The following is a 252,466-nucleotide window of genomic DNA, read 5'->3' as shown; positions in this document are numbered from 1 at the left end:
TGTTGACGGAGAATTTCAATTTGGAAACCTAACTTTGATTATGCTATGGAAAAACTTATGAGCCTGATGGATTTTGGTTGAGAGTACTACAAAAATTGAAGGGAGGAGGCGGGTGAAATAAAATGAGTTGCATATCAGAGGATAGAAGAATAGGAAAAGAAATAGCATGAGATTGAGACAGTGAGAGAAGAGGGAGAAGGGAGTGGGTGGGGACAGAAGCGACAGAATTATGAGTGTCGGGCAGCGTGGGGAGCAATAATTGGGTCTCCCCTCTGATTTCGGACGCGTCATGTCCGCATCAGATTCCTCCTCCGTACCCATTCTTTCTATCTTCCACCGGATTTTCCGCTTCACTGTAGCCATTACCAAACAGTGTGGTTTCCCCAACTGCACAAGCACCACTGTGCTGACCGTTTGATAGCGATCATACGGTAGTGTTCCTGTCCGGTGGGGTAGAAGGAGGAGAGACACCTGTCAGCGACAGACCGGTGGTTGTCGGTGATACAAGGAGCGGAACAGGCACGCGCCTTCCAAAGTGATCTATCCATAACTCCCTTCCTTGAGAGAGAAAGAATCATGGGTCGCTGTCACTCCCCAAACAAAACTTGGAAACTTGGAAAGTGGTGACCCTTGTTTCTTTCTCGGAGCACCCAAAACACCCACAATCGCTATCATCTTCTCTCTCGTGGCACACCCTGCGTTTGTGTTTTTTGTGTTTATCCGAAATAATTAAATCACTGACATTTTTTGCATCTTTGCCTTCCGTCTCCCTAGTCATGCCATTGCCACAGACCTGTAATCACCTCTTTTTGGCCTTTTCTGCACGCACATGATTCTCTTTCTCTCCTTCAAAAATCAAATTGCTACTTTGCACGCTTCTCTTCTTCGAGTGGGGTACGTATTATTGCTCCTACAACCAAAATTATTAATCATCATTCACACAAAATAAATATATCCCCTTTTACAATTCAATGCCAACATGTCTGAACGTCGATGTTTGTCAACTTTGGACTAGCCTCACATTAATTTTCTATTTATGTTTTTGACCAAAAATAATATTGTATCTCGTGCCAACATTTCACTTGCACCAAAATGGTTAAGAAAACCCTCTCCAGACCAAATAATTATAATATGGATATTTGTACAGGGTCTGAAAATTATGACCTATGTCATTTGCATTCAAAATTCGTGTATGTACTGATTTACTTCAACGGAAAATAATATTAGTTAAAAAATACAATTTCATAATATATATATATATATATATATATATATATATATATATTACTATGGGCTCATAGCCGATCGATCGGTAAAATCAGTCCGACCAATGATACCTCTAAGGTAATTAATAGTAATAACTGTCGGGGAGTTAAGGAAAATAATTGTCATTTATTGACAATTAATATTGTCATTCATTGGTGGTTAATGAGTCAGATCTAACGATAAGCTCATTAACTCCCCCGCAAAGGGTACAGGTAGTATTTGCACCCTCTCCCGCGGCTTGGACAAGGAGAAGAGAGAAGAGTGCACAGCTAGACATCGGAGCAGACAACTTTGAATGTTTTGGATTAGGATTTTAAATCATGCCAAAACAATATATATATATATATATATATATATATATATATATATATATATATATATATATATATATATATATATATATATATATATATATATATGGGGTTTGCTAACGCGCGTACGCCTGTTTTTCAGTTGGTACATTTTAGCAATGTGTACCGGATTTTAGTAGACAAAAATATCCTTATATACCATGGATTCTAAGTTCTAAGGTTAAGGGTATTGTAATAATTTTGATTCTCAAAACTTAAAAAAAAAAAAAAGAAACTCCCAAACCCTTACTCACCGACGATGGACATGAAGTCAGGATAAAACATGTTGTCTTTGGTGGAATTAAGGTTTCATGGAGAATTTGAAAATAAAATAAAAATGAGACTTTCTATGCCTATTGTAGTATAACTGACATAGAATGTGAAAACTTTCCATACTAATTGTTTTATGCTAGTTCCAAAACCGACATAAAAATTCCTTTTTCACCAACATAAAAAAGTTTTGCTACACTGGTTAATCTTAAAGTAAATAAGAAATCACTATCAAATATTATATTGATTATTTTCTCATGTGACCTAAAAATCTCAGTGATTATATGTGTTAGTGAATAGATTTTGAATTGATTTTTAAGCTTTAAAAATTAAGAAACATATAATTAAAAACGATAACATTATTTCCCTTTTAAACGTTTGTATAATAACATAAATTTGAATCGATATATTTAAAAAAAGTTAAAATATAATCAATATTCTAAAACCAAAGAAAGATACAAAACGAATGCACAAAGGCGTGACAAAAAAGAATATCATTTGGTGCTGAGTTCAAACCTCAAAAAGATAGAAAGCCATGATGTTCAAATGCTTTGTTTTAAATTAAAATTTATAGTTATCCCTACTTGAAAAGCTACAAAAGAAAAATAATAAAAATAGCAAAAAAGAAATATTATATATATTACATATACGAATACATTACATATACATATTATCAAAATTGATAATTATTTTATTTTAAAATATAAAATTAAATGTATACATACATGATTATATTTATTTAATCAAGGGACCAAGTCTCTTTAATTACCAAAATCTTTATTTGTTTTTTATCTTTTTCTATTATTATTTCTATTGTCATTAAGTTTGGAGAAAATGAATTCCACTCAATTAAAGTATTAAATACAATTGTAAATGAAAATGTAATATACATATATAAACTGAATTGATTAGAAAGTTAATGGAGACAAATTAAAATGAATTGTTTTTTGTTTTAGCCTATTATACTACACTGAAAAATGTTCAAATTCACTCGATTGGGTTGAATTTTTGTAATTGAATTAAATTTGGATGAATTTTGATAACTTAGTTAAGTTTAACTGAATTTTAGTTATCATTGATTTGGTCGAATTCAATCAAATTATGATTATTGTCGATTTTATTGAATTTGATCAAATTTTGATCGAGATCAATTAAATTAAATTTAGATGAATTTTGGTTCAAGCTAATTTGATCAAATATGACTAAATTTCGATCGAAAATGACTGACTAGACAAAGTTTGACCAAATTTAGACCATAGTCAACTCTAATATTTAATTTTATAAAAATAAATTATAAAATAGTTTAATTCAGTTTTTATTATAAATTATTTAATATTTTTAGTATAATATAATATAATTATTTTACAGTTCACTGTTTACTCATTCAAATACTCATTTGTATAAGCTTCTACATTCTATATATCTATTTTGTTTTAATTATTTTAATAAATTGTTTTGGTTTCTTTATTTCTACATTTAGGCATTGTAATCCACAACTTATTAGATTTAGTTAATTTTAAAAAAATATTAGAATATTGATATTCAACGCATGCAACAGGCAAATTGAAAATTATCCAAGACTTTCCTACACATGCTCCTGACATACCACAAATTTTCAAGCCGAGCATATATTCGTTAATTTCCATCCCAGTCATCGTATAATATTAATCTATAATCATCACAAAAACAACCACCTAAACATCAACTTAATGGAATTTGATGGACAAATCCCATTCATTGAACTATTATGTGCCTTGCCAAGAAAATTCGTGCAAGAAAAAGACAAAATAAGTGGAGGAATTATTTGTCAAGCTCAGTAACTTTGAAACTTTGAAGAATGTATAGAGGTGAATATATAAGACTCTTTTTGAAGAGACGTGGTGACCAAACACTTAGAAATTGGTATCAGATTAAATTAATCATATATTATATGAAAAACTAAGAAAATCAATAAAAGAAGGTGCACAATCGTCAAAATTTTGGTTTACAAAAGAGTCAGTAAGAAATGTTATAATACAACATTTTAACTTTTCTTAAAAAAAAACAGACCTAAAACATTTACCATTTTTATTCTACCAGTTCTAAGAACAGACTTTTAGAATATTTTTCCAGATTTCCAGAAATAATTCACAAAAGGAAATATGAAATGCAGTGAACATAAATTAGGGTGCAATTTTGCAACCAATATCTATGAAGAACAGGTGACATAATAGATCATGACAATAGCAGTCCATATAACGTGTAGGTTCCTATTGCTTTTTACCAACGCCTTACATTTGTCCCTCTAATTTCTTTTTAATAAATTGTGTTTTGGCACATAGAAAAAGCAAATATTTCTTCAAACATAAAATAAAATGTATATTTTAATTCATGTTTATTTCTTACTTTTAAGTAATTGAATTTGAAATAGACAAGAAAATTATAATATTACAATACATATAAATATACATTCTTAGAATGGAGAAACATATTCTCGCAAACATCAATGAAGCTCGTGAAGGACTTCTGTTTCTCGGCAATTTTATCTTTTAATTTATGTATGAAAAAAAAGAAGAAGCTACTTTAATAAGAAAACATATTTTTTAATTTTCTAACCCTAACCCTAGTGCATTATGAACTAAGTTGTGTGTATAAATACAAGACAGGTAGATTTTCACCTAAATACAAGACAAGAAGGTTATAAGAAACTTTATTATAAGTACTGTGATTTTTTCTTTTTTTTATTCTATTTTTTCATTTTCTTATTTATGATATTTTCTTATTATATTTTATTTTGTTCATATTAGTTAGACACCTTCTATTTATTCTTTTCTTTCCTTTTAATTTTTCCTCTACTCCAAACTTGTCATTATTTGTTTTTTTTTCATGAGCTCCATTCATGCATGTTGTTTGGAAATGATTGAATACCTCAATTTTTCAAATTGAGTTTGTGAATGGAAATGAACATATATATTTATTCATTTTCTATACTTATCCTCTCGTATTCATATTTTGTTCATGTTTTAAATTATTAAAACATCTTTAATTTATTAAATAATTTATAAAAATTATATTAATTTTTCTTTAATCTTATTTTTTAAAAAGACATATATTTAAATACTTTTACTTGTTTTTATAAATTTTTTCTTACAAAATAAGAAGCATAAGGTATGTCTAAACATTAGAGAATCTTCATGAATGTGCCTAAAACTATGATCCTAACTTTTACAACGTCTTAGATTGTTTTACAGTATGGATAATGATACTTTGACAATATTTTTTTTAACAATATTTTAACATCATTTACGTGTTATTCTTTGATTGATATTTATGATTATTATTATTGATTATAGAATAATTTTGGACCAATCATAAAATGACACGTAGACAATGTTAAAATATTGTAAAAAAAAATGTTGTCAAAGTATCATTATCCTTATGGTATTTATAGTATTTTTCTCTATAGAATTGTCATTTTTAATTTTGGCAACAATCCTTTTACATGGCAGCTCTTCACCTACCTCTTTCTACCACAACTGGCTACTTGGTAGGTTAAACTAAGGTACAAAGTGGGCCACACAAAAAAAAATTACACATAGTTAAAAGTGCAATGATATTTGTCACAATAATTAGTAGAAACTAATTGGCTATAGGTTAGGATGATTAACATGAATCACGTATAAATTTATGATTTAAGCGTTGAGTAGCACTGTTTGGGTGATAGAGGGATTAAGTGGAATTGTGACTATTATACAAGATTCCAAAAAGGAAATAATAGGTTGGTTTGGTTAGACGACTTTTTAAACTACCAAGGCGCGGAAGTTGTGGAAAATATAAACTTGGTATAATCTATTGCAAAATGGTCACCATCAGGAGCGACAAGAAAATGAAAATTTCCCATGTCTGATTCAGACTATAGCGACTCACTTTTTTTTTGTGCACAGGGACAGGGTCGTCAAGTGTTGTTTGTTAACATGTCAACATAATTAAAACTCAGAATCACACCACAGATATAATAATAAAAGAAAAGGAGAAATTACGGTCGTAAATTACGTTATGTGAATTGCAGTGAATAATGAAAGCACGAGAAAAGATGTTATGGAAAAAGAAAAGTAGTGGTAGAGAAAGAGAAGAGAAGAATAAAAGAAGATGAAAGATGAAAGATGAAAGATCAAAGATCAAAGATCCCTGAGCTGCCTAAGATTGACAGGAGATATGTATCTGTTGTCTCCGTCAAGTAGCTGCTTAGCGAGGATTAGGTTTGCAGCTTCGCTTGGATGATAAGGATCCCAGAACACGTGCTTGTACCTATCACTGCACATACTCGAAGTAGGCCCACATGGAATTATCCCTGCGAATTGGCCCCCATTTCCACAGCAAGCTCTACTTGCTGTTCTGAACCCTGCAAATTTTTCTTTCTATATCATTTTTTCATTTCTCAAATAATTATAACACTTTTTTCACATAAAAATAAAATCAAAGCAATTATCTACCGTATTTCTTATAGTTTTTTATGAGTTCTGAGACTAAATCGTAGACATTGGCGAGAACGAAGGTGGCACCGGGTAGGTTGTCGTTTAGCTCGGCAACCAAATCCTTCAATCGAGCATTGTATTGAAGCGCCAGTTTGTTGGCCAAATCCACGCACTCATCTTCGTTCAGCTGATTTATGGTCTTCTGGTAAGGTATGCATCCTATTGGCCCAACGTTTCCTATCACGAACTTTCGGGCATCCATTTTGTACAGTCTCTGCCATTCAATTCAATTTACAATTAATTTTCTTATAACGATTATAGAATTTGGCTTTAAATTTAGATTGAGGTTGTTACCGTGAGTTGGGCCCTGAAATGAGTAATCATGTCATCTATGAAAGAATCTGGACTTTGAGAAATTCTGGCTCCAATGGAGAGAACTGGGAGAAGGTAATTGTTGAGAAAATCATTGGCCCCAACGGTGATAGAGAAAATGGATTTCTTCGTTATGTATTCTTTAGCTTTTGATTCACCCAGCAGTTTGTCAATTTGTTTTCTTGTTATGCTGAAGTAATCTATTTGAACATCCATTCCTATTCTATTCACCTGAAAACAAAATTATTGACTCCACACAGTTATATTCCTTATTACACAGAATGATTAAGACTAAGTAAGGAATAGACAGCAGAGAAAAAAAAAATACTGACAAATATCCTTCCAGTAGCATTCATTATTCCTCCCCCTCCCGAAGCATAGTTCACTCCACTCAGTATGGTTTTCCCTGTTGCATTTGGTGCTAAAAATGGTATAGCATAATTTGGTTGTCCCAATTCCTCTCCTGAAAAATATTAAAATATAAACAGCAACACATTAATTATGTTAAGAAAAGACACGAGACACGTTTTTCGATATTAATTTCCATTCTTTCAACGTCATTCCTCACACTTTAATATATGTTAAAACAAATACGGTATATAAGTATTGTCAATATTTTTTAGTAGTATATAAGTTATATTATGCATGTAAGGTTGTTGATTGAAAAATTGAAAATGTTGTTGTTTGTTAACTAGGAAAATCTAATAGGTACACACAAAGATCTTGGTATGTGAGAAAGAAGACAAAGTTACCAACTATATCACCAATGGTTCTTCCGTTGGTGTAGCGGCCAGTGGGGTTTCCCCCAGAGGCATTGAAATCAATTCCATTGGGAGGGATGTTTGCCTTAGAAAGAGTTGACAAATAGTTATTGTTTCCAGCATCCACCAATGAATCTCCAAATATGAAAGAGGCTCCTAAAGCGTTTTTCTGACCATCTACACTTCCATAAAAGCTAATGTTCACTAGAAAAAACACAAGCGCCAACATGTCATAACAATGGAAAGCCATGGCTGCAACTGAAAAGCTCTGCCAAGAGCCTTATAAGGACCACTTTTTTCCCCTTCGCGTGAGAAAACTTGTGATCATCTTTTAATTTGGTTTGACCCTTTTCTCATTAAAAATAAGATTCCAAAGGAATGCACTGGATGAATAAAGATTTTCATGTGGTTGGTCATCAACATCTGTGCATATTTCTCACCCTGCTGTTGAATTCATCAATTAAAGATTTTGATTTTGTAGACAAAGTCACAGGGTGCCTAGTTTTATCCACGATGACCTATTCGACAAGACAATTAATTACAGAAGAAAGCTGTGAGGGACTTTGGTATCTTAATTATAAGACATTAAAACCAACCCTTAACTCCTAATTTCATGTTATTGGAAAGTAATACAACTGTCCATCTGCACTCAACAACTCAAGAAAACCAGGTTTCTCCCTTTTCTTTATCCTTCCAACTGCTTCTAAACTCCAAACATTTGAAATTTTATTCTATTTTTGAAGGTTTGTGAACAATCTTTTTGGGGTTGAAGGGGCTGAACCGGGCTAATAACAGGGCCCAAAGCTAAGAAGAGGTTCTCGTCACAAATGGGCCAAGAAACAGTAAATCTTAAACTTGTACAAAATTTAAAAGTATTAGTAATTCATAATTGTTGATGATTCATTTTTCTATTAGTTTCTCATTTCTCTCTATTCAACGTGTAAGGGAAGATATGAATTGAAGATTGAAAAGAAAAGTGGAGTCCCCTGACAGTGCTGGAACCATGAAGATCAACGAAATCTAATCTAAACCATCATCAACTTCTCTCTCCACTCTCAACTCTCCGGCAGCCGTATGCCTTTTTTTCTTTTCTGTCCTTTCAATTTCAAAACTGAACTCAATCTCATAAAACGTTTGATGAGTATCGAAATTCAAAACTTTTCTTTTGCAAAACTCAATTGCAGACTAAAAAGTTAAGATTGTAAATACATCTGAATTATTTTAGACGAAAAAACAAAATCAAATGGTATATTTAAGATTGTAAGACTAAAAAGTTATTTAGCATTTAATGTCATGCTAACTTGAAATGTGTTTTCATTTTTAACAAGATTTTGATTCCTGTTTTTTTTTAAGTGTCAATTTGGACTCAATTTTAAAAAAAAAGTATACAATTTAATCTTAATTGGTAACTATAGAATGACGTGAATTTTTATTATATTATAATTGTTAAGTAAATAACTGCGGGTATTTAACAAGTTTGATAAAAGATTTTTGTTGTATTATAATTGTTAAGTAAATAGTGTGAATTATGAGATTCATTGTTCTTCATTCTTTAACACGTAAAATTGGATCGAAAAATGCATATCAGGGATTACAGTACAAGAAAATTAATAAATAATTAGCAATTTTAGTAACAAAAAAATAATTAGTCATTGATAAATTTAGACTAATTTATAAACTAAAAGTTATCGGTAACTAAAAGTTATTGGTAACTAAAAGAATAAACATATAAACCACATGAAAGATAAAAGAAAGTTCATACTCTTACAATTATAAACCCTGAAAATATACTTACAAGTATGAAAAAGTTATAAGTTTACATTTGTAAGAAGGGAGAAAAATCTTATAAGGTATTGATTGAGTTATATCATAAATATATTATCTTTGTGAGAATTATGATCTAAGACTTATAAACAATATGATTGATTGTACATTCTGAAAAGGCGTAACAAAGTTATCAGAATTGTCTAGTAGAAATCAAGTGTGGGTGAAACTCAAACTAGGCAACGTATCAAGTATATACCAAAATTGTCTAGTGAAAATCAAGAGTGGGTGAAATTCAACTAGTCAATATAACATATGTTACTAGGATTGATATAACCAGGAGCCATGCTAATACTCAGTTGTAATTTTGTTGAGATTATAACGGAACCCTCTAAGATGTCTTAGAGGAGAACCAGATCTAGCTTAGTTGAGGGAACTAGTATAAAATAATTGTGTTTATTGTTTTATCTTCAGAAAACATATTATTTACAAACACTACTTTTTTTCAAAATTAATCTTTGAAATGCACAATTGTTACTAAATGTCAATTTTCTTCAAAGGTTGTGTCCTTCTTAAAATACTAAAGTAACTTTGATAAAACTCTTGAAAAATTATCTATCTTTAAATGTGTAGGTTAAACATTGTTTTACAAATCAAGTGTCTAACAACTTGTGTAAATTTTTTAATCATTATCAAAGTTGTTAAATGTCTTTTAACAAAAACTTTTCCACAATACTATTATACTCCTTTCTAATGTTTTCTGTTATTTCAATAGGTATTTTACGTGATCGTGAAAAATACTTAAATAATCAGAAACATCATTAACAAGAACACTAGTTTGATTAAAAATAAATAGAAATAGTATGATTATCATTAGTAGAAAAAAGGATATTGATGTTAGCAATATAATTACCTAATAAGTAAAGTGGAAGAATGAGAAATAGTTAAAGACGTCAAAAAATCACCAGAGCTATGATTAGAATGGGTTGGCACAGGAAGAGATAAAGAGTTATGAGTTTTCTAAAGTTTAAGATAAGAAGACTCATGAAAAACCACATTAGGAGATATATCAATATAATAGTTTTTGAGATTTAAGAAATGGTAACATTTTTGTATAAGATTTAAAGCCTAGGAAAATACTATCGATAGGACAATCATCAAAGTTATTCCCTTGTATGAAACACAAGAAAGGTAGTTTAAAGAAAAAAAAATCAGAACAAATAGCAGCAGAGCTCTTCACATTTTAACATAATGTCTTTTGCAAGAAATTATGGAATGGTGATATGATATTGTGGAATATTTTATTAGATTAATTAATGAAGTTAATGTTTATGCTGATAATGTCCTTAATGCTTATCTATCTATACATGTTTTGGACGGTATAAGTAAAACACAATGTAAACCATTTCCAAGGTGCTGCTGAACCACAATGCATGTCTTTTCAAATATCAATGAATCCACGTCTTAATTTGTTTTTGCCAAAAATTTTCTTTTTATATATATATATATATATATATATATATATATATATATATATACTTATCAAACAATTTTTACTTGCTATTATTTCAATTTAGTATAAAAGCATAATATTTTCTTTTACAAGATATGATTTTTTTAAATAATTATCAATAATGAAAATTTTTAATTTGATAGGTAGTGTTTTATATAAAGTGCAAATTTTGTCTCAAATATCACAAATTTTAATAGGGTCGGGGTTGATTTCAAGCTAATTATCTTGGCAAAACTCTGAGTTGACAAAACTCTGAATTGATTAGAATAAAGATAAACATGCTCTTAATTTTTCCAAAAACACTCCTACAGTGATAGTCGGTATTTATGCACTTTTGTGGTCAGTGATTTTACGTGATATCTGCACTGGGATGTGAAAAAATATCTTCTTATCAAAAGCAATCATATATGTAGGAATCTTATTTGAACATATAGGCGAATGATCATTTTACTTAATTTATTAATAATTTATTTATATTATTATATTTTTACGATAATATTGGTTCAGGTTTTTGTTTTGTTGAAATTATAATAGAAAGAATTATTTGACACGGAAAAAAAATGTGAAGTGATAAGAAATGAATAATAGATTAATAGTAATTAACTTACATTACATCATGTAAAAATAGTATTATCCAAAAAAATAATTTTCTATTTTTTCGCCTTAAAATTCCTATGTGACATGTTACCCGCTAAAGAAAGTATCTCTTGATGATTGATGAATGATTGAAAACAAAACAAGAAAGTTTTAATCTTTGGGTCCATTCGAAGCACATACGTTAGGAATAGGAAGGTTTCCATGGTATTGACGATGATGATGATCCAAATGAAAAAGGCCCAATAATGTTAATAATCTATGAGGTGTGAGGACTGGTTATTAGCTTCCAAAACGTAGAATAGAGACACACACGTGCAACCAAAAAGAAACGATACAGGCCCGTTTCAACCTAACTTGGACCTGGGCCCATTATCCCATCAATGCATACAACCAATCTTTACTTTACCACAAAAATACTTTTTCTACCTGTTTAACATTCACGACGGACCCCTTTATTCTAGATTAAAAACAAGTATCCCTAAGTCAAAAACCGCAATGATTTATTTTTAAAAAAAAATTAATGCATGAATTGATTTACATTTATTTATATTCATAAAAACAATAGATAAATAAATTGACGTTCTTAACGACATTAGGTTAAATATATGATTTCAAAAATACAGATTGTAAATTAAAAATAAATAAATCATAGTAAGGAATTGTAAGAAATAGACTTTAAACTTAAATCAATCTCAAAGAACAAATTTGTAAGGTGAGATTTACACTCATTATATACTATAAATTAGCTTTATCTTTAATTGACATGAAACTTTCAATAAGTAGGAAAGACATATGGAAGGTTAGTTTAGATAGATAATTTATATCTATAATATAAAGATAGTAAAAAATTATGATTTTTTTTCTTTAGCAATATGAATGAAAATAGGTGAGGTTACCTAGATTAAGTTTGGGAGTAGAGTTTTTGAAAGAATATGTGAAGTTTAAGGTTTTATTAAAGTGTGTTTGATCAAAAAGGTGAGTTGTTTAAGTAAAAGATAGTGATGAATCCATAAATGGGGAATTGATAGCATGGTTTGAATGTAGCCAGCAAGAGATTTTGCGATCATTGAATATGATAGAAAAGTCAAAATGAAAAAGATGAAGATAAGCAAGATGATTGTTGATTTAGAGTAGTGAATGGGAAAAAGTTAGAATGGTGGAAGTCTAAAGCACTTGATTGTAGCTTGGTGTAGATGGAGAGCACACTAATGGAAGTGTAGGTAAGTGAGGCCCCATCATCCCACTCAACCAAGTCCCTTTCTATCCCTTCTTTCATTTGAAGTCTCTCAGACATGCAAAGGTTTCTCTTTCTTTACCATTGTTTTTTCAGAAAGTGGGGTTGCCTCTGTCGGACAGAGTGGTTGTGTTCTTGAGTGTATGTTCTGTATCAGTTCACAATTCTTTGTCTCTGCTTTCATTGGTTCTATCTGTTCTAACCATTTCATGAAAAAAGATTCTCGTTGGAATGATGCATCATGCACACCAACCTCTTTTATTCATCTTTCATCTATCATTCTCACACTACTCCACTTTCCCTCTTCGTTTTGACCATTGCTAAATATAACTTGGTCGACCGGTGATGAGACTATGATCATCTTTCCATTCAAAACTGGTCACCAAATAATACCAATTATTGTCTGTAGTAATGCACGTGATGTCCATATCCGTTAAAGCTCATTAAACCAATATAGCTTCATCATGCTTTTCTATTCCCTTTTCTTACAGCGTATCATTTTACCCCTTTTCAGATCCAATAAAGTTCAAAAAATTGTTTATTTAACATCATTTTTGTGAAATCTCATCATATTCATTACATAAATGGTGTTATTTTATTTCCAGGAACTTTTGAATTCTTTTTATTCAAATAACTCACTCTATATATAGTATTTATAAAGTATTATTGATAATGAATGCAAATAGTTCAAACAATCTGAAAAAAGTGACATAAAATTATATTTGTGATGGCAATTTTATATTATATCACATAGAAAGGGCGTCAACCAATAATGCTTGAAGAAGTTGCATTCAGAGATGAAATCAAACAATAGTTATACTATTAATTACAATCGTTAGGAAATAATTAAGTAATAAAAATACTTTTTTTATTTATATATATTATTTATCATTAGAGTTTTGTGCAAGAATTAAAAGAGCAAAATGAAAACAACTTTAATTATACGAAAAGAACAAAGTTTATTTGATTGTCTTACTTCTGTGAAAGAAAATTTAAATTGTAACTAAATTAATACTTTCACTCACTTATTAATGTGGGAAAAAAAATCCCTGTCTAAAGAAAACGCTACAAAAATGAAGCAGTATTTTAAACAGATTATCGAAAGGAAAGAAAGATGAGGAAAATAAACAAAATAAAAGATAATGATCAAATAAGTACTTAAAATACATAGATGTTATTTTTTTAATCAATAAAACTGGTCATTATTTTTATTGATAAAAGTTGTTTTTTATTAGTTTAAGGAGTTCAAGCATTTGTGATATTTTATATTGTATTGCACACATAAATTATAGAAGATTCATGAAAAGGTTAAAATTGAAAAACATGCATAAGAAAATTGCTTAGCAGCATTGAAAACAAATTCTAGAGGACCACATTAGATAAGTTGGGTCAAAGAAGAGTTAAGGATAATTGTCATAAAAATTGACCTACCCTCTAACTTTTCTTCATCACTCATTTGTCAAGGAAAAGAACAATGCTTTATTCTTGAAGGATACAACTGCTAACTCATTGGTCAATTTGTTCCTCAAATCCAATATAGAAAGTAAAATGTAATGTAGTCAAGATACCCTTTTTCTTTATCAATTTAACTTCTAGGGCTTTGTGCATTATCATTAATAATGGAATCCTAGACAGGAAGTGAAGTGGTTGGTTTACGACTTTTTTAAAGTAATTAGTTTTTTTTACATTAAAGTAAATTAAGGTTGTATTTATATTTGGTGTAGACGGTATAGAGTTCAATGTCAAAAGAACAAAGTTTGGTTAGATTTCCATTCTTAAAAAAAAACAGCAGTACATCCACGGGCAAAAATACAATTTGAAGAACAATAGTTAGATAGCAGGTTCACAAAAAAGTTTGTAAGAGCCTAATCCTATCATTTTTTTTGTTATATTATCTCATTGAATGACATTTTATGTTTCCTACCTAAGATATTATTTTTCTGAATAAGTTTTTAGAAATTCAAGTTAGAAGCTCTAAATTAAGTAAAAATAAATATTGAATGGTATATTAAAAAAATAAAACGCACAAATATTAAGTTTTAAGATTTTACATTAAAAATAGTGTCAAATTTCTATGTGCACAACTCGTATTTAATAAGTCTTCGATCTCGATTTTAGTAAAAAATTCTAATAGTGATATTATAGTATTATAGTTTATGGTTTGTTTTGGTGTCTCAAATAAAAAAAATATGTTCCATTGTGATAAAACCTAACCCATTAAAAATTTAAGTATAAGTTAAAAGTTTCTCATGTGATAGAAATGAAAAAGTTGAGTAGTATATAAAAAAAACAAAACTTACAAACATTAAACATTTATGTTAGAAGTTGTGTCTTATCTCCCAAGAGAAAAAACTTGAGAGACAAAGATTTTGATTTGCTAGGTTTAAGGAAGTTAGAAATTAGTAAAAGGTTGAATAAGCATTTGGATCAAGTAGCAATTGGTAATACCAAAATGTTTGTCAACATTCCTAGACACATGAGAAACCAAAGAGGCAGAATTAAATGGAATTCAGTACGATGGAAACATACAAAACCATAAGAAATCCAAGAGTTGGATAAGGAGATTTGAAACTTACTCATATGAATATTGTTTACATGGAAGCGTGTGTTATTATCATTCATCTTTGACACAAGAATTCATTACTTGAGTCCTGATGGGTAGACTAGCATACTCGTCCATGTTTGATAAGCTACAGCTAGTTAGCTTTAAAGGGAAAACACATTGATTTCATGCATACTTAAGGGATGATTTGATTCTAATTATTAGGGTATTGGAGGAAACAATAAGGGAGATTCTCTTTGAAGAAGAACTACAACATATGCTTAATTATATAGTGTCAAATCTGTGTACTATCTCACTAAAAGGGACAACTTGTATACAGAGAAGATTTTGGAATCATGGTCTCAATTCCTATGTTCATTATGTCAACAGGAGGAAGAATCAATGCAACACTTACTTTTTTTACGAAACATCATACAAGGTATGGAAAACAGGTTATAGATGGGTGAATTTGAGTAATGTCATATCCTCTTTTCCAAGTATGCATTTCTATTAACATGACTTTGCCATGAGCATTTTTCAAAAAATAAAGTGACATTTTTGTGGTTTGCAAGTATGGAAGGAAAGGAACAAGCATGTTTCATGGAAAAAACTTTAATGTTAATATAATTATTTGCCAGGTTAAACTAGGTTGTTGGTTGTGGACAAGTGTTGTATATTCAGATAACAACCTTTTCCTATTGTGGGAATCCATTCCAAGGGTTGTTTCCTAAGATAAAGAAACGAATTGACTAGATGAAAAGAAATAAAAACTCAAAATGTAGCATGTGGGATGGATATGGAATTTGGTTATGAATAGTTTAAGGATAATGAAGGAATTACAAGTGTTGTTTAATTATGTGGTAATAGGTAAACATTCTTTTGCTCCAATAGTACAAGAATATAAATGGTGTAGATCTAGGAATGGAGAAATTTTATACAAGTTTTCCTTCTTCTTTTTTACTTTCTTTGGAAGTAAGTATGGTGGAAGGATGTATATCCTAAGGACGATTTCATATTTAAGGACACAAATGTATTATGTTGAATAATTTGTATATTTTTTTAGAGTTGTTTTCTGTTTTCTGATGTATATGAATTTGGTACCTCTTGTACCACTCATATATAGTTGGTTATTGCAAATAAAAAAAAACATTTTAATGTTACAATATTGTTTAACCATTATTTTGTGTCTAAAGTCATGTTTGTTTATAAGTTATTGAAGATGTTGGTTCATTCACAGAGATAAGTAACTCATCAAACTTCAAAGACGAAACTATTTTGCAAATGAAAAATTTGAGAAAATGTTTCATGTGGTTAAGTCTTACATATAATGATTTTTTTGCTTGTGAGTGCTTACTTTTTTTGTTTTCTTTTAAACCTGTCCACTTTTGTTTATATTCTTAGACTATATGGTTCCCTTCATTTTCACTTTTTTTAGCAAGGTTTTAGGTTGGATCTATAACCAACTTTTGGAATGGAGATTTTTTTTTCTTATTGTAATGAAATTGGGGTTAATTGGAGTGAAGTGAAATATTCAACTTTAAAATTACTTTCAATTTCCTCAATTAAAAAATATAAAAAAATTAATTGTATTTAGAATCTTGTTTTTGTTTCTATACATTACATTAATGTTCTTATTTCAAATAAGTTGAAATGACATAATTAAGTTTAATCGCAACTTCCAAAGTTTAATTATTTTAAAATATTAACATAAAACAAAACAAAATACTTTTATTTTATAAAAAGTAACTAGGTTTGCAATTTATTTATGGTGCAACATAAGGCTTTTTTAATATTATTCCAAATATTTTATATAGAAAGGAAAAGTTAAAGATAAAATTCTAATATTTGCGAAGGTAGTTAAATAACATGATAATTAATAAATTTAATAGCATTAATTAAATTAAGTAAATTCTTTAATGATTATAAAATGATTAAAAATCCATATACGACCTAGAAGTGAAATAAAAAAATGTTGCATTATAAGCACTCAAGTACCTATCCTAGCAACATCCCTACATGTCATCATAGTTTACAATGATTTAAGCGTTTCATTGAAACATTACAAATATTTCACCCATTCCCATAAAAATAAAATCATATCTCTTCTTTTCCATGCATGTCCATTGGACCTCACAAATACAAAAGTAAAGTGCCCAAACTTTTAAATTCTGTCATTACTATATTTTCTTTCTTTATACCCAAAATCTTTCATAACATATACAATGTCTCTTCCAATGGTTACATTAGGAAAAACAATTTACTTTTTTTTTTTCCTCCTTTAAACCTTCCCCAATCAAAAAGTTACGGCTTCTAAACCTAAATAAGAGAAGTATCTAATTTCATATTAACCAAATGATAAATTATTATTTTTTAATCTCGCTAATCTTAATTTATAACATTTTTTTATAAGATTTCTTACTAGAACTTATAAAATAAATAAAAATACTTTTTTTACTTATATTTAAATGAGGAAAGAAGATTAGACTAAAACTACATTTGGGGAAAAGGAGCTTCACCTAACCTCTTAAATATGTCTGTCCTAACTCCAAGATTGTGTGGATAATTGCTTCTGCACCTGTGCTTTGACATAAATGCTTCTCTTTTTTCCCTCCCTTTTTTTTCTGGAGAAATAATGTGTGACAATAAAGAGATAATAAATATTTTTTCTATTTCTTTTTTAAGATTGGATTTTTATTTTTATTTTTAAAATTTAAGATAATATTAATTATTTTAATTTATATATGTGTGTGTGGGTTTATCGTAACATAAATACTACAAATGATCTTTTAATTATTTTACTAATATAAAATACTATGTTTAAATATATTTTTAGTTATCGTAAATCTAATTTTTATACTTTTTATTTTTAATTTTTTGTTCTTTTTAGTGTTTTGATAACTATTCTTATTTGACATTAAAATGAAAGTGAAATACTAAAAACTATTTTAGCTTTTTTTTTTATGTAATTTCATTTTATAGATAAAAATATACTTTTATGAAATTGTAATTTTTGCGTTTGTTACCCTAATGTAAAAGTTCTTATTAGTTTTTATTTTTTAAAAACAGTGTAATGATTAAAATAAATAAGGAAATATTAAAGAATAATTGTATAAAGAAATTGCATAACATTAAAGAATAATGAGATAATATACTGAAGTTGTGAAGAGAAAAGAAAAACTAATAAACTATAAATTCAAACATTGCTTTAAATAATATCTGAAAAACGTCTATAACTAATTTACATAATTTAGTTACTAATCACGTTTAACTGATAAATCAGTTGAGCACGATCTTTACAAGCTTGAGAAAATTAGTCATTACCAAACATATTCAAGCCATGATTTAAAAAATCTAGTTACTATCAATTGCTTTCGTTTTTTCCATTTGTACTGATTTTGAGTTTGGGTTGAATATTACCCAATTACGCTCTCCTATGATAACCGATACAATTATTTTTAAAAAAATATAATTAATCAAAACAAGCGCAAATGATCTTTGCATAAATTTGGTGTTGACTCCATCTCTGATAATGACATTCGTATAAACCAATTTTAATATTGATTTGTAGTTAGTCAGGTTAGAGTTTACTTTTAAAACATATTTAATTTCGTTTTTAAACATCAGGTATGAATTTGACTTTTGTAAAAAAGAAAAAAACGTTCACATATTTATCTGATAAATACATATATTTAAAAGCCAAATTTTATCCAGTTTTAAAACATGAGATATGAATTTGATTTTTATAAAAAAAAAGTGACATATTTATTGGATATATATATATATATATATATATATATATATATATATATTTAAATCTGAAATTTATTTATTTAAAATCTAATGTATATTATGGTTATTTTAAGAAGTCAACGAATTTAATTATAAATTTATTTACTATCCTACTATTATATTACTATTAGCATTATAAAAAATAATTAAATTCTATCAAAATATTAATAATACAAAATCATAAAGACTATACATAAATCTATACTTTAAAAATATTTCAAAAGCGAAATATCAATAAATATTTTATGAAGACTCATTTTAAAAATTTTCTATCGTAAGTAACTATAATGGATCATAAGATTGAAAACATTCTTGATGTGTTTGTTGTGAGTATGAGAGACTTAAAAGTCGATTGTAATAAATCTGATATAAAATAAAATGTAATCAATAAAAAATGTAAAACATTGTCCATAAATAATATTTACATCTACAATTAATATTGCACAAAAACATTAGTAATAATAGGATTCTATTTTAATTAATTATTTTTTAATTATATTAAATATTTTCGAAATCCTTATACTATCTAAAAAATAATGAAACAAATTATATCGTCTTTTAAAATAAAATATTTTTTTAGTTTGAACCTTACACCCATTGCTTATAAACTTTCACTTAAAAAAATGCAGAGACTTAATTAGTCTTGAGTTATATCTCCTGTAAACAAGTTTTAGTAATTAACATAGTCAATATCGGTGTTCATTTTAAGTTATAATCAATGGTTACACGTTACAACCTTGTGCATGTATCTTGTTTTATGAGTGTTGCTTAGAGACTTGTCCATGTCTCGTAGTGATGGTATCATCGTCACACTCATTAGATAAACCCTTAAAGTATGGGTAACAACACTGGCCAACCTGACCTATTTAAGCTCGACCCAATATTGATTGATCAAAAATGGGTTGGCCTTCTAATTGAAACGAGTTAAAATTTACAACCCAGTCTGTGACTTGCTAGGTTGGCCCATTAGCTTTTGTTTTTTTGTCATCGAAAATCTAATATGACATGAAAACATATTGAAATTTTTAAAATTTTACATGAAAACAGGTTGAAAACAATTGTTGAGTTGTCAAAAACAAAAGAAATTTAAAAATTATGAAGGAGACAAAACAGTAGTTGAAACCACATAAAAGAGAGGCGAAATATAAAACAATAGGTATTCTTTAATTCAACAAAAATAATGAGAGGGAAAAGGCAGGTCGGGTTAATCTATAAATGAGAGAAGAATGGTGGAGATGAGAGAAAAATATATATAGGGTTGTGATAATGGGGGAGGGAAATTGGATTGTGTTATTGTTAATGAAAAGTCAAATGAATATGAAGTGTCACGACGCAGAGATAGAAGAGAACGGTGGAAATGAGAGGAGAATGTAGTTATGTTAATGGTGGAGGGAAGTCGGGTTATGTTAGTGTTAATGAAGCCAAGTTTGGCGGGCTGGTCTGCCAGGCTACTTAGCGTGGCAGACCAGTTAGTTCGGGCTCCCGGTTAAAAATGCTAACTTCACTTTACCTTTTTTGTCAAGTTGGCGGCTTAACTTGTGCGGACTTGACCCTTTTTTTCATCCCTATCTCAAAGGGTGTTTTATGACTCACATCCTTACAATAATTGTCATTGAGTTTATTAAGAGATATTTTTTTAAAAAAAGGACATAATAATGCACATACCCATAATTTATAGTATACATCGTCATAGGAGTGAGACATAAAATTTACTCAAATTAGTTGGTTTACTTTAGTCAACAACAACTTCTTATTACCTATTGAACTTCATTCCATTAGATCACCATTCATATGGAGATGAGTGTCCATTGTTGTAACTAATTTATGAGCTTTAATATCATTCCTCTCTAAGACTCAAATGCTTGTTGATGCATCAATCTTTGAATAAATGAAAGAAAAGAATGATGGGTCGGACATCCATGACATTTTAGTTTTTTATCTCCTTAATTTTATATAATTGTTTATTACTTGTTGAAATTTTATTATTTGTTAACAAGGTTAAATATTTTTTAGTTTTTAAACTTTGATGTGAAATTAAAATCTATCATTGTCTCATACTTTGATATAGTGGTCCAAATTTTAAAATTAAATAGATATACCTAATCAACTAAGTTATCTTTTTAAGCATTTCAAGATGATATTTGAGTATTTTATACCATTTAATACATTTCATCTCAAATATTAATTCAAAAATTCATTTAAATATAAAAAAATTAACACTAGATTAAAAGTGCTATTTCTATTATTTTTAAAATTTGAAAACAAAAATATAAGAAAGTTTGATATAAAAATGAATTTCAATTTTACCTTCAACTTTGGTACTATAAACATATTTATCCTTTTTTATATTTAATTTTTTTAAAAGAAAAATAATTTGTAGAATCAACATTGTGTATTCATCATTTTAATTTTATTGGCCAAGTAATATTTATGTACTTGTTTATTATTTTTGTAAAAGAAAAAGTTAAGAAACCTACTTTTCAATCAGCTAAAGTTTTTTAAATAATACTCCGTTTAAATTTAAATGTATATAATGGGTAAAAATATCAGATTCAAAACTTAATAATAATAATAATAATAATAATAATAATAATTATTATTATTATTATTATTATTATTAGGGTTAAATATGTTTTTAGTCCCTAAACTATTGGCCGTTTCTGGTTTTCGTCCCTCTTCCAAAGTAAGGTACGATTTGGTCCTCATTCTTTAGAAAAACGTTCGTTTTAGTCCTCAAAATTTTGTTTTTAGTCCTCGTTTTAGTCCTCAAAACGTTCGTTTTTTCGACTAAAACGAACGTTTTTTAAAGATTGAGGACCAAATCGTACCTTAGTTTGGAAGAGGGACGAAAACCAGAAACAATCAATAGTTTAGGGACTAAAAACATATTTAACCCTTATTATTATTTCAAATTTGAGTCCAATTGCAAAATTTCCCCTTTTCAAATCTCACTTATTTCTACTTGAGTGCAATTGCAATTTTTCCCCTTTTCAACTAACGTAAAAAGAAAGGATAACTATGTTTTCTTTCTTTTTGTAATCTAATTATTTCTAAACACAACTTCTACGGATTACAATTTCAACAACGAGGTGAAGCAAATTGTTAGTTTCGATATCTTTACTAAGATTTTCTATGAACACTTATTTGTTAATATATATTTTGACAAAAATAAATTATATAAAATAGTTCAGTATGATTATTTAGGACTGAGATATGACCTTTATAGATGTTGCTTTACACTCCTTTTGCTGGCGCACTACGTCTTCTTCAATGGAAGTGGGGGTACCTGCAAAGATACTCCGATGCTAAAGTCAGATATGATTCGTGGGATCTTAGTTTTCTCTTAAGTGATATTTTTCTTAAAGTAAAATGTACCTTTTTCCTTCGTTATTCTTGTATTTAACGTAAACAAAATGTAAAACCAACTTATTACCTTAAAATACGGTTAATTGCCGTGATCCACGTTATTCTTAAAATTTGGTTAGTTGCCCGCGTAATTCGCGTTATTCACGTAAGATATTTTTGACTACTCGAACTATTGGTTCAACTACTTAAATGTTGAGTTAATTGGCCCAATATCGGGATGTTGTTCCCTACACCACCATCCCTTGCTCCCAACACCTCCCTCATTTCTGTTTTGCCCTTCAGTCAAATTTAATTTAATTTTTAGAGTTAATATGTCTTCTTCGTCTTTGTGCTTTAGCAGTCACTCTGTGCCTTGGAAGACAGTGCAGTATGTATTATTCCAGACACAAGACAATCCTCGTTGGAACATGGAAATTATTAGCAACCAAAGTCTACCGAAAACAGTGTAGGTTGTTTCCATAGTTTTGCTTTGCAATGTTATAGTCCCATTGCAACCACCAATTGTTAAATACACAACCCTTTTTCACCAACAATCACCACTCTTCGGTGCCTCTTTCTAGAAAATCACTTTCCACCGGAGCCCACCTCAACAATGCCGAACTCGATGACAGCACTCCACCACGGCGGTTGACCAGGCAAAGGAAGCTCCGCCACCTACGACCATGACATTGGCTTCTCCTTCTTCCACTCCGCTGACTCTTTTTCTACCTCGCTGGAGCCCCGCTACGCTTCTGAACACCGCTCCCTCTCTAATCTGTCGCAACCGTTGCCTTTCCTTGAAGCGTCGTTGACCCGTCGAGCCAAGTCAGTCAGCTCCGGTTCCGTACATCCTCCCCTCTCTGCTTCCTTAGAACATCCTAATTTTTCTTCTTCCGGGTAAACTTTGTTTCATCGTTCAAAATGCTTTGTACTCTAATTCAATTTACAAAATTGAAAACAAGCATGCAAGCACAACAACGACTTTGAATTCAAAAGCTTGCAACAGTAAATTCAGAAGGCACGGTCCCCAAGGAGCTCTTCGACAGGGACCTCGACGCCATTTTCATCAACGACAACCACTTCGTGTTCGACCTGCCGGATAAGTTTAGCAACTTGCCGGTGTCCCTGATCGTGCTGGCCAACAACCGCTTCCATGGTTGCGTGCCGGCTGGAATCGACAACATGAAGGGGTTGAACGAGATTGTTCTGATGAACAACGCTTTCAGGTCGTGCTCCCCCAGGAGATAAGGTTGACGAAGAACTTGACGATGTTCGATGTGAGCTTCAACCAGTTGTACTCGCCGTTGTACTGCCCTCGTTCCCCTCCGGCCCCGCCGCCGTTGTACTCGCCTCCACCACCAGTGTACTCGCCGCCACCACCACTTCTAGTGTATTCGCTTCCTCCACACCAGGAATCAACACCAATGGAAGCAGTGAGGAAGAGAAGAATGAACGAAAAAAAAGAGAGAGAAGAAGAAAAACTCAAACGAAAATGGGAAGATAAGAGAAAGTTTGTGAGAGATGTGGTGGTGGGGGTGTAAAATTAAAGTTTTCAAATATATTATAAAATCTAAATGGTAAAAGTAATAAAATTTTAACATAAGGATGATTTTGGAAATAAAAAAAATTGAGGAGGTGGAGGGAGCAGGGGCGGTGGTGGAGGGAGCAACATCTCCAATATCGTTTGACTGAATTGAGCGTCCGCTGAATCCGATTTGATAGGATTGATTGAGTGTCGCTTGACTTTTAACATGCACTGACCTGCTTATCGTAGTTTGACGAAAGCTTTTAATTTTGGTTGAACTGACGAGCATTTGATAGAGTTGGCGAACGTTTCTACATTTTAATGAACGCTCAATTTAGATATCATACTTTCATAAAGTAATTTTAGTATTTCACAATTCGTATTAAACCACGATATACCATTAAATTTTGTTGTCATTAAAATAAACAGTAAGATACATAAATGATAAAACGGTTTTAAAAAAAAAAATAAAAGCAATTAATCGCATTGAATATAGGTCGACATTTACAACATGAAATTGAATTTGAAAATGTTATAGATGGAGACATTTTATATATGATTGTATTAACTTTTTCATCTCACATTTAAGTACGTTAGACGCATACATACCAAACGCGACGTTATAGAAAAGAAAACGTACAAGAGCATTAAATAATCAAGTAAACTTTACTATCTTTAGCGTTAAGTAGTTGCCTCATTATCACCATCCAGGTTTATTTACATTACACGAGGAATATCACGACTCATGACTTATTTACTACTATCACATCATTATATATTAAAAATTTAATTTAAAAAATTAATAATTATGTATGAGACTGTAAAATTCACAAACTTTAAATGTCAAGAAAAACAAAAAATAGTAGACTTATATATATATATATATATATATATATATATATATATATATATATATCTATATATATTTTAAATTGTCCTAATTAGTTTGTGGCATTCAAGAGCTTACAACTTATGACATTCACAATATTCTAAAATATATAAGGGCTTTCAAAAATTTATTATCTACTCAATTTATTGAAATAGTAATTTTTTAATTTGGCTTAAAATACGAATATTATTCATACATTGATTTGATCGAAAACCAAACCTAAATTGGACTCTCATGATTAGCATCTTTAGATCTGCATTATAAACACGACCCTGCAATTCTTGTAAATCTCAGAACTTGGTAATATTACACGCTAGAAAAAAATATCGAGTATTAATTTGTGTTGAAGAAACAAAACTATTTAAAATTGCGTAGACTCGATGTGCATCAACGTGAGGTTGTCGTTTTATATACTATCATAGATAAAATCTGGGTATAGAACTACTAATATTTTATCATAAGGTCGAGATAACTTCTATAATATCACTTTATTTCCTATTTATTATTATTATTATTAAAAAGTTTTTTTTTATTCTTTGGTAAATCTCAGTTTGGAAATTGTTTCTATAGAGACACCCCATTCAATATTTAAGGGTTAGTGTTAATGTGAAAATAAATGGACAATAAAACTAATAATAAATGTTTTATATAATTGTATATTTAAATATTATTCTTGATAAAAAAATTGTATAAATTATGTAGATAATCCTTGTCATCTTTAATTCATTTAGTTGTTTTTTAGACACGGTGATTACTTTTATATGTTCATTACCTAGTTTGATTAGTTATATAATATTGTATCTAGATGATTTCGACCTTTTCTAGTATTTTTCGGACTTTACTAATATTTCTTATCAACAATAGTTTATAATTTGAATTCAAATGATGTCATGACGCAAATCATCATGGTTTACAAATTTATATTATATTGGTTTAAAACTTCTTGATTTATCAAACTGGTATGATCTCTTCATCACTTATCGTCAACGAAAGAAAAAATGAATAAAATAAGTCAAAAAATTAATAAAAAGAGGGAATGTTCAATTAAAAAAAATAGTAAAAGGATAAGTTATTTTATTTATTTATTTATTGTCACAGTTTAATTATTACTATTATTACAATAAAAAGTAAAAACAAAAATGAAACTAGATACTCAACTATAAAAGTTACTTAATTGATTATAAATTAAAACTATTTATTTTCATATGAATATGTTGTATGGAACATTTCGTGTCCATAGTTGCCAAAAAAGAGAGTTAAAATGTGAAATATCAAATATTTTATTCTGTTATTTTACACATTAACTCTACGAAACTATTCACTCCTCTTTTCTTGTTTGTTTTTTCTTCCTCTCTCATCTCACATTAATGAGTCTATTTTTTATTATAATCATAATTTAAATAAGCAAATTAATAACATTAATAGATAAAATTATTACTGATGAATATAATTAATAATATTTTTTCATTCATTCTTTTTTTCTTCTTTTACTTTATTTATTTTCCATATACTAAACAAAGTAATAATAATATCAACCTATAATGACATTCCTTTATTTAGGGTGTGCGTGTGTATATATATATAATTTTTTTTCAAGATTACTTTTAAGTATATCTTTATCTATAATCATAACCGTTTTATTTAATTTTTATTTTTTCCATATATCAAAAGAAGCAACAAAATGAAAATTTAAATATATTTTAGGATTAATTGATTCGGAGGTCCTATTTGTGCAGTTTTGCGTCAATGTGACATTTTATTTGAAAAGTACGTGACACGTGTCATCCCCTTCCCTACTCAAAATTAGGGTTTGCCAGATTGAAGAAAAGAACTTGCGCCGTTAGAATGTCTCTTCGCGAGAGAAGGAATTCCACTGATAAGGTAGTCACTCACGGTGCTTGGCTGGTTGTAGGTTTGGTTGCGCGATTGGGGTTTCTTCTTCATGGCGACGCGATTCCTGGAGGGTGGTTGTTGGGTCTCTCTGTTGTTTGGTTGTCTTCTTAGGTTTTCCTCTCTTTGTAGGTGCGAGGCAGAAGCTCGTGGTGGTGGCCTTTTGCGGATGACGATTTAGAGTTCGACGGGTTTCTTCGAATTGGGTCTCTGTGTGTGTAATGGTTGTTGGTCCTCTGGTTTTTCTGAGTGCAAGTGGTGAGGATGGCGGCACGAAGCGTCAATGGAAGATGGTCATGGTTGCGCGTGAATGAAGAAGCGGCGTTGCTCATGGTGGTGGTTCGATGCGAGCTTGGAGGATGACGAGGTGTTGATGGCGACCTCGCGATGATGGTTTATGTGAGTGAGGTTCGAAGCTTGCGTGATTTTGGGTCGTGGTGGCGGAGTGATGTGGCAGGCTGTGGTGGTTTTGCTGGAGAAGATGAAGGTGCGAGATGGTGGTTCTGCGAAGGCGGCTTGGGCGTTTATGATGCGTTGGAGATGACAGCTGCCAGCAAGGATGGCGGTGATTGGGCTGCCATGGTTGCTGGATGAAGAAGCTTGCGTGTGCCACGTGCGTTTCAAATGCCACCTCACTTGACCACCTGACAACAATTTTGACGTCCTCCACACGAATTGGATTGCTTAAAATTTTTATGAATAGAGACCAAATTGAGTTATTTTAAAATACAGGAAACTAATTGACACAAAACTGCACAAATAAAAACATCCGAATCAATTAAACCTATATTTTAAGATTGAAATGTTAGACATTTCAATTACAATATCTAATAGCAATTAAAATTATTATTTTATAATTTTCAAAAATACGAAAAGGCATGCATTACAATAAGAATAGGACTACTGATTATAATAATGTGTTAACATGTCGTAACGTGATGAACAAAGTATGGCAGACGTGTCTTTGAAATTTTGTAATTTTAGTTTTGATTGATCCTCCGCTTGCAAGCGTTGACCAAACTGTGATTTTAAACCAATATTTTTTGACAGAGATTGTTTCTGAACTCGATAGTGAAAACTAAAATACAGATCAACTTCATCATATTCTTTTATAGTTTTTGGGTTCCATTTCCGATTTCTCGATACTTTGTCTCTTCCAGAAAATTAAATATATAAATAAAGAAAGAAAGAAATCGATGTTGTTGATCTGGCTCAATAAACAACATCCTCAAGCACAAGACACTGACACAAAAAGTCTACTATTTTTAAATTGAACAAAACTCAATGAATGTTGTTCCTTCCAAAAAAATACATCATTAGAGGCTAAGTTGCTTCATAGGTTCATTTGTGTTGAATGTTTGATCTAGAATGTTGAATCTAACAATAAGCTCTACCATGCTCCATGATCTGGATCAAATCAAAGATTCGTTTTCAAATTTTCTCTCTTTTAGCTTTAGGCCTTCAGGAATAGATTCTTTCTAATTTCAATACTACTAAATTGAATTTGAAACTTAAAGCAACACCTTTGGCTTTGAGCCAAAAACAAAAGCAAAGAAAAAAAAATTAAATTTGCAAATGTTATAAAAGTATCTAAATTAAAAAATATCTATGAAACATCTGATATGGAATATTACTATATTATACATCAACCTTACATGAGGTAACATTAAATAACTTCACCTAACATTTTGCAAGTAACAAGGGTTTGGGGGGGAAATTCATTACTGCTTTTCCGCTGAGATATATAAGAAAACACGGAAACTAACTTTAAAAAAAAATAGAAATAAAGTTGGTGAATTTATAGTGTTATGAATGATGACTTTATTGATTTTTACAATGTTATATAAAAAATAGTTTTTAATCAGTTATTAGCATAGAAAATTCATATAAATCCTTTTTTTCTATGTATACATGGAGGAGATGATGATCTAATTTAGAATGGTAGTAATTATTTAAGAAAAGAAATGTGAAGTATAATGAATAATGGAAGGAGGTGGTGGGTGTGATCCCATTGAGGGGTTGGAAGCTTTGAACTTTGTGGTTTGCCCAGTTGGACAGATAACAGCTTTTACAAGCCAGCTGATTATTTGACTTTTAACCATGACTTCAGCCTGTGGGTCCCACCACAACATAGACAAAAAGGAACCTCATTTCTTTCTTAAATAATTTATGCAAAATGGAAAAATCATTTTAATATCACTAACAAGTTTGGTTTTTGCGAGAGTCAATGTCCCTTCTCCCTGGATTCCTAGCAACTATTGTTTTTCTGGAGTTGAAACATTGTAGAGAGAGAGAGAGAAAAAAAAAGGGGAGAATGGGAGTTGCTCTAAATTGAATCGAAATCACTCTTTTTCTTTTCTCTACTTTATCTTTTCTTTTCTTTTTGGTTTTCAATTTAAGAAAATACTAGTACAGTGGAGAGATATCAAACGGGTTTGTTTTGGTTTTACTTTGTAAGTAAAAGAGAATTTGATGTGGGGTGCTGTGCTTTAATTATGCTTCAGTGAACTGAAGAGAGAGAGAGAGGGAGAATAGATAGACAACCTTCCTTCACCTTTGATGGCTATTCAGGTGTTTTGTGGAGTGTGTCTTGTTACTGATTGAGTTTCAGGGATTCTATTACATGTAGTTTGATTAAACCCATTTCTCTTATTATTATTTTGTTTTCTATTTTTGGGGTCATGTTGCTGTGAGCTGCCTTGCAAATTTTGGGATCTGGGTTCTAGGGTTTCAGCTTTTGACTTTCTCTCTCTTTCGCTTTCTTTTCGTTCGTTAGCGTTCTCTCTCCTTCTCTGAGGAACTGGGTGTTGAATTCTATTCTGGGTTGTGGACAAAATAGAAATTTTCTTTTTCTTTGTTGATTTTCTAGTGAAATGTTTAGCTGAGTTGTTTATTTATCTTTCAAAAACAAAAATCTCATGTTTCAGAGATTAGATTGTTGGGGAGGTGTGTCTTTAAAGATTCCAGATTCCTTATCTTTTGTTGGGGAAGCTGTTGAAGCTGAATTTGTTGTAGATTGATGTGATGGGCTAAAGTATACCCTGTTGTTCTGTGTTGTTTGAAGTGTGGGAAAGAATCTGAGATTGGTTTGTGTGAGAAGAGGAGAAAGGAGCATGCATCTGTCACTATGGAAGCCCATTTCTCACTGTGCTGCACTGATCATGGACAAGAAGAGCAGGAGGAAAGATGAATCCAATGTAGACACAAAGAGAAACCCATCAATGCTTCGGAAGCTGCAGGAGAACAAGCTCAGGGAGGCCCTTGAGGAAGCTTCTGAAGATGGCTCACTCTCCAAATCTCAAGACATAGACCAGCCGGACTCTGCTGCCAACCAAGATGATGGCCTTGGGAGATCCCGATCGCTTGCCAGGCTGCACGCCCAGCGCGAGTTCCTTAGAGCCACCGCCCTTGCGGCGGAGCGCATCTTCGAGTCTGAGGAGGAAATTCCCAGCCTACAGGAAGCATTTTCCAAGTTCCTCACCATGTACCCCAAGTACCAGTCCTCTGAGAAGGTTGATCAGTTGAGGTCTGACGAGTACTCACATTTGTCTCCCAAGGTATGCCTTGATTACTGTGGTTTTGGACTCTTCTCTTTTGTTCAGACAATTCATTACTGGGAGTCTTCTACGTTTAGCTTGTCTGAGATTACTGCAAATTTGAGTAACCATGCACTTTATGGTGGTGCCGAGAGAGGAACTGTGGAGCATGATATAAAGACTAGGATCATGGACTATTTGAATATACCTGAGAATGAGTATGGCCTTGTTTTTACTGTGAGCAGAGGATCAGCTTTTAAACTGCTTGCTGAATCATACCCTTTCCATACAAACAAAAAGTTGTTGACCATGTTCGACCATGAGAGCCAGTCCGTTGCTTGGATGGCTCAGAGTGCTAGGGAGAAAGGTGCTAAAGTGTACAGTGCTTGGTTTAAATGGCCAACCCTCAAACTCTGTTCCACTGATTTGAGAAAACAGATTTCCAACAAGAAGAAGAGGAAGAAGGATTCGGCTACCGGTCTTTTTGTGTTCCCAGTCCAGTCTAGAGTGACTGGGGCTAAGTATTCGTACCAGTGGATGGCCTTGGCCCAGCAGAACAACTGGCATGTCTTACTGGATGCCGGTTCATTGGGCCCCAAGGACATGGATTCGCTTGGCTTGTCCCTCTTTCGGCCAGATTTCATAATCACTTCATTTTACAGGGTTTTTGGATATGATCCCACAGGTTTTGGCTGTCTTCTGATCAAGAAATCGGTGATGCAAAGCCTTCAAAATCAGTCTGGTTGTACTGGGTCTGGAATGGTGAAGATTACTCCGGAGTTTCCAATGTATTTGAGTGATTCTGTAGATGGCTTGGATAAATTTGTTGGAATTGAAGACGATGAAATCAGTGGGTTGGGGGACAAGACTACTGAAACTCGTCAGGGAACACAGCTGCCTGCCTTTTCTGGTGCATTCACATCTGCTCAGGTCAGAGATGTGTTCGAGACTGAAATGGATCAAGACAGCTCTGAAAGAGATGGAACCAGCACCATATTTGAGGAGACGGAGAGCATATCTGTTGGAGACGTGATAAAGAGTCCTGTGTTCAGTGAGGACGAGTCATCGGACAATTCATTTTGGATTGATTTGGGTCAGAGTCCATTGGGGTCTGATGGTGCAGGTCAATCGAATAAACACAAGATAGCTTCCCCACTACCACCTTTCTGGTTCAATGGGAGGAGGAACCAGAAGCAGCCTTCACCAAAAACAGCATCCAAGATGTATGGCAGCCCGATGTACGATGACAGAGAAGTAAACCTAGGTGCTCATGAGGACCGCCGTGTGCTGTCATTTGATGCGGCTGTCCTGATGTCACAGGAACTTGACCGAGTCAAAGAGGTGCCTGAAGAAGAGCAGGTGGAGGAAGTTGATCATTATTCAAGAAATGGTAATGGTACTGATCATCTGCATGTGGATGAGATCCTGGAAGAACCTGGAACCAGTGGAGCGGTCAATAATGGATCTTGGCTGAATAATTCAACTTCTCTTGCTCGGCATCAAAGCTTGGAGAATGGGTCTACTTCGGAAATATGTGCTGATGTCAAAGAGAGTGCCATAAGAAGGGAAACAGAAGGTGAATTCAGGCTGTTGGGTAGGAGAGAAGGGAATCGTTATGGCGGGGGTAGGTTTTTTGGTTTGGAAGAGAATGAAGCGACCAGCAGGGGAAGAAGAGTGTCATTTAGCATGGAAGATAATCGTAAAGAGTACCTTAGCCAGACCTTAGAACCGGGAGACGTATCTGCAACTAGCTTTGATGATGAAGAGGCGACCAGTGATGGAGAATACGGTGATGGACAGGACTGGGGCAGGAGGGAACCAGAGATAACGTGTCGTCATATTGACCATGTCAACATGCTTGGTCTCAATAAAACTACACTTAGACTTCGGTTTTTGATAAATTGGCTTGTTACCTCGTTACTGCAACTGAAGTTGCCTGCTTCTGATGGCGGTGAAAAAGCAAGTCTTGTCCACATATACGGTCCGAAAATAAAATATGAAAGAGGTGCAGCTGTGGCTTTCAATGTGAGGGACAGAAGTAGGGGGCTAATTAATCCAGAGATTGTTCAAAAGCTTGCTGAAAAAGAAGGAATTTCTCTTGGTCTTGGTTTTCTGAGTCATATACAGATTCTTGATAGCTCAAGACAGCATCGTGGAGCTCCTAATCTAGAAGACACAACTCTTTGTAGACCAATGGAGAATGGTCGGCGTGATGGAAAAGGTAGCTTTGTTAGGCTTGAAGTTGTGACGGCTTCACTGGGCTTTCTGACGAATTTTGAGGATGTATATAAATTGTGGGCTTTTGTGGCTAAGTTTCTCAACCCAACATTTATCAGAGAAGGCGGTCTTCCTACTGTTGAAGAAGGTTCTGAGACATGAGATGGCAAAGTTGGTCGCAACTTTAATCAATTTTGGAGACTGAACATGAAAGATTATTTGTGAGATCCTACAATGACGCAAACTTATTTTCTGCATCAAAGCAAGATAGGGCAAGCGGGGTGGATTTGTTAATTCATGTTTCTTGTTGCTTACATTTTGATTATTTTTCCCTTTAGTTTTTTGAGCTGCATGTAGAGTTGGCTTTAGAGATCTATTACATATTGGGAAGCCATGGTGTACTTTGAAGCAATATTGTATGAGTAGAACTTCTACTGATATATACTTAGCTTCCATTGCATACAAAAGGATTTCCAACTTCTGTAAAAATGTAGCGTTCATTGTCATGCTATACTTTATCATAGTAACCTTTGTCCTCTCTTTTCTGACATTTTTTGGTCCTAAATGTTGGTGTAACTTTGGGCATTTAACTCGTGGAAATGGAATCAGTCAAAGTGGAACGAATGTGGCGATGAATATGCCTTGGAACATTGTTTTTCACTTTTCTTTTTACTCCCTCAGTTATTTTGTATACAAGTCAATCCTAAAATCTACTTTTAATGTTTTTCTACTAATTGACAGTGGTGAAGACTGACGATAAGGATTATTGTTAAGGAGAGTTGAAAGAACAAGAATCGACAAGTTGATCAATACTTGCTATTTCTGAAACTGGGTTTTACTTTCTTTAACTAAATATATATGAATCCTTTTTAGCTTAACTTGCTGTACCTGTGTTGTAATCCTGCAAACGTTATGTAGTGTTTTCGTGTACAATCCCCACAGATCGCAAACAGTGGAGCTTGTCAAATTACGCTGTATTGGAAGTAAAACTCGATCTGTGTGATGGTATGGTTAGGAAATGCAAGTTTCTTATGCTTGGTTGATTCTGTGCTCTCTACCCTTGAAAGTTTGAATACCTCTTTACTGATGTGGTTTAATAAGATAAGTAGATGATTACATTATTTTTAAGTATATAATTATTAACAATAAATTAATAAATGATTAATTGACTCAGCACCTTTTTATTCTATTGATGCGATCCTCTGTTTGAACCCTCGTTAAGTTATATATATATAATATATATATATATATATAATATATATATATATATATATCTTTGGGTTGGCTTTTTTTCTATATATCTTTTTATTGGGGTGTGAATCATAGCTGAGCCTCACCCACTAAGTTTTGTTTCAGAAGAATAGAGGTTTTATGATGATTTTCCATCCAGCGGTCGACAAATCAGTGAGCCCTCAATTAGTTCTTTTCTTTTCTTTATCAATCATTGATGTACTGAATGCCAACCTGTGATCTGTGTTGATGTAAAGAAAAATCATATGATGCGTGTTAAAAGTTGAAGGAAAAATAGTTTTCTAAATGAATAAGAAAAGAGAAAAGACCGCGCACAAATGATTTTTTTTTTAAATATTAAATCGCAACTTCGAAGGGTTTAAGGGTATTTTTAATGAGTAATTTATTCCATTGTTTTTCAAGCTCAGCTTTGGAGTCAGGAGTGTGCCACTTGCCAATGTGAGTTATCGAAATGACGAGTTCTGACGTCAAAATAAATTGATCTGCCACATTTGGGATAGCCTCGGGATAATTTATGGGATATTTTGACTACGCAAATTCAAGTTGGGCTGTAATATTTTATTAGATCTGACAAAACTTAATTGATTAATTTGATGTTCATTGATGCGATCTTACTCTTGTCGAACGTGGGAAAAGATCATGGTGCAATACGATTACACAATCTTTTATATGAATAATTCCGTGAGCTTAAGACATGCGTGCACGCGTGTATATCACCATGAACACCAAAATTGCACTATGCTCTTTGTTAACCGATGACGCAAAGTAACATTTACATGTAATGCACTTCAAATTACATGATAAACCAGTAATGTTCCAGTGTCAATTTGTTCAGTACATTTGGAGCAGATCCGAAGTAGGATTGAAGGCTATAAGCCAGAATATTGGATGGCAAGTATTTCCAAGCAGAACTCCTGACTAGATCTTGGTTCAAAGTGTAATTTCAACTCCATATAAGGTTGCAAATGGGGAGTGTATTTCAGAGATTGGGCAAATGATAGCTGGATATCTAAGATTCCATCATCTTGATGAGAAATGTACCCTCCAATGCCGATTCCTTGGACTGCAAATAACGGTTTTCTTCTACTAAATCTGTGGTCAAATTCAACAATATTGGCCGCTTTGGGTCGTATATTGAAAGGTCACGAACTCGTGCAACCCATTTTGCTGCTTCCCATACCCCAAACCTGAGCCATGAAATAAAAGCCATGGTTCATTAGCACGGCATAACCTGTCTGAATATAGGTTCATAAGCAGCATCAAAGAATATTCACATAAAAGACCTATAGTGTGGATTTTCTCGCTTAAACGAACTGAATCCGATAAGAAAATGTAAAAAATTACATTAACTTAAGCGATACTTTTTACATAAGGGTTGACTTTATGAAATCCAACACTAACATCTCTATATCATATTTGTTACATCTTTTCGGTGGTTCAAAAACCACTTCAATTTAGAGTTTAATTTTTTGGTTACTATCTTTTATTTTTGAAGTAAAATAGAAGTACATTTGCACCCTTATATTCATAAACAAATATCTATAACACCACACTGATCCCTTGGGATTCTGTACTTGGATTTAAAAGTTCATTTTACTATTTGTAGACTTTGTATACTTGCCCAAATTCTTAACCGTGACAGTCCCTGCAAAGTAATAAACAGCTTAGAGTACATTTAGATGGCCGATAACACGGGTGAATAAATTGTGATTTTCACTTATTCCCCATGTACTTAATCCTATGTCTATCTTACTAATCAGATCAGACCCAAATTCAATGACGAAGATATTTTTTCACTAGAAATGCAAAAAGAAAAAAGCTTCTCTACATATTTTGGGGGTGAAAGCAATTCATAGACAACTTACGCAAACATTACGCTAGACATTCTCATTTTGTATGACGCCATAGAGAAAAACCAAGCTTACAGAAAACAAGTCCACATACTAGCAATCAGAAAACACAATGTTGTCCACTGCAAATTCACTAGGCCATTGCCAATAAATCCGGTATTCAGAAAAAGAAAGGAAGCTCACACATACAAAATGAATATCAATCTCTAAAGTATAAACTAATGTAGCTTTTATTCAAGGCAGAAGGGAAAATAAGATGAGGTTTGGATATTAGCATAGAGCAAATACTCAAGTATTATATCATACGATGTAGTTATAATTTAGTATACAACTTACTATAAATAACATAAAAACAGTTTATAAGAATATAAATGTAAATCCTAACAAAGTTTCTAACATGGATACACATCCAACACCATTTCAGCAGCTACTTTGAACTGTATATATTTTGGTTCACTTTAAACATAAGCTCTTTCATTCTTTACAAAAATAGTACTCAATCAACACCATAGAAAACTTGGATCCGATGTTAGGAAGTTATGTAAAGATATAAACAACGTACCTTGTATTAAAAGATGGTGTTACTAATATAGCTGGATAAAGGACATCCTTTCGAATATTATCATATGGAGAATATTCTCGAATTGCAAGAAAATCATCGTGATCCCCAGGGTAGCCAAACTCTTCATAATCAACAGCTGTAAGAGGCAAGGTGGGATACAGAAGAGTGTTGGTAGCATCTAAAAAGGGAACCTACAGAAGAAACCATACAAAAAGGTAATTTAGTATTAAGGTGGAGCCTAAGTAAGCCAAAACCTGAAAGCAGGCAAACATTGTTAAACACCTTCAAGACTGCGGCACGAAATAAATCAGGAGAACGATTAATGGCAGAAGCAACCAAAAGTCCTCCAGCACTATATCCCCAACCAGCCAATTTGTTTTCATGGACAATATCATTTTCGATGAGAAATTTGGCACAAGAGATGTAATCATTGATTGAGTTATGTTTCTTTGTGCGTCTCCCATCATTATGCCATTTCCTACCATAACCACCTCCACCTCTGAAACATGGCAACAAAGCTATCATATAAAGGACAAGACATTGGAGAAAATACAATTTCCAATAAAGAATATCCCTGTGAATATGAATTGAGTACATGGTCACTAAATAATGTGAATCCTACCTAACATCAGCATATGCAACAACCCAACCTCGATCTAGGAGGCTTTTTACTTCACTGCGCCACCGTTTATCGAGTAATTCACCATAAGCTCCATGCCCATGTAATATCCCTGGTTTTTTAGCTTGTGTCTTATTGTTACGCGAAAAAACAATAGTCAAAGGAATAAAAAGTCCATCAAATGAAGGGACCTCATATTGTTCACAGGCATAAAACTCAGAAAGGTCATTCCACAAGTGGTCATCTTCAAAGCTAGCATTCACAGGATTGGAGTGTTTGGAATTTGAGGACTCCATACTAATACTTGCAGAATTTTTACCATACAGTATTCTTGTCCGGTCATGTAGCATGTTTTGTTGTTGAATGATGTTCCACCTACCCGTAGCCAGGTCATAATCAACCACAGCATCTGGCATCTGCGAGAAACTTGCAATGAACATATTGGGATTTGATGATCAGGTTTTTCTTCTAGGTTGAAATACAAATGTACTTTGTAAATTGTAATATGTGTTGAACTCTTAGCCTAGTAGTAATATATACACAGGGATGTTATCCTATAAGATTGAACAAGTGACCTCCTAAGACCACATACATAGATAAAGAAAGATACAGATATGTAAAAAGCAGTACTGAGTATATTACAAATTGGTATATAAGCCAGAAAGACCTAACAAGGAGGTAACAGGAAGAAAAACCTTGAAACGACAAAAATCAATTTACCAGGCTTACTTGTAAATATACATCATGAAGTTTTTTTTGGAAGCTCAAACTTTTAAAACTTCTCAAAATTTCCTTGGATTCATATTTAACAGGCCCAGTGAATGGTCATTCAAAATGGATATGATACGAAGGTAGACATATGTTAACAGAATTGTGAAGAGAAACCATCTTCAGAAATTAACATTAAAAAAAAATCATTCACATACCACAGGTGATGATATTATGAAGCGTGTGACAGAAGAGAAAAAGTCATAGTTTGGTCCAGGCGAAATTTGGCAAACATGTTTTGGAAGTGACAAGTACTGTAGGTCCAGCTTCCTCAGTTTAAGTGACCCCTATCACAAAAATAAGATGGTTTACGTAATTGAATGCGAATATAAACCAAAATTACATCAAGAGTTTATCTGTACTAGATATAGTAAATTCTCTTCCATTACCTTCCCAAAGGGCAATGGTAGTCCAACTGAACAAAGTTGAACTTTTTTACCTTCCCTTACAATGAGTGCTAAGTACTTATCACTAAAATCAACATCCTCAATAATCAAATCTGGGTCATCCACTAATACCTCCTGCAGTTCATGAGACCCCAAACATAACATGTAAGGCAAAGCAGATTGTCACATGCAAGTTAACTAAGAAAACATGAAAACGAGCGATATTAAGAAAATATCTCACTGTATCAAAAACAAACCTGTTTTCCTTATGATATAAAAGAGGAACAAAATCGAAACAAGCTAACTACAGAGAAAAAGAAAATGTGATGCTCCAAACTACCTCCCATTTTCTTGTACTTGAAGAATCATCCACCAAACTACGAAGAAGAAAATGATAATCAACTGATTGCCCCCCTTTGGGAGCATCTGTAAATAAATAAAGGTAACCTTGGTGATGTTCAATTGTGCAATGTGCTATAGCATCACATTCCCAAACTAGTTTCAGGCCAGACAACGGGTCAGCTGCATTTATTAGAAAGACCTAGGAAATGGTTAGAATTATTATCCAATACAAAAGGATTTTAAGTTTTCAGAGTTCCTAGCAAAGATCTTTTACCTTTGATGATGTGGGAGACAATGTATTCACAGTCACGTATTGGAAGTCTTTTGTGTGCCTAATATTAATATGAACACTTTCATCTGACTCTTCCAAAAGCAAAATATCTTCATCAGTGGATCCAATCAGACTGTAGTAGATACTGCAACAACAAGCCGAGAGATGAAATGAAGGAAGATCACAAAAACTTCAACGTTTGCAATGATAAGGTAAAGTAAGGGATTCTTTTAAAGACGCAACTTAGAAGCAATTGCTAATAAATGTTTACACATTAAAGATTAACACAGGTTACTGAGATAAAACTTCAATTGTGATATAAATTTTATCCTTCTTTTAACTCTGCCAAGCCATCAAAGGATTGATAACAATTCACCCACCGGTAAGGCCTCATTTTCTGATCTGTCACAACATAAAGCAATGCATGTCCGTCTTTAGCCCACGCCAAGTTCGAAACTCTTTCTGCCTGAGGCTTACTGCACAATGAACCTGAATTCAAATTTCTCACGGATAATTTGAAGTAGTCGTTTTCTTTATCATACATAGTGTATGCAAGAAACTGATGATTAGGTGAAACTTCAGAGAGTTCCTCATAAGCATAACCTACAAAAGTCAGGTCAAACAAAATGTCAGCACTCCATAACACTAAAAACTAATATCAAAGGTAAGATGTGATTCATTTGACATTCCAAAGGCAAGTTTGCCAGACAACAATGAGTAAACACTAATTGTTCTCGTGTTCCATAATGAGTAAACACATCTGGGTAGTTACATAATGTTCTCGTGTTCGATACGACCAACAACAATGAGTAAACACTATTGTAATCCTTAAACTTGTGATACACTATCACGATAGTCACTACAATTAGAAAAATGTAAATAAATCCTAAAAATTGAATTTTTTAATGACATTAGTCCTATCATTGTGACATAAAAGATAGTAAGTTATAAAATTCGGGGACTACAATTAAAAGAAGATATACATTTCAGTTATTGAAATAAAGAGAATTTCAATTTCATGGATCAAATTGAAATTTCCAATCCCAGCTATGACACCTCACTAATTGAAGGGCTAGTGTAACAACAATTGTTAGGATATAGAGATACATTCTGACACCATCGTAAAATGTGGGTTTTAACTTAAAAAAGGTGAGAATTGTTCACCCTTGTACACCATTTTAGCGATATGACTGGTTCAATCAACTTAAGATCTGGAACAGTGACAGCATAATTTACCTCCAAACCTCTCGGCTTCCAGATTATAATCAACGAGCTTCTGCTCAATGGCTTTACCCGTAGTGAAATCGAACCCTGCGGGAGGATACTTATGCGAAATGAAATCATCGTTCAAGCTAGCCAATCTTCGGCAGAGGATGGGATAGGGTTTGGCCTCTTCGACGCGGCGGTAGTAGAGCCAGGGGCCCCAGCGAAGGGGAGGGGTGGAGAGGTCAAAGGGCATGCGAGAGGCCATTTCGAAGTGGAGCTTATTGAGGAGTTTCTCTGAGTCAGACATGACGGCCTCACTGTACTTCTCCTCTTGCTCCATGTACACGTCCATGTGACGCATCGCCACTTTGTCGCTCACCTTAGACATCCAGCTGTAAGGGTCTTCCCACGTTATGCCATTGAAACTGAACTTCTGCGGCTTCTTTGGGGCCTTGGGTGGACTCGGTGGCGGCGCCGCTTTGTAGTGGCGCCGAGCCACGTATGCCAGACGGAGCAGAGGGCGCATAGGTGGACTTGGGATTAGGATTTACCGCATCACATAACATAAACCCCTGCTTTGTTTTTCTAAGCGGCACCATTTTTCCCTTTCCCTTTATCCCAAACAATAATATAAAATTTAGATTAAACAGATATAATTTAATTACTCCTGAATTTTGCAATGCCAATTACGCATAAAAATTCTTTAGTGTAAAATTCCTAAATCAATCTCTTCTAATCATTTTGATTTTTGTCATGGTTCATGTGTGATTCTTTTTTCGTGTGATCTTCCTTATTTATATTTATGTTATTTTCAATATAATATTTATATAAAAATTAAATTTGGTTTTAATTTGAAAAAGAATAAAATTAAAACAAAATTAAATAAAATTAACGAAAATTAAAATTAAATTAAAAAATTAACAAAATTATGGTTAAATTGAATATAAAAAAATGACATCTAAAACTAACATCTAACACTAACATGTTGACTTGATATATAACATTAACATTGTCACTTAACATAATGCTAACTTGACAAATGAGCAACTTTTTTTAAAATAAAAAATATTTAAAAGAAATTTAAAAAATTAGGAACTAACAAATGACACAAATTGTTTACATTTTCATTAATGATTTAAGTGTGGTTAACAAAAAGATTAAATTGAAGAAAATTAAGACGTTATTAAACAAAAAAATAAAACCAAATTTAACAAAGTAAACGAAAATATATACCAAAGTTTTATTTAAACTTAAAGTAAAAAGCATCTTATACTCCTCAATTTTTTATAATTCATTCCATCACACGAATAATCAAAACTTCTGGAACTAAACCTTTGTTCATGATCTCAACCTGAAAAATTACTTTAAAATCATGCAAAAGATCTTTATAAATATATTATTGAGGTTTGTAGTGACCAAAAACAAAATAAAAACCAATATTTTAAAACTCTTTAAGGTCATATCCATGTTTTTTTTACCTTTTTGATGAGGACATGGATAAATGATTGAATCAAATGAATAAAAATAGGTCAACGTAAGGAGGTTGGATGGAGTGCAATGGTAAAGTAATATAGAAGAAGACACATAGATTAAGATAAGTAAGATGAAATAGAGGAATCGAAAGAAGATACTACTAAATCATCAAAAAATGCATGATTGAAAAAAAAAAACCATCAAGAAAAGTGCAATCAAGTCAAAGTTGAAGTTAGATCGAGATAAACAAAAGTTTCATAATTAATTAAGAGTAATTCTTTCTGCACCTCCAAGTTTCCCATAATACCTTCTGCATTAAATGAAACTCAAAAAATTGTGTGCACATGTTGCACCCCACCACCCCTTTGCTCATTCATTCTACTTTTTCTTCTTTGCTTAACGTGTTGGTTTGTTGTTTGGAGAGTTGTAGTCCCTCGTGTTAGTGATCTCAGTATGTTGGTGTCGGCGTTTGATGTTAGAATAGTGGAACACCCTTAATCAGCAATCAAACTGTGGTTAAGGAGTGTCGGCGTTCGACTTCGAAGTACGACTAAAAGAGAGCTTTTTTTATTATGAGGGAGGCACACAGAGTGTAGGTTTTGGAGAGTGTAGGGTTTGCTTTTAATTTTTGAAAAAGAATGTCAGTAGTCCATTCTTTTGTTTTTTCAAATTTCTGAATAGGCATGCAAACAATCAGAAGGACAATATAGAAAAATTAGAGGTACAAATTGTTTCATTCACTAGTAGAAAAAGTGCAATTTAACGCGCCATATACGCATCGGTTAAGTAAAACTCGAAGCGTAAAAGACTATATACCTCGGTTATATCTAGACCCGAGGCAGAATGATGATATTGCCTCGGTTAAAAGAAGACCCGAAACCTATACGGTGATATTGCCTCGGTTAAATAAGACCCGAAGCCTATACTGCGCGTAAAAAGACCCTATTGCCTCGGGTTGAGAGAGGACCGTTGCCTATTCACGTTTTGATTTTTAATTTGCACATTCTTACATTTGCAGAGCGTGTGCTTCTTTCTCGGGCTCTCTCTCTTCCCCTCCCTCCGCGCTCTCCCTCTTCCCCTCCGCGCTCTCCCTTTTCCCCTCCGCGCTCTCCCTCTTCCTCTCCGCGCTCTCCCTCTTCCCCTCCGCGCTCTCCCTCTTCCCCTCCGCCCTCTCCCTCTTCCCCTCCGCGCTCTCCCTCTTCCCCTCCGCGCTCTAGCCTCCGCCGCTGCTGCTATCGCTACTGCCGCCGCTGCCTCCTCCAGATCTACCGCTCCAGATCGCCAAGCCTAAATCACCAAGCCGCTCCAGATCCGCTTCAGATCCGCTCCAGATCTGCTCCACAACGTCACCGCCGGTGCCTTCCCGCTGCGTCCACAACGTCACTGCCACTGCCGCCATCGTCGCGTGGTCTTCCTGCTGCCGCTGCCTCCCCGCTGGGTTCTTGCTGCACCGCCGTGGCGCGTTGTCTCTGTTGCCGCAGTTGCTCCCACGCTCCCACGGTCCTGGTCATCGCGGCAGTGGTCATCGCAGCAGTGGTCCTGTGGCTTGGTAAGTGAAAATTTTTTGGATCTTGTCTTGGTGTTCTTTCTGGATCCAGAGAGATTGGAAACACCATTTTGGATCTGTCAATCTCGTTCTTGATCTTCTAACATGCATATTTTTGTTGTTCAATTTTTCAGTTATGGACTCTTGGACTTCAAAGGAGGGGGAACATAGATTCATCATCCAGCTTTGACTCTGTTCTGAATTGGGTTTTTTGGTCTCTTTTGCAGATGAAACATGTTACAAAAAAATGATGAGGGTTCTGTTTAATCTTGTGTGAATTGTTTCAAAATGGTGGAAGAGTGTAGCAGGATAAAAAAAAAAAAAGCTTACGACATCGGTTATAATGAAACGAGACGTAATCGTATCCTTTACGCCGCGGTTCATAATCGAGGCATAAAATGTACACTTTTAACCTCGTCTGAATATGCACCGGTTGTAGAACCGGTGCCTATAAACAAAAGCAACCGGTGCCAATTTGTGTTACTGTACTAGTGATTTTTGTAACCTTTCTTCTATTTTATTTGTATGGCAAAAAAAAGAGAGAAATAATAAAAAGATAAATTCAAATGTAAAATGGTGATGACAAATTATGAATACAATTTTAAATATTATAAGAAAATTATGATCCAGAAGAAATAACAAATTTGGTGATTGTAACAATTTGAATCATCGCCACTTCATTGGTTTCTCTTATTTTACTCTTAATAATTTATTGCTACCATGCAAAACCTTTATCTCCATCCTCTTTTTCATTTACTCCAAATTTATTCTTTTTAAACTTTGGTCCACCGTTCCATCTATAAACACAAATAATATAAAAAATATAATTGTTAGAAAGAAATACATTATTTTTTTATTGAAATATATATTAAGAAAGAAATTAATGATTTGAATATATTTGTCACACCGTAACATCCCAAAAATACAATGTAAAACCATACAATAGAATAATCACATCTAATAATATTACAGTTCAGTCTTTTAAAAGAGATTCAGTACAAATACGGCCGAACAATATAATGGAAAGTCAAAACTGTGCATAAGCTATAACTAGGCTGAACGATTTACAAAAGAGTTATATCGAACGGTCGTACTAAAGAAAAGGAAAAGATGATCGAACGATCATCGTACAATTAAACTAAACTAAAATACTGACCGAACGGTTCTATTGTTCGGTCTTAACTTCTACTTCGACTAAATTTTCTTCTTCCAACGCTTCTTCTAGCAGCTCGTCTCCTTCTGCTCACATCCACATGGATGATCATTGCAACAGAAAGACAACCGAACGTACAAAATAGACAAGACAGAAAACATAGGGTAAGCTTATGTAATTTAATTCATGTATCAACATATATTTCACACAATCAACCAAACAAGATAAATCATTAACTCTTTCATGCAAAGCTTAATACTAGACTCTGACTGTCCGGACTGTATGAATTCTGTGTAGCTACGACGTTCGTGCACCCGGGTGATGTAGTAACTGGGATACCCTCAACAGCTGTCACCCGAGGTTAGTCCTATCTGTCCAAATTAACCATAAGGACTAGGACCTCCTGTCGTTCCCACATATGACTTACCCTTCTCTACGTGAGAACGAGTAATCACGGAACATCAGGATGAACCGCCAGCTTAGCATGCCCACATTCATACTTTACCAAATTCCAATATCCATTCATGCGATATTCCTCCCTGGAATACTCGTTCATAATCATACTCATTTCATCTACATCATATTCCATCATCTTTCATTTTCAAACTTCAATTTTAACGAAGATCCCTTAGGATACCAAATACCGATCGTAAAACTCCAACTCCTAACGAGACCGAACACTTGGACTGAGACCGAGAGGTTTCCAGTTCCAGAACAAATCAAAACCGAGAGAGAGTTATTATAGGGTTGGGAAGAGACCAATTAGAATAATATTTCTCAAGATTAAAAGAATCGAACATTATTTACAATGTGAATCAATTTAATGAACTGACTCATGAGCGTTTAGACTTAACACCTTAAAGCCTAGGCCAAGTACTAAGATTCTAGGCCTAAACCAATGGAGACGAACACTGCAAGACATTCAAAGGATAGTACTTAAAAGAATCATATGAAGAAATTGAACGCTATAAATACTTAGCTTATTTATGAGTTTATCATCAAGAAAACTGAATGTTAGTCGAAGACCGAGCACGGTAGAGTGTGGATTCTGTGGAGTTTGGACGAACGTTTTTATTATCAATATAGATTACGGAAAGTAGAATGAACGCTTGGTGTAAGACCTAGCACTTACTTATTACAAGTACTTGGTGTAAGACCGAGCACTACTTGGTACGAGCGCTTGGTGTAAGACCGAGCACTACTTAATACGAGCACTTTGTGTAAGACCAAACACTACTTAATTCATAAAAGAAAGATTTGATAAATATACGATATCAATTAAATAATGTTCAAGAACGAACGGACATACTAATACATATAGATATACTAAAATTTATATCATAATGCCAAGGAACGAATATCCTTGGTTGAACGCCTATACACAAATTTTACTAGACGAAGACGCTCGGTCCTCAACAGGAATTCCTTCCAAATAAAAGATTCCAGTTCTAAACGAGTTCCTGAGAAAAATCGAACAGTCAAAGACCATTCAGTAACGAACATACATTATCATAGGGAATTTCATACTTAGAATTATTTATCTCAATTCATTTCTCAACATCTATCTTCATAATTTCATACATCCATATCATAGTAAATTTTCATACAATCAAAACATAGCAACAATCATATTTCATATTAATTCAGCAACTCAACGAATGTACATGCAATAAAACAAACATACAAATTAAATTATATAAGCTTCCCTTACCTCTAAGCGTGACCAAACGTTCACAGAGACAAAATACGGTTTCACCAATACAAGTCCTTCTACCCTCAACGCTCAACAAATTTCCAAACTAAACCAAGTAAAAACCAAAACACTATCAGAACTTCTCATGTTTAGGAGAGTGATCAGCACATGAAACCAGAACTTGGTTTGCATGTCCAAGAAAACGCACGACTAAGTGAAGAGAAGAACTTACCAGTTCAGAACCCAAAACCGATCGGCTCAAACGGAAGCCCTTGACACCGGAGGAGTAGAAACGGTGCCTGAATGGTGATCGGAGGAAGCAAAGGTGAGAATTTCTTAAAGAGAAGTAAGAGCTTTTTAGAGAGAAGGAGGAGAGAATGGAATTTTCAGAAATCTGGGGAAGAAGGATGGATGCAGAGAGTGGCGTGAAATTTCGAAACTTAGAGTTTTTCTTCCAACATCAAAATCGAACGACCACTTAGCTGTTCACATCTGCCTTCCAGCATATGAGTGTTGAATTCCCTTCTTGACACGAGAAATCCACTAAAACGAACCTTGAATGGAGTTTTAATGGTTCTCACATTAATTCATAACATAAGTACATTCTTTATCAAATTGGTATAGTGAATTCATTAATACTAAAACAGTCTAAGATTAAAAAACGATAGCTTTCTAGTCCATTGTACAAGAATTCACATACTAATGATTTGGTTTATTTATCAATACTTTGAATTGCATTGAATTAAAATTATCGAAAAGCACCTATAAACAATTTTTTTCCTTCATATTTAAAAAATGTAAATTTCTCCCAAACTTGTTTACACAAATTATATTATCTTTATCATAGGTGTAGGTACAACATTGTTTTTCTTTTCAAACGAATAAGTATATGGAAAATGTTTTTTAATAATTTTTTTTGACAATTTTTTACAATTAATTATATGGTAGCTCCTCCCTTTTAAATATACAAACAAATAAAATAGTGATAATTAATCTATTATAGTTATTATTAAAAAGTTGTTAATATATGTTTTAAGTATATTTACATACCATTTTGCTTTTGTGCATCTACATTTGCAGGAAGCTGAAAACAACATGAAAATAATAATGACTCAGAATTTGGGAATCTATCAATGTGGTCAATGTTGAATTGGACAACACCCTTGTGAGGGTTTTCTCTAGGTGGAATAAAAACCAAGTTGATTCAAAACATGTTCCGCGAGAATCTCCTTGAAACTACAGAAGAAAAAAAATTTGACGATGTATTGGCAGTAGTAGAAAAGGAAAATCCATCCATGTCTTGAGGGTGGAGGAAAAGTTCTGGTGATGGAAAGGGACGCACTGAAGGCAAAATATGTCGAATGATTGGAGTCCAAGATCCTGACCAAATGTCGGCAGAGGAAGCAACAAATATTCATGTTAAATCTTCATATCACCTGACAACCAGTTTTAGGATATTCATTCATAGTGTTCGGTTTCTTTTGGTTGTCTTTTGTGAACTGGCCAATTTTAAGATGTTTCTAGTGCTCTAAAAAAAATCTTACTAGCGTACATATATCCATGAATAAAATGACTCGAGGTTCATAATTTTCTCTCGGTTCTATAGATCTATCATGTTTTTTCTTTCAAAATAACTTTTTGATAGTTAAAAGAGGGCTATAAATATAAATAATTAAATTTCTTTTAAATAGTTAGCCAAAAAATACACATAATTTTCTTTTTATATTTGACACAGGGTTAGATAGTACATAATTGATGATAGTAGGTATTATTTTTATATTATATATTATTGGAGGAAGGTATCAATTAAATACGCACTTTTAGGAGAAATGAGAAAAAAAGAATTTGGTAAATAATGTGATTAAAAAATGTGTATAAAAGATGTGAATAAAAATCAGTATCGAACCGTAAATAGGAGCATCAATACTTGCTTTACCATATTAAAAAAATGAATTTGAACATTACACATTCGTCCGTGTAGCACATGCTAAGATACAACATACCCAAACAGCGTGAAGCATACGACAGCAGTGCATAGTGGAAGGAATGTGTTTACAGCTCCTAGTTAGCAATATATGTACATGGAACAGGATCAAAGTCATAGATGATATGACTTAACCAACACTGTTGTCTGAACTAGCAGTTAATGAGAGAATGAACTCGCCTCAATGCTGTACATTGAGTTATCACTTAAGCTAAAGTTTGGTCTCTCTTCGTTCCACTTCAAAATCTCCTTTGCATATTTAAGTGCTGCATCAACACTATCAGGTTCCAGCCCCTTCACCAAGGAGACATACATGTTTCGACCCGTAAGAGATGAATAGAGCCTCTTAAACTTAACCGCTATGTAATAGGAAGCAAGCAGAGAAAGGGAGGGGCTATTGTTAATACTGCTGCTGTTGATGCCAGAGCGATGTCGACTAATTACTGGACGAAAATCAGATAACCACTCACACTTGCTAAGTGGGATTCGTTCAATTTTCTCCTCAAACTCATCCAATTTGTTTAGTATCAACAGGAAGTCCATTTGTTCGAAAGTAGGATGAGTAACTATGGCTTCGAAAAGCTTCCTGCTCAATATCATCTTGTTTGTGCAACAACCATTTCCATCAACAGAAAATTGATCGTAGTCACTCAGGGAAACACAGAAAACCACCAATCCAACGTCCTCAAACATTTCTAGCCACTTGCAATTTTCTGCTAGCCCTCTTGCATGTATTGTTATTAGTTGATACCTGTAATGAAGGAGAGCAAAGAATGGTACAGATCAGCAACATTTTATAGCTGCTTTAGCAATTGAATCAAACAGGGCTACCCAAAAAAAATTCCCACAGTAATCATTGGTGCAAACGTTTTCACCCACCTAACTAAAGAATCATGTAGATCAGCAGTGTCGACAATATCCTCAGCAGCTAATTGAGGAAATGAAAACTCTACAGAAGCCATCCCATTGGATGAAGTAACTCCTTCAGCATAGAGAATATCTAAATCCGAGGGTTCATAATCAGTCCTCAATACCTCAATAGCCTAAACAAAGAATTTAAATATTAGTTCCTCCAAGCCACTGGCACTAAAACGTTTTTCAAGAGTAAAAGAAAAAGTATCGACGAAACATAAAGAAAATAAGGGCGCAAATTTTGTATAACTATTACTGAAGCACTCTAGTGTTAATGGATGGATATAAAGCAGGTTGAGTTTGATTAGTTAGCAGATAAATTAGCTCACATTAACCAGAAGCCTAAAAATTGAACTTAACTCTAGCCAAACAAACAAGCCAGGAAACCAAAAACTATATGCTAACCTCATTTGTATCAAATACATTGAAGTCATCATTCACATTCATACATTATAAATTTAATCAAGATTTATTCCAGCCTAATTGAGGGTCCCATTATTTTTTATAACCACAAAATTTACCACATATTCCTTTATACAGAGTGCTCTTAACATTTTTTGTTATAAGCAAAAGTAGAAAGCAAATACGTGTCCATGGTCATTCAATTCAATTGCACTTAAGTGAACAATAGTACATGCATTAATTAAACTTTCGATGAAAATAAACACAAAACAACAGAAGGATCCATACCCTCTCTAAGAAATAACTGGCAACACTGGGTAGCAATTCTATTTCATTTCTTCTTTCATAGGTGGCCTTAATGGCTGCATCATTCCATAACTCCTCAATCAGTGGAGCATACTCACGAGTAGCGGCTGGAAAGATAGCATCAAGCTTGCCCGCAACCATAGTTTTCAGAAGCCAATCAGAAAATGCTTTCAATCTTGTGCCAATGGAATACATTGTCTTCTCGCAAAGTTTTGGACCGGTTCCTGAACCGTAATGATATCAACCAATCTTTAGTACAAATGGACAACCTAAATGTGAAATTTAATTGTCTCTTGTACAGGAATAAGCAAGCATTATTATTTGTCACTACCAGTTGGACATCAACATTCTTTTTTTTCTCTTGGTAGGAAACGTAGCAATATATTTAATGTCTCCTATACAATTATTTCATATTCAAAGCAATTAAATGAGTTACGTGAAGGGGCTAAAAAATATTAAGTGTGAAACGTAAGGGTACCATAAAAACATATACGCTTAATGAATAACACTGGGACTGTGGATGACTTTATGCATCAGATTGTGGTAGGGAAGAAAGCTTACTGAAGAAAAATTCTATAGATTCCCCTACAAAGAAGGAGAAACTAGAACTGATACCTGTAGTGTCAAGCGCAAAAGATTGATTTTTCTTTAAATTCGCCAGGCTTTCTTCTTCAAAACGCTCACGACCCTCAAGGAGTATGCCAAGATAGGCGTAGACATTGGTCTGAATGGTCAACTTTATACTTTCACGTTCATCTTCTGAGAAGGGAGTGTTTTTGTAAAGAATCTTGGCCTGACACATTTAGAATTCTATAAATACATTGATTTCTTGGCTTTCAGCAACAATAAGCATGCATCCATGTAAACAAAAAGGAAGACAAAAAATGCAAGTAACTATTGAAAGTAATATCATCGAATTTGTTTACGTAGCAGCACATTGATAACGATTAAATAGAAGTTAGAAACACCTGAACAGTTTGAAATAATAATGCTTCAAGTGCCTGTGCATAAGCACATAGCATCAACCACCGCTCACACAAACTTTCTCCAAGTTAGTTTTATTTCAAATTGAATTCAGAGATGAAGATTTTGATGAACATATGCCGCACGCAATCATAAAATAAAAAATTACCTGCTTGAAAATAGTGCTTGTTCCCGACCCAGTGTAACCAAGTAAGAGGAGCTTATGAACTATTCCATGGTCAAAGTGATCAGGAACTGGTCTGGTAACCAGATTGGAGGATAGAAACCCACATGAATTTGAACATTTAGAATTAGAAGGAACAGGTAGCGACAGCAGAGCACATACAAGCTTCGTTCCAGCCTAAAAAGTGAAATAAAAGAGTTTAATGAAGTAAATTGAACATTGGCTTAAATAAGCAAAAAATAAAACGTTACCTTTCCCCAAATGCACCCTTTTGTATTTTTCTGTCCTTCTTCTAGGTATGAACCATCCTCGTTGACCCAAAAATGTGGGTTACCAGCACACTGAACTCCTGCCAACTGCTCAACCAAAACAAAATCCTCTCAACAACTTTTATTTTTTAACAAAACACGATACAATTAATTAAAAAAACAAAAAAAAAATTAAAATCAATATAAATCATAGAGCCATTCAAAATTTTCTATTATTTTTAAATATATTGAAATTCAAACCTGCAACATTCGAAGCTCAACTTTTGTTATTTCCCTTCCATTAATGAAAACCTGCGTGTTTCCATTGCTAGCATCCGGTTTGATGGAACCCCCAACATTCAGATGCGGACTAATAATTCTACAAGGCTTTTGTCCTTCCTGAAAAATTCACACACAAACAGACAAACAAACAACCAATCAGAACAGTAAAACCAAAGAATTCAACACAACTAATACCCCCGAAAAACACACACGTACCTTCCCCCAAAAACCGGACACCTTATCATACCAATAGTTCCCGGGCTTCAAATTCTTCGGAGGGTCAGCACAACTCTGCAACGTGACAAGTTCCTCAAAAGAAAGAGCGTTCCCATTCACACAAATATACTCAGGTGGAAGCTGGTTCACTTCACAAAACCTCTCCGCCTTCATAATTTGTCTAATCTCCAAATGATTAAGTAATCTCTTCAAAATCCGCGAACACTTCCCCAAACTACCCCTCTTAGATTCATCAATAGGAAACCCAATGCAACCAACACATTTGCGACCTTCCGGCATAGAACCCATCGCTCTCAACACACAATTCCCACAATACTTAGCATCACAAACGAGACACACTTCCTTCTCCGTTAACCTATTCCCTTTCAAGCAACGATAGCACGAACCTTTCCTCCCCTTCCTCGCACTCTCTCTCTTAACCCTCTCTCTCGCTTCGTATTCATCCTCCTCGATACTAACCACAGGTCCTCGTTTACGGTCACTATCAGGTTCGGGATCGTTACTTTTCGAAGGAGAGATGTGAGACGATGGATAATCGGAACTCAACGTGGAAGCGTAATCTTGCTGGCTCGAATCGTTAAAATCCAAGCTCTCCTTCTCGCAATTCGAATGCCTCAACAACAACGCGCTCGAGTTTCTTACTGTTCCTAAATTGTCCGAAAACGAGTTTTCGCTACTCAACTCGCACGCGTCATTGGCTTCCGCGGCCGCGTCTCCGAAAGCGATCACGGACGTCGGAGACACAGTGGTTCTGCCAGAGCCTCCACCGTTACTCCGGTCGAAGGCGATCACCGACGTGGGAGACACAGTGGGCTCAGAGTTCAATGTTTTCAGCTCCTTCGAGAATTGAAGCTCCGGCGCCGAGAGCGGTTGCACCACCGGCAACGAAAGCTCGTCAGAGAAAGAAACCTGCGATACCGCGACTGCCGTCGCCACCGGAATCTTGTCAACGGTGATCGGCACTGCCCGGGGAAGATCGTACGCCGGGTCTGGTCCGCTGTACGCAACGGCGAAGGAGTACTCCTCTTCCTCGTCGGAGAGGACATCGGCGATCACCGTCATTGTCCTGACCGGCGACATGGTTGCCCTAATTTGGAGGAGGAGGCAACATTGACGAATGAAACTAAGAAAAGGTGAATGAAAGTATGAAAGTATGAAAGTATGAGTTGAATGAAGTTGGCACCAAAAGAACAGAAATTGAAGTTTCAAAATAAAGGCAGGAAATGAATATTATTTTATTTGTACTTGGAAAGAATAAAGACAGTTAAGACTTTAAAACGTAAGAGACGAATAGAAACAGTGAAGGAAGGAAAAGGAAACCTAATTTTAAGTGGGAACAAGAAAAGAAAAGCAAGAGAGGGTGATATGTTTTTCCGAGAATGCAGCAACTAAAAGTGTGGATTCTGATTTTACGTGGGATTGGTGTGATATGTTCAAATTTAAAAGTATCAATCGGAAGCAGTTTGCAGCTGTGAAGGGTGTAAAGGAAAAAACGAAAAAGAGGTGTGAGTGGAATCTTTAGTTTGGTTTTTAAATTTAGTTTTTAGTTTTTTGTGCAGGTGGGGTCGGAGATGGCGTCCTTTTGCAGAGTGCAATTAGTATCGGAGTTTTTGGCTTGTGGTTGCAATGGACAGGGATAGCAGAAGCTGGGAGGGACCATGGCCAGAGGAGAAGGAAAGATAGCGACGCAAGAGCATAATGGCTTAAATCGATCGGTTACTCACCACGGGCTCCGCGTGAAGCCTTTTAAGTCCCAAACATCCAATTACTACTTTTACTCACACATCAAAAACATTCACTCCAATTAATACTACACTACAGTAAGAAAGAGTTACCAGAACCTTGCATGAACTAGTGTATGGATCTATTCCAAGGATCACATCTCATCAACTTCATAAACCCATTCGATGAATGCCTCTTCAAAAGCCGAATCCAACAACTTGTTTCTTTCCAATTTGTCAACTACCAGATGGAAAAGCAGCATCATAAAATCTTCTATGATACTTCCTTTTGGTGAAGCAAAACTTAGTGGGTGAGGCCCAACAATGATTGTTACCCGTATGAAAAACATACAATTTCAAATAAAAGAAATTGAACCACAAAAAGTAATATTACTAAACTAAAGTATAAGTGACAGGAATGAACTACACCTCAATTACAGATAAAATTGATTTACAACACATATAAGTAGATACACAGAACCTTATATTATAACAATTGAGTTTATTGCATGATCACAATACACAAGAATTTGACATTCTCCTCTAATTTGTAGCTATTGGTGGATGCTAATGGGAGCCCTGATGCTGTTTAAGGAAAGTAAATTTGCGCAGGTTCCAATTATTTTATTTCGAAACAAGTATTTTAAATGCCAAAATATTTTGAAGACTAATCTATCTTTACTCAATCTTCCAGTATGATCCAACTTTTTATCTTCCAAAAATGTGTTTATGTCATTTCAAAAGTCACATATATATTGGAAAAATAAGTAAAAGAGGCATAATTTTTTTGGACATTCTGTATGTATTGGAAGTATACCCAAGCATGTTGGATGACGGTAGGTATAGGACATGCGCTAGAGTGTTCACTGCGACATTTTTCTGGAAGAAGGCAAGAAAAAAGGTCTTATCCCACAATAATGAATAGTCCATCAGAAGCGCCAAATCTATATGTATTAGTCTGGGATGCTCAAAAGGAAGGAATTGCATGTGAGGGTGATAGTGAAAACATACAAAGTAATTCTATTTTCCTCCTCTCAAACTTTTTCCCTTATTTACACTCTTTTCTGTATAGCAAAGTATATAATTTCATATGTTGTTTTATATGCAGGTTTTGTCCCAATTTTTGTCATAGCATTATGGGAGAAAATAGGTGTATTTTTTTAATAGAAGAATTATTAAACGCCTGACAAATCAAGAAAAATCACACTCCAACCACACTTTTAAGAATTATTTTCACTTGAAATCTCTAGTGCAGTAATGATATCATATAAAGGCATTGCAAATTCTTAAGTAAGTTGAAAAGCTCTCAATAAAATCACGTCACCACCCTTATAGAGATACCAGCACAAGTAGCATGCCCTAGGTTATCAAAAGAATTACATATTTATTGAATATGTCATTTGATCAAGTGTACAGTGGAGTAGAAATGGAAGCAGATGTTTGAATCTCTCCTGATTTATGAATTTACATATGATCCGCATGTAGTAAGTAATAATCGTGAACTTAATCTCACGAAGTGTAGGGCTTCCAGGGAAATAAGGTTAAGGATATTATCAGGAGAAATCGAAACAAAACTAGGAAAAAATTTAATACATCTAAGACCAAAACCTAGAAGTAAGAACACTCAAAATAAATGATGCTCATTACAAAGATTACACATGAAACTAGGGGTGTCAAAACTCCTAGCCACAAAAGAACTACCTACTATCAAAGGCTTAGCAGCTGAAGAAACATTTCTATCGAAACGACTCCAAGGAATTGCAAACCTGTAAGAAAAGGCCCCACTGCCAAAACCAAGGAACACCAAAACTCCACTAAGAAACAAAAAAAACAAACACTTCGCAAGCAAGCAAAACAAACCTAAGCGCAGATAAGAAAATCCCAAGAAGAATATGCTCACACCACTGAAACAAAAATGAAGCAAGAATGTGCAAAGCACAAGAAAAAACCAGAACAAAGGACAAGAAATAGGAGAAAGCAATAGAGACCACCTAATATGCTCTTAGCACAACTCCAACCGTTGAGCAAGAAGAACCAAAACCAAACAAAACTAAGTGTATTTACTAAAATGAATTATAGTAACTTACACTATAATTTGTTCCATTTATTACAATAATTCTTCCTTTCAAATGTTTATTGACATTTGTAGTTAAGTTTTATAACATTATATTCCCCTAATTCTATTGCATAATAACATATAAACCCAAAGAAAATTTTATTTGAATGAAAGTGGTGTACATAAATTTGGTGGTAACCACATTATTAATAGAAAAAAAAATTTAATAAATAGATAAATAAATAACAAATAATGTGATGTGATGGGTAACGTTGTTTAGATATAATAGAATTTTTATTGATATTATGCATTTAATACTAGATTTAATTTACATTTTTTATTTGTTTCAACATGCATTTAATGTTTTTTAACCATGTCCTAGGCAATGGTTAACAGGACCCGGTCTATATAAAGATCAAAAACCATTTTGGAAAAGGCAGAACATATTGTTCACTTTGTCGTTTCTTGTTCAACCTTTTTTCCTTAAAACCAGGTCCAATCGTTATGGACAGACTTCATCACCAGACTGTCAATTATATGCAAAAAAAAAATCGAGAAGTCCAATGTTTAGGATTGAGGTGTCTGTAAAAATCCTGTGGTAATAATAAGAGAGGAAAAAATAGCCACAGAAAAGCACATTTAGATTCCGTTCTCACCTCAAGTAAAATACTCCAAGTTTAACCAACATTTTGGAAATTGAAGTCGACAAAGAGAACACCAATTGGATGGTACGGTAAAGTATAGCATGAACATGAACATGAACACTACATTTTTACAGAAGTTGGAAATCCTTTCGTATGCAACTGAAGCTAAGTATATATCAGTAGAAGTTCTACCCATACAATCTTGCTTCAAAGTACACCATGGCTTTCCCATATGGAACAAATCTCTAAAGCCAACTCTACAAGCAGCTCGACAAACAAAATAGGAAAATTAAAAATGTAAGCAACAAGAAACATGAATTAACAAATCCACCCCGCTTGCCCTATCTTGCTTTGATGCAGAAAATAAGTTTGCGTCATTGTAGGATCTCACAAATAATCTTTCATGTTCAGTCTCCAAAATTGATTAAAGTTGCGACCAACTTTGCCATCTCATGTCTCAGAACCTTCTTCAACAGTAGGAAGACCGCCTTCTCTGATAAATGTTGGGTTGAGAAACTTAGCCACAAAAGCCCACAATTTATATACATCCTCAAAATTCGTCAGAAAGCCCAGTGAAGCCGTCACAACTTCAAGCCTAACAAAGCTACCTTTTCCATCACGCCGACCATTCTCCATTGGTCTACAAAGAGTTGTGTCTTCTAGATTAGGAGCTCCACGATGCTGTCTTGAGCTATCAAGAATCTGTATATGACTCAGAAAACCAAGACCAAGAGAAATTCCTTCTTTTTCAGCAAGCTTTTGAACAATCTCTGGATTAATTAGCCCCCTACTTCTGTCCCTCACATTGAAAGCCACAGCTGCACCTCTTTCATATTTTATTTTCGGACCGTATATGTGGACAAGACTTGCTTTTTCACCGCCATCAGAAGCAGGCAACTTCAGTTGCAGTAACGAGGTAACAAGCCAATTTATCAAAAACCGAAGTCTAAGTGTAGTTTTATTGAGACCAAGCATGTTGACATGGTCAATATGACGACACGTTATCTCTGGTTCCCTCCTGCCCCAGTCCTGTCCATCACCGTATTCTCCATCACTGGTCGCCTCTTCATCATCAAAGCTAGTTGCAGATACGTCTCCCGGTTCTAAGGTCTGGCTAAGGTACTCTTTACGATTATCTTCCATGCTAAATGACACTCTTCTTCCCCTGCTGGTCGCTTCATTCTCTTCCAAACCAAAAAACCTACCCCCGCCATAACGATTCCCTTCTCTCCTACCCAACAGCCTGAATTCACCTTCTGTTTCCCTTCTTATGGCACTCTCTTTGACATCAGCACATATTTCCGAAGTAGACCCATTCTCCAAGCTTTGATGCCGAGCAAGAGAAGTTGAATTATTCAGCCAAGATCCATTATTGACCGCTCCACTGGTTCCAGGTTCTTCCAGGATCTCATCCACATGCAGATGATCAGTACCATTACCATTTCTTGAATAATGATCAACTTCCTCCACCTGCTCTTCTTCAGGCACCTCTTTGACTCGGTCAAGTTCCTGTGACATCAGGACAGCCGCATCAAATGACAGCACACGGCGGTCCTCATGAGCACCTAGGTTTACTTCTCTGTCATCGTACATCGGGCTGCCATACATCTTGGATGCTGTTTTTGGTGAAGGCTGCTTCTGGTTCCTCCTCCCATTGAACCAGAAAGGTGGTAGTGGGGAAGCTATCTTGTGTTTATTCGATTGACCTGCACCATCAGACCCCAATGGACTCTGACCCAAATCAATCCAAAATGAATTGTCCGATGACTCGTCCTCACTGAACACAGGACTCTTTATCACGTCTCCAACAGATATGCTCTCCGTCTCCTCAAATATGGTGCTGGTTCCATCTCTTTCAGAGCTGTCTTGATCCATTTCAGTCTCGAACACATCTCTGACCTGAGCAGATGTGAATGCACCAGAAAAGGCAGGCAGCTGTGTTCCCTGACGAGTTTCAGTAGTCTTGTCCCCCAACCCACTGATTTCATCGTCTTCAATTCCAACAAATTTATCCAAGCCATCTACAGAATCACTCAAATACATTGGAAACTCCGGAGTAATCTTCACCATTCCAGACCCAGTACAACCAGACTGATTTTGAAGGCTTTGCATCACCGATTTCTTGATCAGAAGACAGCCAAAACCTGTGGGATCATATCCAAAAACCCTGTAAAATGAAGTGATTATGAAATCTGGCCGAAAGAGGGACAAGCCAAGCGAATCCATGTCCTTGGGGCCCAATGAACCGGCATCCAGTAAGACATGCCAGTTGTTCTGCTGGGCCAAGGCCATCCACTGGTACGAATACTTAGCCCCAGTCACTCTAGACTGGACTGGGAACACAAAAAGACCGGTAGCCGAGTCCTTCTTCCTCTTCTTCTTGTTGGAAATCTGTTTTCTCAAATCAGTGGAACAGAGTTTGAGGGTTGGCCATTTAAACCAAGCACTGTACACTTTAGCACCTTTCTCCCTAGCACTCTGAGCCATCCAAGCAACGGACTGGCTCTCATGGTCGAACATGGTCAACAACTTTTTGTTTGTATGGAAAGGGTATGATTCAGCAAGCAGTTTAAAAGCTGATCCTCTGCTCACAGTAAAAACAAGGCCATACTCATTCTCAGGTATATTCAAATAGTCCATGATCCTAGTCTTTATATCATGCTCCACAGTTCCTCTCTCGGCACCACCATAAAGTGCATGGTTACTCAAATTTGCAGTAATCTCAGACAAGCTAAACGTAGAAGACTCCCAGTAATGAATTGTCTGAACAAAAGAGAAGAGTCCAAAACCACAGTAATCAAGGCATACCTTGGGAGACAAATGTGAGTACTCGTCAGACCTCAACTGATCAACCTTCTCAGAGGACTGGTACTTGGGGTACATGGTGAGGAACTTGGAAAATGCTTCCTGTAGGCTGGGAATTTCCTCCTCAGACTCGAAGATGCGCTCCGCCGCAAGGGCGGTGGCTCTAAGGAACTCGCGCTGGGCGTGCAGCCTGGCAAGCGATCGGGATCTCCCAAGGCCATCATCTTGGTTGGCAGCAGAGTCCGGCTGGTCTATGTCTTGAGATTTGGAGAGTGAGCCATCTTCAGAAGCTTCCTCAAGGGCCTCCCTGAGCTTGTTCTCCTGCAGCTTCCGAAGCATTGATGGGTTTCTCTTTGTGTCAACATTGGATTCATCTTTCCTCCTGCTCTTCTTGTCCATGATCAGTGCAGCACAGTGAGAAATGGGCTTCCATAGTGACAGATGCATGCTCCTTTCTCCTCTTCTCACACAAACCAATATCAGATTCTTTCCCACACTTCAAACAACACAGAACAACCCTTGGTTTAGCCCATCACATCAATTTACAACAAATTCTGCTTCAACAGCTTCCCCAACAAAAGATAAGGAATCTGGAATCTTTAAAGACCACAGCTCCCCAACAATCTAAGCTGTGAGACATGACATTTTTTTTTTGAAAGATAAACAAACAACTCAGCTCAATATTTCACTAGAAAATCCACAAAGAAAAAGAAAATTTATATTTTGTCCACAACCCAGAATAGAATCAACACCCAGTTTCTCAGAGGAGAGAGAAGGGTAACGAACGAAAAGAAACCGAAAGAGAGAGAAAGTCAAAGCTCAAACCCTAGAACCCAGATCCCAAAATTTGCAAGGCAACTCGCAGCAACAAGAAAATTCAAAACAGAATTTTGGAGTAATAGGTTTCAAGAAGAATCAAACGACAAATGATAGAATCCATGAAGCTCAATCAGTAGCGAGACACACTTTACAAAACACCTGAGTAGCCTTCAAAGGTGAAGAAAGATCCTCCTCCTCTCTCTATTCAATTCTTGGCATAATAATTAAAGCACAGCGCCACAGCGAATTCTCTTTTTACTAAAAGAGAAGGATAACCAAAACAAACCAGTTTGGTTAGATATCTGCCATGAACGATTTTCTTCTTAAATTGAAAACCAAAAAGAAATGAAAAAGAAAAGGTAAAGAAAAGAAAAAGAAGGGAAATTTCAATTCAGTGTAACCCCGTTGTCCTCTTTCTCTCTCTGACCCAAACACCTCTTTCAACTCTTGGAAAACAACCCTTGCTTAGCATCCACTATAGGTCAAATTATCAGAATTTGCCAATTGGTGGAATTTTAGAAATGCTATCTTTTAAATGTCTTTTGCTCATTAGATAATTGTTTAATTAAAAAACTAAAAAAAAAGTGTAAACAACAAATATAGATGGATTTCTTTTAAGAGAAATAAAAAACTTATAAGTCCTGAATGTATAAACTATAAAACACAACTTGTTACTATTTTTTTTTTAATTTCGAGGTATGACTCCTAAATAAAATTCACACATCCTTGTAACTGTTTTTTTAAGATTATTTTAATGAATAATTGATACACATGTGCAAATTATGTATATCTCAATTATTATGGGTGCTTAATGTCAAAGGACATTTGTAGTGCTCTTTAACATGTAAGGGAAATTACTTATTTAAATTTTGTTTTGTCTTTGTATGGAATTGTGATATAATGCGGTGAAATTGAAGTGTTATTTAAATTGACTAATTTTAATGGTTGGATATTAAGTTGTGATGAATATTTTGTGTTACGTGAAATGAAAATGTGAAAATATGAAATATTAACATTTTAGTCTCAAAGATTGATAAATTTAACTTTTTTGATTTTAAGTGGTATATTTGACAAATTAGTTTTTTTGCTAGAACTGATGAAGAGAAAAGGGAAAATACCATTTGAAATTTAAAGGAGTAGAATTGTCATTCACTTGAACTATGCTATAACTTTGATGGGTGAAATCTTATTGTTATAGTGGTTTGGTTTCAAAGATTAATAACTTTGTTTCAATTGGTATTAGAGTATATGTTTGTTCTAGTAGAAATGATGTTTGGTTGTTAATAGAAACTTCTTTAAAAGATCTTTGATTGATTTGATTTGACACTTCTTGAGCTAAGACATTGATATATCAAAGCATTGTGAAGTTTATTTAGTGGAGAATAACTCAAGAAGAGTCAAATTGCTCAATTAAAACTCACAAGAATTTTTTGCTTCTAGTATATCGTTGGACATTGTTGTAGTGTCGTTAGACACCATAACTTGAATAGTGGCTATTGTCTTGAGGGTGTTGGGTGCCACTTCTAGACTATTGGGAGCTCTCAAATTAGTGAGTCTTAAGAGTTTGTAGTATTGGGCGCCAGTCACCTCGAAAAAATTAACATTATTGCCTTATTAACCATTAGATTGAACTGAAATTTCGACCATTGGTCCTAAACATGTGATTTTTCACTTCGACCATTGGATTTTTTATTTGAGATTTATAGGTAGAGTAATGCATCTCACAATTTTGATGTATTTAAGGAAAATATGGTATTTAAATGTTACGCTAAAGTAATAGAGAATGAAGGATGAATTATTAACATGTAATTTGAAATAAACAATATGTGAGTGATTTAAGACTATGTGAAAATTTGGTAAATAAGTTATGTGTGATATGTTGCACTTTAGTTATTTTGTTATGATTGTATATGAATAGTGTGATGATTTAAGACTATATGAGAATTTGGTAAATAAGTTATATGTGATATGTTACTTTTTTGTTAGTTTCTTGTGATTGTGACTACTATCTTGGTAATGATTATTTTTGAATTAGATGTGTGTGATAGTGACTGTGACTATTTGAGATGTTTGTTGAATGCAATTGGAATAAGTTGAAAGTTAGAAGCATTCTACTAATGTGTTAGGTATATATGAATAGGGACTGTGAAGGAGATTATCCAAACCCCGTTAAGTATCTCAACTCATATAGAGTAGGATATTTAGTAGTGAGAGTCGATAGAGATTTCCTATGTTAGGAAAGGATAGGAAATGACCCATTTCTGACTGACATAGACAAAATAATCCTATCGTTAGGAAGGCAAATAGAATCATGGATTTTTAGCCAAAATGTTATTAATATTATGATGATAGGGTAATATCTCTGAGTTTGACTCTATATACAAAAGTCCTCCGAAGGTAGTTATTATATTTGATTCATGACATGTCTTTTGAATGAATGGTTTGAATAAGATTTGTTTGTACCATCATTTTTTAAGATTTCACTATAGTTCTTTCTTTTAAATACATTAGCTTATCCTCTCATGTATTTGTATGTTTTTCTTTCGCTATAATCATTTGTGGATACACAAGAGCATAAGTACGGTAGGAGAGAAAACTAGTGTTAAAGGTGCTTTGGAATAAAGTTAGGTAGACTCCTATTGATGTAGAACTTTTTGTATTACTTTTGTTTCTTTCCTTCCTTTGACTTTAACTTTTTGTTTTGAAAAAGCTTTGATGTAGATATTTATATATACATTTTCAAATCTAGAAGTCAATCATTTTCAAATATAAACTTTTTTACAACACATTTTGCTTTGTTTTCATAGATAAACTCTGTTTTACACTTTGTGCCATCCATTTAGTATTTTATTCACAACCAAACTAGTTAGAACATTGTGTTTCCTGCCAAATTCCTGTGGATAAGACACTTGTTATACTACAAACTACCCAATATACTTGCTTGTATATTTGGTTGTTGTGTGGGCATCCCAACACAAAGCTCCATTTATCTTCATTTTTTTTTGTTTCTTCTCTTTTCTCCTATTTCTAGTCTTTAATGTCTTGTATAACCTTTTAACTTCTTGAGTAAATCAGAGCATTGATAGGTAAAACTTAAACCTTCTCTTCATGAATAACCTAATCGGTATTGGACAAGGGTTTCTCTCTACACCACCACAAGCTTCTTCCTCCACCACCACATTCCACAATTATCTCTTAGTAAAAATTAAAGTACTCTGGTTAAAAAAAATTACTTCACCTAATTTTTAAATTTTTAACTACTTCAATAAATATGATCTCCGCTATACCCCCACAACCCCACAGAGAAATGCTCTTCTCATTCTCAATTCTCTTATTTTTGTTTCTCAATTGTTTCTCTTCTCTGGTTGTGTGCTTGGTGTATGGTGGTGGTGTGCTTCTATGCTGGTGAAGAAGCCTTGATTTTTAAATGTTTAAACTGTTAGCCTTGATTTTTAAATTATTTATAATATGAATTTTTTTGTTATATATTAAAACAATCACCCGATTGAATGGGATAAGAGTGATTTGTCTCTCATCTCCTTCTCTCCTTTTATGATGAAAAAAATACACAAATTTTATAACTTAAAAAATGACATGAAAAATCATCACATTAAATACATTATAATTTTGAAGTTAACTAATTTCATAATGATTTTGTTATAATAAGACACCGTACATGGAATCTAATAAAACTTGTAAATTACTTATATAGTTGATAAACTAGTTTCTAACTTATAAACTAATTATTAGTTCTTAGCTCATCGTCTATATATCAAATAGGAAACAACTAACTAAAAGGTTAGATAATAAATGTAGAATAGAATAACAAAATATGATTACGTAAAAAGTTTTGTATTTCTTAACATAATATATGACTTTGAAATAAAAACTTGAATATTTAATATAATGTCGTAAGAACATATTGAACATAAAAGATAAGACGTGAATTAAAAAAAAACATTAGGAAGATGAAAATGTGCTAAAAAAACAATGAAAATGTAGAGATTAAAGAGTGAATAAATAGCAATATAGAACAAAAGAAATGACAAAAACGAAACATATAAAGACGATAAATCAGTAGTAAGATGATATATTCCTCAACGATATCTATTTGTTGAGTAATTTCATTCTTCATGTTATTCTATTTGTTGTATTCATTCATTTTTTTTTTGTTTTAACATGTTATTCCAGATAGGTTCGTTGTTCGTTTATCTTTTATTTTATCACGTGTCTTTGTAAAAAAACAAAAGTGAGCATTTATTACATTTGTCGTCATTGGTATATCTATTCTCAACTCAAATTCTTCCCTTTTATTTGTGAGGTGTTAAATTATTATCATTTTCCAACAGTTGTTGGTATGCTGATGAGAGTGTGAAAAAAAATAATGGTAATAACGAGTATAATTGATGCAAGATATTAAAAATAAAAAAGATGTTAAAAGAAATATATAAATGCAAGTCCTTGATCAGATATAAATAGACCTATGAATTTGGCTGGTTACATAGATCTTGTCTCTGACTCATATTTAAGGATGGATCAGAATTGACATATCCATCCTTGAGTTAAATTGAAAGCTCTATATATAAAGTATTGAAATTTATATCTTTTTCTTTTTAGAAATAAAAAAAAAACGCAAAACGTATCTTCTTGAACTTTTTAAATTTTAATTAAAGGAGTATTTTAAATCTCAGAAATAAAATATGTTTTAAACAAAATTTAATGATTAATTTGACCGAATCTGCATACCTATTCGTTAAAATAAATCACAGTTAATTACCTAAATAGTAGTCAAAATTTAAATTACAGAAACTAAAAAAATTAATAAAGAAACGCTATCATAAAAAATAAACATAAATGTAGGTCATGATTTTTTTATATATTTTTTCTAGTTTCAACATCTGTTTTAATAAACAATTATTTGTTTTTAAATGTTTTAAAGTTAAAAAATCTTAAAAACACAGTTAAAGCAAATTAATAAAAGTTGTTGAAATAAGTAAATACAAGCAGGATTATTTCATAACTATAAATAAGTATTTTAAACTTTTTATACCAATAAACTTTTACAGATAATTTAAAAATATAATAATATTAAAAAAATTAATCCAATTTTATCAATAAATGATATTTTCAGTATGATCGTACCCTAAACTAAAATATTTTGAAAATTTATTTAATTTTGATTAACAATAAATTATTAAGTAATGTGTTTAGCTATGATAGTAGGCTAAACTAAAATATTTTATATTTTATTTAATTTTAATTAACAAAAAATTATTAAGTAATATTTTTCGTTATGAATGTGAGATTAACTAATTATACTTTTATAATTTTTTTATTAATATTTTAAAAACTATCAATTATATTTATATTTCAGTGTTGTTCGATATAAAAATAATATTACATTCATTAGCTCATCATACTTGATATTTAAAGATAGACTTATATTTATATTTCAGTGTTGTTCGATATAAATATAATATTACATTCATAAGCTCATCATACCTGATATTTAAAGATAGACTTAATACTTTTGATGGTCTTTATTTTTGTTAGGTGTGTTTGATTTGGTCTCAATTTTGTTTTCTGTTCAATGTTATCTTAAAAAATGTAATTTTTGTTCAATTTAGTCATTTTTGCAAACAACATTTAAATCGTTAACGGCAGACAGTCCAGATGTGCACAAGATTAATGAGATAACATTTAACTACTCTTACGTCACCATCTTCTTCATCCTTCAATCCTTCATCCCAAACAGATATCGAAACCCTATTTTCTCTCTAGTCACCTAACCCTAACGCCGCCACCGAACCCTAACGCCGCCACCGAACCCTAACGCCACCACTGCCACAGAGCTCGTCCAAAGTCATCATGCCGCCGTGAAGCCGTGCCTGCAAAGAACCATGGCAGCCATCACGCGCAACCTCCATGACCTCCATGGCTACAGGATTTTCTCAAGCCGCCACTGCCAACATCTCGTACCTGCAAATCAAACATAAGCACCCAGAAATAGAGAAAGTTGAATCGCACCATCCAAACCGCTAAGTCTTCACCTTCAATAATGCTGCAAGCCACCCTAATCTCGAACTCCATTCGAATCTTCATTCTCGTGCATCAGCCATGAATCATCCAAATCGAGAGCTTCATCATCAGCACGACAATCCTTGTTGTCGTCGCGTAGAGCTCCAGGGCCATCATCTTCTCCAACCTGTAGAGAACCACAACGAAATCTAGAAAAATCACAAATCAAAGAAACATAGAATCACGTTGTTGCTTGCCTCCACGACCACCATAAGTGCTTTTTTACACAACTAGGTTTGTCTCCTTCATGCTACCATGAGCCGCATAATTCGCGAAATCATCCTCCATTGAAGCAAAACCGCGAGTAGTGTTTTCCTTCTTCTCGCGCCCAGGCACAGGAAGGTTTTCCACAAATGCAGAACCCTAATTTTGGGGTGGTAAAGGGGCTGCCAGGAAGACTCTACTTTTAACGTGGCAGTAATTAAATGTCATCCCATTAATCTTGTGCACACCTGAACTGTCTACCGATGACGAATTAAACGCCATTTATAAAAATGACTAAATTGAATAAAAATTACATTCTTTAAAACAACATTGAACAGAAAAAAAATTGAGACCAAATCAAACACATCTAATGAAAATAGGGACCATAAAAGATATTACGAGTTTTTTTTATCAAATATTTTATTTTAAAGAAAAAAAATTATTTCCATTCTCATTTCCAAATATAATTTGACATAAAAATTTTATCTCATTTTTATCTTCATATACCTTATATACTTATATTCGTACACCATATCTTATTATTTGAATATCAATTAATTAACTTTTATAAAATCATAAAAATTACTACAAATAAAAAATAATATTATCAAATATTCAACATCTAAATAAATATTATCTATCTTTATTATCAATTATTTTAAAAATAATAATATAATTATATATTTCAAATTAGTGTATTAAATAAAATTTCATAAAAATAAAACTATTTATTAAATTTGATGAAAAAAATTGTATAAAATTTAAAAATATTTTTAAAAGTTATAAAAAGAAAATAAATATTTTTAAAAGTTATAATTAGAAAACAAATATTTTAAATTTAAAAATATTTTAAAGGTCTTTTTACTTTCATTCTTTAAATTATATTGAAATATTTTGTTATACACTAATAAAAATTATAATACAACATTTGAACTAAATTACATAACAAAAATTAAACTAATACTAATTAAAAATTAATATAAATATTTCATTTTGAACTTCAATATATATTAGCTAACTGATAATAAATAAGATTATAAAATAAAATTATTATATTAAAGTAATTTATACAGTTACATTGATAAAATTATTCTCATGATAATGAGTTAAATATAAATAATTTCATTTCTTTTTACTGATTCCAACCTACTTTTTTGTTACACCTTGAAAACAAAACATAAAAAACTAGCTAAGTTCTTTAGTTGAAGATTCTATTAATCCTAATTTATATGCATGATGTATAATAAATACATTTTTAAATGTAAGTTGCATCGCATAAGACTTCTTCGTTTTTAAGTTTTTTTCTATCGTAAAATAAACAAATACTTTATTATGTGAGACACAATTTTATGACTGCTATCTATTTCATTAACAATTTCAATGACAAGCACCAATTTAATATTTTAATATAAACTACCCTAACTCTTTCTAAATGAAACTACATCTATTACCAGTTTCTAGGAGAAGGACGTTGACTATTGCAAACACCAAATTTGTTATCAATATTAAAATAATATTCAATTTTGTTATTTATTTAAGAAATAAGGTTTTTAATGGTGTGACTTTCTCTATGTTGGAAATGTGGGACCCACACACTGAGTAATGGCTAAAAGTCAAATAATCAACTGGCTTGTGAAAGTTGTTATCTGTCCAACTGAGCAAACCACAAAGTCCACACCAAAACCCCAATCCTTCTTTGCTTTTTATTTTCTAAATCTCAAATGGAATCATATTGAATATCTTTTCACAACATAAAAATATGCTTAAATATAATGAAAAATTCATATGATAAATATTTTAATATATAAATTATATCTTCAACTTGCATATTCTAATTTTATCATACTGGAATAATTATTCTATACGTACCCACATAGCTTGCTTTCAACCACCATATTTTTTAAAAACTAATTATCATTTTAATGTTATATAATAAACTCAGATAAAAAGATTATAACGTCACAAAAAATATAAAATATAAAATAAAAATTATGAAAATGATTAATTCTTTGATATCTAACCAAAAAACAGTAATGTTTTTTTTTTGAGTAAACCCTTATAATTTGAAAAAGTTTGACAAATATGAATCGTGTTGGGTGAATTTTTCGATGTGGACAAGATTTCTCACACTGTAATGTATTATTTGATATAATTGGCTTCATGGATCACTTTTGGAATTTTTATTCTTTCTGGTAAATTACTACTTTGAAAAATTAAATTAAATGAGTATGAAGGGAACCCATTTTTGTGTGCGTGGTTTGGCTTTATCAAAGGTGTTGCTTTTAAGTTTTAAATTCAATTTAGTATTGGACTTCGAAAGAATCTATTCCTTCTGCCCCTTAAGTTTAAAAGAGAGAAAAATAAAAAACGAATCTTTGACCGATGTGGTTAATTAGAAAAATATATACTCAACATTCCTAAAAGCAAATGATATAATATGTAATGAGCTTTTAGATAGTGAACACATTCAAGTAATGAATTGTGACCAATCAATGTAATTCTTCACAATTCAGTAATAATAATAATAACAATAATAATAATAATAACAATAATAATAATAATAATAATTATTATTATTATTAAAACATCCTTCCTCTCTAATATTTTTTAAAATAATCTGTGTCAGTCATTTGAATGATATATTTTATTTAAAAATATAGTTACAAAAATATCTCTTACCTTGGTTTTTTTAAAGTGGAATTTGTTTGGGAGTAGAAAAGGAAAAGAAAAAAAACATGATTTGAATTAAGAAAATCAAAATAGAAAGTAAAAAAAAAGTGTAAATTTTAAAAGGAATTTGATTGATGTGAAAAAAATGTACTTATAAAAAATTATATTATTCGTATTTAAGAATAAGTTTGAATTTAATTTTAAGAAATATTTATATAGCTATTAATAACAATTTAGTTGAATCATTAATCTTATTATGAGTCGGATATTTACATTTATTAAACGGTTGGTTTTTATACAATCGAAATACTTGTTTGTGAAATAGTTATGAATTATCTGATATTGTCAGTGTGTGTAATGTACAAAAATATGCTTTTAATAAATTAAATTCAAATTGAAATAAAATTAGAATTGAAAGATATTCTAAAATGTTATTCCCAACATTTAAATTAGTTAAAAATTAAAAATAATTGACTTATTGGTGTGAGTATCACAGTTAAGTATATAATTAAAATTACACATACAAAAGTAAAAGAAGATAGCAAACAAACAAAAGTTGGATTATAATAATTGAAATAACAAATAAAATAATAGAAATAGCATGTCAACTTATATATAGAATAATAATTTATACTATTAAAACTTTTAATTTGTTTTTATCTCTAATTTATATAACATACAAAAAAAGACTTCACATTATATCATGGTAATTGATTACATACAACAGTATTGACATTGTATCAACGGATAAGCATATGTGCTTTTAGCATCCTACACACATTCATGAACAAAAAAATATTTATGTTCTTACACATAATACATCATAATCAATTACTAACATGACTATCATCGATAATTGACATCAAAAATAGCACATTTAGTTCATCATCATAATCAAGCATTACTTCAATTTAGTTATGAACAAATAACACATTTCTATCATCCAAAAAAAATAATACCAATTAATTAGGTGTGTTTGGATTTGAAAATCAATTTGAGAAAGTGAATTTGAGGGAAAAAAATATAAAGATAGAATTGTTTGAATTAGGGAAAAAATATGAGAAATGAAGAGATTTAAAATGAAAATTTATAAAAGTTATAAATTTGATAGATAAAAAAATGTTTTAATTGATAATTATTATTTATATTATTATTATTATTATTTATATTACTATTATTATTTATATTACTATTATTATTATTTTAATAATAATTTATATTTTATTATTTTTATTATATTATTAAAAAATATAACAAAAAATAATTATATATATATAAGTAAATATAATAAAATATGTATATATACATATTTTATTTTGTATTAGACTATTTCTACCCAAATCTTCACATCAATGTGAGGAAAGTTTTCAAATATATTTTATCTTGTTTTTCATATAATTTTGATTTTTTTTCACAAATCCGTCCTCACTTAATTGCGTCGTTAGAACCAAACACGAGCCTAGAAAAGAAAAAGAATTATTTGGCTGAACGTTCCACAGATTAGTAGAAACAAAACTCATTATATTCTTGTATTTTGTTAACATGTATTTTAGTGCTTGAGGATTTGGTTTATTTGAGCCAAATCAATATCATCTATTTCTTTATTTAAGTTTTTATTTTTTGGAAGAGAAAAGACAAACGAGAAATCAGAAGCATAATCTAAAAAAAGAATAGCATAAAGTTGAGTGAGTATATTGCTCAATTTTAATTTCCATTATGTACTCCAGAAACAAATTTAGTTTATTGTTTTAATATAACTGATATGTGGGTCAACCCTTGCATGCGTGTCTGTGCCTAGTCCCTACTTTATAATCATCCGTGATAAGCCATTGTTTATGACGTTTACGAGATGTTAACTACTTATTATTATAATCAGTACTGCTATATTATTATTACTGTTATTAATTGATCAAGGAATAACTTCTGACTTTTTTTTTTTCCATCAACTTTCCTTAATGCACGTTGAATTTTGGACTTTTTAAGTACTTTGTCTGATTAATACTAGTTGAAGTGGAGAATAATTTTATTCTATGAATTAATCTTTTTAGGTTGCGTTAGTGTAAAATTTGAATTCTACTATTGAAAGCTATGAAACAAAACTTACTCTGGATTCATAATGAATCATTGCTATATATTATACTCACACGAAGTCTGGTAACACGTACATGGTGTAAACATAAAGTTTATAGGTGGGGAACATTCATCCGATAAACTTGCATATGAAGGAAAATAGCATGTTATGTGTTCGTATTTTAATACTTATTGGTTTTAAGAGGTGTAAAAAAGCTTGAGTAGGAAAAAAATTATGACTTTAATTTTGGGGACGATGCGTGAAAATTGTCATAATAAAATCATCGTGTTGAAAGCTACTAAAGAGAAATGCACATGAAAAATCAATCATACATCATATTTGGTCCTGTCTGAATCTAGCTCCTTAAAAGATGCACGGTGACGTGTGGTGCAAGAATTGTAGTCACGTTGAGAAAAAAATAATGGAATAAGTTAGAGGTACATGGATAGGGTGTTGAAAAGAAAACTGAAATTGATGAAGAATAAAATTAAATATATAACGGAAACCATTTTGTAGATGTCGAACAACATCACGATAAGATCAAAGGAGATTTGAATAAATTGGGAAGCAAAAGTGTGGGAGGCGCACTATCAATCACATGAATAATGCAAAATAAAAAATAAAAAAAAAAAATAGATGGTCCTAATGTATGAAAACTATTAACAATTTTATTATTAGTAGTATATTTTTGTGTGAAAGGAAAATATAATCAATAAGTTTATGTAAAAATAAAATGTGGAAAGCTAAATAAGAAATTTTGGTAGTAGAAAATTGTGGTGATTTCAAGAACATGGGTTCAAACTCTTTTCTACCTTTTAGTTTTTTTAAAAAAAAATAAAATAAAATATTGATAGTGGATAAAGCACTCCAGGTTTAAAGGCATTATTGAGGGATCCAATATGTCAAGTGGTGATTAAAATATTAATATAATAAAATAATATTAAAATAATAAATAATATTAAAAAATTGTTGAATAGTAAAATTTTTGGACTATAAATAGTCATGAGAAGGGAGGCTATTCTGCACAAAGAAAGGAAGAATCAAGTGAGAAATCTTGAGAAATAGAGAAGAAAGAGTTAGGAAGAAACTTTTAGTTGCAAGAAGAGTAGAGGTTCTGGAGGGTTTTTGGGGAAACAAATTTTGAGCAAGAGATTAAGTCTGGAATAGAGGTAGGGGAGCTAACCTTTCTAAGCTTTTATATTATGATTTAGTATTGTTTTATTACTATTCATGTCTTGAAATTATGTGTAAATACTGTTAATGAAAAACATATGTGCCTACTGTATATCTATCTATATTGAATTTCTGTGTTAATATTATATGTTGTTGTTTTGAATCTGTAAATAAGAAATTTGTTAAAACTAGTGGAGGAACACTTTGGCTAAGGAAAGACTTGGTATGTTTATATTTAAGTTGTCCATTGTGACATACCTCTCTTTCTTGGAAGTCTACTCGACAAGTTTTTAACTTAAATCTTGTTGAACAGATTATGTACTGTTAAATTATTGTGCAATATATCTTCTTGGAATGATAATTTCTGATGAATTCATGTTATTGTGGTAGATATGGAATTATGAATTATAATTGTGATGGTAGGACAGAGAAATCTTAAAAACCGGAGTTGGTACATCCCTGATCATAAATCCAGTAAGTTGTGACTAGTCATGTGTACTAGCGTTTATGGCGAGTTTGATTCTTCTCCGGTGACCATTTATGGTGATATTTTAGTATTGTTAATTTATTTTGTGATATATTCATTTTGTATGATTTCTGTGATGATTGTAATGTATTATATTGGATTTAAATTTATGCATATGAACAACATGATATGAGTATTATGGGGAAATTTCGTAATGGTATAATATGAGTTGAGGAATGTGAGCATGGTATGAGTCTCGTGGAGAGATTCTGTAATGATATGGTATTTGTGTATATGTTGATGTTGATGGTCCTGATGTTAGAGGTTATCCTGATACTCTAATAATCATCCCGTCTCAAGTAGAGAAGGATGAATTATGTGGTGAGAGGGGCAGGAGGTCCTGGTCTATGTGCCGATTTTGAACATAGTGTTGAGGACTAACCTTGTGGATGGTATGGAGTATTTTGGAAGTGTATTTGTAAGAAGAAGTAGAAGTCATCACAAGTGCATAACCTCCCGTGACCGCTGATCAACGTATCATCCGAATGAGTGTCTATTGGGTATTGTGGAATGAGTGTCTATTGGGTATTGTGGAATGAGTGTCTATTGGGTATTGTGGAATGAGTGTCTATTGGGTATTGTGGAATGATTGTCTATTGGGTATTGTGGAATGAGTGTCTATTGAGTATTGTGGGATGAATGTCTATTGAGTATTGTGGGATGAGTGTTTATTATGTATTGTGGGATGAGTGTCTATTAGGAATTGTGATATGATGGGATCAGTATCTATGATGTGATTGTTGTATGATGGTATGAAGGTGTCTGACATAATTATTATATGATATTTGTTGAGTGTATCAAAGTAATTATGCATGTTTTATAAATGATTTGTTGCATGTTAGCTCACCCTACTTGTTTGTGTTTGTGTATCTGCGATGATCGTATAATTCGTTATACGGGAGCAGATGAAGGAATGTCGTCTCATTCAGTGCCAATGAAGAAAGAGATAGAAGAATAAATGAGAAGAATTCGAGTTATATTTATGAATTTGTAGTTGAAATCTGAATTTAAAAGATATATAAATATATATCAACTATGAATTATCAAGTGTAAGATTATGGGATGTTACCTTAAATGTAATGCTACAATATATCAATCATGAATTATCAAGTATGAGATTTTGGGATGTTACATGTGTGTAAAGAATTCTTGCCAGGTACTATAAATAAAACTAGATATGTTTTTACTTTATTTATTTTTAATTAGCAAGAATATAATTTTTAGGATTAGTTTATTTCATCTTTAATTAGTAATTTAAATTATTGATTTACTTTCTTTATATATATATATATATATATATATATTTAATTTAACTGAGTTTTAATATTTGTGAAATATAATTTGTTTAGTAATGTTAAATTCACATTATTGCAGTTTAAAAATTTGATTAACTTTTTTTTCTAACATCACATCCTACAATACAATTTTTTTTACTGGGTGCTTATCCTTGTACTTTTTTATTTTTTTATATTTTTTTTTTCACTTCCAAAATTTTAGCTCTATGCCTTTTTCATTAAGAATTAATCCGCTTTCAAAAATCGATTAAATTTTTTTATAAATTTGAAAAATCATTAAAATCTTAATCGATTTTTAAATAACAATAAAAAGATCGATTAAAATTCTTTATTGTTTCTTATATTTTTTAATTTTAGTTTACATTTTTATTTAATAATAATAATAAATTATTAATATTAATTATTAAATAAAAAACAAAAAAGTAAACTAAAACAAAAATTAAAAAATAAAAAACTTAACGACTTTAGAATCTCTTAACCAGTTTTGAAAAACTGGTTAAACAATTTTCTTAACCAACTTTTGAATGATAAAGTTTCTTATCTTTTTCAATTTTTTATTTTAGTTTATTTTTTTCACTTAATAATAATAATAATAATTATTACTATTTTAGTTTACTTTTTGTTTATTATTATTATTATTATGATAATGATAATTAAATAAAAAACAAAAAAATTAAACTAAAATATAAAAAAAATTAAAAAAGAAGCTTAACTATTTTCGAAAATGAGTTAAAAAATTTACTTAACTGGTTTTCAAAATCCAGGTTTTTATTCTTTTTACTTTATTTAATTTTTGTTTTGTATTTAATAATAATAATAATAATATTATTATTATTAAATAAAAACAAAAAGGTAAATTATTTTTTTTAAACAATCAACCGATTTTAATTGAAAGTCAATAAAAAATTTACTAATTTTCGAAATTTAGATCTCATCAATTTTCGAAATTCAGTTAAGATCTTACTTTCAAAAATTAATTAAAATTTTAAGGTTTTCAAAATTTATAAAACTCTCAATTAATTTTTAAAATTTAATTAATTCTTATTGAAAAAAAGGACAAAATTAAAATTTTGGAGGTGAAGAAAAAAAAAATACAGGGAAAAACATCCGTTTTCACTTCTCTCCTCCTTCCATTCCAGGCCCATCACCTTATTCCACATATTTTCTACTATATTTAGTTAATTGAGAAACAAAGTTGAAATTCTAAATTATCACTAACATGTGTTCACTTAGGGAAATTACTGTTTAAACAGTTTGGTGAACAATTATTTGAAATGAATTTAATGTTCACATTCAGAGAAATGCACTGACAGATTTAAAGGGAAATGTGGGATAATGTATTTTCACTCACTCGTAATGAAATTTGTAGGGATCAATTAAAAAAGTCTGAACTAGTCCTCTATCCTTATGTTTGGTTCGAACCAATGAGACCTATGCCTAGGGAGATTGCAAAAGGCAAGGACTTTCCACAATTTTTTTTTCACATAATTATTTCTACAACTTTTTTTTTGTCAAAGTACACCTAGAGAATATCTTACAATATATATTTTTTTAATAAACTTAGAAGTCAACCATTTTTAAATTACAAATTTTCTGTCTCTATATATCCAACTCACTCTTTTTTTTAATTGAATATTTTCCCCTCTCATTTTATCAACCTGAAAATGACAAACTATCAATTTAATGAGATTTTGAAAACTATTTTCCTTCGAATTATAACTTCCAAAGGAATTTTAAATTTATAATCAGTTTTAAAATTATAATTTTTTTACATTTTTAATATTAATTTTAATAATTAACGTTAATTTTTACTTTTTATAAACATTTTTACAATTAAATATAACATTAACAATTATCATTTTATATTACTTTAATAACTATATGCATTTTGACAATCTTTAATTTTTACTAATTGAATAAATTTTTTATCTGTCACATCAATCAAATTCTAGACTAATTTTTACAAACTTTACTTCAAAATCCACTCTCACTTACCTTCAAATTTACTCAAATAAACAATAAAAGATTTATCCTCAAATTCCCTCAAATTCATTCACTCATTTCCAATTCATCTCCTCCAAGTGAACAAAGCCTAAATATAGTTAAAAAGATATTAATATTTTAAAATTTGTTACTTTGTTTTGTCGTGCTATGAAGATGAAAAAATATAGAAATAGATAATGAGAGATGAAGAAAGATGGTTAGAGATGAAAAAAGAAAGGAAAAGACATTCCAACACGAAAGATGAATAAAATTTTAATATGTGATATAAAAAAGAGTATTAGCATTAATTTAAGGAAATGATCATACAACTTCATACTAAAAATCGATTTTTTTTCTTTCTTTTAAAAAATCAATAAAAATAAACTATTACTTGAATTAGTATATACTTGAACTTGTTTTTGGTTTTTTATAAAAAAAAATAGCTGTTGTTTAAAGATTTTGTTTATTTTATCTCTTAAACAAATTGAATTAATACTTAAATCAATATACACCTTTTATTTTTTTTCTATACAAAAATGAAGTTACTTTTTAAGTTAATATATGACTATTCTTATATTTTCTTACTTTTTTTTATACGATTTTTTTATTTAAGGATTTATCTATATCTACATATAAGATATTTTTAATATTTTTGGTGTTATTTTCTTACTTAAAAATATCTTATACTTTATTTATAATGTATCTTGTAATAAGATTTTATACACCATTTAAACATTTCATTTATTATTTATTTTTGGGTTAAATATGTTTTTAGTTCCTCAAGTATAAAGTGTTTTTGGATTTCATTCCTTTCTCAAACTTTGGTATACTTTTATCATTCCCTTTAGAAACTTTAATTTTTAGTCTTTGAAAACCAATCGCGTTAAATTTTTAAATTTAATCTGATGTACCACGTATGATGCCAACTTACTTGTTCACTGTGTGCCACGTTTGTGTCACGTTCGTTAAGTCACTAGTTTCCACCATCATCATTTTCATCTTCCCACTGTAAGACCTTCGTACTGTTGTGGCGAAGCAAACCTGCAAACCCAAACCACCATTGCGAAGCCAAATCGAAGTCCATAAACCTTCATCGCGCATTAGTTCATCTTCCTTCACCACCATAGAGACCCAAATCAGAACCCAGAAACACCAAAATCACATAACCATAAATCCCCAATTTTCAAAAACCTCCACAATCATCAATTTCAATTTCACAGTTGAACCTAAACAAAAGAGAATTATTGTCTAACCCTTTACCTGCCAGAAAGATTAGCAATATAGACTCTTTAACTCAATTTATTTGTTGGCCAACTAAACAAAAGAGAACTAGTGTGTAAGTGTTGTCTGGTATTACTTACTTCAGGATTTCAATGCGAGACAATCAAAGATTTTTCACTGCATCAAATATTGTTTGTAGCAAGTGTGAAGTGTGCTTTTCAATGAATTTGGATGGAGTTGAGATAGGATTTTCTCTGAATTTGTTTTCCTCTGAACTTGAACCACAATATTTCTTGAATGATGCATTTCTTACTTCCCTAAAGGTCATGATTTTCACTTCAAACAAATATCTTGATCTGCTGGATTATCAGTTTCACAATTAACAGAACCACCAGACAAAACTCGGTCATCCTCATCAAGCCTAACACTCTCTTGATTGCTTGGGATGAAATGTTTTCCCCTATCATTAACAAAGGTATTAACTTTTAGTTCATGTTTCCCAACTGAGATTGAAGTGAGACAAGATACTGCCCAGTGGTTGGGCTCAAAACAAATGATGCACATACAAGGACATTCGTCTAATCCTCCATATGAATCTATATTCTTTTGAAGATCTGCCAGCTTGTTCTCTACAATTTCCGACAGTTGAAAAAAATTTAGAGTGAGAGTTGAAAAAATTTATAGGTTTAATCTGAGGTTGTGATGATGGATCGTTGCGCCACGACAGTGTAGTTGTGGTGGATGGTGCGTTCAAGGTGGCGGTGGCTAGGGTTTCATTATTGGGAGAATATTATGATGTCGTGACAATTGATATGTCAAGGCTATTAATGAGATACTCTTTTATTGGTTGTGGAAAGTGAGAATTTTTAGACAACTTGGTACATCGTTAGCCAAACAAAATTTAGAGCAAATTATAGTTTTCTTAAGGAAGATGATCAAAGTGTACTAAATTTTAAAAGAGTGACTAAATCTAAAATAGTGTCATAGCTGAGAGAATAAAAACATATCTAACCTTGTATTTTCTAATAGTATTTGATTCACAATTGAAAACAAGCGTAAACTATTTGGTATTTGAATCTCGATTAACGTGCCTGGAGATTATGACCGGAGATTTTGCTATTACATCCAGCTATTACATTAAGAAACAGAGTATTGTAAGTAGTTTTTGATTTCTCTTTTTCTCGTTTCCATCATAGCTCAAATCTTAAATTTTATTATCTAAAATTAAAAACATAAAAAAAAGAAAATAAATAAATATCGCAACCGGGATCGCGATAGGACGACGAGTCGAAAAACAGACGGGTTTGAGAAAAAGATTTTGGGAGTCGCCACCATAATTTATTGTGAAAAAACTATGGAAAACCATAAAATAAGACATGGTCTACGAAAACTTGATTTTAGGTTTGGGAATCGGTTACGCGTAAGGAAGGTGTTAACACCCTACTACGCCTACCCAAAGACACTACCTTTGATTAAATGTATAAAGTTGACGTGGTTTTTCAAAATATTTAATTTTTCCTAAAAATAATAATATAAAGAAACTAATAAGAAACAAAAAATATTTTTTTTATGAACTGACAAAGATTGACCTTGCTCCTACATATATCCATTTATGATGGATAATCAGGGATCGCATAGTTCTTTATCTAGAAAAAAAGTTTGTAAGTTTGTTTGAAAATTATTAGGGATTGTTTGGGATTTTCGAAAAGCGAACATCGACAAGGATGAACATTGTTTCTTTTAAAGATTTTTGTATTCTTCTATTTGAAAAAATATGGTGGGAAAAAAAGAAAAGGAAAGCGACCGACCATAAACCGACGTGTACCTATACCCTTTGTTTTATGATTTAATATTTTTTATAGAAAAATACGTGATAAGAAATATTTTTTTTATTTTTGTTTTGAAATTGTTTATTTATTATTTATTTCTTAAAAAAAAATATCACGTGATGCGGGATATATGACCAATACCAAAAACCTGAAAAGATATTTCTTTTTTATGAAAAAAAACATTATTGTTGTAGAGTAAAAAAAATAAAATCTTTTAACAAAAACCTTCAAAGTACAATATATAAAAAAGAGAAGGAGAATAGTGCTGAAATGACATACCTTTTTGGCTTTAAGTATTCCCCAGTTCTTCCTTGCTAGTTTTTTTTTGGCTGAGTTCCTCAAGGGTGAGAACTTACTTTCGTCTATACTCTCTCTCACTCTTTTTATCTCTATTATTTCAGAGTGTATCTCTCCCCTCTTTTTTGTCTATCACAAGCTGCGTAAATACACACATTGTAATATTATGATAATCTTGATTGTGAATTAATTGACAATAAACAAAATAGGAAAAGAAAATGTCTTGGTTCCAATAAAAAGAAATCAAATAATATTCAAGATATTGATTATAATTATTGTCAGAAAATTTGTTCATTTAAATCTTTTATTCTTTATTTTTAATTATTTACTTACTCGGACGAAATTGGATGTTGACAATAAAATTCCTAAATATTCTAGACAATAATAAAAATAATATATTCTACTTTAATACTCTCAAAATAAATTTCTAAATGCTTATACAATAGTATTTTTCTTTATATTAAACTGAGTTAAAATTTGAAAATAATAGCTTAAATCTCTTTAAAATGATAGTAAAAGACATCTTACATATGTCCAAGGTTTCTTGGCCGACCTGTTCCTGATCAAATAATATACATAGACCTGTTAAGTCCATATATATTTGGTTTATATATATTTGATAGGACAATATCACGTTAACAATAACTTATAATTAATTACAATAATTTAAAATTAACAAGTTATTTGGTCACATGCTTCAAGTCACGCTATGGCAATTCATACTTTACACGACTCATCTTGCAGAGGATTCTTGGATTACATAAATTAACCATGTTCATGGAAGACTAACATTTACATATCAAGAAGTCATAGCTTCGAAATACTTCCTAATAACTCAATATCCCTTCCAAATCAGTTATGGAACTATAATGAATCCTTTCATGTAAGAAAAAAAAAGCTAGACAATCATGTGTTAAAATCTAATGCTGTATTAATTATCAACTCACTTTTACTGTATAAACATACTATAGAACTAATAAAAAAAACTAGGATCTCATGCACCGGCAATGTCAATATATTCACACGTTCTAAAAGTTCCAAAAGAATGATATATACTGTAAAACTAAATATTAATGGTTAATTCGATGAACAATAAATATAACAAATAATAAATTTTGTTAGGATAAACTTTGATATCATATTAATAAGAAATGAACTTTAAATCTAATTTAACTTCACAAAATTAACTTGTGAAAAAGGTTTGTACCAATTTATATATTATAAATTCATTTTATTTTTAGTTAATGTGAAACTTCTAATAACATATACATGTTTATCAAACTTCTAAGAAATGAACTTTAAATCTAATTCAACTCCACAAAGTTGTTGTTTTCTGGTATGATGCTGAGGAACATGGAGTGACGTTGAGCATCACGAAGTCAGCGAGCCACTGGATTCCAGGGCACTAAGCGACTAGTTTGGACGCTAGGTGCTGAACCTTGCGAAGACAGTGAGCTCTTTGTGTCTTGGGCGCGGAGGGGACATTCTGGACTGTTGAGTGTTGTGTTCTCTGTTTGGTGGACGCTGAGCAGTAGGAAGATGCGCTACTAAAGGTCTGAGCTATTATTTCTCTTACTTCGTTTAAAAGTTTTGTACTTTCAAAAGTTTATTTGTTTAGAATATTTCATACAAATTAATAAAATAGGTGTAGAGATTGTATATGTTGATGATTGATGAATATGGTGGTGTCTATGATGTTATTTCAAATATGATGAGATAATGAATTATGGTTATTGGTATAATATCAATGTTTGGTGTAATTCCATGGATCTCGTGTGGTAAGACTTTATGGTGGCATTCAGTAGTAGTGTGTTGCATTGAGGTAGGGACTCAGTCTTGAAAGTTATCTTGACACTCAAATAATCACAATCTCAAGTAAAGAAGGGAGTTATGTGGTGGGGAGTAGCAAGAGTATAAGTGGAAAATACACGGTATTTATGGGGCTTTATGACAATCAAGCTCATTAATTCATATTGGATATGACAATAATGTCGTATATTCATATTTGATACGACAATCAAACCATTAATATTTAATAATATACCTGCTAACTGTCCATAAATACCGTATATTTCAACATGTGTATTAATTGGTCATCAACGACATCCATCTTACTTGGCTCACAATCATTGAATTACCGGTCGGGTCCTTTCCTAAAAGGGTCGGCTATCCATGTATAATACATATGTGAACAGAAGATAAAGTTTAAGTATAGGTACTTATCGGAAAGGATACTGTGTTTAGGAGATATAAAGATCATAATTATTTTTAATACTTTGAAAATATTTTTGATGGTTTAACTATTTAATTATAGGAACTCTTGTACATAATCTTTCACTGAAATTTTTTTTTCCAGTGGAGGTTATTTTGTAGAGGTTATAAAACCCTACGAGCAAATTATTTTATTTTAAGATGTGTCTAATGAATTATCTAAAAGCAGTGGGGTTTAATTTTCTTTTTTGAAGAGGTTCATGAAATTCCCAAAATAATAGATTAAACTTTTCACTTTCCCACGACTCTCATTTTATTTTCAAACTTTCCTTCTTGCCTCGCTCTCTTAACGTTTTTTTTCCTCTTCTTCGTTCCTTCTCACCTAATGCGTTCATCAAACCTAAACATAAGTAGTTCGACGGATCTCATAGAGGAGGTTGCCGTTGAACTGAAAGAGGGAGTCGCAGACCTGCTATGAGGTGATTCTGCTGTGACACGTGTAATAATAACCCAGATCTTACATTGTAGCTTAGGGAGACACATGAGTCGTTTTTGTTTTTGTTTCATTGTTTTATGAGAGTTTTTATAATGTTTGGTGCATTTTGCAGTGATAATAAAAACATTGTTTCTGTTTCTGTTTCATTGTGCCTATAGTGATAATAAAAACATTGAAATGGCAATTTCAGACCTTTTCTGAAAATCTGATTAATGGGTTTTGGTTGTTAATTTTTTTCTCTTTTGGTGTTGATTTATGTTAAATTTTGCAGGCTGGATTTGCTGGAGATGATGCTCCAAGGGCTGTGTTCCCTAGCATTGTGGGTCGTCCGCGTCACACTGGTGTGATGGTTGGAATGGGACAAAAGGATGCTTATGTCGGTGATGAGGCTCAATCCAAGAGAGGTATTTTGACTCTAAAATACCCAATTGAGCATGGCATAGTTAACAACTGGGACAATATGGAAAAGATCTGGCATCACACTTTCTACAATGAGCTACGTGTGGGCCCAGAAGAGCACCCTGTTCTCCTCACAGAAGCACCACTCGATCCCAAGGCCAACCGAGAGAAAATGACACAGATTATGTTTGAGGCCTTCAACACTCCAGCTATGTATGTTGCCATCCAGACAGTGCTTTCCCTTTATGCTAGTGGTCGTACAACTGGTAAAGATTTTTCTGTATCTGATTCTCCTTTTTTTGGTTTCTGGTAATTAGGGACATGATGCATGGTATTAGAATGTTTGTGGTCGTCAAGCCACTTGTACTTATTAGAATTACATAATTATTTCAAATGAGTATAGTTTAAATGTTCACAATATACGAAGTGTGTGCACTATATACCAACAAGGTAAGATAGTATCTGTTTTATTGGGTTTATACATAAATTGAAACATTGTTTGCTTCATCCTTGATTCTTATTTCTAAGATTATTTTTGTTTACACAATTGGTCTTGTTCTGCTTCTAAATCAGTACATCTTGCTAAAATCGTTATTTATTGCTGATTAGTTATGTTAACATTGAAAATTGAAGTTTACTGGCTAAGGTTTACTATTCCTTACTGGTCTTATAATTAAAAGTTTGAGCATCTGGTTCTGTTCTTGCGCTTTGAAATGTTTCATGATTGACTGAGGTTTACTTAGTCTACTCAGTACCTCTAACTGGAGATGTGCGAAGGCTTTGGGTGAATACTTGGCTGAAAGGAATATCATGGGAATTTGTGAGTAGTTTATGTAAAAAGATATTCTGCGAATAATGTTGTTCTCTGCAATCTACATAGCTTTAAGTCCTGGTTTCTGATTTTGATGTTGCTTTATGATGCAATAAATGATGGTGATACTCGTGCAATCACACGCAGGTTGGGGCAAGATGACAATCTTATTGGTGTTTTGAGCACGGACAATTCCAAAATAGACGAGCAACTGCTTCAGATGTCTAAGTCACGGGACATTGTTGGTAAGTATATGAGCTTGAGTTTATGTACATGTTTCTAAAATTGGAATTACATGGATGCTATTTCAATTTCCAGGTGTTGATCTAATAAGTGGAGTATCATGAAAAAGTCCACTTGAGTGGGTTGATAAAACAAAGCAACAATGGGAGTTTAGTTTCGGTAAAGTGGCAGTAGAGAATTTTCATGTACGTAATGTTGTATGCTATTAGTACTGAAAATTTTTACTATTGAGTAATTCATTAAACCTATTCCATTTTATAAGAAACCTATACCAAAACCAATTCCCAATGAAGAAGCAAAATTCAAAGTCTTTTCCCAAGTCTTTTATAAATTTAACTCCATTGTTTCAAGATCATCTTCTTAATGGAATTTCCTCTGTTAAATGTTAATAAGTGCAGTATTGGTGTTACACGTGCATGCTAGATACTCAAACACCAGGGAATAATCCCTGTAATATACATCCTTCAAAGTCAAGCACTTTTATTGCATCAACAATATTAATACTGACTTTGGAAACACTGATATTTGTTTTAATTATGGTTTTGTTTTTGTGCTTACAGGGATCTCAAATTAGCATGTCTTTCAATCTTAAATATATCTTTTTATTTGAAATTGCTACCAAAATGGATGAAGGCAGAGAACCACTATGAAGAAAGTTGCCAATTAGTCAAAGCAAGATCAGTCGTGGAATGATTCAAGTTGCCATTTTTCCCTCTTGAAGACAGAGAGAGGCCACATAATATGTTGTTGCATATTACACAATTTTTGAACTCTGAAGATTTTGTCTTAGCTTATGCTCTTATTAAGTCTAGTTGAATTTCTGGAAACATTATTTTTTTTTATATTTGTATTGTAATAGTCAATACTTTATCTTAAATCATCAATAAAAATAATTTTGATTAATTTTTTGTGTATTTTATAATTTTATATATTTTATTTATTTCTTATTATAAAAAATAGATTTTATTAAATTAAGAAATTATAAATGTAAATAGATAATTATAAATAAAAGAAATTTCAAACTTTTACAAAATAATAATAACTAATAGAAGAGGTTAAAACTCTTCCTACAAAAATCTCCACGATATAAATCTAACAACAGGAGTTGGTTAACAAAAGTCATTAAAAATCTTCGCAAGTTAATAATTATGATTCTAATCGTGAAGTTTTTGAAAAGCCTTTGAAAATTAATTTACAGAGGGTAAAAAACTCTGCAAAATGAAAAACAAACCTGTATTAAATAATAGTTTTTTTAGTGTTCTATTAAATTATAGTTTTTTTGTAATGTTTTATTAGGATTATATCGAGATTACTATAATGCTATTTGTTATATGCTTTCCTTTAAGTGAATTGTTTTTGTTTACTGGATATGTCAACTTCTATTGTAATGTTAAAACTATTAAAATGTGGGATATTACACATTCTATTATATTTAACTTTGCCTAATTTTCTGTTCATGTCCACTATTTTTAAGCCGTTTTCGTCAAATTTATGTTACTCTTCCTATATGTCAAAGACAGCAGGAAGAAGTCTTTGGCCTTAATTAGGAAATTACCCTATGTCCGTGAAGCACTTCTTGAGGGATTTTCCAAATCATCAAGAGTCACAATTCCCCCACCATCTTTTGCCACGACTCAGCAGCGAGTGGTTAATCCGTGCATTATCGCAGAACCTGCATAATTCCGCGCTGGCAAATATAGTAAGCAAAGCTATTCTAACTCAACAGTTTATATATTGAAAAAAAAAGTTCCAAGTGGTTATGTCCTACCAAGTGTACTTCAAGAGAATTCAGACAAAAAGGGCAGTTACAGAATGATCGCATATGTCAGCAGGTAAGAATAAGCTCCTTTTTGACACGTTCTTTGTCAGGAATACTTCAAACTGTTTTTTTCAAGACAACGTGGTGCCTGAAAAGGGTCATGAGCAAGTGGTTTCATGTTTTAAGGGGTGCAAAAATTTTGTTTAGAATGCGTTTCAAGAAGTCGCCAAAAATTTATAAACGTCATTGCTGACCACTCCCTTCAAAGTTTCCAACCTTTCTTCAGCATAGAGACACTTGTGGATGACAAAATATTTTCCTTGAATTTACCTGACGAAAGCAAAGAGACTTGTCAGCCTAAAGCATTTGATCTTGTCTCGTACCAAACACAAATAATGTTTTACTGAAAGAATACAGGTCAAACCAAAACGCTTCTCTTAAAGCATTATTTGCAAAGAATAGGAGGTAAAGATACCTACAGATACAATAAGCTTGGCCTCTGATTTAAGCTGCTGTACACTCCAGAAATAGGAATTCAATTCACCTTGCATGCCGCTATTTTCGTTTCACTGGTAAAACTTACCAAAAATACTTAAATACCATGTGATGTTCGAGAATTTCCAATGACCTATCTCACATCCGTCTTTTGCTATCTCTAGAAGAGTTTATGAAAGGGGACACACACATAAAAGCACTGAATATGGAAACACAGAGAATTTCTTAATGGGCACAGACCTCCCAGAAAGAATTATGCCAAGCGAATCTTACCCTTACTTGTTCAACAGATCTTTGTACTGAAAATTGTTTCATCCGATCCACCTATACAAGTCAACTAAAGGAAGGACTAACGTCTCGGAGAAGAACTTCCATTCTCAACTTGCTCAACAATCACTTATCCATGAGCAAGTTGAAGATGGAGGTTTTCAGGAACGCAAGAAGCACATTAGATCGGAATTCCAACAAATTCAAGTTTCGTCCCAAAATTCTCCGTTGCCAACAGATACACCAATAACGAAGTTGTGTGGTCTATCCCATGGTAACAACCTTTGGCTTTCTTCCTCTACTAAACCAAACAATGTACAGGTTATCATAGGTATAGAAACTGATCAGCAATGATGCATCAAATTGAGAGTTTAGAAAACAAAAAAAGAAGAAGCTATATATAACGTTACGGCAAAGACGAGACTGAAAAAGAAACAGAAAGCAAAAGAAAAATAGATACGAGAAGCTTCACAGAATCAATGATGCAATGGAGATCTTTCTCCTTCAAATTTTGAGCTGCAACGTAGGTGATTGGTTTGCAATGGAAAAGATTAATATCGTGGGAGAGCGAATCATGGTTATATAGGGCATGACTTTGACTCTATCGGTTTCCTGTCAGTTTCTAGGAACTTACTCGGTTCTAATGATTTATATATTTATTGAACGATCAAAAATTACATAGACTTTTTCAACGGGAAGAGAAATTACTACAGAAATGTCAATGTGAATACACATACATTTATACTTGTCGGAATCATATAATCATTTACTATGTAATCATTCTCAATTGAGAAACAAAGTTGTCCAAGTCTGACTTTGAACAATTTAACCTTTATTCCCTGACCCTTTCTTCACTTGAATAGATTTAGGAGAGAGTAATTGGGTGAATTTGAGAGGATTTGAAGATAATTTTTTTTATTGCTTATTTGAGTGAATTTGAAAATAAGTGAGAGTGAATTTGGAATTGATTGATATGACGGATTAAAAAAATTTAATTGATATGACAAATTAAAAGAATTTACTTCCAAATTCATTATTATCTACTTTCAAATCCACTCAAATAAACAATAAAAATATTTATTTTCAAATCCTCTCAAATTCATTTAATCACTCTCCCTCAAATGCCGTGTTTATGAGGTGGAAAGAGGGTTCCGAAAGGCGCACACTTTTTTGTTGTTGGACATGTGTAATAGTCTATTTTCAGGTAGTTTGATTGGGGTATTTATTCACGTATTATAATTTTTTCTATTGATTTTGAAAAACATCGGGTTGATAGATGTGTCGAAAGAAAAGTTTCTATAAAAATATATAAGTTATTTATAATGAGTAAGACCTTTAAGATTTAGCATTTGACTCTCAATCTCTTTTGTTAAGGTTGAGAGGTTGTGTAGTCTTAAAAATTTAATGATCCAATATTTAAGTTTATTTGTACTTGCGAAATGTACAGGTATTGCGACATGTATAATATATTTACAATAGATTATTTAAGAAAACATGATTTTAAGGTTCATTTGTCGAAGTTTTTTATTTAACGATTAAAGGCAGATCTTTCTATTTCAAATTTCACATATTTAAACATGTCAACACATTTTAGTTAGTACGTATAATTTTTTTTTTAATGTAATGATGCAGGTCTACACCTCACTAAGAGAGGCCCAAATTTGAAATTGTTTTTATTTTTACATGTAGACTTAGAATCTTATAAAGTAATATTTTCCTTCTTTGTCTTGACATAGAAGATGGGTGAGTTCTCAACCACTCTCGCTAGGCATATGATTGAAGGAAACTTTTGTGATAAAAGTCGAAAAGTTTGTCCAAATGATTTGATAATATAAATATTACGTTATTGACGGAGATATTAGATATTCATGGATTAAGTGCGAAATATTCTAAAATTTTGAAAAATGAGGTCATTAAAATTCACCTATAAAAAAATTATTCATGCAAAATTATTGGATTTGGACATTTTATAGTGAAGAAATGCCTATGTTTGTTTATTCGACTGAACATTACATGACATAAAAATACATCCATAAGTAAATTACATTATTGTCTTATCGATGGATTAATTGTTCGTCAATAATTATTCTAAGTATATGTTTTTCCATCTGATTTGTATGTCGGTAATTCTAACAGACCTTTAATTCGTCGATAAAATTTACACACTAAATATTGACTAATTTTTACCCATTAGAAATATGTAAAAACATGCGATTATCCACGAATTTTCGTAGTTACCAATAGATAACGACCATAGATAATAAACGATTCTTTTAGTGATTAAACTAAGTGCTAAAAGCACACATCGCCAACCATTGAGGGATATAGAATAAGCATTAGAGCAATAACTTTCAATTTTTTTTAGTTGAGGTCATGAATAAACTGACTTTGAAATACATGGTCCTTAAAATTGACTTAGTCACAATATCTCGATATTTGAGATACCACTTGAAACAAGAAGATCAAATGTTGGTCATTAAGGTGTTCAAATGGAGTTTGTTATAAGATGTTTGTAGTAACTCTTATCAACACACCACATTGGATTAATTTAGTAATCTACAAAATAGATCCATCTAATCTATTTGAGATACCACTTGAAACAAGAAGATCAAATGTTGGTCATTAAGGTGTTCAAATGGAGTTTGTTATAAGATGTTTGTAGTAACTCTTATCAACACACCACATTGGATTAATTTAGTAATCTACAAAATAGATCCATCTAATCTTTTGAGGATTTCTCAAATTTGTTTGTTTCCTAAAAGATAAAAGACCCTTTCTACGTCAAACAACATGGGTTGATCCATTGAACAAATACTTGAGACACTTTTGTAGCATTATAATAAAAATCTTCACCCAAATTAAGGGTGTCCGTTAATGTTTTTTTCCGAAAGGATTCACATAAGTCCATTTAGAGATTAATTAATATAACCAAAAAGTGGAGAGGATAGGAAGTTAGATTGAGTTTCCTCATATATAAAAGTTAAGGAAGTCATGGTTCAAAAGCGGGCCAAAGAAAAGTAAGAAAATATGCATATGTTTTCCTGTAAAAATTTTCACCTTAAGGACTTATGGAAAATGTCTTGTTTCAAAATAGTGATGTTTCTCACCTTAAATATAGTAACTAACATTGTTAAAAAGTGAACTTTAAGTATAACTCAAACTTACAAAATTGACTTGTAAGGTGATATTTACATCTACTTACTATAAATTGATCTTCTCTATAGTCGAAGTAGAACTTCTAACGTATTCCTTAACGTTGAGGCATATACATCTTAAGTGTGAAATTAGAAGTTAATGGATGGTTTGATAGTGACCTGATAACGAGTGAAATAATAAACCTAATAAACGAAAAACTTTGCTAGGATAACTTCTAACTCATTACTTTTATACCATGTTAAAAAGTGGACTTTAAGTTTAACTATACCTTACAAAATCGACTAATAGGGCGAGACATGCACACATTTTAATACTGTAATTTTTTTATGTATAACTAATGTGGAACTTACAACAAATATTATTAATTATATGATAAATGGCGTGATTGTTTATAGTTTGAGCTAAAACCTTTAAACATGGTAAAACAAAGTTGTAAAGAATATGAATAAAATGAAGTGGTTGTGATTTCCAATCAGATTATATAAGCAACCAATTGATGACAATGACATATAGTGCAAGTCCCACCATATGTATAAACATGGTACAAAGAAGTGTTCACATGTTGCAGAAACAAATCTATTCTTAAAAAAAAAAAATAGGGGAATACGTCTTGGTTGTGGTCATAACCGAGACAGAAAGCCTTCTATGACATCGGTTAAGGTCACAACCGAGACAGAAAGTCTGGCGAAAAAAAAATAAATAAAAAACACTCTACTGCCTTGGTTCAGGTCTCAACCGAGGCAGTAGAGTCCGAGATACTGTCTCGGTTCGAAGAGAACCAAGGCGAAAACTCCTTTAAAAAAATAATAAAAAAAGGAAAATCTTACTGCTTCAGTTACCTTTGAACCGAGGCAAAATACTACCCATTTTTGCCTCGGTTAAGAACCAAAGCATAAAGCCTACCCCTTTTTGCCTCGCCTGTATATGCCTCGGTTTAGGAACCGTTGCCTATGAACGAAAATAACCGCTGTCGTTTCTCCTGACTGCACTAGTGACATTAATATAATAGATTACAAAATCTCATTGAGAAAGAACACTTGATAATGTACAAGAAAAAAAAAACGAGAATGACAATTAACACTATGACAAACCTCCTCCCACAGACCAATAACAAAAAAATAATAATGTGCACGTGACAAACCTCCTCTCATAAACTAATAATGATGTGCATGTAACATTGATTCTAAGTGACTTATGATTGATGTCATATAAAAAATAGAAGAAATTAATAAATGAAACATCAACTTAAAAAATAGTTGAATCTTTCTAATGTTTAAATGTTGAAATGATTTGATAAGAGACTTGAGTAAAGGATTCTAATATTGCTTGAATGTTGAATTGATTTCATAAGAACTTGAATAAAGGATTCTAATCACAAGAATTAAATATGGTTGGTATAATAAGCACAAGACTAAGAATTAAACATAAGAATAAATAACAACTTAAATACATTAAGAAGGATAAAGATTATGGGTCACGAGATCAAAAGCTATAGTCAACAATTAAGGTATAACTCTTTTTACTTAAGAGTGTATCAATCATAGTATCGCAATTTGATTGTGACTTGATCTACTTAATTTCTGTTATAGAACAATTTATGCATCCTATGACAAAGATAAGATTAATTTGAACCAAACTAATTAAGAAAATAAGACATTTGAACCAAATAATGAAAAGTAAATGATAAAAATAATAGATATAATTGAATGAGAAAAGGATAACTAATATAATGGAGGAAATGAACATAAGAACATATAATAAGAAAAGGTAAAAATGTAGAAGATTTAGTTTAATGGAGAAGAAAAACATAACATTTGTGAAGATTTAGTTTACAATGGCATCATATAAGCTTGAACCATTTGAAGTTCGATTTCATTACAAAGTAATGATATAGTCCTCCTTTGGACATAAGTAACTAAAAGAAGACTTTGAACGAATGCAAGTTCCATTAATGTATGTTTGGCTAAGACAAAGAAATAACAAACAAGGTAAGATTGAAAAAGAAAAGTGAATTAAAGAAATGAATGGAAAAGAATACCTCACTTAGGTTTCCCAAGGATAAAAGTAAGTTGAAAAGCACTCCAACATAAGAATAAAATGAAAAAGAGTTTCATCTTCTTGAAGATAACTAACATTTTCACATATTCCAATTCATTCAATTTCAAATATGAAAGATAACTAACATTTTCACATATTCCAATTCATTCAATTTCATATATGAAGAATACACAAGGAGAAATCTTTATTTATAGATGAAAAAAAAGGGTCAAAACCCATCTAAAAAACAAACTAAAAAATAAAATAAAATTTATCAAATATTGTATTCTAGGCCTATAGACTTTCAAATCTATAACTTGAAATTCTAGGCCTAGATATGTCACAATATCAAATATTGTATTCAATTAATCTAACTAAATGATTGAGTTCCTCTTTATCCAATTTATTTATTATTTTATAACTTTGGACCTTAGGGTTTTTGAAGTTTAACATAGAAAAAAAAAACTACAAGCACTGGGGTTACATTGAAGGGCTCAAATTTAAAAAAAAAAATGCGTTTAAAATATTCACTAGTGCAAAAACAACGTATAACGTCACACGTTCAACGTCTAACCACTCAATAGCCAATGTTAAAAATGACCGGTGACAATTTTGTAAATAAATGCAATTATTAAATAACGTTTAAAATTATAATTCGACGTAAAAGGATATAAAACATTGAATGCCTCAGTGTTAGACGTCAAAAGGTTAGTGAATTCAATAAAAAATTTGAGCGGGAGATTGAAAATTCATTAACTTTATCTTAGCGCGCGAGACCCTCTTCTCTGCTCAAACTTTTCTCGAACGAAGTTTGACGACTATTACATGTAATCTTTCTTTCATTTGATACAAATGCATGTTAATTAACTACTTTAGGTATGATTTTTGTTTGTTTTCACCAATTTTTTGTGTGTTCTTGTCCTTCATAGGCGCATTCTGCTTTCTCTCTCACTGGTGGCAACACTTTATTCCGATGAACCCACCTTTTGAATGTTAGTTTTTGTTTTCGTTTTGAAGAACTTATTTGTTAAACTTGTTTGTTGTTGTTTTTATTGAACTTGTTTGTTGTTGTTGTTTGGTTGAACTTGTTTATTGTTGTTGTTTGATTGAACTTGTTTATTGTTTGATTAACTTGTTTGTTATTGTTATTTGTTGTTGATCTTATATTACCATTCATAGTTCTGCTTTTCAAGTCTCCTAGAGTTGTAAAAAAGAATTACAATTAATTAAAGTAAAATAAAAAAAATGAATTAACGTCGCATATTGACCGATGTTAAATTAATATCGTATATTGACAAAATTCGATGTCAATTTAACGTCTCCCGATATGACGTGATTCTTGAATTTAACGTGAAAGGAAAAAAATATTCGATGTTGTACGCTATTTTTGTACTATCTTTTTGCATTCTATATATGTGCATTTCTTTGCACCACCCCGTATCATTATCACTCTCTTGTTGTTGGCTTTCCTTGCACCCTTGTCTATGTGTTTTGTCATCAATGAACTCAATGAGATTGCATAATCCAAAGTTAATTTTTTATGAAAAAAAAGCTTTCAAATGGTGTAATCTATAAGAAATTTTTAGATTACACAAATATTAAGTAAAAATTTATTTTCGGATTGTATAATAAGAAAACTCTTTTTTTAGTAAAAAAAATACTTTGAGATTACACAAGCTGAAAGTAAACAAGTTTTTTTGAATGTAAAATACAACTTTCAAATTGTGTAATTTAAAAACTTTTTTCATGCGAAAATAAGACTTTTAAATTGTGTAACCAGCAAGTAAAAGAGTTTTTAAATTATACAATTTAAAAGTAAAGAAAGTTTTAGATTGTACAATTTAGAAGTAAAGAAATTTTTCAGATTTTTGGAGGTAAATAATGACTTTTAGATTACATAATTCAAAATTTATTTTTTAAAGATAAGGTAAATTTTTTTTATATTTATAGAGACTCGAAAGGAAAATATAAAAATGCAAAAAATAATTTGTATACAATATATTGAAAAAAAATGAAATCAAATATGTATACTAACTCAATTTTTTGCTGTTATAAAAGAAAATTAAACTTGTAAAATAAAACATATAAAAAGCATTTTTAATGTACACTAAATAAAAGTGTGTACAGAGTATTTTAATAAAATAATATGATATAAAGTTTATAAAGGGCTCACTTCTCTAAATATAATATATATATATATATATATATAAAGGGAATATAAATTTATTTCATTCAATATCCATATCACAATATTTATTTTTGAATATTTGATACATATATTTATATATAAAACATTTTAGTAAATATAATTGTCGTAAGATATAATGTGCTTGAATATAAGGAAGTCGTTTATCAATATGTCTAATCACATTCCACATATTTCACTTAAATATTATCATGATATTTTATTGGTACTAAATGTAACTTACACTCCTAATGGTTTTGATAACTTTTCATAAAATTTAATATAAAGCACTTATATATTGAAATAATATAAATGATCCATAAAAATAAAAATCTTAACTGAAATTAAAGCTTAACAGAATTCTCAAATAGTAATTTTTTTGGTTAATATGAATTTTCAAATGAACATCACTCTAATTATCATTATACTTTTAAAACATTCACATTCAAGAAAAAGATATAAAAATAAATGAGGTAGTTTCGCATTCCCGAAAAGCCCAAACTAACAAGTGTACCGGGTCGGGTGTCTAATTCCTTTTACATATTGGGAAAATTCAATTCAATGACGGTTAGAAGGAAACAAATCTTTGTGGATAAAGCAGGACGAAGACACCTAGATATCGTGTTTAACACGAAACTCAAGTGAGCGCGAGGGTTGCCAAAGACGCATCAACCATTTCCCTTTCCCGCCTAATCACAAACTACATCACTCCCAAACTGAAATTCTGGTAACCCTTCCTTCAAATTCATCTTCTCCGTCTCAACACAGCACAACGAAACCAAATAATCAATCCATGATATCACTGTCACACTGTCCATGCCCTTGAAAAGCTTTATCCGGCGGAGACTATTGTCTCTGCTTCAGCCATGGCTCCGAGAAGAGCCTCACCTCGATCTCCAATTAGGGTTCCTCCACTCTCTCGCCGTTCTCACCAACCTCAGCTTCGACGTTTCCTCTCTCAACCGCCTCTTCGACGCACCCGCGTTGCTGTTCTTCAAGGACCTCACCGTCGATCGCATCACCTTTAGATTCTCCACCTGGTTCCCTCTGGCGTTCACGATCGAACTTCACGGCGTGCGCGTCGTGCAATCTTTCGAGTAATTAAACAGTCGCAAAAAATAAAAAAACACTATCAGCTCTATTTATTTATTTATTCTTGTTCTTTGTTCCTTAACCATTGATGTAACCGTTTTGTTTGAAGGAAGCCGGAAGCTGAGGAATGCGTGGCGCGGTTGCGAAATTCGAAGTATGATCATTCGGATTATCTGAGAAAAAAACTCTCGGCTCTTGATCCTGAGGTAACGAACGCACTTCTCCGAGTCTGAATTTACTATTCACACTTAGTATGACGAGGAGTGTTGTTCTTGCCGAGGTTCTTTATTTGTCTAGTAACGAATTTACTATAATTTGATTTTTGTTGAAATAATCTGCAATTCCTTCTTGATCATTCATAAAAAAGGTGCTTATATTGGCTTCTTTAAGTTTGGAACTTGACTTTCTATATGTTGTCAACACCACCATAGGTCTTAACCAACATATCCCAAACGTGTTTTGCTGTACTGGCCTTGGATATTCCTCCAAAGATAGTTGCATTGCATCTACTCATTGATGAACAAGAATCGCTCCTCACTATCAAGTCATTTGAGTTCTTAGTGATTTGTCTTTTGTTCTTTAGTGACATTTTCTCCTAATTCTTGAAATCCGACCTTCAGCACTTCTTTTGCATCTCGAAAACCAAATATGGCTGTCATCTTCAATCATCGAACATTTCCCCATCAAACACTGATAAAGAGCAAGAAACAACATTGTATAACTAACCATTTCTCCTTATTTCAAGATTCTGCAGGTTATACAGTCCAAGAACACACTAAATCACGCCTTAACCACAATAGGATTAAAGCACATACACTTGTAGCGTACCTCACATGTTAACAGATGATGCAGGCTTTGGATACCCATTTGTTAGGGAAGAAACCACATGTGCATGGGGAAAGAAGAATAGGATTACAGAAAAATAGTACTTTGTATTAATCATTAAAAATTGTATACACACACAGTTTCATACATTTGCTCGTACTCACTCTATTCTTAGGTTCCTTTTTTATCATACTGACAAACACTGTAACACCCTTTTGAAGAACTGTTTTTTACAAGATCAATCAAAGAGGTCCCATCCCAACTTATTTTTATACTAGTGAACCTTGTCTTTTGTAGGAAGCTATTGTACAAGATATAAGTAAAATAATGGAAAAATGCAGAAATTACTTAGGTTTTGTTTAGTGTTGAAGATTGTGGCTGTCTCTATCACATGTTCGAACTTTTAACCATTTATACCTTTTTATAATGAGAGAATGCTGCTAGAATAGGGAAATTGCTTAGGGATGAGTTGGTAGATTTGTTGAAAACGAGGAAAGGTACTTTGTGATTGATATATGTTCTGATTCTTAAGAGAGACACATGCTTAAGCTGCTGATTTTTGTTTATTGCTTTCCCAGGCAGATTTATTTTGTGTAATATAAAGACATTATGGTGATAACTGTTACTGGTTACCTTTTTGTATTGTAGGGCTGTTCATTGCATCACATTTTGGAGAGAATCTTATTTGATGTATCTGAGAAAAAAAATTTAACAATATCTTTTTGGAATATTATTTTGAAAAACTGTCATCTAGTGGCACATCGCATTCATGTGGAGGTTCAATTGCCAGTCTTAAATGATGAGTTTACGTGTTTTGGGGAAATAAGTGAGTTTAGTGCAAGACCTAAATGTGTGGATAGAAAATGCTTACTTAGAGGTTTTGTCCATACAATTTTTACTCCAGTGAAAGAGAACACTGTTATATTAAAAGGTGATGGATTCAGGGTCAGATTAATTGGAAAAAACTCCACAGACCATGCTTTGGTTTCTTCTGATGTACAAATTTATATTAAATTCAGAGATCTTAAGCTGATAAATTGCACTCTCTGTATTCCAGAACTGGCTTTTTCGTTATCTCCAGATGGCATTCCTGCATGTCTACTTTTTCACAAATTGCTATCTAATAAGTATAATCAATCTAGAAGTGCTGGAGAATTATGGAGAATAGCTGCCAGCAGAATTGGCCATGTGACTGTAACTTCTAGGTTGTCATTATATAGATTAGTTGGAGTTATAGGTCAATGGATACATTACGTCAATGCTTATGAGAATATCTTGCTGTTATTTGGATATTCTACTAGCTGCACATGGAAAAACTTCATTTCTAAAATGTCTTATAATAAATCGATTTTAAGTTCTGCTAGATGTCATTGGGAGTTGATCTCTGACATTGAGAAAAAGTTGCCTATTGAAGGCATATCACTGGGAAGGAGAATAGCCCGTCACAGAGCAGCATTGAAGTTTTCAATTAATCGTCATGAGGAATTTGCTACCACAAATAAAATTTTTCGTCCTATTCTTTTTATTCTGGGATTTATGTGGAAAATGATCTATGTGGCTGTCCATTGTCTAGCAAATATATTTTCTGGGAAAAGAACGGTGCAGGATTCAGATATTGATGGATGTTGTTTAGATTCGTTGGAAAGTCTTATTGAAAACTCTTGTCAAATTTATTGTCTTACTGTCAACTTTGGGAAAATCATAATGACAGTTTCCACAATCAACAATATTCATCCATCTGTATATGAAAAGTTACAGTCATCTGCTGGGATTGTTTGCTTAGATGGCCTTTCAATTTGGCTTCGTATTGATGCTTTGTTATTAGTATCTATAGAAGATCTTTTTGAACAGAAAGTCTTTCTATCATGTGGGCAAATGAAGGTTGAATCTACACCTTTGACAATGGCAGGAGATGCATGTGCAGTGAATCAACTTAGTTCAGCTAAAGGAAATGAAATGGAAGGTGAGAATCATATGGAATCTATTATGTGGGTTGCACCTGCCAAAGTATTTCTTTCAGAAATTGATGCTGGCCAAACTGAAGATGCTTGTGATGCTTATATTGAAAGCTTCATGGAAAGGTTGTCCATGAGTTGGAAAGGAGTTTGCAGAAAATTGAATGATACTGAGATTGAGTATTCTGAAAACCCATGCCTTCTCTCTAAGGTTAAGATATCTTCCACGTGCCCAGACCATAAGAATCCAAATTTTGGATTTTGTGAGTGTGGTTTAATGCTAGGGAAATTAAATTTAGTTTTGCGTCATTCTTCAGTATCGTTACTCTCTCTAGTTCTTGGTAAGATCCAACATGCTATTTACTGGGAGGACAGAAGGGAAGTGTCCATTGCTTCAGAGTTTAGGGACAAAGCTGAAATTGCTTGGATTGACAAATATGACTATTCCAAAGAATTGATTATGATCTTGCTTCAAAAGCTTCCCGAGAAACTCATTCATTTTGGAGTATTTTTTGAGGGTCTTTCTGTTAAATTTTCACACAGAAGGGAGGCCAATCAAGAAATTGACGACATTATCAGTCAGGACAATTTTGATCTCACTTTTGATTTCCGTGAGATTAAAGTGGTTTTCAGTTCATCTTCTTCATTTGATATGACACCAATGACAGGTCAATTGGGGAATGGCAATGCTAAAGCAGAGTGTGTTAAATTGGAGCCTCGGGTGATTGAAATTCCAAAACCAAGTAATGACAAATATTCAACCTCAGGAAAAGTTTCCATACGTTTCTTCCTTCTTCTAAATGGCACAAATGCTTGTTTGGAGAAACCAGAAGAAAACCTTCCGATTCAACTTTTTCTATTGAAGCCAATCACTATCAATATATTGTCCTTTAGGTAGGAGCTTTGGATACGGGCTGGTACTTTGTTTTTACTATCAACTTCCTCTATCTTGAATTATTTCTTTACTCCTTGGTTTTGCACTTCTTGACATTTTAATTTATGGTTTGAATTAAATTTTAGAAAGTGTCTAACCCTTTTTTATCATTTTCATGTGCTGTGATAAGTTGATATACGTAATTGATAGTATATTGGTCATGATGGTGACTTAATTTGTTCAGGTCTGGTTTCACACCCATAGATGGAAGCTCTATCTGATATCAACCTATCTTGAGTTTATCCTTTTCGTGTTTGGGTGCATTTTTTTAGAATTAAACCCTTGCTAAGGGAAATAGTCAGTTTTTCTCAAATTTTAGGTAGCTTGGCAGATGACAGTTGTGGAATAAGTTTGGTGATGGATTACTAACTGAAATTGATGTTAAGTTTAATATGATTAAACACATAATTTTACAGAAATTACATTGGAATTTAGAAACTCCTTCAGAGAAGGAAATCTACCTAAATTGCCAAATACAGACATAATAGCGGCCTCCAAACCCCTACTTATTTAGTAAAAATCTATAACTTCCACGCATCACTCACCTGCATACTTAGACACACAACTGCTGCATAATTGTCTTGAGGATTTAAGTACATAACTACTGCATGACCATGCTTCCTTATTAAATACATTTCCGTGCTTACTGACTGCCATGCAGCAGAGTCCATATAGGTGGTTGATTAGACTCTTGAGAAACGAGTCCCACCATTTGGTTTATTGATAAACCAAAGTCTTGACAAACCCAAAGAAAAGAATATTGGATTGTGAAAGGATATTTATAGTAAAATATAGGGATGATGGGTGTTACAGTATAAGGTAGGGGACCAATTGTTACGTACCCGAGTATGGGACGTCACTAGAACGCTCACTCACACACCCTCGCAGAAAAGGAACAATGGAAAATAGCTGAAGAAACCTCTTTTATTGATAAGAATAACTGAATCAAATAGAAAACAAACAATAATTGGGAGCATAATCTCCGTCAACTATTATGGAGCATAACCTCCTTTACAAAACTCAATAATCAAAAGCATACTTTTAACCCTAGATTCTCCCTTTATTTATACTAATTATTTCCTAAATAAAATATTTTCCTAGAATAAAATATGAATATTGTTTTAAATAAAATATTTCCCTAGAATAAAATATTTTCCTAGAATAAAATATTTTCCTAGAATAAAATATGAATATTGTTTTAAATAAAATACTTTCCTAAGATATATTCTTATTTATTATAATTATTTCTAAATATTTTTCGCCTATCCCAACTATTGTCCCAGTTAGGATAGTCACTCTTCAACCGATCGGCTCAGGTCCTTCTTCACACCGTTCGGCCTGGTCGCTCCCCCTTGCCTACCGTTCGGCCTGCTCGCTCCCTGCCTTCCACCATTTGGTCTGCTCACTCCTCGCCTTCCTCCGTTCGGCTTGCTTCCCCCTACCTCCTACCGTTCGGCTACCGCTCTTCACCACCTTCCATCGTTCAGCTAGACCTCTCCACGCATTCCATCATTCGGCTACCGATCGGCCTTTACGGTCAATAGCCTCACTTCCCTCCTACCTTTCTTCTCCTTCTCATATACTTTCCAAACCTTATTATTACCCCCTACCTTATACCGTAACATTACCAATTGTTACGTATCCGAGTATGGAACGCAACTAGAATATTCCCTCGCACACTCTCACAGACAAGGAACAATGGAAAGTAGCTGAATAAACCTCTTTTATTGAATTGAAATAACTGAATCCAAGAAACAAACAATAAGTGGGAGCAGGATCTCCGTCAGTTACCTGAGAGCATAGCCTCTCTTACAAAACTCACAAATCAAAAGCATACCTTTAACCCTAGGTTTCCCCTTTATTTGTACTAATTAGTTCCCTCCCAAAAAGGTAATGAATAATATAAAATAATCCTATTTATTATAATTATGTTATACGAATATCTTTAGCCTTATTTACTATATTTAACTTCTACATAATAATATACTGAGATATGGCTTTATTACTCTAATTATCCTTTGCTGAATATCTTCTCTGAATATCTCTCTTGTTACTCTAATTAGCAACAGTTAGAAACAATGGGTCTATTGAAAGGTACAAAGTGAGGTTATTTGCGAAGTGATACACTCATGCTTATGGAATAGACTATCAAGAGACTTTCACACTAGTTGCTAAAATGAATACAGGAAGGATTCTTGTCTTTAGTTGCCTACTTTGATTGGAAACTTTACAATATGATATTAAAAGGCCTTTCTCCATGCTGACCTATAAGAAGAAATCTACATGAATATTCCACACGAGTTTAAAAAAGAACAGAAAAGTTAATGTGTGTAGACTGTGACATGCTCTTTATGAATTGAAACAGTTCCGTAGAGCTTGCTTTGGGAGATTTGGCTACAAACAAAGTCAACGAGATCACACTTTGTTTACTAACCATTCAAGGAAAGAGGGGTAACATTACTTCTAGTTTATGTTGATGATATTGTAGTGACTGGAAATAATGAAAAAGAGAAGGAAGAATTGAAACAAAGACTAGTCCAAGAATTTGAACTAAAAGACCTAGGAAGATTAAAGTATTCTTTAGGGATTGAAGTAGCCTACTATAACTAGGGAATTTTCATATCTCAGCAAAATATATAATTGATTTGCTGTTAGAAACTGGGAAAATTGGGTGTAGATAGGTATCAACTCCAGTGGATCCTAATCACAAGTTATGTAAGGCTGAGGAGGAATCGCAAGTAGACAAAAGATGTATCAAAGGAATCATTAGTAGACAAAAGGTGTATCAAAGACTGATCAGAAAATTAAAATATTTGGTTCACACATGACCAAAGATTTCTCATTCAGTGAGTGCCATTAGTCAGTTTATTCTTAAATTGGAGGACTATCATATTCAAACTGCGTATAGAAAATTCTTCATTACTTGAAGGGAAACCCTTGAAAGGAAATACTATTCAAAATAAATGGAAGACTAACTCTTGAAGCCTACACTAATGCAAGTTAATTGGGTTCTTTTGTTGATATAGGATCAACAACTGAATATTGTACTTTACTAGGTGGGAGCTTATAGACACAAAGAAGCAAAAATTAGAATGTGGTGGCAAGAACATCCGCTGAATCTAAATTCAGGTCCGTTGCATGATGGTTGAGTTATTATGGCTAAAATTTATCTTAGATGGCTTGTGGATTAATTTGGAGGGATCCATGAAGCTCTATTGTGATAATAAGTCAGCAATAAATATTGCACATAATCCCATTCAGGATGATAGAGCAAAACATATAGAAACAGATACACACTTCATTGAGGAAAAATTAGAAGAAGGATATTTATTCACACTTCATACACTCTGTCCAAGCAACATGTGATTGATGTGATGAGATTGGGACTCAATTCCTTAGACTTTCATAATCTAAACTCAACCGAGGTTGGAATGGAGGATATTTGTTCCTAGCTTGAGAGGGGGTGTTGAAATATGGATGTAAATATTGCACATTTAATATAGAAGAAATATAGCTTGATTGAATAATAAATATATATAGATTGAATAATGAGTTAATATAGATTTGTTTGTAAGAAATCCATAAAATTAAAGGATTGAGATTAGGAGTTTATTGTAGATTTTCTCTTGATTTGTTGGAAATCTCACGTCAACTAGGAATAAGGACAAATTATTATACATAAGTGGGGTGCAATCCTCAATTTATAAGTTAGTTTTATGAGGTTGAATTTGACATAAACTCACTTACTAAGATGGTATCAACGCCTATCCTAGTCAAGTTTATTAGGGTTGTGCCACCCAATATTGGGCTCCTGCTAGATCACCCACAAATATTTAATCCCATGCTTTGAGATGTTCATTTCTCGACATAAGGGGATGTGTTGGAGATCCCATGTTCATTAGGAATAAGACCAAATTATATTATATAAACGGGATGCAATCCTCACTTTACAATCTGATTTTGTTAAGTAATGCATAAATCCAATTACTAAGATGATTTAGAGTCTTTATGTTTGTATATTTATGTCTTTACTTTAGGAGATTTGTTTCCTTTGATTAGGATTTGGTTTTTCCTCAAATCAAAGAAAGAACTAGTTTAGATTTTAACATGAGTCAATATGAAAATTTGAACTCCCAGTTTGGATAATGGTGATTATTAAGATTAATGGCAATGGTACGTTGCTGTATAGAAAAGCTTTAGCTTCTAACTGAAGTTATAGTTTGGTAATGTTTCTTTTAGTTTTCAGTTGAAGATTTAGTTACACTCTCTTAGTTAGGAAACATGTGGCTATTTTGTTGTTGATAATCTATATGTAGTTATTAGTGAATATTCCTGTCCTTATGTCTTGTAGTAATTTATAATTGTTATAACTCTTTAAGGGAGTGTTGAATTTTGTTTTTAAGACTTTTTTAATATTTTGTAAGTATTGCCTAAAGATTGTGGGAAGTTCCACATCGACTAGAGATAAAGTCAAAATATAATATATAAGTGAGGTGCAAACCTCACCTTACAAGCCGGCCTTGTGGAGTTGAGTTAGGTTTAAAGTCCACTTCTAACATGGTATCAGAGCCATGGTTAGAGCCTATCTTCTATGTGGGCATTCTATTCTTCTATTCGACCCGCTATCGGGCCATTATCGGACCACCCAATTTCTACTATCACGCACAAGATGTCTATACCTCGGTGTGGAGGGGGTGTGTTGGAAGTTCCACATCGACTTGAGATAAAGTCAAAATATAATATATAAGTGAGGTGCAAACCTCACCTTACAGCCCTCTCATAATCTTCTATTTATAAAAATATATTGATACAAGAGTACATGATAATTAGGATAACTTTAGACACAATATAATCTTGATAGGTAACCTAGACACAATATAATCATGATAAATAGGGTAACCTAGACACAATATAATCATGATAAATAGGATAGTCCTAGACACAATATAATCATGATAAATAGGATAAATATTTTAATACTCCCTCTCAAGCTGAAGCATACAAATTGTATGTGCCAAGCTAGTTTTGTAGGGTTGAGTTAGGCTTTATTGGGAATCAAACTGATTCCTTACTGTCTAGAAGACAGTAATTCAATGTATTCTGTTTTGTCTTACGGTTATTAGATTTTTATTAGGTTTTTCTAGTTAGTTGTACAGAGCTCTATAAATAGAGCTCTCTCTTTTTGTTTACTGTAAGAGAAGATAATATCTACATTTTCTCAGTTTCAATACTATGCAACATAATATAACAAGGAAAGAGAACGTTTTTCTTACCTCTCGTGTTATCCTCTGCATCTTTGCCTTCTTCACCGTCGTCAACCGCCGTCTTCTCCGCCGCAGATCTACGCTGACACCGCTGCTGCCTCATCGCCTGGAGAAGCCCTCTATCGCTCTGTTCTCTCTCTTCTCACACTCGTTTTTACACTGCTTGCGTGGCTTTCTTGTCTGCCTTACGCTTATCCGCTATAAGCCATCATGGGCTGGGCCGCAGACTTGCGTGTACAGTGCTGGGCCAGTTTTATTAGGCTTAAAATCCACTTTCTAATATGGTATCAGAGTCATGGTTAGAGCCTATCCTAACGAGTTCTATGTGGGCATTCTATTCTTCTATTCCATCCGCTATCGGGCCGTTATCGGACCACCTAATTTCTACTATCACGCACAAGATGTCTATACCTCGGCGTGGAGGGGTGTGTTGGAAGTTCCACATGACTAGAGATAAAGCGAAAATATAATATATAAGTGAGGTGCAAACCTCACCTTACAAGCTGGTTTTGTGCGGTTGAGTTAGGCTTAAAGTCCACTTCTAACAAAGATGATTGGTTAGACAATGCTTTATGTAAGTCGGATGATTTAACAAGTGTTTTTCACAAGCTAAGTTTTGGAGACTCCTTCTTTAAGTTATTGTACTCAATATAACATGCAATATAGTAGATTAATGGAACAAGAGAGTACTTTGTGATTTTATATTGGTTTATCTGATAGCATGGACTATGTCTAGTTCTTGACTAACCCATTAAGTTCTACTAAGTAGACTATCATTCTGACGTAAAAATTAGTATTCTTTTGACTTTCAGTTACTTTTTACTGATCCCATTCAAGTATTCTTTTAACTAGTCACCTCTGACTCAACCCAAGTATTTTTTCAAGAAACCACTTTTGGCTCAACCCATTCTTTCAACAAGCCACTCTTGGCTCAAACCAAGCATCTTTAAACAAGAAGCTATGCCTGACTTAAGACAAATACAATGTTATTGTGATTAACAAATCACTATTTTCACTCACTAGAGAGGGTAGTCTCTTTCGACATATACAAGGTTTAGGTTCTTTCTACTAGTATGCTAGAATGTACAAAAACAATTTTCTTACAAAGTTTTTAGCTTTCAAAGAAAATTTGATAGAGTTTCAACACTTGCAAACGATAGCTATTCTTCTGGTCTTCTTCAAGGAGTGTATTTAAATAGTCTCATTTTCCTTTTTTGAATGTTTGGTAGCTTTGAAGTCATTTTGAATGTCTTCTTCTTCTTTTTATAGCCATACTTATCTTCTCTTGTTTCATACTTTTTTAGTTCAAAGAGTGTTAAAAGTGCACACTGTATCGTTTATTGCGGAGGGACCCGTTGTTACCTTGGTTTTCAACCAACCATGATGAGTGTCTTGCGGGAGGCTAGCTTTCGTCCCAATGCGCGTTTTCATGCACCAAGATTTTGACAATAGTCATTTTGGGGATACAAAGAGTGCATTCTAGCCCCTAAGTCTTAAAAAGCATGACTTTGAAAATTTCTCAAATCTTGACACCAAACATCGGGTAAACAGTGGGAGTAGCTATGGCTCTCTTAAGGTAGCGAAATGCCTCGTCTTCTAATTAGTAATGCACATGAATGGATTAATGAGATTCCCACTATCCTTGTCTACTATCTAGCGAAGCCACAAACAAGGGAACATGCTTGGCGGAATGCGGGGAAAGAATTCCTTGGTGTCAAGATTTGAGAAATTTTCAAAGTCATGGTTTTTGAGACTTAGGGACTGGAATGCACTCTTTTTATCCCCAAATTACTACTGTCAAAATCTTGGTGCAAGAAATTTGTCTTGTTGGTTGGTTTTCAAGCTAGCGAAGTTTGGTGTTGGGAGTTGTCTAGGTTGATGCTTGGTGGCAAGATTTGGGAAATTTTCAAAGTCATGGTTTTTGAGACTTAGGGGTTGGAATGCACTCTTTATATCCCCAAATGATTACTGTCAATAATTTGTCGGATTGTACAACCCTTGTACTGGTGACGCTTCATTCAAATTTATGCCCTACCAGCTTTTGAAGGTAGGATAATGGCCTACCATGGTGGTGACGGGTGACGGAAAATTAGGGTTCGATTCCGGCAAAGGTAATCTAATCGGTGGACCCTACATTGTTTTTGGCGGAAAGCAAAGACGCTCTTACTGAGACCTTAGGTCAGGTGGGGCTACCCACTGAATTTAAGCATATCAATTAGCGGAGGAAAAGAAACGTGGTTGGTTGAAAACCAAGGTAACGATGGGGGCCCCTGCGATAAACGTGGAAGAGCAATGCTCGAGACCAATCGCGACAGTGGGTACTCCAGCGAAGGTAATCTAATTGGTGGACCCTACAACGTTTTTGGCGGAAAGCAAAGACACTCTTACTAAGTACCATTTTTATTCCATTTGAAGTGTTTTCCAATCCATAAGTCTCAAAAACCATGACTTCAAAATACTTGCATTGATGAAGAACATAGCGAAATGCGATACTTGGTGTGAATTGCAGAATCTCGTGAACCATTGAGTCTTTGAACGCAAGTTCCACCCGAAGCTATTAGGCTGAGGGCATGCATGCCTGGTGTCACACATCGTCATCCCCATGCAAATGCACATTGGGGCGAAAGCTAGCCTCCTGTGAGACACTCATTGTAGTTGGTCGAAGAGTGTTAAAAATGACGGGGGAGCCATACTTATCTCCTCTTGTTTCATACTTTTTTAGTTCAAAGAGTGTTAAAAATGCACACTGTACTGGGCAAATGGCTGAGCCCGAGTTGGCATATGTTTATGTTAGGATAGTAACTTTAGCTCGAATTCCAAGAGATGTTTGAATGAAGCTTGTAATTGGTTTGATTCTCTTTGGCAACAAATGATGAAGACATTCCTTGCATTGTAGAATTAAGCTTCAGGAATATATTTTAAGTTTGTTTGATCATCATCAATCTTTTACTATGACAAAGTGATAAAATTTACATGGTGCTATATCTCAGACGCGCGCTCATGATTTGTACAATGTCTATCAGACGCAGTTATTCCATGTTTTAAGTTTTGTTGTATTAAGCTCTTAATCAAAATTATAGGTTGTCAGCCACCTATGTCATATTAACATTCTCCTGTGTCTATTTCACATTTGAAAGGGATGTACAAATCCTGTTGTATCTCCAAATAGAAAGTTTAAAACACCGGATGTCTAATATTATTTTTTGTAATATAGTTGTTAGAAGTATGATTTAATTACATTAAATAGGGAGATATTATATGATTTTATAGCGAATTATTTTAAGGAATATTCCTAATATTTAATTTTATTTTGTTCCGTATTATTTTATCTCTTTTTTATTATAAATACGAGTACTCATGTGTTTAAGCAACACATTGAATTGATTATATTGGTTTCTCTATTCTCGACATGGTGTTGTACTGTATTTCCTAACTTGTTTTGTCGCTAATTCTTTTAACATGGTATCAAGATGCCAAAGAGAAAGGAACCTGAATCCATGCTTTCCCTGTGAGAATTCTGTACAAACCGTTCACATTGGATATTCTATTTAATGTACATTTTTTTCGGCCAATATTGTTTACCACTGATGTTTTTCAGCTAGGACTGTTTACTGCTAATGTTTTTCCAACAACTACTATTTATTACTGCTGATGTTTTCCTACAAGTGCAGTTTACTCTTGGGCCCTCTAACCCTTTTTAATGAGCTTGACTCATGATACATATGTTCTAGCTTGAGGGGCATGGTTAAAATTATGATTTGAAAGGACGAAACACATTAAAGATTGATTGTCACTTTGATATGAAGAAAGTCAGGTCCAAGGAACTTGTATGTACACAACACATGGAATTCATTATCTTTCTTTTTGGTTTCTCTTTTGTCATCGACTGTGACTTGTTTTTTCAATACTCCTTTCAATAATGACAATTATAAGACATGGCTATAGATTTTGAAGATTTATAAGCCTCTCATTGCAATTTGGTCTTCTATCCATGATACTGAACATGACCAGAATTATAGTAAAAGTGTTAAAGGTGAAAAATAAATATTTTCTAAATATGTTTGAGTGATTATTGCACCCAGCAGAATGATATTATTTATATACAAGAGAATTAGAAAGAGGATGATTAATGCAATAAAAAAAGAAAGAAAAATTAAGATACCACCACTTTCTATGATGCATTGAACCTAGCTCTACCAATTACCAAGGCAACTTGGAAAAATAAACATTAAAGGAGTTCTTAGTCTTATTTCCGACACTCTACCTCTAGCTGAAGAGCAAATGATTTCATTCCGAGTATGAATACAATTCTTTCAAAAGCTGAACTGCTTAATCCTATGGCAGAATATTTATGAGTTGATTTTGTGACCTATAGAAGTTGGTTTTCTAACCATTGTTTTTTTGTGGAGCTTGATTTTTTTTTTAAATAGCAGGAAGTAACTTATTTTCTTGTAACAAGCTAAAGCTTAATAAGTTTCATCTTGATGTGGAGTGATTGAAATATATGGAATATCTGAAGATATTATCTAATAATATTAGAGTATGTTGGATGATATAGTAAGGAATATTCAAAGATATTACCTTGTAATATTTTAGAGTATCTTAAATGATGTCTTAAGATTTATTCTTCTTTTATATTTTGATTTACGTCCTTATTTAATAGGGTCTTTATGAATAGGAATGTCTTATAGGAACTCAATTTTCGAGAACATGAGTTATAGGCATATCATATCATGTATATAGGAATAAAATGTCCTATAATAATTTTGTATATTTTGTAATTAACTTACATTAAACGGACTCTGTTTTGCAGTTCACACAGTTTTTATTATCTTTTACATTTTATTTTTCTCCTTGTAACATTTACTATTGATTTGATATTGCAGGAATTGCATTTATTCCTTGAGCACAACAATGTCTGCCTTATCAGCTGCTTCTGACGTAACAGCTGAAGGATTCACTCTGTTAACATTTTTGGATGAGGTCTATATGATCTATAAGGTTATATCTTTTCTCTCTATTTAAGTCTAATGATATTTATTTTGTCGTATAGGTACGTGGATAAATTTGTTTTCAGAGTGGTATTAAATATTTCTTATGTATTGCTTAGTATTTTTCAAGTGATAAGTGAGCACTATTCTTTATTAAAGCAGTTAATGTTGGTGTTAATATTTTATTTTGATTTCTATTAAGATAAATTTAGGGCAATGGAGATGTTGAGATATATAGGATAAATGTAAAATACCTGTAAAACATTTATTTATTTACTTCTTATTTAGTTGTGGGAAAGAGATTTTTTATGTCTGTAATGATATTCATTGAAAGTTATTGTATATTTCACTGTTTATGTTTTTGTATTGTAAGATTTTAAGACTTTGTTAGGACACAACCTCCTATATTGAAAGTCCATAAAGGAAGAAACAAGGGAAAAAAAAATCAGCTTTTTGTTTTAATTCAAACAGCAGTGAAATCTCTTAGTTAAGTTTTTGTTGTGTTGGGAAACTTTTATAAATATAGGTGTGTTTTCAGGTTTGGGGGGGAGGGAGAAAATTAGTTGATTAGTGGGAGGTTCCTGGATCCTTTAAGTGCCAAGCGTGTGTCTTTAAAGGAATTTTTGAAACTTCTTTACGCAATTCTCAGTTCCTTTGTTTGAGTTTCCTTTCCTTTTTTTGAGTTTCTAATCCAGTTTTTATAAACTGGTATCAGAGCTCGATTGGGGCTCTGTCAGTTAATACACATGGTGACTACTAGAATGATGGAATCAAGTGTGGAGACTTTGGAGAAAACCTTAGCCACAGGGATTCAGCTACAGGAAGGTTTTGAAGAAAGATTGCTTTCAAGATTATCCCTAAGGGATGTAGATTTGAAAGCCAGATTCTTACAACAAGATTCTCGCATAGGTTGGTTACAGAGGCTTGTGGAAAGATTTGTGCAAGAGGGAGGAGGGAAGAATGCAAGTGCGGAAAATACTGTGAACCAGAGGGTCTCAACTGTGTTTGCACAAGAGGAGTCAGTGGGTGAAGAGTTTTGTGGAATTTAGAGATGTGATAAGTGGACGACATTGGATATTCCAGTTTTCGAGGGAGAATATGCTACTAGGTGGATAGGTAAAGTGGAAAGATATTTTCGACCGAGAGGTGTGCAAGAAGAGGGGAAAATGGAAGCTGTTATGGTGGCAATAGAAGGAATTGCCTTATCTTGGTTGCAGTGGTGGGAAATGTGCAATCCAAACCAATCTTGGGTTGTTTTCATGAACGCAATCAGTTTTGGTGGCAGAGCCTTTGGAATCGTTGTTGGCTCTGAAGCAGGAGAACTCTGTGAGTGAATTCATCATTCAATTTGAAAGGTTTGCTGGAGTTATTAAGGGATTGGAACAGCAGTATTTGATGAAGATTTTTTCTAATGGGCTGTGGGAAGAGATCAGAGCAGAATTGAAATTGTATAAAATAACAAATCTTTCGGAAATAATGAATGAAGCCCATGCTATTGAAAGGAAAAATTATAGACTCAGGAGGGGACATGAATTTCCCTATTCAAAGAGGAACAAAGGAATTGATAACAGCATCTCCAAGATTAATGATAGCAGCTAATAAAGCACCACCCACAGATCATCGGCAGAAGCAAATTCTTTTTCTCAATCTGTTACCAGCAAGAGAAATAATGAGGAAAAGGCTAAAAATGATGGCCACAGCAAGGACAACTTTAAAAGGTTGACACAAGCAGAGCTCCAAGAAAAAATCAGAAAAGGAGAATGTTTTTGCTGTGATGAAAAATATAATGTGAATCAGGTTTGCAAGAACAAACAACTCAATGTGATGATGTTAATTGATGGGCAAGCGGAAGGAGAGCACGAAAATGGAGGAAGTTTCTATAATGGTTGAAATTTTCCAAGTTCAATCTTGAAGACAAGGTGAATCTTTATGGGCCGGGTATTGTTAGGACACAACCTCCTATTATGAAAGTCCTTAAAAGAAAAAACAAGGGAAATGGAAAATGCAGCTATTTGTTTTAATTCAAACGGCTGTGAAATCTTTAGTTGTTATCATTGTAGTTAGAATCGTACTATTCGAATCGAAATTCATTGAAAAAATTCTCCCCCAGCAATACATATCGTTTAATGAATCGTATTGTAACCTGAATCATAGTATGAATCTCTGAATCAGATGTGAATAGTGTGATTTGTGATTTGGTTTTCGTTACATATGATTCATGATGAAGGAACAAAAACTGAAAAAATAAGACAGAAAGACAGGAAAAGAAACTCAACGAAGATGAAAGTTCAGTGGAAAAGATAAACAGCAAGAAAATAAATAGTGGAAAATCAAATAATAGAACAGCAGAAGACACAGTAAAAAGTAATTTGGAGAAGATGAATAGTGAGAAGGGAGAAGATGAAATCAGGAGAAGATGGGAGAGGATGAACAGAAAAGGGAGAGGAAATCAACCTATTAGAAGTTTAACCCATGAACAGTGAGAAGATGAGCGTCTGAGAAAGTGTTAATATATAATGGTTCTTATATTGTTTTAGTTATTGTTTACTATTTTCTTTTATAAAATTTTTTCAATTTAAATTAGTATATATTTATTCTTATATTTTTTATACTACATTAGTCGATATTTAAGGATTTTTTTATTAAATTTATTTGAAAAGGAAATAAATTTGAATTTATATGCAATTTTTGTTATATTCTTTATTTTTCTATAAATAATAGTGATTGTTTAAGGGTTTTGTTTATTTTATCTTTTAAGTTATACGAGTTATGTACCTTAAGATTCAAAATAAGATTTGATTTGTGATTCAAATTCATGTAAAACAATTCACCGTTTGAATCTCGATTCAATAACCATGGTTGTTATGTTGGGAAACTTGTATAAATATAGGTGTGTTTTCAAGTTTGGGGAGGAGGGAGAAAATTAGTTGATTAGCGGGAGGTTCCTGGACCCTTGAAGTGCCAAGGGGTGTCTGTAAAGGAATTTCTGAAACTTCTTTACGCAATTCTCAATTCCTTTGTTTGAGTTTCCTTTCCTTTTTTTTTTTTTTAGTTTCTGATCCAGTTTATATAAGACTTTTGTCTCAAAGCCAGTCTCGTTTTGCTCCCCAACATTCTACACTATTTTAACTGGTTGGATGCAGTATCTGCCTGATGGTAGGCCAACAATTAAGAGAGTCTGTTAAATCCTGGCTAGTTGAATGTCGCCAAAGGTTAGTTAGTGGTTTTGGAAACATGTTTAGATTAGTGTGATGGTTTATAGGTTCATTAGTTGCTATGTAGTTTCGTGATACATTTCTGTTTTATATTTGTCATTGTTTATTTCAGTACATTCTATATAAATATGATATCAGTTCAGTGTTTTGAAGCTTTGATACTGAAAAGTTCTCCCAAAGGATTACTTTTCTTTTGCTAGTCTAAGTTATAATATGGTATCAAGAGCCTACTTGTTTGTTCTCTTTGCTCTGCGCTTTCCTTTCTGTCTGTGGCTGTCCATATGAGACTTATCATGCACATGCTCTTTAATGAAGGTTGGGTGTGAATTAGAAGAATGTGAAATTGGAAGTGATACCTTTTTTTAATAGACATGAGAGTACTGAGGCATCACTGTGTTGTTTGCCATCCCAAATGTGTTGGTACCACTAAGAACATCAATTATATGCAACACCTCAACATATCATTAACGAAAGAAGCAATTACACAAAATAGTGGGGGGGAACCTGGCCCACTAATCCCTAACCCTATGAAAGGGTAAATCAATCTATTCCTGAAAAACTTTGGACAAATAAAGCTAGGAGCATTATGCCACCAAGTGTAATCTTGTGATCAAGTACCAAACTTAGCATATTTAACGGCACATTGATTACCCTCTCTAAAAGTGTGCAAAATACGAGTGCATATAGTATTACTTTTACAAAACAATTCAACCATCTATTACAAAGATCCCAAGGAATGATTGAAGTGTAGGATCGATCTTGAAAAACAAGTTGGGAGTCACACTCAATCCAAAGATTAGTCCATCCTTTGGAGATTGCAAGGAGAACCTTTAGCCTCCCCATCAATATTACCTTTAAATCCAATGAAAAGGAGGAGGAAGCCAAAAAACAGGAACATAGGACATAATCTTCCTAGGATGTATGTCTACACCAAAACTTTTAAGAATAATGAGTTCTTGCCTTTGGACATTTTACAATGAGTATAACAATTCCCAGCCCAATTGACCTCAACACAAAGCATGTTTTGAATTCTCTCATTGGATAAATAATGATTATCAAAACAAATCTCATTCCTAGTTGTTCATATAGCTTTCATTACACCAAATAAAGAAGTATGTGTAACAGTCTCAGCTTAAATGCTCCAAGATATTTGCAAGAAACAAATAATGGAAGAGCCAGAATCAGCAGCAATGTGGCATTGGAAAGATTTGCTAAGCTAGACCAGAGACGTTTCGCAAAGTTTCATCCAAAAAACAAGTGTTGCGTAGGTTGAGTAAAACGAAAATTATATGCAGTTGTAAGACTGAGTGCCTTGACAGAACCATTCCATCTATAAGCCCATCCTCTATCGTAAACTGAAATCAGACTAAACCAGAAATTGCAGCAGTGAGAACAAGATGTTTAGAACTATTAACATAGTGTTCAGACCTCAATCCATTTGATATAAAAGTATGCTACCTTAGCCTTCAATTTGCTGTGTTAGTGATCTGTTTGGAAGTTGCCTACGATGATGGCTAGGCATAAGGGGCACATACTTTGGAGGCTGGGTACTCAATTGCTCAGCAGTGAGGGGCCAAGAACAGTTGAAAATAGGCTCCTAGGTGGGGAATAACGATGTAAACTTGAATGAATATTAAAATCATGCAAGACATTATATTTATAGGCTAAGCAATATGCTCACTTTCCTTAAGCAAGACAGTTTTTTAATTGCTAACTAAGAATCAGCTGTTCTTTTCAATAATTATGGTACAGTTAGTGCAGGACTGTGACAAAAGTGGTGTTTTTTCTTCAAAAATACATGGTTATTTTGCTTTCCTTTTACTTTCTTCAATAGAAAAGTTAATAATTGCAATCCTACATTATGTACATTAGCAAATCATGACTCAAGGATATTTTTCTCTATTGACAGGCTGTGACAGGTTTGTCTGCTGTGGTATGTTATCTGTTTAGTAGTAGCTCTGGTGATACTGGTTTCGTGTATCCTGAAATTATGAAACAAGAATCATTGTTTGCAGCACCTGATAGAAGTGAGACAACTACCACAAGGGCTTTATTGACAAATAATGTCTGCCCTTTTTTTATTGATGTGACTTGCAGATTCAAGTCTATGGAGATTGTTCTTCATAATTCTAGGACAAGTGATGGTTTAGAGAGTTTTGCCACTATTTTTCACTCTTTAACTGGCAACAAAATGGCTGTGCATAAGTTGCCTGAGCATGGAATTTGGATGTTGGTTCAAAACACAACTGTTGTAATATCTTGCGAAGAAGGGAAAATGGATCTCCTGACTGATTTATCAGGAATCCTTTCTTTCGTTTTTGAATATCAGAGTTCAATTGGAACCAACATAGATCATATTGTTCCTGAAAGTTTACTGCTGCAGTCTATTAATTGCTTACATGAAGTATCTCTTTCTGGTTTCTCGTTTACTTTGAGCTTGGGTCTTGTTCAAAATGCTCTATCTTCAGGTAATGCAGGAAAAACATTTGGTAGTTCTAATGGAAATTCTTCTTACTTTGTACGTGAAACTAATTTGACAGCCTTTGAAAGGTCAAGTAATCTATCTCCCCAATCAATTCTCAAAATGGGGTCTCCATCAAATACCTGTGTGCCAGCTTCAACAAATCACTGGTTACTAATAGATGTTGCAGTAACTAGTATATTCATAGGGAGATGCTCACTGAAAAGTGAACTGATTCAAGCACATAAACTGAACAAGCTTTTGTCTTTGCTTTCAATTGGAGGAGAATTTCATATTATATCCTGGGAGATTCAGGTAATTATTTAAGGAGCTAGAAAGGGAAATGTAATCTTGAAGGCATGTTCCTGCATCTTTTATTTGCGCTTTCTGTTATAAATTGAATGGCAAGGACTTTATCTTTTTTACAGATGAAGCTATTTTCTTTGTCAGGATTTAAGGCATACAACTTGTCATACTAAAATTTTAATGTTATTCAACAGGGTGGATTCTTTTTGCTTGAAACAACATCTTTACCAATGGCCATTGATAGCTATTCTTCATATCTTTGTTATATTGGGAATCTCACTTCTGATGCAAAGCTACCTAAAACTGGCACCAAGTGGGAACAGAATGTCAGAGAGAACTATACTTCACATGATGTTATTGATCGAGGAGCTATTAGCACTTCTCAACAAGCTGCAAGTAGATTGCCAGAAGCATGTGACTTTTCTTTGTCTCACTTTACTTTTGTTTTAGCACATGAAAATGAATCTGGTACATAACCTCTTCTCTAGTTTTGTTGTGTAACTGTATTTTTCTTTCCCAAATATAATACAATTCAGTGCTGCAGGTTGTATCCAAGAAATTGTAGTAGAGGTTGACATCCATATGAATTTTGCTTTGGCAATTACTGGGATGAAATTAACAATTGACCTTTCTCGTTTATCAATTCTATCTCAAACTATTCAGAGGAGAGTGGAAGATGAAGCAGCAATTCCACATTTTTCTTCTGTCACATCAAAAGATTTGCCACCTCTGCATGCTTCCGGAAATCCTCTTTCAGGATTTCAGAATTTTGGTCAATTGAACTCAATTAGTGATGCAAGTTGTTCAAAAAACACTCTTCCTATTCAGGTTATTAGTCATCAGAACCAAATTTTGAAAAACTTAAGAGCTTTCCTGTCGCTGGAGAGGCCAGATAATGGTGTTATGCTTTTTTCCCGGTGTTGGTTTGGCATTGGTTCTCTTTTAGGTTTTGATATCACACTTTCTATAGCTGAAATTCAGGTGAACTTTCTAATTATTCTTTATTTTTATTAAATATTCAGTTCATTGTCCCTGCTGCTTTGTTTTTCAATCAAATTTAGCGGCCTTTTGTCATTGCTGCATGTACTGATACTAATGTTACATTTGTTCTAACTTATATTTTGTCATGACAATATGGCAGACAATTATGTCAATGTCCTCCTCACTCTCTGAGATATCTAGTCAGAATACAATAAAAAAATTGGAGAAAAATGATTGGTCTTCTAGCCATGAAGTTGACAATTGTTTGGAAGCAATGATTCCTGATGGTACTCAGGCTCAGCTATATGTTATCTGTTTATAGTCTTTCGTGAAATTTCAATTGTAATTAGCAATGATTGTGTGTAGGGGCAATTGTTGCTATCCAGGATGTCAACCAACACATGTATTTTACAGTTGAAGGTGAAGAAAAGACTTTCAGAGTAGGTGGTGTCATTCATTATTCTCTGGTAGGAGAAAGGGCTCTTTTCAGGGTAAGAATTATGTTTAAAATATCTTTCTATTTTCTTTTAATTCATTTTTCAATCTTCTGTTCTATCTCTTAGTTGCTATAAATTTTGCAGATCTTCCTATTTCAATTATAATAATATATTATAATTTTGCCATCTCAAAATTTAAAAAGAATAATATATTTCTTTCTATATTTCAATAATGAGGTCATTGGACCTATATATACGTGAGCCTGGTGTTTATTTTCGTAAATATAGAGTTAATTTTAAGGAAGCAAATCTCTGTAATTATGGGATTGTTTTTAAATACATAATCCTAGTTTTAATAGCAAGATACACTTGTAATAAAGATTTAAAATATGGCAAGGATAAAATAGCAAGTTAAATACTAAGATTTTGTCAATGTTTCTGTTGTTGCTAGTTGACTTACGTACTCCCCTATTTTGTTGGGGTCCTTGGATTCTAACATATACAAACTCTGCTCTTTAGCAATTAAAATGATCTTCCTTGTGATAAAGTCCTGAAAGACATGGTAAGAGAAGAAAAACACTAGTAAAAGTTCAAGTCTTTTGTAAGGATTTGTATAGAGATAAGACTATTGGTCAGTGTTGGGACATATAAAACACCCTTTAATTTAATAAATGATTCTAACATTATATTCCTGATTCACCATATGTATGCTATCACCATTTACAAATGTAATGAGTTGTTTTCTATTTGTTTTAATGTATGAATTGAAAAAATAGGAAACAATCATTTGATGAATGGTTCTTGAATCAACTATCCAAACACCCTAAGATACTTGCCCAACTGTATTGAATGAATTCTTATCTTTGATGGACTTAATTGTTCATTTATTGTTTTCAAACGATCAAGCTCCTACTTATAGGGTCTCGTTTCAAGTTTTCGTGGAGGTAGAATAGTGGGTTGATTTGTTTTTCATGCTCTAAGGTAGTATTGCTTGTCCGTTTTTGTTATGTTCCTTTGTTTCCTTCTATTCACTCCAATCACACCAGACATGGTTTTGGAAGGTTAAGTTTATTACAATCTTAAAAAAATTAAAGGAGATCATATATTGTTCATTTAATAGTCAACATCAACAGGAGTGAAAATGCTGTGTATGTAGAATTGTTCTAAATTTTATGATGCCTTTTTTCAAATTGAAAATAGAATTGACCATATTTTTACCTTATTTTGGTTGGAAATCTATTAACTTCGTCAAGCTTTTCTTGTGATAAAACATTCCTCAAATTAAATTGTTCTAATTCCAAGCAATAAACGTTGAGGATTACAAAACAAATTAGGCTTGGTTGGCTGGCTGGCATGCTATGAATTTGACAGGACAAGGTAGCATTTTCAGCTCGCCCTGCCTAACCCATTTACATATTTAAAATTTTTTTATATTATATGTAGAATATTAAAATTGACTTTCAAAAATCAAATAAAAAAAAGACTAATTTACGATTACAATTTTGTGTGTTGCCTGAAGGATGCAAACAAGCAATGACATTTAATTTAAATCATGAACACTTTTAAATTAAGTTTCAGTATTGATTATAATCGAGTTATTTGACTAGTAAAAGCAACCATCCTTTCAATTCATCCAATTAGAGATAGTAATTAACTAGTTAAAGATTCAAAAAATATTCACCATGTTAAAATGATTAGTAAGAAACAAGTCAAAAGGGGCACTACCGTGGTACCATGTTGACAAGAGAGAAAACGAGAAGAAATATAATGAATTTCATGGGTGGTACACATGAAAATTCTTAATTTGATGAAAAAGAAATGACAAGGAACAAAATCACTATGTTATGATGGAAAATATATTTTAAAATATTTCCCAATCAAATTGAGTCAATACACAAATAGGTCCCTGAAAGATGAGTGTGTTGGTTGATAGATCCCTAATTAAAATTTTCATGTAAATGAGTTATTGAAAAATTCATTTGCCTGCATTGAACTAGAACATTAATGTGGTTCAATTTCAAGTAGGTGTTTTTTGAAATAATCTATTTTCATCGAGAGGATGCAGTTGGAAAACAAACTCTAAATAATGAATGCTTCCACTCTTGCTTGTGAACTACAATGTAGGTTGTTATAAGAAAGTGAGTTTAAGTTTAACTCATCCTTGTAAAGGATGACTTGTAAGGCGAGGTTTGCCTCACATGTACACTATTAATTGGTTTATTTGTAATTGATATGAGATCTCCAACACATCCTCTGTCACGTCGAGGCATGGACATCTTGTATGTGTGACTAGATATTTGTGGGTAGTTCGATAGTAGGTAGTACGATATGCCTAAGAAATTTTGCTAGGATAGATTCCAATATAGTGTAGTAAGTATCGTATGACTCAAGATACAAATTAAACAATACGAATAGTAAGGTGTATCATTTTTGCTTCCGAATCATACTCGAATTGTACTATACAAGTGTGAATCGAATGAATCTTGATTTGAGATACGGATCTACCCTCAATGTGAAACCCTAATTTTTTTTGCTTTTTTTTTGTGCCTTGAAACTTTTTAATGTTGGTCTCTGTTCGCGGTGCCTCTTGCTACCTCGCGGTGTAGTCCTTCCCAGGGACGAAGGAGAAGAAGCTAACAGACCTTGTGGCGGCGACTCAAAGCAATGGCGATTCTTTGGGTCTCAAGGCATCAACGTGGCTGCCATGACCTGACCTTTTGCGTTTGTGGTTAAAGAGAGACAAGCTAGGGTGTCTGAGTGGGTTGAAAATAGAGATGTTTTTAACCTAAAAGTTTAGCCCATTTAAAGCTATCAAAAGCCAATTACTAAAGTAACTCTCTAAAATTGTAGCACACCCAAAAGGAAAAAAGGTGATTATCAAAACCGTCATTGCACACAAAAAAGTTATTCTTTTGGAGTCAAATATTTATGAACCCATTTATTTATTTATTTTTCATTATACAAAGGAGGTGGGTTATAAAACCTATCTCAATCCAATAATTATAATATTAACTTAATTTATTACTATATAATCACTCTTTTTTAATGTAATTATTATTATTAATTACATTTTTACATGTTTGTATGTCTTGTATGTTATATTTTTTAAATGTTTATGAATCATAGGATTCACTATACTAAACATAAGCTCTGTGATACACGATATGATTCACGATTTAGCTACCATCCTCTAATACTATATTAGAAAGTCAATTTAAACTTAACTTATTCTTTCAAAACCCGCTTATAAGAGGAGATTTGTCCTACTTATACTATATATTGGCCTTATTTCATGGATGTGGAATCTCCAATAGTTTTATTTTTTTCTGCTGTGTCTTTTAGCTAAATTTCATGTATTTTTTTTCTAGTATCATGATGTGTACATAGCAAATGTGTTAACTAAGCTTTTCCACAGGTCAAACATATTCCTCAAAGGGGGTGGAATTCTACAGTTTTGTGGTTTTCCTTTATATCATTGTTTGCTAAGAATGATATGGGTGTTCCGTTGAGATTAAATTTTCGACCAGGATCGTGTTTTGTTGACATCTGTTGTGCTAATGATGGAGGATGTGCACTATGGAGAGCCAATCCTGCTCAGGGCGAAAATGATGTAGGATTCATTGACTCAGAGGTTAACAATCAATCCTTCAAGAGGACTTTCTACCTTGTGAACAAAAAGAACGACTCTGCTATTGCTTTTGTAGATGGTGCTTTAGAGTTTGTCAAGAAGCCTGGAAATCCAATCAAGTTCAAAATTTTTAATCATATTACTGCTGCTCATAGTGCTTCGGAGATAGCTAGTTATCCTAGAATGGCTACGGAAACTACTCTATACACAGATGAAGAAAGTACTTCCTGGCAGGGTGGAAAACTTCCTTGTATTGATATTAAAGTTGAAAAAGTTTCTCTGAATATTGTTCATGAACTTTCAGATACGGAGTATCTCTTCCCTCTCATTTGCTTGCTCCTGAACAGTACACAACTCAATATACAAACATTAGCAAAGAAATCCAGGGTCATTGGCACATCATGTGCAGAAGCGCATTATTTTGATGTTGAAAGAAACTTATGGTTAGTTTAAATTCTCATTTGAAATGTTCACTCCTGTACACAGTTTTTACACATTTAAATTGAACTACATTCGTGATATTACTTAATTTTTTTAAAAATTTAGGGGAGAACTTCTCCGTCCTGTGGAAATTTGCCTTTTTTACCGATCTAACATGGAAGCTCAGCTTTCAGAAAATAGATCTCATGCTGTGCCTGTTAATTACTTCTGCAGAATGAAAGAGGTTGTTAGAGTTATATCTGTCTTTTGTTTCTTCATTTTCATTTTGACATTATATCTTCATTTCTAAAATTTATTGATCATCTGGACAGCTGGATGTTTTCTTGAATGAGAATTCATTGGACGTGCTTCTCTTTTTGATTGGGAAATTGAATCTATCTGGTCCTTACTCACTCCGAAACTCCATCATTCAAGCTAACTGCTGCAAGGTTCTAGCTATGGTGCTTCAACTTGTTTTTACCATTATTTAGAAACAAGTGAACCTAATAAATGATCTTTCATTTTCAATTTTTTCTTAAGCTCGTAATTCTTGGCGTGAGATTCTCTTTTTTTATATCTGGTTTACCTTATGCCAAATAAAATAATGTTTTAGGCTCTTCCAAATTAGTTGTGCAATTGATATAATTATGATCTACTAATAATAATTGCTAGATGGCAGGTGGAAAATGAAACAGGCTTAAATCTTCATGTTCACTTTGACCAGCAAAGTATTATAATACCCAGAAAGCAATCTGCGTCTATTCTATTAAGGTATGTTAAAGTTATACTGCGGTTGCAGCAGCAGTTACAACAATTTACTTCTTCAATTAATTTCTGTTTTATTTTTTAAAAAAGATGTTTGACTGTTTCAAATATCTTAGTCAGTTTCAGATTTTTTAGGAAGTTGTTAAACATGGAATTGTGTCCCATGTATTCCTACTTTTATGCTTTGTGCAGTTTGAATCTTTGCTGTATTTAAAGTGTTTATCAATTCAATAAAAGTTGTAGCTTTTATTCAGAAAATCTCCAACAAATTGGTATCAGAGCTCTCTTCTTGAGGGACCTGTGGGAAATCATTTTTAATCTCTATGGCTTCAGAAACCCCATACACGGCACTGGCACCACCCGTTTTTGACGGTGAAGGCTATCATGTCTGGGCAGCAAGGATGGAGGCTCATCTTGAGGCAAATGATCTTTGGGAAGCTGTGGAAGAGGAGTATGAAGTTCTTCCATTACCTACAAACCCAACAGTGGCACAGATAAAAACTCACAAGGAGAGAAAATCAAGAAAATCAAAGGCACGAGCTTCATTATTTGTTGCAGTCTCTCCTGAAATCTTTCTCAGAATTATGACGATAAAATCAGCTTTTGAAGTCTGGAATTTCTTAAAAAAGGAGTATGAAGGCGATGAAAGGATTAAAGGAATGAAAATTCTAAATCTTATTAGAGAGTTTGAATTCCAGAAGATGGATGAATCTGAAACAGTGAAGGAGTACTTTGATAAATTACTCAAAATCGCAAACAAAGTAAGATTACTTGGTTCTGAATTTTCTGATTCCAGATTAGTACAAAAAATTCTTGTGACTATTCCTGAAAGGTTTGAAGCTACCATTACTTCCCTGGAAAACTCCAGAAACCTGTCCAATATTACTTTGGCAGAATTGTTGAATGCGTTGCAGGCACAAGAACAAAGAAGGCTTATGAGGTCTGAAGGATCTATTGAAGGAGCACTAGCTGCAAAGGCTAGCTCGAGTTATGGGCGAAAAGAAAAAAAATTTGAAAGTTACAGGGACAACCCTGATTTTTCTCCTTGTAAACATTGTGGAAGAAAAAATCATCCATCTTCAAAGTGCTGGAGAAAACCTGACCAGCAATGTGAAAAATGCTTGAAAATGGGACATCATCAAAGAATTTGCAGAAGCAACAATCAGCAAAAGATAGTCACACAAGAGAATGTCCAACAAAAGAATGTTGCCCAAGTTGCTGATGAAGAAGAAGAGCAACTTTTCGTGGCCACTTGCCTTGCCATTCCCAATTCAAGTGAGAAGTGGCTAATTGATAGTGGTTGCACTAATCATATGACATTTGATCGTGATCTCTTTAAGAAATTGGATACTTCTGTGATTTCCAGAGTAAAGATTGGAAATGGAGAATATATTGAAGTCAAAGGAAAAGGCACAGTAGCAATTGAAAGTGTTTCAGGTACAAAACTTATCAAAGATGTGTTATTTGTACCTAACATCAGTCAAAATTTGTTGAGTGTTGGACAGTTGATTCAAAAAGGTTTCAAAGTCATTTTTGAAAGTGATAAGTGTTTGATCAAAGATACAAATAACAACGAGGTATTCAATGTACAAATGAAAGGAAAAAGCTTTGCGCTTGATCCAATGAAGGAGGAGCAAACAGCATTCTCTGCAACAAATGTCCACACTGAAGTTTGGCACAAAAGGCTTGGACACTTCAATCATCCAGCAGTTGTGAATCTGCAAAGAACAAAATTGGTTCAAGATCTCCCTTGTCTTGAATCTGAAATTCCAAACTGTAGAACTTGTCAACAAGGAAAGCAATCAAGACTTCCATTCAAACAGTCAACTTGGAGAGCTACAGAAAAATTGCAATTGATACACACAGATGTGGCAGGACCTCACAGTACTCCATCTCTAAATGGCAGCAGGTATTTTTTGATTTTTATAGATGACTACTCCAGAATGTGTTGGATATATTTTCTTAAACACAAGTCAGAAGTTGCTAGTATATTTTGGAAATTCAAGCAATGGATTGAAACACAAAGTAGTTATAAAATCCAAGCATTGAGATCTGACAACGGCAAGGAGTACACTTCAAATCAATTTAATTTTTTTTGTGAAGAAGCGGGAATCGAACACCAACTCACAGCACCATATACTCCACAACAAAATGGAGTCAGTGAAAGAAAGAACCGCACCATTATGGAAATGGCTCGATGTTTAATGTTTGAGAAACATTTGCCAAAAGAGTATTGGGCTGAAGCTGCACACACTGCAGTTTTCCTTCTTAACAGGCTTCCCACAAAAGCTATCATAAAGAAAACTCCATATGAAGCTTGGTATGGTTTTAAACCCTCTCTGAAAAATCTCAAAGTATTTGGTTGCTTGTGTTTTGTTTATATTCCACAGATAAAACGAGATAAGTTAGACAAAAAAGCAGAAGCAGGGATTTTTGTCGGGTATAGCTCAAACTCTAAAGCTTATAGAATTTTCCAACCAAACACTAGGAAAATTTTAATAAGCAGAGATGTTCATTTCATGGAAAATGATGAGTGGGATGAAGAACAAGTAGCTGAATTTCATGATCAAGTTTCAAAATCTCAACTTGATACAAATGAGTTGATTGATGACATTCCAATTAGAGGTATGAGATCAATTTATGATATTTACCAAAGATGTAATGTAGCTGTACTTGAACCAACAGATTTTTGGGAAGCAGAAAAAGACTCCAAATGGATTACAGCAATGAAAGAAGAACTCTTAATGATTGAAAAAAATGAAACGTGGAAGTTGGTGAAAAGACCCACAAATAGAAAAGTGATTGGTGTGAAGTGGGTATTTAGAACAAAGTTGAATCCTGATGGCTCAATCAACAAGCATAAAGCGAGACTTGTTGTAAAAGGGTATGCTCAAATTTTTGGTGTTGATTTTTCTGACACTTTTGCTCCTGTTGCCAGATTAGACACAATCAGACTTATGCTTGCAATAGCAGTACAAAAGGGTTGGAAAGTTTACCAACTTGATGTTAAGTCAGCATTCTTAAATGGTTTATTGGAGGAGGAGATTTATGTTGAACAACCCGAAGGTTTCACTGTGAAAGGGCAAGAAGATGATGTGTATTTGCTTAAAAAGGCTTTATATGGCCTAAAACAGGCCCCTAGAGCATGGTACAGCAGAATTGATGAGTACTTGATGAAATTAGGATTCAAGAGAAGTCTTAATGAAGCTACTCTCTACATTAAAGGTGATGAAATACATTTCATTTTTATCTCATTATATGTGGATGATTTGCTGGTTACAGGAAGCAATGAAGAACTTGTGAGAAAATTCAAAGAAGATATGAAGCAAATTTTTGAGATGACAGATTTGGGGGAAATGGCTTATTTTCTAGGAATGGAAATAAATCAGAAAAATGGAGAAGTATTCATCTGTCAAAAGAAGTATATTAAAGAAATTCTAAAAAAGTTTAAAATGGATGAATGCAAGAGCGTAGATACTCCAATGTGCCAAAAGGAAAAGTTGAGCAAAAAGGATGAAGCCGAACCAGTTGATGAAACCTTTTATAGAAGTCTAGTTGGTTGCTTAATGTACTTAACAACTACTAGACCTGATATCTTACATTCTGTAAGTCTGTTATCTAGATTTACAAATTGTGCAACTGAGACACATCTTATTGCTGCAAAAAGAGTTTTGAGGTACGTGAAAGGAACATTAAATTTTGGAATCAAATTCTGTGCAAGTCAAGATGATACACTGCAAGGATATTCTGATAGTGACTGGGGAGGCTCGCTGGATGACCTGAAAAGCACTTCAGGCTACTGTTTCTTGTTTGGATCATGTGTGTTCTCATGGTGCTGTAAAAAACAAAACACTGTAGCACAATCTACTGCAGAAGCTGAATTTATTGCAGCCAACGCTGCTGTAAATCAAGCCTTATGGTTAAGAAAGATTCTAGTTGATTTAAATATGAAGCAAGAAAAATGCACTAAAATATTTGTTGACAATCAAGCTGCTATTTCTATTTCAAGCAATCCTGTTTTTCATGGAAAAACCAAACATTTCAATATCAAATTATTCTTTCTCAGAGAAGTGCAAAAAGAAGGTACAGTTAGCTTGACATATTGCAAATCTGAATTGCAACTTGCTGATATATTTACCAAGCCTTTACCAAAAAGCAAGTTTGAATTTCTCAGAGAAAAGCTTGGAGTTTGCAGCAACCAAAGTAAGGAGGAGTGTTAAAGTTATACTGCGGTTGCAGCAGCAGTTACAACAATTTACTTCTTCAATTAATTTCTGTTTTATTTTTTAAAAAAGATGTTTGACTGTTTCAAATATCTTAGTCAGTTTCAGATTTTTTAGGAAGTTGTTAAACATGGAATTGTGTCCCATGTATTCCTACTTTTATGCTTTGTGCAGTTTGAATCTTTGCTGTATTTAAAGTGTTTATCAATTCAATAAAAGTTGTAGCTTTTATTCAGAAAATCTCCAACAAGGTATGCAATTATCTGTTTCCTTGTAGATTGTCATATTCCTTTGATTTTTGCTTTAGATAATATTTCATTGTATTATTTTAAGTACATATCCAGGAGATTTAATTACATTCCATTATTAGGAGGATTAATAGGCTGACAATATATTTTATATTTGTTGTACAACATTGTTTCCTCCTTCAACGAACAAGGAATAATTCATGAATCTTCGTGGGTGAAACTGTCATGGCAAAATGGGGTGGAAAATGAAAAATTGGGTGTCTTATAAATGTAGGTTGAGCATCTATTCTCCATAAAAATGTACCAAAACAATATTGGGAGGAAAGTATCCTTACCGCTACCTATTTGGTTAGACATCTACCCTTCAAAACTCTAAACAATAACAGCTTCATCCAACTACTCTCCAAATTCCTCTTAGAATTTAGGATAACAAATTATCTTATACATCGAGTGTTTGACTATGTATCCTTTGTCCATGTTCATTTTATTCACTAGGGGAAACATGATCCTTAGGCCGATTGAGTGGCATGTTTATTGGTTACTCTTCTACCCAAGAGGGATACAAATGTTACCACCCTCCAACAAAATGATTCCTTGTGTCTTGTGATGTGACCTATGATGAAAATACTCTATATTTTCAACCTTATCATTAGGGGAAAGCCCATGCATTGAAGATAAGGATAATTCATTCTTACTAAAAAACTGTCTCCCAAAATTAAGTTTGGTTGGAGATCTCATATGCACTAGAGATAAGGTCAATTTATAGTATATAAGTGGATGCAAATCTCACCATACAAGCTGATTTTGTGGGGTTGAGTTAGACTTAAAGTCTGTTTCTTAATATGGTATTAGAGTCATGGATTAAAGCCTATCGTCGTGAGATCTGTTGTTTGTTGGGCCTATTTTGCCATCTGTTATCAGGAGATTTGTTGTTTCTTGGGTCTATTGTGCCACCTATTATCGAGTCACTATCAAAATACCCATTAATATTTAGTCCCACTATCAAGATGTATCTATCTCAACGTGAGGGGAGTGTGTTGGAGATTCCACATCGACTAGAGATAAGGTGAGAGTATAGTACATAAGTAGGTTCCAACCTCACTTTACAAGCTGATTTTGTGGGATTGAATTAGGCTTAAAGTCCATTTCTTAACAAGTCCCATCAATACTCCACCAATTATTATGTCTATTACTTAACTTATATGGAAGAATCCTATGAAGGTTGAAATGGTTACTCTAGAAAAGGATAAAAGTAGGGAGTTGGCGGATCTACCTACATGAAAAAATCTTGTTGGATGTAGTTGGTTATTCACTACTAAAAACAAGGTAGATGAGACATTAGAAAGGTATTAGGCAAGGTTAGTAACTTAGGGATATTCTCAAACATATGGGATTGACTATCTTGAACTTTTTTACTTGTTGCAAAAATGAAAACTATTAGAACTTTGTTGTCTCTAGCAGCTAACCGTGGATGAAGTTTCAAGCAATTTGATGTCACAAATGGCTTTTTGCATGGCATTCTTGAGGAACAAATTTACATGGAGGTCACACGTCGAGTTAAAATCGAGGGAAAGGTGTGTAGACTATGAAAGGAACTCTATGTATTGAAACAATCTCCTAGAGCATGATTTGACAGGTTTACTATTGTAATGAAGAAGATCGGGTACAAGCAAAGTCATGGTGACCATACACTATATATTAAGAATTTAGCTTCAGGAGAATTTATTATTACACTAATTTTCAATATAAATGATTTAATTGTTACAAAAAAATGTTTGATAACAAAATTTGAAATTAAGGAGTTATGCATGTTGAAATATTTATTGGGTATGGAAATGGCTCATTCCCATCAGGGTCTTTTCATCTCTTGACAAAACTATGTGTTGGATTTATTGACTGAAACTGGTAAATTTGGATGTAAACCTGTAGAATCACAAACTTGGTAAATCAATTGAAGATACTGTTGTGGATAGACTATCTTATCAAAGATTGGTTGGGAAATTCATCTACATCTCTCACACTAGGCTTGACATTGCCAATGTTGTAGGGGTTGTAATTTAGTCCATGCATAATCCGAAGGAGACTCATTTGAGAGTTATTTATCACATTCTACAGTAATTGAAAGGAACTTCTAGAAATGGAATTCCATTTACAATGGGGAATGAGATGATGCTAGAAGCGCACACAAATGTTGACCATGCAGGTTCTATGGATGAGAAAAGATCGACCTCTGGATATTGCACTTTTCTTAAAGGAAATTTAGTCACTTTAGGAGCAAGAAACAAAATATTGTGGTGAGATGAATTGTAGAGGCAGAGTTTAGAGCAATGGCCTTGAGAATTTGTGAAATTTTATGGTTAAAGTTAATTTTAAAAGACCTAAAGATTGATTGGAAGAGCCTATGAGATTATATTGTGATAACAAGTCAGCAATAAATATTATGCATAATACAAAACATGATAGAACTAAGCATGTTGAAGTAGACAAACACTTCATAAAGGAAAAACTGAAAAATGGGACAATATGTATACCATTTTTATCCTCTAGAAAACTTGCAGATGTATTGACAAAAAGACTAAGTGGTGCTACCTTTCAGTCTATTGTTGGCAAGTTGGTAATGGATGACATCCACTCACCATCGAGGGAGTATTAGAATTCCTTAGTTTATGCTGCAGATAATATTTCCTTGTATAGTTTTAATTATATAATTAGGAGATTTAATTTCATTCTGTAATCGGGAGGATTAATAGGCTAACAACATGTTTTATATTTATTATACAGGAACGTTGATCCTAAATTATAGGGATAAGTTACATCCATCATAAATTAAGATTTTTTGTTATTAAGTCTTTGTATTTTATTTAAGAGCAATTGCTCCTCTATGAATAATATCAATCCATGTTCTTAGGCTGCACTCATTCCCACATTTGTTTAATTACTTTTTTATGCATAACATGTTCTTGATTGATTTCCGTGAGAGAGTATTAGCTCTATATCATTTGACTGGAAGTTTGGCCCTTCGATCCAAGATCTTAAGTTTTTCTTCGGTGTGGTTGCTCTTGATAAAATTGTGTTCATATTTTGTGTTTCTTTGATTTTATGATAATATTCAGGAAGGATCTCATATTTCTTTTCTCATTTGTACACCTCTTGCTATTCCCACAGTTATTTAATTAGTTTTTTTATGCATAGCATGTTCTTGATTGATTTTCATGAGTGAGTATTAGCTCTATCATTTGACTGGAAATTTGGCCATTCGGTTCAAGATCTTGAGTTTTGCTTCAGTGAGGTTGCTCTTGATAAAATTGTGTTCATATTTTGTTTCTTTGATTTTATGATAATGTTTTGGAAGGATCTCATATGTCTTTTCTCATTTGTACACCTCTTTCTATTTTAAGTGTATGATTGTTCCATGTAATAGTTAATGCTTATTAATATTTGTTATTCAAGAGAATGTTCTTAATGTTGATTGTTGGATACTGGTATTTTTTATGATTGTGAATTTGTTATTTTTACGTAACAGGGAGGTTTCTAATTTCAAAAATCAAGATTCAGAAGCAACTTCTATTTCTATCCAACTTACTGATCTTGGTTCATTTGCAACTTCTTCTAATAATGTCTTACTTTCACGAACACAAACTCTTGCTTGGAGAACTCGGATAATGTCTACAAAAGGTTTTTCTTTACTACTTTCTTTATCATGCTATATTGTTAAAGTGACATTACCTATATCGGTCTCCAGCAAAATTAAATACAGACATTTTTTCATTACTATGACAATGTTGTTTCTAGCCATCTTAGTATTTGAACTACATTTCTAAAGCAGTGTGTTGGCTTCTGTAACATTCCAATTTAGTAATATAAAACTACTAAAATGAACATTACATGGATAATGATATAACAAGCACTACAGATTTACTATGAATAAAATTCTTCACCTGAAAAATAAAAGTACAACCTAAACTGCAAGCCTCACTTCCAACCTCCTGCTGAGTCAACTAAAAGATCGTATCCCTAAGATCACACCATTAAGGTGATCATCGCAAAAGAGAAACAACACACAACATACAACACAAAAACAAGGATCAACTAGATTTAAAAAGAATTCATACATTGATATATCATACCACATATACATAAGTATTCATGCAAAATAAACTAGTTCAAAACATCCTAACATGTTATGACTTAGACTTGACTGTTCGGACTTAGAATGATTGTCGAGCTATGGCGGGTTGTGCACTCGTGGTGACTTCTACTGCTTTGCAAAGTCATTGTCAATGGGTTTCACCCTACCACACTCAAGAGGTTAGTCTGTTCCGGGTCTTGGAGCATACTGGAAGCCTCCAAGACTAAGACCTCCTACTACTCCTCACGACATGGATCAATCCTCTCTATGTGAGAATGAAAGACCATTGGAGTTTCAGGATAAACCCCAAGATTGAGCTCCTGCATTCATTCTAAAGAGCATTCACTTTGGAACTTACTTTGAAACCACATACTTTCACTTTAAATCACAACTCTGGGCACCACCATGTAACCTCTCTGTGAGGATCATGGAATTACGTCCATCAACCATAATTTCAATACATACATAACCTTAAGAATCAAACATTATGTATTTCAATTCATACTCCACAACAAGTAGTAGAAACCAATATTCAAACATTCACATACAATGTACACACTTTAAGAAAACATAAAATCTTTGTTAAAAATATGATATTTTCGCTCAGCGCATACCATTTGTTATCCGAATAAAACTGACAGTGCTCCCAGGCCTCAACAATTCGCTCAACACATACCATTCGCTATCCGAATAAAACTGATAGTGCTCCCAGACCTCAACAATTCTCGCAACACATATCATTCGCTAAGCTAAAGTCCTTTGACAGAAAATCCACCTGTACCACCACTCATTGATCGAATTCACTCTCTCAGCGAGTCTGCATAATTCTGCAGCACCAAATCTGCAGAATTACGCAACCTATACCAAATTTACCAATTCTAACTATTTTTCCCAACTTCTAACTCTCCTAGAATGTGTTATACACTCAATTAAACATGAACAAGTGTTTCTAAACCTCACTACCAACATTCTAAAGTGGTTACTAACTAATTCCCCCTTCAAAACACCAAATTTCTCAACCTAGGGACCCAAATCTCATTCTACTACTTTTGTTACATTTGTAAGCAATTTAGTGACTCAAACAAGTCACATTTGACTTACTTATGCTGTCCCAACAGACCAATTGAGCATCTAACCTCAAATTCTCATTTTCACTATCTCACTTCCTTAAAATGACTTATTTCAAAGCAAAATTATTCCAATTCAAGACTAACCAACCTCATCACAGACTTGTAACCCCTCCTTATCATCAAGACAGATCCAATCATCAATCAAAACAGTTTAGAACTTCAATTCATTAATTCACACCCAAAAACCATCACATTTCATCATACTTGTACACCACAAAATCATGATTTCAGCTCATAATAATTCAAAAATCATCTTCTTTACAAACCTACTCCAGTAATTACAGAATTCAGAGAATTTACTAGCTTCCCTTACCTCTAGACCAACTGCCGAACTCTAAAAAACGTTCTGCCGATTACTTAAACCACAAGGAATACCTAGACGAACTTGCTCTATTGATGAAACTAATCGGATAGAATGGTAGACCTTGACACCGTGATCGTCTCGGCATCTCCTGATTGTGAAACAGATGACTTGAGATCAAGAACTCTTAGAGAGAAGGTAGAAAACTCTAGAAAAGTGATTTCTAGAGAGATGATACGTTTTAAAATAATGAAACTCGTTTATAACAAAACTATTTATAATAAAACCGTTTAATATTAAAATAATCGAGTCTTACTATTTTTAGACTACCATCACTTCTAAAATACAATTTTCTGGGGTTTTAAAGCTTCGGCGAAATATTAATTTTGTTACTATATCTTCTTAATCATTTACGACATGTAATATAAATGCGATTATCTTACCATGATGGAGAATTATAAATTTTATTAATTCATCAATAATAACATGGAGTTTCTTAAGCATGGATGGAGGTAGTGAGTAGTTAAGGATGTTTTATGTTCTACATGTGGTTTATTTATTGCTGTGCATATTTGAGAGTGTAAAATCAGCATAGACTGTCCTTATTGTTTTCATTATTCAATGCACAGGTTCAGCAACTTTCCCCGGGCCAATATTTGTGGTTAGCATTACCAGAAATTCAGAGGTATCTACAATGTCACTGTTGCATATAATTTCTTCCACATTTAAGTTGGATTGATATAACTTTTAAAGGGAATACATAGAATTAAATAGTTAAGGTTTAATATCTATTTTGGTCCCTCGGTTTGTAGGGTGTGTTCAAAGTTGTCTTTCTTTTTTTCAAAAGTTCACTAACGTCCTATATTTTGCAAAAATGGTTCACGTAAGTCCTTTTTGCTTACAGCGTTAAAAAGGCTAACGACAGACTTGCTTTGCTGGCAAAAACTTGATGACGTGTACAATTATTATTGACGTGACACTGTGAGGTCATTTGATGCACGAAACCCATTCTCCTCACAAGTGCCGCCATCAACCTACATCCAAAATAGAACCAGAAACTCATTTACATCGCGAGGACGGAATCATAGTGCAATGGTGTTCTCCTTTGCACAACAATCGCGTCGCCGTTATGAATACCTGAATCGTGCTTCCACGGCAATTCGTGGTAGAACCTCCAGTTGCAGAGAAAGCCCTTGTCCATTCTGCAATTATGAAACTCTAATTTTGGGTGGAAAGGGATTTGCCGTGTAGCATCTTCTCATTGGCCTCAAATGACCTCACAGTGCCACGTCAACAATAATTGTACATGTCATCAAGTTTTTGCCAGTAGAGCAAGTCTGCCATTAGCCTTTTTAACGTCGTAAGCAAAAAGGACTAACGTGAACCGTTTTAGTAAAATATAGGACGTTAGTGAACTTTTGAAAAAAAGGAGGACAACTTTGAACACACCCTACAAACCGAGGGACCAAAATAAGTATTAAACCAATAATTAAATAGCATGAAAAATAATAGATCATTGTAACCAGAATTAATTACAAATTGAATATATAATATTCGATAATTAACTTTTATTTTATTTATAAATTTATTAATTCATTAAAAAATTTTAATAGTATATATATTAAGGCGGATGCTCGGGTGTATTAGATGAAGCAAATAGAGAGAATGAACTGAACGTATTTTATTAACATCACACACCGAATCATGAGGTTGAAATCCAATAACTTGGCTCAATGATTTGCAAATCCCAGCTTGTCTATAGCTTGCATCTGACAATATGTGGAGAATAAAACCTAGGTAATTGACTCAGGTGCTTCTGGCTACATATTTCGTAATACTTATTTCTCATGCTTTTCTTTTCCAGAAATTCCTCATTTCATAACCTTAGCCAATGGTCCTAAATATGTAGTTGGTTGAGACTACTCATACCTTAATGCTTAGTGTCAATATATTGATCCATCATTAGGGCCATGTTGTCTTAACTATTGTTTCCTTATTAACAAAATGACATCCTCTTCTCCTAAGAATAAAGATCCTTGTTCCATTCTTTTTTCAAATGATACTCTCTTTCATGTTTCTTCCCACATGTTTGGTTTTTTGTTTTGTTCAAGATATCTCCAGGATTATAAACTCTTTGCCCGCATTGTTAAATGTGTCTTCTTGTGTTATTCTTGGCTTCAAAAAGGGTATCGTTGTTACTCTTTAAAACAAGCAGTGTTACATGTTTGCTAATGTGATATTCTTTCAACACGCTCCTTTCTTCTCTTTGTTTATCCAAGATGTTTCTTATGTGTAAGTCTATACCATTAGTTGAGTCTGTTATTCCTCGTGCTCCTGACAATTCCAACCTTGATCAAAAACCTCCTAAACCATCACTACCTTCTCATAAGACCTACCAACATAGGATGCAAATGACTAGTCTAACTCTCTACGGTAAATCCTCTTCATCAAGTTCTTCTCAATTGTCACATAATGTTAGGGGCTGGAAAGTATATGAGAGAAAGAGGTATAAGAGAGAGAGAAGGGGACTGAACAGTACAGGGCGGGGAGTTAGTTGGCCGAGTGGTAGACAAGGAGGGACGACCAGGCCGGACGGTAGAAGGTGGGGAGCTAGTTGGCCGAGCGGTAGACAAGGAGGGACGACCAGGCCGAACGGTAGAAGGCCGGGAGCTAGTTGGCCGAGCGATAGACAAGGAGGGATGACTAGGCCGAATGGTAGAAGGCGGGGAGTTAGTTGGCCGAGCGGTAGACAAGGAGGGACGACCAGGCCGCACGGTAGAAGGCGGGGAGCTAGTTGGCCGAGCGGTAGACAAGGAGGGACGACCAGGCCGAACGGTAGAAGGCCGGGAGCTAGTTGGTCGAGCGATAGACAAGGAGGGACGACCAGGCCGAACGGTAGAAGGCGGGGAGTTAGTTGGCCGAGCGGTAGTCAAGGAGGGACGACCAGGTCAAATGGTAGAAGGCGGAGAGCTAGTTGGCCGAGCGGTACACTAGGGAGGACGACCAGGCCGAACGGTTGGGAACAGCGAGGAAGCATCCTAACTGCCACAACAGTTAGGATGGGCGGGAAATTAAGTAAAGTAATAAGAGATATTTTGAGAAGATATTCAGCAGAGGATAATTAAAGTAACAAAGCCATATTTTAGTATATTATTCAGTATAAGTTAATTATAATAAATAGGGCTAAATATATTCGTATCAGATAATTATAGGATTATTTTATACTATTCAGTATCTTTTGGGCAGGAATTAATTAGTATAAATAAGGGGGAAGATTAGGGATAAGGGTATGCTTTTGAATATTGAGTTTTGTAAGAGAGGTTATGCTCTCAGGTAACTGACGGAAATCCTGCTCCCAGTTATTGTTTATTTCTTTCAGTTGTGTTTCCATTTAATAAAAGAGATTTATTCAACTATTTGTCATCGTTCATTGTCCGTGAGTGTGTGAGAGGTTGTACTAGGCTAGTTTACGTACTCAGGTACGTAACATAATACCAAAAATCCTATTAATGATGATTTAGCTCGGCCTATTTCCCTTTGAAAAGGTACTTGTTCACTTGTAATCCATATCCAATTTATAATTTTCTTAGCTATCACAGGTTGTCTACTTGTTATTGTTCTATTATATCATTTGTGTCTTCTATATCTACTTCCAAAACTTTGAATGAAGCATTTGATCAGCATGGATGGCGACAAGCCTTGATTACAGAGATGCAAACACTCAATCAAAATAACAAATGGGTTGTCGATGGGTCTATGCCATTAAAGTAACCCATAACATCAGTTTTTTAATTGCTAAAGATATTGCCATAACCATATATATGTCCTTGATTATATAGTCTGATCCATTATGCAGTCATTGGTGGAATCGACCTTAGCTATGTGGGAAGTAGATGATGCTTAGCATAGTTGATCCTCAAATAATGATCAATAATTTGAACAGTTGAAAATAGGGCTGATTTTATTATTCTCAATAATTAAAAAATACATTATCATATCTTCTATTTGTAATAATCTAATTCTCCTAAAAAGGGAAACTAGGTAAACAAAATAAAATAGAAGATTATATATCTATTTTCTCTAATTAGGAAGATTCTAAAGATATCTTCTTTAATTACAACACTCCCCCTCAAGTTGGTATATGAATATCAATCATTCCCAATTTTCCTACAACATCTTGAAATCTACCCGGAGGAAGCCCTTTTGTAAAAATATTTGCTATTTGAAGATCTGTAGGAACATGAGTTGTAATCACAAAGCCTCTGTCATGATTATCTTTGATGAAATGTCTGTCAATCTCAATGTGTTTGGTTCTGTCATGTACTGGATTATAGGCTACGCTTATGGCAGACTTATTGTCACAGTGTAGTTGCACCGGGTTCTCCACTTTGACTTTAAGATCATCTCAAATAATTTTCATCCAGAGTCCTTCACACAATCCTTGAGCAAGAGATCGAAATTCAACTTTTGCACTACAACAGGATACTCTATCTTGCTTTTTGCTTCTCCATGTTACCATCTCTCCAACAAACACACAATACCCAGAAGTAGATTTTCTGTCAGTAATAGAACCTACATAGTCAACATCAATATATATCTTCATAGTCAATGTGTCTTCCCTTTTGAATAATAGCCCCTTTCCTGGACTTGACTTCAAGTATTGGAGAATTTTGTCAATTGCTTGCATGTGTCTCTCTCTTGGATCATGCATAAATTGGCTCACTACACTAACTGCATAAGCAATGTCTGGTCTTGTGTGTGATAGATAAATCAATTTTCCTACCAATTTTTGATATTGGGCCTTCTCTACGGCAACACTTTCTTCACTTCCATTTCTATGATTCTGTTCTATAGGAACTGTTGAGGGTTTACATCCCAGTTTTCCCCGTTTCTTTGAGGAGATCAAGTACATATTTCTTTTGGGAGATGAAAATCCCGTTCTTGGAGTAGGCAACCTCTATTCCAAGAAAATATTTGAGTTTTCCTAGGTCTTTCATTTCAAATTGAGCTGCCAATTTATCTTTTAATGCCAATTTTTCAATTTCATCATCTCCTGCAATAATCATATCATCCACATAGGCAAACAATAGAGTGAGTTTACTTGTAGAAGAGTGCTTTATGAATAAAGTGTGATCTCCTTGGCTTTGTCTGTATCCCAAGGAGGAAACCATTGCTTTTGTAAATCTTCCAAACCATGCTCTAGGGGATTGCTTAAGCCCATAGAATGCTTTCTTCAGGAGGCATACCTTGTTTCTTTCATTTTTCACTTCAAAGTCTGGGGGAATCTCCATATACACTTCCTCTTCTAGATTTCCATGAAGAAAGACATTCTTCACATCCAGCTGGTGTAAGTCCCATCCAAAATGAGCAGCCAAAGTGAGAATAACTCGAACTGTATTCATCTTTGCCATTGGGGCAAATGTCTCCTCAATCAACAGCATATGTTTGGGTGTATGTCTTTATGTCTTTCTATTGTCCCATCTGTCTTATGTTTACTCTGAATATCCATCTACACCCTACTGCCTCCTTGTCTCTTGGCTTATCAACAATCTCCCAACTTGAATTTCTTTTTAATGCATTCATCTTTTGTTAGGGATTCTGAAAGGAATTCCTAACCAGCTCTATCTCTACTCAAACACCACAGTCGAGAATTGGAAAAGAAAGAAGAGTATGATTGGTATTCACAACAAAAGAATCAAGATTACACTGTATCTTAGGAGCTTAACCTCCTTCACCTGGTGCCAAGACCGGTCTACACATACAAACTACTCAACTGGTTAACTGAAACAATAAAGGGTCCTAATATATAGGCCTTTTCCCGCCCCCTCACTTAACTGATTAACAGTTAAGTGTTCTGTTTCCCTTTTCTCCTTTCCTATACTCTCTAAGTCCTAACATTACTCCCCCCTTGAAGATCAACCTTGTCCTCAAGGTTGGAAACGTGAGATTTGATCTCCTTGATCCGCTTCATCATCGTGTACTCATATGAATGGAATCCTTTGGCAACTGCCGTCCAATTCAGGTTTGGAGGTTTGGGTGGTGGCAATTCTTCCTCCAATAACTTCCATCCTTCTTGGATTTTATTAGCTTCATGCATTCTGGTCACCTCATTTCCAGAATTATAAGCCGTGAGGAAATGGTCTTCGATGTCTTTCAAAGCTTCAAAAAGTTCTCTCCCCTCTGCAGGTGCCTCACGAACGGCAAGACCCTTCTTTGTTCGCTGGTCCACCTCTTCACCAAGTCTGTCCTTCTCTCCCGGGCATTGATTCTTCCATCCACCTTTCCCTCCTCATCCTTCATTCTAATGGTAAGGCCGTTCGGCCAATTACTGAGAGGTTGTTTGGACTGTAAGACCGTTCGACCTTTGAATCTAATTGTAAGACCGTTCGGCCAATGACTAGGAGACCGTTTTGAGTGTAAAATCGTTCGGCCTTTTACTGTAGCTATAAGACCGTTCGGTTCCTCCCGTCCTCTTCCATTCTGGTTCGGCAGTCCTCTCCCGTGCGGATCCGGCAATCCTCTCCCGTTCGGTTCTGGCAGTCCTCGACCGTTCGGTTCCAGCAGTTCCCTCACGTTCGGTTCCGGTCTTCTCACGTTCGGATCCAACAGTCCTCTACCGTGCGATTCTCTTCTCCATATCTTTATGCCGTTCGGCTCCTCCCCCTGCATGCAACCGTTCGTTCTTTATTGACCAATATCGTTCGGTTCCCTGGCAGACCGTTCGGTTCTAGCAGTTCCCTCACGTTCGGTTCTGGTCTTCTCACGTTCGGATCCAATAGTCCTCTACCGTGCGGTTCTCTTCTCCATATATTTACGCCGTTCGGCTCCTCCCCCCTGCATGCAACCGTTCGTTCTTTAATGACCAATACCGTTCGGTTCCCTGGTAGACCGTGCCTATTCCAAATTGACCCCACACTCTTGGCGGCTCTCGATCGGCCTGGGTGATTGGCCTCGGCCTCCGACCGTGTCACCTCACCGCTTGTTCGTCCCCAAGACCACTGGTATTCTATGGCCTCGGATTGCTCGGCCAATGACTGGTAGACCGTTTTGACTGTACGATCGTTCACGTTCGATGCTGGGAAGTATTCTTCCGCGGTTCCCGACTGCTTACTGGCCGCCACCCTTTCAAAGATGGTACCCCCGTTCCGTTCTCCAAATCGCACCACCACTGCCCCCTTCAGACCTTCCCAAGAACGATTCTTGGCTTTCTCCTTCCAGGCTCTGATCCAGTAGCCAACGCTCCCCTCCATACTGATGTCAGCTAGGCGCACCTTTTCCTCCTCTGCCACCCCTTGCAACTCGAAGAACGTCTCTGCCTTAGAGACCCACCCCAACGGATCAAACCCTTCGAAAGTGGGTAGTTCTACCCTTTTTCCCCGGTTAGGTTGGACGTCTCTTCGGTCTTCATCCAGTTCCTCCTCCGAGCATTCCCTTCTCCTTTGATTCTCGTTAACAGAATGTTGATCTTCATCTACAGACCCTGGACTGCCTTCTAATCCCTTTTCCTGGGTCCACACCCTTCCTCCAAGAACTTGCAAGAGTTCTCTAGTTTCCTGCCGCATTTCTTGCATATTTTTTTTCCATTCTGCTAGCTCCCTTTTCTGTTCGCTGATCCTCCTTTCCCAAGAATTGTCTCTTCCTTCCATCACGCTCCTTTCCCCAAGAATCCGACACCCCTCTCCAAATGGGAATTCGGCAGTTTCTCGATTACTTCTTGATCCTTCACCCCCACTCCGATCCGGCAGGTCGGACCACTTTGTTAGGGATTCTGAAAGGAATTCCTAACCAGCTCTATCTCTACTCAAACACCACAGTCGAGAATTGGAAAAGAAAGAAGAGTATGATTGGTATTCACAACAAAAGAATCAAGATTACACTGTATCTTAGGAGCTTAACCTCCTTCACCTGGTGCCAAGATCGGTCTACACATACAAACTACTCAACTGGCTAACTGAAACAATAAAGGGTCCTAATATATAGGCCTTTTCCCGCCCCCTCACTTAACTAATTAACAGTTAAGTGTTCTGTTTCCCTTTTCTCCTTTCCTATACTCTCTAAGTCCTAACATCTTTTCTTTCATGGCTTGGTTCCAATGTTCAAGTTTCATGGCCTCCTGGATTGAGGTAGGAAATTTTGTGGCATCTAGGGCAGCAATAAAACTTTTGTGCTTATTAGTGAGATTGTTAGTGCAAACATACTGAGAAATAGGATATTTAGCACATGATCTTCTTTCCTTTCTCAATGCAATGGATAAATCCTCAGTAATACTTACCTCTTCCTCATTGAAGTTCCTCATTGATATCTTCAGGGATCCTCACCTCCGGATTATATAATTTTTCTTGCTTGAGTGTTGAAGTGGGTTATTTTCTTTCATATTTTTTGCCAAAAAATTTGTCTTTTTCCTCTTCTTCCTCACTATAGACTATGGATATAGACATTTGAAAAAGAAGAGCTCTAGTTACTTCAAGAAGATGATGATTCTTTCTTTCTGCAACCCAATTTTGTTGAGGGGTGTTAACACAAATTAGTTCATGAAGAATACCATTATGAGACAAAAAATTGAGAAATTCATGATTCACATATTTAGTACCATTATCAGACCTAATTCTTTTGATATTTTTTCCAAATTAATTTTGGAAAAGACAGAAAAAATTAACAAAAATTTGAAAAACTTCGAATTTATTTTTCATAAGGTATGTCCACGTGACACGGGTACAATCGTCAATGAAGGTAACGAACCATTTGGCTCCGAAAATAGAATCTATGACACTACTCCAAATATCATAGTGAATTAAATCAAATGGAGAAATACTCTTTTTATTACTAATAGGATAAGATGCACGATGGTGTTTTGACAATTGACAAATATCACAATTAAAAGATTTAACAAACTCCTTGATGGGAAACAAGGACTTGTTAAGACTAAATGAAGGATGCCTAAGCCTTTGATGATGTAACCATATTTGGGAATTTGCCTACGTCTCAGATGTAACTTGTTGACTCATGATTTTTGTGTTGCTTTGGTCATTAAACTCTAAAAAATACAACCCACTCTGCTCCTTAGCTGTTAAAATCGTCTTTCCCGTGGCAAGGTCCTCAAAAACACAATAAGTTGGAAAAAATGTTACTGAACAATTTAAATCCATTGTGAGTTTTTGCACAGAGATAAGACTATTAGCTAATTGAGGAACATGTAAAACATCCTTCAATACAATAGATGAGTCCAAAATTATATTCCCAGAGTCGCATATAGGTATACCCTGACCATTCGCAACTGTAATAAATTGTTCTGTATTTCTTTTACCATATGAATCGAAAGACACACTAAAAGCTGTCATATGATCAGTTGCACCTAAATCAAGGATCCAAATACCCTGAGACACATCACCAACAATATTGAGACAATTCTTACCTTTTATGGACTTTGATTCAACCATTGCTTCGAAGTGCTTGAGTTTCTCCTTATAAGCTTTCATATCAAGATCGAGTGGTGGTGGAGGATTATATTGTGAAGGACTAGATTGATTGGTTGCTTCCTGTTCGGAGGTAGTATGATTTACCCATGTTTGAGTAGACCCTTTGTTGTTTCCTATGCGCTCGAGAACATGTTTTCTTCCATCGAGTTTGGAGCATGTTTCCTTGGTATGTCCAGATCTTTTACAGTATGAACAATAGTCCCCATGAGTACCTTTTTCAAATGATTTTTCCCCTGTATTTGCTTCCTTATGGACTCCCTTTCCAGTTGTCATGGTAGAGCTTGTGTTGAAGATCCCCCCATTGAGCATGACAATTCTCCGAGTTTCTTCTCCTCTTACTATAAAAAAAACTTCTGATAGGGATGGTAATTTTTCTCTTCCAAAAATCTGCACCCGGATTGGGTCGTACTCCTGATTCAGGCCATGGAGAAATTTAAAAATTCTTCCCTTTTCAATGAATTCAGAAAGTGTGACAACATTTTGTTTTACACATCTTTATTGTTTGGTTCTGATCAAATTCCATCCAAAGACCATTCAGGATTCTGTGATATTCTGATATGGATTGAGAGCCCTATTTTGTATTAAATATCCTGTTTTCAATGTCATAGTTAGCAACAAGATCCTTTTTTAATGGAAAAGTACTCTATAAATCATCCCATATTTCTTTTGTAGAAGAATCAAACATATAATTTCTACTTATCTCAGAAATCATGGATTGCCACATCTAAGTCATAATTAATGAATCTTCATTGTCTCAAATTGAAAAATGAGTGTCGTTTGGTCCTGGTCCTCCTCCATCTATGTGATCAAGTCTTGAACGACCCTTGAGAACCCTTCGAATAAATTTGTTCTATTGTAAGAAATTCTGACCATCCAATCGACTGGTACCCCCTATATTTGGTAGGTCATTAGGACCCAAAGGAATAATTTTTACTTTAGACATCCCGTAGAATGCAACCAGGAGTCTCCGGTGACCTTTTCTGAGGAGATGACGGCGTATGGGTCACACTGAGAAAAGGATCAGAACCTAAAACTCATATCTACCCAAATATAGGCCAAATGGGTCGTCACTGACCCTAGGAACAGACTCAGGAGGCTCTGGCGACTCTGTCTGTGGCGGCAGCGAGTGGGTCTCGCCAGAGGTAGGCACGTGGGCTACACGCGCCGACGACGGTGGCAGCGTGTGGGCTACTCGCGCTGTTGACGGTGGCGGCGTGTGACGGCTTTTCTCACTGAGCGACTTCCGCCGTTGTGGTTGCCGGTGTCGGGCACACCTTTCTGCCCTATCAATGATCCTAACCGGCAACGGCGGCGGCGACGTGACTGTGCAGCGGAACAGAGCCCCAAGATCGGGAGCTCTGATACCAAGTTGAAAATAGGATTTTGATTTTATTATTCTCAATTATGAAAAAATACATTCTCATATCCTCTATTTGTAATAATCTAATTTTCCTAAAAAGAGAAACTAGGTAAACAAAATAAAATATAAGATTATATATCTATTTTCTCTAATTAGGAAGATTCTAAAGATATCTTCTCTAATTACAATATGAACTCTTTTACAACTTTTGAACAAATGTAGTATCATTTGAAGCACATTTACAAACAGATAATTTGTCTCTGGAAGAGTATTATTTTGGATTTTTGAGTTTGTGAATAGAACACTTTGCCACTTCTCATTCTGTCATTCCTAAAACATCACCTCGATTGTCCAGGAAGTTTAGGAAACTAGTAAGCTCTATCAATTTCTCATGAGACTTTGCTTAGAGTTTGAGATTGTCAAAAGTGCCTTGCTAAATAGGAATCTTGTTCCTTCTTTTGATATATGTGATGCTGAACTTAGGGAAGAACAATGTTTACTTACCCAAGGATCCATGTCTCATGACATTGTCTTTCTTGAACTTGTGAGGGCTCCATACGCTGCCCGAAGAAGTAAAGATTTTGATATGCTACATGTCCAATGATTTTCTTGCAAACAATTTGGACATATTGCTTATAGTTGTCTTAAGTAGTTTTGCATTTAGTGCAAGCAGTAAGGTTATATTATTGGTGACTGTTGTACCCTGTCTATAAGGATAGAAAACCCTAGAGTAGATGGCAACAGGGATGACAAATCAGAGCTGTGAGTGTGATAACCACTGCCAACAAAATGGAAAACAATTTTGAAAATAGACAATAGTTTGAGTTGGTTATAATCATTGTGGCAGATATCTCAATATAAGTTTAAAATATTGAAGGTTGTGCTGGTAGTAATAGAGCACGTACCACATCTTGTTCCTCCCTGCCATCAACCTCATCTGTTTGAAGTCTTTAAATATCTTGTTCTGCATGTTAGGATCAATGAGGCCAAAATATGTTGCTCTATAATCTGAATCAGAAGCATGAGAATAACTCTCCCACAGATCTTTGGTGTTGGAGATTCTCAACCCTCTAGTGTTCTTGCAAATTGTATAGTTCCTTTTCCAATTTGGCCGTGAAGCGGTTGAAATTGAAAGAGATGTCACAGCTTCTTTTTTTAACTTCATATTGTTCTAATAATTTTGTTATTTTAGTTATTTATGTTTTTGCATGGAGATTTTTTGTGGGTTTCTGTTTTATTTTTTCTTTTAATTTCTGGGCATATTTTTTGGTTGTGATAATGGGATGGAGGTTGTAGGTTGCTGAAAGGAATGAGATAGAGATTATGGTGCCTTTTTCCCATTCTTGAATTTGTAGGAAAAATGTGTAAAACAATATATATTATATAAGTAATTAGAAAACACTATAACTGATTTAACTGGTTGCGTACATTTTTATCTCTACCTTTCAATTATTTACGAATAAATGTCATTTTGAATGTAAAGTTTTCATGGTGAAACAAATGAAAAGATAGCCCACCCTGGCTTCTGCCTATAATTAAAAATGACCTTAAAATGTTGTATATAATGACTTGAAAAAGAGAGTGACTTTATTATTTTCATTCATATCAATTATATTCTCCTTACCTCTATTTGTAGCAATCTAATCATCTAAAAAAGGGAAATAAGGAAACAATATATTGAAAAATAATCTAGAAGATACTACAAATATTTTATCTAATTAGGAAGATTCTATATATATTTTCTCTAATTAAGAAGATTTTATAGATATTTTTTCTAATTACAACATAATGCTATATATTTTATTAAGAGTTATGTTGTAAGTAGGATATTAAATGCATTATCGGATGCTGTTAGAATATTAAATATATTACTAGAAGCTAATAGAAGTTGTTAGAAGATTCAAGAGATCTCTTTGTAGTTATTACTTAGAGTTCTCTATATATATACAGACTAATGTACTGTTTCAAATGAATCAATTGAATAAATTTTATTTTTCTTTTATATTAATTCTTTCAACATAAGTAAAAAAGAAACATAATTGAGTATGTATATGTTTATGTCATGTATATAATCTACATCATAGATAGACCACCTCATCTACATCTATATGGTCTAACGATTTTATCTTTTATCAGGTCGGCCTGTTGGTTGTTGTTTCACCTTTGATTAGAATACATAATGGAACTGGATTTTCAATGGAACTTCAATTCCAGCGGCTTGAGCCAAAGGAAGATGAGTTTGCATCTCTGTTGTTAAGACCAGGCGATTCTATTGATGATTCTATGGCTATGTTTGATGCCATAAACTTCTCTGGGGGAGTAAAGAGGGCTTTAATTTCTTTGAGTGTTGGTATACATTTTCACTATATGTACTTTTATTGACTTTTCCTTTTCATTTCACAACTTTTGTTCTATTCGCAATTCTCAGCTATTCACACCTAGAAGTTATAATCAAGGTTGTCAAACTTGAAAATTAACTTAAACTCATGAAAGCTTGGTAAACTCAAATAGTAAACCCGTTGTCCATTCACTATAATGCATTGTTTTACTACATAAAAGTAAAACATGAATATGAAAGTGTATGTTGCTGCTCTTGGTATTGGTAGCCCTTCTATGCTGGTTAATAATATTGCATTCTCATTCTCAATTTCGTTAGTTCCACTTCTTAACCGTTCAGATATACATCAACACCAGAAAAAGGAAGAAATTTTTAGCTCAAGGGACTTCACAAGGGTCCTCTAGTCATTGGATTTAGTATCAATTTCAAATTATAAATTTAGTATTAGGTTAGGAGGAAAAAGGAAAGACATATAAAACTGATTTTGTTATTGATATGTGTTAGAATCTTTTTATCTTGATTATTTCTATTAAAGTCTTTACTTTTATTAATTATATTTTTTCTTTATTTAGGAGATTATAATTATCAGGTATGATTAGGATATCCCTGAAATATAGGGATTCTTTCTGTAGGAGTTATTATTATACTTCCTAAAATAGCTTTCTAGCATTGTATATATGGATTTGTAATCTCAGCATAATAAGATATACGTGTTACCCTAAATTATGAGATGGCATCAGAGCTCTTAACATCTGGGAGCCGCCTCTGACTGCACACTAAAACCCTAGCCGGAAGCCTTCATTGCTGCCACTCTCTCTTTCAAAACAACCTTAATTGTTGTTGCCAACACAACTCTACACCGTAGCCTTCATTGCTGCAGTGTTTTTTCTTTTGTAGTGCTTTTCCTTTCAAATCTCTTCTCACTACATTACCATCGTTCTGTTGCTTGGACATGGCAAACCACACGGTTGAAGTGCTCCTACTGCATCACAAACCAATCAGGAACAACTCCAGAACCTCAACATTGCCTATCGCTTAAATGGGACGAATTATTTGAAATGGGCCTAGCTTGTTCGCAAAACTTTAAAAGGTAAAGGGAAAGCTAACCACTTGACTGATGATGCTCCTCTAGAAGACGATCCCAGATTTACAAAATGGGATAAAGAAGACTCTATGATCATGGCATGGCTATGGAACTCCATAATCCCAGAAATTACTGATACTTGCATGTTTCTTAATTCTACAAAGGAGATTTGGAATGCAGTGGACCAGACATACTCAAAAGCTAAAGATGCTGCCCAAATATATGATTGGAAGGTGAAGACTGTCGCTGCCAAACAAGGAACCAAAACTGTTACAGAGTATGCCAATCAACTCAAATCATTGTGGATGGAATTAGACCATTACAGGGTCATCAACCAAGTGCTCAGATGATTCTGCCATACTCAAAGAGTATATTGAGATGGATAGAGTCTATGATTTTTTGGTAAGGCTTAACTCTGATTTTGATTAAGTGAGAGTCGAGATTCTTGGAAAGGACAAAATTCCAGGAATTAATGAAATGGTAGCTATGGTAAGAAGTGAAGAAAGCAGAAGGGGAATAATGCTAGAATCCCCAACCATGGAAAACTCAGCCATGGTAGCTACCGGATCGGCCAAGATGGTTGATGCCCAAAAGGGGGACTCACCAATATGGAAAAGAAAAATGAAGGAGTGTGGTGTACCTTCTGTAACAAACCTTGCCACACTCGTGATAAATGTTGGAAGCTACATGGAAAGCCTCCTAGTCGAGATTGGGGATCCCAAAATCGTAAAAAGGAGTGGGAAAAAGAGGCGACAACAGTAGAAAGAATGGACAAGCACACGTAGGTGCTGCAAAACATGAAGAAAATAGTAGCGGACCAATTCCACTTAACCAGGATGAGGTTCAACAAATGCGCTCCTTCCTTAACAAGTTGGATAAATCACTAGGTAGTTGTTCTCTAGCACATTCAGGTACATTTGGCAAGTTTCCTTCTTTTGGACTTAATGCCTCAGATAAACAACCTAACCCATATTGGATACTAGATTTTGGGGCTACCGACCATATGACACCCTTATCTAACATTTTTTCTCCTCTTACATTCCTTGCCCTAGCAACAAGAAAATATCCTTAGCTGATGGCTCTCTAATGACTGCAGCGGGTCAAGGAGATGTTCAAATAAGCCCATTTATCACCCTTAAAAATGTCATTCATATTCCTAAATTATCTGTTAGTTTAGTCTCCATTAAAAAACTCATACACGATCTCTCATGCAATGTTATTTTTTCTAACAATGATTGTATCATACAGAACCAACAATCGGGGAGAATGATTGGACATGCTGGAGGCTGTAATGGCTTGTATTACTTGGACAATCCAAATCTGCCATCAACCCTGGGAAATAGCAACTCTTTTTTCTTTGATTCAGTAAAGACCAGTAGGGAGAAGGTCTTCCTCCATCATTGTCATCTTGGACATCCTTCCTTTAGGGTCATAAAATTATTATTCCCTTCCCTTTTTAGCAAATTGGATGTGGCAAGTCTCAATTGTGAAGTGTGTGAACTTGCTAAACACAAACGTGTTTCTTTCCCTGTTAGTAATAATAAAAGCACTTTTCCCTTCTATTTAATTCATACTGATGTATGGGTTCCTCAAATGTCACAAATGTTTCTGGTGCTCGTTGGTTTATTACCTTCATAGATGATTACACTCCTGTCACATGGGTTTTCTTCCTAAAACAAAAATCTGAAGTAAGCTCTGTGGTTCAAAGTTTTTTCTCAATGGTAAAAAATCAATTTGGTGTTAGCATTAAGAGGATTAGATCTGATAAGGCCAAAGATTACTTCAATCATGGGCTTATTTCTTTTGTCAAAAGGAAGGTATCATTCATGAGTCCTCTTGTGTCAAAACTCCTCAACAAAATGGGATTGCAGAGAGGAAAAATGGACACCTTGTTGACCAAACTAGAGCTCTCCTTTTTCAACATAAGGTTCCTAAAAGTTTTTGGAGGGAGGTTGTTCTCACTGTCTGTTATCTAATTAATAGACTACCTTCTAGTATTCTAGCTTCCAAAAGCCCTATGGACGTTTTGTCATCCTTTTATCCTAATATGTCCACATCCAACCACCTTGTTCCATGCATCTTTGGTTGTGTCTCTTTTGTCCATGTCCACAGTAGTGATAGAGGTAAACTTGATCCTAGAGACTTAAAATGTGTTTTCATAGGGTACTCATCCACACAAAAGGGATATAAATGCTATCACCCACCATCCAAAAAGTTCTGTCTCGTGATGTCACCTTTTTTTAGCACAAAAGTTACTTCTATAAAGATCATCTTCAGAGGGAGACTACACCAAATGAAGATGATATCCTTATGCTTCCTGACTTAAGCTTAGGACCAGAAATAAGGACTAAAAGTATAACAGTTGAGACTCAAGATGGGGCTAATGTAAGATTTGATAAAATCTGGTTTATACAAGGAAGACAGAGACCATTCCAGAGTCTGTCCATGTTCAACCATCCAACCCAACATTACATGAGGTAACTATCCCTACTCCTTTAATCTCCAATGCATCAAACTCTGTTTTTCCAGATATACATGAATTTGAATCCAGTCCAGCATCCCTTTACGAGGACCTAGATATTCCAATTGCCCTTAGGAAAGAGACTAGGAAATGCACTACCAAGCCATTGTACCCTCTAGCTAATTACCTATCCTTTAAAAACTTTTCACCTACCTGTAAAGCCTTCCTCACAAACTTAAACACCACAACCACACCTACCTCTTTATCTGAGGCATTGAGTAATAAAAAGTGGAAACAAGCTATGGACATGGAAATGGAAGCACTAGAAAAGAATAGTACTTGGGATTTGGTGGCTCTCCCGAATGGAAAAAGACCAGTTGGGTGAAGGTGGATATATACTATAAAATACAAGGCTAATTTGTACTCCATATGTCTCTTCACAAGACAACCTTGCAGATATTCTAACAAAGGGGCTGAACAGTAACAACTTCGAAAGTATTGTTTCCAAGCTGGGAATGGAAAATACCTATTCACCAGCTTGAGGGGGAGTGTTACAATCTTTTTATCTGTATTATTTCTATTAAAGTCTTTGCTTTTATTGATTATATTTCTTCCTTATTTAGGAGATTATAATTATCAGGTATGATTAGGATATCCCTGAAATATAGGGATTCTTTCTTTAGGAGTTATTATTATACTTCCTAAAATAGTTCTCTAGCATTGTATATATGGATTTGTAATCTCAGCATAATAAGATATACGTTTTACCCTAAATTATGAGAGTATGAGTGTTTGATACATGTACACTAAATTTAGTCTAATTAAGGAATTGCAACAGAATATGAATTGTACAAATCTAGTGTAATCAAAATTTTCCTAAATATGGGTTTAATCTCTTATAATTATTGTAATTACACTACATGACTGTCTCTTTTGCAGTTGCTTCGCTAGATGCATCAACAAATGGGTTTAGTTCAGTAGCATATTATGTCTTTGATCAACAGATCTTTTTATTTTATTCTGGATAAATACGTTTTCTCCAACAGATCTGTCATTATTTGTTTTCCCAAGATAGTAGTACCATTTAAAATTTATCCTGATATGGAGTTTGGTGATTATTTTTCAGGTAACTTCTTATTTTCATTTAGACCCAAAATAGCAGAGGAGCTGATTAATTCTGAAAGTTCTCTTTCTTTGGAATGGTCGGATTATATTAAAGGTGGAAAAGCTGTTCATCTATCAGGAATATTTAATAAATTGAACTACAGAATTCGCAAGGCATTATTTGAAAAATCAGTCAAGTGTTCCTTTAGCACATCATGTTGCACCCTCAAGTCTGAGGGGAAGAATATTGCAAATATGCATTTTCTCATTCAAACAATTGCTACGGAAATCCCTGTTGTACCCGAAAAGTCTGCTGCTGTGTTGAAAAATGATAATCCAACAGTTTCATTGCTAGAAAAGAAAGAAATATATCTTCTTCCTACTGTGCGGGTGACTAATTTATTGCATTCTGAGATAGATGTCATTCTAAGTGAAACAGGTATAAAATGAAAGCATTCACAAATATATTAGTTTTAATTCTGTATTAATTTTTAATGTTAATTATGGTGAAGATCAGTCAAATCTGGTTGGATATGACAAAATTGGGAAGCAGGCGATTATATCATGTGGTTCCACGGTTGACTTTTATGCCAATCCAGAAGTTATATACTTCACTGTGTCTCTACCTTCTTCCAATTCAAGTTCCAAGCCAGTAAATAGTGGAGACTGTATGAAGAAGTTTCTGAAGCAGAACAATGATGTCCATCATCTGGATATAAATTTGGACTTTGGAGGAAATTTTTTTGCAACCTTGAGATTGTACCGTGGAAACAGGGGCGTACTGGAGGTTATTCTGCTAGCCTTTGCTTTCATTCTGTGAATATATATAAGTGAAGTCTACATATATATATTGATTCAGTTACTCTAGTTTCTTACGAGTCCATCAATTTGCTTGCAGGTTGTCATTTTTACATCCTATTCCATTAAGAATGATACAGACTTTCAAATTTTTGTTCTTGAAACGAAAAGGTCTCCTTTATCCAGGTAATCCCACACCCTTTTTTTTCAAATTAGCAGAAACATTAGAATCATCTATATAAATTCTTGCGTATGGTTTTTCTCTCCATGTACAGAATTGAATTAGAGAACTTAAATCTGGGTGTTCCTTCAGAGCTAGGTTTATGTTTGCCACCAAAGTCGACTAGTTCATGGTTCTTGAAGTAAGATGAGTTATTATTGTTCGCTTAATGATTTAATATGTTAAACAATGCTACCTAGATTTGCCTGTTTTATTATCTTTATTTTTCCAGTGTCTTATTGGTCTCTTTGTTTCCAGATCTGAAAGAGTGCTTCTGAAGTTGCTGGAGGACCATACATCTGAGGCATTGCTTGACTTTGGTTCTCTATCAGGCCTTGCAGAGATAAGCTTTGAAAAAGAAGAGGGATCTGGAATTAAATCAGTAACAAAGCTTGGAATTTCTATAGGTCCTTCTTTAGGAGAAATTGCTGTGCCATCACAAATGGTGACCTTGGTTCCACGATATGTAATTTGCAATGAATCTGAAGAATGTATCACCATTCGCCAATGCTATTTACAGGTATGCATTATGTATGTATAATGTACCTGTTCATTTATCTCTCTCTTTTCAGTAAGTGATTTAGCTGTCTTCAAGGATGAGGTGGCAGGTGTTATCTCCATTAGCAGCAAACAGCGAAGGCCACTACAGCTGAAGGAAGGATTTAAAAAGATGAGAGAGTTCAGTGTATTTGAGCATTTTATCAGAAAGCACAGAAGTTCTAGTGACAATACCTTGTTATATGTTCAGATTCAATTAAATGAGGCTGGATTGGGATGGTCTGGGCCAGTTTGCATAGCCTCTCTAGGACATTTTTTCCTGAAATTCAAAAAACAGACTAATGAAGTTACAATATCAGACAACAAAATGACACAATTCGCAGCTGTGCATGTGGTGGAAGAAGGTTCTACACTTGTTTCAAGGTTCTACAGGCCCCCAACTATGAGCCTGCCTTATCGAATTGAGAATTGTTTGCAAAGTCTATCAATAACTTACTATCAAAAGGTGCATAAGAGTTTTCTCTGTTTTATATTTTCCCTTTATCATTTACCTTTTTTCCCATCACATCATTTGAGAAATTTCCAGGGTTTGTTGGAACCAGAAGTTCTTGGACCTGCATGCAGTGCTGATTATGTATGGGATGATTTAACCCTTCCTCGAAGATTGGTTATCTGCATCAATGGTTGTCATTTGAACCTTGTTATAGACTATTTAAGTTAACAATTCTCCGTATAACTAATTTGGAGTGGTCCTTATGATTGGCAAAGTTAAAATTTAGTAAAGCTTTGTAAAATTTGCCTGAGATTAGTATATCATAAAATTTGGGTTTGGACCTAAACCAATCCTATAAACCTGACTCGTCAGATTAGAATAGCCCAAGCTTTACTAACTCTATTTAAGTCATAAGTTTGGGACTAAATTACCACCCTTGTGGTTGCAGTTAAGGCAACCTCCAAAGAGACCACAAGCGATGTGGGCTAGGGTTGACCACTACTAAGACAACTTTCTAGCATAGTACCTTAGCCACTAAAGTATTTGATGTTCCTAAATTGGAATATTTGATACCTTTAGCTATGATTACCTCTTAAAATTTGAACTTTGGGTCTAACTCAAACCAACAAAAGTGGTTTGCAAAACTACATATGATTTGTAAGTTATATTTATGTCATATCTATAGTCAATGTAAGACTAAATCACCACGGTTAAGGTTGTAATTAAGGCAACCTCTAAAAGAGACTACAATTAAGACAACTTTTCAACACTCCCCTTAGACCGACAAAACTATTTCTCAAGGAGTTGAAGGTGATGTTGTGGTTTCTTATGTATTTGCACATGACTTACAAGTTCCAAATCTCCCACCCTTTTGAAAAGACCCAACATGTGGTATCAGAGCGGTTGGTTCAGGTGATCAACTCATGAGTATTGTTGTAGATTGGGTGAAGAATGCTTCCACTTGAGGAAGAGTGTAGCAATGTAGAAGATACTCACACTCACACTAGAGGGAGAGATTGTTGGAGTCAAGTGTGAGTTTGAGTTCTACATTTGGTAAGAATAGGCAAGAAGAGCAACATATAGAGCGAAAGCCACAAACTTATTTCCTTAAGGTAGTGTCATGGTTTCTTATATGGGTTTTCCCATGACTTGTATATCCTAAATCTACCTAGTGTCAACCCTTGAAAAAGCCCAACGGTTTTGTCATTGAAAACTATTCATGTGTGTTTTCAACATATATTTGAAATAATTTGGATTATTTGAAATTGCATCTAAACTACACACCAAATTCCTTTTTATTTGAGGTTGATTGTAAAAAGTATACAAGTGGTTATAGGAAATTTTATTCATATATACATGATATGATTTGCAACTCCAGTTTTTTAGATTTTCATCTCTCCTTGGACAACTTTTTTGCATTTAGGAGTTTTGAAGACATCTTTTACAATTTTTGGGATCTCTACGTAACAATTGTAAATTGAAATTTGGCAAGTTTTCCATGACACAATTAAATAAGGGGTGGTGGTTGCATGATCTATCCTATTTCCAAATAGCAATAGGAAGGTAAAGATAAACTAATCCAATGGGTTTTGGAATGTGAAATAGATTCAAATTCACTTTCATTTAATTGTAAAATTTCAGGATAAGAATTATGTTGTGGGTCTTCTAAGTCTTAATGTTAGAGAATCACAATTCTTCTTTAGTGAACACATCTACCCATTGGTAATTAAAGTGTCAAAGGTTAGTTGTGATTTCTCTTTAGACATCTTTCTTAGAGGGACATTCTATTTGTGTTTTTCATGGACAGATTAGATGCCATGTGTTGAGAGTCCCACATCACTTACCTCACTTGCAGTGCAAAAATAAGACTTATTTTATTATTCTGAATCATAAAAAATATATTCTCATACCCTCTATTTGTAATAATCTAATTCACCTAAAAAGAGAAATAGGGAAACTAGGAAGACTAAGAAAATAAAATAAAATAAAAGATTATGTATCTATTTCCTCTAATTAGGAAGATTCTAATGATATTATCTCAAATTACAACACTCCCCCTCAAGTTGGTAAATGAATATCAATCATTCCCAACTTTCCTACAAGATCTTGAAATCTACCCGGAGGAAGCCCTTTTGAAAAATATTTGCTATTTGAAGTTTTGTGGGAACATGAGTTGTAATCACAAAGCCCCTGTCAAGATTATCTTTGATTAAATGTCTATCAATTTCAATGTGTTTGGTTCTGTCATGCTGTACTGAATTATGGGCTATGCTCATAGCAGACTTATTGTCACAATGTAGTTGCACCGGGTTCTCCACTTTGACTTTAAGATCCTCCAAAATGATTTTCATCCAGAGTCCTTCACACATTCCTTGAGCAAGGGCTCGAAATTCAGCTTCTACACTAGAACGGGATACTCTATCTTGCTTTTTGCTTCTCCATGTTACCAGACTATCTCCAAGAAATACACAATACCCAGAAGTAGATTTTCTGTCAGTAATAGAACCTGCATAGTCAGCATCAATATATATCTTCATAGTCAATGTGTTTCCTGGACTTGACTTCAGGTATTGGAGAATTTTGTCAACTGCTTGCATGTGTCTCTCTCTTGGACCATGCATAAATTGGCTCACTACACTCACAGCATAAGCAATGTTTGGTCTTGTGTGTGATAGATAAATCAATTTTCCCACCAATCTGATATTAGGCCTTTTCTATAGGAGCACTTTCTTCACTTCCAATTCTGTGATTCTGTTCTATAGGAACTATTGAGGTTCTACATCCCAACTTTCCTGTTTCTTTGAGGAGATCAAGTACATATTTCCTTTGGGAGATGAAAATTCCGTTCTTGGAGTAGGCAACCTCTATTCTAAGAAAATATTTGAGTTTTCATAGGTCTTTCATTTCAAATTGAGCTTCCAAATTATCTTTTAATGCCAACTTTTCTATTTCATCATCTCCTACAATAATCATATCATCCACATATACAAGAAATAGAGTGAGTTTACCTGTAGAAGAGTGCTTTATGAATAGAGTATGATCTCCTTGACTTTGTTTGTATCCCAAGGAAACCATTGCTTTTGTAAATCTTCCAAACCATGCTTTAGGGGATTTCTTAAGACCATACAATGCTTTCTTTAGGAGGCATACCTTGTTTCTTTCATTTTTCACTTCAAAACCTGGGGGAATCTCCATGTACACTTCCGCATCTAGATTTCCATGAAGAAAGGCATTCTTCACATCTAGCTGGTGTAAGTCCCATACAAAATGGGCAGTCAAAGCGAGAATAAATCGAACCGTATTCATCTTTGCCACTGGGGCAAATGTCTCCTCATAGTCAATCCCATATGTTTGGGTATATCCTTTTGCCACCAATCTAGCTTTATATCTTTCTATTTCCCATCTGTCTTATGTTTCACTGTGAATATCCATCTACACCCTACTGCCCTCTTGTCTATTTGGCTTATCAACAATCTCCCAAGTTGAATTTCTTTATAATGCATTCATCTCTTCTTTCATGGCCTTCTGGATTGAGGTAGGAATTTTTGTGGCATCAATGGCAGCATTAAAACTTCTATGCTTATCAGAGAGGTTGTTAGTGCAAACATACTGAGAATTAGGATATTTAGCACATGATCTTCTTTCCTTTCTGAATGCAATGGGTAAATCCTCAGTAATACTTACCTCCTCCTCATTGATATCTTCAGGCATCCTCACCTCCAGATTAAACAATTTTTCTTGCTCGAGATTCGAACTGGGTTGTTTTTCTCTTTCATATTTTTTGCCAAAAAATCTATCTTCTTCCTCACTGTGGACAATGGTAGCTTCATTGCTCAGGTCTTGGGCATCCTGCAAAGACAAACATGGTAATGACAAGAAGGAGACTTCATCCACTTCAAGTGCTTTCTCCCCCTGAAGTAGTGGACTGACATAATAGGATTGCGTTTCATGAAAGGTTACATCCATGGTGATAAAGATGCGACGACTCTGAGTATGATAACATTTGTACCCTTTTTTATTAGAAGGATACCCAATAAAGACACATTTAAGAGCTCTGGGATCTAATTTACCACGGTGAGGATGATGAGAGTGAACAAAAACAACACATTCAAAGACTCGACTAGGTAGACTCGTTGTTAGGGAAGAAAAAGGAACAAAAGACAATAGAGACTCTATAGGACTAATGTCATTTAAGATACAAGTGGGTAACTTGTTGATGAGATATGTGGCAGTTAACACAGCTTCTCTCTAGTAATTTTTTTGGAACAGAGATTTGAAAAAGAAGGGTTCTAGTTACTTCAAGAAGATGACGATTCTTTCTTTCAGCAACCCCATTTTGTTGAGGGGTGTTAACAGGTTAGTTCATGAACAATACCATTATGACACAAAAAATTCAGAAATTCATGATTCACATATTCAGTACCATTATCAAACCTAATTCTTTTGATATTTTTTCCAAATTGATTTTGGACAAGACGGAAAAAATTAACAAAAATTTGAAAAACTTCGGATTTATTTTTCATAAGGTATGTCCACGTGACACGGGTACAATTGTCAATAAAAGTAACGAACCATTTGGCTCCGGAAATAGAATCTATGATAGGACCCCCAACATCAGAGTGAATTAAATCAAATAGAGAAATACTCTTTTTATTACTAATAGTATAAGATGCACGATGGTGTTTTGACAATTGACAAATATCACAATTAAAAGACTCAACAAACTCCTTGGTAAACAAATGGAGAAACAAGGACTTGATAAGACTAAATGAAGGATGTCCAAGCCTTTGATGATGTAACCATATTTGGGATTTTGCCCATGTCTCAGATGTAGCGTGTTGACTCATGATTTGTGTGTTGCTTTGGTCATCAAACTCTAAAAAATACAACCCACTTTGCTCCTTACAAGTTAAAATCGTCTTCCCCGTGGCAAGGTCCTGAAAAACACAATAAGTTGGAAAAGATGTTACTGAACAATTTAAATCCTTTGTGAGTTTTTGCACGGAGATAAGACTATTAGCTAATTGAGGAACATGTAAAACATCCTTTAATATAATAGATGAGTCCAAAATTATATTCCCAGAGCCGCATATAGGTATACCTTGACCATTCGCAACTATAATAAGTTGTTTGTTGTTGCTTTTTCCATGAGTCGAAAGACCCACTAAAAGGTGTCATATGATCAGTTGCACCCGAATCAAGGATCCAAATACCTTGAGACACATGACCAACAATATTGAGACAAATCTTACCTTTTATGGATAGAGTACATGATCCAGAGGACTTACTCATTGATTCTACCATTGCTTCCAAGCGTTCGAGTTTCTCCTTATAAGCTTTCATATCAAGATCTGGTGGTGTGTGTGAAGGACTAGATGGATTGGTGGCTTCCCATTCTGAGGTAGTATGATTTACCCATGTTTGAGTAGACCCTTTGTTGTTTCCCATGCGCTCGAGAACATTCTTTCTTCCATGGAGTTTGAAGCATATTTCCTTTGTATGTCCAGATCTTTTATAATATGAACAATAGTCCCCATGAGTACCTTTTTCAAACATCTTTCCCCCAGCATTTGTGCCCTTGTGGACTCCCTTTCCAGTTGTAATGGCAGAGCCTGTGTTGGAGATCCCTCCATTAAGCATGACAGTTCTCCGATTTTCTTCTCCTCTTACCATAAAAAAAACTTCTGAGAGGGATGTTAATTTTTCTTTTCGAAAAATTTGAACCCGGATTGGGTCGTACTCATGATTCAGGACTGGAGAAATTTTAAGATTCTTTCCCTTTCAATGAATTCAGCAAGAGCAGCAACATCTGTTTTCACATCTTTATTGTTTGGATCTGATCGAGTTACATCCAAAGACCATTCAGGATTCCGTGATATTCTGATACAGACAGGGAGCCCTATTTTGTATTAAATATCATGTTCTTGATGTCATAGTAAGCAGCAAGATCCTTTTTTAAAGAAAAGGTACTCTGTAAATCATCCCATATTTCTTTTGCAGAAGAATGAAACATATAATTTCTCCTTATCTCAGGAATCATGTATTGCCACATCCAAGTCATGATTAATGAATCTTCATTGTCCCAAATTGAAAAATGAGTGTCGTCTGGTCCTAGACCTCCTCTATCTATGTGATCAAGTTTTGAACGACCCTTGAGAACCCTTTGAATAAATTGGCTCCACTGTAAGTAATTCTGACCATCCAACCAACAGGTACTTCCTATATTTGTTAGGTCATTAGGTACCCCCAAAGGAATACTTTTTACTTCAGACATCCCGTACCCATGAAAAGGAACAAAACTTCAAACTCATATCTACTCAAATATAGGCCAAACAGGTCGTCACCAACCCTAGGAACAGACTCAGGAGGCTCCGACGACTCCTCTGTGGCAGCGGCGTCGAGTGGGTCACACCAAGAAAAAAGGGGAAGAACTTAAAACTCAGATCTACTCAAATATAGCCCAAACGAGTCGTTACCGACCTTAGGAATAGACTCAGGAGGCTCCGGCGACCTTATCTGTGGGATACACGCGCCGACGACGGTGGCGGCGTGTGGCGGTGCGTGGCGGCTCCTCTCACGAAGTGACTTCCGGCGTTGTGATCGCCGGTGTTGGCCGTACCTTTCTGCCCTATCAACGACCCAATCGGCGAGAGCGGCAGCGGCAGTGGTCGGACAGCGGCGGCGGTGCGACTGTTGCAGCGGAATGGAGCCCCAAGATTAGGAGCTCTGACACCAAGTTGAAAATAAGACTTATTTTATTATTCTTAATCATAAAAACTACATTCTCATACCCTCTATTTGTAATAATCTAATTCTCCTAAAAAGAAAAATAGGGAAACTAGGAAAATAAAAGATTATGTATCTATTTCCTCTAATTAGAAAGATTCTAATAATATTATCTCAAATTACAACAGTATATTTGTTGGGCACTAGAATATTTAATGATATGGTGGCGTTGTTTTGTTGTTAAGTTGTAAGATACTATCTTGAACAATATGATTGTAATGTTTTGTTGTATTATTAAGCCCTCTCTTTCAGTCTAAAGCAGTAGTGGTACCGGAGGGATCAAGTAATAATCTAATAGTATTTTTAATTTTTGTTGTAGATAGCCTTCAATTACGAGAGATTAAATTGGATAAGGTGCGAGCATGGAAACCATTTTTTAAACTTGGGCAGCAAAGGGTATTAGCTCCCCGTTTGCTTTTGGACAGAAGATCAAGAGATCAGATGATGAGTTTCAGTCGTCATAATGGCCTGGAAATGGAAAAAGTGGGGTATGAAATATATGCAGAGGGTCCAACAAGAGTTCTGCGAATTTGTGAGATCCATAATAGTTTCAAGATGGATACAGTTCTTAATTTGTGTGCAAAAGTTCAATTGAGAGTTTCTCAGTTTGCAATTCACCTACTTGAACATGTAAAACAGGTATTCTTGCTTCTATTAGGTGTTTTAATCTATCAACATCTACTATCTGTTGAATGTAGTTGAAGTTGTACTTTCCATGTTTAATATTTTTGTGTATTGTGCATAAAATATAATTTAGTTTTGGAGCAAAAGGTATATAGTGTCTCTTGAATGCTGTCATATTGTACTCAACGTTTCAAAGTATGTAGATTGTAGGGTCTCGAGTCCATCCATCCAAAGAAAAATGAAAATGGAAAGTAGTATCTTAGATACATCTATAATTACTGATTTTATATGGATAGCGTTGTAGTGGGTCAATCACAAACATTGACAATAGTAGTGATTGTGAAGTTTTAGTGGCGCGAAATATTTCCTTGAAAAAGGGATTTGATTTTTTCTAGTTTACAATATGTTGTCATATTCAATTCACAGTGAAAGCACAACAGGTAGGATTATGCCTCTTTCCCCCCCTATGTTTTAAACTTCACCCTTTTGTTCTGAAACATTTGCACTCTTGCTAATTTCTACTGATTTTGCTGAGCTTTTTTTTTCTTAAGGAGGAAGACAACAATGAGTGCAAAGATTTTACTCCAATTGTAATTGCAAAGCTTGGGAATCTGCACGTGATTACTGTTTCTAATAATAATCAAACATATAACCAATTCAGTTTACAGGTAATGTCTATAAAATACTTTACCCAAGTTCTTAACTAACTTGATTCACCTTTTTTGTTCATACCAAGTCTCAAGACAGTATTTCTGTCAAAGAAATTATTGATACTATCCTATTCATTATTAATCCAGTACATGAATTTGGAGCTTAAGTGGAATGGAGCTCCTTTTGCATCAATGCTTCGCAGACATCAACTAGATTACAGTGACTCCAATGATAGTGTACTAAAGATTGTTTTTGTTGTACTTACGTCATACTCCAACGTTAAGCAATTTAGATATTCATCAATTTTTCTTCAGGTAAAGTAGAATACTAGTTTTTTCTCCAACCCTCCCCCATCTTTCTAGAATTTTGTTTACTTTTAAGCTTTTTAAATTGTTAGAAGTCAAGAATTTTCCATTTTAAAGAATGAATTCACTACTTCCATGTGTGCGCTGGTATTGTTCTTATATGATTTGACTTACTGTTTTGTTTAGCCGATTGATTTGAATCTTGATGAGGAGACATTGATGAAAGTTGCATCATTTTGGAGAACTTCTCTTAGTGACTCTGAGAGTCAGCGATTTTACTTTGACCATTTTGAAATCCATCCAATAAAGGTTTACTTCTTCATTGGAGTTTATCTTTCATTTAATTTGAATGTTTTGGCTTAAGTTATATTTTTGAATATATTTTTGTATTTTGTAGATCATTGCAAGCTTTATCCCTGGGGAATCACGTTCAAGTTACAACTCAACGCAGGAGGCTTTGAGATCCTTAATTCATAGTGTGATAAAGGTTGTCTAACATTTCTTCATTAGCCTATTTTCTTAAACATGATGTATACTTGTGTAGTTAGTCATGATAAATCCTTATTTTTCTCAACAGGTACCTCCCATAAAAAACATGGTAGTAGAATTGAATGGCGTCCTGATTACCCATGCTCTGATAACAATACGTGAATTATTTATTAAATGTGCACAACATTATTCATGGTAAGCCTGTGACAGGCTTTCTTTTCAATTTTGTATCAAATTCATGACTAAAAATGGAAGAGTTTCTCCAGGTATGCAATGAGGGCCATATATATTGCTAAAGGAAGCACTTTGCTTCCCCCAGATTTTGTTTCTATTTTCGATGACTTGGCTTCATCATCCCTTGATGTATTCTTTGATCCATCTCGTGGATTGGCAAATCTTCCAGGACTCACCTTAGGTATACTATATGCTCTATTAGCTTCTTGTATGCTCCACTTTTAAGAACCTAGAAATAGATTGAGTTTTCAGTAAAAGATATTAAAGAGAAGTGAAAAAATGAGTTGCAATTTTTTTATTAAATTTTAAAATAGACACCAAGGGTATTCTATGCTATGTTCTTATTAAGCTTGTTGCTTCCTCTTCTTCCCTTACTCTCAAAGCATACTATGATGTCGGTTGAGTTGATGATTGTAGATCTACATACGGGGAAGTTATATACCTAGGTCACAATTTGGTCTCTTGGTGGTCTAAGAATCAACAAGTGATTATTAAATAAAGTGTAAAGGCTGAATATTGTAGCTCAGCTCAAGCAACTGCAGAAATCTTTGGACTGATACTCTCATTTTTGGTTCCCATCATCTAGTGTGACAATTAGATTATTGTCTCCATTTCCCTCAATCACATTCATCATCCCTCTTCATCCCTATGCTAAACAAATGAAAATTGACCTCTATTTTTTCAAGAAAAGTGATGAAGAATCAGCTTACTGTTTTTGGCACATTCCTACTCAAGAACAATGGACTGTTAACTAAACCTATCTCTTTAACACAATTTTAGTTTCTTAGACACAAACTCCATGGGGCTAGGTTTTATCAATGTCGCCCTCTGTAAGTGTTTGGGGAAGGGGAGTGAATATTGCATTCCACATGTTAATTGTATTTTATATCTGGGCTTGAGCCCATCTCAATGTATGCTAGACTATGTATTATATATATGTGTTTCTGTAACATCCCAAAAATACAGTAATAAACCATATAATAGAATTAATTACATTTAATAATATATCAGTTCAGTCTTACAGTAAACAACGTACGCTTACGGCCGAACGGCCTTACATAAGCTTTCCAACTAAACGGTACAAGATAAGAGAAAACATGACCGAACGGTTTACAAAAGTCAAATACCGAACGGTCAGATAACAACAAAGAGAGGAGGTGACCGAACGATCACCTCATAATAAACTACTATCTACTAACCGAACATCCTACGGTTCGACCTTTACTTCCACTTCGACCAAGTTTTCTTCTTCCAGCGCCTCTTCCAGCAGCGCATCTCCTTCTGCTCACATCCACACGGATGATCATTGCAACGACAAGACGAACGCACAAGACGAGACAACACAAGGAAAACACAGGGTAAGCTTATGTAATTTAATTCATGCATCAACATATATGTTAAACAATCCAACACACAAGAGCATTTCAACACATGTATCACTACGAAGCCTATCACTAGACTGATCGTCCGGACTGTATGAAATCTGTGTAGCTACAGGTGTTCGTGCACCCGGGTGATGTAGTAACTGGGATACACTCAACAGCTGTCACCCGAGGTTAGCCCTATCTGTCCAAAGTACCCCTAAGGACTAGGACCTCCTGCCATTCCCACACATGACCTACCCTCCTCTACGTGAAGACGAGTACTCACAGAACATCAGGATGAACGGCCAGCTTAGCATGCCCACAGTCATACTTTACCAAATCCAGTATTCATACATGAGTCGTTCCTCCCCGGAACGCTCGTTCATATTCCACAACATTTCCAAATCACATTTTCTTCATCTTTCATTAATAAATATCTCAGTTAACTATCTCAGTTAACTATCTCGTACAAAGATTCCAATAAACTTTAAAATAACGAACGTTCAACCTGAACTGAGAACAAGATCGAACACGTGGAGCGAACACGAGATATCTCAAATTTTGAACTAGATTAATATCAAGGGTTGATACCGAATTGAGAGATAACGAGTACATTAATATATTCCAAGAACGAATGGGACGAACGTCAATTTCAACGTTGAGTCAATTAGATGAACGGACTCTTGAGAACTCACTCAGAACATTAAAAGACTAAACCAAGAATGTGGACTCTAGGGTGAAACCAATGAATAAAGATATTTCAAGGCATTCAAAAACTGGTACTTAGAGTGATTCTTTGGAAGAAACCGAACACTTGTGTTTAATTGAGTTTAGTATCAAGAAATCAAAATGTCAGTCAAAGACTGAACAATATAGAGAGCGAACCCTAGAGGGCTTAAATGAACGCTCGTATTAAAAAAAAAAATTAGCTTAAGGAAATGGAACGAGTGCCTGGTGTAAGACTGAGCACTACTCAGTACGAGCGCTTGGTGTAAGACCGAACACCAATAAACTTAACATAAAAAGGCTTGATAACATAGCACGATAATATTGAAGTAGTGTTTACGAACAATAAAATATACAATTTCATATATACTTAGATTTATAACCGAACGTTAATACCCAACTGTGCTTGACCGAACGCTCATGCACAGTATTATGAAGTGAAGACGCTCGTCCTCAACTAGGATTCTTCTCAAATGAAAGAATCCACTACAAATCCAAATTCACTAGAAAACCGAACGGTTAAGGACCGTTCAGTAACGTACGTACTCTTTCTTAGGGGAATTTCATATTCAAAATTCATCTATATTCAAACTCATTTCTTAACATACAACTTCATAACTTTCCACATTCATATCATAATCACTTTCATATTTCATAACATCCAAACATAGAGATTTCATATATTTCATGCATCAGAACATAGCATAGCCATATTTCATTTCCAGTCATCAAATCAACGAACGTTCATACAGCACAGTAAACATACAGATTAAATTAAATAAGCTTCCCTTACCTCGATACGTGAATGAACGTCCTAAAGGTAGGTTTTGGTTCGTCCGACTACAAATCTTTCTACTCTCAACGATCAACAACTCTTCAAACTAAACCAAACAACATAAAACCAAAAATAACTTAGACTACATGCCCGCATGCAACCAGAACTTGATTTGCATGTAGCGGAAGACGAACGACTAAAGACAGATACACTTACCCGTTCAAACTTGAAACTTGTTCGGTTCAAAATGAAGCTTGGGACGCCGGAAGTGCTTCCACGGTGCCTAAACGGTGATCGGAAAAGAGAAAGGGTGAGTTTTGGTAGAGAGAAGGGGAAGTTTCTAGAGAGAAGGAGGAGAATTTGAAAGATCAGGATTTTTGGAGAAGATGAGTGCATACAGAGAGCGTGACGCGGTTTTCAGAAAAATCAGTTTTGTTTAAAACGAACGTCCGCTCTTCTGCTAACCCTGCATTCCACTATCTGATTTTCGAATCCTCGTTGATTGACACCTGGCGTCCGCGCAGAGGGGTTTTGGGTGCGTTTTAATGAGGTCTGGCAGTTTCTGGGTTTTATAATAAGCACAAGGAATTCCATTGCACATGACTCTCTCTACATGGTATCTAGGGCCTAATCCAAATTTGTGCCTTGCCGATGGACCCACAATCCATCACTAGAAGTTGTCTTTTTCTAATTTTCTTCCCTCTTCATCATACATCTTTTTCTGTCAGTTTTTTCCCATTTTATAAGGTTTCTGCTGTTGAAATTGCTGCCATTAGCTACTACAACCTAAACCTCACTGATGGAGTTGCATTGTCCGAACAACTCTAGTGTTGTTGATCTCACATCTGTCAAAGCAGCAACCTGCTATTGTGTACACATATTACTTGCAGCTTTCACTGCCTCAATGTCTTTTCTCCTGATCTAGTCTTGGTTTGGTCATTGCGAACCACTCTCTTCTCCTTTTTGTGGATGTTCATCTGTCTCCTCCAAGTGACCCATGGCTTTCCCACTACTAATTGGGATGAATCTCTCTCCATTGACAAGTTAGATGGTAGTAATAATGATGTTTAAGCCTCTGATATTAAGCTCTTGCTTAAGAAACAGGATTGAGTTGGCCATCTTATTGAGACCATTAATGAAACTGATCACCCTTTCTAGACCAAAGATAATGCTTAAATTTGTAATGTTCTTAAGTTGACTATTCATCTTTTCTTGAAGCAGATATTTCAAGCCATGAGACATGTTGGGGTTTGGAAGGACACTTGGTTGTTGTACACCAATGATAATGCCTCTATGTTTTTTACCAATCTCTTGAGTATCATAGCCCCTCACAACATATATGTCTCCATGGTTGTGTACTTGGGAAAAGTTCATGGTTTTTTACTTGATGTTGTACTATACTTTTTCTCCCTTCTATTTCCAATAACAATGTCCTAGGGTCTCTATTGATTTTATTATCTCTGTCATATCACTTGTTTTCTTGATTGTGTCATTTCATTCACTAAGTACTTAAGTTGTTGATGAACATTCTATTTGCATAAGCAGATCAAACAAGATTTCACAACTAATGTAGATCGTATTCATAGGGGCATTGGCATTTAATTTCATTTTCAATTTTCATTTCAGAATTAGGTCTTTGGATTTTGAGGGATCATTCTAATGTTTAGGATTGGTTAATTTTTAATTTTTCTTCCTAGTTCATTATTTACTATTGAATTCATGATTGTTTGTAACAACAAAACAATACGAATTCCTAAACGTATAGGCACCATATTTTGTCCTAAACAACCAAATACCTATACTATTTTGTTACCTCATCAACTCTTGAAGTATTTTTATCTGCATGTTTTGTTTGCTATATTAGTCATAGTCTTGGTAAATTGTTAGCTCAATCACATAAGTATGACCTTTTAGGCTTTCCTCGGTTTCAAAATGGGTTTAAGTTTTTCTCATCCTCCCTTTGTTGTTATTTGATTTCAGCGTATGTCACATTCTTTGAATCTTGTCTCTGTATTGGATCTAATTCCCTTTCTTTAGAGACTATCTCCATACCCACCATTATCTCTTTGGTCTTTGATACATATAGTGTCCTGGATGCAATGGAGGTTGTTCACATGGTGGTCATTTTGGTTGACGAAGAGTTTTGTCCTTTTAACTTGTCCTTGTATCCATCGCCAAATATAGTCACATAGTAAATCTTGGTTTAACCCTTCATCACCAAGCATCCTCACCCCTAAAATGTTGCTAGCATGCCTTTGTTGTTGCAGTATAACTGATCAACAACATCTTCATAGAAGAACTGGATTATTACTTCTTACAAGTTTCCTGTTTTTCTTCCTATCCCTAATTACAACCATACAACAACCGTAACTAACTTTTGCTCGCAAGAGTGCTTATTTCTTGGCTACTTTACTAACACAAAGGTTATAAATGTGTTACGCCCAGTACAAAATTGATCATTTCCAAGGAGTTTAGTCTTAAACGAGTTCCGCTACCCATACTCAACCTAACTTCCTCCTTTCGCTGTCCATCAATGCAAACTTTCCTCATTCTCTATCTCATTAATCCCACAGCAGTCCTGACAAATCATTGACCCTCTGTCTAATGTTCCTAACCCCAATGTCTCTCCTTGTTCGTGTCCAATAGATCAGTCCTATCCTTCACCCTCTAATGTCAATACTCCACCACCTTCACCCTCTAATGTCAATACTCCACCAGAACAACCCACATCTCCCTGTCCCTAAAACATTCATCCCATTCTTCTCCTCATCCACTTGGAACCAAACACTTCCAAACCAGCCTTAGAAGACACCAACTAGCTTGATGCCATGAAAGCTGAATTTACTATCCTTCAAGTTAATAACAGTTAGACTCTTGTCATTCTTTCTTCTAACAAGAAACCCATTGATTGCAAATGGGTTTTATGTATGTGAAAGTTTAAAAGATGGTAAAAATATTATTACTGTGTTAAAGTTTCTATTACACAAAAAAGTCCTATATAAGGAACAATGGACCAGCCCTAAAAGCCCATTATACAATACAATATATTTCAACACTCCCCCTCAAGCTGGAGCATATAGATCATATGCACCAAGCTTGGAACATATACATTGAATCCTAGGCCCCCTTAGAGATTTGGTCATAATGTCTCCGAGTTGTTCATTAGAATTGACAAACTCAGTAACAAGTTCCTTAGTCAACAACTTCTCTCTAATAAAATGACAATCAATTTCTATATGTTTTGTTCTCTCATGAAACACTGGATTGGAGGCAATATGAAGGGCTGCTTGGTTGTCACAGTACAGTTTCAAAGACTCATTTCCACAAAATTTCAACTCTTGGAGAAGTTGCTTGATCCACACAAGTTCGCATGTAGTCAAAGCCATAGATCGGTATTCAGCTTCAGCACTAGATCTAGCAACAACACTTTGTTTCTTACTTCTCCAAGATATAAGGTTCCCTCCAAGTAGAACACAATATCCTGTAGTAGATCTTCGATCAATTGGAGAACCAGCCCAATCTGCATCACAATATCCTTCAATCTGAGTGCTTCCCTTGTCCTCATACAACAATCCCTGTCCTGGATTTCCTTTTATGTATCTGAGAATTCGAATCACTGCATTCCAATGGTCAACATGTGGATTTTGCATAAATTGACTCACAACTCCCACTGGATAAGAAAGATCAGGTCTTGTTATTGTAAGATATATGAGTTTTCCAACCAGCCTTCTATATCTCTCTGGATCTGAGAAAGGTTCACCTTGATCTCTCATTAGCTTTTGATTTGAGTCCATAGGACTATCAATAGGCTTGCAATTTGTCAAGCCTGTTTCCTCTAAAATATCAAGAGCATATTTCCTTTGTGAAATGATGACACCTTCTTTTGACTGTGCTACTTCAATACCAAGGAAGTATTTTAGACGACCCAGATCTTTAGTCTGAAAGTGGTTGAACAAATGATTCTTTAATTGAGTAATTTTAGTGTTGTCATTCCCTGTAATAACAATATCATCAACATACACCATGAGATAAACACATTTGTCAGGAGAAAAATGACCATAAAACACTGAGTGATCCGCCTCACATCGTTTCAATCCAAAATTTTGCACAACCCGACTAAATTTACCAAACCAAGCACGGGGTGATTGTTTCAAGCCATAGAGGGAACGACGTAATTTACAAACTAACCCAGACTCCCCCTGAGCAACAAACCCAGGAGGTTGCTCCATGTATATCTCCTCTTCCAGATCACCATGAAGAAAGGCATTTTTAATGTCCAACTGGTAAAGTGGCCAATGACGAATGGCAGCCATAGCAAGTAAAATACGAACTGTACTGGTTTTAGCCACAGGAGAAAAAGTATCACAATAATCAATGCCATAAACTTGAGTATATCCCTTAGCTACTAGACGAGCTTTTAGACGATCAATTTCACCAGTAGGACCAACCTTAATAGCATAAACCCATCGGCAGCCAACAGGCTTCTTACCAGGAGGAAGAGGAACAAGGTCCCAAGTACCATTGTGGTTGTTAGATATATTATATCTTTTAGTTAGTTAGTTATTATTTTCTCATTTGTATTTTGGGCTTAGCCCATATTTCTTTTATTATAAATAGATAACCCTATGTGTGTATTTAACACAAGGGGATATTCTCTCCCAATCTTCTCTATTTCTAATATGGTATCTAGAGCACAGGAATAGTTCCCGTCAACTCCACGGTCTCCGGCACCCATCACTGCCGCTGTCGCTGCCATCGCCGCTGCCGCTGCCGCCGCCGCCGTCGCCGTCGCCGCCGCCGCCGCCGTCGCCGGAGTTCCAGAATCGACCGGCGACCACACCATCGGAATCGCCTCGGCCGGGCGACCACCGTCGTACGAAGATCGCGGCGAACGGACCTCCCACGCGCCTCCACGCGCCGCCGCAAGAGTCGCCGCTGCCGCCGCGCGTGCCGGCGCGTCGCCGGAGCTTTCCGCCGCCGATCAGCACCGCCGTGATCGCCTCCTCGCCCTCTTTCTGGATCTGTGGTCGTTGTGTCAATCGGAGCACTTTGGATTTTTAGGGTTTCTCCTTCTATATGGCGTCTTCAAACACCTCTGTTGGTGGCTCATCTTCTGATCCTTCAATATATACCAATTATGTGAATGTACACTTGTCCATTGACAAGTTAGATGGCACAAATTATGCAACATGGGCGTCCGACATCAAACTTTGGTTGAAGAGTCAAGGGTACTTAGATCATCTTACTCAAAATGTGACTACTGCTCCCATAGACACTTCCCGCTGGATGAAAATTGATGCTCAGTTATGCATTGTTATAAAGTCCACCATTCACTCCTCACTGAAACAAATGTTTCGATCCTATGAAACATGTTCAGAAGTATGGGCACAAGCGAAGTTGTTATACACAAATGACACTCAGCGTCTTTATGGTGTTTGTCAGGACCTATTAACTGTTATTGGTCCGCGCAATCCTGGTCCTATGGCAGAATATTTGGGTAAAATTCATGCCCTTCTTCATGACTTTAATGATATATTACCCCCTGCTTCCACTCCTGCTGAAGAATTGGAACAACGATCAAAGTTCTTCATGTTGCTGGCATTATACGGACTCTCTGATGATGTTTCTCATGTCCGTGATCAGATTTTGGGTTCTCCTGTTATACCCAACTTTACTTCTACTTGTTCTGCTCTTTTGCGTATACCGAGCAAACCCGTCATTGAGACATCCCCTCATACTGATGATTCCTCTGTTATGGCTACTCAACGTGATGATCGAAGTCGGTCTCGCAAGCCAAGTAAAGGACGTCTAAAATGTGACCATTGTGGCAAGTTAGGCCACAAAATAGATAGATGTTATGCTCTCCATGGACGTCCTCCTCGACCTGTAGCAATGGCAAATTCTGATCCACCTCCCCGATCACCGTCTGCAGACCATCCTACTTCATCTAATATCGTAGACAAACCTGCAATCTTCAACGAATTTCTCAAATGGTATGAGGATCATCAGCACTCTGGTTCCACTACCTCTGCATCTGTTGCACGTACAGGTACACCTTTTGTTGGTCTAACTCACTCCCTCGGACCTTGGGTCCTTGACTCAGGCGCCACCGATCATATCACTGGTAACAAGTCCTTGTTTTCTTCCTTGTCATGTCCGAATAATTTACCCTCAGTAACAATGGCTGATGGGTCTAGAGTCTCATCTCATGGTATTGGTACTGTTAATATTTTTCCATCCATATCCATTGATCATGTACTTTATGTCCCTGGGTCTCCCTTCAACTTATTGTCCATTAGTCGTTTAACTCGTACTCTTAATTGTGTTATTTCATTTACTAAAGATTCTGTTTGGTTGCAGGACCGGAGTTCGAAACACATGATTGGCACAGGATGTGAGTCTCATGGCCTTTATCATCTCCGCCCTTCTCCACATGTTGGCGTTGTCATGGAGTCACCATCCCTTCTTCATGCTCAGTTCGGTCATCCCAGTCTTGCCAAACTACAACAACTTGTCCCGAGGTTGTCCACATTATCAAGTTTGTCGTGTGAGTCTTGTCAGTTAGGGAAGCATACTCGTAGTTCCTTTCCTCGTAGTGTCTCACAACGGGCGTCGTCTCCTTTTTCATTGGTTCATTCTGACATTTGGGGACCTAGTCGTGTTAAGTCCATTTTAGGTTTTCAGTATTTTGTTACCTTTATTGATGACTATTCCAGATGTACTTGGTTGTTTTTAATGAAGAATCGTTCTGAGTTGTTTTCTATTTTTCAATCTTTTTTCAATGAAATAAAAACACAGTTTGGGGTTTCTATTCGAAATTTACGTAGTGATAATGGCCGTGAATACCTTTCTCAACCGTTTAAACAGTTTATGGCTTCTCATGGCATTCTTCACCAAACCTCATGTGCTTATACCGCTCAACAAAATGGGGTGGCTGAGCGCAAGAATAGACACCTTATTGAAACAACTCGTACACTTCTTATTCATGGTCAAGTACCCTCACGTTTTTGGGGTGATGCAGTTCTCACAGCATGTTATCTTATCAACCGCATGCCATCTTCCGTCCTAGATAACAAAATCCCTCATTCTATCTTATTTCCTCAAGATCCTCTGCATCCATTACCTCTTCGAGTTTTTGGGTCTACATGTTTTGTTCATGATTTTAGTCCTGGTCTTGATAAGTTATCTCCTAGGTCTCACAAATGTGTCTTCTTAGGATTTCCACGGTCACAAAAGGGCTATAAGTGTTTTTCCCCTTCCCTCAATCGTCATTTTATCTCTGCTGATGTCACTTTTGATGAGTCTTCTTTTTACTTTTCACATCTATCTTCTAGTTCTGTACCTCTCCCTGCTACTGTTGATATCCCTCTTATATGTGATCCTCCTGGTGATGCTCCACCCATTTTGTCTTCTCCTTCTTTAGACTCTCATTCACCACAGGATCATCCTTCACCTCCACCCCTTCAGGTTTATAGTCGCCGTAATCGTCTCCCTCATGACTCACTTCCGGTGCCGCCTCATGTGTCTCCTCCGGCTCCAGCAACTGAGTCTGACTTGCCTATTGCCCTCCGTAAAGGTATACGCTCTACCCGTAACCCTTCCCCCCATTATACTGTTCTTAATTACCACAGATTATCTCCATCTTTTTATACTTGTCTCTCATCCATTTCTTCTGTGTCAATTCCCAAATCTGTGAGTGATGCCTTAACTCATCCTGGTTGGCGTCAAGCTATGCTGGATGAATTAAGTGCTTTACAGGAAAATGGAACTTGGGAGCTGGTCCAATTACCATCTGGAAAGTCTGTTGTTGGTTGCAGGTGGGTGTATGCTATCAAGGTTGGTCCTGATGGCACGATTGATCGTCTGAAAGCTCGACTGGTTGCCAAAGGCTACACACAGATTTTTGGTTTGGATTATGGTGACACTTTTTCTCCAGTGGCAAAAATGACCTCTGTTCGCCTCTTCATTGCCATGGCCGCTCTTCGACAATGGCCTCTTTACCAACTTGATGTCAAAAATGCTTTCCTCAATGGTGATTTGCAAGAAGAAATTTATATGGAGCAACCGCCTGGCTTTGTTGCTCAGGGGGAGTCATCTGGATTGGTATGTCGTCTTCGCAAATCCTTATATGGCCTAAAACAGTCTCCTCGGGCCTGGTTTGGTAAATTCAGTGGTGTTGTTCAACAATTTGGTATGTCTCGCAGTGAAGCGGATCATTCAGTGTTCTATCGCCACTCGAGTGCTGGATGTATCTACTTAATAGTGTATGTCGATGATATTGTTCTCACAGGAAGCGACTATCTTGGCATCTCTCAGATGAAACAACACCTTTGTCATCATTTTCAAACCAAAGATCTTGGCAAACTCAGGTACTTTTTGGGTATTGAAGTAGCACAATCCAATGATGGTATTGTCATATCTCAGAGGAAGTATGCGTTAGACATCTTGGAGGAAACAGGGTTAATGAATTGTAAATCTGTTGAGACACCTATGGACCCTAACATCAAACTCCTACCAAATCAGGGGGAGCCTTTCTCAGATCCTGAACGGTACAGAAGACTAGTTGGTAAATTAAACTATCTTACTGTTACGCGTCCTGACATTTCCTTCGCAGTTAGTGTGGTGAGTCAATTTCTAAACTCCCCATGTGAAGACCATTGGGATGTAGTTGTTCGCATACTGAAGTATATTAAAAGATCACCTGGAAAAGGTTTGCTATATGGCCCTAACAAAGATACAAAAATTGTTTGTTATTCAGATGCTGATTGGGCTGGTTCCCCTTCTGATAGGAGGTCTACTTCTGGGTATTGTGTCTCTATTGGTAGCAACCTGATATCTTGGAAAAGTAAGAAGCAAAGTGTTGTGGCAAGGTCCAGTGCAGAAGCAGAATATAGAGCTATGGCATCAGCTACTTGCGAGCTTGTGTGGCTTAAACAATTGCTTAGTGAATTGAAATTTGGAGATGTCACTCACATGACACTTATATGTGATAATCAAGCTGCTCTCCATATTAGCTCTAACCCTGTCTTCCATGAGAGAACCAAACACATTGAAGTTGATTGTCATTTCATTCGAGAAAAAATCATATCCGGAGATATCAAGACTGAGTTTGTTAACTCAAGCAACCAGTTGGCAGACATATTCACTAAGTCCTTACGAGGACCTAGAATTGATTATCTTTGTAACAAGCTCGGAACATATGATTTATATGCTCCAGCTTGAGGGGGAGTGTTAGATATATTATATCTTTTAGTTAGTTAGTTATTATTTTCTCATTTGTATTTTGGGCTTAGCCCATATTTCTTTTATTATAAATAGATAACCCTATGTGTGTATTTAACACAAGGGGATATTCTCTCCCAATCTTCTCTATTTCTAATAGTGGTCAAGGGCCTGCATTTCATCAATCATGGCTTGACGCCATCCAGGATGATCAAGTGCCTCATAAATATTATTAGGAGTCTTAAGGGAGGATAAGGAAGAAACAAAAGAGAAATAGGTAGAAGACAAACGATGATAACTCAAAAAATTATAAACAGGATATGGATTACGAGTAGAACGAATACCTTTTCGAAGGGCAATGGGCAAATTATCATCTGAGTCAGTAGAAGACGAGGAGGATGAAGGATCCATGGTCTGGTGAGCTGAGGGAGGAGGAGATGAGTCTAGAGGATCTTCATTGTTCTGAGCTTGAGATTGTCTCCGACGCTGATATGTGATAAGAGGTGGAGGAACAATGTCATTCACATTTTGAGTTTGAGGTATAGAAGCAGGAATAACCAAGGGATCACACGATGGTAGAGGAAACATTTGTTGAACAGATGAACGATCCTCCACAGAGGACGAGAAAAACGGTGTATCCTCAAAGAATGTGACATCAGCAGACATATAATATCTCTTGGTGGAGGGAGAATAACATTTATACCCTTTCTGAAGACGAGAATATCCCAAGAAGACACACTTAATAGCCTTTGCGGATAGCTTATCAAGACCTGGAGAAACATTATGGACAAAACATGTACACCCAAATACACGTGGGGAGATATGATATAGAGTGTCATTTGGAAAAATGACAGAATGAGGAATTTTATTTTCAAGAGAGGAAGAAGGCATCCTATTGATTAGAAAACAGGCAGTGAGGACTGCATCGCCCCAGTGATGTACAGGGATATTAGTATTCAACATCAAGGAGCGTGCAGTTTCAATGAGATGTCTATTCTTCCTCTCTGCAATACCATTTTGTTGTGGAGTGTGAGGACATGTTGACTGATGTAAAATTCCTTGAGAAGATAAAAATGAAGAAAACGCTAAAGAAAAATATTCCTTAGCATTATCACTACGAAGGATTTTAATTGTCTTCCCAAATTGGTTCTTAATTTCATTAATAAAAGACACAAATATGGACAAAAGTTCAGATCTCTCTTTCATTAAATAAACCCAAGTACATCGAGAGAATTCATCAATGAAGGTTACAAAATAATTAAAACCAAAAGAAGTAACACGACTTGGTCCCCAAATATCAGAGTGAATAGTTGAGAAAGGAGAATTACATAGTGTCTCAGACTTTTTAGGATGAGAAGATCTAACATGTTTTCCTAATTGACACGACTCACAATCTAAGACTTGAATGTTCTTGAGACTTGGAACCATCATCTTCAACTTGGATAAACTTGGATGGCCCAACCGATCATGCAAAAGTTTTGGAGATGAAGTGGTAAAACAGGAAACTGAAGAGCTATGTTTCAAAAAATAAAGTCCTCGAGACTCATGTCCTTCTCCAATCAGGCGACCCGTACCATGTTCCTGTATAACAAAGGAATTAGCAGTAAAGGTTACAGAACAATTTAAGGAACGAGTCAATTGGCTCAAGGAGATTAAATTGTAAGGACAATGAGGAATATACAAAACAGAATTTAAGCCTAACTCAACCCCACAAAACCGGCTTGTAGGGTGAGGTTTGCACCTCACTTATATATTATAATTTGGCCTTATCTCTAGTCGATGTGGGACTTCCAACACACCCCCTTCACGCCGAGGTATAGACATCTCGTGCGTGATAGTAGAAATTGGGTGGTCCGATAATGGCCCGATAGCGGGTGGAATAGAAGAATAGAATGCCCACTTAGAACTCACTAGGATAGGCTCTAACCATGGCTCTGATACCATGTGAAAGTTTGAAAGATGGTAAAAATATTATTACTGTGTTAAAGTTTCTATTACACAAAAAAGTCCTATATAAGGAACAATGGACCAGCCCTAAAAGCCCATTATACAATACAATATATTTCAACAATGTAAAAGAAACTGTTGATGGTTCTTTGAATAAATATACGACATGATTCATTCTAAAGGGTTTTAATTAACTTTATGGCTTTGTTATCAGTGAGACATTCTCTCCTATTATAAAACCTGTCACTATTCGGATTATGTTCACACTGCTCTTACTTATGGTTGGTCTTTGGAGCAATCAATGTTAATAATGTCTTTCTTAGAACAAATGTACATGATAGGGCCCCTTGGTTATGAAGTTTGTAATAAATCTCTTATTTTGTCCACTGCAAGTTGCGAACTTCAACATCAACCCACTGCAATCCAGAAAATTTGTGATCCGGAGTAGACACAAGCTCTGAAACAGAGAAGATCATGAACACATATGATATTGCATGTAATTTTGTCTACCATTAGTGTAGTTCTTACGAGTGCTCTTGAGAAATTATGTGAGCTGTCCTTAGCTTAGGCGGTTAGTTTAGATGTAACCTCTTGCAGTGGCTATATCTACACTCTTGCTACTTAGTCCCGGTTAAAGCGATGAATTTCTTTTTTTTTATGAAATTACATCTCTAAATATTTTCTCTGAACCATTAATATTCATGGTCAAGGAATTGTTGCAAAAGGCTTTACTGGATGTCTCAAGGAATGGAAGGGTTACCTTTGCCTTCTGCCATGATAAAAAATGGCCCATTCTAAACTCGTGCTTATTCTCAAAACTCATTTATTTCTCAGTTAAATTGTCTATAATTCATGCAGACTGATGTTGTGTCTACTGTTTTGAATTACATTAGAACAAGAATTCCCACTTTTCTCCTTATAATTTGTATTTTCTGTTTGGTGTTTCTGTTTACCAGGTACTTTTAAAATTATAAGTAAATGTATCAAAGGTAAAGGTTTTTCAGGGACAAAACGGTACTTTGGTGATTTAGGGAAAACTGTGAGTTCTTAAATCTTTGTTGGCAATTTTTTCATTAAATTACAAATGTGATTATGGAGTATCAGCATATTAATCAATTCAAAACTACTCAGCAGTTGAGATCAGCAGGCTCCAATATTGCTTTTGCAGCTGTAGCTGAAATATCAGACTCTGTTCTGAAAGGTGCAGAGGCAAATGGTTTCAATGGATTGGTAAAGAATTAACACCTGTTTGTTAATTTGGTTACTATCATTTTATTAGGGACTTATTCTCTATTGAATTGTGATGAGTTTAATACTTCATTTTTGTCATTTAATTTTCAAGATGAGTGGCTTCCACCAAGGAATTCTAAAATTGGCTATGGAACCATCAGTTCTGGGAACTGCTTTGATGGAAGGTGGCCCCGATAGAAAAATACTGCTTGATCGAAGTCCAGGAGTTGACGAGGTGTTAAATATTTTGAATATTATTCTCTTGGGTTGTATGTTCATTTCCAGAAATGTGTCTTTCTTAATTCCTTTGTTTTGAAACAAAATTGTTTCGAACTTTAGAAAGAATGTATGCATATTGTTGGAAAGTCACCTGAGTTACGCTGACTCCAAACTTACTTTAATACGGGAGTGATTTCATCCTGTCTTGACTGAAGTTATGACTTACATAGAACTTAAAGCATGACAATGCTCAACTTAGATCTTAAGTTTAAATTTTAAGATGGTATTAAAACCCATCTTAAATCAATTGTTGAGCCACTTGCACTGCATTTTCCTTGCTCCAAGCCAGTCACCATAGGCATGAGGAGCAGAGTTGGAAAGTCATTTTTATTGCCGTCACCCCTAGTTTGCCTTAATCCCCGTCTCTAGGGTGATGGTTTGGTCCCAGATAGAGATATTATTTGATTGACTAAACCCTAAGTTCAAATTCTGAGACATATCAAATATCTGGCAAGTAAACATAGAAATTTGTTTGGATTTTTTCTATAATAGGTACTAACTTATTTATAGGAGTGTATAGCTTCTTTTTGAAGTTTGTCTTGTATATTTTTATCATAGGTTTGGTCTATTCTCTTCATGATTCATTATTCTTTATTTTTTTTTTTATGTAATGGTAGATGAGAGATGTACTTTAGGATGTGAGCATAATTGAGATGTCAAAATGTATGTGATGCATAACATGAGTTTTTTATTAAAAATAAAAATAATTGAATGAAAAAAGGACGGAATATCATTTTTTAATAAATGAAACTGCACACACCATTAGATTATTAGACTAACCAAATAATTACTCTCCTAAATTATATTTTTGTGGTCACTGATGTTCTGTTTTAATAGGAAAAGTAGTTACAATAATTTCAAATCCGACCGTTGTGGGACTGTAATAACACAGTATATAGCTGAAAAACCTATGTGGACAAAGTTAGTTGTGGAGGATATTAACCCTGTTGTTGAATATAAAAAATATTCAATAGATATTTTTATATATGTTAGAATAAATTATCCTTTGAGGAACTTTATGTCATTCTTAGACATCTTATCTTTAGGAAGTTATTTGTTCTTTAGCATTAAGAATCTAGAACTAGTATAAATAAGGGTTAATGCTTTATATTTTACATTTCATTGTAATACATCACATCATTTCATGTCATCCTAACTACGTTGCCACCACAAACAAGATCAATCTTTATAACATATATCTGTTGTATCCTTCGTTCTTAATAGCATACATTTGTCAAATTCTTCCGTCTTTAAAAAAAGAAATATTTATATTTCAGCTCTTCCATCTTTATTTTGGAAAATCTTGATTTGGCCATTAGTCTTTAATTAGATATGTGGTTTGGTACAGTTATACATTGAAGGATATATTCAAGCCATGCTGGATGCAGTTTATAGACAAGAATACCTTAGAGTCAGAGTTATTGACAATCAGGTAATAAATTGCACATACTTAAATTATCTTTCGAGCTTGACTATATATCTAGAAAATTTGTATTGCACACCTTAGCTGGTACTTTCGAATGAAATTTCAAGTAAGAACCTTGCTTTGAAATTGTTGTTCACAACTATTCATGCATGTTATGCAATGAAGTGATTGATTTGATTTTAATACTTGAGAGGATGCAAACTTGAAAATCATTAAACAAATATCTTAAATACGCATGGATGACATCTTATTAAGTAGTGTTGATTCTGATCTGCACAGTGATTGAGCTGCCTTTGTCCATTGTTGCTATAGAGTTTTGTTTTGATTCGTCTCTGTAATTTTCTGTTGGTAGTGGTGGATGACCTTTATCTGTATAATTATTTGCTTTCATAATAATCTTTTCTCTATACATAAAATATTAACCTCTGCCCTTTATTGTGGTTATGATGGGTTCATATACCTGTTTAGGTTATCCTGAAAAACCTACCTCCAAATCATTCCCTTATCAATGAGATAACAAATCGTGTTGAGGAGTTCCTTGTGAGCAAGGCATTACTTAAAGGAGATCCGTCAACCACATCCCGCCCTTTAAGCCGTCTTCGCGGAGAAAGTGTATGTTCTATTCTAGGGAGCATTTCTTATTTATCCTACTATTTCATCTTTTTCTTCTCTATGGTATTTCCATCTTCCTAGTCATTATGTTTTGTCACAGCAGTAACTTTAAATGATTATAATGATGACCCACTTATGTTTTTTACTTTCATTTAAAGTATCCCCGTCTTTTCTACACGAGAATTATGGGTTTACATACAAATGATTTCGTGCTGAATAGCTTCCCAAACTAATATTTCTCTGCATGCCTTGAATGCACTAATTTAGTTTGTAAGCGCCTCAATTGTCATGTATGATGTTGCCATTGTAAGTTTATTTAACGTTAAGTGCTTCACTTGTTTCTGAAAGGGAAACCGGCATACTTAGTATACATTCACTAATGGCATAACTGGCATATAGTTTGCTAGTTACATGTAAAGTTGTTGATTCGGGATTATTTGTGTCAGGAATGGAGAATAGGACCGACAGTCTTGACATTGTTCGAACATCTTTTTGTAAGCTTTGCAATACGCATACTGCGAAAGCGAACTAACAAGTTTATATTCAGCATCAACTGGGGAAAGAAGTCCGAGGTTGGCAGTCACGCAGATGTGCCAGCGAATTCTAGTCGAAAGGTGCAGAAAGTGAGTTTCATTCGAAAATGGGGCATCGGCAAATTTGTCTTGTCTGGCTTATTGGCATATATTGATGGACGTCTGTGTCGTGGCATTCCCAATCCTGTAGCACGGAGAGTAGTTAGTGGTTTTCTATTGAGTTATATTGATCAAAATGATGATGAGTAAATTCTACTATTGTCAATAATGATATAAACTAATCTAAGACATGCTTGCTTTGATAAATTTATTATTTTTAAAACAATTTATTTTACATTGAACTTTTTTTCTGAAAATGGAATACCTAAAATCTTAAAATTTCAAAAGTGTTCTCTAAGAGTATGTCAGAGGTTGGTTTGAGTTGTTTGTAGTAACTTTCTGTTGTTTGACATTATACTGCTTAAAAATATTTTAGCTGCTTTTCTAAACAACTTTAAGTAATCCATTTTTAAAAGTTAAAATATTATTTTATCCATTTGAATAACAAATTTTATTACGTATAATAATAAAATCTAAATTAAAATATGTATAAAATGGTGAGTTGTTTAAAAATATTTATAATGATGATGTAGTATGATAAAAGAGTATAAATTACATTTGAAGTAGTTCATATGAATTGCTTTTATTAGAGAGATGTCTAAATCTCGTCAATGTTTTAAAATTTTGATTGAAACTTGAAAACAGTTAAATTGAGTTATATTTTAAAGTGAATGTGCATCTAACCTTTATATGTTATTAGATCGACTTCAAATTTGAATTAATTGTTAAAGTTTAGTGTTGAGACAATATGTTTAGACTAATCCTTTTTAGCATACACTCTTCAAGACCTTAATCGGATGTCTATTGTTTTTATTTTATAAGCAAATTTCAAAAGTAAGTCCATGCAAGAATTAAGTCTTTGTCTTCAAAGTGACTCCTATTATTAATGTTAATAAGTTGTAACAAAATCAATCTAATAGAATTGCGAACAAATAATATATAATACATATCCATATTCTAATATTCTTGTAGTTCAATTAGTAATATTTCGATTTGACCTCTAACTTAATGTTTTGACTGATTCACCGTCAAATGAAACATGAGTACACTAAGATTGACACACTGTCAATTCAAAATATTAAGACATTATCTTCCTGAGTTTTTCCTAAACTCACTTGTATTTTCAGCTATTCTTGATAACATGATCTATCAATCCAAGATTTCATGTCACCTCAATCACTTTGTGGTTTTTGAATATTTGATCAATTCTTTCCTTAAAGCTTTAACTATTGTAAAGTAGAAAGTGATAGAAATTGAACCTTACCTCATAAGTCTCAAATCACGTCTCAATTACAAGATTTGAAGATGAATGTGTCCCTGAAATCTGATTCCAGATTATTCCATATGGTTGTGATAGAAGGGAAATAGATCACACTAGATTGAAATTTAAAAAATATTATTGTTTTCTTTGACTTAGACATCGTTCCTTCTATGAAGCTATGTTTTCTAATTAATGTAACATCTAAAAATTATAATTTTAATACTACGAAGAAATCATCACATCCAATAAACAACAACAATTAATTAAAGAAAATATATAAAATATAATTTACAATTATTCAAATGATATAATCATAATTCAAATTTTATATACAAGATGTCTTATACTACTAATAATATCTACAAAAGAACTAAAAGTTTTTCAAAACATTGAAAATAAATCCAACTACTCCATCTAAGTGTCAACTCCCTCATCACCCAACACCTGATCCACTGTGATATTTTTCTTTGCTTACACCAAATAGTTGATCATTCTCAAAAAGAAATATTCATAAACAAATTACAGGATAAGCTAATTTATATAAGGATCAAAATATGTAATTCAATCAATTTAGAACATACCAACTTTATTATTCAATTCAGATACATATATCTAGACTCTAGACTTTGACCATCCGGATACATTTATTGATGTCGAACTATTGGAGGACCTGCTCATGTGTAGTAAAACAACATACCATCCAAATTACTAGACAAGGTTAATCCGTCAAACTCCTATGATCAAACTGACCATAGGCTATGGATCTCCTATTACTCCTCACGAAGTAACCACCCATTTCAACTTGAGGTTGGATGCATATTAGAGTGTCAGAAACATTTCCTCATTTCAAATCTCCTACATCAATATTACACACAAGCACAACACAAGGATCTTTTCCATGAAATTTTCACTACATACTTAAACCAAATACATTTTCATCATTACCATTCAAAGGAATTCATAAACTTTAAAAGGTACACATAACATCATAATAATCAGCTCAAAACAATCAAGAAAAGAAAGCAAGGAAAACAACATGAATGACCAAAAACAGGGTGCCCAACGAAGAGACAAGGCGTCCAGCGAGCCACACACATCGCCCAACGAGAGGAGCTCTCGCCTAGCGAATTAAGGGAAACAAAGGTCCAGACTTATAGTTGAAAAGTGGCGCTTAGTGCCCAATTCTACTACTTGGCGCCCAAAAGTTAGAGATCTCACTAACTTCGTGACGCTCAGCGCCCAGGATGGTGTGTAGTCCTAGAGCCCAGTGGCTCTCGGGTTTTTGACAACGCTTAGTGCCACACAAGGTCATTCAACGCTATACCAGATGGCAACAACTTATTTTTCTGATTTTGGTGCACCTCTGACCTATCCAAAAGACCAAATTGGTATCCTTGACACTAGAATTGATGCAAAAACATGTTTATGACTGAAATTGAGTACATATTTGCTCATTTAGTTAGAAACAAAATGCACTAGATCAACCCAACCACTAAAAAACTCATCTATTCAATTCTACATGTTATAAACTAGAAATCAGCAAACTAAGTGTCTAAACAAGTCATAATTGACTCAAAAACAGACCTCAAACCTTTAGTTTCATCACAGAATAACTCCTTTAGATTTTCACATGTTAAAACCCTTAAGATGGACCAAAAACCAGCATAAAACTCAATTTATTAACTACCTCAAGATGCAACAGCAAACTTCACCAAGGTTGGGTCTATGGAGGAGGAGGTTCACCGGGGAGACACAATACCAATGAGACATCTGAGCCCACCATATAAGGGATTGACACCACTCTCTACCCAAAACCTTAAGGTAATGGGTTAATGGGTCTTTCATATTTATATAGTGCTCTACTTTCTCATTTATATCCAATGTGGGACTTAGACTCACACTTGGATTCCCAACAATCTCCCCCTCAACGGTGAGTCCCTTCCACATTAGTACACTCCCCTTCCAACGGAAACATTTCCAAACAACCACAACCACGAGTAGCCATTTCCAATCGTCGTTCATCTTAACGAAACTCGCTTACCTGAATAACCTTTGCTAGAAAGACTTTCGGTATAGGAATCATTATACTCGTTTGAGCCAATCACCAAGACAAATCAGGCTTTGATACCACTGTTGGGTCTATCGAGGAGGAGGTTCACCGGGGAGACACAATACCAATGAGACATCTGAGCTCATTGGGAATCTAAGTGTGAATTTAAGTCCCACATTGGATAGAAATGAGAAAGTAAAGTACTATATAAAGATGAAAAACCCATTAACCCATTGCCTTAAGGTTTTGAGTAGAGAGTGGTGTCAATTTCTTATATGGTTGGGCTTAGATGTCTCATTGGTATTGTGTCTCCCCAGTGAACCCCGTTCTTAATAGATCCAACATATTAATGGTTTCAAATTTCATTTTTTCCTTCTTTTCTAATAGTGAGTCAAATCCACTCATTTTTTTTATTATATTAACTTTCATGTTCTTCAATTTCCCTAGTATGTAGCTGATTGTTTATCTCTAATCAATAATTAATTAGTCAAACTTTCTACCAACAAACTATGCTCCCTTGTTTATTTTCTCACGCGTACACTTTCATATTTTTTTTCCTTGATTGATAAATTCTAAAGTCACTCAAAAAAAAACGAAAAACGAATTTAATTTTTTTCATAAGTTTAATTGATAAATTCACGCGTACACTTTCATAGTTTAATTAAATTTTAATTTTTTCATAAATTTTAATTAAATTTATACTACTTCAGTTAGTTTATAATTTACAACCTATTTAAATTGTTTCTATTACTATTCTTTATCTTTAAATACACTTTTTTTATCATTTTTAATTTTGTTTTAATTATCATTGTTTATTAGATTAAATTAAGAATTAAATAGAAATATTAGAAAAAACAATACGAATATCATTATTTAAAAAACCCAAATTAATAATTATGTAACAAGATATTGTTATTTAGAAATAAAAAAAAATGATTTGTATAATAAAAGTGAACATAATAAAGAAAAAAATTAACGTATTTAACTATATTATAAATATTTTAATGCAAAATTTGCATTTATATTATAAATTTAGTTGTCATAATTATTTTAATAATATTTATTATTTTTATCATTATTTTTTAATTATCTGTTATTATTATAATACTAAAAATAGTAACAAAAAGTAATGATAGTATAAATATACCTAATGGTAATTGTTTTATTTGAGGTACATCATAATAAATCATTTAATAAAGGCTTTGTTAAATTTGGTTGATCATTTTTATAAAGAAAAAAAAAGGTATTATTATATAATAAAAAAATGAGTGGATTTGACTCAGTGTTAGAGAGAAAGAAAGAAATGAAATTGGAAACATTAATATGGAAGAGAGTAAAAGCTGGACACACTAAAGGAGAGAGGAGAAAAAGTATTGATTTCTTAATCATGCACTTTTACAAATAGTACTTCATTGATACAATTTTTACAACTTTGAGATACAATCTATGCACTTTTAAAAACAGATATAAACTGAAAAAAAAAACACACCAAGTAAGCTTCACTAATTATAACATCAACACATCATCTCAAGTGATCAAAACAAGTACAGTTAACCAATATTTTCATAAAGACTATACCAATAATAGATAACACTAAATTTTATCAATTTCAAACAATCGTATTAAAACTCATCAAACAGATTTATTAAAGACTTAGAAATCAAACATATAGTTACCTGGTACGAAGCTTCAACAACTCTAAGATGCCGACAACCACTATCTTAGCTCAGAGGACTTTATCTACACCTACAAATAATATAATTATGATCAGGGCACGCGGTTAGAACCATTTATCAGCAGAGAATCAACTAGAAAACCAAGAAGATGCATGCGGCATGTTATTCCTTACATGCATGAAAGAAAATGTAACTCAAGAAAAGAGTAGAAACTAACTTACTCTTTTTATAAAATTGATCAGATGGAAGTGAAAACCTCATTGTCGTGATTACCTAGGCACTTTTTGATCGCCAAGAAGATGATTATGTTGTTAGAACTCGAAGAGAGAAGATAAATGAGGTTTATAGGATGAGCTCTAAAGACATGGTGTGTGTTTTAAGTAATGAGACCTTTTAATGAAATTTCTATTTATACCTTTAGCTTTTTAATATTAAAATAAAGTAGTCTCATTATTTAGAACACATTATCTACTCTTAAGACTCAATTTCTTGGATTATTACAATTAAAATCTCTCTGCTATGCTCTAAGGACTATAGTTGTCCTTGCTTAATGGTTGTGAAACTATAAAAGCACCAAGATTAAGAAGAACAGTAGAAGAGCTTGAGAGAAAACTTAATTTATTTTTTTATGTCAAGATTGATGCTAGTTATAATTACAAAGAAGGAAAGAAGAAAAGGGAAAACAAAGGAATTAGAAGGGTATCATGTTATTAGTGTTAATGGGTGATCTCTTTTCCTTTTCACGTTATATTATGTCCCTTTCTTTAAAGTTCTCATCCTAGACCCAAAGATTGATTTCCATGATTACTTGATTTTGGATTTTGATTTTTGCATAGTTTTACACTCAAGGATGGCACCATAATTTCATTCACCGGAAAACATTGATGTTCAAATATATTGGTTTAGAGAAGAAAAAATATATGATAACACTCATACGTGCAATTTATTATTAAATGCTAGTTGATTTAAATACATTAAAAATAATTAACTAAGATATCACATCTCGTGATTCTAGCAACTACTACTAATGACTTAGTTAAAAAATAAAAAATAACTAATCCACTAACAGTTATAGATAAATTCTACGTAAATCAAATTGACTAACTCAAATTGAAACAAATATAAAATCTTCCTAAAAATATGTTATTAACAAGGCAGTTCTCAAAACTCATTGTTGCCTTTGAAGCTGCAAACTCCTAGCTTCTTCCTTAGGAATTCTAACCTGTTGAGTGGAAAAGATTTGGTAAATATATCAATAGTTTAGTCTTATGTGCAATAGTAAACTAAACATGCATTACCACTTTGTTGAACTTCTCTTAAGTGAAACAACTTCACATTAAAATGTTTAGTCTTCTCATGAAATACAAGATTTTGTGAGATTGAAATTGTTGCTTGGTTATAAACAAAAACTTACGTGAATTTATTTTGTTTCAGACTAAAATATGTTAAAATATTCCCCAACCAAATAACTTGACTCACAACTGCTACAATTGAAATGAACCTAGTTTTTGTTGTTGACTAAGCTACAACCTCTTGCTTTTTGGAACCCCTACAAAAAACACCTGACCCCATACTAAAATAGTATCTCGAAATAATCTTCATATCATTTAAGCTACCTACCCAATCACTGTCAGAGAAATCAAATAATTTAAAGTTTTGTACCTTGTAGTACTTAACTCCATAATTGACATTTTCTTTTATGTATCTTACAACTCTCTTTGTTGCCTTCAAGTGTAGTTCACTAACACAATTCATAAATTTTAACAGCAAACTAACTACGAATAAATGTCAAGCATTGTGGATGTAAGATACATTAGATACCCAATCAAACTTCTAAAATGAGCTTCATCAACTTTATCAGCTTCATCCTCCACGATAAGCTTCTATTTTTTATTCATTGGGGGTGTTCATTGTTTTGCATTCATCAAGGTGAAATTTCTTTAGGATCTCCTCTACATAATTTTTTCTAGTAGAAAAAAATGTCATTCTTCTTTTGAGTGATCTTTATGCCCAGAAAATAAGTCATAAGACTTAGATCAATCATCTCAAAGACCTTATTCATTTCTTGCTTGAATTCTTTAATTAGTGCTATGTTGCTTCCTGTCATCAATAGATCATCAATAGATCACCAATATACAATGAAACAATTAAAAGATCAACATCAACATGTTTGACATAAAATTGTAGTTTTAGATACGCTCTTTCGAAAGCCCAAGTATAGTAAATGATCACTAATTCTACTATACCACACTCTTAGGGCTTATTTTAAGCCATATAAAGCCTTTTTCAGCAAGTAGACTTTATCTTCTTGTCCTTTTATCATGAAACCATTTGGTTGTTCACCAAAAATCTCCTCTTCTAGAAAACCATTAAGAAAAGTTGACTTGACGTCCATATGAAACACTTGTCACCGCTTTTGTGCTATAATGGCAAGTAGTGGCCAGATTGTATCATGTCTTGCTACTGCCTTTTACAACAAGCCTTGCTTTGTGCTTGTTTATGGACCATCAAGGTTGAATTTTGTTCTAAACACTCATTTCACCCCAATGACATTTTTGTCATAAGGTCTTAGAACTAGCTCCCAAGTTTGATTTCTTTCAATCATGGACAACTCCTCCTACATTGTAGCTAACCATTTCTCCTCTATAGAAACTTCTTCAAAATTGGTTGGTTCAAAAATAGCTATATTGCACACTGATACATTGCTTTTTTTTTTTTATAAATATTATAGAGTAACCTTGTTCCACGAACAAGTGGATCATCTATAGTGTCTTCAACTTCCAGTTCAATGTTATAATGTTTCTTTGAATCACTCCAACACCAGTTTTCATCTTCCATAAAGTGCACATCTTTGCTTATCAGAAATGTTCTAGTTTAAGGTTGAAAATTCCTATAAGCTTTAGAAATTGTATTGTAGCTAATAAATATTCATGCTTTAGCCCTTTTGTCAAGCTTATCACGCTTAAACTAAGGTATGTATGAGTAGCTCAAGCAATCAAATACTTTAAAAAATCCAAAGAAGGTTTAAAACCAAACCAAGCTTTAAAAGGAGTTTGACTTTGCAAGCCTTGTGTTGGAAGCCTATTCTGTATAAACACAGTTGTATTTGCAGCTTCGGCCCAAAACTACTTTGGTAATTCCTTTATATGAAGCATACACCTGGTCATCTCCATGATTGATCAATTTTTTTTTCACTCACTCCATTTTGTTGAGGAGTGTAAGGAGCCTTTAATTTATGCTTAATCCCTACTTTATCACAAAAATTGTTGAAACTGATTTGCTATATACTATTTTCCATTTTTTGTCCTTAGGATCTGAATACAACAATTGCTTTGATTTTCAACATGTGCTTTTTGAATTTCTATAGAATTTCAGCTACTTCTAATTTGTATTTAAGAAAGAAAATGTATCACATTCTTGTTAGGTCATAAATAAAAATAATATAATAAAGACATTCTTTTATTGATGGAGTTCTTTGTGGTCCAACAACATCATTGAGAACTAGCTGTAATTTTTTACTAGCCCTTCAACTACTTTTAGGAAATGGTTTCCTTGTTTGCTTTCATAATCTACAAGCTTCACATTCAGCTAGCTTCTTTGTCAACGAAGGAATTACACAAACTAATTGATTTTTCAGCATGTAGTTCATTCCCAAATGATGAAAATGACCCATTCTTTTGTGCCAAAGATTGATTGAGCTTGTTGTCAATGGAAATTCAACTTGCTCCTCCTTCATTGGATTAAATGAGAAACTCTTGCTCCTCATCTTGACTTTAAACATTTAAAGGCCCGTTGGATCTTTAATTTTGCAGCCTTTATCTTCAAAGATAACTTTGAACCCTTTCTCTGGCAATTGTCTGACACTAAGCAAGTTTTGGTTAATTTTAGGTACATATAAGACATCAAAGAGGTTTTTTGTACCTATGTAAGTTGTTATAGCTATTGATCCCTTGCCTCTTACTGGAACTTGTTCACAATTTCCAATTTTGACCCATTTAACTTCGATCTTGTCTAAACACTTGAACAATTATTTTTCATAGGTCATGTGGTTGGTGCAACCCCTATCAAGATTCATTTAAACTGTTACTGGAGAAATATGTAGCAATAAAAAGTTGGTCTTCAATTTCTTGCGTATTTTGTGCATCAGCTTCAGCTTGTTGGATATTTGCTTTGTAAATTACAGCTTCATGACTAATTTGATTGCACTTACTGCACTTTGCATCAAGTCTCTTCCAGCAGCTAAATGATGGATGACCCATTTTTCTGCAATGTTGACAAAGTGGATAATTTTTCTTTTTACCCTTACCTTGTTTATATTGTATACACCATTTTCATTGCTTGATGGTTAGATCCTTTTGAAAATTTTCATTTTACGGGTTCCGGCCTCATGATGATTGACAGGTAGTACACCTTCAACCATACGATCTTCTACTGTTTTTGAGCTTGCAAAGCATGTAACACCTTTGCCAAAGTAATCTTGGATAGGTTCTTTGTATTCTCTAATGAGGTAATAAACGCTTTGTACCTCTCTGGCACTGTTACAAGGATTTTCTCAACAATTTTGGAGTTTGCAAAGTCACTACCCAACAACTTTATTTAGTTGTTAATGCCTAATGTGTTTAAGTACTCCTTGATTGTCTTTAACTATTTCATCCTTTACAACTCAAATTTCATCCTTAGGTTTAATATTTGAATGCTTCTTATTCTATCATCTTATTCATATTCTTCCTTTTAAAAATCCCAAATTTCTTTGGGTTACTTAAGGGTCATAATTCTAGTGAAACTCAATTTTGTAACACCAAAAAACAAGGACGACTTTGCCTTTGCCTTCTTTGTTTTTTGTTCCTTATTAATTTTTTATTTGGGTCATGGTAAGATTCTCCTGCAACGGTTGAATAGAGTAATCCTCTTCCATAAATCTAATCCCTCTATATATGACTACATTTTTATGGCCCATATATCATAGTCTTCCTCATTAAAGATGGGAAGTGTTACTAGAAATGAATTTGATTCTCCTTCCATTCTATAGGTCCCTTAAGAAAAAATGGCTCAGATACCAATTGTTGGTTTAAAAAAGAAAAAACATATGATAACACCGGAAGTGTAATTTCTTATTAAATGCAACTTGATTAAATACATTAAAAATAACTAACTAAGATATTACATCTCCTGATTCTAGCAATCACTACTAATGACTTAGCTGAAAAATAGGAAATAACTAACTCATTAATAACTATAGATAAATTTCTTATTGAGTGCAACTTGATTTAAATTCATTAAAAATAACTAACAAAGAGATCACATCTCATGATTCTAGCAATCACTACTAATGACTTAGCTGGAAAAATAGGAAATAGTTAATTCACTAATAATTATAGATAAATTCTACATAAATTAAATTGACTAATTCAAACTGAAACAAATATGAAATTTCCCTAAAAATATGCAACTAACAAGGCAGTTTTCAACAAAATATAAGAGTCAGTTCATATTTTCAAGTTCTTATAGACCAAACAATATTTGAAATCTATTATGAAGTTCATCACGAGAAAGTGTTTGCAGTTAATTTCTTGCATTGGTGTTCATGTGCAAATTAGGAAAAGCAAAAAGAGATGGGAATAGAATAGTCCTTGGTTTACTTTAAAACAACTTCCCTACCTGTTGTTTTTCTACGATGTCATTTGGACAACTTATCCAAATTACTTCTATTGTTGTATTACATGTTATCTCATAACCTTTTTTTCTCCTTTTTTAGAAATTTTAGTGTGTTAACCCTTTATTCCTTCTAACAAATTGTTAAAATTGGGTTTTTTTAAACTAATGCGGGAAACTTTGCCTTATTTACAAAAATGGAACAATTGACAAATAAATCTCATGACAAAAGGCAAGTCATGTGCAGTGTGGATGACATCTAAAGTGAATTTGTTAAGTATGGAGACGACTACTTAAAATTTGGAAAAGTTAAAGTTGTGTGGCATAGTAAGGACTTATGTGTTAACATTTTGAACCAAAGTTATGATTAGTACTAGCAATTTCCAATTTAACTAAAGTCGCAATGTAACAATTTCAATTGTACACTGTGTTGAATTCAAGTCGTGCTCCATGATAACGACTTACAATTGAGTTTTATTTTTTCAAAAAAGAAACAACACGTGGAGCAATGAAGTCCAGGAAGTTCAAGAGTTTAAAACTTACTAGTGTGCGTGATTGAGTACAAGATGGAATATTCTTATTAAGATAATGAAAATTATAAAATGTGGATTTCATAATATAACATAATGATAAACTAAAAATATGAAAACCTAATCACGATAGAGATAAGTTCCCATGTGATGTCCCTCATTTCTACAATATGAACATTTATTTGGCTTATTGGGATTTGTTTGATTCATTTCATTGTGGATACGAGTAGTTGTAGGTTGTCTCGATGCCTTATGGTGCATGTGTGGGTTTGGAATGAAATCAGGTCCGGTGTAGGTGGACCCATAATCTTTATTTTTAACCAGATGAAACTAAAGTTCATATGCTTTGTTGATGGTATATATATAAAATGGATGTATGTGGTCAAGTATAAATGGGAGAAATAGCAAACAACTATTACATGATAATAAGGTAATCGAAGAGCTTAAAAATGACCATAATCACACCACTAGTCACTTAATTTAATTGTGAAAGACACTTGTGGATGGTGATCATGTAGAGAAAATATTTCTTGAACCTCAAATTTGAAATTTTATCAATCATATCTATGCACATGACACAGGCTTGCTTGTGGTTGATTTTTTTTTAATAATTTCATTTATATATTCTGGATATTGATGGCCAACTCTTAACATAGAATCTACCTTTAGGCCTCAATCAATAAACCATGGCGCAGTCCTTTCAAATGTTGCCCTAATTAGAGTATAAATGGGTAATAAACGAGCTCCTTTTAGAATAGAGTTGATACATTCAACCAAGTTTGTTGTCATGTGACTAAACCTACTGCCTCTATAAGCTTGAGTCCACTTTTGTAATGGTATTTAATTGATCCAAGAAGCCATTTGACATGAGTGGGATCCCAATGTCGATAACTTTGCATCCAATATAGGTTGTTTGACCTTATAAGTTGTGAAAGTTAAATCAATTAGTTAGTTTAATGTCACGTACACTTGTGAATTAAAGAGTAAGACTTGTGAATGAAAGAGTAATTTTATTACCCATGTTAATTAATTACTTCTTCAAGTAATGGTTTTTGAACCTTTTGTTGAAGTTTGAAGCCACGCGACGTATGCAATATATTAATTGGAGCTCATCTGCTTCCCATCTACTTCTTTATACTATAAGGTTGACAATATGTTCTTCCCTCTAAATATTATATCAAGCAGCAGTTTGGTTGTGGTGTGACCTGCTCTTACAACGGTTGAAAAAATCATATTAAAGTCTTCTTTGTCTCACCTTCCACTATCGCGAAGCCCATGTCCTGTCTTCTGGAGATTTTCTACACCATCCACAATCTTTTGGTCAGTCGTCTATGGATCACGGTCAAATGTTTGAATATTCTCACCCTCTGCCTGGCAACTCATCAAACACCTCATTCCAGCAAGTCCCTTCCTCATAAGCATTCTTTTCATCTCACTCAAGCTTTAGTGTAGGATCATTACACATGTTTATCACTTCAAGCATGACACTATCGACATAATCCAAAGACTTCATCAATGTCATTTTATCCTTCATCAATGCCTTTTCAAACATCATAAACAGTTGTTCATCATCCTCACTTTACTCAAAATGAATAGAGTAAAAAAACAACAAATCACACTAACAATAACCACATAAACCATCTAGAAGACCAAGAAAAAGACGATATTAGAGATCATATATAAAAGAATTCTAAGTATTATATAATATTAATTCATAAAAAATTTATTATTATTATTTTTAATCCAATATTTCTAACACAACCTAAGTTTAAAATTAATTCACACTTCATTATATTTTAAAAAAATCAAAAACTAAAAAACAATTCATTAAAACTAAATTCATTAAAAGTAAATTCGTCATCGTTAATAACCGTTTCAATTCAATTAAAAATTGCTAATGAAAGTTACCATGCCATATAACTTTGATTTAAATTTATTTCATAAAAGTTATTAAGATTCTTAACGATTTTGAATGAAAAATTTATCTTCACTTACTACCACTTTAATTTAGAAGTTGTCTAAATTCAATATGACTTACTCTTGTAATATGATATATATATATATTAATCAATTACCTCATTTTTATAAACAACAAGAGAAAATTACCCCATTTTAAAAAACAAAAATTTGGCAATATTACATGTTAATAAAAAATATATTCATTTGGCACTGTCTCACACTCTTTTAATAATTTAACTTTAGCATTTGATAAATAAATGCAGAAATTTGTTTCTGCTCCAAAACCAAAGCATGTTTTCGGTTTTGCAGAAAATGGTGAAAGAAAATATCTCTTCACCATAAGCAGCCACGTAAGGAAACTAAAATGTGGATTCTTGTTGGCTTGACACCACTCTGACCTCTATAACTCTATAACCCCTGTTTTGGCAAAACCACTGTCTGAAACTAAGTGAAACTGAAACCACTACCCATTGTCACTATATATGGAACCTTGCTTATCATGAAACAAACCAGAAAGAGAAATGGAGTTCACGAATTCCAGATCTCAATCAGCTTTCGCAGAAAGAGAAAAGGAGAATGTTGATAGCTTAGGAGAAAAGGAGTGGGTAACAGAGGGTGCGAGTGCGATATCCAGACAGCTCCGGTTGAAGTCTTCAAAAGCCGGTTTCCAGAGTCTGGACAAACAAGCTGTCCTTGGACGCTTACGGCAACACAGGTCTTACAACAGAGCCAAAAGCGCTTTGGAGGCTCTGATGGGGACCTCTGATGCCAACTCCGCCACTGTGCATGAACAAAAGTGGTTTCATCTGGCTGACTCTTTCTCTTCTCCATAACTGGAAACACCTTAACTACTACTATTATATTTGTCACCTTCTGAATACCACCTTCTATTATTATCTTGTATGCAACTTCTCATAACCTCTCTTAAAAGAGTAGAAGCACCAATCTTCACTAAAAATGAGTCTCTCTTATACAAATTCCTCCTAATGATAAGAACTCTTCAAGCTCCATTTAATGGTTTATCTTTGTCTACAGATATTTTCTTTAAGAAAATTAAGCTCTTAACCTTGTTCTTTAATTTTAATAATAATAATAATAATAATAATAATAATAATAATAATAATACTTTATAATTTAGTTACTTCCATGGAGATTGTTTATTTACTTGTCTCAATCTAAAGAGATGAGATATATTTCAGTTAAAATATATTGGAGTTAAAAATATTTTGAGAAAAATATCATTAATTTACAATCTTTTTTGGAGTAAAACATTACTAAAGTCTCTTCACCTGTTACCAACTTGGTAAGTTTAATTTCTGACCCACCTTCCTATTGGAGTACTCTCTCCTCTTCACTTATTTATGAAATAATATTAAAATATCAATCCATGTAAAATAAAATGTATTGGAATTTAAATTCTGAATTATAATTTTTAATATTCATATATTCTGAAATTATATTTCACTGTTAAACTTATGGAACGTATAAATATATAAAAATTATATTTTAGAATTTTGTTTCCGAACAAATAAAACATAATCTGAACACTGGATTCTAAATATCCAATTCTTAAAATGAACAAAGTAAAAAATGACTTATGGAGCTTGTAACTCTGGTTCTTCCTTTTAAAGTTTAGTTATCTGTGCTTTTACTTTGGAGACTTTTCTTTCCTTTTACTTTTTATTAAGTTTCAGATCCTAAGTTAATTTAGGAACTTCTTATTAAATAAATTTGGAAATTTTTTATCTTTCAAAATTTAATTAAAAAATATTTACAATCTTTTTAGTATTAAAAAAAAGTATATGTTAATAGATACAAAATTATGAAATTTAAATTTAAAACATTATAAAAGTTATAAAAGTTATAAAATTGTAAAATTTAGAAATTATAAAATTAAATGAAATCAACCCAGATGATAGAATAGAATAAGAATATGCAATACTTAATTAATCGTTACATCATTAATTAATAAAAATAATATTAGACGTAAAAAACTTAATTTGAGAAATAAAAATAATATTAGACGTAAAAAACTTAATTTGAAAAATATAATTTATAATTTTTTAAGTATTTATCATAAAAATTCACAAATTTAATAAGAACAATTAAGTTCATATTTCATGATGTCCATGACAGAAAATTATTTCAAAATTACTTAAATAACCTTTTTGTCTATGCTAATCACTATAAAATATTTTTAAATTAAATTAATACGTTTATTTGATCTTTTCTTCTTCACCTATTCTGTAATGTTGTTTCACTATTGTATAATGTTATTAATACTTTTACTTTTTTTACTTCACTGATTAAATTCTTGTTTTTCATGTGTATAGTATTAAACATTTTCCTTGCTTGTATTAATACTTTTTGTTTCCTTGGTAAAAGAAATATAAAGATAAAAAAAAGTGTTAGACTTCTACAATAAAATTAGCAAAGAGCTTATGTTTTGTTTACATTGATATTAATAATTCCTATAACTTATCTGTTTTAGTTTTAGTAAATCTCCTCACAAGCATCTAAGATATTACAATATTTTCAAAATATAAATATTAAAATTAATTTTATATTCTTTTTGTTAATATTTTAGTTTGTTATAATATTGTTCTCTTCAAAGCTAAGAATGTAATACTTAGTAATGCAATTTTTTTATTCATCTCATTCATATATTACTCTATTATTTTTTTTGTCATAGATTTATAAATATAATTTTTTCATAGATTAAATTTATAAATATGAATTAAGTTAGATATAGTAATTTTTTTCTTATATACACATATTTCATATGAGTAAAATAATAATTAATATAGTAATATTTAAATAATTAATTTTTGTTTGTTCAATTTAAATAGGCTTTGCAGTGTTAAATCACATGTCAAACTGAATCACTCAATTAAAATAATCTAAATTCATCTAAAGATTTCAATGTTAGCTAATTATCAATTTTCTACATTAATTTTTTGTTATATCTTTCCTAAATCAGTTTTCAGACATTATGGAGGAACTTAGTACATGGAACAGTTAAAAAATGATTTTGGAATATATATTTCATAACACAGATTCATACTTCTGATTCACATGTTCAAGAAATGTTAAACAACTTTTATTTATGTATTTAAGAATGATAACAATAGATTTCTTTTTTCAAAACATAAGCTCATATATATATATATATATTGTCAGACCTCATTAAAACGCATCCAAAACCCCTCTGCGCGGACGCCAGGTGTCAATTAACGAGATTCGAAAATCAGATAGTGGAATGCAGGTGTCAGCAGACGAGCGGACGTTCGTTTTAAACAAAACTGATTTTTCTGAAAACCGCCCACGCTCTCTGTATGCACTCATCTTCTCCAAAAATCCTGATCTTTCAAATTCTCCTCCTTCTCTCTAGAAACTTCCCCTTCTCTCTATCAAAACTCACCCTTTCTCTTTTCCGATCATCGTTTAGGCACCGTGGAAGCACTTCCGGCGTCCCAAGCTTCATTTTGAACCGAACAAGTTTCAAGTTTGAACGGGTAAGTGTATCTGTCTTTAGTCGTTCGTCTTCCGCTACATGCAAATCAAGTTCTGGTTGCATGCGGGCATGTAGTCTAAGTTATTTTTGGTTTCATGTTGTTTGGTTTAGTTTGAAGAGTTGTTGATCGTTGAGAGTAGAAAGATTTGTAGTCGGACGAACCAAAACCTACCTTTAGGACGTTCATTCACGTATCGAGGTAAGGGAAGCTTATTTAATTTAATCTGTATGTTTACTGTGTTGTATGAACGTTCGTTGATTTGATGACTGGAAATGAAATATGGCTATGCTATGTTCTGATACATGAAATATATGAAATCTCTATGTTTGGATGTTATGAAATATGAAAGTGATTATAATATGAATGTGGAAAGTTATGAAGTTGTATGTTAAGAAATGAGTTTGAATATATATGAATTTTGAATATGAAATTCCCCTAAGAAAGAGTACGTACGTTACTGAACGGTCCTTAACCGTTCGGTTTTCTAGTGAATTTGGATTTGTAGTGGATTCTTTCATTTGGGAAGAATCCTAGTTGAGGACGAGCGTCTTCACTTCATAATACTGTGCATGAGCGTTCGGTCAAGCACAGTTCGGTATTAACGTTCGGTTATAAATCTAAGTATATATGAAATTGTATATTTTATTGTTCGTAAACACTACTTCAATATTATCGTGCTATGTTATCAAGCCTTTTTATGTTAAGTTTATTGGTGCTCGGTCTTACACCAAGCGCTCGTACTGAGTAGTGCTCGGTCTTACACCAGGCACTCGTTCCATTTCCTTAAGCTAATTTTTTTTAATACGAGCGTTCGTGTAAGCCCTCTAGGGTTCGTTCTCTATAGTGTTCAGTCTTTGACTGACATTTTGATTTCTTGATACTAAACTCAATTAAACACAAGTGTTCGGTTTCTTCCGATGAATCACTCTAAGTACCAATTTTTGAATGCCTTGAAATATCTTTATTCATTGGTTTCACCCTAGAGTCCACATTCTTGGTTTAGTCTTTTAATGTTCTGAGTGAGTTCTCAAGAGTCAGTTCATCTAATTGACTCAACGTTGAAATTGACGTTCGTCTCATTCGTTCTTGGAATATATTATTGTACTCGTTATCTCTCAATTCGGTATCAACCCTTGATATTAATCTAGTTCAAAATTTGAGATATCTTGTGTTCGCTCCACGTGTTCGATCTTGTTCTCACTTAAGGTTGAACGTTCGTTATTTTAAAGTTTATTGGAATCTTTGTACGAGATAGTTAACTGAGATATTTATTAATGAAAGAAGAAGAAAATGTGATTTGGAAATGTTGTGGAATATGAACGAGCGTTCCGGGGAGGAACGACTCATGTATGAATACTGGATTTGGTAAAGTATGACTGTGGGCATGCTAAGCTGGTCGTTCATCCTGATGTTCCGTGAGTACTCGTCTTCACGTAGAGGAGGGTAGGTCATGTGTGGGAACGGTAGGAGGTCATAGTCCTTTACGGGCATGGAAGGAACTAGGGAAAAAAAACAACTTATCCTCTGAGGTTCATTTAGAAATTATGAAAGTGTAGAAAGAAAAACCTGGATTAAGTCTGTCATGAAGCTGAAATGATTAGGATAGAGAAGTCTCTATTTTCTTTTTTTAATGTTGTTCTATGAATCTTTTGAAGGAAGAGGTCATCCAAAATCTGGATAGAGATGTGAAGAGTAAAGAAGGGAAAGCAAGACTTGGATTATTTGTCTAAGGCTATTTTTGCTTAGGCTTTTGCTTTCTGCAATCCCCAAATTTCTTAAGAACCCTCCAAAATTTTGAAAATAACCGTTTTACCCTTCTTGAGAGTGGTTTTCATATTACATATTCTGATAATTTTTTGAAATTTTCAAAATAAGCTTTTTGGAATATAATTTCTAGAATAGGATTTACAAAAACTAAAAGTGTCAAAATGGATTATTTTGCATATTTGATTGAAATTTTCAATCCACTATGAACCTGTTTTTATCCAACTCACAAATTAATAATCCATATACGAGTTAGTCAATTCTTGATATATACTGACCCATAGAAAGATAAATAATAACTTTAGGAAGAATCTATAAAATAATTTTGGTATCCTTACCCACAAAACATACAAAATTAATAAGTGAAACTAAAATAATTATGACATAAATTGAATCAAATTATTTTTGGAAGGCTATTTTTGTTTGCTATCTAAATTAAATTAATTCAGGTTAGACCAACTCATAAGTTTATGAGCTTACCTAAAGTTGACCCGTAGATTTATAGATTTATGGTCTAACACGTCTTATAAAATAATAATTATATTTAAAAAATAAAATTAATATTATTTTTTAACTTTCACGAAAAGAATATATACTTTTAAAGATATTTTCACAAAGGTAAATGATTTATAAAATAAGATTATCTCCAATCGTAGTATGATAAACACAATTTAACACTTTTTTTTGCTTAGATTTGTACAATGATTTTGCTTGAAAATAGTACAACGTTCCTTAGTTATCTCTACATGGAAGGACTCATATTTAAAGGTCTTGAAAATATGATCGTGTTTAAATGGGTGTAGTACTCAAACTTGAGCACACTTCATTTTTGTCACTACTACGATACTGTCCAAAATACATTTTTTATATAAAACTTTTATTTTTACTGCGATATTATCCAAAATACAATATTTATCTTCCATTAAGTACAGTTCATAACTATTAGATATGGCGTAGGAACCTTATAAAGGAAATGAAGACGCAAACAGAGGTAAGGTGATTTGGAGAAGACAGAGAAAAATTGATTATTGAGTATTATGTATGTACAAGTAAAGGAAATTCGTAATTTAACAATAACAAAAGCAAATCCTAAATATACTTTATATTTATCTATTAAAAAAATTAAATAATAAAATCCAAAAAGAAAATAATGTCAAGAGACCCCAAATGAATTTCCAAATAACATTATATCATTTAACCACACACCCAACACATTTGACTACCACTAAGGGCTCCACCAACACTCTTCCATTATTGGAGAATAAAGTAAAAACCTTTTCACGTATAAAAGAGATAAAAGGTAAAATGGTCTTTCTGAAAAATTACAAGGACGTCAAAACATTACTGAAAGTCCACCAAGAAAGACCCTTAAAAGCAAACAGAAAAAGGAAAGAAAAAAAAAACAACGAGACATTGTGACTGACATTTAATGTTGGTGTTCACAAGACATGTGAGTGACATTGAAAAATATTTTTTAATCTAAAAATATTTGTCTTACACAAAACTAAAGTCTTAGTTCTAAGACATTCATCAAGTTACATCAATATATTTTAATTAGGGAGTATCTCATAAACATAGGTCTTAAATTTAAGATGCTTACTAAAACTGTTCTATATCTAAAAGTTAAATTTTTTTAAGGATATTTAGTATAGTAAAAGTTTTAGTCATATTGAAACCGTGTAAAAGCGGTGCTGAAGTAGACCATATCGATGATCCAAGGTTGTTTAAGTAATGTCCTAATGATGATAATATTAAATATTTAGATGAAAGTGTTGAAGGACAAAACATAAATGTTTCATATTAACTTACTTGCTCATCAGTTAAAATTTATAACTTGAGACATGATAACTGACATATTAAGAAGTTGAAGAGATTAAAGGTTGGAAACAATTTTTCTTTAATTATTCGCTGATAACGAATCAACTCAACATCATACCTCTTATCACTTGTCACATGTTAGTAACTAAAAGAAATAATGTAGTGCGTTAAAAAACAAAAACAAAAACTAAAATAAAACCTTGAACAAACCAATAAAAGAAGAGGGAGGAATTGCATTTTACTAATTTTCAAAGACCTGCCTATTTACATATAATTAGTGGAGCATCATCTTTTTCATTGGTCAGAATTTCACATTAATTAAAAATACAACATGTTTCGGTGTACATTTGTCCGGTGTGTCTTTATTGCTCCTGGCTGTCTGGGACGCTGTCTGGGACGCTTGCTCTTCTCCAATTGTTGTTGTTCCTACTCGCCAAAGGAGGGGGAGGTTGCAGATACTCGGACGCTCAAGTCAGATGTGAATTATGGAGCCTTAGCTCTCAAGGGAATGATTATGATACTGCTCTGAAATATTATTCAGGGTCTCTAGAGCATAAAGAGAACGTACCTGGACCTTGGCCCTATTACTGTATTTATAAGCAAAATAAGAAATAACCATCTTACCTAAAAATGTGGTTAGTGGTTTTATAAATATCTTAACCGTTTAAGATATTTTATGTAATAAATATAATATTTAAGATAAAATATCTTACTATATAACACAACATATTCAAAATATAAAAATGAGTTAAATTATTTTTTTAAGATGATATGAGAATATATCTTAAAAGAAATTTATTATTTGTTAAACTTTAAAAAAGAAAAATGAATCTCTTTCAATGTTCTGTACAACGGTGGACTGCAAGTGGTTATGACGATCTGAAAATATCTTTAGCTTATGGGTGCAAGAGAATTCCTAAAAGGCATGTCTACGTGGTTCCTTAATAAATGTGTGAGAATTATAGTGGTTTCAACCAAAGCATTTGGAGGGCAATTTGTAGAGTTTGTATGTGTTTGCATGCAAATAGATATAAATAAATCCACACACACACGTCATGAAGAAGATCCATAAAGAAAAGACAAGAAACAAGTTAAGAGTAATTGACCCGTCACAATTAGAAGGGAGATAACCATATTTTGCTTCATACCTTGAACATGCCATGATTATATTGACAGATGATACCGTGAACTTGCCATGTATGTATATATATATATATATATACATGCCGTGATTGTGGAATGGAGTATTCTAAGTTGTAACAATGCCAAGACGAAAAGGGGCAAATATAAATTGAGAAAGAAAAAACACACAAAGTCAAGGTAAAGTCAACAGGGTGCATCGGTTTGGTGCGTGAGACTCAGTAAAAGGTTGATTTTGGTGGATCAAACAAATAATTATAAACAAAATAATGTAGAGGATCTTATAAATATCAATGTGGATCAACTTTATTCATTTTTATTCACTCTGTATTTGGTTCTTAGAAAATATATTGGACCGATCTGTCCCCAATAAAAATACGAAATAATTTTTTTAATCTGTTTCTCATAAGGAATGAATTGTTTTGTAATTTCATCATTAGTTATAACATGTATTATATGCAAAATTTTAATAACCTTATTTTTATTTAATTTAATTAATAAATTTATTTCTTAAAATAAATAATGTTTATAATTTTATAACTTTTAATTTTTCACTATAAGCTGTTAAAAATTTCATAGCATATGTGTATAATTATATATAAATTAATTGTAATTTATAAAAACTTTTTTTTTTCTCAAAAGAGTTATTAACAAATTCATCTAACACCTACAAAACATCTTAATTCTTTGTTCTCCAACCTTTGGGCTTCGTAAGTCAATGCTTCATTAATATCTTGTTCTTTTTCGGAAAAATAAGTGTTACTTTTCTTGACTTAATTCATCTAAAACTTTTTTTTTCCGAATTGTAACAAGATATAGTTTCTAGAAACTATTATTCAAGAAATAAATTATTTTTAAAAAAAGTTATCCAATGCCATATATGTTATTGATGTTATTCTGGTATTAAATTTGAAATTTTAACTTGATAACCTACCAAAATAATCTTATTAAATATTTACATGTCCGTTTTGTATTTAGAGGTAGACAGTATTCTATTTAAGCTTTTTTTTTTACTGATTTTTATGAAATTAATACTTAAACTTACTATTCTTTTCTTTCTTCAAAAATATTTTTTCAGATATGACTATAACTTTTCCCTATAGCTGGGAACTCAGTCACCCAATTAGATAAATAAAAAATAAATTATAATTATTGTGAGTTTTTAGGTCAATAACTATATTAATATAAAATATATTTCAACAAACTATTTTCATAAATATTTTTAGGAATTAACAAAACGAAATAAGTTTCTTCACAGTATGTAACATACAAGATGAAAACTTACAAAAAGGTGATATAAAAATTTATATAATTTAGTTTATGAGTAATTTGTATTCATAGAAAATTTTATTTAATTTTTGCTATAAAACATGGAAAATTTGATCCAAATATCTATATTGAAACTATAAAGAGAAAATAGTGTGAAGTCTATAAAAACCTGAGAATCCATTTAACTGGTAAAAATGTTCAAGTATTAACAATAATAAGGTATAAAGAAATGGTCACCTAAGAAAAACGAAGCAAGGCTAGAGTGGTAAATTCCAGTTATATAATTATTAGTATTGGTGACATTTTTCTGGACGTCTTAGAAAGGTTTTCCCTCCCCAATTGTGGGGAAAACAGCTTATTTGGTTAAGTGGCATATTATATTGATGATGTGTTAGGTTATCCAATAAAGAATGTTTGTTTTATGTAATCATCAAAATGAATGGTATGTACTAAATTGATTTGGTAATGATATTTATTTATTTATTCATAATTCAAAGTATTATCTACTTACATGGAGTACTAAGTTTGTGATGGAGGCAAACGCAAAGCATTGGGTCCCTCACCACATTTCCCACTCCATTCATCTTGTGTTTTGGTTATATCATTTTATAATTTATTGCTTGACCATCGCCATCACCAATATTTTTCTACATTTTTTCTTTTCTTTTCAAATAAGAAATCATTATCGTGTAATTTGGTGTATGCTAGAGGACGTTTTCCACACACATGACCTGTTCCCCATAATTTTAAAACATGTTAGTCGTAACACCCACATGTATTTATGTTAAGCAAAAGTTCACATATATTAGTATTATACAAGATTTAATAAAGAGTGATACACCATAAAAGGCTTATAGAACATATCGATTCTAAAATATAGATGCATTTAATCAAAACATATATATAATCTAATGAAAGACTTATATGAAAATATAATATTTGTTTAGAATTATCACTAAAATTTGTATCAACATCTGTTATGTTCTAAATACAATCATAACAAAAAATAAAATAATTTTGTATACGGTGAGTTATTTCAAGTGGGTAAGTTACTTAAAATTAGGAATTTATGATTGAATGTAAAATATATACATTAAAGTGTTATTCAACTTAATACATTTTTTATCAAAAGAGTCCTTTCCACACATTATAGATTTATAATCAATCTAAGCACAATTGAACGCTAGATAGATAATATATAAGAGACTAACATCCTTTAAAAAAAAGTCATATTAAATATATAAAACTATCATTTGACCTAATTCAAGACTTTGAAAGAAAAAAAAACTAAAAATCTAAATTGATTTAAGTTCATTACAACTAATATTTATGCATTTATCATGCATTTTAGGCATACAAGAAATTCTTCCTCAACTTTTTATGGTTAGTACAATGTGATTCTAGGAGGGAGATAAATAGAATCTGTAAACATATTACGTTTTGCACAACTGTAAAATAATCAAAGTAAAAGAGTAAAGAAGAGATTGCACACACATATTTATATTGATTTACTTAGACACTAAAACTGCATTCAGTCTCTTAAGCAAGTATAAACATCTTAGGTTTTTTTCTTAATCTTTTCATAATATCAATAACTCTCAAATGAAATAATAATTACAACTCACAAATTTAAAAACTACAATCAAAGCTCATACGAAACTTAATGGAAAGGATTTACTGTGAATAACTACATAATCTAATATTTCTCACAATAAATAAAATTTGACTCTATAATCTCAATGTATATATGAATATTTTGCTTGTTCTTGTTCTATCTTTGTTTAATCATTCATTCATATTCTTCATTTATGCTTTGGTATTTATAATCACATTTAGAATATGACGGTAAATGTATTTTTTTCTCTAAATATTTTTTCTCTACTTCAATATCTTTATCTATAAGAAAAGTCTCGATATACTTATCAAAGTATTTACTCGTGCACTAATTTCATTTTTTTGGCGACTTTATTAACTTGACTCATCTACTTGTTTTGAACTTAATGTTTAATCAATATAAGTTATCTTATCTACTTTGACTTGTTTGATGAAGTTATTTGTTATATTGTGTTGCTAATGTCTTTGACTTGAATCGTTTGGTTAACAATTTTGACTTAGTTATTTTGACTTGTTTGATGAATTTCTTTGAATTGACTCACTCTCTAACTTCTAAAATTCTTTAACTTCTAAACTTATTTTATCCAGTCTTTATTATTTTTTATGAATCTTACTTCAACTCATAAGCATCCGTTAGATAATAAAATGTAATCACAACTTATATTGGGTGGGTAATTAAACAGTGTATGGTCAATAATTCGTCTAATAGGTATTTAGCAATAATGAATAGGTTTATTCCATTATTTATATGAATGTATTATACTTATTTCTTTAACCAATCAATAATTTTATTACTTGAATAATTTAACTAATGTCTTTCAATTTATTATGAATTTTGTTATCATCCAAACTTGTTTTATCATATTAGTGTCTAATGAATTTGTAATGTCTAATTCTAATACTTACTACTCGATATTCTAAATTAAGTTGCTTAAATTATTATATTAAATTATTATATTATTGATTATGTAAGAGAATATGTTATATTGTAGATTCTATCAGTTAATAGTCACAAATATCACTAAAGTCTAGATACATGACTCGATTAATCTAATTTAACAAAATAATACCATACATTAATTTAATAAAATATATCATTTTAGGTTTATACATAAACTTAAACTAATACTATTAACCAATGATATTATATCTACTAATATTATCATATACATACATATTTCTATATACATACAATATATATATATATATATATATATATATATATATATATATATATATATATAATTCATATTATAATTTAATAATATATATTAAAATAATAGTATGTAAAGTGATCATTATTAAATAATTATTAAACATGGTAATTATAATAAAATTGTAGAACATAGAAAGAAATTCGTATACAATTAGAGAATATAAGGTAGTTTTGGAATGGTTAAATATTTGTCCACAATATAACATGAATAAGACAAACGCATGTTTAAATAAATTAAGGGTGTTTTTAAATAAAGATAGTCAATTATCCAGGAGAAAAAATCAATTCTTGTCATTGACTCTTTCAAGATAATTAATTATATTTTAAATATTATTAATTATTTTATTTTGTTTAACTGAAAGATAGTTTAAAAAAATGTAAAACTTCTGAAAGACAATATAAATAATAAATTTATACAAATACTTAAGAAATATCTGTTTTGATATTACCTATTTTGCGATAACCTATGGTCAAAACACCTTCCCCATTTTAAACCATGTATAAGTAAATTTTAGTTTATAAAATAAATTTATTTATTCGGTTTTTCTTTTTATGTGTTTGCAAAAACTAATGGTCACTACTTATACGAATATTTTCTTTTTAAATTACATATAAATAAATTATAGTTTAAGAAAATATATTTATTTATTTATTATTTATTAGAAATGTTTTGCAAAATGGTTATGGAAGAGACTTAGAGTAATTCTTTTTTACCCAACTTTTGTTTTTTCCTTAAATGGGAAGTTGGCCAAACAATTATTTAGAAATATTCTTAAAATAAAAAATGTATGTATTTGGGAAAATATGTAAATTAAGGATTTTTTTATCAGCATAAATTAAGGAGCTTAAAAATAAATGTATTTATTACCTTCTACTCCTAACTCAAGACTGAAAAGATAAAATATGAAATTAGTCTTGGCAAGTCAACACTCTGGTCAATGGTTTATTCGTTTGACATATATATATATATATAAATAAACATCTAAAGATGTTGATTTATTAGTTATTGTTATTCATATATTAATTTTAAATTATTTCTTTAAATTTCCATAATATGAATTTATATTATTTCTATTTTTCTAAATATTTTTCATTCCTTTAAAATATTGATGAACAACAATATATACAACATAAATATTTTATCACTTGGAATTAAATATTGAAATTCTTTGATTGTGGTAATACATATATTATGTGCATATATTAAAATAAAGTTTCATTACTTAAAGAAATTTTATATTTCAAAAATTAAAGGTTTTAAATATCTTAATATAAATTAATACAACGTACGATTAATTATGTGAAAGATGTAAGGAAGTATGCACGAAATCGATTTTCAGATGCTATATAACGTTAATCTGACGTATGATGATGGATTATCTTCTGATGAAAAATCAATTATTTGGAAATTGATAACTTGTGTGAACAATTGGTTCTTTCATATTTCCATACTTTTATTACAAAATTAATACCAGATATATGATATTGACTTATTAATATATTTATGATTGATTTTTTTTTCTGTATATATATAATTATTAATATTATTATTAGTATCTGACATTCAAAACAATAATTTGTGATTGAGGTAAAATGGATTATTCTCAATTCACATAATGATCTTACGTGGCTAAGAATGTTTTTATGGCTGAATAAACAACTATTCTACTTAATAAAGTATATATGAGCTTGTTTATTAAGGTAATTTTTTCCGTAGTAAAAATAGAAAAATAAAAGGAAATCCCAATATATTTGTTTTCAATTTACTCTCACTTATCTAAACAAAAAAATGTCCTAATTATTTTGTATTTCTATGTTTGCTCTTTTTATGGACATTATTTCTTCCACACTTGCCAAAGAAGCATGTGTGTGCATAGGCAAATTGTGAGAAAGAGCAGGGGCTTTTGTGTGGAGAATAAAATAATCAAAGGGTAGATTGGTCATTGAGAAAAGACCCAAAAATGAAGACATGTAGTTTACGTTGGGGTCCCAGGACAAGTGGTCTGAGACGCCACACAACAATTAGAAGAAGCTTCTCTGAAAACTCACTCAATCAAAACGATCTTTTGCCTGTGTTACGCAGTGCGCTGATCTTCTTTCATTCCTTGGTCTCTTTATGCTTCAGAAACGACAACGTTAACTCTTCTACTACTTCTTACATCACATCACACACACCATTAACTTTCAACCTCGATCTTCGAGTGGTTTGGTGAAGAACTCCTGCCTCTGCCACACTCATTAATTTCCCAATTGCCCAGCCCGGAAGCTAAAGGTATGCATATATATCATATCAACGTCACCCTTCATTTTTCTCTCTGTTTTCCATTCCAAACTTCATTCAAACCTTTATTTCCTGTGAGCATTTATTGAGATAGATGGCTGTCCAACCGCATCCTTCACAGGATTTAATTTCCGTTTCTCCAAAGTCAACCGTATATTTAAACGCTTTTCCAACTTCCTCAAAAGCCTAACTCTTTATTACAGCAGAAAGCTGATGATTACACCGTTCCCTCAAATCCAAGTTTCATTTCGCATCCAGAGATGTTCCACCGCAGCACAAAGTTCGCACTGCTTCTCACCATCTTCGTTTTCTGTTCAACCATCGCCCGAACCAGCAGCAACTGCCAGCCCAGTTGCGGACAACATTCCCTAAAATACCCTTTTGGGTTCTGTTCTGACAGCAAAGTCAAACTAAACTGCAGCAGCGACAGTACGAAAGTCAAAATCGGCGAGTTCGAGGTTCAGAATATAACCTCTGATAGCATATTCGTGAGTCTTCCGGTGAAGTGCAACCGCAGCTTGCGAATCATAGACCCTCTTTTCGGCGTCAACTTTGCTCCTACGTTCAACAATAGCTTTCTGTTGCAGGGTTGCAAGTCCAAACAGAATGGCTGCGATACTACCCCATCGAGTTTCGTTGGCGAGCACGGCCCAGTGGAGGGGTGTGATTGGGAAAACAAAAGTGAAAATTTTATTTGCTTCAAGCGGTTGCCGCGTAATAATAGTTCGCGTGAAGATGTGCTCCAGAGTGATTTGAAAGGAATTGGGTGTAGCTTCTTGTTTTCTGCCATTGCTTATGACAAGAGTAAAGGAAAAGAGCTTTCGCTACAATTACAGATGCTTGAGTTGGGGTGGTGGCTCAAAGGGCCCTGTAATTGCTCCAACAATGCATCCTGCACGGTGGTCAAGCTTGCCACAGGAGATCCAGGCTACCGGTGCCGGTGCCATGAAGGTTTCGTAGGCGACGGTTTCAAAGACGGCGATGGCTGCCGGAGTAGTGAGTCTTTTCTCATTCTTATTACAAGTTACTTTGTGGTTTTGTATTCATACCTGTTAAGTCTAGTTTAATTACACTTTCATTCTGGTTAATACATTAATAGTAGTAACAAGGTAAACGGTAAACAGTGTCTAAAGTGTTATTTAAGAAAAACGTTTAAATTGAGAGAGGAGGTATATGTATTGTTTGCTTTTCGTGAAGTAGTTATTGTAATGATGATGATAATGGATGGTGATTATGATTGTTGAATGATGACCAAGTGGTGTTTGACATCTGGTTGCGGCTTTATGCTTTGGGCAACCAGGTTGGTTTAGTTTATAATACTAGTGTAGGATTGTGCATCGGGAATTTCGGGGATGAGGTTTTTTAAGTGGGGGAATCTCTGAAAGATCAGTGTGTGCTTTATCAAGGTTCACAATGGGAATATTTGATTTGTTAGGGGCATGGGCGGTATGTAGATTTAAGCATAAAGTTCAATATTTTGATTATTGTGGACCCATTTGGACCATGATGATATTGATTCTCTTTCTGGGTGTGGGTGTTGGTTTTTGAGTTAATGGGTGATTAGTGACCCAGAATTTCGCAGAGAATATGGAAGAATGGAACTGTTCAATGCTAGGCTTGATATGTTTTTGTTTTGAAGGGTAATCTGCGTAGGAAATAATTCTTCAGAAGTCAACATGCTCTCATGGTACCTTTGGATTATTTATGGATCAAAATGGTAGGTAAAGCACATGTCTGGTAGGATGGATTTGAATTTTTTTTTATTCTATATTATAAGTGGTCAGAGGGGAGAGAGTGGTGCCAAATACATTTATCAAGTGGGGAAGTAGGAAATGAACCTAATATTACATGTAACTTCTTAGTTCAGGACATCACCGACCGACGCTTGTTGCTTATCATTTTTTCTTTTTCCGACACTAGAAGTTGAAGTTGAGTGTGATACGAGTCATTGGAAAACTAAAATTAAGTAAACATCTTCTTTGACGCAATCTATAAGGAATATTATTGAAGGCACGACAGATCCGGTTAGAATTGGTCAGTAGATACACGGATATGAACTCACCGACAGGTTGTAGATATGAATAATGCCATGATATTTAGTTGTTTACTCTATTGTTTTGGTGTCTGAAATAGAATTATGGGTGTAAAAAAATCAGTTGCATCATGCCACAATTCTTGTATTAACTATTTCATTTCATTGGACACTTAAGCTTCTGTGTATTTAATATTGTCGTTTTTCTAATCCCCTTTTTTTCATTTTAGCCTTTTCAGCAGTTCCTCAATGCAAACCTTCAACACTATGGCTTTGCAGATGTAGAAAAGCAATCAAAATCGGTGTCCTTGTTGGAGGTAGAGCCTTACGAAATTCAGCCAATATATGACCCTCTATGTAGTATAGTTCATAGATTTATTTTATTCAATGCTTTCCTGATAAATGGACCTCAGTTTCTTGTTAATAATTAGTTTACCAGTATTGATTATTGACTGCATATCTTTATTAAAAGATACTAAAATAAGCAAAAGTTGGAGAGAACTGAACAAAAAGTAAATCAGCAAGAGTTGGAGAGAACTAAGCACTAACTGGATTTTGTGTTTTTCTTGATTGAATTATTTCTCTATTCCCATTATCCGGATACATAATCGATTCAGTTAAAAACGTGTAGTAGAATCTGAACAAGTGCTGCATTGTTGCTTACAGGGGTGATAATTGTGGCTACCCTGGTGGTTGCTCTGTCTCTTCTATGTTACTTTACTAGGCGTCGTTCCTCTTGGCTGAGAAAACAAGTTACAGTAAAGCGCTTATTACGAGAAGCTGCGGGCGACTCTATTGTTCCTCTATATCCGTACAAAGAAATAGAAAGAGCCACAAGTTTTTTCGATGAAAAACATAGGCTGGGAACTGGGGCATTTGGCACAGTTTATGCTGGACACCTTCACAACGATGAGTGCGTTGCTATAAAAAAGATTAAGTATAGAGACACCAATAGTGTTGACCAAGTCATAAACGAGATCAAGCTCCTTTCTTCAGTGAGTCACCCAAACTTAGTACGCCTCCTAGGTTGCTGCATAGAAGGAGGAGAACAGATACTTGTGTATGAGTATATGCCCAATGGAACACTATCTGAACATTTGCAAAGGGAGAGGGGCGGAATACTTCCATGGACAACAAGACTCACCATTGCTACAGAAACTGCTAATGCTATAGCATATCTCCATTCTGCCATTAACCCTCCGATATATCACAGAGACATAAAATCCAGCAACATACTCTTGGACTACAGTTTTCAATCAAAAGTGGCAGATTTTGGGCTTTCTAGGCTTGGAATGTCAGAAACATCACATATCTCAACCGCCCCACAAGGGACCCCGGGCTATGTTGATCCCCAATACCACCAGAACTTTCACCTTTCTGATAAAAGTGATGTCTACAGTTTTGGAGTGGTTTTGGTAGAGATAATAAGTGCAATGAAAGTGGTTGATTTTTCGCGACCTACAAGTGAAATCAATTTGGCTGCACTTGCAGTTGAAAGGATTAGGAGGGGTTGTCTCGATGATATCATTGATCCCTTCCTTGAGCCACATAGGGATGCTTGGACACTCTATTCTGTTCACAAGGTGGCTGAGCTTGCATTTAGATGCCTTGCTTTTCATAGTGACATGAGGCCTACCATGATTGAAGTGGCTGAGGAGCTTGAAGTTATAAGACGCAGTGAGTGGGAAGCTTTGGAGGAAACCATATGCACAGCTTCATCGGTTGGGTCCGTTTGTTCATCGCCTCGAATAGGAAGAGAGAATTCATTGGTTGGTGTTAGTTTTGAGAGAGTTGCAGGGCAAGGGAGTGAGACATTGATTGTTCCACCCAAGAGTGAAATGTTTTTGCAATCAGTGAAGGAAGTGAAGGACAACTCTCCTGTATCTGTGCATGATGCTTGGCTCAGTGGAACTAGCTCACCTTCAACAAATTGCTAGTTAGTAAATATACTTATTTGGGTGAAATACCCATTATTTGAATGGCAAACGTCATTCAATGGTTTTCTTTTTTCTTTTTCAATTGTAGGATATATAGCCATTTGGATGATGATTGGCATCGAGATTCTTCTTTCTTTCTCTCTGAATCGTACCAACAATGTCCAAGACAATTTAATTATGTTCACCGATCCTATGTACTCAATATACAGAATTAATCTATTCACTATTCTTTGTTCGTTAGAAAGTGACCTACGAAGAGTTATCTTGTAGAATTTGTTGCTGGAATAACCAACAATTGAGCCGGTAACTATCTTGTTTGAATATGTTAAGTCAGTGATGGAATGTTGCTTTTGATATTTGCTAACGGTGCTTCAATAGAAGTTATCCAAGTCAATGACTTAATAAGTGACGTTACACCAAACATGGTTTTCATTGGTGTTTTATATCGTGGTTCCGATTCCTACTGCGCCCCCTTTTGTAGAAAAGTTTAGTAAAGGGAAAGGCTCAGAGTAAGCAATTGACGCTGACTGAAAAGGTATTTTAATCATTACTGCGCCCATTGAAACTCGGTGCCTCCTAAACCAATCTAGTTCTTCCACAGAAAAAACTACTTAAATACACACCAATTTAGTTCTTCGACAAAAAAAAAATTACTGCAACAAATTCAACTTTTAAGTGACTAAATTGCTGTAAATTAGATAGATTGGAGACTAATATAAGATTTTGTTTCAAAAGAAATACTATCCAACAACTCTTCCTCTCTAGTCTTTGATGATATCAGTAGGCCTAACTTTGCATTCAATAGTAGTGTCGGGAATTAATGACAATTTGACATATATTTATGCTATGGGTTTATTCATTCAAACTAAGGTTAATCGTTTAGAACGTAATGGCTCCTTCACGGTTATGTTTTTAACTGTTTGCTGTAATCCCTTATTGAAAGTACCCATAATTTGGGTGGCAAATATAGGAACAAGTAACGAAATTTGCTTTGACATGAAGCGTTCAGATTGTGTAGCATTTGTGTTGTAGGAATAATAAAAATGATAGTTCCATAAAAAGGTTAACCAGTCCCATAAAAAGTATCCCCTGGTGTTGCTATTAGAAATAGTATCGGTTCATGCAATCCTATATATTGATTTTAAGTTCCCAATGATCCCAGTTGTAGCACACTACTTTTATTTCACCTTTTTTAACAAAAACTGCACGATCTTTTGCTGAAAAGAGAGTTACTTTTGCTTTCAAACAGTTCGCTGAAACCAACGTCTTCTTCCAGGTTATGGAAAAGTAACAGATATTTTGATTAATGCGAAAACATAATTTTGTGTTGCAACAAGAAACATTACAACTAGACTTGAACCAGAAGATGGTATCTTACAGAAGAGTGTCCGAGTAAAAGGAATATAGAACCTAACAAAGTTCTGGAAGACGCGCATCTTGTTCAATTCATCAAGCATATTTCGTTTAGGTTTCTTAGTTGTGAGTTGAGTCTGATTTGACACAAGTTGCATGACCAGAGAGTGTGAGAGTGGGAAGCAGAATATAAATTGCTCATGTTCACACATGGTATTATCCACATTCTACATAACAACAAAGCTCGCCCATTTCCTGTTCTCAGATATATGTCAGTGGAATCAAGATAGTAAATTATTGTACACGAAAAGGTCACAAGAAGCACAATAATTAGAGAAATTTTGCAGAAGGCATCGATTGAAGTCATCACTTGTGCAAGCTCACTTTGTCATCAGTTGAAAATGCTGCTCAACTTTGTGCACAGTAGGAGCTAATTCCTCACGTAATTCAAACTAATCTGCATCAAACTCCACCACAGTGGGCTTCCCGTTGTGCTGAGCCTAGAACATACAACACCACAGAAACAATCCCATAAGTCTAAGGACTCCTGATATTCTCACACCCCTTTTTAATTTCATGCACTCACTTTTTATGTTCTATCTATTTTGATAGAAATTACATATCTTGACTAAAATTATTGAATGTCTGTGACATAAAAGACTGAGAAATTCTGAAACGGGGAGCCGTTAGGGAACAAACCTCTTCGGACGGGAATGCATGGGCACAATGATCCTTCGAAGGAACACCAAAGAAGTGAAGCCTTGTAGATAAAAGAAGTCCCATAGCTCCTAGAAAGGAAGCGATGGCGATTTTCTTCTTCAAGTCTTTGCTTGGGAATTTGCGAGGAAAACCTTTTGGGGTACTCGTTCCTTTGCTGTTGTCAAAATCTGCTACAGATTTTTCCTGACATCACACATTTCATTGGAACATCTCATCTCATGTACTTCCTATCTTTAAAATTTTATTTTAGCTTCAAGATCTTATGGGTTTTGCTTTAACCGTGAGACAATAAAAGATTTACATTTTTTTTTATAAATTTGAATATCTACTTCGGTTTCTTTGCAATTTTAAAATTACTTTAATTATATAATAATGAAACAAAATAAAAAATACCGTTGTTGAGGATTTGTCTAGGTTTTGATTTAAGATCTTGACTTGACGGTTCTTGTGACGGTGGAACGGAATTGTTGGAAGGATTGGAAGAGGTTGATGATGTTTTAAGTATGGTGGGAATGTGTGGAGAGTTGGGAGACATACAGAGAAGCGAGACATTGAGAGAGATTAAAGGAAGAACTTAGAAAGGAAAGATCCTGTGGTTACGTATTTGTAGCAGTTGCTGTAGCATGTAGTCAATAACACGGAACTAATGGTGGTAACTTGTACGCTGAGTTTGATTGCAACTGCTGTTTAGATTTCTCTCTATATTTCTGTTGGGGTATGACATAAGCTATATTAAAATAAATCTTCTTTTTCTTTCTTTATTTTTTCTATTAATGATGCATAATCTTTATTTTTGTTTTCCTCTTCATAATTCATTACTTAACTTGCAATTTCTTTCTTTCTTTAATTTCTTTCAACTAGCCTGTTAGTCAGGCTCATTCCCTCCTCAAGGAGTTGAAGATTAAAATAATAGTTATATCAACTTATTAACAGTAAAATCAAAGTACTTGTACAAAAAAATATATATTTTAAACATTCTATAGAGTAGAAACATTTTAATAGAAACTTAAAAATATAAGTATTTATAAAATATAAAAAATTTAATTAAATCTATTATTTATTAGGACCAGACATGCCATGTTTCTTAAACTTCATCAGTCGTAACCACTTTTCCTATCCGAAGAAACCGAACAAAAGTGTTTTTGAAGAATTATCAACTGCAGTCTTACTTGAAAAAAATAAATACTACTAACATGTTTTTCTTTGATGACAAAGCTATCGTCGGCTAAAACATCAAAGTTTTCTTGGATTGTACCACCAAATGGTGAGAGGAATACACACATCACTCTATAAATTCTTTTTATGAAAAGTACATTATTTTATTTTAATTGTCAGTAAATACAAGTTAATTATAATATTATTCTAGCTAAAGATGTTTCGAACTCTTCATTGAGAAACATTCAAAGTGTATCTTCTTGGATAGTAAAAATACTTGGCCAATTTGTTTGTACATATCACATTCTATTTATATTCATTTAGTTTACGGAGGAAATCTCGGTGTATTTCATAGAATTAAACCTCAAACCATAAACCTGAGATTGTGGATAGTTTTGTCATCACATCATTATTCCCAGAAAATACATATTGTCCATGACATTTTATAATTAATGGAAATTTTTTATCCGTAAATATGGTTTATAAAAAACTATAAACAAAAAGAAATTTGTTGATAAAATAATTGTTGATAAACTTTACCGACAGATAAAAACATCTGTTGGTAAGTACGGACAATAATAAATGTTCGTTGGTAAAATGTGTGATTAAATCTTTTTTTTCCTTTTTTATTTTTTTTTATTTCATCATCTTTTACTCTTCGTCATCGGTCCATCATTGTGCCACCACCACTTTAGGTCATTTTCATTCTTTTGATTCTCATCGATTTTTTATTTGTTTTCCTTTTTTCTATTCCTCGTTTAAACCACCTTCTCTAACTCTGACCACCATCGTAACCATCACCTATGTCCTCCATCTATGTGTCACCGACGATGCACTGACATCAGTATCGCAAGTCATTGGCGAGCATTTGCATCATCGACAAACCTCCACATCATTCCTAAGCCACCATCGTCACCCCGACTCTCTCCTCTTCAGCTTGCATCACTAGTGAACCTTCATGTTAACTCCAAGCCACCACCACTAACTAGTACAAAAACATCGTATAACGTCAGTATTTTTTGTCCTTTCATATCGAATTCGAGGTCAACGTCATATCAGGAGACGTTAAATTGACATCAAACATAGAACAATTCGACATTCATATTAAAACAAATTAACGTTGAATTTTGTCAATATTCGACGTTAATCAATTTTTTTTTGTTTTTTAATTAATTGTGAATTTTTTTATAACTCTACAAGATTTGAAAAGCAGACAAACAACAAATTTCAATTTTTGGTATTTTATAAAGTATGAACTATAAACATGTAATGTAGTATCAACAACAACCAACAATAATAAATAACAAATAAATTCAATCAAACAACAACAATAACTAGGTTCAACTAAACAACAATAACAATAAACAAATTCAAAAAAAAAAAACAACAAACAAGCTTTTGCAACGCATATGACTTCAATTTTTGTTACCTGAAACGTCAAAACCGATCAAGGTGGGGTGGGTGAAAACTCCAATCTCAAAAGTGATTCTGTCTATGCAGGGCGTTACTACCTTAATAGCAAGCTGTTGCTGCTATGAGTTTCAGGCATAACTAAGAAAATAGTAGATGTTTACAAGGTGCCAACTTAGTATTTATGTCTCTCTTCTATTCTAGGTTGAGTAAGTCGTTCCACATTCAATTGGTAGAAGCAGAAAACGGAAGTGTAACAGAAAGCATCATGTGTTACAAGGTGTTGTGCCAGAAGTGTGGAAAATATTCCTGGGCTGGGTGTGGCGACCACTTGGCCAGTGTTTACAGAAACATAGGGGAGGGAAACCATTGTATGTGTCGCTCATGGCCTGGCGTTGTCATACCCCGACAACAGCAACAGCAACTGCAACCAACACAATCAACAACTCCACCCCAAGGTATAAGCACGTTTGATTGTTGGAGATACGCGGGTCAAATTATCAAAGGCCTGTTTGGTTACCAGAAAAGCGTCTCACTTTGAACCAACCATATTCAAGTAGCTTCCTCTTTGCTGAACATTTCACGTGGATTATATTTGGATAAAACTTCAATTTACCATGTACTTTCAGTCTTTGTTCTTCATTCATGATTCGAGTCTCCCTAAAAACCGCCACTGAATGTTATAGCCTATCGTTCAAATATGAAACTTCAAATTTACCAGTATCTATAATATTCTGTCAAAGTTTTGCTGTTGTAATCAAAGTTGATCCAAACACTGACGGGTTAAAAAAAATTGTCAACTAATTATATTTAGATCAGTTTACTCCTAGGTGTGGTAGAGAACACCAGTCTTCTTTTCCTTTGGTCAGAGATTCTACGAAAGGAATAATAATAAAGAAAAGGCGAGTTTAATTATAGTGTACTATGTTTTGACAAATTAATCTCAATGTTTATTTCAGTTCATCCTGTCACTTTAATCTGCGATTTCGGTTCAGCTGTCTTATTCATAATACTTGAATGATAGACATTCAGATTAATTTACGTACATATATAGTTCAGAGCACGGAGGACTATAAATGTGCTAAAGAGGATTATAAAGAGGAATTTTACTTTTTTCTAAATGGTGTTTCTGCTGGGAACCCTCAATTTCTTGAAGCACTCGCAGTGGATGGTCTGAAATGAATATTTTGCTTATGGTGGGACGATGAGGACAGAGAGAGAGAGAGGGAAAACAAATCAGGATTTGGATACCTATGTTGCTCCTAGGTGTTGCTGACATGATAATACTATGAAAATAGTCATATGTTGTTCTTGTTATGTTATGCCAAGTGTGGATTTTGTTGTGATTCTGTGTAAAAACTATGTTATACTTCATTAGATTCGGTCTTATTTGCAAGAAAAAAGTTATATTTTTTTAAATAATAAAAGGAAATTTGAATTATTTTTTATTTTAATTACTATTTTTTTCAAATAGTTTAACTTCAATTAATATGTAACTTTAGATTACGGAATCAAAATAATATGTTGAGAGAAGAGCATTTGGAAAGAATATTAAGAAGTCAGTAAAATTTAACAATTTGTGTGAAGTCCTGTTTTTTATAATTATATATTATATCTAATAATATTTTCCTAGGATATGATGATGTAAGGTAGAGGTGGTGGGGTTAAAATAATAGACATAAAACATGCATGCTTTTCTATGGTTATGGTTCAATTAATAAAGAATAATTTCCTCTGTTCTCGAGCTGATTGTTTTATTACTTTCATATAAGGTTCTTAAGCTTGCCACGCATAGCTTGTTGAATTGAATAGTTTCTCTTATTTTACTATCTTGTATCATGTTTTTGTGCTCCTAGCCTGTTTTAACCTACTCTTTGTAAATGTGTGTATGTCCTCGAGCGAAAGAAAAAAAAGGCGGGAATTGGTGAACAGGGAAATGGAGGGACATTTGGGATTTTAAATATAAGAAGAATACACTTTGATTTAAACTCGTTTTTACTATGAAACATATATTTACATCTGGGGTTGGTAAAATTGAAACGAGTAAAAATGTGTTTGGTTTTTTACTGTTCAAATGGGTGAAACACATTGACCTGAATAAGTTTGTTTATACCTATGAATCGGATTGAAAATAGATTAAACAAATTAGCCTAATGAAAGAGGGTGAAAGAAGCTAGTGTTGTAATTATCCCTTTGTTATTTTGGTTTTGGTGGTTTGTCATTATATTGTTCTTGGAGAACACCCAAATGCATGGTCAGATTAATAGGGTACATTATTGACACAATGACACGACTTGTTTTGTGCAAATCGTCTGATGGTGAGCCACCAAACACGTGAAAAGAAGCATCAAAGACATGGCTATTACCTATAAGTAAACCACATTCTGAAATAATTGATTTATCATCCAAGTAACTTTGTTCATTCAAAGAAATTTCAAACCCATGTAGGGTAGGTGGGGCTTATTTGACCATTTCCACATCCATGTTGAGGACATTGTGCCCTCAGATCTTCTCCTTGGACGGTCGTCTCCTACACAGTTTGAACATTTGAAAAACACTTGCGTTCATTTTGAACTTGTGATGGGAATAATTAATAATTTATCTTACAATGACTGTCTACTTATTAAATGCAGCCATAAATTGTTAGTAAGGATGTATGAAAGGGCAGATATGGCAACATAAATGAAGGGAGAGGGGCATTTTCAGAAGAGCATGACAGGGGGACCAGAGGTGAAAACTTCAAAAGTATGAAAACTAAAAAATCTTAACAATAATGATTCTGTAATGCATATCAAGCAACTTTCTTTTTATACACAGTTTGCTACTTATGACTATTTATATGTATGCCCACTTGATAAAGTATGGAAAATCTCGAACCAATTAAAGTCGATGGAGTGAGTATGTGAGCTGGACCCGGTGGTTTGCTCATCACAAATTTCAAATATCCTTTCATACATTTAACCACTAGAATTGACCTCTGCTCTTGCTTCAATACTTTTCACATATTTTTGAACGATGTTACACTCACTTATTCTTAGCCGATGACATTGACAGATAATAAGTAAAGTACTCTGGTAATCATAGTAATTAAAATTGATCTCATTTTTTTCTAGTAGTGCTTAACTTCATGTCTTTATTGAAGACTGTCATATTGAATAACTGAATAGGTCACATTAGGACACAATATCCCATCCGTTGGGTGTAATATAAAGCTATAGTTAATTTATTTATTAAACTAAACAAATGAAGTGAGTAAGTCAATGACCGGGATTTCATTTATAAAATTAAAAATATTCCATCATTTGCGCAAAACTTAAGTATTAAAAAAAATGTAAGAAAGTGGTTGGCAATCAATAAGATACTGTATGGTCTAATAGGTGATTATTGTCTTTTGAAATTGTTTTAAGGAGAAACCTCATAGAAGACACTTCCCTTTTGTTGAGGGTATTAGGCTTTATAATCTGAGGAGAGAGACGGAGAAGGTGAGAGTGAAATTGTGATCTGATGAGTCGTAGAAAAGAAAAAGAAAGAAGGTTTGGTAAAGGAGGGAAAAACGATCCAATGTGATCCCCTTTTTAGGAATTTGCTCTAGGTCCATTTGTCCGCTTCGAGTTTGTGGATTCCATTCCATTCCGTTTCACTTTTATTTTTTATTTTTTAATTATCTTTTGTTAAAGTTTTTCAGCTGTTGTTTTCTTTCATAAAACCTCAACAGAAAGCACAAACAAACAATTTATTTCATTCTCATCTTCCCTTTCTTTTTTCCAATTGGTAGTGCAAGTCAAGTCCATTTCAGCCCCTGCAACACTACCACAACTCTGGGTATTATCCCCCCACATTTTGCATCTGTCCAGTCTAATCTTTCGTAGTCGCAAAATTTTCAGCGTCTCCGTTCCCTCAAATCTTCCCATGCTCATGGATCTGACTGTCCAGTAACCTCTACATAGGAAATCCCAGAGAACACCAAAATCATATCCCCGTATATTTAATTTACAGGGAAAAATGTCATCAACGGAAAAACCCAGCTCCAAAGGGCAAGCGTGGTTAGACTGAAACTCATTGCTTCATGCACATCCACTTTCTTCAAGCTTTTTCTTCTTCTCACATTTCTACTCTGCAGGTTCTGCACAACGGGATTGCCGAGTGACATTGTGGTGGAAGTTGATGACATGACATTCCATCTCCACAAGGTAAGCCTCAACATACAGAGTATCAAATCTCTCACACACATGCCACATGGGTACATTTCCACTTCCAGTAGCGACAATAATCCGTACTCCAATCTCTGAACTTTGTCTCTGATACCTATTTCAGTTTCCTCTCATGTCCAAAAGCCGAAAGCTCCACCACCTTATAACGCAGCAAGAGGCAGCGACTCATTCCTCTGCCCCACAGCAGCAGCAGCAGCAGCAAGAAACCGAAGACGAAGACGAAATCGTTGAAGAGCAGTGCCACGTGACGTTCACGGGCTTCCCCGGCGGCTCTGAGGCCTTCGAGATGGCCGCCAAATTCTGTTACGGCGTCAAGATCGACCTCTCCCCGTCCAATGTGGCCGCGCTCCGGTGTGCCGGCGAGTTTCTCGAAATGACAGAAGATTACTCCGAAGACAACCTCGTTTCCAAGACCGAGAGGTTCCTCTCGCAGCACGTGCTCAAGAGCCTCAAGGACTCCGTCAAAACCCTAAAATCTTGTGACTCCTTGATGCCTATGGCGGAAACGCTCGGAATCACGCAGAGGTGCGTTGATTCTGTGGTTTCCAGAGCTTCGTCCGCGGATCCTGCATTGTTCGGATGGCCGGTGAGTGACGCCACTACTGCTTCCAAACAGGTCCTCTGGAATGGAATTGACGGTGCAGGAAGAAGAAAGGCCGGCGCCGGTCACGGCGATTCTTGGTTTGAAGATCTGGCGCTTCTGCGTTTGCCTCTGTTCAAGAGATTGATTCTTGCGATGAAAACTGCGGACCTGAGTCCTGAGATTATTGAAACCTGCGTGATGTATTATGCTAAGAAGTACATTCCTGGTGTTTCAAGATCGAATCGGAAGCCGTTGCCGTTACCTTCGTCGTCGTCGTCGTCCGTTGCGACAGAGGCGGAGCAGAAGGAGCTTCTGGAGACGCTGGTTTCGAATCTTCCGCTTCAGAAGAGTTCGAAGGCCGCAACAGCGACGAGGTTTTTTTTCGGATTGTTACGAACGGCGAATATACTGAGCGCTTCCGAAGCCTGCAGAGACGCGTTGGAAAAGAAGATAGGACTGCAGCTCGAAGAAGCCACGCTCGACGACCTTCTCGTGCCGAGTTACTCCTACCTGAACGAAACGCTTTACGACGTCGAGTGCGTGGAGAGGATTTTGAGTTATTTTCTGGAAAGTTTAGAGGCAAGAAACGCCGCATCGAACGAAGACCCCGCAGCAGCGAGGTCGCCGGCGCTGATGCTCGTTGGAAAACTCATCGACGGGTACCTATCGGAGATAGCTTCCGACGCGAATCTCAAGCCGGAGAAGTTCTACAATTTCGCCATCTCGCTTCCCGACGAGGCAAGACTCTTCCACGACGGTCTCTACCGAGCAGTCGATGTGTATCTGAAGGTACCGAACTACCGATTCCATTGGGGTTAATTACCATTTTTCTCGTTTGATGGAGTTGTCAATAATGTTGATATTCACTTCTGCAGGCACATCCATGGGTCTCGGAAGAGGAGAGAGAGAACATTTGCGGATTGTTGGACTGTCAGAAGTTGACGCTGGAGGCGTGCACTCACGCGGCGCAAAACGAGAGGCTTCCGCTGCGCGCGGTTGTTCAGGTGCTGTTCTTCGAGCAGCTTCAGCTTCGACACGCCATCGCCGGAACGCTGATGGCTGCGGAGGCGGCTGCCGAGCCTGGGCGGCAATCGGCGGTGCTGGAACGGGAAGTAGAGGAAGGCGAAGAAGGGTTAGGGTTAGAGCATGTGCAGGAAGGGAACGGCACGTGGCGCGTCGCGGTTAGGGAGAATCAGGTGCTGCGCTTGGACATGGATAGCATGAGGACGCGGGTTCATCAACTGGAACGCGAGTGTTCCTCGATGAAGAGAGTCATCGCCAAGTTTGATAAGTCCGGCGGAAGCGACGGCCATGGCAGCGGTTGGAGGGCGTCGCTGGGGCGGAAGTTTGGTTGCAAGTTTAAAACTCAAGTTTGTGATTCGCATGAGTCAACGGCTGTCGATACCCGCAAAGGGCGCCACCACCAGCAGCCGCAGCAGCAGCATCCCCATCATGAATAGTCACCATGTTACAGTTCCTCCTCTCACGTGAGAATCATTGTTGGAGTAAATGTCATACGGGTCCCCACTTGTAACTCTTCATTTTTTTTCTATAATTTTCCATAAATTTAATTTTAATTGATCAATACATAGTTTTACTTTCTAAAATTTGAGATGAACTTTTATTACTATATAATTTAAATTACTAAGATATGTTTTAATTAATTGAAACTTAAAATAATGTTGCTTGAAATGCTTTATAAATTAATTTGAGTTGATAAGATGTTTGTTTTTGCCATCGCACTACAGTGCACCAATTATTGGATTTAAATTGTTGGAGAAGATCAACTTTTGAGGTGATGGAGATGTGGTGAGAAACACTAGACATGAAATAATAGGGTATGAATGATAGTGGGTGGCATGGTGGAGACAGCAAATAGGTAATGGAAAATTCTTCGAAGTTTGTGTGATTATTATTGTTGGTTGCAGTACTCAATCACACTGATAATTGCTTCTAATAAAAGGTGGGGTTATGCTAAAGTGCTTTTCCCAAACTGAAAGTACTAGTGATCATGATCCGCAGAAACAGCTACAAAGGCTTCTCCACTTTCTGGGTTTCACGCTGGACTCATAATTGCTTTTGCTTCCATTTCTCCTTGGTTTGGGTAGAAGGGGGGTACAAATAGTCAAACTTATTATTTCATGTCTTCCTTAATTCTATACCCATCATTATTACGCCAGGAAGTTTTTAGTCGCAAACTTTGAGCTTTCATCTTCTTTTGTTGTTGTTGTTGTTGACTTCAACATTTAATTGGAAAATAAAAACAATTGTCAAGCTGGCAAACATGAAAATGACCTCTCTATCTGTATTATTTTCAAGGTAAGTATTTTAAGGATTTTAATTAAAGCAATACAAATAACAAATTATGTATAAAAGTGTTAAATTTGTTTTTGTTGCTTAAACTACTCTAACAGGATAACGGATGCTTCGATCACATTATTAGCAAGGCTCATTTTCCTGTTTAAATTTAAACACCTAATTGACACACTGTTGTTTAAAATTTTTGGGGATAATCATAATTCTCCTGTACTAAATACTGTCTAAACAATTAAAAATTATCTTACAAAATTTAATTAAAATTTATATATTCAATAACGCTTTAATGTTTTTATTCTAGCTTTTCAGTTTTCGAATTATCCGTCTCTAGTTTGACAAATCCAAGATCACTTCATAGAAAACATATTTTTTTAGTATACATTAAAATCTATATTTATTTGAAGAACGAATTCAATTTATAGTGCTACGAAATACTCAAAAAGTCAATATTCTCCCCGGCTATTGCAAGGTTACCCAAATATATTAATTCCAAAATAATATAAACAAAGTAAATTAGCGAAAAAAGTTATTGATCCGTATTTTTTTATTAACCACTTGTGACATATATCCAATATTCAAGAAAAAAAAAATCCAAATTACCATTCGATTAAAATAAGTATGTCTTCATCTTAAATAAAACATAACAATAAGAATAATTCACTTTATTAAACCATAGAGAATATTCACCATTAACTACTAAGAACAATAGATTCATTATATTTGATCTACAAAATTCTTCACACTTACACGACAATAGTATCTCATCCTATTCAACCTTAGAATAACAAAGACATTTATTTTTCATAACCTTTTAAAAGAGAACATATATAAGTTAGGAAAAAGATTATAAAACATTCAATGGTTTCAAAGTGGGAGAAAAAGAAAACATGAAGATGTTTGTTTTTGTATTGATTCAATATAAACTACGTCTAGATTTCCTTTCAGAATGGTTCCACTTACAAAAACAAAAACAATCCAAATTCGTGATAAGTAATTTTAGAAATAACACTCTTTATTTACAACAAATATAGAAAATTTGTGAAAACATATATAAGTTATTTATGTCTAGCCACAATTTAATTAAAAAATAATGACGTATTTTTTAACATTAAATGAATTTTACTTTCACAAACAAAAATTGGTGAGTTTAACTATTCACAAAATAAGGATAAAAAGTGAAGCATAAAATTTTTAGTTTATGCAAATGCAAAAGAGTAAATGAGTAAAATGTATCCAAGAAAAAATTGAAGTTATTTATTTCAGGATTAAAGTGATGAGGTGTTGATATTGGAGTTGAAATTTTTATTGATTTGTGACTTATGCAGTTTTAGAGTATGCAATTGTTCTTTATCTTTGTTAAATGTTGGAAGTCCCGCATCGACTAGATATTAGTTAATTTTGTAACCCACAGGTCCCATGGATCGGAACATGGCTCTGATACCATATTAAGAAGTGAGATTTAAACCTAACTCGATCCCACAAAACCGGCTTTTAAAGTGAGGTTTGCACCCCAATTATATATATTATAATTTGGCCTAATCTCTAGTCGATGTGAGACTTCCAATATTAAAATTGATGAAATTGGTCTATAAGAATGTTAAGAATTTTTATTAAAATGCTTATTTATGTTTTAGTTAATCAGAAAGAGTTTTGGTCAATTAAAATCCTTTTAAACTTGGTGAGTTTACAAGTTAGGGTGTTTTAATCAACTAAATTATGGAATTAGTCAACTAAAACCATCAAGTAATTTAATAAATGAAGTTAGCTCTACTTTAACATATTAAAACAAACTTCTAATTGAGTAAAATCAATTAAACAAAATCTTGTTTTAACTAACTATAAAATTGTGTAATTTCATTTTGACTTTGTTATAACTTACTGAAATGAGTTTTAGTTGGTTAAACCTATTAAATTTACCAAGGTGTGGCTCTTCCTCTTTTTAAATAGGAAATAACTCAAAATTTAATCAACAAAAATACTTGACATTTGAAAAAAATCCTTTGAGTAAGATCTTTGCATTATAAAAACACTTATTTTGAGCTATTAATCGAGAATACATCATTATTTTATTTTTGGTTTAAGTTTTTTCTAGGCAAGCTTGTTTCATAATCCTTTTCTTTTTTTCTAAGTTATGTTGTTCTTATGTAGGGTGACTAAGAGAATTTACTTGTGATAGATAAAGTTTTATTAATGATGTTGTGGATCTTACAAGCTTTAAAATATTTGATTCTATTATATATTCTTTTAAGGTTTTTTCTAAAATTTGAAAATTATTAGATTAACTTAATTAGAGTGATTAACCAACTAAACGTCACTCTCCTGTGAAGATGAATAAGTATCATTTTTTTCTCTTGCCCTCATCTCATACTGCTCTTAACTTGATCAATATGCTTTTAAATTTTAAAAAATATTGAATATAACATTGGTTTAATAAGAATTGATTAATTCAAATACTTGCACTATTTGTAATTGAGACCATATTGATCTATATACCTGAGAATATATATCTAGACTGCTTGATACCATCTTGATCCATAATGATCGAGATAATTTTTTTACACTTATAACAAAGAGAATCTCGACCTATATACTTATCTAGATCATATGAAACAACCATGAAGACATGATTGATATCATCTTTTTTTTTATGTGACCTAGATCACATCAATCTCATTGCATTGTAATACTAATGATCAACTATGAGTTAGTAAAGAAGATTGAGAGTTAAAACCTGTTAACAAGATCATTAAGCATATTTATTAAATTTAATATAACTAGCCTTGTTTACATGTTTATTGTTACATCATTTATTACAATCTAACATACATCTGACTTGAAGAAGTGTTTTTTGTAAACACATTTATCTGAAGTAGAAACAATACTTGAACATAGGCTTGAAGGTTAAAAGAGTGAAGACTTCTTGTGAAATCTTTATAGTGTGCTTTGGGTCTGGGTCATGTAAGAATACTATTCATTCATTTTCATAAAATTTTCAAAATTTATGAAAAATAAGTTTATTCTCCTTTCAAAATGAACGTATAATTGTAATACATTCAACTCCTTTTGTAGAGCCAAATTCTAGGTGTATCGATATCATTTTGACTTTAAAAGTAGGTGACAACTTCTGATATAACATCTTAGTACAAAGAGAGACAAATGAACAATATAGTTGTCCTTTATAACAAGAATATAAAACTTGTTTCTACTACTTGTATGAAAAACAACAGCGTCAAAGCGATAATTCCGTTTGTAAAGTTGCATTGCACAATTGTGTCGGTGGTTGCTTTTATCCATTAGTGCATGATACAGACGTTAGCCAGAAAAAGAGGATAAACATATAAGAAATATTAAAACGGGAAAATTCTTTAGAAGGTGTTTGTGTGCCTTGGACGCAGTCTTGAATACAACCATATTTGGAGACATTCAATTTAACTTTTAGGCAAACTATGTTTTTTTTAAGAAAATATAAAAAAAATGTGGTCTGGACACAATATTGTTCAAAATATCTTCTCAAGAGCTTAGCAAATAATACTTGGTAGTTTTGGAATGTTTTCCAACCAATTTGTTTAGTGTTATTATTATAAAAAATTTAAAATATTTTAAGAATTAGGCATCGTCATTGATTGAGTCTAACAAACAACACTCGACGTGAAAAAATAAAATAAAATCATATATATATATATATATATATATATATATTTAAAAATTCATTAATCTAACAAAATGATGAGGAGATTAAATTTGTTATGTTATGATAGTTTACTTTACCTCTTTAATGTAAAATAGTGTAAAATGGGCATACAACGTTCAACATACCCAAGATAAAAAATGACCGATAACAATATTGTAAATAAAATCATGTAATTGTCGTCTCTTAGGGAGAGAAATAAATGTTAATTGCCTTTTGATGTCTGTTGGTCAAAAAACAGACATCTATTGGTGCTCAAATTCATAAAACTTTGAGTGCAAAGATATTTTAAAAGACTCAGTAAACATTTGTCCATCAGAGGAACAAACGTTAATTGCCTTTTTTATGTGTGTTGGTCAAAGAATAAACGTCTATTTGTGTTCAAATTCATAAAAATTTGAGGGCAAAGATATTTTAAGAGCGCGAGAAAGAACACTTGTTTCACTATTTTGGTGCGTATTTTCTTCATTGCGGATCGAACGTCTCTGAGGAAGCTTTCGGTGACCACCAAAAGTAATGTTTGTCCCACTTAACCTAAATGTCCATTGATTGATGACTTTATGTATGATTTCTTTTCATTTTAACATATTGGTTTCATACATAGACACCATTTGAAACACTATTGAGTTCTCTTTTTTCCTTCTCCAACGGTGGTTGTCTTCTCCTCACCTTCACAATGGCACTTGTCTACTCCCTCACCCTCATAATTAATTTCATTTTTGGTTTTTAATATATATTGGTTGTTGCATTTTTTATTGATTGTTACTACTTTTAAAATTCTGGAAATTTTTGTAGTGTATTCCTGTATTGTATATTGATTTTCCATGGTTTTAGTGGTGAAAAGTTAAAAAAAAAAACAAGTCCATAAATCGGCGCTTGTTGTAAGAACAACAAACATCAATTTAATGTTTCCTACTATGACGTCGGACATTTAACCGATGTCAAAAGCCTAAAATAACATACGTTAAAAGTTATTTTTGATCTCGACTCCTAAGTGACACTAGTGCAGTAAAGGGAAAAGACAGCGGTTATTTTCGTTTATCTACAGTGGTTCCGCAACCGAGGTATATACAAGAGAGGTAAAAAGTCTACCACTTTTTGCCTCGGTTCTAAATCGGGGCATAAAGGTGTATGCTTTTGCCTCGGTTACTGGTGAACCGAGTCAGTATAGGGGGTCTTATGCCTCGGTTTGGAGTTGAACCGAGGAAATAGAGGAGTTTTTTTATATTTTATGAAAGAATACATTCTTGTGTAGCGGGATATTAGTTTGTATTAATAGATGCATTTGGTGGTCCCATTACACATATAAAGTTGTGACTAGGTATCAATCCATACTTCTTCAATGGCTACAAGTCTGGAAATTTGGAAAAAATCAGTATGCAATCCTTTGGATAATTGTGCAAGGATGCATGACTCCTGCAAAGGTGATTTGTGGAGGAAAACATCATAAGGGAAAAATTGAGAAGTACTAAACTAGCCAGTGATGTAGGAAAAAACTGAAATAAATTCTTCTACAAGTTGAGTATAATATTTTGCAACCAAAACAATTTCTCACCATTTGCATTTGCACATTCAGCTGCAAGATCAATAACATGTTTATGTGAGTCTATTACTACGATTCTTTTTCCTTTGATCAATTCAGCAGCAGTGTCATTGTCCAGATTGGAGTAGTCCACGGAGTGCATAACTTTGCCATAAAAAATCAGAAAATCAGAAAATCAGAAATACCAGCAACGTCTTGAAAATCAGAAAAAAAAAATACCTTTTTAGCTTTTGTAAGAATAAAAGGCTTATGGGTTTTGATGCAATGAGCATTGCGAAGGTTGTCATCCCCAAAAATCAATTTCTTCCCCACCGCCGACGCCAGCAACAAATGAGCATCAGCCACCAACTCCTCTGTAATAATCAACCATTCCACCTTCCCTTCCAGCAAACCTTGTAAGCAACGACTCTCGCGTGGGTCGCCATCCCTTGCGCTGTCCCGGATGCGTAACCAAAAAGACTTGCGCCAGAAACCACTGATCCTGCGGCTGTGCTGGCTGTGTGGGTGTCGTGACCATCATCGTCGCAAGGGGATCTAGACTCTTCAGTCTCGTTAATAGGACCCAATATGGCCTCGCAACCCTTGGCAAAGAACCTGACTCTGATCAACTTTCTTTTCCAGTTGGAAGCATTGAAGTTCGTTCCTGTTAAAGGGATCACGGACACGGTTGGGGTCGTTGTCACCCGTCGGAGGTCTCGTCGATGGAGTGGGACTCGAGGATGAGGTCGCACTCGGAGCAGACGATGTCGTTGGCGGAGTGGTCGGTGACGAGGCCGCACTCGGAGCAGACAATGTCGCCAGTGGAGTGGTTGGGGACGAGGCCTCACTCGGAGCAGACAATGTTGCCGGTGGAATGGTCGGGGACGAGGCCACACTCGGAGCAGGCGATGTCGCCAGTGGAGTGGTTGAGGACGAGGCCGCACTCGGAGCAGACGATGTTGCAGGGTGGAGTGGTCGGGGACGAGGCCGCACTAGGTTTTCCTTGCTTGACTGAGGCATTTGGGGAAAATTTTCATCTTTCGTATATTAGAAAGGCTTATATGTCGCGGTCCTTCCTACCCCAAGACAGTAAAGGCTTATATGCCTTGGTCTTTCCTACCAACCGAGGTAGTATCTCTGCCACCACAAACTATTAGATATACCGGAACAAACTCCTCAATCGAGGATAAGGAGAGTTTTCGTCCTCATAGACGATGCCAACATTCAAATCCTAAGTCTATCAAAATATCGTTAAAGGTCCATATCTGCATTCAAGATATTGTTCACTTTAAAGTTCAAAACTCTGTTACATTTTTATGCTTAAAAGTTGTCTTAAAAAACGGAAGAAAAAAAAATATTTAAAATGTATTTGACCTATACTCTAGTTTAGAACTATTAAATATACAGGGATAAAACATTATTAAATGGATAATCTCAATTAACTTGCATATCCATTATTAAATGGTAATGGAGACCTAATTAGCTCGTCTAAAAAGTAAAAGTTCATTTTGAATAATATAAATAAGAATCCACGTAGTTGTTTTATATATATATATATATATGTATATATATATATATATCTATGTGTATATATATATATATATAGATATATATATATATATATATATATATATATATATGTATGTATATATATGTATGTATGTATATCTATGTATGTATGTATATCTATGTATGTATGTATATCTATGTATGTATGTATATCTATGTATGTATGTATATCTATGTATGTATGTATATCTATGTATGTATGTATATCTATGTATGTATGTATATCTATATATATACATATATATGTATATATGTATATACATATATATATATATGTATGTATGTACATATATGTATATATGTATGTATGTATGTACATATATGTATATATGTATGTATGTATGTACATATATGTATATATGTATGTATGTATGTACATATATGTATATATGTATGTATGTATGTACATATATGTATATATGTATGTATGTATGTACATATATGTATATATGTATATATGTATGTATATATATGTATATATGTATGTATGTATATATGTATATATGTATATATGTATGTACATACATATATACATATATATACATACATATATACATATATATATATACATACATATATACATATATATATATATGTATATGTATATATCTATCTATATATCTATGTATATATCTATATATATATATATATATATATATATATATATATATGTGTGTATATATACATGTATGTATGTATATACATACATGTATGCATATATATGTATGTATATACATGCATGTATATACATGTATGTATATACATGCATGTATATGCATATATGTATGTATTTACATATACATGTATGTATATGCATACATGTATGCATATACATACATGTATGCATATACATACATGTTTGCATATACATACATACATGTATGCATATACATACATACATGTATGCATATACATACATGTATGCATATACATACATGTATGTAAATCCATACATGTATGCATATGCATACATGTATGCATATGCATACATGTATGTATATACATATGAAGAAACGAATTTTTGTCCTCCGTTTGTGAGCTATGTATCCTCGTTTAATTTTGGTCATTGAATAAATGATATTTTCAGAAATAACTTTTTAATTTTTTAGTTATTCTTTTTATCTTCCTAGTCTATTAATAACAAAAATGAATTCTTCCGATGTATAAAAAAGAATTCCAACGGCTCTTGCTACTCTACCCACCCTAACCACGATTTTTTATATTAAAAATTGAACCTTTAAAATCATAAATTATATTGATACTAGATATACATACATACATGTATGTACATACATACACACACACACACACACACACATATATATATATATATATATATATATATATATATTGCAGTGGTTTGGACATAAACTAATTTGAACGTTAGAGTAACTCTGCATGTACCATTCCATTAGTTTAGATGAAAAGTAAAACTGAAGAATCACAAGAAGTGGATAGGTAGGTGACGCCGATCTTACAGAAGACAGAGTTATTAGTAAGATCAATACGTTCTAAAAAAAATTGAAGAGATGAGAACTACAAGTGAAAAAAAGTTCAAGAAATTTAATCTTTGCTATTATGTTCATGTGAAAGTTATAATATCAAGAAAAAACTATATTATCTTTCAAAATAAAATTGTCACATTCACAAAATTACCACATATTTTGTAACTATTTTTTTACAAATTAACCTCACACTCTATTTTATATATCTTTTAAAAGCGAGTTCTTCTCAAACTCAGTGCAATGCAACGCATTAAGAAATATTTAATCGCAATATTAACTGAAAATGCAAAAACGGTTTCCCTTCTCCATGGTGCTTGCTAAACCTTTGATATATTAGGAAAATATTCATTCAAGTGAAGAAAATGTATTATGTGTAAATATAATTACTAAGGGATAATGGACCTCTTAAAGATGTTTGAGTATTATTAATGCAATGAAATTTGCAGCTGTATTTGAAAATTTGTGAGTAGTTGTTATATATTTGTTTGCCTTATAATACATCAACATAATACTCAATCTTTACAATATTCAAAATTATAAAGCAAAACCAAAATTTTCCACGAAACCCTAGTTAGATTTAGTTCAGCAACCTATATCTAGATAACTTATATATAGCTTTACACATCCAACTATATGCTCTCTGCAATTTCTCAGAAAACCATTGTTATGATCTATATGGCTCAATTCGTCATTTTATGAATTAGTCATATTATATTACAAATAAAAATATAATTAATTATCTAATTTATACAAAATAACAAATTCATTATTACTTGATAGGATCATACTTTCTAAAAATAATATACAAATATATTAACTGAAAATATTCTTCATTGTTTTTATTATCTTAAGTAATATTTCTTATTTATCAGTCACTCTAATACTAATAGTATCTAAGTCATATTTGTATTAGTAATCTAGAGCATAATTAAATATTAAATTTACAAATAAACAAAAACAAATATTTGTTTTTGCTATTTAATTAGGATAATTTTATGCTTTTACCTTTATATTTAGATTGCTTTTAAGAAGTGATTGATAATAGATTCTAAAAATTAACAAATATTTCTAAAGAATGTGCTTAAATAAACATGTGTATCATATGATGTGTCAATCGGACATAATCGGTAACAACAAAGGTTGAAGGTAGTTAAAAACTCATTAATAGGGTATCAATCATTAATGGATGGTTAATGAATATCTTAATGACCAATAATGATTAATTAATATATTTGATTACTATAAATTCTATAAATAAAGATTTGATGTGGAGGTAAAGACACTTTTTGATATATTCTAATACTTTAAGATTTTCTGAGACACATTTGACTTGAGCATGTAATGTTTTATGTAGGTCAATCCTCAATCAGCTTGGAGTGGATTGAAGGACAAATGCAAACAATTAAGACTTAGAACAGACTAGAACGAAACGATCGTCTATCGACCCAATACAACCGAAACAATATATTTACTGTAGTCACTTTTATGCATTATAATAAACAAAAAAAATATTTAATCTATAATTTTAAAAAATGGCATACAAATCATGTTCTAAGAGGATGATGCAGAAGATTACCTTTTGAAAGCCTTATCAGGAAACATGAAAGAAGGTGAACTTTCAGTATAATTATCTCTTTGAGTGCTTTTGCTATAAGTTTGAGTTTAAAATTTTCATTCGTCTATTTAAAACACCTTGATTTAATATTCTTTTTAATTTATTTGGCAGTGCAAGATGAGACAACTTATAAATACTTGAAACACGGAAAATGAATATGAGTGTGTGTGGCTAAGAGTCACTATAATACTATAAATAATACTAAATTTTTGTACGAAAGTGAAATTTGAAAGCTTTTCTATAACTAATTACAACAAATCAACAGTGAAAATATATGGTCTCTCCCTTGTTCTTTTAGGAAAAAAAAATCTTTATCTTTCAAAAAGCAAAATCTTCATGTATAATTTAAAAAAAAATACAATTCAATTCCCTTTGTTGTTTCTAATCCATGAAAAAATACTTTAAAATTTTTAAATGAAACACACGTGTATTTTTAAAAGAATATAAAAAAAAATTATATTTGTCCATACATTCTTACATATTTAAATTAAATTTATTTTCTCTTTTAAATTGTTACATATAATTACATATGATTTTAAATTTGACTCAATCTATTTAGTATAATCTCCTATGAGTTAAGATATGTGTTCTATATATTAAACTCAAATACTTAAAGAATTATTAAATAAAAATAAAAATATAATTGTTTCGGCAGAATTTAGATCCTTACTGGGGATGGTGCTCTGACGCTCAAGTCAGTGATTTTGCGTAATAAATCTGATAATGAGGATTAGTCATCAGAGTTGAAACTTAAAAGTTACATGTCCTCTTTCTCAGACAAATATTTATAAATTACAACGAGCTTACTGTTAGGTCTGACTCATTATTCACCAATAAATGACATTATTTCTATTAACTGTCAATAAATTACAATTATTTTCATTGACTCTCCATCAACGACAGTTATTATCATTGATTACCTTAACGGTTGTTTTTACCGATCGATTTATGGACCTGGGAAGTATCATCGGTCAGCCGACTTTTCTGCACCTTTACGGTTCGGTAGGCTATGAGCCCATAGTAACAATAATTATTATTAAATTTATTTTATTTATTAAATATGTGTTTAAAATATTAAATAATATAATTTATTTTAAAAAGTATTCTAAAATGTTTAAAATAAATATTAAAATTATAAGTTTTATGAAAGAAATTAAGTCCATTAACTTAAGTGGCCAAACCTAATTTAAATATGTATTATATTGAATTGGATATAATAGAAAAATACATAAACCCGAACTAATTGAATTCAAAATATTATGATTGGGTTGAAAGATAAGCTTGACCAAACTCAAGTGAACTCGCGTAAGTCCTATACCCTAAAATAAGATTTCGATCCCTTTAGTTAGCTTCACCAGCAAGCATGTTGAAGTATGCAGCAAGCTTCTTAAGCCTGCAACTGAGTCAATCTTATATAATACAAAATTGCATATAAAAAGTTACATAATCATGTGTCTTTCGGTATGGTTCTTTCCTCTTTCTCAACCCTTCTAAATTATTATTTTAGACTTATCTTGCAAGTTCAGCATATATGCATGGCTGGGAAGTCATTTACATCTCATTCAGAAAGGATTTATTTTTTTTTATTTTACTTCAGCTTTATAGTTTCATGATTATACCAATTTTACACCTTTAGGTTAGAGATGTCTGAATTATCATAAATAAGATAGATTTATAATATATAAATACATATAGAATATTATTTTATAACTCAATTTTTTAGAATTGATTTAAATTCAAAATTTTGATATCAAAATCATTTATGTTTCGGTGTACATTTTCCTGCGTATCTTGGTTGCTCCTGGCTTCTGCTGTCTGGGATGTTCGCATTTCTTCAATTGTTGCTCTTCATACTCGCCAAGGGAGGGGAGGTACCTGCAAAGATACTCCGACGCTCAAGTCAGATGTGAATTATGGAGCTGAAGCTCAGAAGAGAGTAATTGGATACTGCTCTGAAATATTATTCAGGATCTCTAGAGCATAAAGAGAACGTACCTGGACTTGGGTCCTGTCACTGTATTTATAAGCAAAATAATAATAACCACCTTACCTAAAAGTGTGGTTAGTGGCTTTGACTGATATTTTAACTGTCTAAAATATCTAAGATATTTATGTTATTACATAAATATCCTTACTACATAACATGCCCCCCAAGTCCGAGTTAACCGTTCCGTTTTATGAACGTGGTAACTCTAGGACTTATGAGTTTGATGGAGGCTGTCTTCGCTGTAATTAGAGAGCGTGTGCAAGTAAGGAATTTGATGGACAAAAAGGAGGCGAAGACGAACGGCAAAAACCAAAAGGTTGAACAAATTTGAGGCCGAACGGCCAACTTCTTGAGTGCTCGTTAATCATGAATGTCGAGCGATGTTTGAACGCTCGCTGATACGGATTGGCGAGCGCTTATGGAACGCTCGTTGAAACGGAATGTCGAGCGATGTTTGGACGCTCGTTGACGTGCATTTGATTGTCGAGCGTTGAGGTCGACCGATTGACTGAGTGGACGATCGTTGACATTTGATTGTCGAGCGTTGAGGTCGAACGCTGACTGAGTGGACGCTCGTTGACATTTGATTGTCGAGCGTTGAGGTCGAACGCTGACTGAGTGGACGCTCGTTGACATTTGATTGTAGAGCGTTGATGTCGAGCGTTGACGCTGTACGACTGACTGAATGGACGCTCATACACATGAGTTGGCGAGCGGTTGAAACCAAAGGGAGGCCGAACGGCCGACTGCTTGAACGCTCGTACATGGATTGTCGAGCGGTTGAAACCAAAGGGCGAACACCTTTGAGGCCGAACGGCCGACTGCTTGAACGCTCGTCCATGGATTGTCGAGCGGTTGATGTTCTGGGTGTTCTGGGGCGAACATCTGCCAACGGGAGTGTGTCCCTTTGTTCGATGCACCTGGGTGTTCTAGGGCGAACATCGGCCAGCGGGAGTGTATCCCTTTATGCACGTGTTGTTCGATGCACCTGGGTGTTCTAGGGCGAACATCGGCCAGCGGGAGTGTATCCCTTTATGCATGTGTTGTTCGATGCACCTGGGTGTTCTAGGGCGAACATCGGCCAGCGGGAGTGTATCCCTTTATGCACGTGGGTGTTCTTGGGCGAACATCTGCTGGGTTTAGAAGTACTTCAGGATGATCGGCTTTCAAGTGTCCGCTTTTATGTACAAGATATGTTTATCTGCACTGTAAGAAATAATATTAAGCATATAGGTGAGACTGTTTGGTCAAGTTGCAAACCTGGCGGCTGGACACTTGAGGCCGAGCGTCAAAGAGATGAAGTGGTCGAATGCTTCCTGCGGAAATATGCGAACGCTAATGAAGTGATTGGCCGAACGGTTGCAGCTAAGATGCCGAACGCTAATGAGGCCGAATGTGGGAGCGCTCCTCTTGATGTATGGTCGAGCGGTAGAGACCGAACGTGAGGATGAGCGGTTGAAAGCGAAGGGATGCCGAACGGTTTCACACTGATTGTTTTGACGCTCGTACGCACTGATTGTCGAGCGCTCGATTCTGAACGTCGAGGCCGAACTTTGGCTGTTTGGACGCTCGTACACACTGATTGTCGAGCATTCGAGCACGAAAGTCGAGGCCGAACGTTAGCGAGGTTGTGTGTGTGACGTTTTGAGGAGGAACTGACTCCGGATGGCTGATAATTGAGAACAGAGTGGACGAACGTGAACGTCGAGTCCGAACGTTGGCTGTTGGGCGCTTGCACACACTGATTGTCGAGCGTGCGAGCAGTAACGTCGAGGCAGAACGTCGAGCGTTCGAGCAGGAACGTCGAGGCCGAACGTTGGCTGTTGGGCATGAACGTCGAGGCCGAACGTCGAGCGTCGGAGCAGGAACGTCGAGGCCGAACGTCGAGCGTGCGAGCAGGAACGTCGAGGCCGAACGTCGAGCGTGCGAGCAGGAACGCCGAGGCCGAACGTCGAGCGTAGGAGCAGGAACGTCGAGGCCGAACGTCGAGCGTGCGAGCAGGAACGTCGAGGCCGAACGTCGAGCGTAGGAGCATGAACGTCGAGGCCGAACGTCGAGCGTGCGAGCAGGAACGTCGAGGCCGAACGTCGAGCGTAGGAGCAGGAACGTCGAGGCCGAACGTCGAGCGTGCGAGCAGGAACGTCGAGGCCGAACGTCGAGCGTAGGAGCAGGAACGTCGAGGCCGAACGTCGAGCGTGCGAGCAGGAACGTCGAGGCCGAACGTCGAGCGTAGGAGCAGGAACGTCGAGCGTGCGAGCAGGAACGTCGAGGCCGAACGTCGAGCGTAGGAGCAGGAACGTCGAGGCCGAACGTCGAGCGTGCAAGCAGGAACGTCGAGGCCGAACGTCGAGCGTAGGAGCAGGAACGTCGAGGCCGAACGTCGAGCGTGCGAGCAGGAACGTCGAGGCCGAACGTCGAGCGTAGGAGCAGGATCGTCGAGGCCGAACGTCGAGCGTAGGAGCATGAACGTCGAGGCCGAACGTCGAGCGTGCGAGCAGGAACGTCGAGGCCGAACGTCGAGCGTAGGAGCAGGATCGTCGAGGCCGAACGTCGAGCGTAGGAGCAGGAACGTCGAGGCCGAACGTCGAGCGTAGGAGCATGAACGTCGAGGCCGAACGTCGAGCGTGCGAGCAGGAACGTCGAGGCCGAACGTCGAGCGTAGGAGCAGGAACGTCGAGGCCGAACGTCGAGCGTAGGAGCAGGAACGTCGAGGCCGAACGTCGAGCGTAGGAGTATGAACGTCGAATTGCCGAATGGTTGAATTTTAGGGATTAGAATTTGGGTTGAATGACGTGGAGGAAGAACCGAATCACGCGTGGATGGCGCGATTGTTGCGGAAGACGTGGAGAATGGGTCTGCGATCAGTTTGGCAATGCGGTTTTCTTGGAGGCGCCGAAATGGCTTGTCCCCGAGTTTGGGAATTTAGGGTTTTCGGTTTGCGAATTGTGCGATCATGGAGATGATAGGGATGACCTAACGGTGCTCCTGCAACAGCAGTGCCTGGTGGCGCGACGGAGGCTGATGGGTGGACCCGATTTGGGGATTGTTTTTGGATTTTGTGGAAATTGGAAAATTAGGGATTTCTATTGTAATTGGGTTTTCATTGATTGGAATTGTGGTTTTGATCTTCGCAGCGGCGATGATGAAGGCGACAGCCCTCTCCGACGAAGATTTCCCACGTTTACCGACAAAGGAGACGGTGAAGCCAGATACAGTTCCGATGCGTCACAGTCCCTGCATCAGTCTTCAACCCGTTCTTGTATAATTGGATTGGGACATTGTTGTTTCCTCCAAATGGAAGGGAAAACTGGGGTGACGGCGTCGACATTAAAAGAGGCAGTGAAAGAAGTTTTCTCTCCCGCAAAGGGTGTGATTTAGCGGAGGTGCTCAATGGCGCGATTTCGCAGAGGTGCTCGCGGTGGCGTCAATGGCTCGCGGAGGAGATTCCTGGCAGTGATGCGGCAGTAGCTTTATCTGAAGAAGGGTTTCGTCAAGGCCGAGGCTCCTCTCGTGGCTTCTTTGGGTTGGCACTCGGCCCCACGGTGGGCGCCAAAATGTTTCGGTGTACATTTTCCTGCGTATCTTGGTTGCTCCTGGCTTCTGCTGTCTGGGATGTTCGCATTTCTTCAATTGTTGCTCTTCATACTCGCCAAGGGAGGGGAGGTACCTGCAAAGATACTCCGACGCTCAAGTCAGATGTGAATTATGGAGCTGAAGCTCAGAAGAGAGTAATTGGATACTGCTCTGAAATATTATTCAGGATCTCTAGAGCATAAAGAGAACGTACCTGGACTTGGGTCCTGTCACTGTATTTATAAGCAAAATAATAATAACCACCTTACCTAAAAGTGTGGTTAGTGGCTTTGACTGATATTTTAACTGTCTAAAATATCTAAGATATTTATGTTATTACATAAATATCCTTACTACATAACAATTTAAAACTTATTTTAATAGAATTTATTGTTTATTAAACTTTTATATATATATATATATATATATATATATATATATATATATATATATATATATATATATATATATATGGGGTTTGCTAACGCGCGTACGCCTGTTTTTCAGTTGGTACATTTTAGCAATGTGTACCGGGTTTTAATAGACAAAAATACCCTTATATATCATGAATTCTAAGTTTTAAGGTTAAGGGTATTTTAATAATTTTCATTCTCAAAACTTAAAAAAAAAAAAAAAAAAACCCCAAACCCTTACTCACCTCTCTCATTCCTCTCAATCCTTTCTCTTTCATCTCTCTCACTCCAACCTTTTCTCTGTCATCCCTACTGTAGTCCCAATTGAAAAAATCAGAAACACTTGTCTTTAAACAATTTGTCTTTCTAAAGAGTTGAGTCATTGACATATTCACCTTGCGGCAAAGGTTCATTCAAGATCTCTTCAATTTCACCATCTTCACTAATTTCTCTAATTTCAATTATAAAGTCATTTTTTGTAAGAAATTGTTTAACAACAAGTATTTCTGATTTTTTCCCGATCAATTACCAATTCCTTTATGCTTGTGAAAATTGGATAAAATTAGATAAGACAAAAATTATAAGATCAAAACTCATTATAAAATCATTTTTTTGTAAGATTGTTTAACTTTCAATTGGGGCTACAGTAGGGTGTTTCTGATTTTTTCAATTGGGGCTACAGTAGGGATGACAGAGAAAAGATTGGAGTGAGAAAGATGAAAGAGAAAGGGTTTACAGGAATGAGAGAGGTGAGTAAGGGTTTGGGGGTTTCTTTTTTTTTTTAGTTTTGAGAATGAAAATTATTAAAATACCCTTAACCTTAGAACTTAAAATCCATGGTATATAAGAATATTTTTGTCTACTAAAATCCGGTACACATTGCTAAAATGTACCAACTGAAAAACAGGCGTACGCGCGTTAGCAAACCCCTATATATATATATTAAACTGCTATCAAATGATATATTCATGTATAATTGAATATATGTTTCAATATGAAATAATGTATAAGGGAGATCCAACATTGTCTATAAATAATACATATTTACCATGATATAATAAGGTTTAGAGGTGTACGATTATATTTGCATAACAATGATAGATACTAAGAACATTATCTGATCTAAGAGCTACGATTATAATAAGTTTGTAACACCCTTTTCCCTCCTCTCTCTCCCTCTTTTTGTTCATCCTCACTCTCATTGGTTTGAATCTATCTGGTCTACTTAAGAAGCTAAATTTTCTTTTTAATAATATTATAAACAATAACTTGATTTTGTGTAACATGGACAAATGGCTATATGTGGAAGAAACACAGAATAAAAGCATGTGCAAAGATCTGCCTTCTCATCTCCTCGTGTTTTAAAAAAGATTGTAGTTACTTCTGCCACAAACTGCCACACACGGTTGAAGAAAAGTTGCATACAATTTAAAACTATTTAAAAATGCATGTCATTAAATGTTAACAAAATATATAACTGTCAACAACTAACAATTTCTAAGGTATGTACTTAACATTTTTAGGAAATAGTTATTTTGTTTTGGCATAAATGTTAAAAGTAAAATTATGTATGTAATAAAAACAGTAAATTAAAATAGAAAACATTATGCATTTATATTAAACTCCCATACTTAATTAGCGAACCATAATTGGTTCCATGTTTAGTTAATTAAGTTTAAAATGAAGATTATAACTATAATACTTAAATTGATAGTATTGTGATTGCATTCGAGTCTAGAGTGATTGTACGGGAAAACCAACATCCATATCAAATCGGTACAACGGATGTGAACCCGTTTAATAATTTATCAAATAAGAAATTGTTGAACAATAACTGATCAATTGTAGTTTTAAATTAAAATAAAAATCAACCTAAATTATTAGTTATTTTTATTATACGTGTAAATTGTTAAAAATATCATATTAATTATAAATAAAGTATATTTATCATGTATAAATAAATGAAAACTTCATCTTAAGAAAAACTATTAACAAACATCATTTTACAAAGAAAATAAAATGATAAGAAATAAGAGAGAAAACATATTGTCTATTAAATGAATAAATGAACGAATGAATATAATTAATAAAAGAAAGACAAAGAAAATTATATAAAAGGAAGACCCCAATTACAATTTAACAAAGATATAATTAAGAGGAGTTATAACTGAAGAAAGAAACAACTAATCCTATAACTTTTAAATCACGTGGAATTTTCGTCCCGATCTAATAAAACTCATTGGTATTATTAAAATTTTAATTAAATAATATATATATATATATATATATAAGTATATATATATATATATATATATATATATTATTTTAAACTATTCTATGTATTTTAAATATTAATTTATAAATTTGTGTTTTATTTAAGTTCATTATCATAAAATTATGATGTTATTTAATAGTTTGATTCCGATTTTATGCCAATTAAACTATTAAATTTTACATCTTTATTTTTAGGTTTAATAGCCAATTTAGTCCTCACTTTGATTGAAAAATCTCAATTTAGTCCCTCGTTATAAAAGTGTTTTGAATTAGTCCTAACTTTTAAAATAGTGGGTCAGATTGGTCCTTTCTGTTAAATATAAGTTAACAAAATTAATGGATGATGATGTGACACAACTTAAAGCTAACGAGGGACCAATCTAACACATCAGCTTTAAGCTGTGTCACATCATCATCCATTAATTTCGTTAACTTATATTTAACGAAAGGGACCAATCTGACCCATTATTTTAAAAGTTAGGACTAATGTAAAACACTTTTATAACGAGGGACTAAATTGAGATTTTTCAACCAAAGTGGGGACTAAATTGGCTATTAAACCTTATTTTTATGAGTTTAATGAGCCGTTGGACTTTAAAAGCATTATTCATATTAGACAAAGTCTTGTATTCTCACTATACACCATCACATCTTCCTCGTCTAAAAAGTTTGTGGCTTGCACATGGTATAAGCAGTCAAACATTTATTAATATTATGACCATGGTTATTGTGGGAGCCTTTCAATGTCCCCACACTGGAGAGTATGTTTCAGAGTATTTAGATTATATATATAAAAAAAAGGAAAAATATATTTTAATATTAGTATTCATTAAACCCATCTACTTTACTCCCATTTTCTATAATATCATAATAAAATAATAATTTATATCGTTATAGGTCGAATTTACATTATGAGAAAAAACTTATATAGCATGATCAAAAATCGATGCTAAAAAAAAGTTGATGCTAATTGCTTGAGCTTTGCATTGCATGTGTATATAATTAATGTCAAAATTATGAATGCTAATTTGTTAAGATTTGCTTTGAATTCTAACTAGTATCAGTTTAATCAATGCTAAGTTATCACTAATTTTAAAATAATTAATTTAAATTAATTTTTTAATTAAGCAGTTTAGAGCCATCTTGATCGATGTTAAGAGTTTTATTTTAAAACTTTTGTATTGGCTTGGTTATGAATATGAATAAAAAATAAATGATGAGATTTATGAATATGAATAAAAATGAATATGATAGAATTGATATAAAAATAAAAGAAGAAATTTATGAGTAAATATATTTGTCATCTTTCAATCTGGGTTTAGATTAAAAATAACTTACAATTAATATTTAATATGAAGAATGCACATGAATTTAGAATATATAATTTAGCATTGATTAAGTTAACAATAAAATAAATATAAATATTAAAAATAATGAAGTTAGTGTTAGTTAAATTCATACTAATTAACCTTATTTATTTTTGTTTTTTTATAATTAGTGTTTGTTAAGCATTAACGTACTTAAATAAAATATTAAAAACAAATAGGTTAGTCTACTAAATAGATGATAAGCTTGTATTTTAATTTTTTTGTTTGTTAATATTGAATATTTGTTTATCTGATGTTAAATTAAATAAATTAAATATTAAAATTAAATAAGATTATAATATTTGTTAAATTGATACTAATTCTTACTTATTTTTAATATTTATCTTACTTTTATTCATAATTAACATTCATTTACACCATACTAACTTAAATAAATATAAACATTAAATTAATCAACATTAACTTTATTTATTTTTAATATGTATTTTAGTAAATATTGATTAGGAATAACAAAAATACTTATGTATGCTCACAAATACTTACTATCATAGGTAGAGAATATTTTAGGGTTAAATATGTTTTTAGTCCCTAAACTATTGGTCGTTTCTGGTTTTAGTCCCTCTTTCAAAATAAGGTACAATTTGGTCCTCATTCTTTTCGAAACTTTGGTTTTAGTCCTCTAAAAACTAACACCGTTAAAATTTAGCTGACGTGGCTAACGGTAGACGGACACAGTATTTTTTTTTTCTCTTTCTCACCATTTCTCCCCCTCTCTCTTCCTTCCATCTTCCACCCAAAACTTCATCTTTCATTAGAAAGAGAGAGTGGCAAACGGCGCTAACGTACAAAATGGAGACCATCGACGGCTGAAAGAACATGATCCTCCTTCGACTAAGCAACGATCTGCCTCTCTTCACAATAAACCAAATGATCAGCATGCACCTCATCCCACTCAAGTATCCACATCTCCCTTATTTTCATTCTTACTTTCTTTCGCTTTTAATTTGTTTTTTACACTGTCGGAACTATATCAAAATTCTTGCTATCGGAAATTATTCTTACGGCTTCAAATTTGGAAGCGCTTAGAATATTTAGTTAATTGTGTTTCCATATGAAATAAAATCTCTTCATTTAACTAGAGATTTTAAATTTTGTGTGCTTGATTTTTATTCAGTGTACGCATTCTATTTTTTTGGGGGTGATGTAGTGGGGTTCGTGTTCAGCACCATGCCTTCAAGTCCTCTGTATATATATAACCACCTTAGGCTTGCCTATGCATGTCTTATAACAACACGAGAAACGAGGTAGCATTGGGAGGTTGGCCAAAGCTCAGGTCAAAGGAAAGCAGGTGGTGAGTTTTCATTTTTTATTTATTTTGGTTTTGTATTATCTTCGTATTTTCTGTTATCTTTTCAGTCATGAGTCGTGATTGGGAGTCCTGTATAGGGATGATTTGAATATTGACTCTAGTCATGCAAGTGCAATATTTCTTTCATTTTATGCTAGAAAAAATGCTCTCTTTTTTTCAGTTATAATGTGTTCTATTCATTTTGTTGTAAAATGTGGTTGAGAATTAAAGAAGATTTTGTAATTTTGAGCAACCCGAGCCTTCTTTTGCATGAAGTAGAAATATGACTTACAAACACAAAATAAATATAATCTGATTGCTTTCTTTTATTTTAGAGCGTGGATGGTGGAAGGACACAAGAAAGCAACTTCATGAAAGGGTAGAGACAAGTCACCATAAAGAACAGAGAGATGGTAAATCATAGGCTAAACTAAATGATAATACTTTCCAGAGAAGAGATGATTTTTCTGAAAGGAAAGAGGATCCACTTCCTACCTTAAGGAAAAGACCTGCATTTAGGGAGAAGAGGATTCCAATGGAATCAGTAGATGCTAATCTGGTTGCAGCAGTGGCAGTAAATTTGAGTGAGATTAACCACCCTGCAGGAAGGAATGACAGGAAGAAGGAGGAAAGAAAGCTGGTTATGTTAGAGATGTGATCGGAGATGCTGTGAAAGATGGAGTTGGGTGGAAGATGGAAGGAAGAGAGAGAGGGAGAAATGGTGAGAAACACTTGAAAAAAAAATAGTGTGTCAGTCTACCGTTAGCCACGTCAACTAAATTTTAACGGTGTTAGTTTTAGAGGACTAAAACTAAAGTTTCGAAAAGAATGAAGACCAAATTGTACCTTATTTTGAAAGAGGGACGAAAACCAGAAACGACCAATAGTTTAGGGACTAAAAACATATTTAACCCAATATTTTATTATCTATTTAGAAATAGGCCAAACAGTTAGAGGAGAAACTACTAGCATTAAAAAAGTACGTCGATAGGAATATTTTGTTTATTTAAGATTTGATATAAATAATTAAATATTAACAATGTATATTGTATTTTAAATTGTTTATTTCATAATATGAAAAAAAAATTATAATTGGTTAATAGATAAAAATTAACCCTAACTTAAAATTTAATATAACTTTGGCTCAAATATTTTTGTGTCGTTTACGGAGTACATACTTAAAACAAGATAGAATGTCTTTGACATATATTGTGAAAATAATTTTAGATTATGTACATATTATTTTACACTCATCTTATTAACTCGAGTAATTTTATTATCGTGGACTACGCATCTATTATAAGTGAATAAAACATGATTTATTCCCAATTAAGATATGGGCAAAAAGACTGTATAATTAGTCATCCAAATTCTTCCTCTATAACTACTCATATCATACACAAAGAGAAAAACATCAAATAATTATACGATACATAAAAGAAGTATTTAATGGATGTTAAAATGATGAAATCACATAACCCGCAATGGTATGAACATGGTACGTATAATAAGATTACATTAAAAAACTGCCTTTTAGATTAGTTGCAGCAGATAAAAAAAAATCAAATTTATTTAATTATAGTTTAACATGCAAAAAATAAAGTTGATTTTGCATATAGTACTAATGACAGTTTGCAAGATGTTAAAGAAAAGGACGGAATGCAATTTGGATCACAAACCCGTAATAGGACATGGTAAACATAAAAAGAGTGAAAGCGAAGAGGATCCGAAAGTTCGCATAGTTTTACATTCCCTCACCATTGGTCCAAACAACGAATTAGGACCTCATATCATATATAACACAACATTCTACACTTCCTCACTTTCAAACTCTCCATACCCTTATCGTTCTCCATCACTGCACATCAACGACTTACTGCATTCATTCATTGGTGGTGAATTGTGAGCAGAGATCAGAAGCACAATGCGTAGAATATTACAACAGTACGTGGATACGAAAAGCGATACTGTAGTTGATAGTTTAATTGATTCCGATCTAAACGAGCTCAAGCTTGCGGCCAAGAAGCTCCTCCACGATGCAACCCTGGTAGGAGGCAAAGCCTTTGGCGGTTCTTTCTTTAAATGGCTCGCTTCCTTCGCTGCCATGTAAGTTCAAATTTCTCGCCTCTTAAAAATATTATAAGATTAATATTTATGTTAATTTAATTGAGTTCTTAGACAAATATTTGTTTCAGTTATTTGCTTATACTGGATAGCACAAACTGGAGGACGAATATATTGACAGCGTTATTAGTGCCTTATATATTTTTCAGCTTTCCTGAATCGCTGTTCTCCTTTTTAAGGTGACCATGACATTTATAGTTTCTCTTTCTTTTGTTATCGCTTTACAAAATATACATTGATTGAGTATAATCGTTCAGAGGTGATGTGGGAAAATGGATTGCATTCGTCGCAGTTGTGCTGAGGCTTTTCTTCCCTAGACATTTTCCCGGTATGCTTAACTATTTCTAAGCCTTGTTTCAATATGCATGATCAATTTTGCATAACTAGTGTCGTAAATGACGTGCAGATTGGCTGGAAATTCCTGGTTCAATGATTCTTATTTTGATAGTAGCCCCCGACATATTTGCTCAGAAATTAAGGAATAACTGGATTGGATTAGCGATTGATCTTTTCATCGGTTGTTACCTTCTACAAGAACATATCAGGGCTTCTGGTGGATTCAGAAATTCTTTCACACAGAAACATGGAATATCAAATACTCTTGGCATCCTCCTCCTCATTGTCTATCCTATTTGTGCATTCATTATCCATTAAGTATAAGGCATCATTGACATCAAAGAAAAAAAATACAAGACATAGCAGTTGGTGATGATGTAATCTGTTAGAAAAATAAAATTTTAGATGGTGAAGTTTGTTACTAGTCTTCACAAAATAACTCCATCATCACACCAATGTTGAATTTAACATAATTTCACTCGGCAGTTCTCAACATTCGGCGAATCCTCTCCTGCAAAATTTAGTTTGAACACTATTTTGGAATATTAAGGCAAAAAATAGCTAATAACTAATTTGCTTGAATTTTCATGGATGGAAAAAAAATTGAATTCTATTGACTTTTTTAGTCTTTATTTGTTCAGTAAAGAATCGGTAAACTTTTGTGAATAAAATAATTAATAAAATTTAAAAGACGCAAACATTGAAAGCGCGGAATATTATTATTAGATAAAAAAAATTATGTATGATATATTGCCATTTTAATTTTTACATAGATAAATCGAAATATATATGTTAATTAAACATTAGTGTGTAATTTGAAATTGATTTGAGTAATCACGTTTTTTTTTTACATTTCAACTAAAGGTTTGAAACTTTAAATTGTTGATAATTTTCCAAATATGTGGGTTAAAATAGACATTGATGTTAAATCAATATTTTTATAAACATGATCCATTTTATCAGTCAATTTTTTGAATTATTCTATAAAATTTGGGATTATAATATACTATTCTATCAAAGTTTATGAGAGTAAGAGTTTGAAACTAAAAAACGCATTAAAAGATTCTCGTAATAGTTGCAATAGCTTGAGGTTTCGTATCAAAGCAAGGTTTATGGCAAACCTTTGCATGTTTTTAAATTTGTTGCGATTATTCTTTTTTAGGATTTTTTTTTATTTGTGCTTTTTCTTGCGTTTGATCCCTCACCTGACATTGTTGACATTGGAGAAAGTGTTGCATTGCACTTTTTGGTGCAAAAGATCTCGGAGCATCATCACTGTGATCTTTCGAGGCTATGTCGGAATCACTTTAAAGTGTTTGATATTTCTTTTGTGTACTCGTATATATTAATGTGAAAAAGACTTGTTATACTGATTAAAAAACATTTTTTATACTGATTATAAAATTAGTATAAAAGTATAGGATATAAAAAATTTCTACTTTTTATACTGGTTCCAAACTGGTTCCAAAATTGATGTAAAAATTACTATTTTTTATACTGGTTAAACACGTAGTGGATATGAAAAAATATTTCATACAACAAACCCATCATTCAACCACCTCCCAACACACTAATGTTGAATACAACACCACTATCTAAACATCTCTCTATGTGAACCAACCAACCATAGTAGCAACTTCTTTTCTCTATCACCTCTTGCTATTGAAACTACCTAATGCAGATCAAAATATAACTAGGACACGCCATCCTTTCACATATCTGCACATCATGAGTTTCTCCCTACAAAAATATCATTGTTACCACCAGAAACGTGGTCATAGAACCTTACACCACAAAGATGACCACCATCACACGACCCACGAGCAACTAAAGAACATAACCAAGATTTAACAACCTTGTGAACTCTCATTATCACACTCGCAAATCTCACTTCACCAGTCACTACAAGAAAAATTAATGTTATATCGATATCAAAATTAATAATGCATAAAATTTGTCGATAAATTAAAATTATCAAAGGTTTTTCAACATTAAAAATCCATCGTTAAATTTTACCAACCATTTCCCTGTTTTGTCATAAATTCATCGATAATTATCCATAAAAATATTTGTCAATAAAATTCTTAGCTAAATGTTCATCTTTTTTCTCATTCTTTTTTCTTTTCTTTTTTAGGGTTTTATATTTTTGGCAATGAAGCACACCATAACAATGCTTGCGAACCTGCAAAGAAACCCAAAACCCAATCGCCTACCCCAAAATCCTATATCGCACTATTCTGTTTCGCTTCGCCACCGTTCCTTCCCGCAACTCCAAGAATCATCATAGAACCATGAGCCACCACAACCATGTCTGCCTCTGCACTGACCACCAAGTCAATAACGTCGAAAAAAATACATCACACAATGACACACCTATATCTCCTTTATGGTGGCACTATCAAAAACCACCGCAGATCGCAAATTCGTCCTTATGTCACCACCAGGATCTTCATCACCACTAAACCACCACTGCCCTCCACGGCGAACTCTAACCACGAGCACCACAACCAAATCTCCTCAACACGACGAACCATTGTGCCTCGTCATGGAAGAAACAAAATTTTCGCACTTCCTCATCAATTTTGGATAAAATTTTCCATAACCATATTTCTAAAAACTGATTTCGGGTGACCCATTTACTCACCTGTTCACCCCACTTTGAAAAGCACACTTCATACCTGGCTATTAACTTCAACCATGTGCCCGCTTTTTCTTCAAAGACCAACAACGCTCCTTCATCAACTCAACAATGTTAAAATGCACCAACTAATTAACAACCTTCTCTAATAACGAAGCACCGTTCCTTCTGTTGTTTTCTTTCATTGACACACATTTCAAATAAAAGTTTGAAGGATACTAAATGATGGGATGCAGGAAAAAGAGTGATACGGTGCAGGAAGTAATTTCCAATTTTCATCTATTTGTTAGGCCCAATGCGTTTTAAATTAAAGTATGGCCCATACTTTTTATACTCTCCATTTTGCTTTCTGTATCCTTTGCCTAATATTTTAATTACAAAAGAGTAAAATAAAAATTATTTTTAAAAATTTATTCTTTATAATCTAAAAATTATATTATATTAAATAATTTTCATAAAATGTAAAGAAAGAAATGATAATTTATGATGAGAGAAAATAAGAGTATTTTGGAAGTATTAAAAAAACGTGAAATATATGTAAATGTAACGAACTTTAAGACGATCAGGCCCATTCAACTCGTGGGCTAAATGAAGCCATTAAACCCTTACGGCTGTGCCAAACCCTAAATCTTCCTTCACAGATCCAAACGCCTATAAAAGCGAAACTGTGATCCCTCTTTAACAATTCAGTTGCGCAGGAAGCATGAACAAAGTTTCACTTTTTAAAATTTTGTTGTTATTTTTAGTCTATTTTGTATTTTGTATTTATGTGTTCGATTTACTTGATTAGATTTAGTTTATACTGTTTTGTGAATCGCTTTTTCGGTGAACTTAACGGTGAAGGTGTGGTTTTCTCGGTGATGATCAAATAATGATGACGAGTCCGATCTAATCCATTCTTACAATTCTGACGACAAATCGAGGCATTTGTCTGAGAGGATTCCACTCTTCCCTTCCATTAAGCTATTTAATTTATTTTTTTTGAATTCATCTAAATTTTTTTTGGTGATTAATTGGCATGATGATGATAGTTTTGAATATGTTCATATGATTATTCATATGATGAATCTAATCCTCCTACTCATTCTGAATGCCGGTTATGTTATTAGTTTTCAACTGTGTAGCGCTGATGGTACGGATGGTGTGTGAAGTGTTGAGTTTTTCAAGGTTTTTTTTCAAACGCAATCAAGCCTGTTGTTCTTCTTTTTCATCATTTTTTTCGAGTCTTTTGCCTGTTTTGGTTGGTGATTCCATTTATGTAGAATGTTTCAGAGTTACTTTTATTTCTCTGAAGAAGAAATAGGATAGGATGTTGAACGTTGAAACTTCTACAGGATTTTGCTATGGTAACTGCTCTTTGCATTATCCACATCAGTAGGAAGGAGATACTGATAATTTTTATTAATCTTTTTTTTAATTGTAACAAATTTAATAAACTATAAAATAACTATTCTTAATAAAATATTAAAATAAATAATTTGTATCACTTTTTTATTATATAAATATTTTTTAATTAAATATTAATTATTTCAATTAAGAAAGTTATTAAAAAATAGAATTAGAAAATGTTTTTATTATTATTTATATACCTATATTTAACTATATTTTTTTGTGTTGATATTTATTTTCTAATTTTCTTTTTTAATAAATATTTTTTAAAATTAAAATATTTGTTTAATTACTTTTATGTTTAAAGCAATTATTTTTTAAAATTTAATTTTTTTTCAATTTAAATGTTTTCTAGACTTAATTATTTATTTTAATCATAAAACTTTTTATAAAATAAATAAAATTTATTTCTATAACTGTGTATAAATGAACTTTTCTTTTTGGTTACAACAACTTTTTTATTTTATTTTTCACTTTAAATAAAATTATTATAGAGTTAAAATAATTATGTGTTTTGATAAATGAATAATGATTTGAATTTAGAAAGGTGGTTATTAAATAGTAATCATTTTAATATAGTAGCATAAATAAAAAATTAACTTTGAATAAAAATAAATGTTTTTGGGTTTAAATGAATTTATAGAAGAAAATGTTTTTGACATATTAAATTGATTAAAAGCAAGCCATAAGAAATGATGGTAAAAGTAATATATATATATATATATATATATATATATATATATATATATATGTATATATATTGAAGGTTTATTTGACAATTTTTAAGTATTTGTTTAATAACAAAAAAATTTAGTTATTTAAAGTTTTTAATCTTGTTCTGGTTGGTGAATATCAATAGAAATTAGATTGAACACAAGTCAATGTGAAATTGGGTTCATATAAATTTTTATGGTCTTGTAATCATATTTAATTATGATCTAGGTTTGCTAAACCAACTAAATCAGCCCTGGTATCAATCATTGGTAATATAAGAAACCCAACACATATAATTCCCCAAAACCTAAGTGATGTTGTATATGTTTATTGATCACAAAAGTTAGGTGAGAGTCTATATTAAATAAAACTATTTAGCAATGGTTGCAAAATTAAGTTTGTGTCCTACTTAAATGTATGTTATATTGATATTATTTGTAAATAAAAATACCTTATGTAATTATAATGCATTCAAAAAAATAATTGATACAAACAATTTTAAACCAAACTATATTTTTCACAATATCACTGATAATCGAAGCACATTGGTCGAGGTGAATCAATGGAGTTAGTGAGAGGTGTAAGAGAAGAAAATGAAAGAAAAGTGAAGATGAAATGTTAATGCATTTTGTGCAATAGAAAAAAAATCATACAATAACATTTATATGACTAAAAACTATTGTGTATAGTTACAATTAAAAACCAATCATAGTTGAATATGATGATAATTTAAAACTATTATAATAATGTACATATAATAATTACAAAACAATCATCATATTTTTTAATGTTAATTACAAAAAGCTTTATATTTTAAAATAACCGTTTTACAATAGTGTATGTATAAGGATAAATGCTACTCAAATTTTGTGAAATATAAGAAATGTTAACCAAAATTTGTATTTAATAATTAATTATGAAAAGTAAATCCTTTTGTATGGGATAAGGTTACATGAGATTTATACATTGATGCAAAAATTGAATGTTCATTATATATGTACAAAACATATAGGAATCAAAGTTGGATTAATTGGGCACATATAACTTATGTGTAGATAGAACAATATTGAAACCCTAAACATACATACATGTATATGTGTTAATGCATATTATATAGAAAAGAGCTTAAAGTGTTGAAAAAATATATGTTCAAAGTATGAATCATCATATTACAAGGTGAAAGAAAATTGTCAAGACAAAAGTGCTAAGAATTTATTTACTAATCCAAATTATACTAAAAACTTTACATAACATGTATATGAGAGCCAATGTGATGAATTGTTTTATCATTTGACTAATTATTTGCAATGAAAGATGAGTTTCCATAATTTAGAAATGAATTGAAAAATCTAGGGTTTGAACTAATTACAAATGGAATGAATCTATTATAATTCATTTGACAACTATGAAGTTGAAACACAAACATACAACAACAATTGTACGGTGATAAAGAGAAAATATAATTATTTTCTTCCATATATTAATCGGTAAATGTTTTTTCAATAAATAAATTGTCAAACTTTTATAATTCTTACAATAATCATCTTCAACACAAGCATTTTGATTATTATTTATGTTCTTATATGATCATAGCATTAGATGATTTTACTTGATATCACATAAGAAATCCCTCTAATACTTTAAATAAATAGTAAATATGTAATAAAAAATTATTTTTTACACCTATTACATTAACATTATATAACTTTAACTAATACACTTTTTTTTTATTTGTGTCTACTCCAGAAATAACATTTTAAAGCACATATTAAATTTATGATTGTAAAAGCTTACATAAACAAGCCTCAATGTGTTCAATTCCAATATATACATATTACTTTTACATTTTTGTATGTTAATTAATTGTATTAAACTCTTTCTTATTGAACTTAGTCTAATAAACAAACTAAAGGCATGAATGCAAATATCATTGAACACAGCATAGGAAGATTATTATGTAAACTAAAATTAAAAAAGATAAGAGCAGGCAATTCACTTTATTTGACCAATTCATTATTAAATTAATTATTTTTTGTCATAGATTAATATAAAATTATTAAATATTATGATTTTTTACGAAGATATAATTGTTAAATTTTAATGCACTTAATTACCTTAAAATCACTTTGAAAATATATTTAGTTAATACCTATAATATACTTTAGGACCCTTGATGTATTTAAAAGACTTTTTACATTTCATAGTTAATGAATGTAGTGTTAGAATTCAGGTCCGATCCTATTTTTTATTGATCTCCACCTAATCAATATCTTATTTATTTGATATTAATGTACAATTAATAAGTAAATTATAATATTTTCGTTAAGAAATTTAAATTAATTTTAATAACATTAATGGAGTATCAATAGATATGATATAGATAATGAGTAAGGAATATTCATATGAAAATAATAGTTTAGAGTCCCGATAAAAGAAAAAAAAGAAGAATATATACTTTAGTTTAGGATCTTTTATTTTTTAACTAGAACATTTTGATAGCCAGCGCAAGATAGGTCAAAATGGTCATGCTCATTTTTTTTAAAGTTAATTATTCTCTTAAAGAATGAGGACAATTATAGACAATATCATAAGAAGATGGAGATGAAGCAAATATGATTATTCAACAAATTATTGTCTAGATAGACAAGTTCTTATCGAGTATGTGAAGTTTTGAAGAAAGAGCTTATGGATTAGAGTTGCTAATGGAAAGATAATGCAAAAAAATGAAATATTGTTAATATTCATTTTAATATTGGTGCAAATAAAGGGAGCAATGTTTAAACTCATAAAATAGAAAATCTTAATCCCTTGATCAAAGTAAAAGAGTCAATCTTAATTATGCGATAATGACCTTAATTGTTTTATCAAAGTAGAAGAGGCGACCTTAATTGTCCAATGTTTTAGTCAAAGTTATACAAAGTTTTTCGATTATTATCTGAATTGCTTAGGTAAAAAGGAAGTAATTTATCAAGTATGCAAAGGTTTTTCTTTTGTCAAAATAAAAAGTAGGTTTATTAAGTAGGTGTTCAACTATTTAACAAAATTCCCTTGTATTAGTCTATTGATTCCCATTGGTAAAAAGTATAGTTAAGTCTAACTAAACAACATATTAAGAAAATATAGAAATAAGTTAACAAAGTCAAGACAAAAAGGTAATTATGATGTCAAATCCGATTTTGATTAATATACTTGAGATGAGAGATGATTCTTGAAATATATAGATCGTTGAAAGCTCGTCTTAAACTTCAAACCCTAAATATAACTTACCTTGAGGTATAAAATGTTGGGAAACAAAGAATATGAGTAGCCTTTGGATTGAAAAGTCTTAGACTAAGGGATTGTGTAATGTTAGGACTCAGGTTAATCCTATCTTCTAGTCGGTCTCCACTTGACCAGTAATATATCTTATATTAATATACATTTATGAGTGAATTCTTATATTGTCATTAAGGATGATAAAAAAAATTCCTACTCTGAATAAATTTTTTTGACAAAATACCAAATTAATACTTGTAGATAATGGTACAAATATATTTAATTACCCATTGGTAATAGGGTAGGTACATGTACAATGATATTCTACACACTACTTGCTTATACTTATTTTTCTTAAATTTTTTTTAGAAAATAATTATCAGTGAGTTTTATTTTAGTATTTTTTTTATCATGAAGTGATCAAAATAAAGCTACTAGTGATAAAAAAATAATTATTGATTTTTTTAAAAAAATTTTGACTTCATATGTTTATATTTTTTTATTTAAATCTATAAAATTGATGTTATTTTCAAAAAGATTAATTTTTTAAAATTTATATTTTGGTAAAATTCATTCAAATTTGAATTGCATTAAAATTTTAGTAAATAATTTAATTTGAATTATAATTTAAAAATAATTTTTATTTAATTCTACATTTTAAAGATTAGGTTTTAAGTAACTTTATTTAAAATTGAAAAATATATATATAAAAAAAACTTGCAGATATTTTCTTATGGATACTCGATAGATAAAGGGACAAGTAACTAGCAAATTCTTTTAGATGGGTCGGGTTATTATCCCTAATATCCGTTAATTACTTTTAATAATACAATAAATTTAGATAATAAATAGAAAATATTAAAAAAAATTATTTATATATAAAA

At 33.5% G+C, this 252,466-nt stretch overlaps 12 protein-coding genes, 2 long non-coding RNA genes, 2 other non-coding genes and 2 pseudogenes across 18 annotated transcripts; 12 read left to right on the top strand and 6 right to left on the bottom strand.

Moving 5' to 3' along the window:
• Window positions 1-5,858: 5,858 nt before the first annotated feature.
• LOC148206742 (GDSL esterase/lipase At2g23540-like) lies at window positions 5,859-7,956 on the bottom strand. The gene is made up of 5 exons (XM_088114613.1): window positions 7,465-7,956; window positions 7,045-7,175; window positions 6,695-6,943; window positions 6,359-6,614; window positions 5,859-6,267 (listed from the first exon to the last, which is right to left on the bottom strand). Exons 1-5 carry the CDS (start codon window positions 7,721-7,723, stop codon window positions 6,044-6,046), a joined length of 1,119 nt encoding a protein of 372 aa, XP_087970739.1. The 5' UTR covers window positions 7,724-7,956; the 3' UTR covers window positions 5,859-6,043.
• Window positions 7,957-28,794: 20,838 nt separating this feature from the next.
• LOC148206741 (uncharacterized) lies at window positions 28,795-32,862 on the top strand. Its single transcript, XM_088104655.1, has one exon. It carries the CDS (start codon window positions 29,675-29,677, stop codon window positions 32,474-32,476), a length of 2,802 nt encoding a protein of 933 aa, XP_087960781.1. The 5' UTR covers window positions 28,795-29,674; the 3' UTR covers window positions 32,477-32,862.
• Window positions 32,863-34,276: 1,414 nt separating this feature from the next.
• On the bottom strand, window positions 34,277-40,157 carry LOC124831796 (uncharacterized). The gene is made up of 10 exons (XM_088104654.1): window positions 39,600-40,157; window positions 38,744-38,966; window positions 38,367-38,508; window positions 38,091-38,291; window positions 37,754-37,885; window positions 37,523-37,651; window positions 36,600-37,012; window positions 36,260-36,476; window positions 35,978-36,168; window positions 34,277-34,752 (listed from the first exon to the last, which is right to left on the bottom strand). The coding sequence occupies exons 1-10, from the start codon at window positions 40,093-40,095 to the stop codon at window positions 34,575-34,577; spliced, it is 2,322 nt and encodes a 773-aa protein (XP_087960780.1). The 5' UTR covers window positions 40,096-40,157; the 3' UTR covers window positions 34,277-34,574.
• A 1,617-nt stretch (window positions 40,158-41,774) lies between these two features.
• Window positions 41,775-43,071, top strand: LOC148206740 (uncharacterized). The gene is made up of 2 exons (XR_015786361.1): window positions 41,775-42,591; window positions 42,723-43,071. It is a non-coding gene; the product is annotated as an uncharacterized LOC148206740 (long non-coding RNA).
• Window positions 43,072-47,346: 4,275 nt separating this feature from the next.
• Window positions 47,347-52,651, bottom strand: LOC124831794 (extra-large guanine nucleotide-binding protein 1-like). Its single transcript, XM_047305875.2, has 8 exons — window positions 50,932-52,651; window positions 50,695-50,832; window positions 50,437-50,541; window positions 50,171-50,362; window positions 49,654-49,831; window positions 49,021-49,262; window positions 48,298-48,461; window positions 47,347-48,169 (listed from the first exon to the last, which is right to left on the bottom strand). The coding sequence occupies exons 1-8, from the start codon at window positions 52,030-52,032 to the stop codon at window positions 47,578-47,580; spliced, it is 2,712 nt and encodes a 903-aa protein (XP_047161831.2). The 5' UTR covers window positions 52,033-52,651; the 3' UTR covers window positions 47,347-47,577.
• Window positions 52,652-55,431: 2,780 nt separating this feature from the next.
• LOC148206739 (uncharacterized) lies at window positions 55,432-59,427 on the bottom strand. The gene has a single exon (XM_088104653.1). It carries the CDS (start codon window positions 58,623-58,625, stop codon window positions 55,824-55,826), a length of 2,802 nt encoding a protein of 933 aa, XP_087960779.1. The 5' UTR covers window positions 58,626-59,427; the 3' UTR covers window positions 55,432-55,823.
• A 21,451-nt stretch (window positions 59,428-80,878) lies between these two features.
• LOC148206738 (actin-85C-like) lies at window positions 80,879-83,407 on the top strand. The gene is made up of 6 exons (XM_088114604.1): window positions 80,879-81,034; window positions 81,323-81,716; window positions 82,203-82,270; window positions 82,409-82,506; window positions 82,580-82,689; window positions 83,065-83,407. Exons 2-4 carry the CDS (start codon window positions 81,398-81,400, stop codon window positions 82,421-82,423), a joined length of 402 nt encoding a protein of 133 aa, XP_087970730.1. The 5' UTR covers window positions 80,879-81,034; window positions 81,323-81,397; the 3' UTR covers window positions 82,424-82,506; window positions 82,580-82,689; window positions 83,065-83,407.
• A 417-nt stretch (window positions 83,408-83,824) lies between these two features.
• On the bottom strand, window positions 83,825-85,608 carry LOC148206737 (uncharacterized). 3 transcript variants are annotated; one of them, XR_015786356.1, is made up of 4 exons: window positions 85,032-85,607; window positions 84,743-84,918; window positions 84,273-84,593; window positions 83,825-84,176 (listed from the first exon to the last, which is right to left on the bottom strand). It is a non-coding gene; the product is annotated as an uncharacterized LOC148206737 (long non-coding RNA). The 3 variants fall into 3 exon arrangements; XR_015786355.1 differs by having other exon boundaries at window positions 83,825-84,191; window positions 84,743-85,608; XR_015786354.1 differs by having other exon boundaries at window positions 84,743-85,606.
• Window positions 85,609-93,034: 7,426 nt separating this feature from the next.
• On the top strand, window positions 93,035-177,084 carry LOC124821401 (uncharacterized). The gene is given in 37 exon segments (XM_088104650.1): window positions 93,035-93,500; window positions 93,605-93,701; window positions 94,969-97,169; window positions 107,360-107,474; window positions 112,589-113,455; window positions 113,641-113,914; window positions 113,991-114,427; window positions 114,588-114,714; window positions 114,794-114,918; window positions 118,280-118,935; window positions 119,039-119,156; window positions 119,245-119,361; window positions 119,592-119,683; window positions 127,672-127,823; window positions 130,338-130,393; window positions 142,681-142,894; window positions 147,554-147,970; window positions 148,044-148,318; window positions 148,430-148,515; window positions 148,605-148,691; window positions 148,808-149,069; window positions 149,145-149,552; window positions 149,634-149,730; window positions 156,646-156,965; window positions 157,502-157,618; window positions 157,748-157,915; window positions 158,093-158,215; window positions 158,304-158,393; window positions 158,484-158,590; window positions 158,662-158,810; window positions 173,620-173,702; window positions 173,795-173,893; window positions 174,006-174,128; window positions 175,521-175,604; window positions 176,067-176,210; window positions 176,657-176,855; window positions 176,858-177,084. Coding segments are annotated over 37 exon segments (9,408 nt in total). The 5' UTR covers window positions 93,035-93,219; the 3' UTR covers window positions 176,899-177,084.
• Window positions 104,914-105,060, top strand: LOC148206736 (5.8S ribosomal RNA; annotated as a pseudogene).
• Window positions 143,110-145,258, top strand: LOC148206735 (uncharacterized; annotated as a pseudogene).
• Window positions 177,085-190,491: 13,407 nt separating the features above from the next.
• Window positions 190,492-191,030, top strand: LOC148206734 (uncharacterized). The gene has a single exon (XM_088104652.1). The coding sequence runs from the start codon at window positions 190,492-190,494 to the stop codon at window positions 190,801-190,803; it is 312 nt and encodes a 103-aa protein (XP_087960778.1). The 3' UTR covers window positions 190,804-191,030.
• Window positions 191,031-204,333: 13,303 nt separating this feature from the next.
• On the top strand, window positions 204,334-208,808 carry LOC148206733 (wall-associated receptor kinase-like 14). Its single transcript, XM_088104651.1, has 3 exons — window positions 204,334-205,583; window positions 206,850-206,936; window positions 207,286-208,808. The coding sequence occupies exons 1-3, from the start codon at window positions 204,848-204,850 to the stop codon at window positions 208,554-208,556; spliced, it is 2,094 nt and encodes a 697-aa protein (XP_087960777.1). The 5' UTR covers window positions 204,334-204,847; the 3' UTR covers window positions 208,557-208,808.
• Window positions 208,809-209,823: 1,015 nt separating this feature from the next.
• On the bottom strand, window positions 209,824-211,230 carry LOC124830622 (uncharacterized). The gene is made up of 3 exons (XM_047304395.2): window positions 211,023-211,230; window positions 210,609-210,812; window positions 209,824-210,409 (listed from the first exon to the last, which is right to left on the bottom strand). The coding sequence occupies exons 1-3, from the start codon at window positions 211,179-211,181 to the stop codon at window positions 210,362-210,364; spliced, it is 411 nt and encodes a 136-aa protein (XP_047160351.1). The 5' UTR covers window positions 211,182-211,230; the 3' UTR covers window positions 209,824-210,361.
• A 5,435-nt stretch (window positions 211,231-216,665) lies between these two features.
• Window positions 216,666-219,595, top strand: LOC124830620 (BTB/POZ domain-containing protein At5g66560). Its single transcript, XM_047304394.2, has 4 exons — window positions 216,666-217,237; window positions 217,315-217,384; window positions 217,509-218,777; window positions 218,864-219,595. Exons 1-4 carry the CDS (start codon window positions 217,197-217,199, stop codon window positions 219,446-219,448), a joined length of 1,965 nt encoding a protein of 654 aa, XP_047160350.2. The 5' UTR covers window positions 216,666-217,196; the 3' UTR covers window positions 219,449-219,595.
• A 23,384-nt stretch (window positions 219,596-242,979) lies between these two features.
• On the top strand, window positions 242,980-244,055 carry LOC148206732 (cold-regulated 413 plasma membrane protein 2-like). Its single transcript, XM_088114583.1, has 4 exons — window positions 242,980-243,232; window positions 243,322-243,429; window positions 243,508-243,578; window positions 243,657-244,055. The coding sequence occupies exons 1-4, from the start codon at window positions 243,051-243,053 to the stop codon at window positions 243,902-243,904; spliced, it is 609 nt and encodes a 202-aa protein (XP_087970709.1). The 5' UTR covers window positions 242,980-243,050; the 3' UTR covers window positions 243,905-244,055.
• A 3,021-nt stretch (window positions 244,056-247,076) lies between these two features.
• On the top strand, window positions 247,077-247,164 carry LOC148206731 (small nucleolar RNA SNOR75). Its single transcript, XR_015783992.1, has one exon. It is a non-coding gene; the product is annotated as a small nucleolar RNA SNOR75 (small nucleolar RNA).
• Window positions 247,165-247,237: 73 nt separating this feature from the next.
• Window positions 247,238-247,314, top strand: LOC148206730 (small nucleolar RNA Z105). Its single transcript, XR_015784005.1, has one exon. It is a non-coding gene; the product is annotated as a small nucleolar RNA Z105 (small nucleolar RNA).
• The last annotated feature ends 5,152 nt before the right edge of the window (window positions 247,315-252,466 follow it).

The sequence above is a fragment of the Vigna umbellata genome, chromosome 1 (assembly GCF_029865625.1).
Source record: "Vigna umbellata cultivar VRB3 chromosome 1, Vumbellata_1.0, whole genome shotgun sequence".
Lineage (NCBI taxonomy): Eukaryota > Viridiplantae > Streptophyta > Magnoliopsida > Fabales > Fabaceae > Vigna > Vigna umbellata.
Note: the sequence above shows the minus strand (reverse complement) of the source record. Positions and strands in the feature narration are given on the sequence as shown.

Excerpts from the sequence above, each read along its gene's own strand:
- LOC148206742 (XM_088114613.1), bottom strand. The coding sequence starts at position 7,723 with ATGGCTTTCCATTGTTATGACATGTTGGCGCTTGTGTTTTTTCTAGTG. Across the intron at positions 7,176-7,464 it reads AACCATTGGTGATATAGTTG|GAGAGGAATTGGGACAACCA; the intron begins GTAACTTTGTCT and ends AATATTTTTCAG. Across the intron at positions 6,268-6,358 it reads AAAAAACTATAAGAAATACG|GGTTCAGAACAGCAAGTAGA; the intron begins GTAGATAATTGC and ends AAAAATTTGCAG.
- LOC148206741 (XM_088104655.1), top strand. The coding sequence starts at position 29,675 with ATGCATCTGTCACTATGGAAGCCCATTTCTCACTGTGCTGCACTGATC.
- LOC124831796 (XM_088104654.1), bottom strand. The coding sequence starts at position 40,095 with ATGCGCCCTCTGCTCCGTCTGGCATACGTGGCTCGGCGCCACTACAAA. Across the intron at positions 38,967-39,599 it reads GGAAGCCGAGAGGTTTGGAG|GTTATGCTTATGAGGAACTC; the intron begins GTAAATTATGCT and ends TGACTTTTGTAG. Across the intron at positions 34,753-35,977 it reads ACACCATCTTTTAATACAAG|GTTTGGGGTATGGGAAGCAG; the intron begins GTACGTTGTTTA and ends TTCATGGCTCAG.
- LOC124831794 (XM_047305875.2), bottom strand. The coding sequence starts at position 52,032 with ATGTCGCCGGTCAGGACAATGACGGTGATCGCCGATGTCCTCTCCGAC. Across the intron at positions 49,832-50,170 it reads CAAGCACTATTTTCAAGCAG|GCCAAGATTCTTTACAAAAA; the intron begins GTAATTTTTTAT and ends TAAATGTGTCAG. Across the intron at positions 48,462-49,020 it reads CCAGTTATTTCTTAGAGAGG|GCTATTGAGGTATTGAGGAC; the intron begins GTATGGATCCTT and ends TTCTTTGTTTAG.
- LOC148206739 (XM_088104653.1), bottom strand. The coding sequence starts at position 58,625 with ATGCATCTGTCACTATGGAAGCCCATTTCTCACTGTGCTGCACTGATC.
- LOC148206738 (XM_088114604.1), top strand. The coding sequence starts at position 81,398 with ATGGTTGGAATGGGACAAAAGGATGCTTATGTCGGTGATGAGGCTCAA. Across the intron at positions 81,717-82,202 it reads TGCTAGTGGTCGTACAACTG|TACCTCTAACTGGAGATGTG; the intron begins GTAAAGATTTTT and ends TAGTCTACTCAG.
- LOC148206734 (XM_088104652.1), top strand. The coding sequence starts at position 190,492 with ATGGAGTTCACGAATTCCAGATCTCAATCAGCTTTCGCAGAAAGAGAA.
- LOC148206733 (XM_088104651.1), top strand. The coding sequence starts at position 204,848 with ATGTTCCACCGCAGCACAAAGTTCGCACTGCTTCTCACCATCTTCGTT. Across the intron at positions 205,584-206,849 it reads CGGCGATGGCTGCCGGAGTA|CCTTTTCAGCAGTTCCTCAA; the intron begins GTGAGTCTTTTC and ends TTTTCATTTTAG. Across the intron at positions 206,937-207,285 it reads AATCGGTGTCCTTGTTGGAG|GGGTGATAATTGTGGCTACC; the intron begins GTAGAGCCTTAC and ends TGTTGCTTACAG.
- LOC124830622 (XM_047304395.2), bottom strand. The coding sequence starts at position 211,181 with ATGTCTCGCTTCTCTGTATGTCTCCCAACTCTCCACACATTCCCACCA. Across the intron at positions 210,813-211,022 it reads TAGACAAATCCTCAACAACG|GAAAAATCTGTAGCAGATTT; the intron begins GTATTTTTTATT and ends GTGTGATGTCAG. Across the intron at positions 210,410-210,608 it reads ATGCATTCCCGTCCGAAGAG|GCTCAGCACAACGGGAAGCC; the intron begins GTTTGTTCCCTA and ends TGTATGTTCTAG.
- LOC124830620 (XM_047304394.2), top strand. The coding sequence starts at position 217,197 with ATGTCATCAACGGAAAAACCCAGCTCCAAAGGGCAAGCGTG. Across the intron at positions 217,385-217,508 it reads TGACATTCCATCTCCACAAG|TTTCCTCTCATGTCCAAAAG; the intron begins GTAAGCCTCAAC and ends TACCTATTTCAG. Across the intron at positions 218,778-218,863 it reads CAGTCGATGTGTATCTGAAG|GCACATCCATGGGTCTCGGA; the intron begins GTACCGAACTAC and ends TCACTTCTGCAG.
- LOC148206732 (XM_088114583.1), top strand. The coding sequence starts at position 243,051 with ATGCGTAGAATATTACAACAGTACGTGGATACGAAAAGCGATACTGTA. Across the intron at positions 243,233-243,321 it reads CTCGCTTCCTTCGCTGCCAT|TTATTTGCTTATACTGGATA; the intron begins GTAAGTTCAAAT and ends TATTTGTTTCAG. Across the intron at positions 243,430-243,507 it reads TCGCTGTTCTCCTTTTTAAG|AGGTGATGTGGGAAAATGGA; the intron begins GTGACCATGACA and ends ATAATCGTTCAG.